Source organism: Leucoraja erinacea, chromosome 7, assembly GCF_028641065.1.
Source record: "Leucoraja erinacea ecotype New England chromosome 7, Leri_hhj_1, whole genome shotgun sequence".
Lineage (NCBI taxonomy): Eukaryota > Metazoa > Chordata > Chondrichthyes > Rajiformes > Rajidae > Leucoraja > Leucoraja erinaceus.
The window spans coordinates 4,499,977-4,788,334 of NC_073383.1; the positions used below are offsets into that span (position 1 = coordinate 4,499,977).

The 288,358-nt window shown below is 44.4% G+C and overlaps 1 protein-coding gene across 4 annotated transcripts; it reads left to right on the forward strand.

Annotated features, from left to right (window-relative positions):
• Nucleotides 1-61,050: 61,050 nt before the first annotated feature.
• LOC129698580 (collagen alpha-3(VI) chain-like) lies at nt 61,051-224,410 on the forward strand. Of its 4 annotated transcripts, XM_055637671.1 has the most exons (51): nt 61,052-61,277; nt 78,784-78,880; nt 80,974-81,582; nt 89,262-89,861; nt 93,441-94,049; nt 98,182-98,772; nt 101,818-102,384; nt 106,276-106,866; nt 112,334-112,924; nt 115,409-115,999; nt 118,090-118,680; nt 126,907-127,503; nt 136,316-136,924; nt 141,138-141,743; nt 143,153-143,755; nt 145,324-145,935; nt 149,512-149,846; nt 152,573-152,651; nt 153,385-153,533; nt 153,621-153,713; nt 157,258-157,311; nt 158,399-158,470; nt 158,583-158,609; nt 160,069-160,113; nt 160,226-160,279; nt 162,386-162,448; nt 163,044-163,109; nt 166,237-166,290; nt 167,029-167,064; nt 167,995-168,057; nt 168,166-168,228; nt 171,780-171,842; nt 171,943-172,005; nt 177,948-177,998; nt 181,943-181,978; nt 182,064-182,126; nt 185,650-185,712; nt 186,953-186,985; nt 187,072-187,108; nt 187,220-187,231; nt 187,325-187,815; nt 193,687-193,774; nt 194,967-195,656; nt 201,131-201,230; nt 201,321-201,358; nt 205,430-205,684; nt 206,461-206,535; nt 213,056-213,226; nt 213,367-213,414; nt 221,464-221,634; nt 223,414-224,410. In XM_055637671.1, exons 2-51 carry the CDS (start codon nt 78,811-78,813, stop codon nt 223,452-223,454), a joined length of 12,279 nt encoding a protein of 4,092 aa, XP_055493646.1. In that variant the 5' UTR covers nt 61,052-61,277; nt 78,784-78,810; the 3' UTR covers nt 223,455-224,410. The 4 variants fall into 4 exon arrangements, with proteins under 4 accessions (XP_055493647.1, XP_055493646.1, XP_055493648.1 ...); XM_055637672.1 differs by lacking the exon at nt 213,056-213,226 and having other exon boundaries at nt 61,051-61,277; XM_055637673.1 differs by lacking the exon at nt 80,974-81,582 and having other exon boundaries at nt 61,054-61,277.
• The last annotated feature ends 63,948 nt before the right edge of the window (nt 224,411-288,358 follow it).

Here is a 288,358-nt window from a genome sequence, read left to right on the forward strand (position 1 = left end):
TGGCCAAATAAACAGTTGTTCAAGTGAGGGGTGCGGGGGGGGGTGGAGTAGAGATTGGGGGGGGGGGGGGGGGGGGGGGGGGGGGGTGGGAAGGGGGGGGGGGGGTGGAAACAGAGTTCAATATTACGTCCAGTTCAGAGTTCATTCTGAGAAAGTAGGTTGCTTTGATTGTGTGAGAATGACTATGTTAGACTCTCACTTGGCCAAACAGAGGATGTACTTCCTGCGGCAGCTGAGGAAACACAACCTGCCACAGGCAACGATGGCCATCATAGAGTCTGTCCTCACCTCCTCCGTCATGATCTGGTTCAGCTCAGACACCAAACATGACATCCGGGGGCTGCAGCTGAGAAGGTTGTTGGCTGCAACCTTCCCCCCCCATTGACGGACTGCATGCTGCAAGGGCCATGAATCGAGCGGGTAAGACCATCTCTGACCCTCTCTCACCCTGCCAACAATTCCTCTGGGAGGCGACTCCGGACTATCAAAACCTCCACATCCAGAGACAAAAGCAGCTTCTTCTCATGAGCAGTAGCTCTACTTAACAGCCGCACTACACCACTACACTCCGGTTCATAAGCCAAAAACACTTATGAACTCTCGAAGTGTACTTTAGATATCTACATGTGCGATCTATAGCAAAGCTACCCCTTTTTATTCTTGCACTTTAGTTTTAGATTTTTTAATTATAATGTTTGGTTTAATTGTCTGCTGTCTAATGGGTTTTTACCATGTACGATCAACGCACCAAGTCAAATTCCTTGTGTGCATAGATACTTGGCCAGTAAACTGATTCTGATTCTGATCTGCGCGATTTGGAAAAACATAACAACGAAATGTGAATTTCCTGGAAAAAAAATAGAAAGGTTTAAGTTGTCAACATCGTTATATACTGTCAGTTTATAAGTAGATAAATTCCAGCACCCGTTTACCCTTCTGGGATCAAGGCATAACTCTCTCTGCCATATGTTTAGCTGAGATCCAGTGTTCTAACATTATATATATAAGCACCAACTTCATGGAAAATAATAATGTTGCCATTCCGATCCAATTTTCTTTTACAGAGTGTCTTCAGAATACAATGATCCTATGTGAATTTTATTGAAATTAAAAGCAAACTGGCAATTGTCATTTTCTAAACACTGTTGTTGAGTACAGCCAATGCATTCTATAAAAAGCGTAAATATCTTGCCATGGTTATTCAGTTTACATACCCTGAACTCAAAGAGAAATGCTTTCAAGCACTCATTTGTTAAGTTGGTAGATTTGAAACCAAAATCATCTGCATTCAACAGATTCAAGACAATCTTTCAAGCATGGGGACATGATTATTATCTAAATGGTGGTCGATTAGGAAAAGGGGAGATGCAACGAGACCTGGGTGTCATGGTGCACCAGTCCTTGAAAGTAGGTATGCAGGTGCAGCAGGCAGTGAAGAAAGCAAATGGCATGTTAGCATTCATCGCAAAAGGATTTGAGTATAGGAGCAGGGAGGTTCTACTGCAGTTTTACAGGGTCTTGGTGAGACCACACCTGGAGGATTGCGTTCAGTTTTGGTCTCCAAATCTGAGGAAAGACATTGTTGCCATAGAGGGAGTGCAGAGAAGGTTCACCAGACTGATTCCTGGGATGTCAGGACTTTCATATGAAGAAAGACTGGATAGACTTGGCTTCTACTCGCTTAAATTTAGAAGATTGAGGGAGGATCTTATAGAATTTACAAAATTCTTAAGAGGTTGGACAGGCTAGATGCAGGAAGATTGTTCCCGATGTTGGGGAAGTCCAGGACAAGGGGTCACATTTTAAGGATAAGGGGGAAATCCTTTAGGACCGAGATGAGAAAAACATTTTTCACACAGAGAGTGGTGGATCTCTGGAACTCTCTGCCACAGAAGGTAGTTGAGGCTAGCTCATTGGCTATATTTAAGAGGGAGTTAGATGTGGCCCTTGTGGCTGAAGGGATCAGGGGGTATGGAGAGAAGGCAGGTACAGGATACTGAGTTGGATGATCAGCCATGATCATATTGAATGGCGGTGCAGGCTCGAAGGGCCGAATGGCCTACTCTTGCACCTATTTTCTATGTTTCTATGAGACCGTACCTGATGTAATCTCAAGCAAAAAACTATCACTTCTGGCTTCCCATCGCATCCCTTCCCATTTCCTCCATATATTGCCTTTCTTCCCTCACCACCTTCAGTCCTCATGCACGGTTTTAACCTGAAATGTCAACCATTTCTTTCCCTCACAGATGTTGCTCAATCCATTGAGTTCCTCCAGCAGATTGGTTTTTGCTCCAGATTGCCACGTCTGCAGCATTGTGCTTCCATTTTGCTAGCTCACTGCAAAGTCTCTGCCTGTTTGGAATATGTTTTCCCCTTCTCTCCGATGGGAGTTCTGTGGGTCCCCATCTCACTACTCACTACCTATCAGGGGAGGAGCCATCTTGGAGGAATGGCTGCTAACCAGCATCCGTCCGTTAAACTCGCTTTTTTTAAAGTTTGTTTTTAGTTAGTCCTGTGTCGTCCGTTTGGAGAAATGGACTTTTTAATGAGGGGGGTAGAGGGCAATTTTATTTCTAGGTCCCTACCTGGTCAGTGAGGCAGCTTTTTCTCCGGGCTGCCCGTCGACCCGTCCTCGCGGCCTACCAGCGGGCTTGGAGCGCCGTTTCCTGGCGGGGACTGCCCAGCACCTGGGCTTCGTTGGCGGCACAGCGCTGTAGCGCTATCGTGGAGCGGAGCGAGCGATGCCTTGCCTGGGTCGCCGCGCTGGATCGACGCGCTGGAGCTCCGGTGAGCTGGACCGCCGAGAGCAACACCTCTGGGCTGCGGGTCTGCGGAGCGGTGCGGGCGGCGCCGATTTCAACATCGGGAGCCTGGGAGCTCCAAACCGGCGTGGCCTTGTCGGCTCCGGAAGCCGCGGTCTCCAGCTAGGAAGCGGCCGTTCCAGGTGGCCCAGCCACTGAGTGGACTCTCCCGACGCCGGGGCAACACCACCCGGTGAGAACGGCCTGAAACATCGGGCCTCCGTAGAGGCAATTGCGGTGGCCTCAATAGGCCTGACTTTGGGGTGAACTTGGGTTGGGGACTGGACATTGTGCATTCCCCCACAGTGGTATCCATTGTGGGGGGATGATTTTTAGTTTGTAAGGTAATCCTGTTAGTCTTTGTCCAAGATGGCTGTCGGAAGCGAGAGTGGACGCTGGCGCGCTTTAGCTGCCGCTGCTCTCTCTTCACATTGTGTTTTTGATTTTCTGTTTTTGGACTGAAATCTGTTTTTAGTTTGTGTCTCTGTGATGCCTTTATTATTTATTTTACTCTGATTATATGTTTATATTTCCTGTTAATCTATGTAAGGTGAACTTGAGATGTCTGAAAGGCGCCCAATAAATAAAATGTATTATTATTATTATTACTCACCCTCTGTGCTCTGTACTTCTATACTCTGTAGTCTACTGTTCTCCTAGAATCACATCAATGCCTCAGCACATCCTCTCATTTCTTTGGTACACAAAAATGCTGGAGTAACTCAGCGGGTGCAGCAGCATCTATGGAGGGAAGGAGATAAGCAACGTTTCGGGCCAAAAACCCTTCTTCAGATGTTGCCTATCTCCTTCGCTCCATAGATGCTGCTGCACCCGCTGAGTTTCTCCAGCATTTTTGTGTACCTTCGATTTTCCAGCATCTGCTGTTCTTTCTTAAACACTCTCATTTCTTTGCCCTGGCTAGCAGTCCTGGTGCATGGTCTTGACCCAAAAAAGTCAAAATTTCCTTTCCCCACACAGATGCTGATCAACCTCCCCGAGTTCCTCCCGCAATGTGTTTATTTGCAATCGTTCATGCATTTTTAATCCCTAATCACTGCAGGTTTGTAATTCATCTCACAAAATTTATATCCAAATTTGATGCACTATTGAGATCTGGTCTTCATTTATTTTCTGGGAATTCTGCCACCATTAATCCTACTTTACCACAATTTCCATATCATTTCAGCAGTCCAATAATAAATCATAAAAATCTGTTGAGATCCCAAACTACTGCTACTGATCCTCCTGTCTTCTGGATTTCCCCCAACTGATATTTAATGTATTTTTATCTTGTGCCCATCTGCTTTATTCCAAACTGCTTTCAAAATTAGGAATATATTGGTCACAAGATAGTCACAATTGAATCAATTGCAAAGTTGTTGTTATTTCCAAATATTAAGTAACATGATTCTTTTCATTGTAGGGTGCCTAGGAATATATTCAAAAATAATCCGAGAGAAACTACAAAAGATCTTCTCGTGAATGGCTTTCTCTACCAGGATTTTAATTCGAGTCATAGAGTGATACAGTGTGGAAACAGGCCCTTCGGCCCAACCTGCCCATACCGGCCAACATGTCCCAGCTATACTAGTCCCACCTGCCTGCGTTTGCTCTATAGCCTGCCAAACCATATACTTGTCTAACTGTTTTTTAAAGTTTTGGATAGTCCCAGCCTCAACTACCTCATCTGGCAGCTTGTTCCATACACCCACCATCCTTTGTGTGAAAAAGATACCCCTCAGATTCCTATTAAATCTTTTCCCCTTCACCTTAAACTTGTCCTCTGGTCCTCGATTCAACTACTCTGGGCAAGAGACTCTGTGCATCTACCCGATCTATTCCTCTATTCTTCTATTAAGGATTTGAATTTACACAGATGAAGACAGAACACTTTTCTTCATAATTGATAGTTGGAACTTAAGTCCTGACTCCAATTTGCTTTAAAGAATAGAATGGTTGACATCCTGAAATTTTGAAACTGGGTCTCCCCTTAAGATTTTAATTAGAAGAGAGAAAACTGTTTTGTACTCACAGTCATAAATGGCCAACACAACCCACAGACTAATCATTTTTGGCATTGACTCACCCTGAATGATTCAGAATATAACATATAATTTATGGTGTGCAGTTAATATGTTATATAATTACACATTTAATCATTGCAATATGGCTATGTCTCAGAGCTTTTACGACCACATTGCTAAATCCATCAAGTTATGGTATAGTTGTGATTAACAAGCCCATGTTTTAACGCTCTAGAATAGGTGCTAGTACCATTCAAAACCTCCATGAATCAAGTCTTTGAGGAAAGTAGGTGTCAAAACTGGAAGGACAAATATACATAAATACTCTTTTCCAGTGGATTTAGTACCTTTATATGATGTATTAAAACCTATTACTCATAATTCCCGGAGCCATGGTTTGTACCCGCATTTCTGTTTCCATAGCAATTTGTTGAAAACACTCATAATCCAGGAATTGATTAGGTTCAGAAACATGATCACAAACTCCACAAAAATGCACTAACGTTATAATTTTGTAATTTTCCAATAATTCGCACAACGCCCCACAAAGCAAATAATGAAAACTTGCAAAAATTCCCCCAAAACTTTCTTATTCAGTCCAAGAACATCGGTATGGTGACAGAAATTACCACAGAAAGCAGAAATCCAGACTACTGCTAAAGACAACTATGCATGTCCAACCAACCATTCATGTCAGAGCAAAGCAAAAAAAACTGTAACAATACTCAGGAGCAGCACAGCAATGTTAGGGGAAAGGAAACAGTTGATACAATAATCAGGACTTTCAATATAATACTAGCTTTCCAACAATTGTGAGCAGTACTCTGAAGCACTTTGACCGGACTCACAATATACGTTTATTTGTTGCTATCTCTATCCATCATTCCAGATTTGACAATAGACAATAGGTGCAGGAGTCGGCCATTCAAGCCAGCACCGCCATTCATTGTGATCATGGCTGATCATCCCCAATCAGTACCCCGTTCCTGCCTTCTCTCCATATCCCTTAATTCGCTCTCTTTAAGAGCTCTATCTAACTCTCTCTTGAAGCATCCAGAGAATTGGCCTCCACTGCCTTCTGAGGCAGAGAATCCCACAGATTCACAACTCTCTGGGTGAAAAAGTGTTTCCTCATCAACGTTCTAAATGGCCTAGCCCTTATTCTTAAACTGTGGCCCCTGGTTCTGGATTCCCCCAACATCGGGAACATGTTTCCTGCCTCTAGCGTGTCCAAACCCTTAATAATCTTATATGTTTCAATAAGATTCCCTCTCATCTTTCTATTCCTGAGTATACAACCGCTCTGTTCTATCAACATATGACAGTCCCTCCATCCCGGGAATTAACCTTGTGAACCTTGTGACACTCCCTCAATAGCAAGTATGTCCTTCCTCAAATTTGGAGACCAAAAATGCACATAATACTCCAAGTGTAGTCTCACTAGGGCCCTTTACAACTGCAGAAGGACCTCTTTGCTCCTATACTCAACTCCTCTTGTTATGAAGGCCAACATTCCATTAGCTTTCTTCACTGCCTTCTGTACCTGCATGCTTACTTTCAGTGACCGATGAACAAGGACCCCCAGATCCCGTTGTACTTCCCCTTTTCCCAACTTGACACCATTCAGATAATAATCTACCTTCCTGCTTATGCCACCAAAGTGGATAACCTCACATTTATCTACATTAAACTTCATCTGCCATGCATCTGCCCACTTACCAAACCTGTCCAAGTCACCCTGCATCTTCATAGCATCCTCCTCACAGTTCACACTACCACCCAGCTTTGTGTCATCTGCAAATTTGCTGATGTTACTTTGAATCCCTTCATCTAAATCATTGATGTATATTGTAAATAGCTGCGGTCCCAGCACCGAGTCTTGCGGTACCCCACTAGTCACTGCCTGCCATTCCGAAAGGGACCCGTTAATCCTGTTACACGGAAAATGAACTGTATCCAAATGAAACATTCCACACTGTATGATTGTTAGGTTAACTGCATGTCCCACTCATGCTCATCATTAAAGCCCCCATTCATTTAAAATAGCTCTTATTACCAATAATGATAACCATGATCTTGATCATGTATTATATCTGGAAAAGCAACAATTCCTAGTTTAGTGGAAAATCTTTGAAGAAAGTGATTTAGACACTTGAGGTAACATGTTTTCCCTTACCTCCTACGACGGAGGGCTGGCTGAGGGTCTATCAGACAATGTGACTTACACAATCAACATATTTCATTTATTGCCAGAAGGGCCTGTCCCACTTAAGCGACTTTTTCGATTACTGCTGGCGGCAGTCACAGTCGTAGCAGGTCGCCGAAAAACTGGCAACTGGACCCTGTCTACGACAATGTCCACGACAACCTACCACCTAATCAATGTCAAGGTATGTCAAGTTACGACAAACGGCAGCCTAGTCGTTGCGACTTAGGACGTCCACCCTACGACAACCCACGACGACACATACGACCACCTATGACCACACAGGCGACAACCCTCCGACAACCTGCGTCCACCCGCGACCAGCTACGACCCTGCCGGCGACAACTGAAGACAATTCAGTCGCCGGTACCTGTCGCCGGTTGACGTAGGTTGATGTAGGAAGTGGCCAATGGAATTCACCAAAGTCATCACCCGGTCGAGACCCTTCTTCAGACTGAGAGTCAGGGAAGGGGGAAACTGGAGATATGGATGTATAAGGTGTGAAAGCGACAGATCAAAGCAGAAAGGGAATGTAGAATGGTTCATTGTTGGCTGAGGGGAAGGTGACAACCAGGCATGGAAACAGTAAAATGAATCAGGAGGACAGTGAAATTAGTTGGAGAAGGTTTGTCCATGGTCTATGACTAGATTTGATGGAACATCTTGGTGAGCATGGACAGGTTGGGACGAGGGCTTGTTTCCATATTGTATGACTCTGTAGCTCCCACTTGCCAGATATCCCTTTATCTGCTGACACATCTTTCAATTAAACTTTACAAGTTCCAGGTTAATGCCATCAATAATGGCCTTGTCCCAGTTCAGGACATTAACTCCTGGATCAGTCCTATCTATTTCCATAACTGACTTAATACTAATATAGTATAATGTGGGCGGCACAGTGGTGCAGCAGTAGAGCTTCTGCCTTACAGCGCCAGAGACCTGGGTTCGATCCTGACGACGGGTGCTTGTCTGTATGGCGTTTGTATGTTCTCCCTGTGACCTGCATGCTTTCTAAGAGATCTTTGGTTTCCTCCCACACTCCAAAGACGTACAGGTTTGCAGGTTAATTTGCTTGGTATAATTGTAAATTGTCCCTGGTGTGTGTGTAGTGTAGTGTCAATGTGCAGGGATCGCTGGTCAGTGCGGACCCGGTGGGCCGAAGGGCCTGTTTCTGCACTGTATCTCTAAACTAAACTAGAATAGAATAGAATAGAATAGAATAGAATGTCTTTTATTGTCATTCAAACCGCTTGGTTTGAACGAAATTGCATTTCTACAGTCTTAACATTACAAAAAAACACCAAGACCCACACTTAACACAGTTTACACAAACATCCATCACAGTGAATCTCCAACACCTCCTCACTGTGATGGAAGGCAAAAGTCTTATCTCTTCCCTTTGTTCTTCTCCCGCGGTCCAGCAGTCCAACTGCAGCATCGAGCCGACTGGGGCTCCTGATGTTAAAGCCCCCGGCAGGCGATCATAAGTCTCGCAATGTTAGGCCCCGCTCCGAGTCCTTTAAACCCCGCAATTCCAGCGGGAGAAGTTGCTGTTGCGGGAGCTGCGAAAAGCGGTCTCCCACCAAGGACCTGCGAGCTCCCAATGTTCCTGTCCACAGGGCCTGCGGCCGGAGCCTCCAAAGCTCCTAAGTCGTCCAGCTCCGCGGTTAAACTAATAATAGTCACGGGTGCTGCCAAGTAATTGCTTGAGACAACTTTAGGTTCATTGTTACATGCACCGAGATGCCGAATATAGTTCTCAACATTGTCGTGCATCGGCTCCATGGACAAAGTTCAATGCCCGTGATGGAGGTGATATCAGACAGTATCTGAGGTTATAGAAGGACTGTTCACAAGCCTGATAAGAGAGGAGTTAGGTGTGCTGTCGTATCAATGTGGTTGGACCATGACAGAGCATTGTAACTTTAACTAAGCAGGGACGGGGTACTGATTTTAGATGATCAGCCATGATCATATTGAATGGCAGTGCTGGCTCGAAGGGCCGAATGGCCTATTCCTGCACCTATTTTCTATGTAACTAACCTGAGGCTTTCAACCATTTCCACTTCAGCAATATTGATTGGGGCATGCGTTCCCCCATGCTTCCCGAAGTCAATAACTAGTTCCTTCATCTTGCTGGCATTGAGGGAGAGGTTGCACACTTTCCTGCACTTAACATATTGTACCCAGCTAATGCCCATAGCAACCCTAGTCAATGTAAGGTAAAAGTCAGCTATTATTACAATCCTATTATTCTTACACATTTCTGTAATTTTCCTATTCTCTCTGCTGGCTATAGTCTTCATCTTTTCGTGTCCATCTTGTGACAAATATTGACCTCTCTGTCATCGTCCATCCTGAAAAGGACATAGAAACATAGAAACATAGAAAATAGGTGCAGGAGTAGGCCATTCGTCCATTCGAGCCTGCACCGCCATTCAATATGATCATGGCTGATCATCCAACTCAGTATCCCGTACCTGCCTTCTCTCCATACCCTCTGATCCCTCTAGCCACAAGGGCCACATCTAACTCCCTCTTAAATATAGCCAATGAACTGGCCTCAACTATCTTCTGTGGCAGAGAGTTCCAGATATTCACCACTCTCTGCGTGAAAAATGTTCGTCTCATCTCGGTTCTAAAGGGTTTCCCCCTTATCCTTAAGCTGTGACCCCTTGTCCTGGACATCCCCAACATTGGGAACAATCTTCCTGCACCTAGCCTGTCCAATCCCTTAATCAAGCTTTCGGCAAAAATCAGTGGGAGCCGGCACTTGTCGCAATAGATGATGGTTGAAGCAGAATTAGCTTGGGATACTTCCAGCTTCCAACCCTGTGACGTGGATGCCTCTGCTGGTTATAGAGTAATCCAATCAAAGTAACCAATCCTAGGGGATTGGATCAAACAGGATAGAAATGACAGTGACACAAGAGACTGCAGACGTTGGAATCTGAAGCAAATAAATTGCTGGAGAAACTCAACGGGTTCAGCGTGGATGGAGATAGATGGTGAATTTTTGGGATAAGATGTTCTTCCAGTTTGTGCTTGGTCTCATTGCAACAGTGGGGAAGACAGAGTGACCAGAGGGCCAAGATAGTCATTGCAGGTAGAATACAGATGATCTGCAAATCCATCGCCCTGTCCACGCTTGGCCTCTCCAACACAGACAAGGCCACATCACATGTCAGCATCTCATCCTTCTGGGAATAGGAATAGGAGTACTTTATTGTCACATGTGACAAGGCACAGTGAGATTATTTGATGGTATACCCAATGTACACAGATAGCAGCCACCAATGTCACTGACAAAGTTACAAAGCGTGCCAGCTTCCCCTTTTATTCTCCCATCACCTCCCTTGTCAGTCCCCCACGTTCTTCCCCTCACCCTCACGCGGTCATCCATGCTCTCATCGACCATCGACCGTGGGTCGACCTGCGGGGCTTCACCACCGCCGAAGCCTCACCGCTGTCAATGGCCCACTTCACGCCTCCGTCTGCGGCCCAGACTCGAGGCCCCGGCCGAGCCCCGACCTGGGCTTCAGCGCGGCGATCTGGGAGGCATCAAGATCATGGCGCCTCATTAAGGGCATCGGCCCGTGGCCCCAGTCCACAGCCGCGGCCCGTCTGGAAGTCTTCACTTCACTTTACAAAGAGAAGTGGATCTCACTGCAAATATCTCCAAGTGTTGGAGGATTGGACCGCTGGAGGCAATGCAGCAGCCAGGGAACGTGTGGATCAGGCAACGCTGGAGACACCACAGACGTTGGCTGAAGTATTCACCTATATCACATGATCTAACTGTTAATTTTCTAGATTGGTAGCATTTGCACAAATTCTTATATTGACTGCCACCTACAGAAATAACATTGGGATGAGTATACTTTTACTAGAAATGCATAAGAATCTGCGTGTAGTGTTGGAATTTATCTCTTTCATAAAATAAAGCAAAAGTAGAGGCTGGATAATTTTATAATATACTAGACCAAGTGGGACCGGTTGGGTCCCCTCTCCTCAACGCACGGTTGTGGGGGGTGGGGGGAGCGGCGGCCCGCGGCGTCACACACACACTAACCACCCCCTTGATATTATATTAATATTATTCATTCGCTCCTTTTACCTCATCCCCCACCATATCCACTCACGCATAGCCCCCAACTCGCAGGTGCTGGCAGAGAGAGAGAAAGAAGGACAGAGAGAGGGAGGGCAGAGAGAGGGGGGGCAGAAAGGGGGAGAGCAGTGGGAGAGAGGGCAGATAGAGAGATAGAGAGGGGGCAGAGAGAGAGAGGCCAGCGAAGTGAGAGAAAGAGAGAGAGGGGCAGAGAGAAATATAAAGAGCAGAGAGAGAGAGGGGACAGAGATAGAGAGAGAGAGAGAGAGAGAGAGAGCATCAAGCCCAGTGTCCAAGCAGGCAAGCCGGCAAGTGTGGAAATTAAATTTGCACATTTTGAATATTGTTTCCAAAGGAGAAAGCAAGTTCCAAGAGATAGGGCGATCAAGACCGAGAGAGAGAGAGAGAGAGAGAGAGAGAGAGAGAGGGAGAGAGAGAGAGAGAGAGAGAGAGAGAGAGAGAGAGAGAGAGAGAGAGAGAGAGAGAGAGGAGGGAGGGCATAGAGAGGGAGGGCATAGAGAAGGAGGGCAGAGAGAGGGAGGGGTACAATTATGTAAAAGAATATGTAAACATTTTATCATTAGCGCTTCGTTTTTTGAGAAGATGTGATTATACACAAACATACACACAAATAAATACACATCCAAGATCAGACTTTTAGGTTTATAGATGACCTAATGTGGATGTGATTCTAATCAACCATTGGATCTCCCTCATGGTCTTACCTTGGGTCTCCCTCATGGTCATGTGCAGTTTTGGTCTCCGAATATGAGCAAGGCCATTCTTCCTATTGAGGTGGTGCAGTGTAGGTTCACTAGGTTAATTCCCGGGATGACGGGACTGTCATATGCTGAGAGAATGGAGCGGCTGGGTTTGTATATTCTGGAATTTAGAAGGATGAGAGGGAATCTTATTGAAACACATAAGATTAATAAGGGTTTGGACACGCTAGAGGCAGGAAACATGTTCCAGATGTTGGGGGAGTCCAGAACCAGGGGCCACTGTTTAAGAATAAGAGGTAAGCCATTTAGAACACAGATGAGGAAACGCTTTTTCACACAGAGAGTGGTGAGTGTGGAATTCTCTGCCTCAGAGGGCGGTGGAGGCAGGTTCTCTGAATTCTTTCAAGTAAGAGCTAGATAGGGCTCTTAAAAATATTGTAGTCAGGGGATATGGGGAGAAGGCAGGAACGGGGTACTGATTGGGGATGATCAGCCATGATCGCATTGAATGGCGGTGCTGGCTTGAAGGGCCGAATGGCCTACTCCTGCACATATTGTCTATTGTCTATTGTCTATCGTCTATTGCACATACTTTTTTGTGATCCTAGGAGTTTCTTTTGACTTTGTCTCCCTTGGTCACTGCCAATGTTCCTCTTGGACATTTATTTCTACACCCTGCATTGCTTTCCCCTTCTGACTGTACTTTCCACCTTCCATTTTGATCTCCTTACTCACTTGATCTCTCTCCTCCCCTCCCTACATCCCGTCTCCCACTCAGTTTTTTGCTTCCACGCTGAGCAGTGTAAAAGGCTTCTTTGTCAGTCCGCATGAGGGTTTGGCATTGCACAGGAATGACGAAGGGAAGTATGTAAAGGAAAAAAAAAGGACCGAAAAGTTGGCTCTGCTGAAGAGCTTGGAGCTGATTATTCTTGGATGCAAGCATTGAAATGCCAGCCTGATCATTTGCAAATGCACGATCGCAAATGGATGTTTCAATTCAAGAATAACCACCAATACCCGGTCAATCTACATTCGTAGTGATAGCAAGGGGGTAACTGAGAAAACGGGTAAATGGTAAACAAGTTAGTTTTAAGTTGCTTGGGGTATTGAGGTGGAATGGATAGGACTAATGGGCCTGCCCCACCTAGGCGATGTTTCATGCGACTGCCAACAGTGGAACAGTAGAACTAGAACAGTGACTGTCAGAGTGGAACACACACACACACACACACAACACACACCACACACACACACACACACACACACACACACACACACACACACACACACACACACACACACACACACACACACACACACACACACACACACACACACACACACACACACACACACACACACACACACACACACACACACACACACACACACACACACACACACACACACACACACACACACACACACACACACACACACACACACACACAACACTTCTTTCACCAGCCCGTTATGCAGGCGGGGGACAAGGCAAGCATGGGGGAGCGCTGTCTGAGTGAAATTCACAGGGAGCAGAGCAAATGTGATACAGACACATACCGCGATGAAAAGGAAGGTTGGCGCTGTAATTATGACGTGAAAGAACTATGTACGGGAAGGGTCACGTAAGTCCTTTGAACGAGGTGGAGGGGGAGATGGAGTGGAGAGGGGAGAGCGGAGAAGGAGGGGGGAGAAGAAGTGGAGACAACTTTTAAGAAGCAAGAGATAGCTCTTGCTGTGAAGCTCGGTGGACATTTAACATTACCGGTCGGTTATCCTTGGTTCTGAAAACTACTGCTTACGTTTATTTTACGAATGAGCCAATGAAAATCACCGGTTAGCACCGGCCACCACCTACTAGAACCTACGACAACATTCAACCTCCTGGCAACCCATTAGGACCTCCTGGCAACCCACCTACGGTATGAGAATTCTCGCTACTCTCCGTGGTGGCTTCATTCTAATCGCCACTAATTTTTCACCATGTTGAAAAATTCGCGGTGACCATAACGAGGCCTAGACTGCGGGAACTCTTCGCGATCATGAAGGCGACTCCCCGGCAACCACCCGCGAACATGTGGCGAACATGTGGCGACCACAGAGTCTCCTGCAGTCGCCTAAAAAGTCGCCTAAGTGGGACAGGCCCATTAGGGAGAATCTTGAAGTGAGAAGACAGGGTTGGCAAAGTCTTTTGGTTACATATGAAATGATTTGGTGGGTGAACAAAGTGAACATGGTTTGTTGGGGGGAATAAAATGAAGGGGCATGGAAGAATGTGACATATAGGTCAGAGTTGGTACTGGGACCCAAAAGAGGAAATGCTCACCTGAACAGGCAGTGTTTAAAGAAAGAAAACAAATGGAGTTAATGTTACGGTTGAATAATTCCACAGTAGAACTGGCCAGCATACCCAGGTTGAAGGTGAGGTGAAGAGAGACACAAAAAGCTGCTAGTGTGTGGACTGGCATTTAGGAAAGCAGAAAAGTGCTTAATAATGAGGAAATTTGGATAGGATTATTTTTGGTGGTTGACTTGGATTACTCGTGCCTGTGGCCCACGTCGCCCATTGCTTCTCTCCATAGACCCGCTGAGTTTCTCCAGCATTTTTTGTCTACCTTCGAGTTTTCCAGCATCTGCAGTTCATTCTCAAACAGAAGGTGAGGTGGTCTTTTCCAAACATTTTTTGAGCCTCTTTGGAACAGTGTGGGAGACGAAAGAGAGAGATCAGTGTAGATTGGGATGGTGAATTAAAATGAAAGTCGGAAAGTCGGAATTATTCCTGCAGATTCAGTCTGAAGAAGGGTCTCGACCGTAAAGGTCACCTATTCATTTTCACCGAGATGCTGCCTGATCCGCTGAGTTACTACAACTTTTTGTGTCCACCTTCTCAATAAAGAACAGATGAATTTGTATTCATGTCGCATCTTGCGTGCATTTATCAACTTTACTTTTGAAGTGCAGTCACTATAAGTGCAGTAAGAAGCAATAGCTGCTTTATCCAGCATTCTGTGTCACAGAGATGCTGCCTGTCCCGCTGAGTTACTCCAGCATTTTCTGTCTATCTGCACTATGGTCTTAGATATACCAATGATTGGGCAATTAGTTACTGCTGTTGCTTGTAGGATAAATATTAGCCATGTAATTTTTCGTCATCTTTTTTAAAATGCCAAGGGCGGCCGCGGTGGTGCAGCGGTAGAGCTGCTGCCTTACAGCGCTCGCAGCGCCGGAGATCCAGGTTTGACCCTGACTACAGGTGCTGTCTGTATGGAGTTTGTACGTTTTCCCCGTGACCTCCATGGGTTTTCTCTCAGGTCTTCAGTTTCCTCCCTCATTCCAAAGACGTAGAGGTCGGTAGGTTAATTGGCTGGGTGTATGTGTAAAAATTATCCCTAGTGTGTGTAGGATAGTTTTAAAATGCAGGGATCGCTGGTCGGCGCGGACTCAATGGGCCGAAGGATCTGTTTCCACGCTGCATCTGTTAACTAAACAAAACTAAACTAAACTGGATCAGGTGAACATTCGTTTAATATCTCCTGTAAAGGATCACACTCTCTACAGCCCTAAACGATCAGGTTGGATTCATGTCCACACCCCTGAAATGGGTCTAGAAGCAGCAACTTTCTCCCACAGATGAAGTTTGAGTCAAGTCTGACACTAATGTGAAACATAAATATGTTCTGGCAGAGAGCGAAGGGAATTTGGTCTGCGTCCAATGGCCCTTACTGGTCTCTATACTTGTACCGCAGAAACCGTGCCAATTAAGGGACAGAAGTTTAGGGGTGACATGAGGGGGAACTTCTTTACTCAGAGAGTGGTAGCGGTGTGGAATGAGCTTCCAGTGGAAGTGGTGGCGGCAGGTTCGTTGGTATCATTTAAAAATAAATTGGATAGGCATATGGATGAGAAGAGAATGGAGGGTTATGGTATGAGTGCAGGCAAGGGGGACTAAGGGAAAAAAGTTGTTCGGCACGGACTTGTAGGGCCGAGATGGCCTGTTTCCGTGCTGTAATTGTTATATGGTTATATGGTTATATCCGGATGCATCGCCACTTAGCGTGGCAACTGCTCTGCCCAAGACAGTACGAAATGACACATCACTGTGAACACCGCCCAGTACATCAAGCAAAGCAGCACCCTTCCCATTGACTCCATCTATAGTATACCTCGCACTACCTCAGCAAAGCAGTCACCATAATTGTTCACGAACCTCAGTCATTTTCCCTGCTCCTCCTCCCATCAAGCAGAAGACACTAAAACGTGAAGGCATGTATCGCCAGATTCAAATTCAGCTTCCTCACTGTTCCTCACTGTTAAAATATTCTTGGGCAGACCTCTCTTGTATTAAGGATAAATTTCTCATCTTTCAATCTGCCTTGTTGCAAACTTTGCATTTTTTTTTAAATTACATTTTTTCCATAGCTCATAGAGCCATAAAGCATGGAAACAGGCCCTTCGGCCCAACATTCCTACACCGGATAACATGCCCCATCCACACTAGTCCCACCTGCATGCGTTTGGTCAATATCCCTCTAAACCTGCCCTATCCATGTACCTGTCGAATTGTTTCTTAAACGTTGTGATAGTCTTCGTCTTCTTCTTCAACTTGCCTAAAGTTGTAGGGCAACTTGTTCTATTTGATCTTATTTGACTGTTCACGCCGGGTTGATTGCATTAATCAAAACAGGGCGGACCACGTGAAGGTTGCAATCTTCCACCCCATTGTGATAGTCCTTGCCTGAAATACCTCCTCTGGCAGCTCATTCCATACACCCACCACCTTTTGTGTGAAAAGGTTACCCCTCAAATTCCTATTAAATCTTTCCCACTTCACCTCTGGTTCTTGATTTGCTTACTCTGTGTGTCTACTTGATGTATTCCTCTCATGATTTTATACACCTCCATTAGGTCAGCCCTGGAGCATCTTGGACAATACAGCTCACTCCATCCTTGACACACTGGTCAATATGAGGAGTACCTTCAGCAACAGACTGGGTGCACCAAGATGCAGCACAGAACGCCACAGGGGATCCTTTTTCCCTGTGGCTATCAAACCGTACAACTACTCCCCCTTCTGTCGTGGAGTAGACTGACTCCACTTCCCCCCCCCCACCCTCAACCACTGCCACCCTCCTCATCCCCCACCCTCTCCCCTCCCCTCCCCTCCCCCCCCCCCCCCCCCCCCTCTCCTCCCCTCCCTTGGCAGACCAATTAATAGTTCCATAACATCGTATCGCATCGTAACTCATCCGTCCAATTCTTGTGCTCAGATCCAGTACGATTATGGAAAATGCTCTCTCCTGTGTTATACCATCCTTGAACAGTTTCAAGTTTAGCTTTAAGGGCCTGTGCCACTGTACGAGGTAATTCAAGAGTTCTACCGAGTTTCCCCTGATTCAAACTCGGAGAATTACGTTAATTGCCGTTCGTAGGTACTCGGGGCTCTCGTGGACATTTTTCACACTGTTGAAAAAACTTCACGAACTTACTGCGTTTCCCGAGTACCTGCTGTCAGCGTTACAAGCAGCTAAGAGATGTCCCGAGCTCCGACGTACCCGCTACGTACATTCTACATACTTACCATGAGTTTGATTTTTTTTTTAACTCAGGAGAGCTCTTGGGTAAACTTGTATAGTGGGACAGGCCCTTAAAGCTGCAGAAATTCCTGCTACAACTTTAAGAGGTGCAAGCTGGCTTTAAGCTCCATTAACTAGTGACAGCCTCTCTCATAATTCAACCCACAGTTGTTGAAGTGATAGGCTGGTGAACGATTGAATGAGTGGCAGAGCAATTCAAGCAGACTTTGGTTTATCAAAATGTCTGTGCTTGGCTTTTGAAGGTTCCTCCCCTAGAAACATAATACATGTTCATGTTTCACCAGGGTACACATTGTCGATTGAAAGTTTAAAAAAATAACTTGGGACTGCCTATTCTCTTGAAAGTTCTTGTTTCACCTCGAGAATGTTTAAAAAGGGATTCAGAACCTCTGTTTTTAATAAACATCGCTGCCTCTATTTCTGCAGCTGTGACATTGAACTAGCCAGGGGCATAGCAAAAAATAGCTTCATAAACAAAGCAATCTATGAGCAAGTCCATATGGAAAATCTCTTATTGCAGTTCACTGAAGAATGTGGAGAGGAACTGCACCATTTTCTTCCTGCATGTAAAATATGATTTCTTCTTTGCAGGCTGTCCCCAGTAACTGATTCTATTTTTAGAGATGTCTTGCAGTGAATTTTGCCCTTAAGATGCAAAATGCACAAAAAGCATTTGATCATGGTATCTATTACCTCCACGGTGTTATGGCATCAAAAGCATTAAAACTGAGAAGAAAGAGCAATTACTAAAAGTAGAGAGAATGAGGAAACTAATTCTGCTGTTCGTAGGAACAAACATCTCCATGTATGTGGGAGTATTTTTAATTTAATTTAGAGATACAGCATGGAAATGGGCCCTTCAGCCCGCTGAGTCCATGCAGACCATTGATCCCCTGTTCACACTAATTCCTCAACAATGTCAACCTGCTTTCTCATCCACTCCCTACACCCCAGGGGCAATTTTCCTACAAACCTGCATGTTTTTGGGATTTGAGAGGAAACCAGAGTACCAAGAGAAAACCCACGTGGTCACAAGGAGAATGTGCAAACTCCACGCAGGTAGCACCCGAGGTCAGGATTGAACTCCTGATATGTGTGGAGCAAATGATGGAAGTTGTTATTAGGGATAATGCAAATAGTCTTGGTCTTCTTCGATAGGATTTTGAGGTGGGGAGACATTCAGGCTTCTGTTCAATTGTGTATAAGTGGCTAGACCAGTTGAAGAAAGAAATACTCCCATTTATAAGGCCTTCTATCACAATTAGCTTTTCATTCTCCAGCTTTGGCAGTGTTAAGGGTCAGAATAGCACAGAACTCCATTTGATATCAAATCTTACTCCTTTGCAGCTGTGGTTAGATGTTAAGTACTTATTTATAGAGCCATAGAGTCATAGAGTGATACAGTGAGGAAACAGACCCTTGGCCCAACTTGCCTCCACCGGCCAACATGTACTAGCTACACCAGTCCCACGTGCCCACGTAGGGTCCATATCCTGCCAAACCTGTCCTATCCATGTACCTGATTAACTGTTTCATAAATGTTGGGATAATCCCTGACTCAATTACCTCCTCTGGCAGCTGGTTCCATACACCCACCGCCCTTTGTGTCAAAAAGATACCCCTCAGATTCCTTTTCCCCTTCACCTTGAACCTGTGTCCTCTGGTCCTTCGATTCACCTACTGGGCACGAGACTCAGTGCATCTACCCGATCTATTCCTCTCATGATTTTATGCTTCTGTGATGAATGTACTACACTAGTGATGACATCTTCATTTACTAATGAAGCTCTAGTCTAGTAATATCCAGCAGGTATCCGGTAGGCGGCGCGACTCTTGTCAGCAGCGGCCTCTGCAGCCCGTCTGCGTTTTTATTATTTTTTGTCTATGTTTCTATGTAGTTTTTGTTATTTTTTGTTGGGGTATGTGTGTGGGGGGGGGGGGGTGGGGTGGGAGGGAGGGAGGGGGTAACTTTTTGAATCTCTCCCTGCACGGGAGACCCAACCTTTTCTGTCGGGTCTCCGTTGTCGTTGGGGCTGCAACGAGGAGCGGCCTCCAACAGGAGAAGACTGGGCACTCTGGTGCCGACGACTCACCTCACCGTCGCGGAGCTGTCCGAGTCCGGAGCGGGTGGAGCGGTGGTGGAGCGGTGGTGGAGCGCTGCTGCTGCTGCGGCCCGACCTCCGGAGATTCGGAGGCTGCAACTGCGGGTCTGGCAGACAGCGGCACCGGGAGCCCACGGGTTCCTGGAGGGAGACCGCTTTTCAGGGCTCCTGCAACGGCGACTTCTCCCGCCTGAGTTGCGGGGTTTAAGAGCTCCTGGAGCGGGGCCTGACATCACTGCCCCGCGCGGCTTGGAATGGCCGCGGGACTCTGCGAGCGCCCGCCGGGTGCTCCAACATTAAGAACCCGGTGTGCGACCTCGCACCACCCAGCGTGGCTTTAATGGCCGCGGGACAATCGCCATCGCCAGCCGGGGGCTTTGACTTTGACTCTGACATCGGGGGGGGGGGGGGGGGGGTGCAGTGGAGAGATAAGTTTATTTGGCCTTCCATCACAGCAATGTGATGGATGTTTATGTAAATTATGTTGTGTCTTGGGTCTATTTGTTTGTAATGTATGGCTGCAGAAACGTCATTTCGTTTGGACCTCAAGGGGTCCAAATGACAAATAAATTGAATCTTGAATCTTGTATGTTGCAACTCAATAACAAGTTTAGAGTTGATCAACATGTGCTCATATCTATATTCAATCAGCACGAAAATGGCAGATATCTCTTTTTGTATTGTGACTGAAATCTGTGTTGGTTTCTTTCAAAACAATACACAGCAGGTGGGAGATGAAGTGATGTCCATTCCTTGTGAATGTTGGGCAAACATGCAGGAGCGGGTTGGACTTTCTGTCCTTCATTTTTGTCCATTAGTGTAATTACATGGCCAATAGCTCTGCTATTCTATAATAGATGCCTCTTAATAATTTCTGAAGACTGGAGTTTCTTGTTCCTTACAATGGTACACTATTCAGCACTGCCTCTTGAGTCATTTGTTCTGTTTAATGTTATTCTTAGTCATTGAGGATTAGGCATTTGATTATTGTATAGAACCCCAAAAAAACATCTGTGTTACATTAAACTGTCCAGCCTATTTTAAAATCCTCAGTGTTCTTTCACACCATTGCATGTTAACTGAAATCTACATTGACAGAGAAATCAAAGTTTTTTTTTCTAAAAAATTATCAGTACATAGAATTGTATACAGTGCATTGCTTGAAAATTCTCCTTAGTCAAGTCTATGGGAAAGGACAAACAATTTTGCCTGCTATCTTTGCTTTAACAACCAATAAAGAGAATGGTGAGTGGAATAAAACGTGCCTTTAACAAAGGATAAATATAACTTACAATTGGAGACCAAAGCTGAATCAGACATGATATAATAATAAACTGCTCAAATTTGCAGACGAAGAAATTAAAAATGTCATGATCTCACCTGTGTCCATTTTCTTGGGAATAAAATTCAAACTGTAATTGATTGTGAAAAAATACGTTTGAGGTTATCATTGAAAATTAGTCCTTGACTGCTTCTTAAAACTGTTGCACATAATAATCATGCACAAGGAACTGCAGATGCTGGTTTAAAAAAACGACACACAAAATTGTGGAGCAACTCAGCAGGTCAGGCAACATCTCTGGGGAACATGGGTAGGTGACATTTCAGGCTGGGTCTGAGGATAGGTCTCAACCCAAAACCTCAAGAGATGGTGCCTGACCCACTGAGTTGCTCCAGGACATTGTGTGTTTTCTTGCACGTAATAATTGTTTTGTTTACATACTCAAATACTTGAAGTAATGTTGGAAAAGACCAATGCTCTGCAAAACCAAACCTGCCCACCTTTGTGGTAGATCCTAACTATTGCAAACATTCTCATTTGTTTTTTCCTAACAATTTGCTTGTGTATTCTCCTAAATAACCAACAGAATCAAAGCAAAAGCATCTTGGGTAGTGAATCTGTGGAATTCATTGCCACAGATAGTTGTGGAGGCCAAGTCAATGATGAAGGGTATCAAACCTTCATAACAAGAGGAGATGAGTATGGGAGCAAAGAGGTTCTTCTACAGTTGTACAGAGTCTTAGTGAGACAGCACCTGGAATATTGTGTGCAGTTTTGGTCCCCTAATTTGAGGAAGGACATTATAGCTATTGAGGGAGTGCAGCGTAGGTTTACAAGGTTAATTCCCGGAATGGCAAGACTGTCATATGCTGAGAGAATAGAAAATTAGAAAATAGGTGCAGGCGTAGGCCATTTGGCCCTTCGAGCCTGCACCGCCATTCGATATGATCATGGCTGATCATCCAACTCAGTATCCCATTCCTGCCTTCTCTCCATACCCCCTGATCCCTTTAGCCACAAGGGCCACATCTAACTCCCTCTTAAATATAGCCAATGAACTGGCCTCAATTACCTTCTGTGGCAGAGAATTCCACAGATTCACCACTCTCTGTGTAAAAAATGATTTTCTCATCTCGGTCCTAAAAGACTTCCCTCTTATCCTTAACCTGTGACACCTAGTTCTGGACTTCCCCAACTTCGGGAATATTCTTCCTGCATCTAGCCTGTCCAAACCCTTAAGAATTTTGTAAATTCTATAAGATCTCCCCTCAATCTTCTAAATTCTAGCGTGTACAATCCGAGTCTATCCAGTCTTTCTTCATATGAAAGTCCTGCCATCCCAGGAATCAGTCTGGTGAACCTTCTCTGTACTCCCTCAATGGCAAGAATGTCTTTCCTCAGATTAGGAGACCAAAACTGTATGCAATACTCTAGGTGTGGTCTCACCAAGACCCTGTACAACTGCAGTAGAACCTCCCTGCTCTTATACTCAAATCCTTTTGCTATGAATGCTAACATATCATTCGCTTTCTTCACTGCCTGCTGCACTTGTATTCCTACGTTCAATGACTGGTGTACCATGACACCCAGGTCTCGTTGCATCTCCCCTTTTCCTAATTGGCCACCATTCAGATAATAGTCTACTTTCCTGTTTTTGCCACCAAAGTGGATAACCTCACATTTATCCACATTAAACTGCATCTGCCATGTATTTCCCAACTCACCCAACCTATCCAAGTCACCTTGCAGCCTCCTAGCATCCTCCTCACAGCTAACACTACCCCCCAGCTTAGTGTCATCCGCAAACTTGGAGATGTTGCATTCAATTCCCTCATGCAGATCATTACAAATAGCTGGGGTCCCAGCACTGAGCCTTGCGGTACCCCACTAGTCACTGCCTTCCATTCTGAAAAGGACCCGTTTACTCCTACTCTTTACTTCCTGTCTGCCAGCCAGTTCTCTATCCACATCAATACTAAACCCCCAATACTGTGTGCTTTAAGTTTGTATACTAATCTCTTATGTGGGACCTTGTCGAAAGCCTTCAGAAAGTCCAGATATAACACATCCACTGGTTCTCCCTGATCCACTCTACTAGTTACATCCTCTAAAAATTCTATAAGATTCGTCAGACATGATTTACCTTTCATAAATCCATGCTGACTTTGTCCAATGAAATCACCACTTTCCAAATGTGCTGCTATCCCATCTTTAATAACTGACTCCAGAATTTTCCCCACCACCGATGTTAGACTAATGGTCTGTAATACCCCATTTTCTCTCTCACTGCCTTTATAAAAAGTGGGGTTACATTAGCTACCCTCCAGTCCTCAGGAACTACTCCAGAATCTAAAGAGTTTTGAAAAATTATCACTAATGCATCCACTCTTTCTGCGGCTATTTCTTTAAGTACTCTGGGATGCAACTTATCTGGCCCTGGGGATTTATCGGCCTTTAATCCATTCAATTTACCTAACACCACTTCCCGGCTAACCTGGATTTTACTCAGTTCCTCCATCTCATTTGACCCCCGGTCCCCTGCTATTTCCGGCAGATTATTTATGTCTTCCTTAGTGAAGACAGAACCAAAGTAGTTATTCAATTGGTCTGCCATGCCTTTGCTCCCCATGATCAATTCGCCTGTTTTTGACAGAAAGGGACCTACATTTGTTTTAATTAATATTTTCCTCTTCACATATCTATAAAAACTTTTGCAGTCAGTTTTTATGTTCACTGCCAGTTTTCTTTCATAATCTATTTTCCCTTTCCTAATTAAGCCCTTTGTCCTCCTCTGCTGGACTCTGAATTTCTCCCAGTCCTGTGGTAGGCTGCATTTTCTGGTTAATTTGTGCGCTTCATCTTTTGTTTTGATACAATCCCTGATTTCCCTTGTTATCCATGGATGCACTACCTTCCCTGATTTATTCTTTTGCCAAACTGGGATGAACAATTGTTGTAATTCATCCATGCAGTTTTTAAATGCCTTCCATTACATATCCACCGTCAACCCTTTAAGAATCATTTGCCAGTCTATCTTGGCCAATTCACGTCTCATACCCTCAAAGTCACCTTTCTTTAAGTTCAGGACCCTTGTTTCTGAATTAACAATATCACTCTCCATCCTAATGAAGAACTCAACCATATTATGGACACTCTTGCCCAAGGTGCCACGCACAACAAGACTGCTAACTAACCCTTCCTCATTACTCAATACCCAGTCTTGAATAGCCTGGTCTCTGGTTGGTTCCTCTACATGTTGGTTTAGAAAACTATCCCGCATACATTCCAAGAAATCCTCTTCCTCAGCACCCCTGCCAATTTGAATCACCCAATCTATATGTAGATTGAAGTCACCCATTATAATTGTTTTACCTTTGTTGCACGCATTTCTAATTTCCTGTTTGATGCCATCTCCCACTGCTACTGTTAGGTGGCCTGTACACAACTCCCACTAGCGTTTTCTGCCCCTTAGTGTTTCGCAGCTCTACCCATATCAATTCCACATCCTCCAAGCTAATGTCCTTCCTTTCTATTGCGTTAATCTCCTCTCTAACCAGCAACGCTACCCCGCTACCTTTTCCTTTCTGTCGATCCCCCCTGAATATTGAATATCCCTGGATGTTCAGCTCCCAGCCTTGGTCACCCTGGAGCCATGTCTCCGTGATCCCAACTATATCATATTCATTAATAACTATCTGCACATTCAACTCATCCACCTTATTACGAATGCTCCTTGCATTAAGATACAAAGCCTTCAGGCTTGTTTTTACAACACTCTTACCTCTTATACAATATACAGGGGGGAGGAGCCATCTTGGGGAACGGCTGCTAACCAGCAGCCGTCTGTTTAATTCGCTTTTTTTAAAGGTTTTTAGTAAGTCGTATGTTTCGTCCGTTGGAGAAGATGGACTTTTTAATGTGGGGGGTAGGGGGCAATTTTACTTCTAGGTCCCTACCTGGTCGGTGAGGCAGCTTTTTCTCCGGGCTGCCCCGTCGACCCGTCCTCGTGGCCTACCAGCGGGCTTGGAGCGCCGTTTCCTGGCGGGGACCGCCCAGCATCTCGGCCTTGGTGGCGGCACAGCGCTGGAGCGCTATCGTGCAGCGGAGCGGGCGATGCCTTGCCTGGGTCGCCGCGCTGGAGCTCCGGTGAGCTGTGACCGCCGAGTTCAACACCTCCGGGCTGCGGGTCTGCGGAACGGAGTGGGCGGCGCCGACTTCAACATCAGGAGCCTGGGAGCTCCAAACCGGCGCGGCCTTGTCGCCTTCGGAAGCCGCGGTCTCCAGCTACAAAAGCAGCCATTCCAGGTGGCCCAGCCGCTGAGAGGACTCTACCGACGCCGGGGCAAGACCACCCGGTGAGAACGGCCAGGAACATCGGGCCTCCGTAGAGGCAATTGCGGTGGCCTCAATAAACCTGACTTTGGGTGAACTTGGGGTTGGGGACTGGACATTGTGCCTTCCCCCACAGTGGTATCCATGGTATCCATTGTCTGTACGTAATCCTGTTAGTCTTTGTCCAAGATGGCTGCCGTGAAGGGAGAGTGGACGCTGGCGCGCTTTAGCTGCCGCTGCTCTCTCTTCACACTGTGTTTTTGATTTTTTGTTTTTGAACTGAATTCTGTTTTTAATTTGTGTTTCTGTGATGTCTTTTTTATTTATTTCATTCTGATTATATGTGTTTTATTCCTGTTAATCTCTGTAAGGAGTCCTTGAGATGTCTGAAAGGCGCTCACAAATAAAATTTGTTATTATTATTATTATGTTGAAAAGTGTCCGTTTTTGATTTTTGCTCTGGATTTGTCTGCCTGCCACTTTTACTTTTCACCTTGCTACCTATTGCTTCTACCTTCATTTTACACCCCTCTGCCTCTCTGCTCTTGCACCCATCCCCCTGCCACATTAGTTTAAATCCTTCCCGACAGCACTAGTAAACACTCCCCCAAGGACATTGGTTCCATTCCGGCCCAGGTGCAGACCATCCTGTTTGTACTGGTCCCACCTCCCCCAGAACTGGTTCCAATGCCCTAGAAATTTGAATCCCTCCCCCTTGCACCATTTTTCAAGCCACGTATTCATCTGCAATATCCTCCTATTTCTACTCTCACTGGCCCGTGGAACTGGTAGTAATCCAGAGATTATTACCTTTGAGGTCCTACTTTTAAGTTTATCTCCTAGCTCCCTAAATTCACCTTGTAGGACCTCATCCCTTTTTTTACCTATATCGTTGGTGCCAATATGCACCATGACAACTGACTGTTCACCCTCGTCCTCCAGAATGTTCTGAAGCCATTCAGTGACATCCTGACCCTTGCGCCAGGGAGGCAACATACCATCCTGGAGTCTCGTTTGCGGCCGCAGAAACGCCTATCTATTCCCCTGACAATTGAGTCCCCTATTACTATTGCCCTTCAACTCTTTTCCCCGCTCTCATGTGCTGCAGAGCCACCCATGGTGCCATGAACTTGGCTGCTGCTGCATTCCCCTGATGAGCCATCTCCCTCAACAGTAACCAAAATGGTGTACCTGTTTAGGAGGGAGATGACCGCAGGGGACTCCTGCACTACCTGCCGACTGCTACGCTGGCTATTGGCCAGCCGTTCCCTTTCTGTCCTCTTACCTTTTACCTGCGGTGTGACCAACTCACTGTACATGCTGTTCACGACTTTCTCAGTATCGTGGATGCTCCAGTATGAATCCAGCCGCAGTTCCAATCGTTCAATGCGGTCTGCCAGGAGCTGCAGCTGGACACACTTCCTGCAAACATAGTCACCAGGGACACCAACCATATCCCTGATCTCCTACATGTTGCAGGCTGAGCAAACCACGGGGCCAATCTCCACTGACATAGCTTACTCCCAAATTAAATCAACTCCCTCACACTATAAAAATCTTCATCCTTTAAACTGTACCTTTACTAATAAATACTGTACCCTTAACTTACAGAACCCTCAACTCACTGAATGGAGTGGCTGGGCTTGAATCCCCTAGAGTTTAGAAGGATGAGAGGGCATCTTATTGAAACATATAAGATTATTAAGGGTTTGGACACACTAGAGGCAGGAAACATGTTCCCGATGTTGGGGGCGTCCAGAACCAGGGGTCACAGTTTAAGAATAAGGAGTAAGCCATTTAGAACGGAGATGAGGAAACACTTTTTCTCACAGAGGGTTGCGAGTCTGTGGAATTCTCTGCCTCAGAGGGCGGTGGAGGCCGGTTCTCTGGATGCTTTCCTGCCTTCTCCCCATATCCCCTGACTCCGCTATCTTTTTTTTTTTTTTTTTAATATTTTATTTTATTAGAAGTACAGTCATATGGCACCAAAGTGCCTAATATATATTTTCATAATACATTTTATGTACAATTTCTTTTTTTTTTGTTACATTGAAAAAAGATGAGAATAAGAAAAAGAAGTTAGATAGTAAAGGATAGAAAGATGTGAAATATATAGTGTGTGAAGAAAGAAAACGAGTAAATGAAGAAAGTTGAGAGAGAAAATAGAGAAAAGAAAATAAAATAAAAAAGAAAAGGAGATCATTATTTATAATCTTGACCAACCCTCGTCCAGTCCTGAAACAGTTATTTTTTACAATTGTGTTGCACCATATGATTCCAAAAAAACGACGAATGGAGACCAACTCGTTATGAATTGGTCTGATTTATCCATTAGGAGGAATCGCATTTCCTCAAGATGAGCGGTGTCCAACATACTTGCAATCCACATTTTAAGCGTTGGTATTGATGTACCCTTCCAAAATTTAAGTATTAATTTTTTTGCTATTATTAAACCATAGTTAAGGAATAGATTTTGAGATGTGTTCAATTTATTCCCATCTTCCATTACACCAAATATAATCATTTCAGTATTAGGTTCCATTCTTGTCTTGAATAATTTTGTAAATATTTCAAAAATATCATTCCAAAATCTATAAAGTTTTATGCAGGAAACTAAGGAGTGTGTTATAGTTGCCTTTTGGGCTAGACATTTATCACAAGTGGCGGATATATTTGGATAAAATTTGTTCAATCTTGTTTTTGAATAATATAATCTATGTACAATTTTAAATTGAATTAGATTATGTCTTACATTAATTGAACATTTGTGAATATATATCAGGTATTTTTCCCATTTAACCTTCGTAATTTTTATCATTAATTCCCGTTCCCACTCTTCTCTAAGTACCTCTGTCAATGGTAGGTCTATATTTAGAATACTATTATATAAACATGATATTAATTTTTGTGAGTCAGATTCAATATTCATTGCTTCTTCCAATGTCAGGAGTTACTTTTTGATATCCTTGTATATATTTTTTCACGAAGTCGCAAATCTGAAGATATTTAAAATATTGGTTGTTTTTCAATTTAAATTGTAACTGTAGTTGTTGGAATGATAGTAGGTTTCCCATTTTGTACATATCCCCGATCCTTCTAATTCCGAGACTTTCCCATAGGGCTCTTAAAGATAGCGGAGTCAGGGGATATGGGGAGAAGGCAGGAACGGGGTACTGATTGGGGATGATCAACCATAATCATTGAATTGCGGTGCTGGCTCAAAGGGCTGAATGCCCTATTCCTGCACCTATTGTCTATTGTCTATTATCTATTGACCTGAAATTTCACCTATTCATTTTCTCCAGAGATGCTGTCTGACCCTCTGAGTTACTGCAGCTTTTTGTGTCTATCTTCGGATTAAATCAGCATCTGCAGTTCTATCCTACATGATATGTTTAAGGTGGGAATTGGCAGATTCTTGATTAGTAAGAGTATCACGGGTTATGGGACGAAGGCAGGAGATTGGAATTGAGAGAGGAAGGTAGATATAAGAAGGTTGAGTATACAGGGTCTTGGTGAGACCACACCTGGAGTATTGCGTACAGTTTTGGTTTCCTATTCTGAGGAAAGACATTCTTGTCATAGAGGGAGTACAGAGAAGGTTCACCAGACTGATTCCTGGGATGTCAGGACTTTCATATGAAGAAAGATTGGATGGACTCGGCTTGTACTCGCTAGAATTTAGAAGATTGAGGGTGGATCTTATAGAAACTTACACAATTCTTAAGGGGTTGGACAGGCTAGATGCAGGAAGATTGTTCCCGATGTTAGGGAAGTCCAGAACAAGGGGTCACAGTTTAAGGATAAGGGGGAAGTCTTTTCGGACCGAGATGAGAAAAACATTTTTCACACAGAGAGTGGTGAATCTGTGGAATTCTCTGCCAAGAAGGTAGTTGAGGCCAGTTCATTGGCTATATTTAAGAGGAAGTTAGATGTGGCCCTTGTGGCTAAAGAGATCAGGGGGTATGGAGAGAAGTCAGGTACAGGATACTGAGTTGGATGATCAGCCATGATCATATTGAATGGCGGTGCAGGCTCGAAGGGCCGAATGGCCTACTCCTGCACCTATTTTCCATGTTTCTATGTTTTCTAGATGAGCCATGATTGATGATGAACCTATGAACTTGGGTAGTGTACGAAATGCCAACCAATTTACTGTTTGCCAACTTAGTGCAACAACCCTTGATTCAGACTAAAAGAGACTGAAGAAGGGTCTCAAGCCAAAACATCACCCATTCCTTCTTTCCAGAGATGCTGCCTGTCCCACTGAATTATTAGACACTTTATGTCTAGCCCTTGATTCAGTTTGGTTTCACTAATTGTTTCGCCAAGTGCTGATGACCTTCTTGCTAGTGACCCACACACAGTCACTGAATAACTTTGAACGCAGCGATCCTAACAGCGACCCCATCATATCTTTTTCCTAGCCTGGCCGTCATGGATGAGTTCCAGACGACTGATTATGTTTATAATTGAGCAAATCTGTCAGGAGTTTGCAACAGAACAAAATGGAGTAATTTAACTTCTTGAACTTTCCAGACAACCTCTTTGTTGCATTTACCATAACAAGCATCTGACTATGCAGAACAAACCTGGAACATGAAGGGATTGCCAATCAATGCTACTTTGATGTGCCTTTCAGAAAGACTTGAGAATTCCCAAACGCTTCCTTTATTTGTAGTTCTATGACAGAAAGATTAAATGCATAAATTGCTGGGGATGATCACAGCAGGTCAGATAACATCTGTGGGAGGGAGACAAGGGTTTATGTCTCAAATCCTTGGAACATCATCAAAAATGAAACAGAGAAAGCAGAGTTCTAAAATGCAGAGTCTGTGGAAAAGGAAAAGACTGTGAAAGGGTGTAAGGTGGGAATTATCAAATGACAAGAACAGCTCCGAAGAAGAGTCTTGACTTGAAACGTCGCCTATTCCTCCTTTATTCACCCGCTGAGTTTCTCCAGCATTTTTATCTACCTTCGATTTTTCCAGCATCTGCGGTTCTTTCTTAAACAGACTTATTAAATGATAAGACCAGACGATAGAAGCTGGGAATAGGGAACAAAAGCTAGTCAGTAAATACAAACTACTTATATCAAATTGCTATTGCAATGCGGTGTGATACCGAAGTGTCGTGCTGCATTTAGCGAGGAACAGGAATAAAACTGCCTGTTACAATTAGTAACAACTCACAGAGACAGAGGAATCTATGAATCTGTGCATTTTAACTCCCCCTCCCATTCCCACACTGTCCTTTCTGTCCTGGGCCTCCTCTATTGTCAGAGTGAGGCCCAAAGCAATTTGAGGAATATTTCACTTGGGCCGCTTACACCCCAGCGGGTATGAATATTGACTGCTCGAGCTTCAGGTTAAGGGGCTGTCCCACTTGGGCGACCTAATTGGCGAGTTTAGAAGAATTTAGGAGAGTTTGAAAAAATGACATGTAGAACCTCCTTCGACTATGTTGAAGACCAGCTACGACTACCCACAACTAGCTACGACTAACTTCGGGAAAATTGGACACCGAATAGTGGAGAGTGAGGACGACCTCCTTCGATCTTCTTCAACCTCCCTTCGACAATGATGAAGACTATCTACGACTACGTTCAACTACCTTCGACTACCCTCGATTACCTACGACTAACATGCCGACCTACTACGACTAAACCTACGAGTAAAAAAGTATTGATTTTTTCCTTGGCGAGCTTTTTTTATTTGTGGGCATTTTTTTAACATATTGAGAAATACGGCGCCTTGAGTACACGGGGACAACTCTCAAGCATGAAGGAGAGTTACAAAGATTTCCTACGACCTCGTGTCAACCATGTTGCGAGTATGAGTCGAGGGCAAACTAGTCAGAACTCGAGGATTAGGTCGCCCAAGTGGGACAGGCCCTTAACCCTTGTTTTCCCACTCTCTCCATCCCTCCCCCATCCTAGTTCTCTGACCAGTCTGATGGACCCTTGATCAGATTTGTTTCTTTGTATGCTTCATTGACTCCCTCCCCTGGCTTACAATAATCTATTCTACATTTTCCTTGAACTTCGTCCCCTTTGATGTCTCATTTTCACACCCTACATTCTTTATCTCTGTGTTTCCCGCTCCCCTGAGGATCTTACATGGACAACACACACTGCCACACTGGTGAGTAAAGCAAGGTAGCTGAGGAGATTCAGAGTCTCTCTGAGGATCCTTCAGTTCTTCTTCTCTGGGGCTGTAGAAAGCATCTTGTCCGGCAACATCTCTATCTGGTTTGGGAACAGCTCTGCCCAGGACAGGAAGGCTCTGCAGAGAGTAGTGCATTTGGCCGAACGCACTATGGGAACTACACTCACGCCCCTGCAGGACCTATACACCAGGAGGTGCAGATCCAGAGCCAGCAGGATTATGGGGGACCCCTACCACCCCAGCAATGGACTGTTCCAGCTGCTACGGTCAGGCAAATGCCTCCACTGTCACTCTGAAAACAGAGACGATGAGATGGAGTTTCTTCGCACAAGCCATCAGAACTGTAAACTCTTACCTCACCAGGGGCTAATTTACTGTTGTGTTGTGTCTTCTTTTTCTAAAATGTAAATACTGATTCTGTTCTATTCTGTTCTGCTCTTTTGCACAATCCTGCAGGCATTGCCACTTTCATTTCACTGCACATCTTGTATGTATATGTGACAAATAAAGTTGACTTGATTCTCAGTCTGAAGTCTATCTTCAATGTAAACCAGCACCTGCAGTTCCTTTCTGCAAATTTATGTACACGTATATTTTATGTTGGCAGATTATATTGGTCAAATTTTTTTACAAAGTGAGAGTTTTGCTTTATTTGGAGAGGTAAAGAGTACAACCGGAAGCAAGGTACACCAAATCTTTATAAAAAAATACCAGGAAATTTGGGGCACAATTATTGGAAGGACTCTTATTTATTGGATGTCAACATTGTCGGAAAGGTAGTAAGATAGGAGTTCATGGCTCATTTTTAACAGCCTAGAGAAGGTGGTAGTGAGCGTGTTGAACCGTGTGTGGACGTGGAAGCCGAAGCAAAGAAGTGGAAGCCAAATAACCAAATGGAAGCGAAGCCGAAACGTCAAATAACCAAAAGCGTACGAAGCCGAAACGCCAACTATCTATTTATTTATTTATTTATTTATTTCGAACAGAATAAAAGAATAAAAAGCAAGTGTGAAACAGCATACAAAAAACAAAACAAAAATATTTATAAAGTGTCATAATCAATATCTATAAATAAATGAAATCGTATGTGTCCGAAAAGAAGCAGGAAGAAGCCAAAGCTTATTAATTCCCATCCCTTATTCAACTGCTTGTAATTATCTTATACAAATTTAGTAGCTATATGTTGACCATATGTACACGCCACTGTATGTACAACAAATTATTTACATTTGAAAACTAATCAAATATTTACAAAGCCATACAAAAAAGAAAAAAAGAAAAAGAAAAGAAAAAACCCTCATATACTGTATCTTAGTCATATATACAACACATCACTCTATAATCATCCTTCCCAATACAATCAGTATAACAAATATCCCACTGACAATCACTCATCCCAATATCCTTTTAAACAAGTGTTTTTGTACAACTTTTTAAACTGAATTATGCTTGTGCTAAGTTTAACTAACCAAAAGTGTGGGAAAATGACTCCCACCCTTCCGTCTCCACCGGCCAGTAATGTGATGGACACTAGGGTCTGGAGCACTGCCGACATGTCCCGCCCCCCAGCGACGCCATATCCGTTATTTGACTTTTCTGGTGAGCGGCCATTCGGTTAGTTGGCTTGTAGGCATCTAACCTTTCGGGTAGATGGCGTTTCGGCAGAACAGCCATTTGGGGGTTTGCGTTTAGGTGACGCAGCCTTTCGGTTAGTTGGCTTTTAGGCATCCCACCCTTTCAGTTATTTGGCATTTTCAGTTATTTGGCATTTCGGCTTCGCTTCCATTCGGTTATTTGGCTTCCGCCTCTTTGCTTCGGCTTCAAGTCCTTCGACGCCACGTCCAGGTACCGTGTTGAACTGTTACAGGTGTTGTGGTGGAGAATACAGAGTCAAGAGAGTCAATTTAATTGTCATTTGGACCCCTGGAGATCCAAACGAAATGCCGTTTCTGCAGCCATACATTACACACAAATAGTCCTCAGGCACAACATAATTACATTTAACATAAACATCCATCACATAGCTGTGATGGAAGGCCCAATAAACTTCTCTCTCCACTGCACTCTCCCCCCCCCCCCCCCCCCCCCGTGTCAGAGTCAAAGTCATAGCCCCCGGCTGGCGATGGCGATTGTCCCGCGGCCATTAAAGCCACGCCGGGTGGTGCGAGGTCGCACACCGGGTCTTGGTGTTGGAGCCCCCGGTGTGCGCTCGCAGAGTCCGCGGCCATTCCAGCCGCGCGGGGCAGTTGTGTCAGGCCCCGCTCCAGGAGCTCTTCAACCCCGCAACTCGGGCGGGAGAAGTCGCCGCTGCAGAAGCCCCGAAAAGCGGTCTCCCCCCAGGGAGCCGTGGGCTCCCGGCGCCGTCGTCCACAGACCTGTAGAGAGCCTCCGACTCTCCGGCAGCAGCAGCAGCAGCAGCAGCAGCAGCAGCAGCAGCAGCAGCAACAGCAGCATCAGCAGCAGCAGCGCTCCTCCACCGCTCCGGACCTGGCCAGCTCCGCGACGGCGACGGTGAGTCGACACCCGAGTCCCCGGTCTCTTCCTGTTGGAGGCCGCTCTTCGTTGCGGCCTCAACGACGACTGAGACCCGACGAGAAAAGGTCGGGTCTCCAGTGCAGGGAGAGATTCAAAAAGTTTCCCCCCCCCTCCCACCCCACCCCCACCCCCCCCCCCCCCACACACACACCCCAACATAAAATAACAAAACACTACATAAAAACACAGACAAAAATAATAAAAACGCGGACAGGCTGCAGAGGCCGCTGCTGGCCAGAGCCGCGCCGCCTACCGGAGAGGCAGAATACACAGAATACACCTACAAAGAAATGTACGTACCCTGCGTTATACATTTCATTTCTACCCCCAACTGATACCGTTTCTTCTTTACCAAATCCACCTACTGCCTTGCTCTGCTGCCTCTGACATCTCCTTTACGGCCTAACACAAACTCTGCCTGTGAATTCCGAGCTCTTCAAATAGCGAGGTGGTCGATCTCGCTATGAAACCTCTACAACCCACCTCTACTAGACGTACTCTTGCTCTCCATCCTCGCTGCTCAACGTCTGCTGCCAACTCTACACATCTCAGCCTTTTCCTTTCATCAGCCTCATCCACTATGTTCTCCCAAGGCACCGTCAGTTCTATAAAATACCTTATCCGCTGACTAACTGACCATAACGCTATATCAGGCCTCAAACTATAACCATATAACCATATATAACCATATAACAATTACAGCACGGAAACAGGCCATCTCGGCCCTACAAGTCCGTGCCGAACAACTTTTTTTCCCCTTAGTCCCACCTGCCTGCACTCATACCATAACCCTCCATTCCCTTCTCATCCATATGCCTATCCAATTTATTTTTAAATGATACCAATGAACCTGCCTCCACCACTTCCACTGAAAGCTCATTCCACACTGCTACCACTCTCTGAGTAAAGAAGTTCCCCCTCATATTACCCCTAAACTTCTGTCCCTTAATTCATGTCCTCTTGTTTGAATCTTCCCTATTCTAAAAGGGAAAAGCTTGTCCACATCAACTCTGTCTATCCCTCTCATCATTTTAAAGACCTCTATCAAGTCCCCCCTTAACCTTCTGCGCTCCAGAGAATAAAGACCTAACTTATTCAACCTATCTCTGTAACTTAGTTGTTGAACCCAGGCAACATTCTAGTAAATCTCCTCTGTACTCTCTCTATTTTGTTGACATCCTTCCTATAATTGGGCGACCAAAATTGTACACCATACTCCAGATTTGGTCTCACCAATGCCTTGTACAATTTTAACATTACATCGCAGCTTCTATACTCAGAAACTAGTACTAATTATTTCCTGTGGAACAACAAGCTTTCCTCCCAAATCCAAATCATTGGCTCCCCGTAACTGGCCTGACTCATACCTGTCTGAAAACTTCCCTCCTCCACTTTTCTCTCCCTCATGGACAAAATGAATCGCTACACTCCCAGCCCTGATGCCTGCTGAATTCACCTGTGCTGTCCTCTTCTCAATTGCTGCAGCCAAGCACTTCAAGACCTGGCTATGCCGCCAAGTATACTGACCCTGAGAAGGGCTAGTCCTACATCCTGACAAAACATGCTTCAACATTGCTACGTCTGAACACAAGGGACATGCTGGATCGTCACCTACCCATTGTTTGTGGTTCCGTGGTGATGGCAGCACATCATAGATTGCCCTGATAAGGAATCATATGCCCCTGTCCCACTTAGGAAACCTGAACGGAAACCTCTGGAGACTTTGCGCCCCACCCAAGCTGGTTGCGATGCTAGTTGTAGGTGGTTGCCGGAGGTTGCAAGTAGTGGAAGGTAAGACCCGCAAGTCCGGCAACCACCTTCAACTAGCATCGCAACCAGCTTCGACTAAAAAATTACCGATTTTTAAAACAGCAACCTATTTTTACTTGCAGCCGGTTTTTAATTTTTTGAAATAATCGCCGGAACATAGAAGAAGTGGAAACCACTTTTGACCATTAGGGAGACTGACAAAAACCTCTGGGAACCGCACGGAAAACTTGGGTGGGGCGCAAAGTCTCCAGAGGTTTCCGTTCAGTTTTCCTAAGTGGGACAGGGGCATTACATGACCCACCTCCATGCACCACAGGCCCTTCCAGCTAAACCTTCTCTTTTCTACACTTTCCCAGTTCATCCACTGTCCCTGCTTAGCCTGAGCCACTGCCCTTAAACATCTCACTGTTTCCTTCTGACAACATACTTGCTCTACAATCACTTTCCTCCTCTCTGTTGGACCTGCCTTACTCCACACTGGTTTCCCTGTGCTCAGCTACATCACCCATCCATGTTCTACAGAGATGCTGCCTGACCTGACAAGTAACTGCAATACTTTCACTTACAGTTATGTTGTGCTGGGACTACAGAACACCATGAGGACTTGTGATCCACTGATTGCCTCAGGCTTGACCTTCCATTGTGCAGTTCCCTACAGAAACCACTAGGTTTTATGGAATGTAATTCGGCACAACTCACCATGCCAAACACCTTTCAGTGAAATTCATGCACCATTGGAGAAAGTCTTGGTGCCCACCCGCAGAATGTGGTGGAATTATTTATATATGTTGTATCAGAGAACAACTTGCCATGGTATCTGCGTTCTTCAGTCTGAAGAAGGGTCTCGACCAGGAACGTCACCTATTCCTTTTTCTCCAGAGATGCTGCCTGTCCCGCTGAGTTACTCCAGCTTTTTCTGTCAATCTTCAGTTTAAACCAACATCTGCAGTTCCTTCATACACACTTATGTTTAGCGATACTTGTACTGAACTTTATACAAAAATGAATTTCACTGTACCTCGGCACATGTGACAAATAAAGTGTCATGACCAAGAGAGAATTCTGGGCTAAACTGGAACCTCGAGGCAATGACGCATATGCCCATAGATTGTGACAAGGCTTGCATACAATAACGGGCTACAAAGTGATGGTGTTTAGTGCTAACAATGGATCCTGCCCCAGTCAACTCAATGCATTCTACGCCCACTTTGACCAGAAGGTCAGTGGTGGAATACCATTACCTGCCACTCTCAGGTACTGCCACACTAATAGAAAGATTAAACGAGAACTTACCATTTGAAGTTTGATCTTTATTTCATGAGAAGTTGGAGTGAGAGACTATGTGAAGAACCCGCCAGCCCGCATGCGCGCCAATCTTCAAAGCAACTGTATGAAACCACAGACCATTTGCACCAAATTAAACTATAGAAAGATTAATAATGCTTGATTTACCGAATGATCTTTATGATATTTAGAATTGGGAGTGGAAGGGAAGTAGTCTCTCACTCCAACCTCTCATAAAATAAAGATCAAACTTCAAACGGTGAGTTCTCGTTTAATCTCTCTATTTTATATCAAAATCTCATGACTACGAGACTACGTGAAGCCTTTGAAGCCCTGTGGTTTCATGCAGTAAACTAATCCGTATGTGAAAACACTAAGCAGATAAACCATAAATGGTAGAAGGGACATGGACCATTAACAACATGATGCTAACTTTATATACATGTACATTGCCCTTAATTGGACCACAGTCCCAATTGCCTTTGGGTTAGACAATAGCTCATGCAAAACTTTTCAGAATTCTATCTGCAATCGTCCAGACATGTTCAACGAAATTTTATAACTTCTGAAAGTGCACTTATCTGAGCCTCCTGCTGTTGCAAGAAAGTGATCAAAGGGGAATATCCATTCTATTGGCTGCTGATGATCCAGCCACCCTGGTAGAGTGTGATTTGAAACAATTTGTATTCACTCCTGCTTTCAGCTGCTTACACTCTATCCACCTTGAAATAGTCTGCACCAACAATCTCTTGTGAAACTACTATATAACTATGAAGACACTTATCCTTCATCTCATAGGTTCTTAGTAACCTCAATGTACCTTTGTACATAATAAACACCCCCAATCTCTGATCTGGTGGGTATGCTGTCAACTCCAACTTGTACCCAACTGTGCCTGTTTTGCTTTATGAGTTAATTCACATAAAATGCTCCCCTCTTGTCAGATATGACCGAGAAATTCAGACGAAGATTGTGTAAAGACTGTGCTCTTCATGCTGAAATCAGTGTCATAAGCATGACTAACTTGAGTAACTGCTCCAATGTTAGGGATACAGCTGATGATAATCTGCATAAAAATGTATACTGATTACACATTCCACGCTAATTGTATCTAGGCTTTAGAGTGTTCATATAAAAGACAGCTTCCATAACCTTAGTCAACATTGGTGAATAACAAATCATTTATTGTCCCACTTATAGTACTAGATACAACGACAAATCCGTACTAGCAGTGTTAATTGCGCTATAACATAGTCGCTTCTTAAACACAAACTGAAAGAAAACCACAAACCTCTGCTACTTCTGTTTAAAAGTAGCTCACATGTGTCTCTTCACAAAACTTTCCATACAACCATGCAGTGATAGATGCACGAGAAATAGGTAGAACTAGCCACAGCTCGTGTCTTCGAGCAAATATAGGAGCTTCTTTCTGCGGACTTATTTACAATGGAAGACATGGGTGAGTAGGCACTATTTGGCACCATTATAATTCATGTTGCCTCATCTTGAATTATCTTAGGAGGCATCTACTGATTAATACCCTGAATCCTCTCTGTGGGTAGGGTCCGAGACATATCTGCAGAGTTTATGACAAAACCTAAATATGTAATAGATAATGCCAGCTCCAGTATGGACTTTCCTGGATGAATAACAAACCCTAGATATTCTAGGAGTGCCTTGGTGACACATGATCTCTTCCCTACATGATCTCTTCCCTACAATAAGAATGTCCTCTATAAAATCTAAAGGTATTAGACAACCTATTCTGCCAGTGTTTCTGAGCCCGGGTCGCCAGGCTGCTCAATTTCGGAACATTCACGGAGGTTAGTAATCAGACCTTACCTGCCAGAGTCTCCGAGCCCAGGTCGACCTCCTTATCAGAGCTTCAGCGTAGATCCTTTTGCAGGCCGTGCCTGTCCACAACTTCGGCCCCACGCTTGCCAAACTGCTCCCTTTCGGAGCTTTAAATGGACATTGCTGGGCTGGTCGCACCTGCCAGCATCTCTGAGCCCGGTGAGAAAGGCTGCTCCTTCAGAACCTTCCGCTCCTTCAGAGCCTTGGTGGAGCTTACTGTGCAGGTCGCGCCTGCCAGTTACTCCGAGCCTGTTGCTACAGGCTGCTCTGGCGCTTACTGTGCAGGTCGTGCCTGCCAGTTTACGCTGAGGCCGGCCGCCTGCTCCCTTCCAGAGCCTCAATGGCGGTAGCTGTACAAGTCGCGCCTGTCAGCCTCTCTGAGCCCGCTGCATCTATTTTCGGAGCAGAAAACCAGCTTACCTGCCGGAGCATTTTCGAATGCCTCCGAATCCGTATTGCCTCCGACGACGTATTGTCAGGCATGCGGGCTGGCGGGTTCTTCACATAGTCTCATCACGAGACTTCGATATAAAACCTAAATTGGCATCTAGATTGGCGCAGATGAGGTGAGCCACGAAGCTTTCCCAGGGCTGCAATCCTTTATTTTAATCAATCAAGAAAACAATAGTTTAGTTTAGTTTAGTTTAGAGATGCAGCGTGGAAACAGGCCCTTTGAAAGACCGGGTCCGCGCCGACCAGCGATCCCTGCACATTAATACTATCCTACAACCACTAGGGACAATTTTTACATTTACCAAGCCAATTAACCTACAAACCTGTACGTCTTTGGAGTGTGGTAGGAAACCAAAGATCTCGGAGAAAACCCACACAAGACACGGGGAGAACGGACAAACTCCGTAAAGACAGCACCCGTAGTCGGGATTGAACCCGGGTCTCTGACGCTGCATGCGCTGTAAGGTAGCAACTCTACCGCTGCACCACTGTGACATGTTCTAATATACAAGAGCAAGAATTTTGAGTGGAAGCCATTATACTCAATGTACCGCGGTTTGATATAATAGTAACCCCAACTGTGATTCTGGGCTACATTAAGTTGATAGATTTACTAAATGCCACTGCCTTCCACTCTCGGCTGTGCCCATACTAATGACATCAGGTTTAGCAATGTTACAAAATTTTGAGATTAAAAAAATCAAGTCTGCAATTTATCCCATCAGCTAAAGCATAACAATAGGTTTAATTTGACACCTAATTCACTTTCATATCTCAAGTAATAAAAAAGTTGTGGCCATTTTCATACTCGGAAATTAGCATCTTGTTCCCTATTGATTTTCTATGGACATAACAAAAAAGCTGTGATCATGGACAGTCAAAAGCCCATAACCTTCTTAAAAATTAAGAGAACTGAATGAAATTTTCAGTTATCATAGATTGAAGCATTCTGAAACAAATATAAAATAATCTTACTTGGATGACCTGAAATTAAAGCATATAATTAGTTAGTTACCCAATTGTAGCTAATTTCAAACTTCAATTACTAGATCTAAACATCTATCCATTTCTTAATAAATGATTAACATTTTAAATAGCCTAAATGTCCAAATAATATTCACAAATAATTCACAATAAAACATGATTTTTAAATCTCATTTACATTAATTTATAGGCCAAATGGAAGGAATTTAGTGTTCAATTGCTGTAAATTAAAGTCAATTTAAATCAGCTTTCTAGTGGGTTCCTGTGAACGCGCTGGTTTAGAACGTTCACATTGCAGTGGATTTGTGCCCTCAAATGCCCAGAAAAATACTGCGGGATGTAAAGAGCCCAAAATGAGCTACTCGCTATAGAAAACTTTATATACAGGGTTCTTAAGAAGCCCCTTTTAATGTAAAAATAAGGTACATACCTTTAATTGTTTGCTTTATAAAACCCTGGGGCTGCGAGAGGTTGCGGGTTGAGAGAGTGATTTTTAAACTACTATAACTATTATACAAGGCCATAAAAACTAATAATACCTTTTGCGACGGGGTCTTTCAGCGATTTTCCGTTAATGATTTACTAGGGTGAACATTTTCGATTGCAACAGCCTAGTAAAAATCGCGTTTTAAACCAGCCCCCTCAAAAAAGCGCCAAAATCTCAGCCACGATTCAGGTAGGTTTTGTAACATACCTATAAGGTTGGCTAGTCTGAGAGTGGATCCATGAAGAGCAACTGGTCCAGGTGGAGTCCCTGGCCACATCCTTGTAACCTCTCGCTACTCCATTCTGAGGTCTCCATCTGCTTCAAGAAGACCACTATCATCCCAATGCAAAATAAAAGTAAGGTAATGGTTTAATGACTACTGTCCAGGTAGCCAGCATCATCTCATTTGAGTACATGTGAGTATATGTATATATACACACACTGAACTTTTTTTACTTGTTTATTATATTGTTTACAGTATACAATGTTCACACTTCTCCATGGATTGTCACCTTGTCGTGGTGGAGAAGCTTGTGTGGACCTGAGATCCAGAGAGCGATGCCATCTGGAGCTATGCTCCTGGTAGGGCCACCCATGGTGGTAAGGTCAAGGGGAAGGTTCCTGATGGAGACCAATCCAACCAAGACCTCATCGGTAGAACAGGCGGAGGATGATGGCTGACCTAGTCACAACGGCTGGGAAGACGGATGAAGGCTGCAGCAGAAAAGGGTCCCGGGTCATCATGGACTCCATGCCACTGGAACCCGACCAGATCTGTCAAGAACCGTGCAGTGGCCGTCTGTGCACCAGTCTCCCCACGTTAAACAAAGTCACACACAGGCGTCTCCAACCCTGGAGACACCCATGGTCAACCATGACCGAGGGGGGCCTAAGAACGATGTTTACATATTCTGTTGTGCTGCTGTAAATAAGAATTTAATTGTTCTCTCTGGGACACATGACAATAAAACACTCTAGACTATTGACTCTAGACTATTGACTCTTTTCCAGTGACTCTGATATCCACCATCATGAAGTTCTTTGAGAGGCTGGTGTTGGTGCACATTAACTCCAGCCTTCCAGCCAGTTTTGATCCACTGTGGTTAGTTTACTGTAACAACAGGTCCACTTCACGTTTTTCTACTCTCTACCATCTATTTTTCTACTTTTTCCTCTTTCTATTGTTTTCTTTTTCTTGTCTTGCTTACTTCCTTCTCATAACATAAAACTAGAGGTTGTACATAGAATGGATTACGGTATTACATAGTTGGCACCTAAAATTAGGTTCCACTGTACTGTTTTTGTACTGTATTAACTTCTAATAAAATATAAATAAATAAATAAATAAATAGATAAATAGATAAATAGATAAATAAATAAATAAAATAGCATCGTTCCTATAGCAAAGTGATCAAAACCAAGCAATACTTCAAGTACAGCTTCGTCAACATTATCATAGTGAAGTAGCATACACGGCAATAGAGAAATAATCAAGAAAGAATTCATATTCCAGTCTGAGATATAAATTTCAGTTTAAAAATCCTGGAGATGAAAAGAAAATTGCATAATCAACTCTAAAGCTGCGGTATTGTCATAAGACATTCATTGGTTATTAATAAGCTTCAGAAAAACCAGGACGTTTTTTTGTCGCTGATAAAAATATAGAGTGCAGATTTTCTTTTTAAGCCTTAGGGCCAATCCAATTTAAATCTACGTCATATCAAACAATTACCTGTCCACCACTTCATTCAGGATTAGGTTTGCCAGCTTGCTGTCAACATTACGAAAAATGTTCATGTCTTTCTTCTTCTGAGGAGTTCCAACAGGGGTGGTGGGTTTGTTTGGTCTGTTGTGCCTTGAACTTGTGGCCTGTTAAAAAATAAAAAATAATCCTTCATAATGAAATATTATTTAAAAAAAAGTTGGAAGAGGCAAAAACTATAACAACAAATCCCTCCACCACCCCACTGATTCTTCTGCCTGTAATCTCTTCTAGCACAACAAGCCTTGCCGTCTCCCACGTCCTTAAATTCAAGGCCACTGTGGATCCTCGATTTCCTTCTCTCTACCATTGCAACTCTCACCATTTAAGCCCTAAATTTAAATGTCATTCCTAAACCTCATTTATGCTTCCTCCTTGATTTACGCGCCTTGAATGTCAGATGTTCTTATAACATTCCTGTCACTTGCTCTGGAAGATTAAGGGTGCATTATGAATGGAAAAAGCTAAAGAAAAACAGGCAGGCTGATCCAGGTATTAGGATAAATTCTAGCAGAGCATTGAGTAAGTCTATACTAGTATGGCCGATGTTTTGGTTTCCAGGGGCTGATCGTAAATAACTTTCCTACTGTGGCGGCACCTGGTGGTGAGCCACACGCAGTGCGAACCTTCGGCTGTGGAGGGAGGAATAAAGTGTCTCGGCGACTGAAGGTGCAGGTCACAGGGCTCCCCTAGGAGTATATAAGGTCGGACAACGCCCATGCCCATTGAAGGAGTAGGGAGCTGTATCAAGAGAAGTATTAAAGAGAAATTGGCTACAAAAAAAAACAAAAAAAAATAAAAATAAAATAAAATAAGTAAATAAATAAATAAATAAAAACAAAAAACAACAGGTCCACAACAGACGTCGTGTCCCTGACAGACATAAAAAGCTGGAGTAACTCAGTGGGACAGGCAGCATCACTGGAGAGAAGGAATGGGTGACGTTTTGGTTGAGGCCCTTCTTCAGACTCATGTCCTCGGCCCAATACTCATCTCTGGAACACCTAGACAACAAGGATTCCTATGTTAGACTCCTATTAATTGGCTGCAACTCTGCCTTCAACACCGTAATCCCATCCATACTCATCTCCAACCTGCGGTACCTAGGAATCTGCCACCCTCCCCCTGCCCCTCTCCCACTGGATCTTTTACTTTCTAAAACACACACACACCTCAGTCAGTGAGGATCGGTGACAACACTTCCTCCACAATCACTCTCAACATGGATTCCCAGCAAGGAAGCATTCTCCGTCTTACTATTGACCATCCCATTGACTCCATTTATACCTCACGCTGCCTCGGCAAGGACGAGTCGCACCCTGGCAACTCCCTCTTCTGCCCTCTCCCACCAGGCAAAGGTATAGAAGTGTGAAACCACCGGATTTCAGGGACAGTTTCCTCCCAGCTGTTATCAGGCAACTGAATCATCCTACCACAACCAGAGAGCAGTGCTGAACTACTATCTATCTCATTGGTGACCCTCGGACTATCCTTCATCGGACTTTGCTGGCTTTACCTTGCACTAAATGATATTCCCTTATTTTGTTTAGTTTAGTTTGTAAGCTGTAAACTGTCCAAGAAAAATATGAGATGCTGTTCTTCCAGTCCGCCTAGACCTACGTGATATCCCGGGTGCTAAACACTTTAATTCTCCTTCCCATTCCCACACTGACCTTTCTGTCCTAGTTCTCCTCCATTGTCAGAGTGATGTGAAACGCAAATTGAAGGAACAGCACCTGATATTCCGCTTGGGTAGTTTACACCCCAACAGAATGAACATTCAATTCTCCAAATTTATGTAACTACCAACCTCCCCCCTCCATTCTTCCTCACTACTCCCTTCCCTGTAGCCCACCTGGAATTGCACACATTACTTTGCACTTCTTCAATCCTGTTGTCTCCCATCGCCAGACGTTTACTCCCTGGCATTTGTCCAATAATCTGCTTATCAAAACCCCCCTCACCATATTATCTAAATGGTGGCCGATTGGGAAAGGGGGAGATGCAGCGAGACCTGGGTGTCATGGTACACCAGTCATTGAAAGTAGGCATGCAGATGCAGCAGGCAGTAAAGAAAGCGAATGGTATGTTAGCTTTCATTGCAAAAGGATTTGAGTATAGGAGCAGGGAGGTTCTACTGCAGTTGTACAGGGTCTTGGTGAGACCACACCTGTAGTATTGCGTACAGTTTTGGTCTCCAAATCTGAGGAAGGACATTATTGCCATAGAGGGAGTGCAGAGAAGGTTCACCAGACTGATTCCTGGGATGTCAGGACTGTCTTATGAAGAAAGACTGGATAGACTTGGTTTATACTCTCTAGAATTTAGGAGATTGAGAGGGGATCTTATAGAAACTTACAAAATTCTTAAGGGGTTGGACAGGCTAGATGCAGGAAGGTTGTTCCCGATGTTAGGGAAGTCCAGGACAAGCGGTCACAGCTTAAGGATAAGGGGGAAATCCTTTAAAAACCGAGATGAGAAGAACTTTTTTCACACAGAGAGTGGTGAATCTCTGGAACTCTCTGCCACAGAGGGTAGTTGAGGCCAGTTCATTGGCTATATTTAAGAGGGAGTTAGATGTGGCCCTTGTGGCTAAGGGGATCAGGGGGTATGGAGAGAAGGCAGGTACGGGATACTGAGTTGGATGATCAGCCATGATCATATTGAATGGCGGTGCAGGCTCGAAGGGCCGAATGGCCTACTCCTGCACCTAATTTCTATGTTTCTATTACTTGCCAGACTTTGTCTCTGCCTTTCCCCTCATCCAGTTCCCCTTACCTGATCATAACCACTGAACCATCTCTGGAGAACATGGAGTGCTGACATTTCCTCTGGACCTTCCTGGACCTTTCTTCAGACCTGACCCGAAACATCACCTATCTGTGTTCTCCAGAGATGTTGCCCGACCCGTTGGGTTACTCCAGCATGTTGTGCCTTTTTATTCGTAAATCAGCATCTGCAGTTCCTTGTTTCTACTTTTTGCATAAAAATATACCGTTTAAATTATCTGCCCTCATTCATGTAGGACCTCCAGATAAATGAAACTTCGGAGATAGGGCAGAAATAGTTGCTCTCTCGACCGTCTCTTACAATTATAAATTCAGCACATTTATCCATTAGAGGGTTAATTTAGTTTAGTTTAGTTTAGCGATACAGTGCGGAAACAAGCCCTTCGGCCCAACGAGTCCGTGCCGACCAGCGATGCATGCGCATTAACATTATCCTACACACACTAGGGACAATTTTACATTTGATACCAAGCCAATTAAACTACAATCCTGTACGCCTTTGAAGTGTGGGAGGAAACCAAAGATCTCGGAGAAAACCCACACAGATCACGGGGAGAAAGTACGCACTCTGTACAGACAGCACCCAGAGTCGGGATTGAACCCGGGTCTCTGGTGCTGTAGGGGCTGTAATCCAACAACTCTACCGCTGCTCCACCGTGCCGCCCACAATTATGACCTGCCCAGTTCATGCTTTTCCATTAACCTGGTTCAGGATCCACAACCTAATTGACAACAACCAAAGCCTATTGTCAGCAGATGTAACTGTTCAAATACAGATTCAGATTCAGATTCAATTTTAATTGTCATTGTCAGTGTACAGTACAGAGACAACGAAATGCATTAACAAATATTTAACAAGGCCACTCAGATTGTGAGCGGTAGCTGTTTAAATTCAGGATCTCTTTATTAAATTCGTAATTCGAAACCATCAAAGAGTTTTAATGTATCCTATGGGCAAAATTACTCATTTTTTTGCATTGCCTTGCTCATAACGGAGTTTGTCACAGTGGATGACAAATTTCTATAAGAGAAGTGATTATGATCACTTTAATATAAAGATTACAAAGCTAAACACATTCTTTTCTTTTTTGGTTGAGTTTAGAAGATCTCGGAGAATACCCACGCAGGTCACAGGGAAAACGTGCAAACTCTGTACAGACAGCACATGTAGTCGGGATCGAACCTGTGTCTCTGGCACTGAAAGGCTCTAGTTAGCTTTCATTGCAAAAGGATTTAAGTATAGGAGCAGGGAGGTTCTACTGCAGTTGTACAGGGTCTTGGTGAGACCACACCTGGAGTATTGCGTACAGTTTTGGTCTCCAAATCTGAGGAAGGACATTATTGCCATAGAGGGAATGCAGAGACGGTTCACCAGACTGATTCCTGGGATGTCAGGACTGTCTTATGAAGAAAGACTGGATAAACTTGGTTTATACTCTCTAGAATTTAGGAGATTGAGAGGGGATCTTATAGAAACTTACAAATTCTTAAGGGGTTGGACAGGCTAGATGCAGGAAGATTGTTCCCGATGTTAGGGAAGTCCAGGACAAGGGGTCACAGCTTAAGGATAAGGGGGAAATCCTTTAAAACCGAGATGAGAAGAACTTTTTTCACACAGAGAGTGATGAATCTCTGGAACTCTCTGCCACAGAGGGTAGTTGAGGCCAGTTCATTGGCTATATTTAAGAGGGAGTTAGATGTGGTCCTTGTGGTTAAGGGGATCAGGGGGTATGGAGAGAAGGCAGGTACGGGATACTGAGTTGGATGATCAGCCATGATCATATTGAATGGCGGTGCAGGCTCGAAGTGCCGAATGGCCTACTCCTGCACTTAATTTCTATGTTTCTATGTTTACAGAGAGTAGTGCGTTCGGCCGAATGCACTACGGGAACTACACTCACCCCTCTGCAGGAACTATACATCAGCAGGTGCAGATCCAGAGGCAGCAACATTATGGGGGACCTCTACCACCCCAGCAACAGACTGTTCCAGCTGCTACGGTCAGGCAAACGCCTCCACTGTCATGCTGTGAAAACAGAGAGGATGAGACGGAGTTTCTTCCCAGAGGCCATTAGGACTGTAAACTCTTATCTCACCAGGGACTAACTTACTGTATCAATTTACTGTTGTGTTGTGTCTTTTTAAAATTGCTGTTTTTTTCTCTCACAAATATGTAATTAATGATTGTTCTATCCTGTTTTGTAATTTTTTTTCAAAATCTGCAAGCATTGCCACTTTTCATTTCACTGCACATCTCGTATGTGTATGTGACAAATAAACTTGACTTGACTTGAAAGTGCGATAAGGCAGCAACTCCGCAGCTGCGCCACCGTGCCTATTTAAGAGACAAGCAATTTGAAGAAATTCCAGTGTGGTTTGTATAAGAATACCTTTAAAGTATAGGACACGAGATAATAGGTATCCCTTCGAAGAGATTCACCTGGATGCTGACTTTCTTGGGGACTATTGTATTATTTTATGTTAAATTATATTAAATATGTTTCATGTATCTTGTTGTGTTTTATGACTGTTGGCTGACCAATTTCCCTCCTGGGATCATTAAAGTTCTATTGTATTGTATCGTATTGTATTAGTTATGGGGGTTTGCACAAACTTGGATAGTTTTCCCTGGCGCGTTGGAGGGTAAAGGGCTTGTCCCACTTTCACAACTCAATTCTTTCATCCCAACCATTTTTTTACTTGTGGACATTTTTTATCAGGCTGGAAAAAACGTCCCAACTTAACTGAAGCCACGGGTACCTAAGACAGGCATAACGAGCCGCTACGATATATCTACGAACTCCTACAACCTCCTACGGACTTGTTACGAACATTCTGCGAGTTTGAATCAGGGGAAAATTCGGGAGAATTCGTGAATTTCATCGTGAAAGTGGGACAGGCCCTTTAGGGGCAACCTGATAGAAGTATATAAAATCATGAGCGGCATAGATAGATGAGTTAATCAGTCTTTTTCTTCTGAAGAAGGGTTTCGGGCCGAAACGTTGCCAATTTCCTTCGCTCCATAGATGCTGCTGCCCCCGCTGAGTTTCTCCAGCATTTTTGTCTACCTTCTTTTTCCCAGGGTGGAAATGTCCAATACCAGAGGACATAGCTTTAAGATGAGGGGAGAATGTTTAAACAAGATCAGTGAGGTAAATGTTTTACTGAGAGTGGGAGGTGCATGGAATGCCTTGGCAGGGGAGAAAGCAGATTGTAATTTTTCATTCACACAGACACATGAACAGGCAGAGAATGGAAGGATAGAAACCATATGTAGGCAGATGGGATTTGTTAGATTGGCATCTAGATTGGCACAGATGTGGTGAGCTGCAAAGCTTTCCCAGGCCTATTTTTATCAACAAAGAAAATATAATAAAAAAGAGACAAATACCAAAGCAAGAACTTCTAGTGGAAGCCAATATACTTAACTTAAGTGGTTTAATATAATAATAACCCCAACTGCAGTTCTGAGCTACATTGAGTTCATAAATGTACTAACATACACAGCGGTGCAGCGGTAGAGTTGCTGCCTGACAGCACTTACAGCGCCAGAGACCCGGGGTTTGATCCTAGCCACGAGTGCTGTCTGTACGGAGTTTGTATGTTCTCCCACGTGACCTGCGTGGGTTTTCTCCGTGTACTTCGGTTTCCCCCCACACTCCAAAGACGTACATGTTTAGGTTATGTGGCTTGGCATCAATGTAGAAATTGGCGGACTTGTTGCGCCTTAGGGCTTATTTCCACGCTGTATCTCTAAACTAAACCAAACTTTGCACTCCATTACAGAGCCATATAAGGAAATTATGTATTCACAGCTCGTGATTTGCCATCTGTTTTGGGGGGCGATTGAAAATTATACCCAATATGATTCTGAATTTATGCTGTCAGAGAAAAATATCCCAAATAGCTAAAGGCTTGATCTTAGATATTTGTAATGATTGTACATTTTATCACTGTGGTTTTTGGTGTACTGTATACATGTTTATTACCTGCAAGCAGGTTCAGATACTCAGTACAAAAGAAACAATTCACTGCAAGAAAATGACATGCATTTATTCTGCCAGAGCCTTAAAATATGACAGGACTTTTCATAAATTATATATATGTTCAAAAGGAGGGAAGCTGTAATCTGGGAGGCACTTGGAAGCTTCAGTCCTTACATGGAGATATTGGTCTGGTTTGAGTTGATCTCCGAGAGTGCTCATATCATGTAGCACATGGCTTTGCTACAGTAAACTAGGATAAATTGTTTCCATTGTTGGACATTACTGGTTGGAGCCACAGAGTTAAGATAATTGATGAAACAACCAAAGACTGGGGGTGAGGAGAAATACAATAAAGGCAGTGTTATGTGATTTGAAACATGGTTCCTTACTGGGTGGTAAAATCATATTCAATAGTTTAGTTTAGTTTATAGATACAGCGTGGAAACAGGCCCTTCAGCCCACGGAGTCCGCACCGATCAGCGATCCCCACACATTACCACTACCCTGCCCACACTAGGGACAATTTACATTTATACACCAAGCCAATTAATCTACAAACCTGTACGTCTTTGGAGTGTGGGAGGAGACCGGAGATCTGGGGGAAAACACACGTGGGGTCACGGGGAGAAGGTAAAAACTCCGTAGAGGCAGCACCCGTAGTCGGGATCGAACCCAGGGTCTCCGGCGCTGCAAGCGCTGCAAGGCAGCAACTCTACCGCTGTGCCACCGTGCCGCCCACACAACTCATTGATCAAGTATCCTGAGAAGAAAAAAATGCAACGGAACAGGTTAAAAATGCTGGAGTAACTCAGCGGGACCGGCCGTATCTCTGGATAGAAGGAATGGGTGATGTTTCAGGTCGCCCACTTCCCATGGAAGATAGAGGGCAGTGATGGGAAGGTGATATTCTGTGGTGATGGGGGTCTGTGAGCAGTGGAGTTCCACGGGGATCTGTATTAGGAACGAGGAACTCTATCGTTTGTGGTATATGTAAATGCCTTGGCTGTAAATGTAGATGCATTTAATTGATAAGGTTGCAGCGACACCAAAATCGGTGGAGACCTGGACAAAGAGGAAGGTTGTCAAAGTACAGAGAGGGAAGTGGATCACGAACTGAAATGGGCGGAGAAATGGCCGACAGAGTTTAATCCAAGCAAGTGTGAGGTGTTGCACTTTGGAGGGCCGAATGTAAATGGAAAGCCTACAGTTAATCACAAGACCCTTAACAGCATTGAGATACAGAGCGATCTTGAGATCCAAGTCCATACCTTCCAGAAAGTGGCAAGAAGTGGCAAAGAATGCATATGGTTTGCCTATCTTGATCGGTTGAGATATTGAGCATCAGGAAATCATATTGCGGCTGTATAAAACTTTGTTTAGGCCGCATTTGGAGTATTATGTGCAGTTCTGGTTTCCCCAATACAGAAAAGGTGTGGAGGCTTCGGAAAGGGTTGAGAAGTTTACCAGAATCCTACTGGGTTAGAGGGTATTAGCTATAAAGAGGGATTAGACAAACTTGGATTGTTCCTCTGGCGTATTGGAGGCTAAGAGGAGACTTGATATGTATATAAAATGAGGAGAGCCATATATAGAGTAGATAATCAGAACCATTATCCCAGGGTGGAAATGTTTCCCATGGCTGGTGGACAGAGCTTTAAGGTAAAAGAGACAAATATTAAAGTCCACTACTTTTCACGCTGTATATTCATGGTCTGGATGAGGGAATTGATGGCTTTGTGGCCAAGTTGGTGTATGATGCAAAGCAAGGTGGAGGGGCAGGTTTGCTTGAGGTGGGAGGGCATCGGCAGAAGGACTTGAACAGGTTGTGAGAGTGGGCAAAGAAATGGCAAATACAATGCAGCCTATGTCCGGTCATGCACTTTGGTGGAAGGAATAAAAGGGTGGGCTATTTTTTAAATGGGGGGTGGATTCAAATATCAGAGTTGCAAACGGACTAGGGAGTGCCGGTGCAGGATTCCTAAAAGGTTGAGTCGGGCGTAGGAAAGGGAAATGCAATGTTAACATTCCTTTTGAGAGGATTAGAATATATAAGCAAGGATATAATGCTGAGGCTTTCTCGGGCATTAGTTAGACCACATTTGGAATATCGTGAGCAGTTTTGGGCCCCATATTTGAGGAAGGATGTGCTGGCATTGGAGAGGGTCCAGAGGAGATTTATGAGAATGATCCGGGATCATTAGGTTAAAGTATGATGAGCGTTTTATAGCTGTGGGCTGTACTGGCTGCTGTTTAGAAGGATGAGGGGGTATATCATTGAAATCTACCGAATAGTGAAAGGCCAGGTAAAATGTGCAGGAAGGAACAGCAGATGCTGGTTTAAACTGAAGATAGACACAAAAATCTGGAGTAACTCTGCTTTCAGGAGAAAAGGAATAGAAGGGTCTTGACCCGAAAAGTCACCTATTCCTTTTCTCCAGAGATGCTGCCGGACCCGCTGAGTTACTCCAGCTTTTTGTGTCTATCTGCAGAGAGGACACGTAATCTGCAATGACTCATCTAATAGACAGTGTGTGAATGTATGGTCATTATCTTTACTCTAGTCAGTGAGACCTCAAATGCTATAAAATGCAGCAGTCAGCAAATATTTGTGTGTTGTGTGGTTGATCCATATTTGTGGATTGGAGAATAGATGTCACGGTGACGTTTTAACAGTGGGGTTTCATAATCAGCTGTGAAATGATGCATGGGGTTTTTTTTTAATGTATGAAAAGCAGAACTGTCCTGGTAATGAAAGTGGTACAAAATATGCAGTGAATTATATTTGATCGATTTGTTTGTGCACATCGGGTTGATTGCATTAGTCGAAACAGGGTGGACCACGTGAAGGTTGCAATCTCCCACCCTAGTGAGCTATCTATACTATGTGATGTTCCTGCATTTGAAATCCCAGCAGTGGATCAGTTTGCATGGTGTGAAAAATCGAATCACCATTTAAAAATCCAATCTCCAAGCTTGGCAAATACAACAAACAATTGAGAGGAAGACATTCAGTTACTTCACCCTCTCTTTAAACCTTGAATGCAGTTACACTAATCACAGTGAAGGACTATTTTCAGTAGACTCAAAATGTTGGAGTAACTCAGCGGAGCAGGCCGCATCTCTGGATGGAAGGAATGGGTGACAATTTGGGTCGAGACCCTTCTGCAGACTATTATCAGAGTCATACATTGAATCAGCACAGTAGGGGGTTACATGCTTGTGCAGGCATTTTGGCAATGCAAAGCAATTGTCCAACATTCTTGGTTGTTCAATGATTCAACAATACTTTATTGTTACATGTACCTAGGTAGTTGGGGGAGTCCAGAACCAGGGGTCACTATTTAAGAATAAGGGGTAGGTCATCTAAGACTGAGATGAGGAAAAACATTTTCACCCAGAGAGTTGTGAATCTGTGGAATTTTCTGCCACAGAAGGCAGTGGAGGCCAATTCACTGGATGTTTTCAAGAGAGAGTTAGATATATCTCTCAGGGCTAATGGAATCAAGGGATATGGGGAAAAAGTAGGAACGGGGTACTGATTTTGGATGATCATATTGAATGGCGGTGCTGGCTTGAAGGGCCGAATGGCCTACTCCTGCACCTACTTTCTAGGTTTCTATGTTTCTATGAACATTATTGGTTGTTCAATTATATATTATTGTTGCATGCACCTTGGTACAGTAAAATGCTTTGCATACATCCCGGTAAAAGCGTACAGCCCCCGTTCCACTTAGGCGATTTTTTTGGCAACTACAGGTGACTAGGCTGCCACCACATGGTCGCGGGGCGACGCCTGCATGGTCATGAGTCGTCTCCTCAAGTTGCCTAAAGAGTCGTAACGTTTTTCTTGTCGCTGCTGGATTTTGAAATGTTCAAAACTTTTTTGCCGACTGTGGGCTTGACGTAGCTTGTTTTCTCCTGTGGTAGGTGCTGTTGTAGGATGTCACCAGGATGATGCAGGTTGTCACCAGGTGACGTTGGTTGTCACCGGGTGCTGACTTTGGTGAATTCCATCGGCGACTACCTACGTCAACCTACGTCAACCAGCGACAGGTACAGGTGACTGAATTGCCTTCAATTGTCGCCGACAGGGTGGTTGCTTGGCGTAGCTTGTCATGGGTGGACGTAGGTTGACTTCGGTTGTCGTAGGTTGTCACCTGTGTGATCGTAGGTTGTCGTGGGGGTCGTCGTAGGTTGTCGTAGGTGTGGTTGTAGGTGGACGTCCTAATGGGTCGCCGGTTGTCGGTAGCTTGCCGTGGCTTGACGCCGACTAGGTGGTAAGTTGTCGTAGCTTGTCATAGACATTGGCGTAGGGGCAGTCCAGTTGCCAGTTTATCGGGACAGTGGGACAGGCCCTTACAGCAGACACCTCACCTTGGCAGTTCACAAGTGTCGCCACGTTTTTTTCGATGGCAGAGTTACAAACATTCATTGGACATTCCTATCTACCGCCTGTCATCACACATGGCACCCCCCCCCCCCCCCCCCCCCCCCCCCCCCCCCCCCCACTCCCCTGAGATCCCGTTCACCCACGATGCCCCCACCCCCACTACTAGAAACATAGAAACATAGAAATTAGGTGCAGGAGTAGGCCATTCGGCCCTTCGAGCCTGCACCGCCATTCAATATGATCATGGCTGATCATCCAACTCAGTATCCCGTACCTGCCTTCTCTCCATACTCTCTGATCCCCTTAGCCACAAGGGCCACATCTAACTCCCTCGTAAATATAGCCAATGAACTGTCCTCAACTACCCTCTGTGGCAGAGAGTTCCAGAGATTCACCACTCTCTGTGTGAAAAAAGTTCTTCTCATCTCGGTTTTAAAGGATTTCCCCCTTATCCTTAAGCTGTGACCCCTTGTCCTGGACTTCCCCAATATCGGGAACAATCTTCCTGCATCTAGCCTGTCCAACCCATTAAGAATTTTGTACGTTTCTGTAAGATCCCCTCTCAATCTCCTAAATTCTAGAGAGTATAAACCAAGTCTATCCAGTCTTTCTTCATAAGACAGTCCTGACATCCCAGGAATCAGTCTGGTGAACCTTCTCTGTACTCCCTCTATGGCAATAATATCCTTCCTCAGATTTGGAGACCAAAACTGTATGCAATACTCCAGGTGTGGTCTCACCAAGACCCTGTACAACTGCAGTAGAACCTCCCTGCTCCTATACTCAAATCCTTTTGCTATGAAAGCCAACATACCATTCGCTTTCTTCTGGGTCCCCCCCATCATTCTTGCCACCTCCCCTGCCCCCCCGCTGCCGGGTAACCCCACAGTTCACGACGGCCCTCCGTTGGGTCCCCCCTTGCTCTCGGCGCTCCATCTCGTTCTTGGGTCCCTCCTCACTCTCGGCAGCGCAGGTCCTGTCGACGGAAATGGCTCACAGCGGGTCCTCCGTCAACGGTCAGCAATACACAGTCATCTATTAGGCTTCTCATCAAGTGGGTATCTAATTTCCTTTAGCTCGGCGTTGGATTTATTTCTGCTGCCAATGAACAAATCAGTTGCCCAGAGCTAAAAAACAAACTGCTGAAGGAACTCACTGGGCCAGATAGCATGTACGGAGGGAATGGAAGGAAGAGGATTTGGGTCAGGCACCTACTTCAGACTGTCAAGGGAACAAACGAGAATAGCGCCAGGAATGTAAGTGTCCTGACTTGAAATGTTGTCTAACCATTTCTCTCTATAGATGCTGCCTGACCTGTTGAGTTCCTTCGGCAGTTTTATTTTTGCTCAGGATTCCATCATCTGCAGTGTCTTGTCTACAGATGTGGATGATCAGCCATGATCACATTAAATAGCGATGCTGGCTCGAAGGGCCGCATGGCCTACTCCTGCACCTATTGTCCATGTACATATGTACATATGTATCTATGTATCTACTTGAGCCCTGACCTATGAAAGCAAGCATACCATATGCCTTATTTGCTATTCTATCGACTTGTGGTACCACTGTGGCATAGTGGCACAGCAGTAGTCATAGTCATAGCATGGAAACATGCCCTTCAGCCCCATAGCGACCAACATGTCCCATCTACACTATACCCATCTGCTTGTGTTTGATCCATATCCCTCTAAACCTGTCCTATCCATGTCTCTGTCTAAATGTTCCTTAAATGTTGTGATAGTACCTACCTCAACTACCTGCTCTGGTAACTCGTTCCATAAATAATTACATCAACAAATTTGCTCATTTTACTTTTAATTCCTTCATCTAAATCATGAATATATATTGTAAACAGCTGCAGTCCCAGCACCGAGCCTTGCGGTACCCCACTAGTCACTGCCTGCCATTCTGAAAGGGACCCATTTATCCTTACTCTTTGTTTCCTGTCTGCCAAGCAATTTTCTATCCATGTCAATACCCCACCCACAATACCATGTGCTCTAATATTGCCCACTAATCTCCTGGGTGGGTCACAATCAAACGTGTTCTTAAAGTCCAGGTACATTACATCCACTGGCTCTCCCTTGTCCATTTTACTTGTTACATCCTCAAAAAATTCCAGAAGATTTGTCAAGCATGATTTCCCCTTTGTAAATCCATGCTGACTTGGACCGATCCTGTTACTGCTATCCAAATGGGCCGCTATTTCACCTTTTATAATTGACTCCAGCATCTTCCCCACCACCGAAGTCAGGCTAACTGGTCTATAATTCCCTGCTTTCTTCTCCCTCCTTTCTAAAAAAGTGGGATAACATTAGCTACCCTCCAATCCACAGGAACTGATTTTGAATCTACAGAACATTGGAAAATGATCACCAATGCATCCACGATTCTCGAGCCACCTCCTTAAGTACCCTGGGATGCAGACCATCAGGTCCTGGGGATTTATCAGCCTTTTGTCCCATCAGTCTACCCAACACCATTTCCTGACTAATGTGAATTTCGTTCAGTTCCTCCATCACCCTAGGTCCTCTGACCCTAGTACATCTGGCAGATTGTTTGTGTCTTCCTTAGTGAAGACAGAATCAAGGTACCTGTTCAACTCATCTACCATTTCCTTGTTCCCCATAATAAATTCACCTGTTTTTGTCTTCAAGGGACCTACATTTTTCCTAACTAATTTTTTCCTCTTCACATACCTAAGGCAGCTTTTACTATCCTCCTTTATATTCTTGGCTACCTTCGAACCTCATCTTTTCTCCCCTTATTGCCTTTTTAGTTACCTTCTGTTGGTGTTTCAATGTTTCCCAAATCTCTGGCTTCCCGCTCATCTTTGCTTTGTTATACTTCTTCTCTTTTATTTCTTGACCTCCCTTGTCTGCCACAGTTTCCAATTACTCCCCTTAGAATCTTTCTTCCTCGTTGGAATGAAATGATCCTGCATCCTCTGGATTATTCCCAGAAATACCTGCCATTGCTGTTCCACCGAGTATAAGAGTCAGGAAGTCATGTATAATACTTTGGTTGGCCCATTGCGTGCCGTTCCAGTCATCCTATTACAGGAAGGATGTGGCGTCTTTGGCAAGGGCGCAGAAGCTGATTAGAGTGCATTGGCTACAAACAGTGGTTGGCGATATTGATTGTTTTTTCTGTAGTATTCAAGGCTGAATGAGACTTGATAGAAGTGTATAAAATTATGAGGGTAGACAGTCAGACCTTTTACAGGATGGAAGTATCAAAGTCTAGAAGGCATTGTTTTAAGGTGAGAGAAAGTTTAAAGGAAATGTTTGCAGCAAAGTTAATTAACGAAGACAGTGATGGGTGCCTGGAATGTGCTGTCAAGTAAGGGGGTAGAAAACTATATGATAGAGGTATTTAAAAGACTTTTAGGTGGGCACATATACAGATAATGGAGGGATATGGGTCACACACAAGCAGAGAATATTTTATTAAGATAGACACAAAAAGCCGGAGTAATTCAACGGGACAGGCAGTATCTCTGGAGAGAAGGAATGAGTGATGTTTCGGGTGACTTGGCTTTATGTTTGGTATAGACATTATGGGACGAAGGTTCTGTTCCTATGCTGTGCCATTCTATTATCCATGTTCTATGCGTCATAGATGAAGTCTTGCACCAATTCACTTTTTTTTTTAAGTTAATTGCAAAGATCATTGCAGTGACTGCTAGTGGATGGGCACCAATGAAAGTAACTTCCAAATTTGCTCCTGTGAACCTTCATTAGTGGATGGCAGAATTTCCCATCAGATTCAGATAGTAATAACATAAACCGATTTAAAACTGCTTCCCATTCCCACAGTGACCTTTCTGTATTTAATTCCCATTCCCATTCCCACACTGACCTTTCTGTCCTGGGCCTCCTCCACTGTCAGAGTTAGGCCCAAGGCAAATTGGAGGAACAGCTTCTCATATTTCACTTGGGCAGCTTACACCCTAGTGGTATGAACATTGATTTCTCTAACTTCAAGTAACTCTTGCATCCCTCTCTTATCATCCCTCCCCCACCCTAGTGCTACCAGCTACAGTCGTCTTGTTGAGTCTCATTGTCTGTAACTCGTTTTCACCTATCCCACAGCTAACAATGGCCTGTTTCCTTTATCATCGTTACTTTTTAACATATCTTCCATTCATGTGTTCTGTATCTCTCTAACATCACCGTCTGTATCTCTCGTTGCCTTCTCCCCTGACTCCCAGTCTGAAAAAGGGTCTCGACCCGAAACATCACCCATTCCTTCTCTCCCGAGATGCTGCCTGTCCCGTTGAGTTATTCCAGATTTTTGTGTCCTTCTTTCCCTCCATGCCATTCTGGGATTTCAGATTAGTGCACATCTTCTTCCCCCTTTTCAATTTGTCTCTGCGTATTCTTCAGATGAGTTGAATCAAACACCACTCAGCCGAAACGTCACCTATTGCTTCTCTCCACAGATGCTGCCTGTCCCGCCGAGTTACCCCAGCATTGTGTGTCTATCTTCTATGTAAACCGGCATCTGCGGTTCCTTCCTACCACGTTGCCCTTTGCTTTGCACACACTGTGTTCTCTACAGAGGACACTGCTTAAATCAAATTAAACTATAGGGTGATTTCACCAAAGGTCAAATGAGCGTAGATCCCCCCTCACGTGACCGAAAATTTTAACTGGAGGACATATGTCAGTTCGGTACATGTTAGTGAATGGGGAAACACGCACTTTCCCACCCGTTAAAAACATGGAAAACGGCCGATTTTTGAGCTGAAATTTTCTGTGCTAGTCGGGGTGACCGTGAAGCACAGCGACCTAAATTTTCAGGCAAAAAAAAAGATAGAAAGTAAGGTAATTACAAGAGGGAACTGAAGGTAGAAAGCAGCAGAAGTGAACAGCCAACATTTGCCATGGAGATTTTAAGGTCCAAAATATCGGGAATTATCGTGTTTGCTCGCTGAATTTCATCAAAAGTAAGGCATTATTAACTTACTTTTGATGAAATTCAGCGAGCAAACGCGATAATTCCCGATATTTTGGACCTTAAAATCTCCACGGCAAATGTCGGCCGTTCACTTCCACTGCTTTCTACCTTCAGTTCCCTCTTGTAATTACCTTACTTTCTATCTTTTTTTTTGCCTGAAAATTTAGGTCGCTGTGCTTCACGGTCACCCCGACTAGCACAGAAAATTTCAGCTCAAAATTCGGCCGTTTTCCATGTTTTTAACGGGTGGGAAAGTGTGTGTTTCCCCATTCACTAACATGTACCGGACTGACATATGTCCTCCAGTTAAAATTTTCGGTCACGTGAGGGGGGATCTACGCTCATTTGACCTTTGGTGAAATCACCCTATAGATCGAAATGCTGCAAACTCGGCTGGCTTAAACTAGAATAGTAGGTTGGCCACGTTGTTCCATGAGCAGCCAGACCCAACATGTGGACGGCGGTAGGCGGCGCGACTCTCGTCAGCAGCGGCCTCTGCAGCCCGTTCGCGTTTTCATTATTTTTTGTCTATGTTTCTATGTAGTTTTTGTTATTTTATGTTGGGTGTGTGTGTGGGGGGGGGGGGGGGGGGGGGGGGGGGGGGGGGGGAGGGGGGGGGGGGGGGGGGGGTTGGGAGGGGAGGGGGGCAACTTTTAAAATCTCTCTCCCTGCACGGGAGACCCGACCTTTTCTTGTCGGGTCTCCGTTGTCGTTGGGGCTGCAATGAGGAGCGGCCTCCAACAGAAGAAGACCGGGGACTCTGGTGCCAACGACTCACCGTCACCGTCGGGAGCTGGCCGAGTCCGGAGCGGGTGAAGCAGTGGTGGAGCGCTGCTGCTGCTGCGGCCCGACCCCGGAGGGTGCGGGTCTGCGGACGGCGGCACCGGGAGCCCGCGGGTCCCTGGAGGGAGACCGCTTTTCAGGGCTCCTGCAACGGCGACTTCTCCCGCCCGAGTTGCGGGGTCGAAGAGCTCCTGGAGCGGGGCCTAACATCACTGCTCCGCGCGGCTTGGAATGGCCGCGGGACTCTGCGAGCGCACGCCGGGGGCTCTAACACCAAGACCCGGTGTGCGACCTTGCACCACCCGGCGTGGCTTTAATGGCCGCGGGACAATCGCCATCGCCAGCCGGGGGCTTTGACTTTGATTCTGACATGGGGGGGGGAGAGTGCAGTGGAGAGATAAGTTTTTTTTTTGGCCTTCCATCACAGCAATGTGATGGATGTTTATGTAAAATGTAAATTATGTTGTGTCTGGGGTCTATTTGTTTGTAATGTATGGCTGCAGAAACGGCATTTCGTTTGGACCTCAAGGGGTCCAAATGACAATTAAATTGACTCTTGACTCTTGACTTTTGGACTGACTGCCATCACACTCTGCCTTAAGTCTCATTGACCCTGTGTTTCACCATTTTTGAGGTCCATCTTCTTGCTTTTGACGTCCACTCCAACTTTCCCCCGTTGTTTCTGGCATTTTCTTGTTTTGTTCCTCCTGCAAATTACAGCCATAAATATACCCATGTCCAAACCGTTAATGTGTCTCAAAAATAGTGACAATCCCGGTACAGACCACCGGGAGCAACGGACCATTAAACAAATATCCTCGTCATACTTGACTTTACTGAGGAAGGGTCTCGACACGAAACGTCGCCCATTCCTTCCCTGCAGAGATGCTGCCTCTCCCGCTGAGTTACTCCAGCATTTTGTGTCCACCTTCCAATCTACCAGCATCTGCATTTCTTTCTTGCACATCCTTTACTTTCTGTTGTGTAAACAATTACTGACACTACCCTTCAACTCTCGCTCTTCAGTTTTCCCAAGCTTTGTTCTTTGCGGAATTCCTTCTTTCCTTCTATCCTCTCATCCGACAACTTAAAATCATTTAAAAACATAACCAGTCGATCAAATTGAATTTCAGCGGGCCAAGTTCCCTTCATGTGGAGGAAGGAGTGGCATGTTGGGTGGACTTTACAATAAGGGAAGACACAAGGCGCAATATTTTGAGCTGCTACCTCACAGCGCCAGACACCCGGATTTGATCCTGGTCTTGGGTGCTGTCTTTGTGGAGTTTGCACATTCCCCCCTGTGACCGTGCGGTTTCCTCCGGGTGCTCCGGTTTCCTCCCACATACTAAAGAGGCGCGGGTTTGTAGGTTAATTGGCCCTCTGTCGATGTGATCTTTGTGGGCAGATGTGCGAGTTTTCGTGCTTTACCTTTTTAATCAATTATTGAAATATTATCAATTATTATATTACAATATTGTTATTTTAAGAAATGCGGTGAAGAGATTTCATGTTACGGACTAGCAACAGCTATTGATAAGCGAAGGGGGTCGGCGCTGTCGAGGATTTTCGGGTTTGGAGGGGCGTACCATGAGCTCAGTGCGTTGACATTCAGACTCTTCTTGGGTCTGCTTTCAATTTACCAATTTGGTCGAGTTGCGGGCGTGTCGTTCGAACTTGGAGATCGCCCAGCCCTGAGCCGATCCCTTTCTTCCCCGAGTCAGCTCATCGTCAGGGCGCTCCTGAGCGGGTAGTCCAGTCACAGGTTTCACGTCTCCGTTTCACCAACTCACGGACGGACTCCACACAAGGACATCTTCGGGCGACAACTGACTTCATTCTGAAATGTTCAGCAAGTGAAAAGTGAAGAACTCATTCACTCTCCCGCCTGGAGCTGAGGGTAGGAGTCGGTTCAACAGACTTGTAAACTGCTTGGGCTCCGTATTATACTGCTTCTTGTTCTGCTATCCTTGCTTCGTGTACCGCTTGTCAATTTGCAATATAATATCAATTTAGTACTATGCGAAATCCTAATAGTTGATGTTTTATGTCAATGCAAATGTAATTGTTCAGGAACTGCTTAAATTTCCAATTGGAATTTCCATTTGTTGAAGCGTTCGTGAATTGAGCTTATTTTAAATTAATTCACGGTTTACCTATGTGTGATCATTGCTGTACTAGTGTTGCTTTCGTACATAGTTAATCACGAATAGAACTTGCAATATAGAGACATGCATATATATATGTGTGTGTGTGTTTTGTTTAACCATCTGAGACAGCGTTACTTAAACCTTCACCTGGTTTTGAATTAAGCTGCTTTCAGATCGATGTTTGAATGGTTTAAGAATATCTAGCGTTGCGCGAACACTGGGAAATAGCAGCGCCGGTGTTAAAGAAAATGAGCCAAGGAACTGTGCAAAGGACTATTGGGGGAGAGATCGGAAACACAAGAGGGAGGAGGAGGGAGGGGAGGGACGGGGGGTCCTAGGCGGGGAGGGGGGGTCGTAGGCGGGGAGGGGGGGGGGGGGGGGGGGTGGGGGTGGGGGGGGGGGGTGTGAGGCGCGGGGCGGGGAGGCAAATGGGTCTGTGGGAGGGGAGGGGTCTGGTGCCGGGGAGGGGAGGGGGCGATTGGGGCGGAGGATGCGAATGGCTGAAGGGTGGCGGGCTGTGAGAGCGAAGGGGAATCAACAGCCTGCGTCAATACCGGCGAAGATGGGACGGGGGCGAGTGTTACTGAATGAGCTTGGACTTTGAACGGGTCTGGACTTGAAACTGGCGCATTCCTGAGAGACCCCTTAAACTGCCTTTGTGTACAGTTACAGATGCTCCCGGCTAATGCAGCCCGGGTTTGTACTTAAATTAGACTTCCACCAGTCTTTGCTAATGCATTCACTCAGTTTTATTTCCTTCTGAGCTCGATACATTCCAGTCACATCATTTTTTGCAATTCAATTATTTTCTTGCCACGAGTTCATTGTGTGAGCGAGCGAAGACCGGCATTTTCACTCTAGTTTTCTCACCGCATTAAAAAAAACAATCGATTTTTCTATAGCACTTTCTGTCTGAAAGCTCGCATTCGGTATACTCCTTACGTACAATGTTGCATTTTCGAGATTGATACCAGATTTCAGATTTAGTGCAAAGAAGATTCAAGAAGATCATGACTTTAATGTCTGAGCTCTAGGGAGAAGTTGGGTAGGCAATGATTTTATTCGTGGGAGCGCGGGGTAGGGGAGGGGAAGGGGGGGGGGGGGGGGGGGGGGGGGGGGGGGGGGATGAGGAGTGATGTTATAGAGGGTGTATAAGATAATGAGACAAATAGATGGGATGGATGAACAGAGTCTTTTACCCAGAGCTGAGGAATCAAGATCCGGTGGGCATAGGTTTAAGGTGAGAGAGGAAAATGTAATATGGACTCGAGGGGTAACTTTTTCACATAATATGTTGGGTGTATGGAACGAACTGCCAGAGGAGGTACTTGAGGCAGGTACTATACCAACATGTAAAATACAAGCACATGGATAGGAAAGGTTTAGACAATAGACAATAGGTGCAGGAGTAGGCCATTTGGTCCTTCAAGCCAGCATCGCCATTCAATGTGATCATGGCTGATCATCCCCAACCAGTACCCAGTTCCTGCCTTCTCCCCATATCCCCTGACTCCGCTATTTTTAAGAGCCCTATCCAGCTCTCTCTTGAAAGTATCCGGAAAACCGGCCTCCTCCGCCCTATGAGGCAGAGAATTCCACAGACTCACCACTCCCTGTGAGAAAAAGTGTTTCCTCGTCTCCGTTCAAAATGGCTTACTCCTTATTCTCAAACTGTGGCCCCTGGTTCATTGGGAACATGTTTCCTGCCTCTAGCGTGTCCAAGCCTTTAACAATCTTATATGTTTCAATGAGATGACCTCTCATCCTTCTAAACTCCAGAGTGTACAAGCCCAGCTGCTCCATTCTCTCAGAGGGAGATGGGCCAAACGCGACAAGGTGGAACTAGTGTAGGTGGGCATCTTATGAGAATTGGACCGAAGGGCTGTTTCAATGTTGTACTACTGTATAATGGCAGCTCCGAATGAAGTAACCCAGTTCTCGGTGTGTTATGTCCAAAATGAAAAAGGATTCTGTCAAACCAAATCGTGAGTGCAGCGTCGCCGCCTGCAGAGCGGATGGTGGTGATGATATGGCCGTGTTAGGTTTCTAGAGGCAACGATTACTCTACGCTGGTAATATTCCGCAAGCCACCTCACACTCTCCACCATTGGAAGCCGTGGGCAGCGCCACTGTGAGCGACCCATCAATTGGAGATCCATTGGGTGGGGTGGGGTGGAGAGAGGGGTGGGGTGTGATCGGCTTGGGAGAAAGGAACCGCGGGTTAAATAATAAAAGCCTTCTTAACAGAACGGGCGGGACACGGACCATGCACAATGAAGACGTGTTTGACCAGGGTTCACTAAACCGGCATCTGGCCTCGCACCTTTTTCAAAAGCCCAATGTTGAGCCTTGAACCTGAGAGTAGTTGGCGTGTCCAGGCTTTAGCTCTGGCTTTTATTACTGGGAAGCCAGAGCGAAGAGATTGAGCGTGCAGAGCATAGAGGTGGCACGGCGGTAGAGTACAGCAAAATGCAGCGCCAGAGACCCGGGTTCGATCCCGACTACGGGTGCTGTCTGTACGGAGTTTGTAAATTCTTCCCGTGATCTGCGTGGGTATTCTCCGAGATCTTCGGTTTCCTCCCACACTCCAAAGACGTACAGGCTTGTAGGTTAATTGGCTTGATTAATTGGCTTGATAAACATGTAAAATTGCCCCAGAGTACTGCCCTGCCGACTACAAAATTCAGAAGGTTCAGAAGGACACAGTGATACAGCGTGGAAGCAAGCCCTTCGGCCCAACTTGCCCACACCAGCTAACATGTCCCAGTTACTCTAGTCCCATCTGCCTGCATTTGGCCCATATCACTCCAAACCTGTCCTGTCTAGGTAACTGTCTTAACAGTTTCTTAAACATTGGGATAGTCCCTGCCTCAACTAGTCCAGCTTGTTCCATACACCTACCACCCTTTGTGTGAAAAAGCTACCCCTCAGATTTCTATTATATCTTTTCCCCTTCACCTTGAACCGCTGACCCGCCATTCAAGCAATCCTGGTTAATGATCTTCAGATTGTGGGAGTTGACACTAATGATGAAGTGGTGTGGGTGAAGGAGTTCTGGAAGACTAAGCGGGAACCTTTATAGTGAAACAAGTGGGCGACTGAGAATTCTCTTTGAAATCCGGTATACATTGAGGACGTGACTCTTGGCTAAGTCACGGATACCGATGTCCCGCTTTTTTGATGCAATGACTTAAATTGATGGAGTTTACACGGCGGGGATTAAATGGCTAGTGGATGAGAGCGTTGTGGGAGAAAGACCAACAATGTTAACTCGTCATCCCCGTGAAGTAGGGAAACAGATCTGGGCTGAAAGTTGGTGCCGGATGGGTGGTATTGAATGAGAAGGTTCGTAAATTCTAGGAGCATAATTCTACTCCGCCATTCAACCATGGCTGATCTACCTTCCCCTCTCAACCCAAATCTCCTGCCTTCTCCCCGTATCCCCTGACGCTTTACAAATCAAGAAACGGTATTGTTATCATATACCTGAGTGCCTGCTAAACGGGAAGAGCCGGGATCGGGTAAAAGCCAAGATCATAAAATAATTACAGATCTTCTTCAGGAGGGGACACTGAAGAGAAAGCACTGTTACCACCCGGGTTGGCCGTACATTGATGTTGGAGCCTCAATTGTTCCTTGTTCTGGCAGTAGTTATCTCTCTTCTCCTCCTCCACCACTTCTAACTCCACCCACAAGTTGGGATAGAAGTGACCTGAACTATTCCCATTCTGAACGGGAGCGCCCAGAGAGTGGAGATCTCCGCTCTAAGATCTTTGGGAGCGCCTGTGGGAGGCGGAAGAGGGACCACTTACAAAATCAATATCAGAAAACGCTGGGTGGGGGGGGGGGGGGGGGGGGGGGGTTAGGACCGGAAGCACCTGTGAAAACAGAAATACATTACCTTGCCACAAACATCACCTGACTGTGGCATTTCCGACATTTATTTCCATAAATTTGCAGACTTCTGCGTTATTTCGCTTTTGGGGAATGCAAGAAAAGGACATTAATTTATGCAAAGCATGTGCCCTTTTAATAGGTAATGCTAGTTTACCGATTGTCCTAGTGTCCCTTCAAATATCAAATACCAGGTCCTTTCAGGGTTACCGACGCCCGCCTCTGGACGTATCAATGTGCTCCCGTAAATATTATTGATTTTTTAAACGAGAATCAATCTTGTGGGGAAAAAAAAACGATTAACACGTGTCCTTCGCATAGTAATATAACTCCACGGTCTCTTAAGAGCAGAGGCTGCCACTTCCATCACGTGAAACCACCGAAGAGAATTGCTTTGGAAATTGACAAGTAATCATTTCTATTTTACCTGGGGAATATTACATCCAATGATACTTTTACCACATGGGACACCCCGATTCTGTACCGTTATAACTAGGCAGGAGAAATCATTAAATCAATGTTAGACACAAAATGCTGGAGTAACTCAGCGGGACAACCCGAAACGTCACCCATTCCTTCTCTTCAGGCATTTTGTGTCTATCTTCGGAGTAAACCGGCATCTGCAGTTCCTTCCTACATATTAAACATATACATATTAAAGCAATGTCCATGTTAATTGACCCTCATCAACACTATTGACTAGTTTACCGTTGAGATATGGTTATTGCATTGAGTAATTGTGTATTTGCCAATTTAATGACTAATAACTTGTGAATGGCTGTAAAATAGAGAACTCATTTGTAACCTAAGGATGGCGTGTCGTATTCTGATCTGAGGGTGGCCCGTTAAATTGTCTGCAGGATGTAAGCCACCTGACTTAGTTCTCTCTGAGATCAGCTCTATTTAAAAATGTTGGTGGAACGTATCTATCCAAAAGCCTCTTCAATGCCTCCACCACCACCCCTGGCAGTGCATTCCAGGCACCCACCACCCTATATTAAAAAAAAACTTGCCACACACATCTCCTTTAAACTTTGCCTCTCTCATCATCAAATTATGCCCTTTAGTTTACTGTATGATAGGTGTACCAACATTGGTTTGCAGACAGGAAACAAAGGGTAGGAATTAATGGGTTCCTTTTGGAATGGCAGGCAGTGACTAGTGGGGTACCGCAAGGCTTGGGGCTGGGACCGCAGCTATTTATAATATATATTAATGATTTGGATGAAGGGGTTAAAAGTAAAATTAGCAAATTTGCAGATGACACAAAGCTGGGTGGCAGTGTGAACTGTGAGGTAGATGCTATGATGCAGGGTGACTTGGACAGGGGTGAGTGGGCAGATGCATGGCAGATGCAGTTTAATGTGGATAAATGTGAGGTTATCCACTTTGGTGGCAAAAACAAGAAGGCAGATTATTATCTAAATGGTGTCATGTTGGGAAAAGGGGAAGTACAACAGGATCTGGGGTTCTTGTTCATCAGTCACTGAAAGTAAGCTTTCAGGTACAGCAGGCAGTGAAGAAAGTTAATGGCATGTTGGGCTTCATAACAAGAGGAATTGAGTATTGGAGCAAAGAGGTCCTTTTGCAGTTGTACAGAGCTTTATTGAGACCACACCTGAAGTATGCAGTTTTGGTCTATAAACTTGAGGAAGGACATTCTTGCTATTAAGGGAGTACAGCGTAGGTTCACAAGGTTAATTCCCAGGATGGTGGGACTGTTATATGTTGATGGAGCGGCTGGGCTTGTATACTCTGGAATTTAGAAGGATGAGAGGTGATCTTATTGAAACATATAAGATTATTAAAGGTTTAGACACGCTAGAGCCAGGAAACATGTTCCCGATGTTGAGGGAGTCCAGAACCAGGGACCATAGTTTAAGAATAAGGGGTAAGTCAGGAGATGAAGAAAAACTTTTTCACACAGAAAGTTGTGAGTGTGGGGAATTCTCTGCATCAGAGGGCAGTGGAGGCCGGTTTTCTGGATACTTTCAAGAGAGTTAGATAGAGCTCTTAGTGATAGCGGATTTAATGGATGTGGAGAGAAGGCAGGAACAGGGTACTGATTTGGGGATGATCAGCCATGGTGCTGGCTCGAAGGGCCTAATGGTCTACTCCTGCACCTATTGTCTACTGTGTATTGTCCATTGTGTAGGAAGGAATGGCAGATGCTGGTTTAAATTGAAGTTAGGCACAAAAAGCTGGAGTAAGGAATGGGTGACGTTTCGGGTCGAGATACTTCTTCAGACTGGTTAGGGATAAGGGAAACGAGAGATATAGACAATGATGTGGAGAGATAAAGAACAATGCATAAAGATTTGCATTGGCCTGTTTCCTTTATCATCATTACTTACATTGTAACCAGTCTGAAGAAGGGTCTCGACCTGAAACATCACCCATTCCTTCTCTCCAGAGATGCTGCCTGTTCCGCTGAGTTACTGCAGCATTTTTGTGTCTACTGTACAATATTCCTAGTTGTAAATCACTGGTGTAAATGTTATGTCTCTCCTGTGTTAGTTACAGGCATTGAGGAGTAGATAGAGTGGAACCTGTTGCCGGAGTTGGGGAGAGAGTTTGTTATGCCACAGATAAACTGCCTGGAAAAAAAGTTCCAGATAATGCCATCAGGGTGAAATATCTGGCAAATATGAATTAAACATTTTGAGATATCATAAATTAATGATAGTCAGTGGCATCTGTGTCAATATGTTGGAATTTGCTGTTGTCCTGAATATTAACCCTAAGCAAGGCCAACCATTAGTTCCATATTTGTCCTTCAGTGCTCATGTGTGATATAGACGTACCATGTTTGGTGGAGAAGAAATACTGCCCATTGTGGGCAGAAAGGAAATGTATAACATGCGGTATGTGGTTTTTTTGTAAGTATATTCTGTGTAAGTGCATCCCAGTTTTATGCAAGGTTGATATTTGTGGTGATACGAGTTTAACGATGGGTTAAGATAAGTGGAAGACAGGATGTGAGTGTTTAACATTTGTTAGGGTGAATTAATCATCTGTAGTTTTCTTAATTTAGATACTGGCAGCATAGGTGGTGAGAACAGGTATTGAGGGGGGCTGTTCTTGGAAGCCAGAACTAACTGTTGAGCCTTTGCGAGAGGCCAAACCCCCCTTTCCCACTTAGGAAACCTGAACAGAAACCTCTGGAGACTTTGCGCCCCACCTAAGGTTTCCGTGTGGTTCCCGGAGGTTGCAGGTGGTTGCCGGAGGTTGCAGGTAGTGGAAGCAGGTAGGGAGACTGACAAAAAACCTCCGGGAACCGCACAGAAACCTTGGGTGGGGCACAAAGTCTCCAGAGGTTTCCGTTCAGGTTTCCAAAGTGGGACAGGGGCATTAACTCAATGAAACACCAGTGAAAGGTGGTGCCCACTTGATTAACCGAATGATTTACTTGCATCTACATGATCAGTTTTTTCAATGTGCTTGTTAACATGTAGGTAACAGTTTTGTTGCATATGGAGTTAATTATTGTCCTTAGCACAAGTTGGTAGAATTAGTTTATATAGTACTTTGGCTATAGGCTTGGTATTCTCGATTGAGCACTTATCCTGGTGACATAGCAGAAGTACTTTGAGTATTAATTGTAATTTAAAGAGTCTGAATGAAGCTCAGTAACTAATTCTATGCCTAGGCCCTTGCTTCTGTCACAGTTGAATGTTATGATGTGTTGATAAAGGGCTTTAGGGACACAAGCTCTGGAATGTTGTAATTCCTCTCCAGTCTTCCACCATTTCCTTTATGCCTACCCGACACTTATTTATTTCATTGATAGATACAAAGGAAAGTTAAAGTCTGCCGAATATTATTTCGTTACTGCAGCAGGTTGAGAACTTTTGTCTTGATTTTCTGTTGATATGTTTCAATGTTTTTTTGTACAAAAAAATCATATTTTCGATTATCAAAGATAATCGGGTGATTATTTGGTTTGGATTATTGAGGGGGGGGGGGGGGGGGGGGGGGGGGGGGGGGGGGGGGGGGGGGGGGGGGGGGGGGGGGGGGGGGTTCAAGCTGCATTTCACTCTCCAAGAGGAAGAAACTGTAAAAAACAAAGATATATCATAGCAATGCTACTGAGACAACTCAGCAAATTTCGTAAAAGGTTAAAGGTATCGTGTGGATAAATGTGAGGTTATCCATTTTGGTGGCAAAAACTGGAAAGCAGGCTATTATCTACATGGTGGCCGACTAGGAAAAGGGGAGATGCAACGAGACCTGGGTGTCATGGTACACCAGTCATTGAAAGTAGGCATGCAGGTGCAACAGGCAGTGAAGAAAGCGAATGGTATGTTAGCTTTCATAGCAAAAGGATTTGAGTATAGGAGCAGGGAGGTTCTACTGCAGTTGTACAGGGTCTTGGTGAGACCACACCTGGAGTATTGCATACAGTTTTGGTCTCCAAATCTGAGGAAGGACATTATTGCCATAGAGGGAGTGCAGAGAAGGTTCACCAGACTGATTCCTGGGATGTCAGGACTGTCTTATGAAGAAAGACCGGATAGACTCGGTTTATACTCTCTAGAATTTAGGAGATTGAGAGGGGATCTTATAGAAACTTACAAAATTCTTAAGGGGTTGGACAGGCTACATGCAGGAAGATTGCTCCCGATGTTGGGGAAGTCCAGGACAAGGGGTCACAGCTTAAGGATAAGGGAGAAATCCTTTAAAACCGAGATGAGAAGAACTTTTTTCACACAGAGAGTGGTGGAACTCTCTGCCACAGAGGGTAGTCGAGGCCAGTTCATTGGCTATATTTAAGAGGGAGTTAGATGTGGCCCTTGTGACTAAGGGTAATTGGCTATATTTAAGAGGGAGTTAGATGTGGCCCTTGTGACTAAGGGTAATGACAGAGGGTATGGCGAGAAGGCAGGTACGGGAAACTGAGTTGGATGATCAGCCATGATCATATTGAATGGCGGTGCAGGCTCGAAGGGCCGAATGGCCTACTCCTGCACCTAATTTCTATGTTTCTATGTAAATTGAATCACAGAAGTTAATGTTTCTGGTTTAGTGCAGTGGAATTCTATTCTCAGCCATATCAAGATTGGCTTCACATTCACAATTAGCAGGATGTAATTGTTTCTGAAGTTGTTGGCGGCGTAGCCTGTAGTTAATTGCTCTGAGTTTAAGCACATGCCCTTTGGACCGTTGAGGGTCATTTCCTGCAACTTCTTTGAAGTCTGCCATTAAAAGGGACGCCACAGCTGGAGAATACTGCCAGAATTCCAGTTCATAATTGACAAAAGGTGGGAATCTTGGTTGGGATTATAACAAATAATCTAAATTTAACTGCGATATCCCGCTCACCCCCTCCACGACACACTGGTCAACTTGAGGAGCACCTTCAGCAACAGACTGGTCCCACCAAGATGCAGTACAGTGCCCGGGTGGGATTAGAAAGGGAATACGCCCTGTCTGTGGGCACCCTGAGGGAGTTCAGGGACCGCTGGGCTCCGCAGGGTGTTGAATGTATCCTCAATAAGGATTGTATCATAATTGTATAATAGTTTAGTATGGATATATGTTTGTATTGTATTTATGGTGGTGGGTTCTGGCTTGTTTTATTGTAGTGTAAATATTATTTTTTAATAATTGAATAAATTTTTTGAAAAAAAAAAAAAAAAAAAAGATGCAGTACAGAACGCCACAGGAGATCCTTCTTCCCTATGGCTATCAAACTGTACAACTCCTCCCCCTTCTGTCGTGGGGCAGATTGACCCCCCTCCCCCAACCCCACCCCCACCCCCCATCCCCAAATCCTTGCACAACCCCAATCCTTTTTACTCCTCACTCTAATGTCATGTTTCACGTATCTTGTGTTCTATGATGAAGATAGACACAAAATGCTGGAGTAACTCAGCGGGGGCAGGTAGCACCTCTGGAGAGATGGAATGGGTGACGTTTCGGGTCGAGACCCTTCTTCAGACCTGAGACTTCAGTCTTAACCCGAAACGTCACCCATTCCTTCTCTCCAGAGATGCTGCCTGTCCCGCTGAGTTACTCCAGCATTTTGTGTCTACCTTCGATTTCAACCAGCATCTGCAGTTCCTTCCGACGCATAGTGTTTTATGAATGTTGGCAGATCAATTTCCCTCCTGGGATGGATAAAGTTCTATCGTATCGTATTGTATTGACAGGGAGGAAGCGAGCAAGGGCATGGCCCCTTTCACTTGAACTCCCCCTGAAATTAGCTAAAAGATATATAGAATGTGGCTATTGAATCCTGTGCTCCATCCAGCCCAGATAAGATAGGCATGGGGTGTTCTTGCAAAGCCACCAATTATAAAATTCTTTACATCTCCCTGAACAGTAGCCATTGCCAGTGGACTATATATTTTTCATTTGCATACAGTGACTTGTTAAAGTCATAATCATAGTCGTACAGCACCGAAACAGGCCCTTCAGCCCAGCTTGCCCATGCCAACCAAGGTGCCCCATCTACACGTCGCATCTGCCTGCGTTTCCCCTTATCCCTCTAAACCTTACCCGTCCAAATGACTTTTAAATGTTGTTATAGCTTCTGCTTCAACTACCTCCTCTGGCAAATCATTCCATATACTCATCACCCTGTGTGTGACAATGTTGCCCCTGAGAATCCATATTCAATATTTCCCCTCTATAAGAACATCTGTCATGTCCCTTAGCTCCAAGGAATAGAGTCCCAGCCTGCCTAACCTCTCCCTATCGCTCCGGCCCTCAAGTCCTTTCAAGAGAGAGTTATGGGGCTGTCCCACTGTAAGAGCTAATTCAAGAGTTCTCCCGAGTTTCCCCTGATTCGAATTCGGAGAATTACGGTAATGGCCGCTCGTCGGTACTCGGGGCTCTCATGGAAATTTTTCAACATGTTGAAAATTCTTCCCGAGACTTCAAGAGCTTACCGTGTTACCCGAGTACCTGCCATTAGTGTTACGAGCCACTAAGAGACGTCCCGAGCTCCGACGTGCCCGCAACGTACATTCTACGGGCTTAGCACGAGTTTAATTTGTTTTTAAACTTGGGAGCGTTCTTGAATTAGCTCGTACAGTGGAACAGGCACATCAGATAGGGCTCTTAAAGATAGCGGAGACCAGGGATATGGTGATAAGGCAGGAACTGGATACTGAATGTGGATGATCAGCCATGATCACAGTGAATGGCGGTGCTGGCTTGAAGGGTCGAATGTCCTACTCCTGCACCTATTGTCTATTGTGTAATGTCTATAACATCCTTGTAAATCTTCTCAGCACTCATTGCAGCTTAACAACATCTTCACTATAGCAGGGTGACCAAAACTGAACACAATACCGTGACTGTGACCTCACCAGGTCCTTGTATAGCTGTAACATACCGTCCCAACTTTTATATGTAAGAAGGAACTGCAGATGCTGGTTTAAACCAAAGATAGACACAAAAAGCTGGGGTAACTCAGCGGGACAGGCAGCATCTCTGGAGAGAAGGAATGAGTTGCTCCGCCTCCGTGATTATCTCTTGTTTCCCTTTTCCCTAACCAGTCTGAAGAAGGGCCTCGACCCGGAAACGTCACCCATTCCTTCTCTCCAGAGATGCTGCCTATCCCGCTGAGTTACTCCAGCTTTTTGTGTCTATCACCACTTTCATGTTGTTCTTGCGTCTTGTTTTTTGAAACCAAACACAAGAGTAGGAGGCATGATTAAGTGAGAAGTCAAAGACTGCATGATTATCATCCAAAGAACAAAATTACACTGATTATGAGAAGGTTGCAGATAGTAATTATATTTATTTCACAAAACAGAATATTACACTATTTTGGTGCTTTGAGCACAATCTAATGATTATTCTGATTGGATCATAGTAATGAATTAATCATCCATGTTAATCTTAGGGACAGGGTCTACCAGCAATTGGAGGGGCATGGACTGATTAGGGATAGTCAGCAGGCTTTGCGCATGGGAAATTATGTCCCACGAGTAGAGTTTTGTGAAGAGGTCAACAAAAGGATTGATGAGGGCAGGACAGGGATGTGTCTATATAGGCCCTTTGGCCCACCGAGTCCACAGCGACCAGCGATCCCCGCACACTAACACTATCCAACACGGACTGGGGACAGTTTATACTTATACCAAGCCAATGGAAGGCACGGTGGCGCTGCGCTAGAGTTGCTGCCTTACAGTGCATGCAGCGCCAGAAACCCGGGTTCGATGGGTGCTGTCTGTACGGAGTTTGTACGTTCTCCCCCCACTTCCGCAGAGACTCCCTGGTTCACTCATCCCTTCCCACCCAAACCACCCCCTTTCCCAGGTACCTTCCCCTGCAACCGCAGGAGATGCAACACCTGTCCCAATACCTCCTCCCTTGACTTCATCCAGGGACCCCTACATTTATTTCAGGTAATTGAGGCAGTGCAGTGTTGGTTCACAAGATTGATCCATGGGATGGCGAGGCTGTTATCTGAGGAAAGATTGAAAAGACTAGGCTTGTATTCACTGGAGCTTTTGATGGGTGAGAGAAACATATAAAATTATAAAACGACTGGACAAGCTAGATGCAGGAAAAATGTTCGCAATGTTGGGCGAGTCCAGAACCAGGGGCCACAGTCTTAGAATAAAGGGGAGGCCATTTAAGACTGAGGTGAGAAAAAACCTTTTCAACACGAGAGTTGTGAATTTGTGGAACTCCCTGCCACAGAGGGCAGTAGAGGCCAAATCACTGGATGGATTTAAGAGAGAGTTAGATAGAGCTCTAGGGGGCTAGTGGGATCAAGGGATATGGGGAGAAGGCAGGCACGGGTTATTGATTGAGGACGATCACCACAATGAATGGCGGTGCTGGCTTGAAGGGCCAAATGGCCTCCTCCTGCACCTATTATCTATGTTTCTATGTTTCTATGTAAGGCAGAGGTTCATGTGCACCTCCTCCATCCACATCTATTATATTGGATGCCCCCACTGTGGACACCTATATATCAGCGAGACCAAGTGCAGACTTGCCAATCATTTTGCTGAACACTTACAATCAGTCTGCCTTGGTCTACAAGATCTCCTGTTTGCCAAACATTTTAACTCCCCTTCCCATTCCTACACTGACTTTTCTGTCCTGGGCCTCATCCATTGGAGGAACAGCACGTCATATTTCGCATGGGCAGCTTACACCCCAGTGGTATGAACATTGATTTCACTAATTTCAAGTACTGAATTCCTCTCCCCTCTCTCCCCCTCCCCATCCCAGCCGTCCCACCAATTTCACCATTCGCATCCGTATATTTCTCTCGTTAGCATATTTTCCCCATCCAACAATGGGCTATCATGAACTCCACCCTTCCTGAGATCATCTGTTGCAGGCCCTGTTTTTGTTCTAGCCCTTTCTCACTCCCCCCATCCCATCCCTCCACCCCCACCTTTATCTTTCAGTCTGAGGAAGGGTTCCGACCCGAAATGTCACCTATTCCTTCTCTCCAGAGATGCTGTCTGACCCGCTGAGTTACTCCACTATTTTGTGTCAATCTTAGGTATAAACCGGCATCTGCACTTCTTTCTTACACGCTAGTTATCTGTGACATCCATCAATTATGATTTGCGTTTATATAATCAACATCCTATCTCAATCATTTAGTTGCTCTGCTCAGAAACTTCCTCTTCTGCCAACATGTCCATGCCGACCAAGATGTCCTGCCAGTCCCGTTTGCACGCATTTGGCCCACATTCCTCCCGACCTTCCCTATCCATGTACCTGTCCAAATGTCTAATAAACATTGTATTTGTACCATTTCCACTGGCAGCTTGCTTCATATACCCACAACTCTGTGAGTCTCCTCCGCCCCTTTCAATCCTATCCCTTCGCACCTTAAACCTATGACCGCTGAATCTAGAACCCCCCTCCATTCTCTACCCCACCCTGTGTCCCTCCACCTTATCTATACCCCTCATCATTCTACTTTGCCTCCTTCGTTCCAGGGTAAACAGCCCCAGTTCTCCAGTTTCTTCTCATCGCTCAAGCCCTCCAGCCCCCGTAACATCCCTGCAAATATTCTCTGTGGCTCTCTCTAGCTTAACCACACACAGAATATCCTATTGGAAACGTTCTTCCTTGCCCATTGCCTGACCCATGTGAAAGTCCATTGGAATTAAAACCATGTTCTCTAAAAGGTGTGCTATCTTGCCCACCAGATTACTGACCAGAAATTGAAGAGGAAATCTACTCTGTGTTCAAGAAGGAACTGCAGATGCTGGAAAATCGAAGGCACACAAAATTGCTGGAGAAACTCAGCGGGTGCAGCAGCATCTATGGAGCGAAGGAAATAGGCAACGTTTCGGCCCGAAACGTTGCCTATTTCCTTCGCTCCATAGATGCTGCTGCACCCGCTGAGTTTCTCCAGCAATTTTGTGTACCTAGGAAATCTACTCTCTTGTTTTCTGTGGCCAATTTCCTATTCATGCTATTGCATTTCCTTAAATAATTGACCATACGTTTATCAATAAACCACCCACGCTTCCTGCTAATGATAAAAACATCCTTTGTTTTGGCATGCTATTTCCTCAGACCTTTTAATGAATTTTTCAGACACAACATGCCTTTTGCAATTTTGTACTGGGATTCTTGTCAGTTATTTTGTCATCCGTTCTTTATGAACCTAAGGTTCTTACAGATAGAAAAGATAATATGATTTGACCACATCCTACCACAGCCAGAGAGCAGTCCTGAACTACTACCTACCTCATTGGTGACCCTCAGACTATTCTTGATCAGACTTTGCTGGCTTTACCTTGCACTAAACATTATTCCCTTATCATGTATCTATACACTGTAAATGGCTCGATTGTAATCGTGTATTGTCTTTCTGCAGACTGGTTAGCACGCAACAAAAGCTTTTCACTGTATCTCGGTAGCCGTGACAATAAACTAAACCACTACTATGAAGCTGAAGATATTATAAATTAATGAGAAAGGGTAAAGGGTGTAGCATTTGCTATTTGTTTATTATTTTCACTATATTGTGTACCAAGATACAGTGAAAGACTGCGTTGTGTGCTCTCTGAGCAGATCATACCATACAAGGGTGCAATCAAACCGTGCGTGACTACAACAGGTAATGCAAAAGAGTAAAGAAACAGAGTGATGAAAACAGTGTTACTGCAACAGAGAAAATGCAATCAAAAAAATGTGCAAAAGCCACATCGAGGTAGGTTGGAGGATCAGGAACACATCTTCAGCAAATGAGAGCTCTGTTGAAAAATGTGATATCAGCTTGGAGGAAGCTGTTTTTTAAATCATGACTGAATCTATATGTTTCATTTTGCATATAAATTTTATGAAACATACTTCATACAATATGTGCTTTGTTTCTATATGCTTAACCGCACTTAGTCCAAACAATGCCTCAGAGATTTGTATTCTATTAGAGTCATAGATTCAAAGTGATACAGCGTGGAAGCAGGCCCTTCGGCCCAACTTTGCTCACATATCCCTCCAAACCTGTCCTACACAATAAACCTGTATAACTATTGTTTAAACATTGTGATTGGCCTTACCTCAACTACCTTTGTGTGAAAGGGTGCGACTCAGATTCCTATGAAATCTTTTCCTCTTCATCTTAAACCTATATCCTATGGTCCCCGATTCCCCTACTCTGGGCAAGAGACTGTGCATCTACCCGATCTATTCCTCTCATGATTTTATCCATCTCTATAAGATCTCATCCTCCAGCGCTCCAAGGAATAGAGTCCCAGCCTACTCAACTATAGCTCAGACCCTCTAGTCCTGGCAACATCCTCGTGAATCTTCTCTGAACCCTTTCCAGCTTGACAACATCTTTCCTATAACATGGTGCCCAGAACTGAACACAATACTCTAAATGCAGTCTCACCAACGTCTTATACACCTGCCACATGACCTCCCAGTTTCTATACTCAATACTCTGACTGATGAAGGCCAATGTGTCAGAAGCCTTTTTGACCACCCTATCTACCTGCGACTCCACCTTCAAGGAACTATGTACCTACGCGCCTAGATCCCTCTACTCTATAACACTCCCCAGAACTCTACCATTCATTGTGCAGGTCCTGCCCTTGTTAGACTTCCCAAAATGTAAACGTTACATTTCTCTGCAATATAAAAGCTATTCAGAGATTTTATTTTCTTCAGTCTGCAACCTGCCTGATTTTGGATGATCAGCCATGACCGTGCTGGCTGGAAGGGCCGAATGGCCTACTCCCAAACATATTTTCTATAGTTTCTATCTGTGTCTTGAAGATGTAGTCATAGCAGGATGGGTTAGCAACCTTCATATTAATTGGGCTTGCCAACCTTGGTTATGGAACTGCATGGACGATTTAATACAACAACTTCCAGCATCTAATACCCCAGGCTCTATGAAACAACTAGATTAATTCCTGCTGACTATGATTTAATCTTAATTCTAAGACCAACAGGTCCATTCTTCTGATTTATCATCCTCCCGCCCAACGGCAAATCAGACTCTCCAGGGCACCAGGGCACCACCTTGCCTGAGGTCATTTGATCCTAGTCTTTGACTTCGTCCAAAGTTTCACTCCTTCCCCCCCACCCCCACACTGATTTTCAGCCTGAAGAAGGTCCCGACTGAAACGTCACCTATCCTTTTTCGCCAGAGATGCTGCCTGACCCGTTGAGTTACTCCAGCAATCTGTGAAACGTCACCTATCCATGTTCTCCAGAGATGCTGCCTGACCCGCTGAGTTACTCCAGCACTCTGTGTCTCCATCAACCAGTTGGACAGTTCTATAACTAGAATTCAATGAAAAGAAACTGCATAATTTTATTTCTTTTCCTGGGTTTTGCACGATAATGCCCTGGATATTGATCTTTAGTCCTATAAGATCACAGGCAATCCTGGTTGGGAAGTTTAAACCATGGGCACTTAACCAGGCTGGAGAGGCACAACACAGATTACTGCTTGACTACCCAGCAAAACTAAATGGTGGATACAAAATGCTGGAGTAACTCAGCATTTCGAGACAGGCAGGATCCATGGAGAGAAGGAATGGGGGACGTTTCGGGTCAATAGACAATAGTCACAATAGACAATAGGTGCAGGAGTAGACCATTCGGCCCATCGAGCCAGCACCGCCACTCAATGTGATCATGGCTGATCATCCACAATCAGTACTCCGTTCCTGCCCTCTCCCCATAGCGATTGACTCCGCTATGTTTAAGACCCTTCCCTGTTCCATATTGTTTGATTTCTCCATAATGTTGTGCATTTTGTCCACTGAGACTCATAACAGTTCTTGGATCGCATGATTGTACTTTTGTTTCTTAATAGAATTGTCCCTTTGTGCATTCATAGATCTGGTATATTTATCTGGTTTGAATGAATTTTTAATTTTGGCTGACTTGCGTTCATTTCCATTTCAGGTCACAAGCCCAGCATTTGTTACCAAAATGACCAAACTGCGTGCCGTGCCATTACTGGCACTCTTCAGCCTAATTTGTTTCATAAGAGCGCAACAGGGTAAGAATTAAAAAGATCCTGCAGGGTCTTTTGAGACTGGTTCACTCTCTTAACATTGATGTGTGTTGACTTGAAACAAAATATTCAGCCAAAATATAACTAATATTTTATTTACAGAGACTTTGAGGTAAGTGTTACTTTTGAAAACTATCAGTGATAGGCACCATTACTGCAAGCAAACAGCATAATTATATTGAAGTGCAAACTAAGGTTATGCTTTACTGATATTTGATGACAATGCTTTTATCTTCAATATTGATATGATTTAATGTGATAAGTTGGTGGTTCAGGAATTGAATACAATTGAAGGATGCCTTTGGATAAATGGTTCTCCTCTCCCTTACTGATTAAAGTCTCATCACTCCAGGGTAGAATCAAGCAGATGACTTTTACCATTCCTATTGGGATGAGCGGTCAGAAGAGTCAATGCTGGATCAGACTCCAGGCGGACATTGCAAAATGACTGCTCAGTGTGGATCAGGCAGCAGAGTTCCCATCTCCACTATCAGCATGTCTTGTTACCGATCACGCCTGGCACTGGAGAATATGGGGTTTGAGCTGGTTAGCTAAATGAGCTCAATATTCATCCCCATTGATAGCGCTGAACACCATGTAGTCATATCAGCACTTTGTGCACCCCTTGCAAAATTCATTCAATTGAAGTCGACGAACTGCACTTTAGATGCAGAACACAAAATTCTGATCCTAGTGTGTGACATCTTTAGTGCTAAAGATAAAGGCTGACATTTTAGACAGGCATTTCCAAAAGGCCTTATTTTTAAACAATAAAGTTGTATTTATGTCATCTGTCGTTGCATCTCAAGGATTTGAAGGCATGAGATGTTAAAGTTTTAAAAGGTTACGCAACCTTTACAGGCGACTGCTGTCAACCGTGATAGGTCGCCGAAATTTTCAACATGTTGAAAATTCAGCTGCGACCAGAAAGACGCTACGACCCTTTCGAGACCTCTCACGAACGTACAACATGGTAAATGGTAGGGAATTGAAGAATGCAGGTGAACAGAGGGATCTGGGAATAACTGTGCACAGTTCCCTGAAAGTGGAATCTCATGTAGATAGGGTGGTAAAGAAAACTTTTGGTGTGCTGGCCTTTATAAATCAGAGCATTGAGTATAGAAGTTGGGATGTAATGTTAAAATTGTACAAGGCATTGATGAGGCCAATTTTGGAGTATGGTGTACAATTTTGGTCGCCTAATTATAGGAAGGATGTCAACAAAATACAGAGAGTACAGAGGAGATTTACTAGAATGTTGCCTGGGTTTCAGCAACTAAGTTACAGAGAAAGGTTGAACAAGTTAGGGCTTTATTCTTTGGAGCGCAGAAGGTTAAGGGGGGACTTGATAGAGGTCTTTAAAATGATGAGAGGGATAGACAGAGTTGACGTGGATAAGCTTTTCCCACTGAGAGTAGGGAAGGTTCAAACAAGACATGACTTGAGAATTAAGGGACAGATGTTTAGGGGTAACATGAGGGGGAACTTCTTTACTCAGAGAGTGGTGGCTGTGTGGAATGAGCTTCCAGTGAAGGTGGTGGAGGCAGGTTCGTTTTTATTATTTAAAAATAAATTGGATAGTTATATGGACGGGAAAGGTATGGAGGGTTATGGTCTGAACGCAGGTGTATGGGACTAGGGGAGAATACGTGTTCGGCACGGACTAGAAGGGCCGAGATGGCCTGTTTCCGTGCTGTAATTGTTACATGGTTATATGGTCATGATGAGAGGTCTCCTATGGTCGTGAGAGGTCTCCAAAGGTCGCCTGTAAAGGTCGCGTAAGTGGGACAGGCCCTTAAAGGAATCTTCCACACAAGCTTAATCCATGCAATGATCTAAACCCTCCTCCCCTGCCTCCTCCCTTAATTGGGAGGTGTGGAAGGGAAGGAGGATGAGGGATCAAGGACCTAGGAACTAGAAACGAGGACAAACAAAGAGGGCAGTTCACCCTCACAAAAGAAATTACCTAACGTACAAATAGTAATATAACTCTGTAATAGTGCAGAAAATCATTTTCACTGTTTGGAAAAGAAAATGCCAAAAACGTTTTAGTGCTAAACAGCTTTTCTTTCTTAAAGATGACAGGACAATTGCTGCTGACATAGTCTTTCTAGTGGATGTCTCTTGGAGCATTGGCCAGGAAAATTTCCAATATGTACGGGAGTTTCTGTTCAGGGTTATAAAGGCTTTTGCTATTGGAGAAAACAGATTTCGTTTTGGCCTGGTGCAGTACACGGAAACGCCCCGATCAGAGTTCCATTTAAACACATATTTTGCGAAACAGGACATCCTATTTCACATATGGAACATGTCTTATAAGGGGGGTGGCACAAAAACTGGACTAGCTCTAGATTATCTGATCAAGGAGCAGCTCACTAAAGCCAACGGGAGTAGAGCTGAACAAGGAGTGCCACAGATAATAATAGTCTTAACAGACGGACAGTCTCAGGATGACGTGATCCCCGCGTCTGCGTCCCTTAAGTCAGCCAATGTCATAATGTTTGCTATTGGAGTTCAGCGAGCTGTTGAATGGGAACTAATGGAGATTGCGAGTGCACCTTATGAGAGGTCTGTTTACCGCCTCCATGACTTTGCCGCACTCGAGGGCATTGTAAACGACTTAGTGACGAGTGTGCACATGGCAGCAGCGCAACTATTATCTGATGGGATAATAAAAGATACCACAGGTAAAGAGCTAGCTGGAAACACTGCTCCTTTGCTTACTCTGCTCAAGTTAATGTGTTTTAAAATGGGGAGGTGGGGAAAAACACACGTCCACCCTCCCTGATGGCTCAGTTGTTAAGGACAAGATTCGTTAAGAAGCTGAGCCATACAGACCAGGATGGTCCTAGATTCGACCCGCAGGTCTGTGCTGAGTTAGCTGATCTCGGCCAGGGAGGCATTAAGGGTGCAGCAATTGGCCTCAGCACCCTAGGCAAGGGAGGGCTGGTAAAATCAGCGAAGGGATCCCGCTCCTGATTGCTAACTCCTGACTCCTGGCGGAAATTGCCCAAGAGCGTGTGGATGGCGAGTCCTTACTTGAATCGGTGGCCTGCCAACATCTGATGCCTGGACCTGGGCACGAAGACTACTACTTGGGCATGGCACTGGAGAATGACCGTCACTCTCGGAGGAGTCAACGCCTTCAGGAAGGGATGGGAGAGTGATTGGAGGGGGACAAAAATATTCTCATTTCTATCGTGAGGTGAATTTGGCTCTCAAATTACTAAGCAAAGAGCAGGCGTACTCTAGAATTAATGTTCTACTAACATCACTGGCCCTCGTCACTGTATGTGGTTTGAATTAAACACCCATTATGCATTTCTAGCCGAGGCATGCCACAATTTAATAACCTATCACAACTAAAATTCACTGCCAATGTCAGAAATATATTTTTGAGAAATATATTTGGATTCTCATCTAGAGTCTTAGTGAAGGTTTCTGGCAGAAGTTATATAGAATGGATTAGTAGAGTTTTGGCTGTGAGATTTGCAACAAAAGTGGACTTAAAATTAAGCTTGTGCAATGGCTTCGAGCCACTTAAATCTCAGCTAACGATTTCAAACTTTATATTGGAAGGAGCTTGAATGTGACAAATGTTTGAAATAATCTCCCAGATATGATTTGAAAGATTTTGTTTTGAAAATAGCATTGCTTTAAGTAAAGACAGACACAAAAGACTTGAGTAAGTTCATGTTCATAAGTGATAGGAGCAGAATTAGGCCATTTGGCCTATCAAGTTGGCTGCCATTCAATCATGGCTGATCTATCTCTCCCCCTCAACTACATTCTCCTGCTTTCTCCCATAACCCCTGACACCCATACTGATCAAGAATCTATCCATCTCTGCCTTAAAAATATCTATTGACCTGGCCTCCACAGCTTTCTGTAGCAGTGAATTCCACAGATTCATCTGACTGCAAAAAAATTCCTCCTCATCTCTTTCCATAAGGAACATCCTTTAATCCTGAGGCTATGACCTCTGGTCCCAGACTCTCCCACTAGTGGAAGCATCCTCTCCACATCCACTCTATCCAAGCCTTTCACTATTCGCTAAGTTTCAATGAGGTCCCTCCCAACATTCTTCTAAACTACAGCGAGTACAGGCCCAGTGCCATCAAACGCTCATCATATGTTAGTTAACCCACTCATTCATGATATCATTGTCATAACTCAGCGGGTCAGGCAGCATCTCTGGAGCAAAAGAATAGGTGACATTTCAGGTCGAGACCCTTCTTTAGACACAAAACATCATCTATTCCTTCTCTCCAGAGATGCTGCCTGACCCGCTGAGTTCCTCCAGCCTTTTGTGTCTGTCTTTGGTTTAAATCAGCAGCTGCAATTTCTCCTACACATTACTTTAAGTAAAATTGGATTGCATAAAGGTAAATTTAAGGAACAAGAGCAATGAGGTTCAATGAATTGGGTTCTAAATTCCTCCATTTTGTTGTATTTTTAATTTTGTGATTTGATTTGCCAATAATGAAGAGTTTTATCTTTAGATATCAAGTAAGTGGGAAACCTAAATTGAGACCAGATAGGGATAGGGACAGTGGTACAACAGATATAACCCACACCTCACTGCGCCAGAGACTTGGGGTTCATTCCTGACATTGGATGTTGTCTGTGTGAAGTTTGCATGTTGTCCACATGACCGCGTGGGTTTTCTCCAGGTGCTCCAGTTTCCTCCCAAATTGATATCTGGGCTTCCTTCCATTTTTTGGTCCTGCCTTAAATATATTCATGTTTTTTAACCAAATAAAATAGGTTTTATTTCAGGCAGGCCATAGGCAGTGGCTAGAGACATCATATGTTCTAACTGCAACAGAAGTGCACATGTTTATTCTTATGTGTGTGCTCATGCTTATTAAAAGCTCCATTTGGTGACACACATTCTTAAGGTGTCAGAATAAACCTATTGGCCAAATTGGTGATGCTATGATTTTGGGATGCACATTTAATGTTGCTTTTGAAATGGCTTCGGGGACTTAGATCCTGCTGTCACATAGACAGCACCAATTGCTTCCTTCATTCTCTGACAAATGAAGGAAGTGATAGCAAGGCACTCTTCCAGTCTCGTTGATGAAGGGTTGATGGAATGTTATCTCCTGGGATATGGTGAGAAGCTGGGGTTGAGAGCATGCAGGGGAACCTAAATGATCACAATTAATTTAACAGGGATTTATTGAAAACACACAACAGAGGGCGAGGAATGAAATTTAGTCCTTAAATAATAACAGCAATAACATAATTTCAGAAACCGTGTTATGAAAAATATGGTAAAATACAAAGAAGTTTGGAGCTAGTTTGATAATCAATAAATCTTTTTGTCTTCTCAGTGCTTGTCCTATCTGTTCATTTGTGTTGCTATTAACATCCAAGAGCTTTGCTTCCACCACCATTAAGCTGTGCACACTATGTACTTTTACACGACTGCTTGTGTAGTAAGAAAGGCTGTGTCACCATGCACATTGTAATCACAAATAAACGGTTTTAGCTTATTCTGCATTCTTTGACTTAAGACAAAATTGAAAATATGGTGATGTGAAATAGACCAGAGTGTTGGCACGCTTATGTTCAGTGAAAGAAGATGGGTGTTGGACCAAGACCTGGGTGGGGTTTTATTGTGTTTTGGATCACAGCCCTGTTCAAGCAGAGGTGTCATGTCATTTCTCAGTGGCATAGAGAGGGAAAATTTAGGGAAAAGATCAAGCTTCATTCAACCATGGCAGCATAGAGTCACAGAGTGATACAGCATGGAAACAGGCCCTTCTGCCCAACTTGCCCACACCAGCCAACATGTCCCAGCCACACAAGTCCCATCTGCCCGCTTTTGGTCCATATCTCTCCAAACCAGTCCTACCTGTCTAACTGTTCCTTAAATGTTGGGATAGTCGGTAACAATTCATTGCAGCTGTAATTTAAAACAAAGTAAATTAAATGTGTATTGTAAGAGCCATCACTTTGAATTTTCAAAGTCAGAGATTAGATTCCCAATGAACGGTAATCTTTTGCTTCCATGTGAAATATCTATTGCAGGCAGGCCATCCAGTTCAATAGATAGTTTTCACTGCTGTTGTTTAATAATCAGGCATGAATTTCTGATTTATATATCAGTTCAACCCCTGACTAGTTTAAATATTAAATATTTTAAATAATTGTACCTGCTGCCTCAGACACTGGATGGCACAGTAGGTTTTCATTGCATCTTTCACCTTGCAATCTGCTTTTAGCCCAGGGATTTATGGTGAATTGAATGTTGATTGCTGCATTCTGATGAAGAGTCTTCGACCTGAAACATTCATTGTTTCACTCTCCACAGATATTGCCTGACCTGAGTTTTTCCAGCATTTTGAGTTTCCGGGCCAATTACTGCCCCTAGTGGTGGACCAAAATCTCCAGTGCCACAACTGTTAACATTCACACTGCCTTAGTAAGGGCTGCCCGAATGACATCATCGTGGATAGTGTTAGTGTGTACACAGCACGGTGGCGCAGCGGTAGAGTTGCTGCCTCACAGCGCATTCAGCGCCAGAAACCCAGGTTCGATCCCGACTGCGGGTACATCTGTATGGAGTTTGTACGTTCTCCCCGTGACCTGCGTGGGTTTTCTCCGAGAACTTTGGTTTCCTCCCACACTCCAAAGACGTACAAGTTTGTATGTTATTTGGCTTTCTATAGATGTAAAAATTGTCCCAAGTGCAGGATAGTGTTGATGTGCGGGGATTGCTGGTCGGTGCGGACTCGATGGGCTGAAGGGCCAGTTTCCACAAAAAACTAAACTAAACTAAATTGCCCTAGATCTATTCTATCCTGTCACTGAACCAAGTTAAGGTTGAACAAGTTAGGGCTTTATTCTTTGGAGCGCAGAAGGTTAAGGGGGGACTTGATAGAGGTTTTTAAAATGATGAGAGGGATAGACAGAGTTGATGTGGAAAAGCTTTTCCCACTGAGAGTAGGGAAGATTCAAACAAGGGGACATGACTTGAGAATTAAGGGACTGAAGTTTAGGGGTAAAATGAGGGGGAACTTCTTTACTCAGAGAGTGGTGGCTGTGTGGAAAGAGCTTCCAGTGAAGGTGGTGGAGGCAGGTTCATTTTTATCATTTAAAAATAAATTGGATAGTTATATGGACGGGAAAGGAATGGAAGGTTATGGTCTGAGCGCAGATATATGGGACTAGGGGAGAATATGTGTTTGGCACGGACTAGAAGGGTCGAGATGGCCTGTTTCCGTGCTGTAATTGTTATATGGTTATTATTATATAAGTCCAGGAGAGAGCCAACAGCTAGTGGAGGAGAAATGCTACCCATTCCTCTACAAATATTATACTTCAAATGGACAAGCTAGAACAAATTTAGCATTAACATTTTTCAACCAATTAATTGGACAAAAGATATTGGCGGAATTGTGAAGAGGATAGTTACTATAAATACGGGGAATTCAATTGTGTTTTCACATTTCATGATTAAAGTAGCGCACAATCTTGTTACCATTAATTAAGAAACCCCAGGCAAATTTTCTGATACCATTAAAATGTATTAGTACCCTCTGTTTTGCTACTAATTTTCTGGATTAGAAGCAGAGGTGCTGCCTTAAGGGGCTGTCCCACTTGGATGACCTAATCCACAAGTTTAGAAGACCCTAGACGAGTTGAAAAAAAATGTCACGGTCGTGTTGACTCGCCGAAAATAAAAGATCTCCTACGACCTCCTACGACGATGTCCACGACCTCCTACGACTATGTCCATGACCTCCTCCGACCCCCCCTCGACCTCAGTCTTCCACACCTAAGACCAACTACGACTAGCTACGAGTGGAAATGATCACATGATAAAATGATGTCATGTATGCATTTTCTTTGCTCGGGCCCATAACCGACCTTCGACTATCTACGACTACCATCACGACCTACTACGACCTACCAACCAGTAAAAAGTATCAATTTTTCCCGTGCCGACATTGTTTTAACTCGTGGACATTTGGTATCCGGCTCGGAAAAATGCCGCGACCTACTTGAGGCCACAAGTACGCGGAGACCACTCACGAGCATGAGAGTGAGTGACCTACGACCTCGTGGCGACCATGCTGTGAGTATGAGTCAAGGGCAAACTCGGCAGTGGTCGCCAATTAGGCCGTGAAAGTGGGACGGGGGCTTTACAGCGCTAGAGACCACAATTTACTCTTTCCTCTCCCAGCCGGTGTCCATTGTTGGTAGTGGTGTTAGCAGCAAGTTCAGCCCAAACCCAGTGTGGCATTTGGTCATAGAACAGTATGACCCACACAACGTCCCTTTGTGGAGGTACTTGAGCTGCTTTTCTGGAAAGTAAAGGGAAATGCAGAATGAACATAGTAATTTGGGGCTTTTGGTTTCACACAAACGTAATGGGTTCACAAACTAGAAGAGGTGGCATTTTTACACCGCCCATTAAATTGGCAGGGTCAAATTCAGATTTAAACAGATGACTGATCCGAGTGCGAGATTTCCCTGCCAATTATTCCAAGGTGTCAACATGCCAACAGAACTTCATTCAGAAAAGCAAGAGACTTAATACACCTGAGATATACTTCCATGCTTCTTAAACATTGCGATAGTACCTGCCTCAACTACCTCCTCTGGCAGCTTATTCCATACCCATGCTGTTTTATGCAAAAACGTTTCCGCACAGGTTCCTATTAAATCTTCCTCCCTCACCTTAAAGCTATATCCTCTGGTCCTCGATTCCCCTACTCTGGGAAAGAGCCTCTGTGGGTCTACCCAATCTATTCCTTTCATGATTTTGTGCACCTCTATAAGATCACCCCTCATTCTCCTGTGCTCCAAGGAATAGAGTTTTAGTCTGCTCAACCTCTCCCTGTAGCGCAGACCCTCAAATCCTGGCAACATCCTCGTAAATCTTCTCTGCACCCTTTCGAGCTTGACAAAATAACTTCCAACAACATGGTGCCCAAAACTCAACACAATAGTCGAAATGTGGCCTCACCAACGCCTTAGATAACTGCAACATGACCTCCAAGTTCCCAAATTCTATACTCAATACCCCAAGTGATGAAGGCCAATATGCCTGAAGAAAGAGGACCTGGAGTGGAAGGTTTCATCTTAAGAACGGACGCAACAGAGGCAGGGAAACCAGGAAAGAAGAGTGAATCTTACAAGAGACAAGATAGGAGGAAGTGTAGTCTCGGTGGATGAGAGCGCCAGTGTGTGGTGGTAAAAATGTCTTTGGACAGTTTCCTGAGATGGAGACTGAGAGAGGTGTGAGGGGTGAGTTGGTCCAAGTGAATTTGAGGGGAGGATGGAAGTTAGTGCTGGAAGTTGATGAAATTGACGAGTTTTACCCAGGTACAGGAAGCAGAATTGGAGAGTGGTGCCAGAGCAGTTCAGGAACAAAAAAGCTCCACAGAGCCAACAGAAGATGGCGCAGCTGGTACCCAAACAAGTCACAATTTTCATTCGTAGAGAGTGCCATGAGATGAAAGAAAGGTTGTTAAAACACAAGCAGAAGTTTCAACAGATGGAGGAAAGTGTTAGTAGAGGGGAACTGGTTGGATCAATGATCTAGGAAGAACTGACGACCCCTTCAGCCTTCCTGCTGATGAATGGATGTAGAACACGACAACATGGACATATTTCACTTGGGCAGCTTACAACCCAGTAGAATGAATATTGAAGGTAGACAAAAATGCTGGAGAAACTCAGCGGGTGAGGTAGCATCTATGGAGCGAAGGAAATAAGCAACGTATCGGGTCGAAACCCTTCTTATTGATTTATCTAACTTCGTACCCTTTGCTTTCCCTCTCTCTCCATCCCTCTGTTCCTTTAGGAAGGAGATGAGAAGGAATTTCTTTAGTCAGAGGGTAGTGCATCTGTGGAATCTGTGGAGGCCAAGTGAATGGATATTTTTTGAAGCAGAGATTGTAAGATTCTTGATTAGTGCGGGAGTTGGGGGTTATGGGAAGAAGGCAGGAGAATGGGGGAGAATGGGGTTAGGAGGGAGAGATAGATCAGCCATGATTGAGTGGCGGAGCAGACTTGATGGACCGAATGGCCTAACTTTGCTCCTATCATTTATGACATCACCATTAAAAAACAAAATAGCCGTTGTTACCTGCAAAGCCAATGGCGAAAATGTACAAATGAATAGAGGTCTGGTCCAAGACTTGTATTGCAAGTAAAAATGGTCAAAAAATGCAGAATGAAACGTAATCCTTGCAGACTGACAATCACAACGCTTTATTTGAATGTTCTGTTCACTGAGATGAATTTTGATGCTGAGTTTTGCATAGAGTGCTCAGCTGTTAATCCTTGCATGGAGGACACCTGTTTTTAACATGTTCACCTTTTGCATTTGTCTTTCTCTTTAAAGCGCAAGAATCGGCTGACCTAATTTTCTTAATTGACGGATCTGCCAGCGTTGGAAGTGTCAATTTCCAATACATTCGCGATTTTATCGTAAATTTCATCGACAGTCTCGAGATCGGCCCTGACAGAATCCAAATCGGTGTGGTGCAGTACAGCGACGAGCCCAGCACCGAGTTCTATTTAAACACATACTCCACGAAAATAGAGGTTCTGGATGCTGTGAAACGACTTCAAGCCAAAGGCGGAGATGACATTAATACTGGCGAGGCTGTGCAATATATAGTCGACAATCATTTAATTGAGTCAGCCGGAAGCAGGGCAACAGAAGGGGTTCCGCAGGCAGTAGTCATTATCACTTCTAGTGAGTCGAGTGATGACATAAATCAGGCAGAACTATTACTAAAGCAAGGTAGTATATACACATTTTATATTGGAGGTAGAGATGCCGACCAAAATGAACTTGCACAGCTCTCAACCGATGCATCCTTTACGGCCTTGATCTCCGAATTCCGTGATATTGGTCAGTTGCAACAGCAATTTTTACCATTGGTCTCAGCAATGGCCCGAAGGGAAATAATTCTTGAACCTCTGGTCTTGTCTGAAGGTACGTATGATCCAAATTTAGTCCCCACTCTTTGCATCCTAACAGGCATGCAGGAGCCTTTGTGGTCAACTTGGAAAATTGTTGATGATGAATGATTAACACAAATGACCAAACAAAATTGTTACCAGCTTGGAACAGCAGATTTAATGGATGGTCATCTGGTTAAAATATAAGTCTTGGTTTAAACGCTACTGGAGTTTCAGCAGGTGGGTAAATGATGAGTGAGGGGTGGAGGTAGGTAAATAAATATTTATTTTCACAGTTAATCTGTCGCAATAGAATGTCTAAATCAGGCTGGACCAAAGAGATGGAATAAGATGGTCGTTGGCACTGGAGTGGCTCATGTGCATCAGAAATACTGGCATAATCCCATTGAGCTGAATGGTCTTTTTCTCCCCCCACCAGATGCATTACAATTGTGGAATATTAGAATCCTTAGTTAATGGTAAAATATGAGATGAGAAATATACCAAGGATCATGATTAATGTACTTTTCCACCCAATTGTTTCAAATTTGTTTTCCAAACGTTTTCCAAAGTGGTAGATTCACTGAATATTACAAGTTCATTTACACATTCTCTTAAACTCAAACCGATCAGTGGCATGGTGATTTTATTCATCGTTATAAATCTCCAGTGCTCAATGCTTGGGTATCCCGAAATTCAAAGAGAGTAAAGCCCCTGTTCCACTTAGGAGACCTAAACAGCAACCTCTGGTGACCTTGCCCGCCCCCCAAAAAAAATCAAGCTCGAGGTGACCTGCAACCTCCTACCACCTCCCATGCATATGTTGAAAACCTTCCTTGACTATGAAGAAAACTGGCTTCGACTAGACCTGCGACTAAAAAATTATCGATTTTAAAAACGACAACCTATTTTAGCCGAGGCCGGTTTTAATCATGATGGAAAAATAACAGCAACCTAGATGAAGCCTCGACCACGTGGAAACCACTTTCGACCATTAGGGAGAGTGACCCAAACCTCCTGTGACCTCATGGAAACCTTGGGTGGCGGGCAAGGTCACCAGAGGTTGCTGTTTCGGCTCCTAAGTGGGACAGGGGCTTAAAGAGAGAGTGATCTGCCTCCAGAGATGATAGTACTTTGTTCCACTCACTACCACTTTATAGTTTCACGATTTTAAAGGGCTAGGTTTAGCCTCTTTGGATAATCCTATATAAAGTAAAGTAGGATAATTGTGAGGGAAACACTATCTTTCAGATCCCCCTCCCTAGTTGGTGGATGAAGAACGCATTTGGTCATACCAGGTAAATGTGGTCCACGCTTTAAGGGTGGCGGTACGGTGGCGCAGCGGTAGAGTGGCTGCCCTAGACCGCCAGAGAACCGGGTTCAATCCTGACCACGGGTGCTGCCTGCACGGACTTTGTACGTTAACCATATAACCATATAACAATTACAGCACGGAAACAGGCCATCTCGACCCTTCTAGTCCGTGCCGAACACATATTCTCCCCTAGTCCCATATACCTGCGCTCAGACCATAACCTTCCATTCCCTTCCCGTCCATATAACTATCCAATTTATTTTTAAATGATAAAAACGAACCTGCCTCCACCACCTTCACTGGAAGCTCATTCCACACAGCCACCACTCTCTGAGTAAAGAAGTTCCCCCTCATGTTACCCCTAAACTTCAGTCCCTTAATTCTCAAGTCGTTCTCCCAGTGACAGCGTTGGTTTTCTCCGAGATCTTTGATTTCCTCCGACACTCCATAGACGTACAGGTTTGTAGGTTAATTGACTTGGTACAAAAGTAAATTGTCACTAGTGTGTTAATGTGTGGGGATCGTTGGTCGGCACAGACTCGGTGGGCCGAAGGGCCTGTTTCCACGCTGTATCTCTAAAACTAAAACATTTCCAATGGGGCATCATGCAATGCTACTCTAGACCTTTATATCCCCTGGGGGCTTCCTCATAAAACATTGAATTAGTTCTTGCTACTCATTGTAGCACAGAAATCGAGCTCTGCTCTATTGAACAGCCATCTTATTTATGGCTGGAATACCCATGGGTCTCAAAACCCAGCATGAAACTATACAAAATATAAGTCCAGATTTAAAATCAAAAACACTTGGTATATTCCTCATAATGGTGGTGAAGATCCTGAAGAAAGCTTGAGAGCGAAGAGTAATGCTTAGATAATGGATACTTGTTTCCACTTTTATAGCTCGATTTACCAAAAAATGTCAGTTGAATCCAATGTAATGTTAGAGCACTTCTTCCCATTCTGCACAGGGTCCTTGAGGATCAATGTCATAAATGTCAACTCCTCCCATGCCTTCATTAGACCATTGCCATGTACAATTGCAAGGGCAGAGTTGGATTATGCCAGGAATCTGTTGCATCTGAACAGGTGTTTGATCTGTGTGCAGGCCATGCTTAGTTGCTCCTCGTGTAATCAGGGCATAGCTAGTTTACTGAAGTCACCTGTCTACTGCAAGGGACTCAATGCAGGTCTTCAAGTAGGGATAATGGCACTAGACTTGTGGACTGATGGGTTGGGAGAACCAGATGAATGAGATAACAGCAGCCAGCTACTCACAGTTGGGGGGGGGGGGTGCAGCACAGTAGCGCAGCGGTAGAGTTGCTGCCTTACAGTGCCAGAGACCCGGGTTCGATCCTGACTCCGGGTGCTTGTCTGCACGGAGTTTGTACTTTCTCCCCGTGACCCGCGCGGGTTTTCTCCTGGTTTCCACCCACACTCCAAATCCATGCAGGTTTGTAGATTAATTGGCTTCTGTAAATTGTGTATGATAGGGCTAGTGTAAAGGTGATCGCTGGCCGGCACTGACCCGGTGGGACGAAGGGCCTGTTTCCACGAAGGGCTGTATCTCTAAACTAAACTAAACTAAACTAAACTAGACTAGATAGGCACGGAATGCTGGAGTAACTCAGTGGGTTAGGCAGCATCTCTGGAATAAGTGACGTTTCAGACTGAGAGTCAGGGAAACTAGAGGTATGAAAAGGTACAGAAAGCTCTTATTACTGATCTATTCCAGTTTGCTCAAAGGACAATTAAGGTTTTTGAAAGAATGACTCAAAGTTGGGGTGAACTGATGATACACCAGAATGTTTAACAACCTTTCAGTACTTGGTTTTTCTTGTTCATGTCTATCATATGTTAAGTGGTCACTCCGAAACTGATCTATGAAGATATCGTGAAGGTGTTATGACGTGTTGAGAGTCTTTTGCCCTGTCAATCTGGGTTTGAATACAAGACCCAAGGCTGCAAGGACTCCATATGACAGTGATTAATCTCCAAGGAAGTCCTCGTGGGAATTGCAAAATGACACTGATGCTGTCGCTAACTCTCTGTCACCATGAACTCAATCTTGGCAACAATGTGTGGATTCCAAATTGATCTGTTTACAATGTAATTTGGCCTGATGAAGTTATTCAAGGGAAAATAATATTTTTTTGAATGTAATAATTAAATATTCTGGGAAATCTCAAAGCTGTATATTCCGGGCCATGAAAAAGTTAAAGTGTGATTGCTTATTCTTGCCTATTTGTAAAATCGGGAATGTTTTTATTAATCAAACTATTTTCAACCTGTTTTGCAGTTCCAGATAGGAGGCGAGACATTGTATTCCTGATGGATAGCAGTCGAACAGTGAAACCTGGGAGCTTTTTGAAAATGCGAGAATTCATCTTAAAAGTGATTAACAAATTTCCAATTGGACCCAACGCGGTGCAAGTTGCTGTCGTGCAGTATAGTGACACTCAAACCACTGAGTTTTCCTTAAACACTCACACGACCAAAGGTAAACTCGCCGCCGCTGTGAAGGCGCTGCGTTCGCGAGGTGGGAACGCACGTAATACTGGGGCCGCACTGGAGTACGTCCACAGAGAACACTTCATCGCATCCAGTGGCAGTCGAAAGGAGCAAAACGTCCCCCAGTTTCTGGTGCTCATCACCAGCGGAAGGTCCGCCGATGCCTATCGCATCCCAGCACTTGAATTGAAGATTTCTGGCATCATGACATTCACTGTTAGTGTTAACCATCCTGATCCGGTTGAGCTGCAGGAGATTGCATTCGCTCCATATTTGGTCTTTCTGACACCAACTTTTCAGAGTCTGGTCCAGATACCCAAAGAAATCATCACAAAGTTGTCCACGTTGGGCCCTCCAGTAGTGATTACGGAAGAGCCGACTATTACCATCACAACAGGTAGCTCAATCCTAACGCATCGTTCATGTTCCACTCCCACTATGTTTAAAGTCCTGTCGATATTGACGTGAAGTACTTCAACTCATCTGCCCATTGGTAAAACCAAACTAGCAAATTAACTTTGTTTGAATGCTGGGGTGGGATGCAGGCCTTGCATTAAGGAAGGTAAGATAGATTGCTAGCAGGGTGTTCAATCCATTACCATCGAAGCCTTCTGACTTTGAACAGTAGAATACCAATTTGTGGCAGGGAAACTGTTAGAAACATAAACACTAGGTGCAGGAGTTGGCCATTTGGCCCTTCGAGCCAGGCTGATTATCCAGAATCAGTACCCCATTCCTGCTTACTCCCCATATTCCTTGATTCCGTTAGCCCTCTGAGCTTTATCCCACTATCTTGAATACATCCATTGAATTGGCCTCTACTGCCTTCTGTAGCAGTGAATAGTAAGATTAAACGAGCTTACTGTTTGAAGCTTGATCTTTATTTTATGAGAAGTTGAAGTGAGGGAATACGTGAAGAGCCCACCAGCCCGCATGCGTGCCAATCTTCAGAGCAGCTGTATGAAACCACAGACTAGTTGCTGAACTTAAGCTATAGAAAGATTAACGATCTTAGAACTACCGAATAATCTTTATGAGAAGTAGGGTTGGGAGTGGAGGGCATGTATTCCCTCACTTCAACTTCTCTTAAAATAAAGATCAAACTTCAAATGTTAAGTTCTCGTTTAATCTTTCTATTTTATATCGAAGTGACGTGAGTGACTACGTGAAGCCTTCAAAGCTCAGTGGTTTCATGCAGTAACCTAATCTGTGTGTGAAACACTTAAACAGATAAACCATTAATGATAGAAAACATGGGTTATTAATACCATGATGCTAACTTGCATACATGGTCATTGCTCTTAACCGGACCATAGTCCCAATTGACTTTGAGTTAGACAATAACTCATGCAACACTGTTCAGAATTCTCTCTGCAAATACCCAGACATATTCAACCAAATTCTGTAAGTTCTTAACATGCACTATGTAAGCCTCGTGCTGTATGATGTAAGGGAAATATCTATTCTATTGGCTGCTAATGAACCATCAGCAATCTCTTGAGAGACTATTGAGGTACTAGCAAGCTCAGTGTACTTGTATACCTAATAACACCCCCAATCTCTGCTCTGGTGGGTATGCTGTCAATTCCAAATGTACGCAATCATGCCCATTTTGCTTATGAGATAATTCCCATAACAAGCTACCCTAATGCCAGTTATGACCCAGAGACCGAGCCAGAGATTTTGTAAAGACTGTGTTCTTTGTGCTGAAATCAGTTGCTAAAAGCATAATCAACTTAAAGATACTGCTCCCAGTAGGAATACAGTAGATGAATATCTGCATAATAATTTACTGATATACATTGCACACTACGATGAGTGTAGGCTTTTAGAGCAGTCATCTCAAAGACACCTTGCATAATGTTAGTGAACAGTGGGTGAATAACCCATCATTTATTATCCCATTTATGGGACTATAGAGAATGACAAAGCAGTACAAGCAGTGTCAATTGTGCTATCACATAATCACTTCTCTAAGCCCAAGCTGAAAGCAACACAAACATGTAACTCACATACTTTGTTTAACTCACAAACTTCCCATACAATCGCTGGAGTTTAAAAGAATGAGGGGGGACCTCATTGAAATGTACAGAATAGTGTAGGCCTGGATAGAGTGGACGTGGAGAGGATGTCTCCACTAGTGGGAGAGTATAGGAGAGATCACAGCCTCAGAATTAAAGTACATTCTTTTTTGGAAGGAGCTGAGGAGGAATTTCTTTAGTCAGAGGGTGGTGAACCTGTGGAATCCTTTGCCACAGACGGCTGTGGAGGCCAAGTCAATGGATATTTTTAAGATGATGATAGATAGATTCTAGCTAAATAGATAATACAGGCGTCAGGGATTATGGGGAAAAGGCAGGAGAATGGGATTAGGAGTGAGAGATACATCACCCACAATTGAATGACGGTGGACTTGATGGGACGAATGGCCTAATTATTCTCCTATCACTTATAAGACATTTTCAACCATTTATAAAGATTCAGAATACGGTATCAAAAATGATAATGGAATTATATTCCATGGAAACTACCAAGAGACAGCTGGGCATGTAGCTGAAGATGATTAATGTTTAAGGTTGTGCTATAGTGGGACTGAGTTGGTCTTTTATTCCAAAGAGTGGTATTGGTACAGATAATCACTTTGTCTTTGCTGCGCTGCCAGTTTTTGAACACCTTTATTAATCATCCACCAGAAAAGTGTGTGCCTCCATCTTTCTTTGTGTCCTTGCCATTTAAACTTTAAAATTGTAATGTTCATTTTACATTGCAATTCCTCTTTCTTCATTTTAAAAGTCTCTTTCACCAGATCATAAGAAATCTGCCAATTGTTTTACTTTTCAATGATAGCTCTAACTTCATTTTATCTGCAAACATCTGTCCTGTGAACTGAAGTCCAATCATTAAATATCCCAACACTGACTGGACTTTATGCTGCAATTTTCATCAAGTACCTTCCAAAAACCAATTAGGTTACATATTTCTAATTAGCCTCCTTATTGAAGACAATTAATATGACCAAACATGACCCAGCTATATTTCTAACAGTCAATTCTTTTTTCTGAATCAAGTACCCAAGGATCTCCTGAATGAGGATGTTTGTTTGTTTGAAAGATACAATAATTCCCTTAGATTAATTTAATTCCTTATATTAATATTGAAATTTGCCATATAACCTTGGTGAAGCCATATGTGGAGTATGTCTTCAGTCTAGGTCACCATTTTATTGGAAAGATGTTGTTAAGCTGGAAAGGGTGCAGAAAAGTTTTACGAGGATGTTGCCAGGACTCAAGTAGCGTCAAAGCTATAGGGAGAGGTTGAGTAGGCTGGTACTCTATTCGTTGGAGTGCAGGAGGATAATGGGTGATCTTATAAATGTGCAAAGGATCATGAGAGGAATAGTGTAGATGCACAGAGTCTTTTATCTAGAGTAAGGGAATCAAGAACTAGAGGCCACTGGTTTAAGGTGAGGTAGAAAATGGGAATGTTGCAGTAACTGTTTTACACAAAGGGTGGTGGGTACATGAATGAGCTGCCTGAGGAAGTAGTTGAGGCAGGTATTATCATGATGTTTAAAAAACAATTGGACATGTACATGGAGAGGATAGATTTAGAAGGATAAGGGCCAAATATAATACAATGCAATAATACTTTATTAACCTAGTATGTTTTGCAACATATGAGGAATTTCATTTGCAATACAGTCATACAAATAAAAAGCAACAGAACACACAAATTATATTTTTACATAAACATCCACCACAGTGACTCCTCCACATTCCTCACTGTGAAGATCAATCTCTTCCCTCCTTTGTTCTCCCGCGGTCGGGGGCCTTGAGCCATCCGTTGACGGGGTGATGTTGGCTTCTGTAGCCGGCGGTCGAGCCCTCCTCATCGGGGCAATCAAGTTCCTGCATTGGGGGGGGGGAATCTCAACTTCCGCGCGCTGGGTGATCTAACCCCGGGTCGGGGCTGGTCGAAACCTTCTGCGTCGTTGGAGCTCCCCGACATATACGGCCTCTACCCAAGACTGCGAGCTCCATGATGTTGAAATAGGCAGGCCGCGGTTGGAGCGTCGATCCCAGGTAAGGGATCGGCTTTGATGGTAAGTCCAAACTCCCGTGGTGGGGCTCAAAGTCAGTCCCGAGCGAGGCCGCCAGCTCCATGATGTTAGGCTGCAGAGCGACCGGAGATACGACCCGGAAAACAATTGCATCTCCGGCAAGGTAAGAGATTGAAAAAAGTTTCCCGAGACCTCCTCCCCCTCCCCCTCCCCCCACATAAAACAAACCAGAAAACATTTACACAAATTTTAAAAACACATAAAAAGACAAAATAAAACGTCAGACTGTTGGCGAGGCTGCCATCATCAGTGCCTGTATTGTATTGTATTGTATTGTATTGTATTAAAGGGTGGACGGTCAATATATCTATTAATGCCATGTTACTTTCTATGAGAATCTCCAGGTATGAGGTAATTTTAAATAGTCTTGTATGATCCGTAATCTATCTCATGGTATCTTATTTTCCAGTTACAACAACAGTGTTGTTCAAGAGAGATATTGCATTCCTTATCGATGATTCAACTAATGTTGGGCAGGCATATTTCCCTCTTGTCCGTGACTTCATCATTAAGATAATTCAATCGCTCAGCATTGGAAGAGATGGCGTGCAAGTAGCTGTGGTTATGTACAGCAATGATGCAAGAACTGTGTTCTACCTGAACACTTACACCACCCTGTCTGAAATTGTCGCCCACTTGAATGGGCTCAGGGTGAAAGGCGGAAGAACCCTTAACACTGGCGCAGCATTGGACTATGTTCATAAAAACATCTTTATCAAAGCCACAGGAAGTAGGATCGAGGAGGGTGTTCCCCAAATGGTTTTCATCATTACAGCGGGAAGGTCAGCCGATGATGTTGGACCACCTGCAGAAGCCCTGGCACAGGAAGGCATTGTTACTATCGCCATTGGAGTGGGTAATGCAGATGAGGAGGAGGTGAAGCGTATTGCGTACCACCGACACAGGGCTTTCCGAGTGGTTAACTTTCAATCCTTGGATACCATCTGGAATACAGTGATCTCATCACTGATTTACGGAGGAGTCACGGAAATACCTTCAGGTAGATTATTTCTCAAAAATGCTTTCACATCTTATAGACAATAGACTATAGCTGCAGGAGTAGGCCTTTCGGCCCTTCGAGCCAGCACCGCCATTCAATGTGATCGTGGCTGATCATCCACAATCAGTACTTCATTTCTGCCTTCTCTCCATATCCCTTGACTCTGCTATCTTTAACACCTCTATCTAACTCTCTCTTGCAAGCATCCAGAGAACCAGCCTCCACCGTCCTCTGAGACAGAGAATTGCACAGACTCATAACACTCTCGGTGTGAAAAAGTATGTACTCGTCTCCGTTCTAAATGGCTTACCACTTATTCTTAAACATGCCCCCTGGTTCTGGACTCCCGCAACATTGGGAACATGTTTTCTGCCTCTAGCATATCAAAACCCTTAATAATCTTATATGTTTCAATAAGATAACCTCTCATCCTTCTAAAATCCAGTGTATACCATGCCATGTCTTGCCATGTCATTCAGGATTCCAGTTATATACGTTGACATTGCTCATTGATACTAATGTTTAACTGTGAACTTGTCAGTTTTAGACCATTTTCAAACGAGTAACTGCAAGTAGACTCATGTTATTGTGCACACGTATTTTGTTTGGGGATTTTCAATTTGGTCTTTTTTAAGACTGTATGTGCATCTGCATCAATGCAAAATATAGTATCAATGCTAATTCATGGTAACTAAGAAGGTGCTTTATAAGGTCATAGAGTCATAGAGTGGTACAGTGTGGAAACAGACTCTTAGGCCCAACTTGCCCACAATGACCACATTGTCCCAGCTACATTAGTCCTACCTGCCCGCATTTGGCCTATATCCCTCCAAACCAGTCCTTTCAATGTACCTGTTTAATTGCTTCTTAAACATTGGGATAGTCCCCGCCTCAACTACCTCCTCTGGCAGCTTGTTCCATACACCCACCACCCTTTGTGTGAAAAAGTTACCCCTCAGATTCCTATTCAATCTTTTCCCCTCGACCTTAAACCTCTGTCCTCTGGTCCTCGATTCACCTACTCTGGGCAAGAGACTCTGTGTGTCTACCCGATCTATTTCTCTCATGATTTTATCCTCCTGTCTGCCAAGGAATGGAGTCCAGGCCTACTCAACCTCTCCATATAGCTCACACCCTCTTGTCCTGGCAACATCCTCATAAATCTTCTCTGTACCCTTTCCAGCTAGATGAAGTTACATTAATTGAAAGCAGGTATATATCCTTTTAAGGTTAGAAAGTTTAAATGTTGAGTTTGAGCAGACATCCTTTCATTAAACAGCAGCTACTCTGAAATCTCTTTGTCATGTCATTGAAGCCATTGCAGGTACTGGCTGTGGCACTTCGACATGGGGAATTCACAATAAATGTGCTTATTGAAATACACAAGGAGGTGCCTCATAAGGACATCAGATCATAAGTGAGAGTAGAATTAGGCCTTTCGTCCCAACAAATCTACGCCGCCATTCAATTATGGCTTATCTATCTCTCGCTCCTAACCCCATTCTCCTGCCTTCTCCCCATAACCTCTGACACCCGTACACCCTCAGTCCATCATTTACGCATGCTCCCAGGAGAGCAATCCTAACACTGTGGCAGCACCTGATAGCAACCTGATAGGTCACGACAAACCATCGACTCCAGAGAGCCGTGTCTTGGTGGGGGAGGCGCGAGTCACGGGGATGTTATCTGAGTTGTTATTTAATGCCGAGCAGCGCCCGTGTCAGGTGAAGAATAGGGAGCTGTATTACAGAAGATTAAACACGTCTAGTGCACACAACTTGTGTCCGACTAGTTTTTGGCTGGACTCCTGCCAACACCCCATTTTTCCCTCTTATACACCTACAACATTGCAACATCTTCATTCTCACTTGCCACATCCACTCCCTTTTCATTATTTGGCTGGTTGCATACACTAAAGGCCATTTCAACCACGGATGAGGCAGCAGCACTAACTGCTGCACTATTGTCTCATCCCCCTTCCTTAATATCTCAACTTTATTTTGGAGCCTTAGATTAAAAATAAAGATTGAACACAAAGCTGTAAAAACGGTAGCAGTCAAAGCTGAAGGTCCAAAATTGATCAACAGCTTTATGATGTCCTGGGTATTCTTTTAAGTTTCCAGCGGCTGCTCATTGTTATGCTTAGGAAATTAATTTGCAGTATAGAGCTGATTCAGTGGTTAAATATACATCTCCAATATTTCCCATAAATGTAATATGTTGAACCCATACTTTTGTAAACTGTATAAAAATTAAAAATTACTGGATGGATATTTTTAAAATAATCTCTGTAGTCATCAATATCCAAATGGATCCCGACCCTAAATTAATAATATTGGGCATATCAGAACAATACCTAAAACTCACAATAAGCCAAATAAATTTCCTTGATTACAGTATAATAATTGGGAAAAATTTGATATTAAAAGTTTGGAAAAACCCAACAACCTCCACAATCAAGATGTGGATTGTGGAGATGTCGGAGACCTTACATTTGGAAAAAATTAGATATGTCTTAATTGACAAACCAGAATTATTCATTAGAATATGGTCTCCATTTATTGATTACTTGAAGGGGTAGATCCGACCAGCACGGAGGCTTGCTTTCCTTCCTTCCTTCCTTCCTTCCTTCCTCCCTTCCTCCCTTCCTCTCTTCCTCCCTTCCTCCCTTCCTCCCTTCCTCCCTTCCTCCCTTCCCTCCCTTCCTTCCTTCCTTCCTTCCTTCCTTCCTTCCTTCCTTCCTTCCTTCCTTCCTTCCTATAAATAATTAGAGGCAATGTTAATATGTAACGGATAAAGGTGGATCCCAGCTACTTTGGTAACTGGGTCCCTGGAAACCTGGATATTTAATATGTAACCATTAAACAAAGTCTGTACTGGATTGAATTATGAAATGCAGATGCCTCTAAGAAAAATGTATTTAAAACAAAAAATAAAGATGTAATATGTTAAAATTATTATGGCATGATTCAGTGGGTATCGGTTGTTTGTAGGCTTCACTTGTGGATTTTCATAACATTGGTGCCATTTTAAATATCATTCTAGCCTTGAAGAAAGACATTGTCTTCCTAATTGATGGTTCAGTTTCAATGGGGCAATCATTTCTTGAAGTCCGTGAGTTTCTAGTGCAAGTGGCCCAGCAGCTTGATATTGGACCAGACAGAGATCAAATGGCCGTGGTTCGGTACAGTGGTGTCCCAAGCGTCGAATTTGGCCTTGATACTTACTTAACGAAAGACGAGGTTTTGGAGGGAATCAGAAGACTTGTGCCAAAAACAGGAAGAATCCTCAACACAGGTGCAGCGCTAGACTTCATCGCCAAGGATGTCTTCAGCCCATCCGCAGGCAGCAGAAGAGATATCGGAGCTTCACAGATCCTGGTGCTCATCGTTGCTGGGAAATCCAGGGATGATGTTGGGCCGGCAGCAAGCAGGGTGAAACAAGCTGGTATTATGCCCATTGCTATCGGAGCCAAGAATGCAGACACAGCAGAGCTTCAAAAAATCGTACATGATTCAACATTTGTTTTAACAATGAGGAACTTCCAAGGTTTATCAGCCATGCAACGAGACCTATTAGATAAAATGGCCACAAAGATTATTATTGACCAAGGTAAGAATCTTTGATACATTTTCTCCTATTCCATTAAATTGCTTAAGCAGTTGCACAAAGTGTTACGTTGAGGTCCTCTATTATAGGACATTAGTGTTTTTTAAGTTAAATTTGGCGGGTTAGACCATTGCAGAATAGTAGTATACTATTAGTGCTGGGAATGTCAAAAATGATTATTTAATATATTGCAGCTTGCAGGGAGAAAAACAATTTTTTGAGAAAACGTTACTTTTTTTCATGGAACAATAAAAAAAAAATGTTTTCACCAACCAATAAATTAAAAAATATAGAATTTACAAATATATATTCATGAGGCCATATGGTCATAAGGAATGGGGGCAGAACTCGGCCATTTGGCCCATCAAGTCTACTCCGCTATTCAATCATGGCTGATCTATCTCTCCCCCCAACCCCATTCTCCTGCCTTCCCCTCATAACCTCTGACACCTGTAGCAATTAGTTTAGGGGTCACAGTATGAAGCAATATCTCTTTATGGGAAGAATTAGGAAGGCAGTTGTAGGGTGGTTGAGAATACCATTTTGGATAATGCTGACATAGAAATAGCAAGGAAGTTACAGTCTGATGTCATGCAGGGAAGCAGGATAAGAACTGAATTTCCTTTTGGCCCCACTCTTTCTGATCAAAATACAACCCGACATATAGAAACAAAGAACTATAGATGCTGGTTTATACCAAATATAGACGCTGCACATCTCGTATGTGTATGTGACAAATAAACTTGACTTGACTTGACTTGACTTGAGTAATTCAATGGGTCAGGCAGCGTCTCTGGTGGAAAAAGATGGGTGACATTTGGGTTGGAGCCTTCGTCAGACTGAAAGTACGGGGTGGGTGGGGTGAGGGGGTTGTGAAGAGCTGGAGGCGAGAAAAGATGAGGACCATTCAAGGCTGGCCACAAATGACCTCAGGCAGGGCGTTGCCTAGCAGCTAGCAGGTCCATTGTTGGTTATGGAAGGTCTGATGTGAGGAGAAGCAATGGGGAGAATTCTGACCTGCCCCGGCAGACCCATTGTTTATGGTTGCTCCTGCCCCACTGAGTTCATCTTCACATACTGTAATGAACTACAAGCAGGTGTAACAACTGTCCTTATACTTCCTCCCTCGACTTCATCCCAGGGCCTTTCAGGTTGGACAGAGGTTCACATGTACCTACTCTAACCTCATCTCCTGCATCCGACGTTCCCGATGTGGGGTCCTGTACAAATGTAGGATCTGCGACTGTTTATCTGAACACCTAGACTCAACCTGCTCTGGACTTTGGGATTTCACAGTTTCAAGAAGGGTCGCGACTGGAAACGTCACCCATTCCTTCTCTCCAGACATGCTGCCTGTCCCGCTGAGTTACTCCAGCTTTTTGTGTCTATCTTCGGCTTAAACCAGCAACTGCAGTTCCTTCCTACGCAATTAACTATACTGATACAGGCTCTGTTGCATGCTTTTAGCTAACATGCCTGTCCAGCTATCTCATGGCAGAACCTGAAAGAATGGAGATCAGTACTAACTCATTTTTCGCCAGCCTCATTAATCAACGTGCTGAAGCTGTGCTTATTCAGTCTCACCCATTTTGACAATTTGTGAAGGAAAGTGATAGGGCATGAGAACAAAAGAAACAGCTGCTGACAAAAGCCTCCTACCCCAATCAAATATGTTCGCTTATACAATAAGGGTGTGGTAGGAGGGAATTTTGTGCTATTTTGTACTCTATTTTCTCAGATTGGCACAGACACAAAGTAAAAGAGCCCATAGATCCTTGGTGCGCTTATTGAACAAGTCGGTTTATTAAAGGCCTTATCGATGCACATCGAAAACCGTCTGTGCAATCCCAAACTGTTTCAACAATACATAGAGCATTTTTACATCCTCATGACACAATGGTTACTGAGGTGTTGAAATAAATTATGAATCAATGCCTCTGTAACCTCCCATCTTCGTGGTTTGGAAAATACTCTCACATATATCTAACAAATAGATAGCACAAACGTTAATGGGAGACTTAAGGGTCAGTCCCACGAGCATGCGACTCCATGCCGCAAGCGTGACCTAACGTGGTTGCTTGAGCCGTACGGCCTCGCGGGGCCGGTCCCACTTCGATCGCCGTAGCTGTATGGAGTTGTGCGGAGCTGGTCCCGACATCGCGCGGGGCTCCGAAAAACTGACCGTGTTCAAAAATTCCGCGTGGCAACGGCATGCCAGCCCGCAGGCGCCGTACGTCATGCGCGAACTTCCCGCGGTCTTCGCTTGAACTTCACGTCACTCACTCGACCTCTGCGCGGCCACCACTTCCGGTTTGGTCGTGCTCACCGCATGCAGGCGCATGTTGGTGGGACTGGCCCTGTATGGGAATCACTCGACCTCTGCACGGCCCCGGCTTCCGGTTTGGTTGCGCTTGCCGCATGCAGGTCGCATGCTCGTGGGACAGGCCCTTTACCTGATAAACGCAGTGACATAGAGCAGCTGTAATCTCAAGATTGCAACAGATAAGAACATAGACTGAACTGCGAGGGACTACCCCCCTCAATAGATAAGGAAGCCTGCTTTCCAGCAGAATTATTTAATTTTAGATATTTTAACGGTATTCTTTGTTGGCCATTTAGAACCAAATAACCTACTTATCTTCATTATAATTCTCAACATTCTCGACAACACGTCTGACTGATCCGATTAACTCCATTTTCTTATTTGATCCTCATAGTTGAAGCACGGACTATCCCAACATTTAAGAAACAGTGGGACAGGTACATGGATAGGACAGGTTTCGAAGGATATGGACCAAATGCGGGAAGGTGGGACTAGTGTAACTGGGACACATTGGCTGGTGTGTGCAAGTTGCCGAAGGGCCTGTTTCCACGCTGTATGAGAAAACCAGTCTAAAACTCAAAGTGGACATTCTTAAAGCATCTGATAGAAATAATGAGGGGTATATATTGATAGATCCACTCTGATTAACTGATGTGAGAAATTAAGTTAATTTGGCAGAGGTGGAAGGTAATATTGGATGCAGAGAGTAGACAAAAAATGCTGGAGAAACTCAGCGGGTGAGGCAGCATCTATTGATGCTCTCTCCATCGATGCTGCCTCACCCGCTGAGTTTCTCTGGCATTTTTTGTCTACTTTCGATTTTTCCAGCATCTGCAGTTCCTTCTTAAACATAGGATGAAGAGAGATAGTTTTCACTTTCACTTGAAAAAGCTCTACTTAATTGAATTGATAGCTAAATGTCATCTATATGTTCCCTACATTAGGCTTGGAATTAACATTGAGAGCATTGAGGTCAAATTGATAATTGCATTGGCACATAGATGGAATTGAAAGGACAGCTACCTATGCATTTTCATCTGAAACTGATGTGAGAAATTGATTAATAAAGGTTGATTGATTGAAACGTCACCTATTCCGTTTTCTCTTGAGACGCTGCCTAACCTGTGGAGTTACTCCAGTATTATGTGCCTACATTTAACATTTTCAAATGTTTATCTACTATTTATACTGATGTAAAATATTCAAGCAGGAACACACCAAGCGATTTGGATACATTGGATATTTACATTTTAATCAACCCTTCTTGAGGAAAGTTATTGAAACAAGAATGCATGATTTACAGGAAAAAATAATCTTTAATAGTCTCATGAGTTATGCCAGCATTATTTTCATTTGCTGTCCTTATTCTCAGGTGTATGTTTTGTAAAAATGTGCATGTTATTATTCAGTGGAAATAAGAGAGAAACTACCTTAAGTTGTGAAATATTGAACAACACTTATTCAACAATTACAGTCACCAACCAACTCCAGATGTGAAAAATTGTACAATAGTTATAAGACTTTTACAGTCAACATCTAACTATCCGAAATCTTTTATTCCATTTCAATAGATGATGTTAAGAGGGATATTGTGTTCGTCATCGATGGATCTGACAATGTTAGACCAGTCTTTGCCGCCATTCAAAAATTCATCTTGAGAATGGTCAACAGCCTTGACATTGGAGGTGACAAAGTCAGAGTAGGGTTGGTTCAGTACAGCGAAGATCCCAGAGCCCAATTCTACCTCAACAGCTACACGACAAAAAGAGATCTGGTGGATGTGGTAAATAACCTCAGGCAAGCAGGAGGGCAAATTGCCAACACTGGGAAAGCACTGGAGTACGCCACACAGAACCTCTTCACTAAATCTGCTGGGAGCAGATTGGAGGAAGGAGTGCCCCAGTTCCTGATCCTCCTCACTGTCAGCAGGTCGGCCGATGATGTTGGTCAGGCAGCTCTGGCACTGAAAGAGGCCGGGATAGCACCCTTCAGCATTGGCTCAGGAGACGCAGATGAAAGTGAACTGCTGCAGATTTCACTCTCCCCGAGATATAGCTTCAGGGTGGATGACCTGCAGAACATAGAATTGCAGCAGCTGGAGGAGTCATTGAAACAGATGAAGATAAATGAGATCAAGAATATCTACACAACTGAGAAAAGGGGTGAGTGTGCCATTTCCAGTTTAAAGGAAAAATATCTGTGCGGCAAAGTGGTGTAGCTGGTATAGTGGCTGCCTCCATGTCAGATACCTCGGATGTTGTCAGTGTGGAGTCTGTAATTGTCTGCTTGTTTAACCACTAGCGTCTCCAAGCATTTCAATAGTGATAAAGAGCCTGTCCCACCAGCATGTGATTGCATGCGTCTAGCGCGACCAAACGTGGTGGCTTGAGGCGTACGACCTCGTGGAGCTGGTCCCACTTTGAACCGCGGAGGAAAATGGAGTTGTGCGGGGCTGTCCCCGACATCATACTCACCAATCAGCTGGGCAGGAGGCGGGTCGACTGAATTCGGACATCGCACGGCGTGGGGCGATGACGTCATCACGCAATGGCACGCCGGGCGGTGACGTCATCGCGCAACACCACGCACTGGGCGTACGCTGTCAAGACGCTGCGTACAACGTCAAGACGCTGCATACGCCCATCGAGACGCAGCGTCTGCCCTCAATGCGTCTGCGGGCCGACAGACCGTTGACGCGCAGGATTTTCGGACAGTGCAAGATTTTCAGAGCCCCGCGCGATGTCGGGACCAGCCCCGCACAACTCCATACGCCTCCGCCGATCGAAGTGGGATTGGCCCCGCGAGGACGTACGCCTCAAGCGATCAAACGTTTGGTCGCGCTGGACGCATGCTATCGCATGCTGGTGGGACAGGCCCTTGAGGTTCTAATATTGCCACAGCTGTGCACTGTACAACTCTATAACACAATGTCCATGAAATGGCTTCCAATGAACCTTTCAAAAGCCATTGGTGTCTGAATACCTGGTAGGCAAGTGTCAACCTTGTTCTGTGATCTTTCCACTCATCCTCAACCCACATCCCCCGTTTGTACACACTTCACCATGGAGAACCAGACTCCTGTTATCTAACATAACCATGCCTTTCCTAATTTTTGCGACTATCATATCACCTCCTAGTTCCTGGGAAAGTAGTCCTAGCCTGCCCCATCTTTGTCTGCTACTCAATAATCCTGTTGACAAAATGGGCAGGAAGGAAAAGGCAGATGCTGGTTTAAACTGAAGAAAGACACAAAAAGCTGGAGTAACCCAGCTGGTCAGACAGCATCTCTGGAGAAAAGGAATAGGTGATGTTTCATGTTGGGACACTTCTTCAGACTGAGGGAGGGTCTCGAACCGAAACGTCACCTAATCCTTTTCTCCAGAGATGCGGTCTGACCGCTTGAGTTATTCCAGATTTTTGTGTCTGTCCTCAATATCTTGTTGACATTTTTCTCCAATCGCTCATGCTTAATTATGTTAAACACATTATCAAATTAGGCTCTGGTGGCTTCCATGATATTTATTTGTCTTTCCAGGCAGTTGTTGAAACAGTAACTAAAGCAAGGAAATGGGTAGAAATATGACATTACAAAGGGAGAATGAGGGCCAGGGCAGTTTACTGTTCTGGATGTCAGATGTGGGAGGTCATGGAGTCTGAGTGCCCTCCAGACGTCCACATCTGCGCCAGGTGCGTTGAGATGGGGCTCCTAAGGGACCGTGTCAGGAACCTGGAGCAAGAGCTCGATGACCTCTATCTGGTCAGGGAGAGCGAGAAGGTCATAGAGAGGAGTTACAGGGAGGTGGTCACTCCAAGACCACGGGAGGCAGACAACTGGGTCACAGTTAGGAAGGGCAATGGGCAGAGGCAGGGACTGGTGAGAACCCCGGTGGTTGTACATCTTGAAAATAAGTACTCATGTTTGAGTACGATTGGGGGAAGACAGCCTACCTGGGGGCAGTGACAGCGGCCAGGCCTCCGGCACAAAGACCAGTCCTGTTGCTCAGAAGGGTAAGGAAAAGAAGAGGAGGACAATAGTAATAGGGGACTCTATAGTCAGGGGGTCGGATAGGCGATTCTGTGGACACAGTCGGGAGACCCGGATGGTAGTTTGCCTCCCTGGTGCCAGGGTCAGGGATGTGTCTGAATGTGTCCAAGATATCCTGAAATGGGAGGGAGAGGAGCCTGAGGTTGTGGTACATATAGGTACCAACGACATAGGTAGAAAAAGAGAAGAGGTCCTGAAAGGAGAATTTAGGGAGTTAGGAAGAGAGTTAAGGAGAAGGACCGCAAAGGTAACAATCTCAGGATTACTGCCTGTGCCACGCGACAGTGAGAGTAGGAATGGAGCGAGGTGGAGGATAAATGAGTGGATGAGGGACTGGTGCAGTGGGTATGGATTCAAGTTTCTGGATCATTGGGACCTCTTTTGGGGAAGGTGCGAACTGTACAGAAAGGACGGGTTGCACTTGAACTCGAGGGGGACCAATATCCTGGCGGGGAGATTTGCAAAGGCTACTTTAAACTAGAACGTTTGGGGGGAGGGACTCAAATAGGGAAAGCTAGCAGTCAGTGTGTGAGGCAGGAGGCAGAGAAGGGTAGCACTCTGACCCAAAATGTAGGGGAGAAAGAAGAAAAAGGCAATAAACAGATAATAAGAGGGGGCGGGATTCTTAAATGTGTATATTTTAATGCTAGGAGCATTGTAAGAAAGGTGGATGAACTTAGAGCCTGGATTGACACCTGGAAGTATGATGTTGTGGCGATCAGTGAAACATGGTTGCAGGAGGGCTGTGATTGGAAACTAAATATTCCAGGATTTTGTTGCTTCAGGTGTGATGGAATTGGAGGGGCAAGAGGTGGAGGTGTCGCATTGCTTGTCAGGGAAGATATTACAGCAGTGCTTTGGCTGGATAGATTAGAGGGCTCGTCTAGGGAGGCTATTTGGGTGGAACTGAGAAATGGGAAAGGGGTAGCAACACTTATAGGGGTGTATTATAGACCGCCAAATGGGGAGCGAGAATTGGAAGAGCAGATATGTAAGGAGATCGCAGATATTAGTAGTAAGCACAAGGTAGTGATTGTGGGAGATATCAATTTTCCACACATAGACTGGGAAACACATTCTGTAAATGGGCTGGATGGTTTGGAGTTTGTAAAATGTGTGCAGGATAGTTTTTTGCAGCAAGACATAGAGGTACCTACTAGTGAAGGGGCAGTGCTGGACCTCCTGTTAGGAAATGAGACGGGTCAGGTGGCAGAGGTATGCGTTGGGGAACAGTTCGGGTCCAGTGATCACAATACCATTAGTTTCAATATAATTATGCAGAGGGTCAGAACTGGACCTAGAGTTGAGATTTTTGATTGGAGAAAGGCTAACTTTGAGGAGATGCGAAAGCATTTAAAAGGAGTGAATTGGGACATTTTGTTTTATGGGAAAGATGTGGAAGAGAAATGGACATTTAAAGGTGAAATGTTAAGAGTACAGAATCTTTATGTCCCTGTTCGATTGAAAGGAAATAGTAAAAATTGGAAGGGCCATGGTTTTCAAGGGAAATTGGACACTTGGTTCGGAAAAAGAGAGAGATCTACAATAATTATAGGCAACATGGAATAAATGAGGTGCTTGAGGAGTATCAAGAATGTAAAAATAATCTTAAGAAACAAATTAGAAAAGCTAAAAGAAAATATGAGGTTGCTTTGGCAAGTAAGGTGAAAGTAAATCCAAAGGGTTTCTACAGCTATATTAATAGCAAAAGGATAACTAGGGATAAAATTGGTCCATTAGAGAGTCAGCGTGGACAGCTATCTGCAGAGCCAAAAGAGATGGGGGAGATGTTGAACAATTTATTTTCTTCGGTATTCACCAAGTAGAAGGATATTGAATTATGTGAGGTAAAGGAAACAAGTAGAGTAGCTATGGAAACTATGAGATTCAAAGAAGAGGAATTACTGACACTTTTGAAAAATATAAAAGTATATAAGTCTCCAGGACCGGACAAGATATTCCCTAGGACATTGAGGGAAGTTAGTGTAGAAATAGCAGGGGCTATGACAGAAATATTTCAAATGTCATTTGAAACGGGAATAGTGCCGGAGGATTGGCGTACTGCGCATGTTGTTCCATTGTTTAAAAAGTGTTCTAAGAGTAAACCTAGCAATTATAGACCTGTTAGTTTGACGTCAGTGGTGGGCAAATTAATGGAAAGGATACTTAGAGATAATATATATAAGCATCTGGATAAACAGGGTCTGATTAGGAACAATCAACATGGATTTGTGCCTGGAAGGTCATGTTTGACTAATCTTCTTGAATTTTATGAAGAGGTTACTCGGGAAATTGATGAGGGTAAAGCAGTGGATGTTGCATATATGAACTTCAGTAAGGCCTTTGACAAGGTTTCTCATGGAAGGTTGGTTAAGATGGTTCAATTGTTGGGTATTAATGGTGGAGTAGCAAGATGGATTCAACAGTGGCTGAATGGGAGATGCCAGAGAGTAATGGTGGATGGCTGTTTGTCAGGTTGGAGGCCAGTGACTAGTGGGGTGCCACAGGGATCTGTGTTGGGTCCACTGTTGTTTGTCATGTACATCAATGATCTGGATGATGGTGTGGTAAATTGGATTAGTAAGTATGCAGATGATACGAAGATAGGTGGTGTTGTGGGTAATGAAGTAGATTTTCAAAGTCTACAGAGAGATCTATGCCAGTTGGAAGAGTGGGCAGAAAGATGGCAGATGGAATTTAATGCTGATAAGTTTGAGGTGCTACATCTTGGCAGAACAAATCAAAATAGGACGTACATGGTAAATGGTAGTGAATTGAGGAATGCAGTTGAACAGAGGGATCTAGGAATAACTGTGCACAGTTTCCTGAAGGTGGAATCTCATGTAGATAGGGTGGTAAAGAAAGCTTTTGGTGTGCTGGCCTTTATAAATCAGAGCATTGAGTATAGAAGTTGGGATGTCATTGTACAAGGCATTGGTGAGGCCAATTCTGGAGTATGGTGTACAATTCTGGTCGCCTAATTATAGGAAGGATGTCAACAAAATAGAGAGAGTACAGAGGAGATTTACTAGAATGTTTCCTGGGTTTCAGCAACTAAGTTACAGAGAAAGGTTGAACAAGTTAGGTCTTTATTCTTTGGAGGGCAGAAGGTTAAGGGGGGACTTGATAGAGGTCTTTAAAATGATGAGAGGGATAGACAGAGTTGACGTGGATAAGCTTTTCCCACTGAGAGTAGGGAAGATTTTAACAAGAGGACATGACTTGAGAATTAAGGGATAGAAGTTTAGGGGTAACATGAGGGGGAACTTCTTTACTCAGAGAGTGGTGGCGGTGTGGAATGAGCTTCCAGTGAAGGTGATGGAGGCAGGTTCGATTTTATCGTTTAAAAATAAATTGGATAATTATATGGACGGGAAAAGAATGGAGGGTTATGGTCTGAGTGCAGGTAGATGGGACTAGGGGATAATACGTGTTCGGCACGGACCAGAAGGGCCGAGATGGCCTGTTTCCGTGCCGTAATTGTTATATGGTTATATGGTTATATAGTACAAATGTGATGGGCAAATTGCCTTGCTATTGATAATTTAATTTTTTTATTAATTTCCATTATCTGTTTCCTGCAGGTGCTGTTCAGAGGGATATTGTGTTCCTCATCGATGGATCTGAAAATGTCCGACCAGTATTTCCCGCAATTCAAAGATTCATCTCGAATGTGGTCAACAGCCTTGACATTGGAAGTGACAAAGTCAGAGTAGGGTTGGTTCAGTACAGCGAAGATCCCAGAGCCCAATTCTACCTCAACAGCTACACGACACAAAGAGATCTGTTGGATGCAGTAAATAACCTCAGGCAAGCTGGAGGGCAAATTGCCAACACTGGGAAAGCACTGGAGTATGTCACGCAGAACATCTTCACTAAATCTGCTGGGAGCAGATTGGAGGAAGGAGTGCCCCAGTTCCTGATCCTCCTCACTGCCAGCAGGTCGGCCGATGATGTTGGTCAGGCAGCTCTGGCACTGAAAGAGGCCGGGGTAGCACCCTTCAGCATTGGCTCAGGAGACGCAGATGAAAGTGAACTGCTGCAGATTTCACTCTCCCCGAGATATACCTTCAGGGTGGATGACCTGCAGAACGTGGATTTGCAGCAGCTGCAGAGGCCCTTGAAACACATGAGGATACCCGAGATCAAGAATATCTACACAACTGAGAAAAGAGGTGAGTGTGCCATTTCCAGTTTAAAGGAAAAATATCAGAGCAGCAAGGTAGTGTAGCTGGTAGAGAGGCTGCGTCTGTGTCAGATACTTTCGATGCTGTCGGTGTGGAGTTTGCATGTTCTCCCTGCGACCACGTGGGTTTCTCTGAGTGCTCCAATTTGCTCCCGCTTCCTAATCACACATGTAGGTGAATTGGCCTCTGTAACTTTTGCCTTTGGTATGAGCGTTGTGGTTTGGGTCGGCTGTAGGGTAGGTTTCCCTGCTGTATCTTTCAAACAATCAATCTATATTTACACTGCAACATTTAAAGATGCTGGAAACTATCAGCACGTCAGGTAAAATTTGCCTTGAAGGAGCAAAGATTGATGGATCTGGAATGGAATCCTACAACAGACGTCTTCCCTGTAACAACCAAAGATTATAGAGCAGAGCAAGATGCGCCACTCTGCGAAAAAAGCGTAGTATGACATGGGAATGACATGACGCCATTTTATTGAGCTGCAATTTACAATATTAATAACATTTACAATAATATTAACTAAATATGTGAAGTGATGGATGCTATATAAAACACTGTTCCCTTCAACACTGATTACAATGCACGGTCCCCTCTGAGCGGAAGCTCAGAGGGGACCGTGCCTTTGCTGTGTCGGCTCCGAGATTGTGGAATGAATTGCCTCTGCACGTTAAACAGGCCCCTTCTCTCGCTGTTTTTAAGTCGCTCCTGAAGACATATCAATTCTCCGTGCCCTTTGTAGACCAGTGAGGTGTTGAATTGTTTATTAACTTTATTTGCTTGGTTTTGCTGCGTGGTTCGTACTCGTGTTTTATGTATTTTAATTTATTTTTTGGATTTTCGTATGTAATTTATGCGCCTCGTGTTAGTTGTATGTTCTGTTGTTCTGCCTGTTTTATGATGTCTTGCTTGTTTTCTTTTTTCTGTACAGCACTTTGGTCAGCTTTGGTTGTTTTTTAAGGTGCTTAACAAATAAAGTTATTATTATTATTATTATTACACCAAAGATGATTGAGCGGATCAATCTTTGGAACGTGTTACACCAAAGATACTAGAGGAGCGTTGCCCGCTGCCTCGGGAGCGCCGACCGCGGGCAGACGCTTGAGGCTCTCCCGCCGGCCGCCTTCATCTGGTATCGGGGGGACCGGGAATCAGTCCTGGATCAACTCAGGATTGGAGGAAACGTCCTCTTCCCCCAAAGATACCAGAGGAGCCTCTAGTATCTTTGCTCTTCCCTGCGACTTGGTGTAAGAGCAGATTGTATAACTGTGGAGTCCGTCCCCGCTACCAAAGATGTTGCATTTGGCATAAACAAATGGCGGCCGTGACGTTCCATTACGTACTACACACGTCAGTCCATTGGATTTTGGAGGAGTGGTCTATCTTGCTCCTCTAGGATCTTTGGTAACATCTGATGTCTGACATCTATCATAGAAGCTACATTTCAAGTCTGTCGTTCATATTGAATTGAATAGAATTGAATTGAATTGCATACTTTATTGAAACATATGACAAGTCACAGTGAAATTCTGTGCTTATGTACCCAAGGTATGCAAATAGTCGCCACATGAAGGGCACTTACAGTTACAAAGTGTCCCATGCCAGGTCTACCCTTTTCTCCCCCCCACCATCGGAACACAGAACATGCCACATAATAAGGTTAACCTTTGGACACCAGGTATCCAGACCCTCTAACGGCTCTTGAAATGCTCATTAGAGACATTTCCACTGTTATAGGATCATTGATTTTTATACAGCAATGCGGAAACACTGGAGTCAACAATAACTTGCCTCAATAAAGATCAGATAATATGAGAGTGCCATTCCCAGTTTAAAGTGTGTATGCATCGCAAAGCAAAATTCACTGAAATAAAATAAAAATCTGTTGGAAACTTTGAGCAGGTCACATCTGAAATTGTCTGCTTGTTGACAATTTCTAGTCTCTAGAGTCTCCAAACATTTGAATAGTGATAAGGCTCTGATATTGCCACAGCTGTGCACTGTCCAACTCTATGGCACAATGTCCATGAGATGGCTTCCAATGAACCTTTCAAAACCCATTGGAGAGTCTGAATACCTGGTAGGCAAGGGTCAGCTTTGTTCTGTGGCTTGCTGCATAAACATCCACCCTCTCATCCTCAACCCACACCCTCTGTGTTTACACACTTCAACCTGGAGAACCAGACTTTTGCTATCTAACAACCATGCCTTTCCTAATCTTGCTGACTCTGCAATGTCAACTCCTAGTCTCTTCAGTTCCATTGAACAAAGTCCAAGCTTGCCCCATCTTTGTCTACTGCTCAAGCCCACAAAGTCAGACAATATCCTGTTGAAAGTTCTCCAATGTTGGAAAAACAACTAAAGCAAGGAAGTAGGAAATTTCAAAGCGATAACATAGATGTGATCAGCAAATTGACTTGTGTAAGCGATTTAATTTTTAAATTAATTTCTATTATCTGTTTCCTGCAGGTGCTGTTCAGAGGGATATTGTGTTCCTCATCGATGGATCTGAAAATGTCCGACCAGTCTTTCCCGCAATTCAAAGATTCATCTCGAGTGTGGTCAACAGCCTTGACATTGGAAGTGACAAAGTCAGAGTAGGGTTGGTTCAGTACAGCGAAGATCCCAGAGCCCAATTCTACCTCAACAGCTACACAACACAAAGAGATCTGTTGGATGCAGTAAATAACCTCAGGCAAGCAGGAGGGCAAATTGCCAACACTGGGAAAGCACTGGAGTACGTCACGCAGAACATCTTCACTAAATCTGCTGGGAGCAGATTAGAGGAAGGAGTGCCCCAGTTCCTGATCCTCCTCACTGCCAGCAGGTCGGCCGATGATGTTGGTCAGGCAGCCCTGGCACTGAAAGAGGCCGGGGTAGCACCCTTCAGCATTGGTTCAGGAGACGCAGATGAAAGCGAACTGCTGCAGATTTCACTCTCCCCGAGATATACCTTCAGGGTGGATGACCTGCAGAACGTGGATTTGCAGCAGCTGCAGAGGCCCTTGAAACACATGAGGATACACGAGATCAAGAATATCTACACAACTGAGAAAAGAGGTGAGTGTGCCATTTCCAGTTTAAAGGAAAAATATCAGAGCAGCAAGGTAGTGTAGCTGGTAGAGAGGCTGCGTCTGTGTCAGATACTTTGGATGCTGTCGGTGTGGAGTTTGCATGTTCTCCCTGCGACCACGTGGGGTTCTCCGAGTGCTCCAATTTGCTCCCGCATCCTAATCACACATGTAGGTGAATTGGCCTCTGTAAATTTTGCCTTTGGTATGAGCGTTGTGGTTTGGGTCGGCTGTAGGGTAGGTTTCCCTGGTGTATCTTTCAAACAATCGATCTATATTTACACTGCAACATTTAAAGATGCTGGAAACTATCAGCACGTCAGGTAAAATTTGCCTGAAGGAGCAAAGATTGATGGATCTGGAATGGAATCCTACAACAGACGTCTTCCCTGTAACAACCAAAGATTAGAGAGCAGAGCAAGATGCGCCACTCTGCGAAAAAAGCGTAGTATGACATGGGAATGACATGACGCCATTTTATTGAGCTGCAATTTACAATAATATTAATAACATTTACAATAATATTAACTAAATATGTGAAGTGATGGATGCTGTATAAAACACTGTTCCCTTCAACACTGATTACTGAGCGGATCAATCTTTGGAACGTATTACACCGTAGATACTAGAGGAGCGCTGCCCGCTGCCTCGGGAGCGCCGACCGCGGGCAGACGCTTGAGGCTCTCCCGCCGGCCGCCTTCATCTGGTATCGGGGGGGACCGGGAATCAGTCCTGGATCAACTCAGGATTGGAGGAAACGTCCTCTTCCCCCAAAGATACCAGAGGAGCCTCTAGTATCTTTGCTCTTCCCTGCGACCTGGTGTAAGAGCAGATAGTATAACCGTGGAGTCCGTCACCGCTACCAAAGATGTTGCATTTGGCATAAACAAATGGCGGCCGTGACGTTCCGTTACATACTACACACGTCAGTCCATTGGATTTTGGAGGAGTGGTCTATCTTGCTCCTCTAGGATCTGTGGTAACATCTGATGTCCAACATCTATCATAGAAGCTACATTTCAAGTCTGTCGTTCATATTGAATTGAATAAAATTGAATTGAATTGCATACTTTATTGAAACATGTGACAAGTCACAGTGAAATTCTTTGCTTGTATACCCAAGGTATGCAAATAGTCACCACTTGAAGGGCACTTACAGTTACAAAGTGTCCCATGCCAGGTCTACCCTTTTCTCCCCCCCACCATCCGAACGCAGAACATGCCACATAATAAGGTTAACCTTTGGACACCAGGTATCCAGACCCTCTAACGGCTCTTGAAATGCTCATTAGAGACATTTCCACTGTTATAGGATCATTGATTTTTATACAGCAATGCGGAAACACTGGAGTCAACAATAACATGCCTCAATAAAGATCAGATAATATGAGAGTGCCATTCCCAGTTAAAGTATGTATGCATTGCAAAGCAAAATTCACTGAAATAAAATAAAAATCTGTTGGAAACTTTGAGCAGGTCACATAATATTTGCAGAAGGAGAAATAGTTACTTTCTCAGGTCTAAAATGGTCTGGTTGTTGACAATTTCTAGTCTCTAGAGTCTCCAAACATTTGAATAGTGATAAGGCTCTGATATTGCCACAGCTGTGCACTGTCCAACTCTATGGCACGATGTCCATGAGATGGTTCCAATGAACCTTTCAAAACCCATTGGAGAGTCTGAATACCTGGTAGGCAAGGGTCAGCTTTGTTCTGTGGCTTGCTGCATAAACATCCACCCTCTCATCCTCAACCCACACCCTCTGTGTTTACACACTTCAACCTGGAGAACCAGACTTTTGCTATCTAACAACCATGCCTTTCCTAATCTTGCTGACTCTGCAATGTCAACTCCTAGTCTCTTCAGTTCCATTGAACAAAGTCCAAGCTTGCCCCATCTTTGTCTACTGCTCAAGCCCACCAAGTCAGACAATATCCTGTTGAAAGTTCTCCAATGTTGGAAAAACAACTAAAGCAAGGAAGTATGAAATTCCAAAGCGATAACATAGATGTGATCAGCAAATTGACTTGTGTAAGGGATTTAATTTTTAAATTAATTTCTATTATCTGTTTCCTGCAGGTGCTGTTCAGAGGGATATTGTGTTCCTCATCGATGGATCTGAAAATGTCCGACCAGTCTTTCCCGCAATTCAAAGATTCATCTCGAGTGTGGTCAACAGCCTTGACATTGGAAGTGACAAAGTCAGAGTAGGGTTGGTTCAGTACAGCGAAGATCCCAGAGCCCAATTCTACCTCAACAGCTACACGACAAAAAGAGATCTGTTGGATGGAGTAAATAACCTCAGGCAAGTAGGAGGGCAAATTGCCAACACTGGGAAAGCACTGGAGTATGTCACGCAGAACATCTTCACTAAATCTGCTGGGAGCAGATTGGAGGAAGGAGTGCCCCAGTTCCTGATCCTCCTCACTGCCAGCAGGTCGGCCGATGATGTTGGTCAGGCAGCCCTGGCACTGAAAGAGGCCGGGGTAGCACCCTTCAGCATTGGCTCAGGAGACGCAGATGAAAGTGAACTGCTGCAGATTTCACTGTCCCCGAGATTTAACTTCAAGGTGGATGACCTGCAAGAATTGGATTTGCAGCAGCTGGAAAGGTCATTGAAACACATGAGGATAAGTGAGATCACGAATATCTACACAACTGGGAAAAGAGGTGAGAGTGCCAGTTCCAGTTTAAAGGAAAAATATTCGTGCGGTAAAGTGGTGTAGCTGGTAGAGTGGATGCCTCCATGTCAGATACCTCGGATGTTGTCGGTGTGGAGTTTGCACGTTCTCCCTGTGACCACCATGTCAATGGTTATGAGGAGAATAATAATAATAATAATAATAATTTTATTTATAGAGCACTTTAAAAACAAACATAGTTGCAACAAAGTGCTGTACATCACTAATCATTGACAAAAAAGTTAATACACACCAAAAATAACAATCAAGAAATAGTAGGAAAAGACATGTAAAATAAAGAAACATCAAAAACACCAAGCAAACAAACAGAAGCAAAGCTTTAGGCATGGTCAAAAGCCAGGGAGTACAAATGTGTCTTAACACTGGATTTGAAGATGGACAGTGAGGGGGCCTGTCTGATGTGCAACGGCAGGGTGTTCCAGAGTGCCGGAGCAGCAACAGAGAAGGCTCTATCCCCTCTGAGCCTTCGACTAGACCTCGGTACCTCCAGGAGCAGCTGACCAGCTGACCTGAGGGACCGGGCAGGAGTGTATGGGTGGAGCAGCTCAGAGAGGTAAGGCGGGGCGAGCCCATTCAGAGATTTAAAAACAAATAACAGCATCTTAAAATGAACTCGAAAGTGCACCGGGAGCCAGTGGAGGGAGGCCAGAATTGGTGATATGTGCTCCCTCTTTCGAGTCCCTGTTAAAAGGCGAGCAGCAGCATTCTGAACCAACTGGAGACGAGCCAGTGAAGAACGAGCAACACCAAAATAGAGCGCGTTACAGTAATCCAGCCTAGATGTAATAAAGGCATGGATTACTGTCTCAAAATGCTGCCGCTCGAGAATGGGCTTCACCTTCGCCAGCTTCCTTAGGTGAAAGAAGCTGGACTTAACCACCGCGCATATTTGGCGATCTAATTTAAAGTCACTGTCCATCCTAAAACCCAGGTTCAGAACTGTTGGCTTCACGTACCTTGACAATGGACCTAAATCAACAAATGGAGGTTCACGGCAGCCATTGGGATCAAATAAAATCACCTCTGAGAAGGCGGGAGAATGTGGGATTAGGAAGGTGAGATAGATCAGCCATGATTGAATGGCGGAGTAGACCTGATGGGCCGGATGGCCTAATTCTGCTCGTATCACTTATGATCCTATGATCTTATGACCACGTGGTTTTCTCTGTGTGCTCCCATTTCCTCCCACATGCAGGTTTACAGGTTAATTATCCTCAGCAAATTACCATTTAGTCTGATCAGTGTGCACTAGGTGGGCTGAAGGGCAGGCTTCCCTGCTGTATCTTTCAATCAATCTACATTGCACTCCAAAATTGAAAGACATTAAAACAGTCTGAACATGGGTTTTGACACAAAACGTCACCTATTCCTTTCCTCCAGAGATGCTGTCTGACCCGACGATTTACTCCAGCTTGTTGTGTCCATCTTCGGTTTAAACCAGCAAGCACCTGCAGTTCCTTTCTCATTGCTGAGGGCATTGAATGTAAGAGTCAGGGAGTCATGTTGCAGCTTTATAGGACTGGATAGGCTGCATTTGGAGTATTGCGTGCAGTTCTGGGCACCCCATTACAGTAAAGATGTAGAGGTTTTGGGGAAAGTGAATAGGAGGCTTACCAGAATGCTGCCTGGTTGAGAGAGTGTTAGCTTCAATTATTATTATTATTATTATTATTATTATTATTATTATTATTATTATTATTATTATTATTATTATTAAATTGTTATTAAATTGTTGAATATATTAGCGATGCAGTGGTGCTGGTTTCCGACGGGCACGATGATGGGCGCGCCACACATCTCTGTCCTCCATGCAGCTCCTCTTTTGTCTTTACACGTGCGTCTTCCATCAACGTCTTCAGCATCGTCTTGATCGGCCGTCCCGGGTCACGTCTTCCAAGAATGGGTTCCCACAGCACAACCCTGTTTGCTGCCATTTCTGGGTGGCAGTGGCAGTGACCAGTGAGCCTCATCCATCTCCACCTGATCTTCTCGGTCAGAGGTGGAACCTCCCCGTAGAGCTGGGCGTTGGTGCTGTGGTCCCTCCAACTGATATTTTGAACTGACCTTTCACACACTCTACGGCTGTGAGGCATAGACTCTCACTCGAGCACTGTCCAAGTCTCTCGATGTGCACTTACACCCGAATGCTCAGAAAAGTTCAAAATGTTAGCTACAAACTTGGATTATTTTCGCTGGAATGTCAGAAGTTGAGCAGGGACTTGATAGAACTATATGAAATTATGATGGTGGAGGCAGTTATGATGGTGGCAAGTGGGAAGCTTTAAGATAAATCAGGGGTTCCTAACTTTTTTCATCCCGTTTACCCCTGGCAACTTTAATAGGACATAACAATGTTATTTCACTTATATATGAACAACTAATGACAACTAATACCAGAACCAAACACAGTCAGTCAATGAGAAAATTTATGTACAAATCCAGAATCAATAAATTTCCCCCCTGGGGAATAAATAAATTTACCCCAGGTTGGGAACCCTTGAGTTCCTTAGACAAACTTCTTCACTCTCCAACAAACCACCGGTTTTGGTGTCATCTGGAAACTTACTAAGCGCACCACTTAAAGTCTCATTCATTTCATTAATATACAGAGCAAACAAAAACAGACATAACACTGATCTCAGGGCCACTCCACTTATCACTGACCTGCAATCTGAGAATCAAATCCCCTCCACCATCCTCTCCTTCAACCACCAAGCTGATTGTATAGGAAGGAACTTCAGTTGCTGGTTTACACTGAATATAGACACAAAATGCCAGAATAGCTCAGCAGGTCAGGCAGCATCTCTGGATAGGAGGAATGAGCGATGTTTTCAGTCGAGACCCTTCTTTAGACTGATTGTGTATTCAGTTTGCTGAATCCTACTGGATACCATGTGTTGCATCCTTCCATACCATCTGACCACAGAAACACTCCATACTAGCCCACCATGTTGGATTTTGCCAAAAGATTTTCTAGGGCAATGTCTTCCGCCCTGCCCTTAACAATGCTCTTCATCACCTTTTCAAAACAACTCAATCAAATTCATGAGCTATGATTTCCCATGCACAAAGCCATGCTGACAAAGCTTAAGGTGCCCGTGCTTTTCCAAATGTACATGAATCCCGTCCTTCAGAATCTTTCTAATGCTTTCCACCACTAATGTAGGTGGTATCGTAGACATGATCATGGACAGATGGTTTTCAAACCTTACAGCAGGAACTTGATCCGTTGGGCAAGTGGGCTGAAGAGTGGTTAAAGCATTTTAATGCAGATAAGTGCAAGGAGTTTCATTTTTGGAAGTCAAACCAGACAGGATCTTCACAGTGAATGGTAGAGCCCTGTGGTGTGACGTGGAATAGTAGGATCCAGGACTACAGGTACATGGTTCTCTGAATATGGCGTCATGGGTAGATAGGTTGGTAAAGAATGCGTTTGGTATTTTATTGAGTATAAAGGTCGGGCTGTTGTGCTGCTGTTGCACAGGATGCTGGTGAGGCCACATTGGGAATATTACTAATATTAATAGGTCTGAAGAAGGGTTTCGGCCCGAAACGTTGCCTATTTCCTTCGCTCCATAGATGCTGCTGCACCCGCTGAGTTTCTCCAGCTTTTTTGTGCAACCTTGGGAATATTACGTTCAGTTTTGACCACCATTTATAGAAGGGAGACCAATAAGCTGGAAGGAGTGCAGAGAAGATTTACGAGGATGTTGGCAGAGCTCGAGGGCCTGATCTATAGGGGAGGTTGGGTATGCTCGAACATTATTTCTTGGAGCGCAGGAGACTAAGGAATCCGTCGGGAATTCTGGTGACTGCGCAGGACTGGCAGCTTTCGGTAGACTTGGTGAAGCAGCTGAAGTTCCCACAGCACATTGCCACGACCACCCTGAGGCCAGACATCCTCCTGGTCTCAGAGGCGACCAAAAACATCGTCTTGTTGGAACTGACAGTGCCGTGGGAGGACCGTCTGGAGGAGGCCCACAAGAGGAAGAAGAACAAAAAACTGGTCATAGACTGCCGAAGGACTGGAAGCCAAGGTGTATGCCCATCGAGCTTGGCTGCAAAGGTTTTGCAGGGCAATCACTCGACAAAGCCTTGAGCACACTGGGCATCAACGGAGTGGCGAGGAGAAAGGCCATCAGGAACACCACGTAGGCAGCGGAGAAGGCCTTGAGATGGCTCTGGATCAGGAGAGGAGGTCCATGGGGAGGAGCGAATGCCACCTGAACACAGGTCGTGGTCTGATCAACCACGGCTGGGTCGCCTGGGTGAGGGTGTCTGATGTTGAAAGACCTGAAACACCCAATGACCCCAGGTTACATCACTGATGATGTGTTCAGGAGCATCTATCGATGTATTGTTATCAAGGAGTAATCATACAGATACCTATCAAATCATGAACCGAATAGATAGGGTGAAAGCACAGACTCTTTTACCACGGGTATGGGGAATCGGGAATGAGAGGGCATAGGTTTTAGGTGACGATTTAGAAAACGATTTAATAATAACCTGATAGGCAACTTTTTCACTCGAAGTGGAGGACATATGGAATGACCTGCCGGAGGAGGATGTTGAGACGTACTATAATGGAATTTAAAGGTGACTTGTACAGGTGCATGGATAGGAAAGGTTCAGGGGGACCAGTTTAGATAGGGCATCTTGGTCGGTATGGACAAGTTGGGCTGAATGTCCTGTTTTTGTTCTGTATAACTCTATGACATTATTGTGTTAGTCTCACTATCAGCCAGTGGTTTCTTGATTAGCTCATCTGCTCTTCTTAAATGAAGGCACAGCATTAAGGGGCTGTCCCACTGCGGCGCCCTAATCCGCGAGTTAAGAAGAGTGTCTTCGACCTCTAAGCTCGAGAGCACTCGCCTGGAAAACCTCGAGCTGGATCGACCGACAGCAATGAAACACACACACACACCACACACACACACACACACACACACACACACACACACACACACACACACACACACACACACACACACACACACACACACACACACACACACACACACACACACACACACACACACACACACACACATCGCAAAGGCGGGGGCCAGGGAAAGCGGGGGAGCGCTGTCTGAAATTCACACCTGCGATGAAGAGGAAGGTAAAAGACAGCTGGACAGTAATGGTAAATCCTTTAGAGAGAAGGGGAGAGACGGGGAGAAAAGGGGAGAGATGGGGAAAGAAGGGGAGAGAAGGGAGGGAGAAGGGGAGAGAAGGAGTGGAGACACTTTTAAGAAGTATAATAAAGTTTAGCGGGCATTATCCTACTGGTCGGTTTTCCTTGGTCCGGAAAACTCCAATGAGCCAATCAAAATGTCCAGTCAGCAAAGGAGATTGCCTATGGCTGCCCTCGACTGCCTGTAAGTAAATAGCGACCCCACAGAGTTCCCTCTCACTGCACTACGAGTTCAAAAGAACCATGACGACCAATATTTACTTGCGGAAAATTTTCAACTTGCTGAAAGTTTTTTGGCGGCCTAGCTGAGGCCAAGAGTATTCGGGAACTTCCCTCGAGCATGAAGGAGAGTTCCCGTGATCTCATAGGGCCTCCTAGGACCATGTGTCGACCATGCTGCGAGTTTGAGTCGAGGGCAAACTTCGCAGATTACGTTGCCGCAGTGGGACAACCCCTTTAGCTAACTTTCCAGTCTTCAGGTGCCTCACCAAAAACTTCAGATACAAAAGTCTCTATCACTTCCCTTGCTTCCTATAACTTCATGGGATATACCTGGTTAGATACCAGGGATTTATCGGCCTTTATATGTCAAGACTCCACCACCACAACCACCTCTTTGTAATGCCAATGTGTGCCAGGATACCATTGTTCCCTCTCCTGAACTTATTTTTCTTCCAAGTTAAACACTGAGAACATGAGAAGATAGGAATTGGAAACTTGCTCATTTTATAAGGCTCCATACATACATACATAGATGACCATGTAGCTCCCAAGCAGTACACGAGGCCCGAGGTCGTGGTTAAAGACAGGGTTTATTTTCGGCTCCAACTAACCCGTGAGAACTGAGCCAAAAACAAGGCAACAAAAAACAAAAACAAACAAAATAAAAATGCAGTTTACAAAATACATGCATGTACGTCCATACAGCAACACAACACCACACTAACCAAGCAAATAAACAACATACCTCGTCCACTGCTTACTACTTAAGAGATTTCTTAGTCATGGCTTCTGTGTGCGCCAACAACCGTGCCCCCGGAAACTAAGTCGGCAATTAGTTCCCCCCTTAGTAACGCTACTATTTCAGGTAGGAACCAAAAACCGTGAGGTTCAGAATTTAACTAACTGCCGATGTGGGGCAGTTACAGACCATATTCATCCTTAAAGGGACTGACTGTCTCCCTAGTTACCTTTTAACTCTATACGTAATAGGACTTTTTAGAATCCTCATTTATTAATCGGCCAGACATCTCACGGCATGTTTATGCTCAATATAATAATGCAACAAGTCCTGAGAAGTTGTGGGCTGCATTGATCTGTGTTGGTGGTGGGAGGGAATTGCAGAAATGCTGCAGTGCTGCACAGAGCAGAAATGGCAGTAATTGAGGAACAATTAAGGAGGGGACAAATGATTACAATGAGCAACCTGATGGGTTAAATTATTTTTGATGTGGTTTGAAATGTTCTTCAAAACCCCATAAAAGTTGCTTTGAAAAGCTTCCATTTCCATTTTTGGCACACTCACAGAGGACCTCCAGTTAAATGGTCCGTCCCACTTTGCCGACCTAATTCACAACCTTTTTTACCTTCTTTACCTTACCTGCCACTACCTGCAACCTCCGGCAACCACCTGCAACCTCCGGCAACCACCTTCAACCAGCACTTTCAACCGGCTTTGACTAAACAATTACCGATTTTTAAAACGGCAACCTATTTTTAGTCGTGGCCGGTTTTGAATGTTTTGAAATAATCGCCGGAAGATAGAAGAAGCGGAAATCACTTTCAACCATTAGGGAGACTGAAAAAACTTCCGAGAACCTCCGGGAACCGCACAGAAACCTTGGGTGGGGCGCAAAGTCTCCAGAGGTTTCTGTTCAGGTTTCCTACGTGAGACAGAGGCATTATCCGTCACTGGATTCACAAAGTCTAGCAGGAAAGAACGACAGCGTTGGGATTCCTTATCCTGTCTCTCCAGTTGCAATCCACCTTTCGATTTATTCGAGGTCCCCAACCTGGAGATTAGGAGGAAAGTTTTAAGTACATTCATGTTCTTTGTTTGAGTGGGCTAGATCATACTAGTGGAGAGCCAATAGGTCCATTGGACTGGATCATACTGAGTTAAGGGCTGGATGTTGCTCTCTGACAGCCATGGCTTGCATACCTTGCCTGACCTCATTCACTTGGATGGGCTCAATGGTAAGTGAAACCAAATGGGTTTTTTTCACTGACATCATAACAAATATTTGTATGTTTGATTAATTTAAACATTAATTTTAAACATGTTATTTTTGTATGTTATTTTTAGCCTGGTGTTTGTGATGGATTGGCCGGCATCTACTCTTGAGACGATTGTGTGCATTCTTGGCATTTTGAAATGGTGGTGAATCTGTGCAAATTCATTGCCATAGAAGGCTGTGGAGGCCAAGTCAATGGATATTTTTTTAAGGCAGAGACAGATAGATTCTTGATTAGCATGAGTGTCGGGGGTTATGGGGAGAAGGCAGGAGAATGGGGTTAGGAGGGAGAGATAGATCAGCCATGATTGAATGGTAGAGTAGACTTGATGGGCCGAATGGCCTCCTTCTGCTCCTATAGGTTTCCTTATGAACTTATGAAACACCGTGGTTACATCTGTCAGTACAAAGGGCCAATAAGAAAATGTTTATTGTGTTCATGAAGAATGAAGAATGCATGCCATCTCAGCTTTGAGAACAAAGAATATCTTTCCTGCATGTGGTGAGGAGGCAATAAAATATTTACTTCATTCAACTCATTTATTACTTACAGTGTTTTTTCTTGTCTTGTGTCCAACCAGTGGCAACTGACTTACCTATAGCTCCCTTCTTCCGTTCTGATGGATGAATAGCATTGATGTTTCAGGTCCCTCCACTAATCTGAAGTATTTACGGGATCCCATCTCAACGACAAAGGTCCCTCTCAAAAATGTTATTTCAAGGCTCACATTTTTGTACTCAGTCTATTTTTCTCTTCTCCTAGATTCTGCAAGGAGAGATGTGGTATTCCTTGTTGATGGGTCAGAGAATATGAGAAACACCTTCCCTCTAATTAAAAACTTCATCAAGACATGTGTCAACAATCTTGATGTTGAAAGTGACAAAGTCCGAGTCGGTGTCATCCAGTTCAGCGAGGATCCCAAAGCCAACTTCTTTTTGAACAGCTTCACAACAAAGGAGGGTGTGAGGGATGCCATTGATCAGCTCAGCCTCAAACGAGGAAGCAAAACCAACATTGGCAAAGCCCTGGAATATGTTACGAAAAATGTCTTCACGAAATCTGCTGGAGGCAGAGAGGAGGAAGGTGTCCCCCAGTTCTTGATCCTGTTCACTGCCAGCAGGTCGGCCGACGATGTCAGTCAGGCAGTCCTGGCAATGAAGCAGGCTGGCATCGGGCCATATAGCATCGGTTTTGCAGATGCGGAGGACAATGAGCTCCAACAGATTTCAATGGGCCCCAAGTACACCTTCAAGTTAGATGATCCACGGGAAGTGGACACTCTCCAGCAAGAGCTTCAGTCATCATTGACAGTACTGGACAAAAACCAGATCAGGAAAATCATACAGGATGCTCCTGAAGGTGAGCGAAGGGATTTTCAGATATCTTCACGTTTGAATTTATAATGTATAATATTATTTTATCTTGCCTTCAGTCAATCCAAATGTTGCATGCCTGACCCTTGTCTTCTTTGACCATTATCTGAGGCCTGTGAGTATCTGCTCACCATCATCCTCCCATAAGTAGACAAAAAAACTGGAGAAACTCTGCGGGTGAGGCAGCATCTATGATTCAGATTCCAGGGACAGTTTCTTCCCGATTGTTATCAGGCAACTAAACCATCCATTTTGAACTGAATGATCATCCTCTCTATGTTAGCTAATTAAATTAGTGCAAGCATCTATATAACAGGAGCTGTTGATGTGCTCAGACCTTAATACCAACCAGATTTGGTATTTGGATTTCATTGTTCAAGTGAAGGCAATGTAAGTAATATAAACATAGAAACATAGAAACATAGAAATTAGGTGCAGGAGTAGGCCATTCGGCCCTTCGAGCCTGCACCGCCATTCAATATGATCATGGCTGATCATCCAACTCAGTATCCCGTACCTGCCTTCTCTCCATACCCCCTGATCCCCTTAGCCACAAGGGCCACATCTAACTCCCTCTTAAATATAGCCAATGAACTGGCCTCAACTACCCTCTGTGGCAGAGAGTTCCAGAGATTCACCACTCTCTGTGTGAAAAAAGTTCTTCTCATCTCGGTTTTAAAGGATTTCCCCCTTATCCTTAAGCTGTGACCCCTTGTCCTGGACTTCCCTAACATCGGGAACAATCTTCCTGCATCTAGCCTGTCCAACCCCTTAAGAATTTTGTAAGTTTCTATAAGATCCCCTCTCAATCTTCTAAATTCTAGAGAGTATAAACCAAGTCTATCCAGTCTTTCTTCATAAGACAGTCCTGACATCCCAGGAATCAGTCTGGTGAACCGTCTCTGCACTCCCTCTATGGCAATAATGTCCTTCCTCAGATTTGGAGACCAAAACTGTACGCAATACTCCAGGTGTGGTCTCACCAAGACCCTGTACAACTGCAGTAGAACCTCCCTGCTCCTATACTCAAATCCTTTTGCAATGAAAGCTAACATACCATTCGCTTTCTTTACTGCCTGCTGCACCTGCATGCCTACCTTCAATGACTGGTGTACCATGACACCCAGGTCTCGCTGCATCTCCCCCTTTCCCAATCGGCCACCATTTAGATAATAGTCTGCTTTCCCGTTTTTGCCACCAAAATGGATAACCTCACATTTATCCACATTATACTGCATCTGCCAAACATTTGCCCATTCACCCAGCCTATCCAAGTCACCTTGCAGTCTCCGAGTATCCTCCTCACAGCTAACACTGCCCCCCAGCTTAGTGTCATCTGCAAACTTGGAGATATTGCCTTCAATTCCCTCATCCAGATCATTAATATATATTGAACATAGCTGGGGTCCCAGCAGTGAGCCTTGCGGTACCCCACTAGTCACTGCCTGCCATTGTGAAAAGGACCCGTTTACTCCTGCTTTTTGCTTCCTTTTTGCCAGCCAGTTCTCTATCCACATCAATACTGAACCCCCAATGCCTTGTGCTTTAAGTTTGTATACTAGTCTCTTATGTGGGACCTTGTCGAAAGCCTTCTGGAAGTCCAGATACACCACATCCGCTGGTTCTCCCCTATCCACGATACTAGTTACATCCTCGAAAAATTCTATAAGATTCGTCAGACATGATTTACCTTTCGTAAATCCATGCTGACTTTGTCCAATGGTTTCACCACTTTCCAAATGTGCTGCTATCCCATCTTTAATAACTGACTCTAGCAGTTTTCCCACTACCGATGTTAGACTAACTGGTCTGTAATTCCCCATTTTCTCTCTCCCTCCCTTCTTAAAAAGTGGGGTTACGTTTGCTACCCGCCAATCTTCAGGAACTACTCCAGAATCTAAAGAGTTTTGAAAGATTATTACTAATGCATCCACTATTTCTGGAGCTACTTCCTTAAGTACTCTGGGATGCAGCCTATGTGGCCCTGGGGATTTATCGGCCTTTAATCCATTCAATTTACCCAACACCACTTCCCGGCTAACCTGGATTTCACTCAATTCCTCCAACTCCTTTGACCCGCGGTCCCCTGCTATTTCCGGCAAATTATTTATGTCTTCCTTAGTGAAGACGGAACCAAAGTAGATATTCAACTGTTCCGCCATATCCTTGTTCCCCATGATCAACTCACCTGTTTCTGACTGCAAGGGACCTACATTTGTTTTAACTAATCTCTTTCTTTTCACATATCTATAAAAACTTTTGCAGTCAGTTTTTATGTTCCCTGCCAGTTTTCTTTCATAATCTATTTTTCCTTTCCTAATTAAGCCCTTTGCCCTCCTCTGCTGGTCTTTGAATTTCTCCCAGTCCTCCGGTATGCTGCTTTTTCTGGCTAATTTGTAAACATTATAAAAATGTCAACAGGGGTAGTGCGTTTGATTTCTTAAGCCAGCTCCATCTGAAGAAGGGTCTCGACCCGAAACGTCACCCATTCCTCTCTCCAGAGATGCCGCCTGTCCCGCTGAGTTACTCCAGCATTTTGTCTCTCTCCACTAATCAACAATATCTTCACCTCAGCATTTCCTGTGCCATCTAATCACTAATTTAAAATTAAGACATCTATTGATCTCTGCTTTGAGTCAATACAAGGATTGAGCCTCCACAGATGATGGAGATAGAGAGGCAGTACCTTCTGCATGAAGAAATCTCTCTTCATTTAATTTCTAATTGCATCATCCTTTAGTCCTGGGGTCGGCAACCTATGGCCCCCGGGCCGAATGTGGCCCTTAACCTCAAATCATCCGGCCCGCAGGCGGATTTATTTTCCCGTAATCATCCGGCCTGCCGAGCAGCAGCCGGGCGCCCCGAGCTCCCAGAGCAGCGGCCTAACACTGGCTGTAACACACGGCCGCGCACCTTCTGTGAACAAGTTTAATAAAGAACTGCAGATGCTGGAAAAATCGAAGGTAGACAAAAATTGCTGGAGAAACTCAATGGGTGTGACATGCAAGGATTGCATGAGGCTGCCTCACCCGCTGAGTTTCTCCAGCATTTTTGAATGAATGAATGCATGAATGAATGAATGAATGAATGAATGCATGAATGAATGATTGGATGAATGAATGATTGAATGATTGAATGAATGAATGAATGATTGATTGAGTGAATGAATGAATGAATGAATGAATGAATGAATGAATGAATGAATGAATGAATGATTGAATGATTGATTGAATGAATGAATGAATGAATTAATGTATAAAAACATTATTGTCATTCAGATATACACCTAGACAGAGTGCACCTTGAACGAATTTTGCTAACCTTCTGTGAGCACGTGATTTGATGCCTGCCATCCGGGGTGGGATCCATGTGTACACTTGATAGATGTGGCCCGCCATCCGCTTACAGACATGCGTCCCGGCCCCTATGCAGAACAAGGTTGCGACACCTGCTTTAGTCTGAAACTGTGACACCAGTTAATCAACTAAACTCTGGCGTGTACAGGCCAAACTTACTTTATTTCACAACATTTGACAGACACGCCATCTCAGGAATCAGGCTGGTTAATCTTCACTGCACACCCTCTATAGCAAATACATCCCTCTCATTGCAAATGGGTGTATTATTATACGCAGCACCCCAGGTATGGTCTCACCAAACCCTTATACGATTGCAGTAAGACCTCCTTACTAAAATACAAATCAAATTGAGGGGTGTGGGAAGGGGGACTGAGGGGTGGAGTGAGGGGAAGGCAGACTGGTTGATGGAATGAGGAGAGGTATAAATGCATGATTTGGATGAAAATGGTACTTTGTTTATTTGATTAGATTTGTTTGTTTGGTTATTTTATTACTGAAACATTTTCTTTGGTTGTGTGTTGCCCAGTCAGTGAAAGAACTACCTGAGATTACAATCCAAGCCGTCCACAGTGTTCAGACACAGGATAAAGGGAATGATGTTCAGTGCAAGAGAAAGCCAGTAAGGTCCGATTAAAGATAGTCCGAGGATTTCCAATATGGTAGATGACAGGTCAGGACCGCTCTCTAGTTGGTGATTCGGCTGTTCAGTTGCCTGATAAGAGCCGGGAAGATAGAGTCCATAAATCTGGAAATGTGCTTTTTCACACTTCTGTAACCTGCACCTGATGGGAGACGGGAAAAAGAGGGAGCGACCGGCTGGAGATGGGTCCTTGATTATGTTGGTGACCCTTCTGACACAGCGTGAAGTGTAGATCAAATCAATGGAAGGGAGGTTGGTTTGTGTGATGGTCTGAGGTACATCCACAACTAGCTGCAGTTTCTTGCGGTCTTGAATGGAGCTGTTCCCAAAGCAAGCTGTGACCCGTCCTGATAAAATGTTTTCTATGGCACATCTGTAGAAGTCGGTGAGAGTTGTAGGGAACATGCCGTACTTCCTAAAGGGCCTGTCCCACTTGGCCGTTAATTGCGCGTCATTTATGCGACATCGCTGCGTGGCGCCCCGGGATTTTTGGGATTCTCAAAATTCTCACGCGCCACCTGCGTGATGCGCAAATGACGCCCAAGTCGGACAGACCCTTAAGCCTTCTAACGAGGTAGAGGGGTTGCTGTGCTTCCTTGGCCATTGCTTTGATGTGGCTAGTCCATGACAAGTTGCTGGTGATATTTACTCCTAAGAACTTGAAGCGATCACCAGTAAGTTTGCAGACAACACAGTCATTGGTGGAGTTGTGGGAAAATGTTTGATGAGAGACGGCAGATTGAGTTTAACCTAGACAAGTGGAAAATTTCGTTGTCTCTGTACTGTACACTGACAATGACAATAAATTGAATCATTTCATTTCATTTCATTTCATTTCATTTCATTTCATGTTGAACTTTGGGAGGTCAAATAGAATCATAGTCATACACCTTGAAAACAGGCTCTTCAGCCCAACCTGCCACCACCGACCAATGTGCCTCACCTACACTCCTCCCACCAGCCTGCATTTGCTCCATATCCCTCTAAACCTAACCGATCCATGTACCTGTCTAACTGTTTTTTACATTGTGATAGTACCTGCCTAATCCTTCTCTAAAATCTTGCTCCTTGCACCCAACCCCCTATGTGGGTAATAGATAATTCTTATCATTTCCCATTAAAGTGAACTCCGTATTCAGCTGAAGTCCTCTAAAACGCCATTCCTGACTTTGGGCAACAAGACTTCAAAAGATCTATTCCTCTCATGATGTAATACTACACGATAAGATGGCCCCTCATCCTTGCATTCCAAGGATCAGAGACCCAAAAATTCAATTCCATAGCTTGTCCTGGCAAATCATCGTAAATCTTCTCTGTACCCTTTCTAGCTTGACATCATCTTTACTATAACACGGTGCCAAAAATTGAAAATGCAAAACTTTAAACCCGGCCTCCTCAATGTCATATACAACGCACACAACCCCCAACTTAAAAACTCAAATTGACTTCTTTTGGGGGATACGAATGCTGGGTGCCAAAAGCTCTTTTGACCAACCTATCTATCTGCGAACTGTGCCCTTATACTTGTGAGATCACTCTGCTCTCCAACTCCCCAGAATTCTAGCATTCACCAGTTTTGACACCCAATTAGAAAGCCTTAGCTGTCAAAGACAAGTTGGCCCTCATGTTCCCATTATTTTGGTCTCCAAATCTGAGGAAGGACTATATTGCCATAGAGGGAGATGCACTGAGACGGTTCACCAGACTGATTCCACCCGATGTCAGGACTGTCTTATTTTTTATACACCTGGATAAGACTTGGTTTCATACTCTCTGAATTCCAGGAGATTGAGAGGGGATCTATTCAAACTTACAAAGCTCTTAAGGGGTTGGACAGGCTAAATCTGCAGGAAGATTTTCCCGATGTTAGGGAAGTCCAGGACAAGGGGTCACAGCTTAAGGATAATGGGGAAATCCTTTAAAACCGAGATGAGAAGAACTTTTTTCACACACAGAGTGGTTAATCTCTGGAACTACTCCACAGAGGGTAGTTGAGGCCAGTTCTTCTGGCTATATGAAAGGCTGAGTGATGTGGCCCTTTTTGGCTAAGGGGATCATCTGCGATGGAGAGAAGGCAGGTACGGGATACAGTCTGATCAGCCAACACTCCCCATATTCTACCATGGCGGTGCAGGCTCGAACCCGAATTAGAAAGCCTATTAGCTGCACAAGACACATATGGACTAACTTTTCTATGATTTCTCTGGAGTTCAGCGGCTGAGGAGACGTGAAATATTCAATTAGGGAAGGCAAAGATGGGAAGACAGTCAGAGTCTATTTTGCTAGATGGAAATGTCCAGTACTAGAGGACAGAGCTTTAAGATGAGTAGAGAATGTTCACAAGAGATTTATGAGGCAAGTTTCTTACACAGAGAGTGGTCTGCGCCTGGAGGACATTGCCATGGGTGGTGGTGGATATGGATGCCACAGCAATATGTAAAAGCCATTGAGACAGACACATGAACAGACAGGGAATGCAGGAATACAGATCATGTACAGACAGTTGTGAACTAGAAATTGATATGGGTCGGCACGGATGGCACGATGGCGCAGCGGCAGAGTTGCTGCCTTACAGCACTTGCAGCGTCGGAGACCCGGAATTTGTACGTTCTCCCCGTGACATGTGTGGGTTTTTTCCGAGATCTTCAGTCTCCTCCCACACTCCGAAGACATACAGGTTTGTAGGTTAATTGGCTTGGTATAAATATAAATTGTCCCTGGTGTGTGTAGGGTAGTGTTAATATGCGGGGATCGCTGGTTGGTGCGGAATCGGTGGGCCAAAGGGCCTGTTTCCGTGCTGTATCTCTGAACTAAAACTAAACAGACACCATGGACCTCTCCCAAGCTACAACTAGTTCCTGCGCTGTACAGTATTGGGTTTTTATATTGAGTCATCTTTTCATACCCAGTTGAGCCCTGTTCTATATAGTCCTCAGCAACCTGCCTCTGATTCTCCCCCATCATAATGAGCTTTAGAAAATCTGTACACTCAATACTCTGTTGTTGGCCCACTAACAGTGGTGCCATCCATGCTCACATGAACCCTCCCCCATATTATTCAGGTTATCTCACTCCAGGAACGAAGGAACAGATCTCAGAAATAAAATCTATCTCCTTTGCATCGACTCCTCAGCCAGAAATCTACCTCCACGTTACACTGGGAACAAATCAAAAATTAAAGATTTTTGAAATCTTGCTTCTTCCAATCTTCAATAAGTTATAACATGTTTTGTGCAAGTCCACTGGTATGTTATCAAGTCAAGTCAAGTCAAGTCAAGTTTATCTGTCACATACACATACGAGATGTGCAGTGAAATGAAATTGGCAATGCTCGCGGACTTTTGTGCAAAAGACAAACAACAAAACAACCAAACAAATTATAAACACAATCATAACACACATATTCTTTTACATAATAAATAATGGAAGGAAAAACGTTCAGTAGAGTTAGTCCCTGGTAAGATAGGCGTTTACAGTCCGAATTGCCTCTGGGAAGAAACTCCTTCTCAACCTCTCCGTTTTCACCGCATGGCAACGGAGGCGTTTGCCTGACCGTAGAAGCAGCTGGAACAGTCCGTTGCAGGGGTGGAAGGGGTCTCCCATGATTTTATTTGCTCTGGAGTTGCACCTCCTGTTGTATAGTTCCTGCAGGAGGGCGAGTGAAGTTCCCATAGTGCGTTCGGCCGAACGCACTACTCTCTGCAGAGCCTTCTTGTCCTTGGCAGAGCAATTCCCAAACCAGATGGTAATGTTCCCGGACAAGATGCTTTCCACCGTCTAGGTTAATAATATGATGAATGTTGTCCAGCAGATACCCTCAAGATGCCTGTGGTTTCTTTGGTCTTCTTTCCGTCTTTACTTTCTCCTCAGTATTGTTTATATGTGTGGTTGCATCCTGCCAGAATGTATCTCTGTAGAGCCTTGCCACGCCTTTTACATGATCAATGTCCACACAATTGCTCCTGCACCTCAGAAACGTGATATTGAACACAACCAGATGGGCTTTCATCCATCAGGTGCAGAGCTATCCTGACACATATTCAATACTTATTTATCACATGTGACGTGTATAGGGCCACATATAGGGCCTCAAAGTTACAACGTGTTCAATGTTGTCCCAATGGTCCCTCTTCATTCTCAGTGTCTCCTCTCCATTCCGGGTCCCTGATTGTTCTCTCGGCAGCCCATCCCAGCCCGACCTCTGGTACCCACCACTGGCCCCTTGATCTCCAGCACCCACCACTGGCACCTCTGACCTCGAGCACCCACCACTGGCCTCTCTGACCTCAAGCAACCACCGTGGGCCCCTCGACCTCTGGCACCCACTGCTGGCCCCCTTTGACCTCTGGCACCCACTGTCCTCGACCGACCGCCATCGCTCACACTCACCGATGCTTGGCTGTAGGGTCCGTCCCTGTCCTCGTTCTCCGCGGCCACTTTGGGCAACGGGCTCGTCCTTTGTGGCGCTGGCTGCCAGCCGGGTCTGGTCTTGATCGGCTCTGTGCCGACACTCTGGGCTATATGACCTTCGCTGGGAGCTTCCCTCCTGCCAGAAGCCCCCACACAAACAAAACAAGCAAGCCATTGGCTTCAAAATATTCTCTCACACTACAGGCCTCTAATGCTGAATAAAATCAATCCAACCTCACATTGGCATCCATCCATGAACGATGCGCAAGAAATCCAGTGAGCCTGCGCGGACTGTCCTAATCATATATATATTTTTAATTTTAACTTTTACTTTGACATGCTACACCCTTATTTCCATGAATTTTGCTGAACTAACATTTCTGTTGTAGTTACACAACCCACTCCGCAGATGCCCAGGAGAGATATTGTATTCCTTGTCGACGGATCAGATCGGGCCCAGGCATCATTTCCTCTGCTCAAAACGTTCATGACCAACGTGGCAACAAACCTCGACATCGGGAGGGATAGGATCCGACTGGCTGTTGTGCAGTACGGTGACAATCCCGCACCTGAGTTCTTACTAAATACATACACTCGGAAATCTGATGTGGTGCAAGCGATCAGAGCCTTGAAGCCCAAAGGTGGCAGAGAAAGCAATACTGGCAGAGCCTTGGAGTATGTCAGAAGAAATGTGTTCACAAGGGCAGGCGGAAGTCGGAAGGATGAATACGTGCCTCAGTTCCTGATTCTTCTCACCGCCGGCGCATCGTCCGATGATGTCAGGCAGGCAGCACAGGCACTAAAAGTGGATGGCGTAGCTCCCTTCACTATCGGAACCAGGAATGCCGATACAACTGAACTGCAGCAGATCTCTTTGTCTCCTGATTACGTCTTCAAATTTATCGATTTGCAAAACATCGAAAGTATCAGGCAATACTTTATCGATCCCTTGGCCGATCTAGAAACCGATCGTATCATTGAAATCAGGGACTCCCAAGGTAAGAGAATGCAAAATTCCTCATGAGAAACTGCGGATGCTGGAAACACAAATTGGTGGATGAGGGAATGGATAGGCGACGTTTCAGGTCAGGATGTCTTCAGACTGACTGACTGCAGGTGGGGGGGGGGGGGGGGGGGGGGGGGAAAGTAAGAAAAGAGAGGTGGGTGGGGGGCAAAGAGATACAATTGAGGGGGAAGGGTGATCGATTGGCTGATGGCTGGAGTGACTGACAAAGACTGGATCTGAAAAGGAGAGCAGAGTGAAATGTAAAGCTGGAGAAAGGGATTGCGTGGAAGGGGATGGAGGAAAGAGAAAGAGGGAGGGCAGAAGAGAAATGACGGATTTGGGGATAGGAGATGAGTGTAAGAAGGAGGGGGGTGGAGCAGTGTTACTGGGGGGGATGGGGATGGAGTGGGAAAACTGGAATGCAGGGGGTTGCACAGGAAAGAGGGAGGGGGTAGGGCATATTACTGGAAATGGATAAAGCAGTGTTCATAGACGCCATTCCTCCAGTTTGTGTGAGTCCTAACTCCAGCAATTCCTCCAGCACCATTTGCTAACCATTTTAGCGCGCCTTGCCATTCTGGACCAACCTTCCTGTCTTTGGCGGTAAAGGGCCTGTCCCACTTGGGCGTCATTTGCACGTCACGCAGATGGCGCACGAAGATTTTGTACATCACAAAATCCTGGGGTGCCGCGGGCGACCACGTGTTGCTGCCTACGTCACCACGCATCATGCGCACGTTGTGCGTTGTGACGTGTAAATGATGTTGTGTAAATTATGCGCAAATGACGCCCAAGTGGGACAGGCCCTTTACCCCTAAAGAGAGGAAGGTTGGTCCGGAATGGCAAGGCACGCTAAACCATAAAACAACCATATAACAATTACAGCACGGAAACAGGCCATCTCGGCCCTACAAGTCTGTGCCGAAACAAAATTTTTTCCCCTTAGTCCCACCTGCCTGCACTCGTACCATAACCCTCCATTCCCTTCTCATCCATATGCCTATCCAATTTATTTTTAAATGATACCAATGAACCTGCCTCCACCACTTCCACTGGGAGCTCATTCCACACCGCCACCACTCTCTGCGTAAAGAAGTTCCCCCTCATATTACCCCTAAACTTCTGTCCCTTAATTCTGAAGTCATGTCCTCTTGTTTGAATCTTCCCTATTCTCAAAGGGAAAAGCTTGTCCACATCAACTCTGTCTATCCCTCTCATCATTTTAAAGACCTCTATCAGGTCCCCCCTTAACCTTCTGCGCTCCAAAGAATAAAGCCCTAACTTGTTCAACCTTTCTCTGTAACTTAGTTAACCAAACTAAAATGGTTAGCAAATGGTGGATGCAACAGACCTTGGCAGACAGAGCACGGGCACAGTGAAATGATTGCCGAGTCTGTTGCTAATGCAAAGGAAGTGTCATTGAGAGCACTGAATTAGTAGATGAGGTTTGAAGAGGTGCACGTGAGGCTCTGTCCCAGCTGGAAGAGCTGCTGCAATCCCTGGATGAAGAGGGGCGGAGGATGTATTGGGACAGCTGTTACTTCTATTGCAGTTGTGGGGGGGAGATTCTGAGGAGGGGGCGGGTTAGGTTGGAAGGAATGAGTGATCCAGTGAGCTGTGGAGGGTCTGGTCTCTGCAGACAGTGGAAAGGGAAGGGGATGAGAAGTTGTCAGTGACAATAGACAATAGACAATAGGTGCAGGAGTAGACCATTTGGCCCTTCGAGCCAGCATCGCCATTCATTGTGATCATGGCTGATCATCCACAATCAGTACCCCGTTCCTGCCTTCTCCCCATATCCCCTGCATCCACTATCCTTAAGAGCCCTATCAAGCTCTCTCTTGAAAGCATCCAGAGAACCAGCCTTCACATCCCTCTGAGACAGAGAATTCCACAGACTCACCACTCTCTGTGAGAAAAAGTGTTTACTCATCTCCGCTCTAAATGCCTTACCCCTTATTCTTAAACTGTGGCCCCTGGTTCTGGACTCCCCCAACATCAGGAACATGTTTCCTGCCTCTAGCGTGTCCAAACCCTTAATAATTTTAGATGTTTCAATAATATATCATCTTATCCTTCTAAATTCCAGAGTATACAAGCCCAGGTGATCCATTATTTCAACATGGCGGTGGATTCACTTTGAAGGTGGCAAGAAATGTTGGAACCAGCTGGATCTCATGATTGTTAACTCCCCTTCCCATTCTCATACTGTTGTTTCCATCCTGAATTCCATTGCAAACTGGATGTCTAACTGGAGGAATAACGCCTCATATTCCACTTGGGTAGATTATAGGGAGAAGGCAGGCATGGGTTATTGATTGTGGATGATCCGCCATGATCACAATGAATGGCGATGCTAGCTAGAAGGGCAAAATGGCCTCCTCCTGCACTTATTTTCTATGTTTCTGTTTATGTCTATTACAATCTATCCCCTTCCACCATATCCCTTTCTCCAGCTTTACATTTGATTCCTCTACGATTTTGAAACCCTTTTTTCTCCTTTCCAGTTCTAGACTTTGTCATCAACTCCACCATGTGCCATTCACCCACCCATCCCTTGCCTGTATCCACCTATCACTTGCCCATGTGATTTGTCTCATGCCCATCTCTCTCTTCCAGCTTTATCCCGCCTTCCACAATCAGTGTGAGGAAGGGTCCCGACCGAACCACCTCGACCTACCTGATCTCCTGGTTGCCAAACACCTTAACTCCCCCTCCCATTCCCATGCTAGCCTTTCTGGCCTCTGTCTCCTCTGGTGAGTCCCAGTGCAAATTGGGGGAACGGCACCTCATATTTCGCTTGGGCAGCTTGCACCCCAGTGGTATGAATAATGACTTGTCTAACTTCAAGTAACCTTTGCTTTCCCTCTCCCTCCACTCCCCTCCCTTCCCAGTTCTCCCACCTGTCTAACTGACCCTCTGATTACATTTTATCCCCGTTTGTTTTGTTCTCACCTTCTCTGAGCTAACAATAGTCGATTCTACATTTCCCTTGAACTTCATCTCTTTTGATCTCTTTACACTTCCTTATCTCTGTAACTCCCTCTCCCCTGATACTCAGTCTGAAGAAGAGTCTCGATCCGCTACGTCACCCATTCCTTCTATCCAGCGATGCTGCCTGTCCCGCTGAGTTACTCCAGCATGTTGTGTTTATCTGCGAAATGTTGTCTATCTGCTCCCTTCACAGATGCTGCTGAGTTCCTTCAGCACTCTGTGTTTTGCTCTATTTCACTAAGTACTGTGTAAAAAGCCTCATTGTTGGTTAGCGTTGACCTAATCAATATTCATATCTCTGGGAAGGATAAAATCTAAAACAGCAAAACACTTTGCTTCTGTGAGTGGTATCGATTTATTGTGCCACAGTGTGCTGTCCTAGATGCATTATTCTACAGAATTGAGACTAATAGCCCTGTCCCACGGTGCAAGTTCATTCCAAGAGCTCTCCCGAGTTTAAAAAAAAATCAAACTCGTGGTAAGCATGGAGAATGAACGTAGAGGGTACGTCGGAGCTTGGGGACGTCTCTTAGCGGCTCGTAACGCTAACGGTAAGTATTCGGGAAGACTCTATAATGGCAGGTATGCATGGGAAGACTCATGAAGATTTTTCAACATGTTGAAAAATGTCCACGAGAGCCCCGAGTACTGACAAGCGGCCATTACCGTAAATCTCCGCGTTCGAATCAGGGCAAACTCGGGTGTACTCTTTGAATGAACTCGCACAGTGGGACAGGGGTTTAAAGCATCGCAATGAAACAGAATTAAAGTTGTTCCAGGACAAAGTGAATCAAAAATGCTGCTTTACGTTGTAGGCACAAAATGCTGGATTAACTCAGCGGGACAGGCAGCATCTCTGGATGGAAGGAATGGGTGACATTTTAGGGCCGAGCGTCTGAAGAAGGGCCTCAACCCGAAACGCCACCCATTCCTTCTCTCCAGAGATGCTGCCTGTCCTGCTGAGTTACTCCAGCGTTTGTGTCTAGGCAAGTTGCGGCCTATCTGTGAGCGTCTGCACTGCTGGAGTGGGCTCCTTAAGATGATGAGTTAATGTTCCATACCCATAATTGAACAAAAGGATTATTTCAAACATTGAATTATATAATTTGCACATAAGTGTACCCAGAGGTTTGTATAGGTTTCTAGTGATTGAATAAAATACTAACGTCTCTTCTGCAATGATAGAAAAAGTAATCGTGCTTATTTTCTAGGTGCCAATATCGACAAGAGAGATATTGTCTTCGCATTCGATGGGTCGGTCAATGCGAGATCAGCATTTCCTGCGTTGCGTTCCTTCATTTCTGCAACGGTGGATAAAATGGATGTCGGGATTGATGCAGTCCGTGTTGCCGTGGTACAGTATAGCGATGATGCCAGAGCAGAATTCCTCTTAAATACGCACTCCACGAAGCGTGAAGTTGTAAATGCAATCAACAACCTGCAACATAAAGGCGGGCAGGAGGTTAGAATTGGCGAGGTGTTAAACTATGTCAAAAGCAACGTTTTCACCAGGGCTGGTGGGAGCAGAATCGACGAGGGCGTGCCTCAGTTCCTGGTGCTACTCACAGCTGGTAAATCAGCTGATCCAGTTGCCCGGCCATCACTGGCACTGAAGGAAGCTGGTGTGGCAACTATTGGCATTGGATCCAGAGACGCAGATGACGAAGATCTCCGACATATTTCGCTATCTCCCAAGTACACGCACAAGATCCCGGACCTGCGGAGAGTGATCAGCTTACAACAGCAAATATTTGAACCGTTGACTGAACTGGATACGGTGACGATACGTCAGGTCTACCAGCAGCATCCAGTGGAAAGTAAGGAAGACAGAGGTTTTTTCAAACCGTTGAATATAAGTATTGGGATGTCACGGTGTTGTTATACGAAAGATTGGGCAGGTGGCACTTGGAATATTGGGATCAGCTCCGATTGCCACAAGCATCTTGGAGGAAGGATGTAGCAGGGTACATGTATCAGCATAGAAACAGAAACATAGAAAATAGGAGCAGGAGTAGGCCATTCGGCCCTTTGAGCCTGCACCGCCATTCAATATGATCATGGCTGATCATCCAACTCAGTATCCCGTACCTGCCTTCTCTCCATACCCCCTGATCCCTTTAGCCACAAGGGCCACATCTAACTCCCTCTTAAATATAGCCAATGAACTGGCCTCAACTACCTTTTGTGGCAGAGAGTTCCAGAGATTCACCACTCACTGTATAAAAAATGTTTTTCTCATCTCGGTCCTAAAGGATTTCCCCTTTATCCTTAAACTGTGACCCCTTGTCCTGGACTTCCCAACATTGGGAACAATCTTCCTGCATCTAGCCTGTCCAACCCCTTAAGAATTTAATACGTTTCTATAAGATCCCCCCTCAATCTCCTGAATTCTAGCGAGTACAAGCCGAGCCTATCCAGTCTTTCTTCATATGAAAGTCCTGACATCCCAGGAATCAGTCTGGTGAATCTTCTCTGTACTCCCTCTTTGGCCAGAATGTCTTTCCTCAGATTTGGAGACCAAAACTGTACGCAATACTCCAGGTGTGGTCTCACCAAGACCATGTACAACTGCAATAGAACCTCCCTGCTCCTATACTCAAATCCTTTTGCATGTGGCTTAAGGAACTACTGTGGGGGAGGGACGGAGAAAGAGGGAAAGCAAGGGTTACTTGAAGCTGGAGAAATCAATATTCTTACCCCTGGTTGACACAAAATGCTGGAGTAAGTCAGCGGGATAGGGCAGCATCTCTGGAGAGAAGGAATGGGTGACGTTTCGGTTCAAGACCCTTCTTCAAACCAATGTCAGGGTAGAGGGAGGAATGTAGATAAGGTAGTGTAACTCAAATCCTTTTGCTGTGAATGCTAACATACCATTTGCTTTCTTCACTGCCTGCTGCACCTGAGAGGTGCCCTGAGAGCTCGTGTGATTTCCAAGATTTGTCCCTGGATATTGTGGATCTCCTGAAAATGTTGATACAACTTCATGAAACCTTGAAAACGTTGATAACACACAAAAAACCTTGCAAATTTCACAAAAATGCCAATTACCGATTGAGAAACGGTCTTGAGAATATACCTTTTGCTCTATGCAATTGTTTGACATTCCTGGAAAATAAAATAAAAAATATATGTGATTATAAGTGTAGTATGCGTTGAGAGTAAAACTATGCTCAATATTCTGGTGTTGCCCATTGCCAGCCAATTAATTGGTATTGTTGTTTTGCAGCTTCTAGTCGTGACAAGAAAGACATTGTGTTTTTAATCGATGGGTCTAACAATGTTGGGGTTCAAGATTTTGCCCACATTCGTGATTTTATCCAGAACATAATTAATAATCTTGATATTGGAACCAACGCAGTTCGTGTTGGTCTGGCACAATATAGCAACAATGGGAAAACTGAGTTCCTCTTGAAACACCACACAAAGAAAGAAACCCTTCAAAATGCCATACGGCGAATTAGACCAAAAGGAGGTGCACTTATGAACATGGGGATAGGTTTGGACTTTGTCATGAAAAATCATTTCACCAGACAGGCTGGAGGTCGAAAGGACGAAGGAGTTCCCCAGTATCTGATCATCATCAACGGAGGAAAATCCAGAGACAATATTCAACGTTACTTAGGGCCATTAAAAAATTCAGGAATTCATGTTTTTGGCATAGGCGCAAAGAACGCGGATCAAAATGAACTCCAACGAATTGCAACAGTTAAATATGGTACCTACGTAGTCGATACCTTTCAGGAACTTAAACGTGTACAAGAGACTGTGAAGGAACGCTTGCAATTGGAAGATCCCAATATATATGATACGCCAGAACCACCCACTGAAAGTGAGTACCTCAGGCTAGGAGTGAATGTTGTTAGTAGCGGTGGGCTTCATTTCTTTGCTTTTTCAACAAAAGCATTAATAAGGTACAACATGTTGTATTAGCAAGATCTGACGGTGATGTGCTATTTACATGCTTGTACGATAAAATGTGAATTCCAGACTACAGTACATATAATCACCCCACATTATTAAAAAGGGAACGTTTTCCATTTGGATAACATTGAGTAATTTGGTTTGAGGGCTATGGTATTTTAATAATTTTGTGCCTACTCTTTCAAAACTATTCGTGACATTTGAGTTAAAATGTTAAAAGCTAAATTTAATTTGCTTCCAACAAAACATAACTGACCACACATTTCATTAAAGATTTTTATTTTTGAGAAAATGTTGTTAATTTGTATCATCTAGGGAAATCAATTTCAAATAATCTGCAAAGATTAGCAGACGTCACTGTTTTGTTTCTTGGGGTATTTTCACTCCTCTGATGTTTATGATTAACCTTGATTTAGTTGCAGCCAACATATTATTTCTTGTATTTCTGCTGTCTTCCATCCGATACTTACATTCATTGCTATTCAAAGCTCTCTGAGGCCTTTAAAATAGCCTATGCACTTAACTTGAGAGAATTGAAAGGTAGGAACATTTTAAAAGAAATGTTGAACTGTGGTAAATAGTGGGCAAAACTATTTCCAGGAAAATGGGCAGATTGGAAGATCGATGTTCTTTGTTTTTATATATCATTCATGGTGAGATGACTGTCTGTCAGCCAAGAGCCACAGCAGTTGGTGTTTGAAGTCTAAACTTGGGAAGGGAGAGATGGCCCATCATGGTTTTACTCATTGTCCAATAACTCCAGAAGGGGCAGCACCAGCAACAGAACTATTGAGGGTGGATTATACTTTGCAGTGGTACTTCATGAAGTGGCTGCCTCACGGCAGCGTAAGGTGATAAGGAATAGGAGTAGAACTAGGCGATTTGGCCCATCTACTCCGCCATTCAATCATGGCTAATCTATCTCTCCCTCCAAACCCCATTCTTCTGCCTTCTCCCCACAACCCCCGATACCCGTACTAATCAAGAATCTATCTATCTCTGCCTTAAAAATATCCACTGACTTGGCCTTCACAGCCTTCCGTGGCAAAGAATTCCACAGATTCACCACTCTCTGACTAAAGAAGTTTCTCCTCATCTCCTTGCTAAAAGAACGTCCTTTAATTCTGAAGCTATGACCTCCAGTGCTAGACTCTCCCACCAGTGGAAACATCCTCTCCACATCCACTCTATCAAAGCCTTTTACTGTTATGTATGTTTCAATGAGATCTCCACTCATTCACACAATCCGGGCTCCTACGTGAATGAAAAGATGTGCATTTATGCGTGATAGTAAAGAGAACCTCGTGCATCAGATACCCACATCCCCGGCATCATAACACAACATCCACAGATAATAGGTGATACCGTATAGGAAGGGAAGGTGGTAAAATAGCAAATATGGTTTGAAATTCTATTTTGAATATTGATAAAGATGATGTTTTTTCTAATTTCATTCTCTTTCATTTGCTTTTCAAGATTTCAATCAGAATAAAGCTGACATTGTATTCATTCTGGATGGCTCCATTAACATTGGAAGGCAAAACTTCCCCCGCCTCACGGAGTTTGTTTCCAACATAGTTGACGCTATCTTTCTTGATGACGGTTCTCTCCAGGTGGGAGTAGTCCAATATAATTCTGATGCCAACAACGAATTCTACCTCAATTCTTACCAGACAAGGGACAATGTTCTCAAGGCTATTGAGGATATAGTGTACAAGGGAGGCACAACCTTGAACACAGGGGCAGCCTTGCGCTTTGTTAAGAACAATCAATTCATCAAGTCGGCGGGGAGCAGGATTGAAGAAGGAGTTCCGCAAATCGCTTTCCTATTAATTGGCGGCAAGTCCAGCGACGATGCCGTGGCAGCGGCAACAGAGCTGAAGAATGCGGGGTTCAAGATTATCTCCATTGGCGTGCAGGACGCGAACGTACCTGAAATTACCCAAATCGCAAGTGAACCAGCCGTGGTCTTCAGAGTGGCAGATATGAACACGCTCTCTGAACTGACCGAGCAAGTTTTATTAGCCACGACCGATATGATTGCTGGCGAAGGTCAACTCTGCCCACCATTAAATGAAGTTGTAAGAAGTAAGAACAAATTAATCACTTTCCCACAACATATAAACTCATCGCATGCTCCAAGCATGAGTTATTAAGTGCTTTATTTTAGTTCTCCGAGTCAAGTATTGTCACCAACTGGGAGAAGGGGTACAATTAAAAGGCAGTCTCCAATTGGCATTCCATGCAAGCAGAGTTGCTGCTTTACAGCACTGGAGACCCAGGTTCGATCCCGACTACGGGTGCTGTCTGTACGGAGTTTGTACAGTAGGTTTTCCCTGTGACCCATGTGGGTTTTCTCCGAGATCTTCAATTTCCCCCCACACTCCAAAGACGTACAGGTTTGTAGGTTAATTGGCTTGGTATAAGTGTAAATTGTCCCTCTTGTGGTAGTGTAGGAGAGTGTTAGTGTGCGGGGATCGCTGGTTGGTGCGGACTAGGCGGGCCAAAGGACATGTTTCCGTGCTGTATCTCTAAACTAAACTAAACTAAACTAATGCAGATGTTGGATTCTCATTTTGATCATTGCCTTTGGTGCAATTCCCAAGCTATCAACTATGCAAAAAAAAACTATTCTCGGTTCAAGTTCCCCATGTGGAGCTGGCTGAGTTCACACGCAAGCTGGGAAGGGTACAAAGAAGATTTACCTGGATGTTGCCAGGACTCATTAGACAATAGACAATAGGTGCAGGAGTAGGCCATTCGTCCCTTCGAGCCAGCACCGCAATTCAATGTGATAATGGCTGATCATCTCCAATTAGCACCCCGTTCCTGCCTTCTCCCCATATCCCCTGACTCCGCTATCTTTAAGAGCCATATCCAGCTCTCTCTTGAAAGAATCCAGCGAACCGGCCTCCACCACCCTCTGAGGCAGAGAATTCCACAGACTCACAACTCTCTGTGAGTAAAAGTGTTTCCTAATGGCTTACCCCTTATTCTTAAACTGTGACTTCCGGTTCTGGACTCTCCCAACATCAGGAACATGTTTCCTGCCTCTAGCGTGTCCAATCCCTTAATAATCTTATATGTTTCAATAAGACACACCCAGCCGCTCCATTCTCTCAGCATATGACAGTTCCGCCATCCCGGAAATTAACCTTGTAAACCTACGCTGCACTCCCTCAATAACAAGAATGCCTTTCCTCAAGTTAGGGGTCCAAAACTGCACACAATACTCCAGGTGTGGTTTCACTAGGGCCCTGCACAACTGCAGAAGGACCTCTTTGCTCCTATATTCATCTCCTCTTGTTATAAAGGCCAACATGCCATTCAGTTTCTTCACTAACTGCTGTACCTGAATGCTTGATGGCCTGAGCTATAGGGAGAGGTTAAGTAGGCTGAGACTCTATTCTTTGGAGCATTGGAGGATGTGGGGTGATCTTATTGAGGTGTATAAAATCATTAGAGGAATAGATAGGGTAAGGCTGGTGAGTGTATGGAACAAGCTGCCAGACAATGTAGTTGAGGCAGGGACTATCCCAATGTTTAAGAAACAGTTGGACAGGTACATGGATAGGACAGGTTTGGAAGGATATAGGGCAAATGCAGGCAAGTGGAACTAATCTAGCTGGGACATATTGGCCAGTGTGGGCAAGTTGGGCTGAAGGGCATGTTTCCACACTGTATCACTCTATGATTCTATGACTCTAATCATAGAATCATAGAGATAAGGCTCTGTCTCCGCAAAGGAAAGAGAATTGGGAGAACTCATACAGACTCATGAGAGTCTTCTTTGCACCAATAAAAACTCAGCTTTGCCAGTCTAAGCAATCTGACCTAATTCTTCTACGAACACAGTGCTGGGACCCTGTGTGGTTGTTAGCGGACTATAGACATGCTAATGGATGTGCTAAGGCCATGGGAGATGGCATATATAGTGTGATCAAATACTCATCCACCTTGTGTAATGTTGAAAAGAGTAAAAGTTGCTGATGTTCAAAGTAAACTGGACATCCTTAGACATGAATCTGTAATGTTGGAGTTTGATAGAGTATATAAAATGATGACAGGCAAAGATAGAGTGGACAGTCACAACCCTTGTTCCAGGGTGGAAAATATCAATAGCTCGGGGACATAGTTTTAAAGTGAGAGAGGCAAAATGGAAAGTAGATATGCAGGGCCAGATTTTTTGCACAGAGGATGGCGGGTGCCTGGAATGTGCAGCCATGTGTATTGCAAATGCAGACACAATATGGATGTTTTAAAATGCTTTTTGATCGGCACGTGGGTAAGCAGGGAATGGAATGATATACAGATGATCACGTGCAGGGTGCAGAGATTAATTTCATTTGGCATCAGACTGTGGGCCGAGGAGGCTGTTTCCATAATGTATTTTACTATGAATCTCTGAATGCTAACACAGGAACAGCAAACATTAAAGAAGCCAACTGCATTGCACCTTGGATACTATGGTCAGCTCTGGTCTCCCAATGCTTGCAGTGGAGGGACTAGCAAATTTCACCAGTCTGCATCTTAGACTGGCAGACTGGGCAGTGTTCTTCGGAGTTCAATAAAATACAAAGCAACCTCCTTGGAAAATATAAAATGGTATTGAGCTGCTCCATGATTATAAACTGGAATAACATATCCCTTGCTTATGGCTTTTTGTATATTTATTATGGTATAAAACGATACTGAAATATATGTTAGGATCGGCCAGATTTGGTATTTTACGAAATGGCGCTGAGATGAATTTGCTGGAAATGGAAATTATTTTACCTTTTTTTCTGCAGTGATGCTCATTGTAAAATAACAGATCTTTAGTTTAAATAAATATATTTAGCAACTTCTCATTAGAGAGGGGATTTCAAGCCATTTCGCTGCAAAAGAAATTCTCCATGTGTAAAACTGTAACTATAGAACAAATTTGACATCTGATGTAGCATGCAAGAATAAGCTTTTCTCTGTACCTCGGATACACATGACGATAAACTAAACTAAACTAAACTAAACTGAGCTAAACTAAATTAAGCTAAAGTATCTGATCTGATGTAACATGCAAGACAAAGCCTTTCACTGTACCTCGATACACGTGGCAACGGTAATGCCCCTGTCCCACTTAGTTAAACCTGAACGGAAACCTCAGGAGACTTTGCGCCCCACCCAAGGTTTCCGTGCGGTTTCCGGAGGTTGCAAGTGGTTGCCGGAGGTTGCAGGTAGTGGAAGCAGGTAGGGAGACTGACAAAAACCTCCGGGAACCTCCGGGAACCGCACAGAAACCTTGGGAGGGGCGCAAAGTCTCCAGAGGTTTCCGTTCAGGTTTCCTAAGTGGGACAGGGGCATAATGAGCCTAGACTCACAACCAGCCCTCACCCCCAGCCCCAGTGTGAGGCAGCGAGGAGGGGGTTTTGTGACGTCACGTTGGTGGTGGGGGGGGGGAATTCCTATGGTGACTGGTTCCTATCTCCTTCAGAACTTCCACACAACTGAGGGATGCATGTGAATGAACAGCTTACTTGTCCAGTTATTGTGGTGGGCAGATGAGGTGATGTGATGCATTCGGTGGCACGGAGTGCAGCCACAATTTTAATGTGCTACCCCTCCTATTTAGGCACTGTTAACTCAATATAAAATATTATCTCCCCACCCCCTCCCCTCCTCCCACAGGTTGCGACATTGATGTTGTATTTGGCTTTGACATCAACACACGCGATGCGTTCGGATTGGAGCCAGGATTCAGGACCAAAGTGAAGGATACACTGTTTAGGATTTCACAGATGCGTCCCATAAGCTGCACCGGCAGTCAGTCCCCCACTCTCAGAATCGGATTCTCAGCTTTCAGGGAAGATGGGCAAATTCGTAGCATGAACTTGGTGGAGTATCAATCCGAAATTATGACTGAATTCGACAAATTAGCAGCTACTGGTCCTTATATCTTTGGATCAAGCGCCTTAAATGCATACAAGAAAACTTTCCAGTCTGCCAGATCTGGTGCAGTAAAGGTAAGGCCTTTTGATTTTAGGTTTTCCTTTTGAGCTTTCACTTGAAAGTAACTATAGAGAGCATAACTTTCACCACGTGGGTATGTACGTAGCTACAGTAAATGGTGACACGGTCAAAGAATTATTACTCACAATGCTGTCTATTGGAGATAGATGGAAAATGCTGGAGTAACCCAATGGGACAGGCATCTTCTCTCTGCACAGAGAGAATTGTTGTAGTTTCAGGTCGACACCCTTCTTCATGCTGCCTGGCTCGCTGAGTAACACCAGCATTTTGTGTCTATCTTCGGTGTAAAGCAGCATCTGCAGTTCCTTCCTTTAGGAGCGGATTGTGTGGCCTCGTGAATTTTATTGATTTTACCTATGATGCCCTCTTGCAAAATCATGACATAGATTTCAAACCAATCATGGCTTCTCATGTAGAAAAGAACAATTTGCAATAAAGCATGGATCTATATCCGTGCAAATATCAAGACCTTAAAGAAGCAATTTTGTTTTTCTCTAAAATTATCACCAGATGATGTTTAAACTCTTCACACCTAAACCCAGTCAGCCATTGACTGTAGAGCATTTTGGGGACTCAGAACCAACATTCAGACAACTTTGACTGTTTTCTTCTCCCAGCCCCCTATCTCTGAGAACAGATACCATTCAATTTCCTGGCAATAAGCATTTATATGGAGCTGCAATGAATACAAAGATTAACTGCTCTCAACACAAAGTTGCTGAAATTAGTTCTGCCTAAGTTAGGCGGTTGCCCATTATTTAATTCATATTTAATTCAGTTTTATCTCTTGGGAAGGCAACATTCATTTCTGTTTGTGGGACAAAATTAACTTGCATTTATAGAGTCAAGGAGTCACACAGCACATGAACAGGCCCTTTCCTCAACTCTTATATACCAACCAAGGTTCCTTCCTGATCTAGTCGCATTTGTCCATGTTTGGCTATATTTCTCTAAACCTGTCCTATCCACGAATTGTCCAAATATTTTCTAAACATTGTCGGGCAGCTCGTTCCATATATCCACTACCATCATTGTGAAAACTCACCCTTCTTACTTTGAACCAAAGATCATAGAGCAAGATGGTTCACTCCATGAAATAGCCGTAGTAGGTGATGGGTAATCTTCAGCGCCATTTCCGTAATCGGCTTCTGTCATGGCGTCCTCATCTACGCGCGGGCATATGGACAAAAGCAATGATCACAGGGAAAGAGGAACAAGAGATATAGACAGTACTAAGGACAAATGAATGGTAGGTATGCCTATATCTCCCTTTTCCCTTTCACTTGACTGCCAGTCTGAAGAAGACCAGTCAACCCAAAATATCACATATTCCTTTTATCCAGAGATGCTGCCTGATCCGCTGATTTACTCTGTCTTCGGTTTAAACCAAAGATCATAGACCGCTCTATGACCTTTGGTTGAAACCAGCATCTGCAGTCCTCCCTCTCCATGGTATGTGCCGTTTTTGTGTGTGTTAGCGTGTGTCCAGTCAGATTAACAATCACGCAAGTTTCCACACACACACACTTACTTCAGCAAATAGCGACCAAGGCACTACTGACAGTGATGCGGAAATGGATGAGGGCATTTTAAAAGAACATTTAAAACAACATTTAAAACATTAAAAAACACACAAACTGTTCCCCCGCAATGCTGATTACACTGCGGGAGGCATAACTGAAGTCGGGTCGGGTTTACTGAAATGGCGGAAGCTACGCTCCGTTGCATACTACACGTCAGTATATTGGATTTTGCAGATGTGGCCCATCTAGTATTTCTGTTTTAAACCTATTCCCACTAGTGTTAGACTCGCCTAGCCTTGGAAAATAGACAGTGATTATACACCTTATCTATCATATTCATAATACCTCAGCTTCCTTTACTCTGGTGAAAACACCTCAGTTATGAAGCCTTTCCTTAAAACTCACCCCTCCAGTCCCCAGAAACAAACTTATGAATCTTTCCTGCATCCTCTCTGGCTTAATCACATCCTTATTATAGGAAGGTTCCCAGAGCTGCACACAATAATCCAGATGCAGCCTCACCAATATCTTGTGCAGCTGTGGCTTTGCGATGCCTGGACCCAGGCTTTCCATCCATCTTGTTTGCCACCTTCTCTAATTTGAAAACTATCTATTTTTAACTGAGAGCTTCCCTCTGATTTGTGTGATCAAGGGCTTATCAATCACATCCTTATTATAGGAAGTTTTGTTCCCAGAGCTGCACACAATAATCCAGATGCAGCCTCACCAATATCTTGTGCAGCTGTGGCTTTGCGATGCCTGGACCCAGGCTTTCCATCCATCTTGTTTGCCACCTTCTCTAATTTGAAAACTATCTATTTTTAACTGAGAGTGTCCTCGGATTTGTGTGATCAAGGACACTATCACCTAATATATTGATTTATAGTTTTTGGAAATACAAATGAAATCACATTTAACAAGCATAAAACCAATTAGACACAGGATGGTTCAATAACATGTAAGTTTTGTTTTAGCATTGTAGAGCTATTGAGCTGTAGACCCCTTGGAAACAGGCGCTTTGAACCACCTTAATGTGGTGACTAAGTTGACACAATGGGCTGGTCCAATTTGCCTGCATTTGGTCCATATCCCTCGAGACCATGTATGCCCTCAAATTTTAGAATCCTCTACCCTGGGGGAAAGACTGAGCATTCATGTTATCCATGTCCCTCATATTATTTTCTTCCCTTTTCAAGATTATTATCCATTTCACTGACGGCATTGATGAAGACTTTGCTTCATTAAAAAGACAGGCTGAGACGTTACGACGAGAAGGTATAGTACTTTCTTTCTTATTCAAAAATGTATTTTTCAAAGGAGGGGGGAGGGGCACAAATAAAACAAAAACATTGGCTCTTTTCTGCTTCAGAAGAAACATAACCTCAATTTTGTCTGCAGAGTTTGAATGCTAACAGTACAGTAAGTGGTTTCATCTACATATGTAGATATGTAATCTACATACTAATTATAATTTAGATTAGTACCAATCGAACCACAGAATTGGTTAAGGGCTGGGACAATTGCTACCATCACCTAAATTAAACGCATGGAAATGTATTTCTCCATAGCTTGCCATGAAAACCTCTAGCTTAACAGTTTGGTTATTTGACTACATATGAGAGCAAATCTGAAATAAATGATTTCTCCCTTTAAAACAGTAATATCAGTCACCCAACTTAACGGCGGATCGCAGAACCATGAGAACTTCAACCTTAGTCAGTTTTAGGTTATCTCAATAGACAATAGGCAGGAGTGTGCAGGAGTAGGCCATTCAGCCCTTCGAGCCAGCACCACCATTCATGTGATCATGGCTGATCGTCCCCAATCAGTACCCCGTTCCTGCCTTCACCCCATATCCCCTGACTCCGCTATTTTTAAGAGCCCTATCCAGCTCTCTCTTGATAGTATCCGGAGACTGTCAACGGCTTGAAAATATGAAAACGATTGTGTTTGGCTTGACCTCAAACCCAAATGAACTTTTACTCTTGTTATCCCTTGTGTCTAACAGATAGCGCGCATGCACTGATACTGGTGTCTTTGGAAAAAGTGACTGGGTCTGCCGACGTTTCATTGTTGGAGTTTGGACGTGGATTTCGATACAGGAGACCGCTTTCTATCACCCATCATGATTTAGAATATGAACTGGGAGAAGAGATTGTAAGATCAACTTCTTGTTGCAAATATTACGCAAGGTGTTTTTGTACTTCCAAAGTTTTACGGACCAATTATGTGATGTTTTAACAGGACAACATTGCAGAGAGAGTGTGCTGTCACATCCAATGTAAGTGTGCTGGCCGAGCAGGCGACAAGGGTCCTCAAGGTCCACGTGGGCAGAAGGTAAGTTTAAATGATCTCACATATCTCAACATTTACTTTAGTTTAGAGATAGAGCATGGAAACAGGTCCTTCGGCCCACCGAGTCCGCGCCACCCAGCAATCCCCCCGCACACTAACACTAGCCTACACACAGTAGGGCCAATTTACATTTATACCAATCCAATTAACCTAAAAAAAGCTGTGAGTCTTTAGAGTGTGGGAGGAAACAGAAGATCTTGGAGAAAACCCACGCGGTCAAGGGGAGAATGTATATACAGCACCCGTAGTCGGGATGGAACCCGGGTCTCTACCGCTGCGCCACTGTGCCACCCTAACAATCTTCAATAGTCTCTGTGTACATCAATGCTGTTGACAGTTCTGCCATGACCTGTACACTTTTCACTTGCATTTTACAATTTGCAGTGCTATAACTCACACTTGCCTGGATTAAGGCCATTTGCTATTGCTGAGCCCATATTTGTAACCATTCCACATCCAGCTGTATGTAATTCTAATATACAAGGGAAGTTTGAGGTTAATATGCAGGAGGTGTCAGGGCTCTTGAAGAGCATTAAAGTAGATAAATCCCCAAAATGTGATGGAATCTATCCCAAGTTATTGAGAGAGGAGATTGAGGAAGCCTTGAAAAAGATCTTTGCCTCTTCTCTAGCTACAGGCAAAGTACCGGAGGACTGGGGAGTAGCTAAGGTTGTTCCTTTATTTAGGAAGTGAAGTAGAGAGAATCCACTGAATTTTAGGCTGGTGAGCCTCACGTCAATGGCACGGAAACGGTCGGAGAGGATTTTTTTGTGAAGGATTTACTCCCATTTAGAGGAGAATGAGTTATTTAGTGACAGTCAGCATGGCAGGATGTGCTTTAGTAACTTGACTAAGTGTTTTGTGAAGGGTAGGGCAATGGATGTTGTCTACCCATAAGGCATTCGATAACGTCTCCCATGGTAGGCTGATCAAGAAGATTAAGATGTACAGGATTAACAGTGACTGGGTCATAGGATTCAGAACTGGCTGACTGATAGTAGACAGAAGTTTGTGGTGGAAGGACAATATTCAGGATGGAGGTCGATGACCAGTGGAGTTCTGCAGGGATCTGTGCTGGGACTGCTGCTGTTTGTGATCTTTGATAAATGCCCGAAACATAAAAGTGGATGGGTTGGTGAATTTGCAGATAGCTCCAAGATTGGAATTTGCAGATAGCACCAAACACCGGGGTTAAAGGACTGCCTAAGCTATGAGGGTAGATAAATGGCCCAGGGCCTGATCAGATATATATCTGAGGACACTGTAGAAAGCTAGAGAATAAATTACAGCGCCCTGGCTGGGATACATAGACGCGGATTATTAGACACGGGTGAGGTGCCCGAAGATAAGAGGGTGGCAAAGGTTGCGCCTCTATTTAAGAAGGGATGCAAAGAAAATCCTGGGAACTATAGACCAGTGAGCCCTAACATCTGTGATAGGCAGGTTATTGGAGTGGATGTTGAGGGATAAGATATATTTAAGAAAGAACTGCAGATGCTGGAAAAATCAAAGTTAGACAAAAATAATGGAGAAACAGAGGGTGAGGCAGTTTCTATGGAGAGAAGGAATAGGCAACGTTTCGGGTCGAGACCCTTCTTCAGACTGATGTCGGGGGATGGGAAAAATAAATGAAGAGGTGGAGACAGTAGGCTTGTGGGAGAGCTGGCAAGGGGAGGGGAAGGAGGGAGAAAGCAAGGACTACCTGAAATTGGAGAAGTCAATGTTCATACTACTGGGGTGGAAACTACCCAAGCAACATATGAGGTGCTGCTCCTCCAATTTGCGCTGGGCTTCACTTTGGCCATGGAAGAGGCCCAGGACAGAAACTGAGCGGAGGTGTTGGGCGAAGCGATCGCCAAGCCTGCGCTTGGTCTCACCGATGTAGAGAAGTTGACACCTAGAAAATTGGATGCAATAGATGAGGTTGGAGGCGGTGCAGGTGAACCTCTGCCTTGCCTGGAACGACTGCTTGGGTCCTTGGATAGAGTCGAGGGGGGAGGTAAAGCGACAAGTGTAGCATTTCCTGCGGTTGCAAGGGAAAGTACCAGCGGACGGGGTGGTTTGGGTGGGAAGGGACGAATTGATAAGATATGAATGCTTTTGGATAGACGGGCTGAATAAGGATACTCAGGATAGTTTTATACGTGGGAGTGTGTCTTATGTAAGAATTGAATTGTTCCGTTTAAGGACATGTGAGAATAAAAGTGTAAGAAGGAACTGCAGATGTTAGCTTACATGGAAGATAGACAAAATATGGTGGATTAACTCACTGGTTCAGGCAGCATCTCTGCAGACTCTTGACTCGTGTCTTGGTTTTTGAGTTTTTTGAAGCTGTAACCAAAAATGTTGGTGAGGGCAAAGCTGTCGACGTTGTCTATATGAACCTTAGCAAAGATAAAGTTCCACACGATAGGCTGCTCTGGAAGGGCTTCAGGCAGAGCTGGCCGATTGGATAGAGAATTAGCTTCATGGATGAAAGCAGAGGGGAATAGTGGAGACTTGTCGGACTGGTGGTGTGCCTCAGGAATCGGCGGTGGGCCCATTGCTGTTTGTGGTTTATATCTACGATTTGGATGAGAATGTACAAGGCATGATTAGTACGGTGACACTCAAGTGGGTGGTATCAGAGATAGTGAAGATGGTTATCAAAAATTATAGCTGGGCAGGTGGACTGAGAAATGGCTAATGAAGTTTAATGCATATAAGTGAGAGGTGTTGCATTTTGGAATGTCTAACAAGGGTAGGACCTTCACAGTGAATGGCAGTGTCCTGGGGGTTGTTGTAGTGCAGATGGATCTAGGAGTGCAGGTACATTGTTTCTTGGAAGTGGCAGGAGGTAGATAGGGTGGTCAAGAAAGCTTTTGGCACATTGGCCTTCATTAGCCTGGGTACTGAGCGTAGAAGTTGGAATGTTATGTTGCAGTCGTGCAAGACTTTGGTGAGGCTGCATTTAGAGTATTGTGTTCCTTTTTTGTCACCTTGCTTTAGTAAGGTTGTTGTTGAGCCGGAAAAGGTGCAGGGAAGATTTATGAGGATGTCGCCAGGTCTTGAGGGCCTGAACTATAGAGAGAGGCTGGGCAGGCTCGGACTTCGTTCCATGGAGTGCATGAGGTAGAAGGGTGATCTTGTAGAGATATACAAGATCTTGAGGGGAATAGATAGGGTGAATCTAAATTGGCGTTTACCCAGGGTCGGAGAATGAAGAACCACTTAGGTTTAAGGTGAAAAGGGAAAAGATTTAACATGAACCTGACGAGAAGCCTTTCACACAGAGGGTGGTGGATATGTGGAACAAGCTAATTGAGGCAGTATAATGAGAGAAAATCGTACATGATTGAAAGTTAGCATCAGTAAACAAATAACGATTCTGTTCAGACAAGCATTAAGTTCTCTTTCCACAGATGCTGCCTGACCTGCTGTGTGCTTCCATTGCTTTCTGTTTTTATTTTGTATTTACAACTCCTGTGGTTTTGGTTTTCAATCAAGAATTAGTCTTTCACATGAATTTTCTCTCTCTCTTCCCCAGGGTTCACCAGGACCCAAAGGTATCATCGGTCATCCAGGCTATGAAGGTGGAGCTGTAAGTAAAATGTGTCATCTGTACATCTTCAATATTAAAAGTGCTTTTGATTTCTTTTTTTTTAAATTAGTCTGACATCAAGCTATGCAAACCTGTATCTGTTCAGTTTTGTTTAGAAAGCACTGATCTCATTTTTGATAACCACATCCCCACCCCTACCCACCCATCAACTTTACTTGTCCTCCCTGCTCAAATATTGCCTTTGCATGAGCATTGATGCAATGATACATAGACTATCTAGGACCATCACCAGTTTTTAATTCATGCACCTTGCCATAGAAACATAGTAAATAGGTGCAGGAGTAGTCATTTGGCCCTTTGAGCCAGCACTGCCATTTAATATGATCATGGCTGCATCTAGAATCAGTAGCCTGTTCCTGCTTTCTCTCCATAACACTAAGAGCTATATCTAACTCTTGAATGCATCATGAAGATTGGTGAATTGTTTGAGGCAAAAGCTGTGTAAGATAGAGTGGAGAACATTGCTGATTGGGAGCCGAGGGGGGATACCATGAGTACCATGAGATCACGTTGGCATGCAAAATAAATAAATTGGCCCGAAAATGCAGGAAATCTGTGGACGAGGATAAGTTCTAATGGTGAGAGACATGGGTCAAAGCTTAACAATATGTGATAGGCCATCTAAGACTGAAATAAAGGGAAATGTCTTTACCTAAAGAGGAGGGAGCTTGTGATTCCTTATTGATCCACAAAGCTCCCATTTGGTACGTTAATGAGAACACCTCCTGGAAGGTTTAGCAATTTTTCATACCATCCAGTCTTTAACTGTGCTTCTGCAGATCTGCGAAACATGGAAGCTGAAGGCTGCAGGGACAGGCGGATGCCAGTCAAGTGTGTCAGGAGGGAGAACGTTCTTCCCACTGGCCCTTCATGCTGATATAACACAACTAACCTCCTTCTGATCTCGAGTGTTCCCTTCTCCAAGTTAGGAAAGGCCTCTGCATTAGTTCCATTTCTATGTTTCCAGGCCACTACAATGCTGCTCCACCCCCTCCTTGCTGTAAGTGCTGAAACAGAAAGCTGAACGGTTTGAATTACTGCATCTTCGTTTTTCTGTATCTCACAGGGTGAAAGAGGTCCTCCTGGTATAAACGGAACTCAAGGATTCCAAGGATGCCAGGGACTAAGTGGATTTAAGGTAACATATCAGAAACTTTGAACGAGATGAAATTGAATTAATTTCTTTAAAAAACTGTAATAGTAAATACATCTAAACATATATTTATTTTGTTTCTTTTTACAAATAATAGGGTACTTTTGGATACCCAGGAGAAAAGGTATGTATTGATTGGATCCACAATTATTTATTTATTAGTAAATGACAATTCAGTCAAATCAACTTTATTTGTCACATACACATACAAGATGTACAGGAAATGAAAGTGGCAATACTTGTGGGATTGTGCATCAGCAGAACAGAACAGAGGCAGTATTTACATTAAAAAAAAAGAAGACACAACAATATTTAGTCCCTGGTGAGATCAGAGTTTACAGCCCTGATGGCCTGTGGGAAGAAACTCCGTCTCAACCTCTCTGTTTTCGCAGCGTGACAGCAGAGGCGCTTGCCTGACCGCAGCAGCTGGAAAAGTCCATTGCTGGGGTGGTAGGGGACCTTCATGATCTTGCTGGCTCTGGATCTACACCTCCTGGTGTATAGGTCCTGCCGGTGGGTGAGTGTAGTTCCCGTGATGTGTTCATCCAAACGCACTATTCTCTGCAGACCCTTCCTGTCCTGGGCAGAGCTGTTGCCAAACCAGATAGAGATGTTTCAGGTCAGGATGCGATCTACAGCACCTGAGTTGCTAGAGTTGAGAGTTAAGACTTGCTATTATCTTGGGTGCTTAGATAATGCTTAGATAATGCCCAGGAATACAGACTACTGGCTGAACTCAATGTCTGCTTCCCAATTGAGGAATAGGATCCCATTACTATTTAGAAATGCAATTACCACATTACAAGTCTCTTTACACCATCAAATTAATTAACCTTCATTTATATAGTTCAGTTTAGTTTATTCTCACATGTGCTGAGGTGCAGGGAAAAGCTTTTGTCCAGGAAGGAACTGCAGATGCTGGTTTACACCAAAGATAGACACAAAATGCTGGAGTTACTCAGCGGGACAGGCAGCATCGTCTGCTTGGATCTCTCGCTTTTGTCGAGTCTCTCTCCTTGCCGGTGCACTGGAGCCCACATCAGACACGCTAGATGTAGTTGATGGGGTTCGAGGAGGTGTATGTCTATCTATGAAATAGACAAGTCTGTCAGGCGGATAGTTCTGTTGGTTTAAAAGGCAATTGTGCTTCTTGAAACACAAGGAATTTAAAGATGTAGTGAAAGAACAGCAATAGATATCCGTTTATTATAAAGTTTCGTTTAATTTAGAGATACAACGCAGACACAGGCCCTTTGGCTCACTGTGTCCGCCCCGACCAGCGATCGTCGTACACTAACACTATCCGACACACACACAATTTACATTTATACATTTACACCAAGCTAATGAATCAAGAAACTTGTATGTCTTTGGAGTGTGGGAGGAAACCGAAGATTTCAGAGAAAACCCAAGCAGGCCATGGGGAGAACGTACAAACTCCATAGGATGGAACCCGGGTCTCTGGCGCTGTAAGGCAGTAGGTCTACCACTACATCACCATGCCGCTCACATAGGGATTGACCTATTGAACAGTGTAGCTATTTCCTGCTCTAACTTGTTTATTGTCTTTCTACCTTCCATAGGGTCAAATGGGAGAACTGGGCCTGGATGGAATAGATGGGGAGCAGGTATGCGTTTGGCTGTGATCCATTTATCATGATTAAATTGTCACTACGTTTGACTTCTTTACAACCTGTCTCTTCAATCAAAGTGATGGTCACCTTTTCATGTGTTATCCAGGGGGCATACGGAACTGTTGGAAAATCAGGAGAAATCGGCAATCCAGGAACACTGGTAAGTTAGCTGACTTCTGTGAACCAATTACGCCAGACCTATAGAGCAGGGTAGTCCTTCTGCACAAAGCATTACTGAAACTTTTAATTTTATGATTCATTAGTTTTAGTTTGGATGTAACTTAACAAATCAACATTTCATTTAAAAGAATGAAGCATACAATTATGAAACATACAAGGTTTTTAAGCTTATACAATATCTGTCCATAATATCTCGAAAGACATCCTTCTGTGCCAGATTGCGAGCTGCCAATGGAAATACAGATACTATTCATTTTTAAAGTTTTTAAAGTTTATATAACGTCTGTCTAGAATATCCATATTATATATAATATATTATCTGTCTATAATATAGACTTGGATATAGTGGATGTTGGAAGAATGTTTCCATTAGTGGGAGAGTCTAGAGCTAGAGGTCATAGCCTCAGAATTAAAGGACGTTATTTTAAGAAGGAGATGCGGAGACATTTCTTTAGTCAGAGGGTGGTGAATCTGTGGAATTTTTTGCCGCAGAAGGATGTGGAGGGCAAGTCGGGAAATATTTTTTTGGGCAGAGATAGATAGATTCTTGATTAGTGTCGGGGGTTATGGGGAGAAGGTAGGAGAATGGGGTTAGGAGGGAGAGATAGATCAGCCATGATTGAATTCTACGCCTATTCCTTATGACATGAATACCTAGAATACCAGTCTATTAATCTTTAATATTAGTGGTCTATGTCACAGCACTTGCCATTGTTTCCTCTGCAGTGTGTTTGTCATTCATGGGGATGGAGATGTAGTTTGTTGGTGTTCTCTGGATCATTTGGGAGATAAGAGGGACAGGTTGCATCAGAACTGGATGGGAAGGCTTGCTAGTGCTGCTGGGGTGGGTTCAAACTAGAGAAGCAGAAGGGTGGGAACCAGAAGAATAGACCAGGAATTGGAAAGAGTGCTGGGAAGGTAGAGGTTAGATCCATGTAGTCTCACAGGGAGGACAGACAGGGTGGGGTGAAGGAATACGGTGAAGCTGATGAGCTGAACTGTGTCTATTTCGACGCAGGGAGCATTGTGGGGTCAGCAGATGAACTCGGAATGGGGATCGGTGATTTATTGCCAATTACAGAAAAGAGGTTGTGAGAGGGACATGTCTGACCACTTAGTGTTCCGGGGTTTCCATGTTTCAAATGTAATGGAGAGGGAGAAGAGGTGGAGAAGTTAAGGTGAAGAAGGACATTCTTGCCATAGAGGGAGTGCAGAGAAGGTTCACCAGACTGATTCCTGGGATGTCAGGACTGTCTTATGAAGGAAGACTGGATAGACTTGGTTTATACTCTCTAGAATTTAGGAGATTGAGGGGGGATCTTATAGAAACTTACAAAATTCTTAAGGGGTTGGACAGGCTAGATGCAGGAAGATTGCTCCCGATGTTGGGGAAGCCTAGGACAGGGGGTCACAGCTTAAGGATAAGGGGGAAATCCTTTAAAACCGAGATGAGAAGAAGTTTTTTCACACAGAGAGTGGTGAATCTCTGGAACTCTCTGCCACAGAGGGTAGTCGAGGCCAGTTCATTGGCTATATTTAAGAGGGAGTTAGATGTGGCCCTTGTGGCTAAGGGGATCAGAGGGTATGGAGAGAAGGCAGGTACGGGATACTGAGTTGGATGATCAGCCATGATAATATTGAATGGCGGTGTAGGCTCGAAAGGCCGAATGGCCTACTCCTGCACCTAATTTCTATGTTTCTATGTAATCAGGAAGACCTACATGGTGGCAGTCAGAGAGGACATACCGCAGGGTTCATCCACTGCGGCTTGAACCTTTTTTAAAAGCTTAAAAAGTAAAGGTCCGAAGGTCATAAGTGATAGGAGCAGAATTAGGCCATTCAGCCCATCAAGTCTACTCCGCCATTCAATCATGGCTGATCTATCTCTCTCTATTAACCCCATTCTTCTGCCTTCTCCCCACAACCCCTGACACCCGTAATAATCAAGAATCTATCCCTGCTTTAATATAAATGGTGTTAGAATATGAATGGTGTTAACTAAATTGAGCATAGGTAGATGTTGGTAGAGATTGATGAAAGATATCAATGACACTTAATTAAACTGGATGATCCATTTTCTCTCCAGGGTTCAAAAGGTGCCAGAGGTTTAAAGGGAGAGAGAGGTGACCTTGGTTATCGTGGTGATCCGGTAAGTTATGCATAATTTTCTAAAGTCTTTCTCTATCTGCTGTATGTTCATTTACATTCATCAGCGTGGACTTCCAGTGGGAAAGCAATTCAAAGTGATACCCACTCATTTGATTCAAATTGGCCTAATTTATCCCAACATTTTAGTAAAAGATTTGAATAAAATAGATCACCGAAAATGATCGACAAATGATTTGTTGAACTGAATCTATCTTTAAGATAATGAAGTCAAAGTCTGTGTTCGAAGAGTGTGCATGGGTAACATGACTGACAGCGTTAAAAGTACCAGCATTACAATTCATTTCCGTCAGTAAATTCTAGCTTCCCAAGTGATGCAGTATTTCCTGCAGTCACGACATATGTGGTGTTAACGTGGGTGTAAACACACGATACAAGAAATTAGCAAAGTAACAAACTTTTACTCCATATATGAGGAATTTATCTGCTTGTTTAAATGGAGAAGTTGAATTATTTTCAGCAAGAGAACATGTTTTGTTGCTGTTTGTTATGAGGCAGATAGGTTCTATGATGTAGTTGCGAGCCTTAAAACGATGATGTCGGCAACGGTTCCATTTTGTGAAACTGTAATCCTACAGGGTGAACCTGGAATTACCAATAACCAGAAAGGAACCAAAGGACAAATGGGTGACACGGGCTTGGTGGTAATGTATACTTTATTGAATTCATATATTTTTCTTAAATGGTTCCTATATGTAATTGTGTTGGATATTATATTAGTTAACAGTAGTTTACCCTCTCTAGTAGGAACCTCTGCATGTGTAGAATAAGGAAACCTTATCCTGCTGGTCTATAAGCTGCCCAAGCGGAATATGAGTTGCTGTTCCTCCTGTTTGAGTCTGGCAACACTCTGGCAATGGAGGAGGCCCAAGAGAGAAAAGTCAATATGTGAATAGCTAAGGGGAGTTAAAATAGTAAGATTAAACGAGAACTTACCAGTTTGAAGTTTGATCTGTATTTTATGAGGAGTTACGATGAGGGATTACGTGAAGAACCCGTTCAGCACGCATGCGCGGCATACTTCAAAACAGCGGTGTGGAATCACAGATAGACACAGTTATTGAAGTAAGCATAGTAAAGATAAGGAGACATCAGTTTATGAATTTGACCCATATTATTGAGGGTGGGAGCGGAGGGCACGTAAGTTGTTGAGCGCATGGACGAGTACCGCCAGGGGGAGGGAAATTGTTTGTGGTCTCTGTTTGAGGAAGAACCAGAGGCCTTGAGACCATCCTGGAGTTGTAAATAGAACAAATGGCCATGGTAAAGATGAGGCAATGTGGCCTAGAAATTGAAAGATATTGAAGAGTTGAAGGGCTTGTGAAGTGTCTCGGATGTAGGCAGGAAACATGTTCCCAATGTTGGGGGAGTCCAGAACCAGGGGCCACAGTTTAAGAATAAGGGGTAAGCCATTTAGAACGGTGATGAGGAAACACTTTTTCACACAGAGAGTTGTGAGTCTGTTGAATTCTCTGCCTCAGAGGGCGTTGGAGGCAGGTTCTCTGGAAGCTTTCAAGAGAGAGCTTGATAGGGCTCTTGAAGATTGTAAAGTCAGGGGATATGTGGAGAAGGCAGGAACAGCGTACTGATTGTGGATGATCAGCCATGATCACATTGTATGGTGGTGCTGGCTTGAAGGGCCATATGGCCTACTCCTGCACCTATTGTCTATTGTGTATAGGCGGAAATGTGTGGACTTTTGCCTGCTTTTTCGCAAGACAAGGCATGGTAGCCTAGTCTGGAAGGTTAGATGTACAACAGTGACAATTGGTACAGGCACACTTGAGACTAGCGGGGTAGTTAGCAATCCTTCTGTTCAAAGAGGACAGAGAATGTATTGTGTTCATTGTAAAGTGATCCACAGTTGTCTGCCTGTGCTTTGTACAAGCATGTACAGCGTGCAAGACTTGCCACAATCTACAGATATCCATGTAATGGCCTTCAGTCCCCAGCTTAGGCCGGAATTCCTTTCAAGCATCCTTAATGTCTCTTTGAAGGTTGCAGATAGATATCTTGTACCACTCAAGGTCATGTGACTTGAATATTGCAGAATTGGACCTTACCTGGGAGAGGGCTTCATAGGTCCTTCTTAATGAATTGTACAAAATCATGAGGGGCATGGATAAAATGAACCCACACTTTTTCCTTGGGCAGAGGATTCTAAAACTAGTGGGCACAGGCTTAATGTCAGTGGGGAATGATTTAAGAAAGATGTTAGGACAATGTTTCCACTCAGAGGGCCGGCTGTATCTGGAATGATCTGACGAAGGAAGCAATAGATGCGGATACAATTACAACTTTTAAATGAGATTTGTACAGATGTATGCATAAGAAGAGTTTAGTAATATTCGGGCCATATGTGACCAAATAGGACTAGCCCAGAAAGCTAACTTGGTTGACATGTACAAGGAGATTGCAGGGCCTTTTTCCCATGCTGTATCGCTCCATGTCTCTATGAACCTTTACATGATCTATGGAGGAGGAAGTCAAAGGGGTCATGTGGTTTAGATACGATCCCATTTCATCCCTATTGCAGGCATTGAAATTCCTGGCCAGTGAAATTCCACGTATGTTGCAAAACATACTTGGCGAATAAAATCTGATTCTGACTCTGATTCTGATTAAAGCAGTAATGCCATATAAACTTTAAGACAAGTTTAAGATGGTGAGTTTAGAAGGGTGAGGGGGGACCTCATTGAAACTTACAGAATAATGAAAGGCATAGATAGAGTGGATGGGGAAAGGATGTTTCCACTGGTGGGAGAGTCTGCGACCAGAGGTCATAGCCTCAGAATTAAAGGTCGCTCTTTTAGAAAGGAGGTGAGGTGGAACTTCTTTAGTCAGAGGGCGGTTAATCTGTGGAACTCACTGCAACAGAGGGCTGTGGAGGCTGTTAGTGAATATTTTTAAGGCAGAGATAGACAAATTCTTGATTAGAACGGGTGTGAAGGGTTATGGGGAAATGTCGAGAAAATGGGATTAGGAGGCAACAGATCAGCCATGATTGAATGGTAGAGTAGATTCGATGGCCAAATGGCATAATTCTACTCCTATAACTTGTGAACTTCAAGAGTCAAGAGTCAAAAGTCATGTCAAGTCAAGTCAAGTCAAGTCAAGTTTATTTGTCACATACACATACGAGATGTGCAGTGAAATGAAAGTGGCAATGCTCGCGGAACAACAAAACAACCAAACAAATTATAAACACAATCATAACACACATATTATTTTACAAAATAAATAATAGAAGGAAAAACGTTCTGTACAGTTAGTCCCTGGTGAGAAAGGCATTTACAGTCCGAATTGCCTCTGGGAAGAAACTCCTTCTCAACCTCTCCGTTCTCACTGCATGGCAACGGAGGTGTTTGCCTGACCGTAGCGGCTGGAACAGTCCGTTGCAGGGGTGGAAGAGGTCTCTCATGATTTTGTTTGCTCTGGAGTTGCACCTCCTGTTGTATAGTTCCTGCAGGGGGGTGAGTGAAGTTCCCATAGTGCGTTCGGCCGAACGCACTACTCTCTGCAGAGCCTTCTTGTCCTTGGCAGAGCAATTCCCGAACCAGATGGTAAAGAGTGTTTTATTGTCATATGTTCCGGACGGGACAATGAAATTCTTACTTGCTGCAGCGGCACAGAAAAAGTGAATATGTAAACGTTGTATATAACGGGGAAGAAAAAAGAAAAAGTTCAATAAATAATAGTGCAAATAACAAATAAAACTTGTTGTGAACAAAAGTGTATTCACTGACATTTTTCAATCCAATTCTAATTTAGGGAGATTCAGGTGGAGATGGACGTCCAGGGTCACGAGGCCCACCTGGAATTAGAGTAAGTAAGCCAGTTCACACTGCAGGCCCTAGCATACTGAAACAGACCCCTCTTATAAAAATAAATATTTGATTCAGTGTATTATGGTCGAGGAGATGCTGAAGGTCCTAATGCGTATGAAGGTAGACAAATATTATATCCGAGGACACTGTGGAAAGCTAGAGAGGAAATTGCAGGAGTCCTGACCAAGATGTGTCATTCATCATTAAATATGGAAGAGGTGCCGGAAGACTGGAGGGTAGCAAAAGTTGTGCCTCAGTTTAAGAGGGGCTGTAGAGGTAAGCCTGGGCAAAGAACTAAACTACAGGCCAGGGAGTCTAACATCTGTGGTCAGAAATTTACTGGTGGGTATTCTGAGGGATAAGACATACATGCATTTAGAAAGACAAGGGCTGATTCGGGATAGTCGGCATGGTATTGTACTTGGAAGATCCTGTCTCATTAAATACTTTCTCATCCTAAATTGATAATGACTAGTTGTAAAAAAAAAAAGGGGGAATTTTCAACTTTGCTCTTTGGGCTTTTTTTCCCTTTCCAGTCATATTACCAATCATTTTACTTATATTCTTGGGAAAATATTTGAAAACTTAATTATTGACATTGATACGTGAATAAATGAACTCCATATCGCTGTGCCCAACATGCACAAATTATACCGGCTTGACTGCTCAGGGTGCAGGGTGGTTTGGTCATTGAAATATTGCTTCAGTAATACAGCCTTGCCTTCTCTCGTTACAGGGATCGCAGGGTCGCCGAGGAGCACCAGGAACAAGAGTACAGTTTGCATTTTGTTATTCTTTCCATATTTGTTTTTTTATTGGAGTTTTCCTATGACTGAAGAAGGATCTCGACCCGAAACGTTTCCTTTTCCTTCGCTGCATAGATGCTGCCTCACCCGCTGAGTTTCTTCAGCATTTTTGTCTACCTGCAATTTTTCCAGCATCTGCAGTTCCTTCTTAAACCGTGACTATGACTAAACAGCTTCTATTGTAGCCAGAGGAAATGCCTAAAGTATCCAAAACCAAGAGACACAACAATCAGGAGTAACTCAGCAGGACAGGCAGCATCTCTGGAGATGAGCGGATGATGTTTTGGGTCGAGAGAGGGAGTCTAGGGATATGGAAGGATAATGGGCCTGTCCCACGGCGATTTTTTGGGCAACTGCCGGCAACTGTCATAGTCGTGGTAGGTTGCCGAAAAACCAGCGACAACCTACGTCATCCTGGCGACAACCCACGACAGCACCTAAGTCAGGAGAAGTCAAGCTACGCTCATTGGCATCAAACCCACTGTTGCCGAAATTTTTTTAACAGGTCAAAAATTTAGCGCCGACCAGAAAGACGCTACGACTTTTTGCGCGACTGAGGCGACCACCGACGAACATGTGGCGACAAACTAGTCGCCTGTAGTTGCCTAAAAAATCACCTAAGTGGGACAGGCCCATTAGATATGAAAATGACACAGATCAAATCAGACAATGATAAGGAAATATAGAATTATTAGCTCAGGGGAAGGTGACAACGAGGCATACAAACAGTAATATTTAATCGGGAGGACAGTAGATCTAGTCGAAGACCTAGGATGGGGGAGGGACGGAGAGCGAGGGAAAGCAAGCGTTACTTGAAGTTAGAGACTTGACAACTTAATTGTTTTGACAGACGTCAAACAAGTTTAATTTATCTTTATTGTATCTGGTACATTTAGGGTGGATCAGGAAACCCCGGGACCGCAGGGCCTCCAGGATTGTCAGGGTTTAGAGGCCCACAAGTAAGTGACGTACTTAATAAACTCTAATTCTCATTGCCAAGTTCTCAGGAGCTTACTAATATGACCAACGTGGACCTATTGTGACAACAACTCTGTTTGTGCCTATAGGGTGAACCTGGGTCAAATGGAGCTCCAGGACGGGAAGGTGTACCTGGTATCCGAGGTTCAAGGGTAAATTATTTATTTTTGTCTGTTTGCCAAGCATTTATCATGACTTAAAGAGAAAGGAGGGAAGGCTGCAGCCCTAAATTCTCCAACAACGTCCTCCAAGTGCCCCCAGTCCTCTCACATGTGTGGCACATGCATCAGACACGTTGACAAAGAATGTGGAATTCTTTGCCACAGAAAGCCGTGGTTGACCAAGTCAATGGATATTTCTAAAGCAGGGATAGGTAGATTCTTGATTAGTACAGGTGTCAGGGGTTACGGGATGGAGAATGGGATTAGGAGGGAGACATAGATCAGCCATGGACTCTCCCAAACCGGCTCCCGATGTTGGGTGAGTCCAGAACCAGGGGCCACAGTTTAAGAATAAGGGATAGGCCATTTAGAATGGAGATGAGGAAACACTTTTTCACACAGAGAGTTTGGAATCTGTGGAATTCTCTGCCTCAGAAGGCAACGGAGACCAATTCTCTGGAGGCGTTCAAGAGAAAGTTAGATAGATCCTTTAAAAATAGAGGAGTGAAGGGATATGGGAGGAAGGCAGGAACGGGGTACTGATTGTAGATGATCAGCCATGCTCACACTGAATGATGGTGCTGGCTCGAAGCACCACATGGCCTCCATCGCCTATTGTCTATTGAGTGGCGGAGTGGACTTGATGGGCCGAATGGCCTCATTCTGCTCCTATCACTTATGACCTCATGACCGGTGAGCCACACTTCATCCCACAAGCCATGAGACTACACAACCATGATATCGTCATCTCCGATGGGCCACCGCCAGTATCATGAGATCTATAAAGAACAGGAAATATTTCAAACACGCAGCTGATCTGGCAGCATCTGTGATGAGCAGTAAAGGTAATGATGCAGGCAATGATGACCTTCCACATCATTAAGTGTTATCGACTGAAATATTACCTTTAGTTCACTCTCCAGGGATCATCTGACTTGCTAAGAATTTTGAAAATGTTCTGGCTTATTTCAGCTTTCCCCTGAGAATATTCCTTGAAAGACTTCCTTCCTCCTTATTTTATTAATTAAAACCATGGGGTCTTCAACTCCATTCAGATTGAAATGTTCAAACAGGCAAGATTATGGTATGTACATAACAAATACAAGGATCAGAATTAAAACAAAATTGTGAGGATCTGAGGCTCATTTAAAAAAATGAGCTATTAAACATATTTCCCATTTCAATATCATGTTCTAAGTGGGATGTTTTATTTTTTTCTCATATTAAACCATTTTATTGGTGATGACAAAGTGATCCATCGCTGTTATTTAACAGCCGAGGCCAATATTAGACTCAGAATGGACAAGGCCATTGCTGAGAAAGAAATAACAGAATTTGTCAAGTTTTATTGTTACTCATTACCATGGAGCAACAAGAACACAATGTCACCGGTCAGTTGGGCTAGCAATCAAAGCCGATCTCCTTCTTCGCCACCCCTCTCCCATCTGAGGAAACGTGAAGAGACATCCCAAACCGCTGTGCTACCGTGCCCTTCACCTGTTTGGTATCTTTCCCTCACATGCAGGGCTCAGGGATGAGGAAGTGGATACATCAGGGAAAAGGATGGAATTTGTAGATTGGGGTGCATGAGAGAAAGGTGGTGTGCAAGGAGTTCGGGTGGAATGGGGGAGTTAATAGGTTAAAGTGTGGTGACAGTGGGGGTGGGGTAAAGGCTGAGGGATTACTTTAAGCAGCTGGCCATGGCTACAGCAGCACAGAAACATAGAAACCACAGAAAATAGGTGCGGGAGTAGGTCATTTGGCTCTTCGAGCTAACATCGCTATTCAATATGATCATGGGTGATCATCCAGAATCAGTACCCCGTTCCTGCTTCCTCCCCATATCCCTTGATTCCGTTAGCCCCAAGAGCCATATCTAACTCTCTTGAAAACATCCAGTGAATTGGCCTCCACTGTCTCTTGTGGCAGAGAATTCCACAGATTCACTGGGGTGAAAAAGTGTTTCCTAACCTCAGTCCTAAATGACCTACCCATTATTCTTAAACTATCTGTGACCCCTGGTTCTGGACATCCCCCAACATCGGGAACATGTTTCCTGCATCTGGCCTGTCCAATCCCTTAATAATTTTAGATGTTTCTGTAAGATAACGTCTCATCCTAAATTCCAGTGAATATAAGCCCAGTTGACCCATTCTTTTATGTCAGAGTAGATGCGGATTCCTGGCGCCATTCCCCAAGCCGCACGTTCACATGTCCGTTAACTGGAGAGGGTGTGGTGCAGCAGGAAGTCCACCGTGACTGCCAACCAAATAAGATTGTATCATAACCTTATTGACCATAAATAAAAAACGACAACATTTGTTTCTTTCACATTCTGTGCTTATTTATCTTTTTCCCATGTGGATTCCATAAGAGTGAGTTTTATTCAAATTCCGTTAGGGCAAATTTCCACAGGCCAACAATTGTAATTTGGGGGTGACCTGTAATGGCAACAATCTCTGCAGTGATTGCTAGCTCTTGGACCTGTTAATATGGAGACATTTTGTAGGGCTGGGGAGAACTGCCAAGAATGAGAACAGGGGACAGAAATTGCCATTTGATATCACCAGAGTTTATGGGACAAATCATAGGATCAGACTACACATGGACCAAGACTCCAGCAATGGTCCCTCTCTCACTGTACTGGGCAGGGTGCAGTACTGAGCTACACAGCATGCAATTCAGCAGCTGCAACACTTGTCACATCCTGCACAGCACCAGTTCTCATAGACTACCGTTCCACAGTGGCCCTGTGGCATTCAACTTTCCAACATCCATGCTCCCTCCACAACAGCAGAGAAAATAGCGGCTTAAGTGGGCGGCACGGTGGCACAGCGGTAGCGTCGCTGCCTCACAATGCCAGGGACCCGGGTTCGATCCCGACTACGGGTGCTTTCTGTACAGAGTTTGTACGTTCTCCCCGTGAGGGCGGTGGAGGCTGGCTCTCTGGATACTTTCAAGAGAGAGCTAGATAGGGCTCTTAAAGATAGCGGAGTCAGGGGATATGGGGAGAAGGCAGGAACGGGGTACTGATCAGTCATGATCCCATTGAATGGCGGTGCTGGCTTGAAGGGCCGAATGGCCTACTCCTGCACCTATTGTCTATTGTCTGTTGTCTATTGTGACCTGCATGGGTTTTCTCCGGGTGCTCCGGTTCCCTCCCACATTCCAAAGTCGTACAGGTTTGTAGGTTAATTGGCTTCAGTAAAATTATAATTTGCCCCCAGTGTGAGTAGGATAGTGTTAGCGTAAGGGGTGATCACGCTGTATCTCAAAACTAGACTACAGTGGGATTCCAGGCCGTGTCCGTAACGCATCTGTATAAAACCTGTATTTATGACCCAGCTTGCTTCCATTACTCTGATTCTTTCTAGAAATGCAACCTGGGTTCTAAGAAAGTTATCAAAATAAACATTCTGATTTTCAACCAGCATCTGCAGTTCCTTCCAACACATCGGAATCAACATGTTCTTCTATTGATGTTGAGAATGGTTTTCTTATTTCAGTGTGCTGGTTTAAAGATGTATTTTGTTCTGTTCCAGGGACCGGCTGGTGCTGTAGCACCAAATGGTGCAAGAGGGAAAATTGGATTGAACGGAAGAAAGGTACGTCACGCATTTAAAACCTTTTGATGGTGGGAAGGTGAGAAATGATGAAGAATAGTCGGGGCTGACCATTTATCTTTGTTCACCCATTTTCGTGCAGGGTGAGCCTGGGGACCCTGGAAAGAAGGGACGAGTTGGCCCCACAGGTCCACGTGGAGAAATGGTAAGTGATCAGTGAATAATAATAATAATACATTTTATTTGTGGGTGCCTTTCAAAAGTCTCAAGGACACCTTACAGAATTTAACCATATAACAATTACAGCACGGAAACAGGCCATCTCGGCCCTACAAGTCCGTGCCGAACAATAGTAAGATTAAACGAGAACTTACCAGTTTGAAGTTTGATCTTTATTTTATGAGGAGTAACGTTGAGGGAATACGTGAAGAACCCCGCTAGGACGCATGCGTGTCATTTTTCAAAGCAGCGGTGTGAAATCACAGATAACTATAATGACTAAACATAGTAAGATTAGAGAAGAAACACCAGTTCAGACTATGATCACGGGTGGGAGCGGAGGGCACGTATTCCTTCAACGTTCCTCCTCATAAAATAAAGATCAAACCTCAAACTGGTAAGTTCTCGTTTAATCTTACTATTTTACTTCGGAGTCACGTGAGTGACTACGTGAAGATTTTAAAGCTCTGTGATTTTATGCCATGGAACGAGTCCATGCTTCACTTCTGCCTTGATTGTGGGGAGAATAGTGTTAACAGTATTAAGTATCAATAAATTTTTTATTAAATCCTAATTTGTGGGTAAATCATAGTACAGAACTTAAAAGTGTTTCTGCAAACGTTCCAGGTTCTATGACCGGTTTATGATAAAAACGTTGGAACGTTCGTTCCGTTGACCATCCTGCAGTCTTGAGGATTTGGTCCATTGGAACATCCAGTTGTTTTGCTGCTGATATAGCTGCAGCCCTGGTGGAGTGAGATTTAAAAATGTTAGTGTCTACTCCTGCCTTCATTAAGACCCGTTTTAGCCATCGCGAGATGGTCTGGGCTGTTACTTTTTTATGTGGCTGTTTGTGGCTAATTAACAGCGCCATTTCTTTCCCTCAGATGATTCTAGTATGTTCAATGTATAGCAGTAAATGAGTTACTACACAGAGGCGTAGTAACATTTAGGCAGTTGCGTTGTACAAATGTCAATATTTCTCTCACATTTTGTGTTATTTTTGATTCTTCGAACCCCCAGTGTGATGCACAGACTTGCTCAGAAACTGAAAACCAGAACTAAAGCTAGCCTCATTAGGGTGGCGCAGCAGTAGAGTTGGTGCCATACAGCGCTTACAGCACCGGAGACCCGGGTTCGATCCCGACTACGGGTGCTGTCTGTACAGAGTTTGTCCGTTCTCCCCGTGACCTGAATGGGTTTTGTCCGAGAACTTTGGTTTCCTTCCACACTCCAAAGACGTACAGGCTTGTAGGTTAATCAGCTTGGTATAGATGTAAATTGTCCCTAGTGTAGGATAGTGTTGATGTGCGGGAATCGCTGGTCGGTGCAGGCTCGGTGGGCCGAAGGGCCTTCTTCCGCACTGTATCTCTAAATTAATCTAATCTAAACTAAACCTGTGATCATGAAACCAGCGCTTTGTCAAACTCACCCAACAATTTTGTGAGTTTCCATCAGGAAATAACATCTGCCTTGTTAAATTGGTCTGAATTATATGCGACTCCGGGTCAAACATAATAATTGACCCTCAAATGCCTTAATTGATTTTGGCAGCTGCATCTCCTTCTCATGAATGAATAAATTAAAAAAAAATCTTTCATAGCTAAATGGGATTTTGAGTCTAAGTGGGATGTTTTGACTTCATCAGCTATCCGGCAGGACTTTTTTTAATCCCTTCAAGCCTGCTCTGCCATTTAGTCTAACTGAAATATACTCCTCTGCTGCCATTCCATTAACATTTATACTTTTCCCTTTTGCATAATATTAAACTGTTTCTCCCGAGTCAGTGATGCACTATTGAAAGCCATTTGTTGGGGAGAATGTTTCAAATTCCCAGCAGATTTTCCCTGAAGGAACACTCACTCTTTAGTTTAGCTTGCAGATGCAACATGGAAACAGGCCCTTTGGCCCACAGAGTCCACACCAACCAGCAATCACCCATACACTCGTTCTCACCGACACACCTGGTACGATTAGCCAACAAACCTGCATGTTTTTGGAATGTGGTTAAAAACCGGAATCGCGGTAGAAATTCCATACAGACAGTACCCATAGTCAGGATCGAACCCGTGTTTCTGGCACTCTACCGCTGCACCATCATGCCTCCCATGCTGAAATGATTCTGTTTTAGGCGTGGGACCTCTGGACTGACTACCCCACCAGAAGAAATAGATTGTCTTTATCTGCCTAATGTAAACCCTTTTTAAGTATCTAAATAGATTACTTCTCAGTCATAAATTCTGGGAATACCAGCCTTATCCCTTCAGCTCTGAACCGAAGACAATATAATATTTATTGTCATATGAGCCTCAGTGAGGCTCAAACGAAATTCCGTTTCCACAGCCATACAAACAAAGACAATTTTCTACAGACATACACACAATTTAATTCATACAAACATCCATCACAGTGAACCCACTGTGATGGAAAGCAAAGTCTTTTCTCTCCCCTGTTCTCCATTTCTCTCCCGATGTCCAAGCCCCAGGGCGATGATAAGTCCCACGGCCATTTTAGGCCGTGACGGGTGATTTACGACCCTACTCCCGGTCTAAAAGTCACAATGTTGGAGCCCCCGTCGGGCGCTGTAATGTCCCAGGGCCATGAAGCCGCACCGGGCGATGTACGGCCCCGCTCCGGGTCGTTCCAACCCCGCGACACGGGCTGGAGAAGCCGCGTTGCGGGAGCTCCGGGAAGCGTCTCTCCACCCGGACCCGCGAGCTCCCGATGTCCCAGTCCACTGGACCTGCGGCTGCGTTGCTGGAGCCTCCGAGTCCCAGGAGTCGAGTCGCAGCAGCGAGTCACCACCGCTCCCCACGCTCCGAGGCCGGCCAGCCCCACGATCGTGAGTAGTCCGCAGGCTCCGCAGTCTCCCGAGCCCCCGGGTCGTTCAGGTTGGAGGCCGCTCCACGGTGCTAGGCCCCAACGACAACGGAGACCCGACAGGGAAAAGGTCGGGTCTCCCGGACAGGGAAAAGATTTTAAACAGTTTCCCCCGCTCCCCCACATATACACATTTAAAACCAGTATTAAAAAACACCAACACTACATTTAACTAGACAAAAAATAAAAAAAGACAGACAGGCTGTAGGGGCCGCTGCAACGGGTGAGCCGTGCCACCGCCTATGTCTTTATTCTGTATGCTATCGAGATGATTTTCCATGTTCTGCCAACTTACCAGTTAACAAATAATTTTACCCTGCACAGTAGACATCCCGTTGTTTTATATGTGACAGATATAACCTACTCACTTGCAGTAGAGTTTGTAAAACAGCAGAAAGCTATCACAGCATGGAAAGTCCAGTCGATTTCCTGTCATTAAATAGGCCAACATTCCTATTCACTTCCTCACTATATTTCTCAGTGTTTTCCTTCTTCAAAAATCATTCTTGAACCCGGTACAATCCCCAACGGGAGAACACCAAGAGAAGGAAAATCAAAGCAAGCAAGCAAGTTTATTTATAAAGCACGTTTCAACAACAAGGCAATTCAAAGTGCTTTGCCCAAAGCATTAAAGAGCAATCAAAAGCAATTAAAAACAGTCATTAAAAAGATTAGGAAATCTATTAACAAGCTAAAATAGAATGAGACAAGTATAAAATACAAGAATAAAAGTTACAGTACTGTGTAAGAAATGAATAATTATTTAATTTAATTAAAGTTAGCGTCAAACAGAAAAGTCTTCAGCCCGATTTAAAAGAGTTGGAGCGGACCTGCATTTTTCTGGAAGTCTGTTCCATATGTGGTGTATATAAACTAAATGCTGCTTCTCCATGTTTAGTTCTGACTCTGGGGACAGAAAACAGACGTGTTCCAGACGTCCTCAGAGATCTGGATGGTGCATAATGTCACAGTTATAGACGTTGCCTATTTCCTTCGCTCCATAGATGCTGCCTCACCCGCTGAGTTTCTTCAGCATTTTTGTCTACCTTCGATTTTCCAGCATCTGCAGTTCCTTCTTAAACCCAATGTTCTTCAGGATACAGAACTCCGTGAAACCATTTTTTTTAGGCTCCAGTAACCTATTCAGTAAGAAATGCATAATATTCCATATTCGGTGTCAGTTCTCTCGACGTAGGGGAACCTGCCGCAGAGTATACAAGCCCAGTCGCTCCATTCTCTTAACATGTGACAGTCATGTGACAGGGAGTACGTGCAAATTCATGTGAGGGCTCTCAAGATCAGGATCAAACATGGTTCAGAGGCACTGCAACGCAGCAGCTCCACCTGCTGCACCATTAGGCCAACTTTTCTCACAATGTGGCCCTGATATGAGCACTTCTTTCACCACCTAATCTATACCAGCAGCTAATGGAGAATCTTGACGTAAGCCAATAGAAATATAAAAGCTATTCCAAGGAATAACTTGCTGATTAGGTTTCAGCAAGAGTATTCTGGGCCTTGCACTTTTTTAAAAGTAGTGTAAATCTTCAAAAAGTCAGAGAAAGTTTACTGGGTGTTACCAAGGATGGCCAGTGAGGTTAGCTCGGTTAGAACTGAGCTCCTTGGAAAAGAAGTGGCCAAACAGAGGTTCACAAGACAGTAAAAGACTTGGGCGTCATTTGCGCGTCATTTACGTGACATCATTTAGGCGTCACGATGCACGACGCACGCGTTGTGACGTGCGCGTGATGCGCGCATGGTGCGTGGTGACCCAGGATTTTGGGATGCACAAGCCCTTTATAGAAAAAAGATGTTTCCTCAGGCAAGCACAGCAACAACCAGAGACTGTGAGCTAACAATCCATCGCAAAACCTTCTGAAGAGAATATGAGTACTAATTCTGTTATGTAACCCAGAATTTTCAAAATGCTTCATCTAAATAAGCTCCAACCGTCGCGGCCTTGTCGGCTTCGGAAGCCGAGGTCTCTGGTAAGGAAGCGGCCGTCCCAGGTGTCCCAAGCCGCTGAGAGGATTCTCCCGACGCCGGAGCACCATCTCCCGGCGAGAACGGCCTGAAACATCGGGCCTCCGTAGAGGCAACTGTGGAGGCCTCAATTGGCCCGACTATGGGTGAACTGGGGATGGGGACTGGACATTGTACCTTCCCCCATAATGGTAACCATTGTGGGGGGATGTTTCTATGTTAAATATCCTTATTGTTCCGTTTCCAAGATGGCTGCCGTAAGGGAGAGTGAACGCTGGCGTGATTAGCTGCCGCTGCTCTCGCTTTGAATTGTGTCTTTGAATTGTGTATTGTTGATGTCTTTACTATTTTTTTTTTTTTTGTCGTTTTTTTTTTTTGTTTTGTTTCATTCCGCTTACATGTTTTGTATTCTGTTTACTAAATTTTGTAAGGTGTCCTTGAGAGTCTTGAAAGGCGCCCATAAATAACATTTATTATTATTATTATTATTATTATTAATTATTATTATTATTATTTATAAAGACACTAATTTTAAAAAGGAATCGGACGCTTACTTGACAATAAGGAGCTTCCAGAATTGAAGACTAAAGGGCCTGTCCCACTTATGCGATTTTTTTCGGCGACTTGCCGGCACCCGTCATAGTTGCAGCAGGTTGCCGAAAATGTTCAACATGTTCAAAATCCAGCAGCGGCCAGAAAAAGGTATAATTCTTTGAGCGACTACTCACCAACAAACAGGTGTCATGTACCTTTTTCTCGTCGACGTTGGATTTTCAACATGTTGAAAATTTTCGGCAACCTGCTGCGATTATGATGGGTGCCAGCAAGTCACCGAAAAAAGTCCCGTAAGTGGGACAGACCCATAAAGGAGAGAGGAGGGACTAGGCAGGATATAACTACCAAAGGGCCAGCACAGAAATGGCAGGTCTAATGTGTGGATGTCTATGATTCCTTGTTCGGAGTTATGGTTGTGCATACATGCCAATGTTAAAATGTGTACAAAGCGATAACATTTGTTTGTTTTTATGGGTTCCACTGTTTTTAATACTTAACTTTCTGTCCCAGGGTGAAGATGGAGTAAACGGAATTGGCAAACATGGGATCAAAGGCAGACAGGTCAGTTGTTTTCAATGAGTTAAGGGCATTAACTCACGCAACCGCAACAACCCAGGACATTATGGAACGGAGACACCTTGTGTAGTACAGAATAAACAGGCGACAGGGAAACAGAATGGAACGTTCACATTGGTTAGGGATGATATGGTTATCAAGGTCCTGTCTATTGTTACAAAATTTGCACCACACCGCTAAATAGGAAAGGAAGAGTTTAAACCCAGACAGAAATAACTAACTTATGTGCAACAATAATTAGATGACGAGTGATCTCATCTACTTTCCAGCCACTACTCAGTGATGAGCAAGATTGATAGAAGCTGGAAACCAGTTGACTTCAGTTGGCTCATAGAAAAAGAGTTCAGGTGATGAGCCTTTGTCAGCACTGAACCTGTACTCGCTGGAATTTAGAGGGATGAGGGGGTACCTCGTTGAAACTTACCTAATAGTGAAGGGGTTGGATAGCATGGATGTGGCGAGAATGTTTCCACTAGTGGGAGAGTCTATGACTAGAGGTCATAGCCTCAGAATTAAAGGACTTACCTTTAGGAAGGAGATGAGGAGGAATTCCTTTAGTCAGAGGGAGGTGAATCTATGGAATTCTTTGCCATGGTAGGCTGTGGAAGCCAAGTCAGTGGATACTTTTAAGGCAGAGATAGATAGATTCTTGATTATTGCGGGTGCACGGGGTGATGGGGAGAAGGCAGGAGAATGGGGTTAGGAGGAAGAGATAGACCAGCCATGATTGAATGGCAGAGTAGACTTGATGGGCCAAATGGCCTAATTCTGTTTATGACCTTATGAGATGAGATTCTGAATAATAAACTAACAAGTTCTACGACAGTACCAATGAGAGAGAAGTTGCATGGTCAATTGAGCTACCTGCACAAACACAATGTGCAAATGCCACATTCTGTAACGTTTCTTCCACCATTCTAGTTGCTGTTTTTAATTAAGCTTCCCAACTACAACTGTAGGATTAAAATCTATACGTGGTTACTAACTAATTTGAATGAGCATGATGAGAAGAGAACTAAGGCTTGGTGCACGCAGTGTGACGGACTTTGTTTATGTGGATATTTCATCTGACAAGGTCCTGCTTGATGGGCTGGTGCAGAAACGTAAAGCATAAGGTGCGGAAGGTGAACTGGAGGCAGAAGGCAGTGGTGGAGGGATCCTTCTCTGGTTAAATGTTTGTGACCAGTGCTAGAATCATAGATTTATACCACGTGGAAACGGGCCTTTTGACCCACACCGGCCAACATGTCCCAGCTACATGTCCCTGCCTGCGTTTGGTCCATATCCCTCCAAACCTGTCCTATCCGTGTATCTGTCTAACTGTTTCTTAAACATTGGGATAGTCCCAGCCTCAACTACCTCCTCTGACAGCTTGATCCATACACCCATCACCCTTTGTGTGAAAAAGTTACCCCTCAGATTCCCATTAAATCTTTTCCTCTTCACCTTAAACCTATATCCTCTGGTCCTTGATTCACCTGCTCTGGCAAGAGCATCTACCCAATATATTCCTCTCATGATTTTATACACCTCTATAAGATCACCCCTCATCCTCTTGTGCTCCAAGGAATAGAGTCCCAGCCTACTCAACCACTCCCTATAGCTCCAACCCTCTAGTTCTGGCAATATCCTGGTACATTTTCTCTATACAGTTGCCTCTTGACAACATATTTCCTTTACTATGGTGCCCAGAACACAATACTCTAAATGTGGTCTCACCACCATCTCATACAACTGCAACATGATCTCCCAACTTCTATACTCATACACTGACGTAGGTCTTGCTGCATGTGTTATATTATTCATCACTTGGATGTGAATATAGACAATTCCTTGGCAAGTCTTTAGATGACTTAAAAGTAGGTGGTGTAGTGGATAGCAAGGACAGGTTGTCAAAGACTACAGTAGGATATAAGTCCGGTGGAAAGTTAAGCAGACCATTGATAAATGGAATTTAATCCCAATAAGTGCTGAGTGATGCATCTTTGGAAGTCAAATGGGTGTAGTAGACATGTACAGTAAAAAATGGAACAGGAAGGAATGTTGATGTTCAAGTCCATCGTTCCCTGAAATTGGTGACACAGTTCCACAGGATGGTGAAGAAGGAATATGACATCTGTAGGATGGAACTGCAGATACTGGTTTACACCAAAGATACACACCAAATGCTGGAGTAACTCAGCGGGTCAGGCAGCATCTCTGGAGTGAAGGAATGGGTAATGTTTCAGGTCGAGACCCTTCTTCATACCCCTGAAGAAGTCTGAAGAAGTCTCAGTCTGAAGAAGGGTTTCGACCCGAACCGTTACCCATTCCTTCTCTCCAGAGATGCTGCCTGTCCCGCTGAGTTACTCCAGCATTTTGTGTCCCATCAAGGCATATGGCTTGCTTGGCTTCATAGGTTGTAGCGTAAAATATAAAAGTTGGGAAGTAATGTTGTCATTTTACAAAACATCTCGTTAGGCAGGAGTTGGAGTCTTGTGTGCCGTTCCTGTTGTGATAGCACATGAAGGAAATGATTGTACTGTGTGTGGTAGAGAAGATTAACTAGGATATAGCCTGGTTTGGAGGACTTTGGGTATGAGAAAGATTGGATAAGATGGACCTGCTTTCCAGGTATATAGGAGGCTGAGAGATGATCTGAGAAGTTCATAAAATTACATGGCTTAATTGGGGTAGATCATCAGAATAGTTTTGCCTCTGTAGGGGGTTACACAAACAAGTGAGCATGGACTTAAGGCGGAAATAATTAATTTTAAAGGGGTTCTGAGGGGAACGTTTCTTTACACAGAGAATGCTTGGTAACTGGAACACACATTTTGAAGGCACTTCAATGGACAAAGCACAGAAGGATGTGGATTTAATGTGAGCAAATGAGATTGATGAGACAAGATGATGGGGATAGAAATGCCCGTTTCTCAGCTATGACTCTAAATATAAAAATTCAGTACAATAATCAATTGGGCAAGTAATTATATAAAGTGGTCTACTGACTAGTTCAGTCGTGTGTGTAGACCAGGGACATAACATGTTTAGGATAAACCCATGCTGAGTTAGTTCATCTCAACCTCATAGTGTTGCCTCTTGGGCAAGTGGGAAAAATGATCTCTTCATCATCAGCCTCCACCATCACTCCCTGTTTCACTTCAAGAAGGTAGGCGAGCGATGAGTGGTGAAGTTAAATTGGCGTAGAATATGAGCAGAATTATCTCTTTGGGTAGGAATGGAAGGATAGTTGGACAAATTGGATTGTATCGCAGCTGGAGTTAGATATAGTTCTCAGGCGTAACAGAATCAAGGGAATTGGGGAGAAAGCTGGAACGGGGTACTGATTTTGGTTCAAGATTCAAGATTCAAGAGAGTTTATTGTCATGTGTCCCTGATGCCGCCAATTCTTTTTAATTCTTTTAAATTACTTATTTATTATTTTACTAATAAGTGTACATATGTGTCAATGGTTGTCGTGTTTGTATTTTTTAACCGGAGGAGATGCAATGGAATTTTGTTGCACAGTATTGTGCAATTACAATAAACGTATTAATTAATTCATTTATTTATTCACACATTCATTCATTCAATCATACATTCAATCATGCATTCATTCATTCAATCATTCAATCAATCATTCATTCATTCATTCATTCATTCATATTCATTCATTCATTCATTCATACATTAGGACAATGAAATTCTTGCTTTGCTTCAGCACAACAGAACATAGTAGGCATGACTAGTTGGTTAAGTGACAAGTACATGGTTGATCAGCCATGACCATATTGAATGGCAGTGCTGGCTCGAAGGGCTGAATGTCCAACTCCTGCACCTATTTTCTATGTTTCTCAGCTCAAACTTGCACCTTCATCAGAAATAAGGGTTGCAGGGACATGAAATGTGGATCTACTGACACGTCGATTATGTTCTTTGCCTTATAGGGTGAACGAGGTCCTGTGGGACCCCTGGGAGAAAAGGTAACGTGAATTATTAACATTTTTTAATTAAAGATTCACCTGCCATGTTTGAAGTCCTTTAACCCATATTACCTTCCTGAAACAGGGTGATCTTGGAGTCAGTGGGGTTCCTGGAAAAGTTGGCATGAAAGGAAACAGAGGTCGCAGGGTAAGTGCTAGAGGTTCAGAAAATATTGCTGTTCCTTATTTTGATTTATTTTAAGCTGCTGAGATAGAACCATTTATCTTGTGCTTAAAAATGTGCCAAGATTTTTTTTTACATCACTGACACTCAATTATGTTAAAATATTATTGTTGAGTTTGTCGGCGTGGCAGAGTGCATAGGTGATAGATTTATCGCCTTGTGTTTTTGATGATGACAGTCCAAGCCTGATCTCTGGTGCTGTTTGAATGGAGTTTGTACATTCTCTGTGCTGCATGGATTGCCATCTGATGCATTGGTTTCCACACACATCCCAATTATCTATGTGATGCTAGTTAATTAGTCAGAGCCAGTGAATGGACGAATGGTAGAATTTGAGGAGGGGTGAGAATAAAGTGGTTTAAGCACCCTTGCTGGACAGAAGAGCTTATTTACAGGCTGTATCTTTCTGTGATTTAGTTTAGTTCAGTGATACAGCACGGAAACAGATCCTTCGGCCCACCGAGTCCACACCGACCAGCGATCTCCACACATTAACACTATCCTACCCACACTAGGGACAATATACATTTATACCAAGCCAATTAGCCTACGTACTTGTTTGTCTTTGGAGTGTGGGAGGAAACCAAAGATCTCGGAGAAAACCAATGTGGTAACGGCGAGAACGTCCAAACTCCATACAGACAGCACCCGTGGTCAGGATCGAACCTGGGTCTCTGGCACTGTAATTGCTGTAAGGCTGCAACTCTACCACTGTGCCACCTTGCCAGCCCTGTGAACGTTGCTTTACAAAAGTAGCCTTGAACACAGAGACTGTCAATGCTGGAATAGTGAACAATAAGTCCACTGCTGCAGGATAAAAATGAAGGGGCAGGCATTTTCTGTGCGGGTAAATGGATTGAAGATATTTTAGCTCAGTGTCAATCTGAAATGTTGTCCTGGACCAAAATGTCCTTGATTAATTACTGTCCACACATGCTGTCAGGCCTGCTGATTTCCTCCAGCAGTTTGTTTTTTGCAATGCATGTAGACAGGATGTAAACGGCATTTCGTTTGGACCTCCAGGGGTCCAAATGACAATTAAATTGACTCTTGACAGAAATCATCGTTCATGAGATGCCTAAGTTACTCTTCCCTGGTAATTAAGCCAAAATTGTGTCCAACCTAAATATTGGCCTGAACTGGGCTGCTATTCTGTTTTGATTTATCAGTCTAGGAAAGTTTCTTGCCTTTCCTATATTTGGTGAAGTCCCTGTTTAAAGTTGTTTCACATTTCTGACAGCAATCAACAAGAAAAGCCCTTTGTCAGAATTGAATAGTTGCAAAATAAACGTTGAAACATCAGCAAATTATCACAGTAACATACCTTGGGGGTAACTTCACTCTTGCAAGACTAGATTTGCACATTTTTTTTTTTTCCATTGTTGCCTTAATAAATTATAACTCCAACAAATAGCCATGAATAGTCATGCAACTATGAGCATGATACAATGGGATAGTCACAAAATGCATAACTCAGAGGGACAACAGCAGACCCTTCTTCGGAGTCTTCAGAATCTGCAGAAGGGTCTCGACCTGAAACGTCACCCATTCCTACTCTTCAGAGATGCTGCCTGTCCCGTTGAGTTAAGGGCCTGTCCCACGGGCGTCGTTTGCGCGTCACGCAGATAGCGCGCAAATATTTTGTAGATACAAAAATCCTGGGGTGCTAGGCGCGACCATGCGTCACTGCCTACACTGGCTTGTTTCCGTGCCGTGTAACACAATGGTAACATTTTGTATTTTACTTGGTTTCCCATAGAGGAAATCTCTGTCTATCAATACAATACGGTTTTATTCGTCACATTGCACATAAGTGCAAGTGAAATGAATTTGCCCGCAGCAGTACAATGATAAAGAACACACAAAAGCACACAATAAAATTTAACACAAATTTAGCACAATCATCTTTGAGGCAGGGAAAACCCACAAAGGCTCACAAGGGCTGAAGAAGGGTCTTGCCCCGAAACGTCGCCCATTCCTTCTCTCCAGAGATGCTGTCTCACCCACTGAGTTACTGCAGCATTTATGTCTACCTTCGATTGAAACCAGTATCTGCAGTTCTTTCTCACACATTTGCTCCACAAGGGCTCCATGTTTACTTGGAGCAAGTGCACATTTTCATTCACTAGATCTTGCTGGGAGGAAAATGCATTTCTTAGGATGGAACTTACAGGAACTTACAAGAACTTACAAGAACTTACAAGAACTGGGCCAGTCAGGGCAGCAAGGTGGAGCAGCAGTAGAATTGCTGCCTTATAGTGCCAGAGACCCAGGTTCGATCCTGACTACAGATGCTGTCTGAACGGAGTTTGCACGTTCTCCCCATGACTGCCTGAGTTTTCTCCGAGATCTTTGGGTTCCTCCCACACTTCAAAGACGTACAGATTTGCAGATTAATTTGCTTGGTAAATTATCCCTCGTGTGTAGGCTAGTGTAAGTGTGCAGGGATCACTGGTCGGTGCAGACTCGATGGGCTGAAGGGCCTGTTTCTATGCTGTATCTCTAAAACAAAAGCTTAAGCTAAACTGTGAAGTTTGTCTGGCTGATTCTGCCAGAATCTGTAATATAGGTGCACCTGCTAAATCTAGGCATTGGAAAGTAGAAGGATCAATAGTTGAAATGTTAACCACTATCAAAATATCTCAGTCTTCATTGTCCATGCATATGTCAAGAAAAAATGGCCAAGTTATAGAAACATAGAAATTAGGTGCAGGAGTAGGCCATTCGGCCCTTCGAGCCTGCACCGCCATTCAATATGATCATGGCTGATCATCCAACTCAGTATCCCGTACCTGCCTTCTCTCCATACCCCCTGATCCCCTTAGCCACAAGGGCCACATCTAACTCCCTCTTAAATATAGCCAATGAAATGGCCTCAACTACCCTCTGTGGCAGAGAGTTCCAGAGATTCACCACTCTCTGTGTTGAAAAAGTTCTTCTCATCTCGGTTTTAAAGGATTTCCCCCTTATCCTTAAGCTGTGACCCCTTGTCCTGGACTTCCCTAACATCGGGAGCAATCTTCCTGCATCTAGCCTGTCCAAGCCCTTAAGAATTTTGTAAGTTTCTATAAGATCCCCTCTCAATCTCCTAAATTCTAGAGAGTATAAACCAAGTCTATCCAGTCTTTCTTCATAAGACAGTCCTGACATCCCAGGAATCAGTCTGGTGAACCTTCTCTGTACTCCCTCTATGGCAATAATGTCCTTCCTCAGATTTGGAGACCAAAACTGTACGCAATACTCCAGGTGTGGTCTCACCAAGACCCTGTACAACTTATCAATGTGGATTCAGTATCAAAGTATCATTCTGCACACTCAATTTCAGAGAGGCACAGTAATATGTGGAAAGTATATTTGTGATTAGTCCTGAAGGTAATTCCATCGGATATTTTCAGATAAAGATTAAACATTGCATTTCTCATGCATTTGGTGGTGACAGTATTTATTCTTTCATTGTTTTAAAGTGAATGATCCTTTCCTTCCGCAGGGCATTTCTGGAAATCCTGGAGATCTTGGAGAAAATGGAGATCCAGGTTATACTGGCCCACAGGTAAATTCATTGTACCCGATTCTTCAATGCATTCATTCATCCACAAGGGATTTTTTACACAGCGCTTCGCATGTCTGCCTCCAGACCATGCATCTCTTTCACTTGTTTTGAGCAGCAGAATTCCTGACCTATCTATGTGGTGGAGCAGAAGGGTCACCCATTCCTTCTCTCCAGAGGTGTTGCCTGTCCCGCTGAGTTACTACCGCTTTTTGTGTCCATCTTCTTGACTGCTGATTATATCCATCTTTGTTCCATAAGTTGTAGCTCTGAAGGTGCAGACTTACTTACTTAAGGTCCTGTCTCACTTGGGCATTATTTGCGCATCAGGCAGATGGCGCGCAAAGATTTTGTACATCCCAAAATCCTGGGATGCCGCGCGCAACCGCGCGTCATTGCCTACGTACCCACGCACCATATGTGCGTAATGCCCACCGTTCGTGCGTAATGCGCACCATGCGCGTGTAATGCGCACGTCGCCCGTCGTGACACGTAAATGATGTCGCGTAAATTACGCGCAAATGACGCCCAAGTGGGACAGGCCCTTTAGACTTAGTTTCTCCCACACTGTTGAGCGCATTGGGCAGCAAGCTTTCGCCATTCTGTTTGGTCATGTGTGACGTCTTCCACCCTCGATAGGCTTGCGTCCCGGGCTTCCAAATCCTTCTGGAATGTTCGCCTCCATGTGAGTTTTGGTCGGCCTCTTTTCCTTCTTCCGCCTGGTTGCCATGTCATTACTATGTTAGGTTTACGTTCTGGTGACATTCTGGGTACATGTCCTGCAGATTTCATCCTGCGTACCTCTGTGTCCTGGCTGAGAGGTTTTGTTGCAGTTTCCGCATCGATCTCCTCGTTTGTGATGTGGTCTCTGTAGCTATCCTTCAGGATCCTCCTCAAACAGCATTGTTGGAATGCATCCAATTTCTTTTTTCATCTTCACATTGATTTTCCATGTCGGGTGCAGGCATGAGTACAAATATAGGCACCACACACAGGGGTGGGAGTTAGTGATCGAAGATGAATTTCTTCCCCATGATGTTCCACCTCGCATTTCCTTGAAGTTCATTACTATTTCCCTCGAAAACTCCTCAATCAAGAATCAACCTTTGATTTATATTTAATATACGACAACTTTGTGAAATGCACTGATGAATATGATGTACCTTCCCACAAATATTTCTGGATGAAATTATAGTCATATATTTGTAGTAATACATTTATTAATATGTCTGTTTCTCTATAGGGTGCAAAAGGACCAAAAGGAAGATCTATTGAGGTAAATAAAATGTTGTTGCTAATAACATGTCGTTTGAATTTTGTTATATTATAGCTAACACCTTTTTAACTTTTTCAATGTACTAGACATGTGGGATTATTCGTCAAATCAAAGACACATGCCGTAAGTATATTCAACAACGAATATTAACTTGAAGGATATAGATTTGTGGCAAAAATGTGTAATTCAAGATAAAACTCATATTCTTTCCTTTTCTGTTGTCCCCCCCTGCAGCTTGCTGTTATGGTAAGTTCCTCACTTTGGAATCTAATTATTATATTTCAGATCATTGACTCAAAATCTGGAAATGAAGTCCATTATTTTCATTGTTTACTTCAGGTACAGGTGGGTGCCCTGTCTATCCGACTGAGCTGGCCTTTGTGGTCGACACATCCAGGTCCAAAACTGCTAATCAGCTGATGAACATCAAGAATGCTATTCTCAACATAGTTCAGCAGCTGAACATAGTAGAGGGCAACTGTCCAAAGGGAGCCCGTGTTGCCATCCTGACGTATAACAGTGAGATCGTCACGGAGATCCGATTCAGCGGCGCCCGCAATAAGCGAAGCCTCCTCGAACAGATTAAAAACCTGCAGTTCGTCCCGTCGAGGAAAGTCTCAAGTATTGCCAACGCCATGCTCTTTGTGGCGAGGAACACATTCAAGAGGGTACGGAGCGGGATTTTGATGAGAAAAGTGGCAGTGTTCTTCAGTGATGGACAAACCAAGCCCAAAGACCTGAATGATGCCATCACAAAACTAGCCAGTGAGGATATCATCTCCGTCTACCTCTCACCTCGAGAAGACGACAATCTCAACAGAGCACTGCAGGTCAGATTCCATTTGCCTTTTGCCCGTTGATAAATTATATTCTCTATTCAAGTGTAACAAATCAGAGACCTCAAGCTGGAGATCACTGCCTCATGCCACTGGGCAAAAGATCATAAGTGATGGGAGCAGAATTAGGCCATTCGGCCCATCAAGTCTAGTACACTGAGGATGGACATAAAAAGCTTGAGTAACTCAGTGGGACAGGCAGCATTTCTGGACAGAGGAATTGGGTGACGTTTTGGATCGAGACCCTTCTTCGGACTGGTTAGGGATACGGGAAACGAGAGATATAGTCGCTGATGTGGAGAGATAGAGAACAATGAATGGAAGATATGCCAAAAAGTAACGGTGATAAAGGAAACAGGCTGTTTGTTGGGTGAAAATGAGAAGCTGGTGCAACTTGGGTGGGGAGGGATGAAGAAAGAGGGAATGCCGGGGCTACCTGAAGTGAGGGAAATCAATATTCATACCAAGTCAAGTCAAGTCAAGTTTATTTGTCACATACACATACGAGGTGTGCAGTGAAATGAAAGTGGCAATGCTCGCGGACTTTTGTGCAAAAGACAAACAACAAAACAACCAAACAATTTATAAACACAATCATAACACACATATTCTTTTACATAATAAATTATGGAAGGAAAAATAATGGAAGGAAAAACGTTCTGTAGAGTTAGTCCCTGGTGAGATAGGCGTTTACAGTCCGAATTGCCTCTGGGAAGAATACCACTGGGCTGTAAGCTGCCCTAGAGGAATATGAGATGCTGTTCCTCCAATTTGTGTTTAGCCTCACACTGACAATGGAGGAGACAGAGGACGGAAAGGTCTGTGTAGGAATGGGAAGGAGAATTAAAGTGTTCAGCAACCGGGAGATCAGGTTGGTCCACGTGGACTGAGCGAAGGTGTTCCGTGAAACGATCGCCCAGTCTGCGTTTGGTCTCGCTGATGTATAAGAGTCCACATCTTGAACAACAGATACAGTAGATGAGGTTGGAGGAGGTGCAAGCGAACTTTTGTCTAACCGGAAAGGACTGTCGAGAGAGAGTCGAGGGAGGAGGTATAGCAACAGGTGTTGCATCTTCTGCGGTTGCAGGGGAATGTACCTGGGGAGGGGGTGGTTTGATTGGGAAGGTATGAGTTAACCAGGGAGTTGTCCAGAGTCCTTTCTGTCCTCAGTCTCCTCAATTGTCAGAGTGAGGCTAAACCCTACAAACTGTTTACAACGGCCTGTTTCCTTTATCATCGTTACTTTTTTGCATATCTTCCATTCATTGTTCTTTATCTCTTCACATCATCATCTATATCTCTCATTTCCCTTATCCCTAACCATTCTGAAGAAGGGTCTTGACCCGAAACGTCACCCATTCCTTCTCTCCAGAGATGCTGCCTGTCCCGCTGAGTTGCTCCAGCTGTTTGTGTCTATCTTTGGTTTCGACCAACATCTGCAGTTTCTTCTAACACAAGTCTACTCTGCCATTTATTCATGGCTGATCTATCTCTTCCTCCTAACCCCATTCACCTACCTTCTCTCCATAACCCCTGACACCCGTATTAATCGAGAATCTATCTATCCCTGCCTTAAAAAATATCCATTGACTTGGCCTCCACAGCATTCTGTGGCAAAGAATTCCACAGATTCACCACCCTCTGACTGAAGAAATTCCTCCTCATCTCCTTGCGAAAGGAATATCCTTTAATTCTGAGGCTATGATCTCCAGTCCAACAATCTCAAAGGTGCTTTCTGCTTTTTTACATAGTTTGTCCCAATCATTTTCCAGGACCCATTCAAATACTTTCCATTTTGAAACATCTACCTTTAACGCTGTGGAATGCCAGAAGTCTTTTCTCATGTTAATTATTAATGATGTAGAGTTGGATAGGCCTTTACATATAGAGTCCCAAGCCTTAAAAAAAATCTTCACGAGTCTTCCCGAGCTTACCGCATTTCCCGAGTACCTGCCGTTAGCGTTACGAGCCGCTAAGAGACGTCCCCGAGCTCCGACGTACCCGCTACGTACATTCTACGTGCTTACCACGAGTTTGATTTTTTTTTTTACTCGGGAGAGATATTGAATGAACTCGTACAGTGGGACAGGGCTTTAATGAACCATCTAGCTCTGTTCAGGAAGATCAAAACACAATATATCTACATTCTGCAAAATAACTCTATAAACTGGATAGAGATTTTCCATTTTATTTCATGTAGCTATTTCTAGCTAAATATTTTTATTATTATTATCTAATGCACATTTATTGTCATTGTAAATACATACAGCTAAATTTGTATATTATTCCACTTCTTTTTCTTTCACTTTCCTCCACTTTCACTAATTGACATATTTCTTCCACTTCCGACAATTGATATAATAATAATAATAATTATAATAATAATAATAGTAATAATAATAGTAATAATAATAGTAATAATAATAGTAGTACTAATAATAGTAATACTAATAATAGTAATAATAATAATAATAATAATGCATTTTATTTATGGGTGCCTTTCAGGACTCTGAAGGACACATAGAAACATTGAAACATACAAATTAGGTGCAGGAGTCGGAGCCTGCACTGCCAGTCAATATGATCATGGCTGATCATCCAACTCAGTATCCCGTACCTGCCTTCTCTCCATACCCTCTGATCCCCTTAGCCACAAGGGCCACATCTAACTCCCTCTTGAATATAGCCAATGAACTGGCCTCAACTACTCTCTGCGGCAGAGAGTTCCAGAGATTCACCACTCTCTGTGTGAAAAAAGTTCTTCTCATCTCGGTTTTAAAGGATTCCCCCCTTATCCTTAAGCTGTGACCCCTTGTCCTGGACTTCCCTAACATCGGGAACAATCTTCCTGCATCTAGCCTGTCCAACCTCTTAAGAATTTTGTAAGTTTCTATAAGATCCCCTGGTGTGGTCTCACCAAGACCCTGTACAACTGCAGTAGAACCTCCCTGCTCCTATACTCAAATCCTTTTGCTATGAAAGCTAACATACCATTCGCATTCTTCACTGCCTGCTGCACCTGCATGCCTACTTTCAATGACTGGTGTACCATGACACCCAGGTCTCGCTGCATCTCCCCTTTTCCTAGTCGGCCACCATTTAGATAATAGTCTGCTTTCCTGTTTTTGCCACCAAAATGCATAACCTCACACTTATCCACATTATACTGCATCTGCCAAACATTTGCCCACTCACCCAGCCTATCCAACTCACCTTGCAGTCTCCTTGCATCCTCCTCACAGCTAACACTGCCCCCCCCCTTCGTGTCATCCGCAAACTTGGAGATATTGCCTTCAATTCCCTCATCCAGATCATTAATATATATTGTAAATAGCTGGGGTCCCAGCACTGAGCCTTGCGGTACCCCACTAGTCACTGCCTGCCATTGTGAAAAGGACCAGTTTACTCCCTCTCCTTTCTTCCTGTTTGCCAGCCAGTTCTCTATCCACATCAATACTGAACCCCCAATGCCGTGTGCTTTAAGTTTGCATACTAATCTCTTATGCGGGACCTTGTCGAAAGCCTTCTGGAAGTCCAGATACACCACATCCACTGGTTCTCCCCTATCCACACTACTAGTTACATCCTCGAAAAATTCTATAAGATTCGTCAGACATGATTTACCTTTCATAAATCCATGCTGACTTTGTCCAATGATTTCACCACTTTCCAAATGTGCTGCTATCCCATCTTTAATAACTGACTCTAGCAGTTTCCCCACTACCGATGTTAGACTAACTGGCCTGTAATCCCCGTTTTCTCTCTCCCTCCCTTCTTAAAAAGTGGGGTTACGTTTGCTACCCGCCAATCCTCAGGAACTACTCCAGAATCTAAAGAGTTTTGAAAGATTATTACTAATGCATCCACTATTTCTGGAGCTACTTCCTTAAGTACTCTGGGATGCAGCCTGTCTGGCCCTGGGGATTTATCGGCCTTTAATCCATTCAATTTACCCAACACCACTTCCCGGATAACCTGGATTTCACTCAATTCCTCCAACTCCTTTGACCCTCAATCCCCTGCTATTTCCGGCAGATTATTTATGTCTTCCTTAGTGAAGACGGAACCAAAGTAGTTATTCAATTTGTCCGCCATATCCTTGTTCCCCATGATCAACTCACCCGTTTCTGACTGCAAGGGACCTACATTTGTTTTAACTAATCACTTTCTTTTCACATATCTATAAAACCTTTTGCAGTCAGTTTTTATGTTCCCTGCCAGTTTTCTTTCATAATCTATTTTTCCTTTCCTAATTAAGCCCTTTGTCCTCCTCTGCTGGTCTCTGAATTTCTCCCAGTCCTCCGGTATGCTGCTTTTTCTGGCTAATTTGTACGCATCATCCTTCGCTTTGATACTATGCCTGATTTCCCTTGTTATCCACGGATGTACTACCTTCCCTGATTTATTATTTTGCCAAACTGGGATGAACAATTTTTGTAGTTCATCCATGCAGTCTTTAAATGTCTTCCATTGCATATCCACCGTCAACCCTTTTAGAATTAATTGCCAGTCAATCTTGGCCAATACACGTCTCATACCCTCAAAGTTACCTTTCTTTAAGTTCAGAACCATTGTTTCTGAATTAACAATGTCACTCTCCATCCTAATGAAGAACTCAACCATATTATGGTCACTCTTGCCCAAAGGGGCACATACAACAAGACTGCTAACTAACCCTTCCTCATTACTCAATACCCAGTCTAAAATAGCCTGCTCTCTCGTTGGTTCCACTACCTCTACATTTACACCTTACATTTAAAACAAGTTTACAGACAAATGACCAGTTTACAACAAATTACAGAATTCGGGGAGAGAGCAGAGAGATACCACTCTTAATGATTAATTTTCTTTATTCCCCACATCATATTCTACATCAATATTCTTACCACTTGAGATTCTTCTTCTCAGATCACGACAGGTCACTTTTTTCTATTGCACTGATTGTTCAGTATCATCTCTGTTAGATTTTCTTTTAAATTGAATGTAACTTAGGTGAAGGCTTCCCTTTGTGCCATTTTTCAGATTTAAGAATTTAAAACTAAAACCGCTGATAATCTGATCGGGTCCCTATTTGCCTTCAATGTTAGAACGTTAGTTTGGCAGGCTACCAAGACTCACACATTACAGGATCACGTGTTTGTTAACATCTGTTAGATGTTCGGACTATTAAGTTAGTCTTAACAATAAACTTCATTAGTCAGGGTGGGTATGGTGGAGCATACATGTCCTGACCACGATCCTGGCGATGGATGCTGTGTGTACGGAGTTTATATGTTCTCCCAGTGACCTGTGTGGGTTTTCTCTGGGTATTCCGGTTTCCTCCCACATTCCAAATAGTACAGGTTTGTAGGTTGATTGGCTTTGGTAAACAATTGTCCCTTGTGTGTGTGGGATAGTGTTGGTGTGCAGGGATCGCTGGTCAGCGTGGCCTCAGTGGGCCGAATGTCATGTTTCCGTGCAATATCTCTAAACTAAACTAATTTCACGGCTTTGAGCATTTTCACTCTTCATCAGCAGAAGAAGATTCATAGCTTCAAGTCCACGCACCAGACATCCAGAGATTAACTTTCCGTAACCACTTTGCAATAACCTCAGTTACTTTTCATCCACATCCTCCAAAATGCATATATATTTGGAAGCAGAAATTAAATGATCTGACTGAGTTAATGAGATACTTTTTGGCTCATAGTGTTAAAGGATGATGTCTGTTAGGAGAGTGTTTAGACACACTGGTAATGAGATGAGGCTGTTTGAATTGATAGTATCTGGTGATCAGGATTTGTTTTGCTTCATGAATGTTCATGTTGTGAGAAGAGGGGTGATCTTGTCAGTTGACTGTTCTTTCTCATTTCTATCTTTTGCCAGAAAAACGATGCCGGGATTTCACAAGCCTTTGTTTTCCGTAATGACAACGATACACTCAGCAAGGTGATGGCATGCCACATATGTTTAGGTATGTACTCATTCTTACTATCCTTTCTGATTCTTGTTTGAAATGTTTGGTGTTTCACTGCAATTTCATCAGATCGTGGTGAAATATACCACCCAGATATTTTTCCATTTCAATGGTTCCCCCATTCCTGATGAAATGTTTGGCTCGTGTAGAGGGAATTCCAGGGCTACTGAAGAAATGCTCATTTGTTAAGGGTGACGATCTTGGGAGAATGCATCACTCGGCACCGAGGTCAAGGCTGGAAATCATAACACATAGTTGAACAGGCAGCATCTCTGGAGAGAAGGAATGGGTGACTTTTCAGGTCAAGACCTTTCTTCAGACTGGGGGTGAAGGGAAAGGGAAACTAGAGATATAAATGTAGATGTAGAGATATTATAGAACATATGACCTTTCATTTGTTTGTTCTGTACCTCTCTATATCTCTATCTATATTTCCTGTTCCCCTCACTCCCGACTCTCAGTCTGAAGAAGAGTCTCGACCCAAAACGTCATCCATTGCTTCTCTCCAATACTGTTGCCTGTCCCGCTGAGTTCCTCCAGCATTTTGTGTCTATCTTCGGTTTAAACCAACATCTGCACTTCCTTCCGACTCATAGTCGAATGGTACATTATGTGTGAAATATATTATGGGGATGCATAGTATTTCATATTCACCAATATAACAATCATCATACCCTGCCTCCATGATCACTATTGTGTTTGTTAATTTAAAATCTATTGCGCAAACTAATATTTGGAATTCACATTCAATCTTCATAGGTGATAAATAATTAAAATGTGGGAGTTTAATGCATTATAATATATAATATAATAATAATATAAAATATTATAATATAATATAGCCAGAGGACATAGGTTCCAGATGAAGGGGAAAATATTTAATAGGAATCTGCGGAGTAACGTTTTCACATAAAGGGTGGTGGGTGTATGGAACAATCTGCCAGAGGAGGTAGTTGAGGCAGGGACTATCCCAACGTTTAAGAAACAGTTAGACAGGTACATGGATAAGACAGGTTTTGAGGGATATGGACCAAGCGCAGGCAGGTGGGACTAGTGTAGCTGGGACATTGTTCGCCAGTGTGGGCAAGTTGTGCTAGAGGGCCTGTTTCCACATTGTATCTAATTGTTTATTGTATAAAATATACTACATAATAAATGTAACAATAATTATATTTTTCTTTCTGTATAGATTTTTGTGAAGTCAACACAGCTTGTGACAGTAAACTCTTCCGAAATAAGAGGTCAGTGGCACCCACTGATATCGACTTGGATATTGCATTCATCTTAGACAGCTCAGCAACTATCAATCCAACCCAGTTTGTGGAGATCAAGAGATACATTACTTATGTGGCAGACCAGTTGGTGATCAGCAAAGACCCTGCAACCTCCAACCATCAGGCTAGGGTAGCCGTGGTCCAGCAAGCATTGTATGATTCTCAAACGAATGATAGCCTCAATCGAGTGAAAACTGAGTTCTCTCTCACTGACCACCGTTCCAGCCAAGATATTGGAGAGTACATCCAGAACAAGATGACACAGCTGGAAGGGACAAGAGCAACAGCTCATGCTGTTGAATGGACCGTCAAAAATATTTTTGAGAAGGCACCCCAGCCAAGGCAATTCAAACTTATTGCTCTCATGACCACGGGAGATCTTTCAGAGGCTGAGAAGGAGCAACTGGAGACGGTCGTAGTGGACGCCAAATGCAAAGGCTTCTTCGTTGTTATAGTCAAGATGTTTAAGAAGCTGAATGGGCAGGATCTCATGAACCTGGCAAGTGAGCCTCAAGATGTGTACTTCAAGTCAATTAACGAGATCTCAGAACTCCACAGCGAAGATTTGTTGAGGTTTGCACGCCAGCTCCCGAAGTACATCAGAGGTAAGTTGCAGTCACTCCCTCACGTTCACTGCTTGTTTAGTTTAGTTTAGAGATACAGCGCGGAAACAGGCCCTTCGGCCCACCGAGTCCTCACCGACCAGCGATCCCCGCACATTAACACCATCCGACACACACTAGGGACATTTAAGCTTTTACCAAGCCAATTAGCCTACAAATCTGTACGTCTTTCGAATGCGAGAGAATATAGAAAATCTCTGAGAAAACCCATGTAGTCACGGAGAGAATGTACAAACTCCATACAGACAGCACCCGTAGTCAGGATTGAACCCGGGTCTACTGCCGCTGTAAGGCAGCAACTCTACCAATGTGCCACTTGTCCGGTGGAACACAAAGTTCCCTGAAAATTCCTCACAACAATTTATTCACAACTCCCTATCATCCATCTTGGAATAAACTTCACTCAATAATATTCACCACAGTACAGGTGAATGAAAAATAAGACCCAGGTTCAGTTCTAATGTTGTGTGCTGTCAATGTGGACTTGCACATTATCTTGTGGGTTCCCTTCAGCTCCTCTGATTTCCTCCCATATCTCAAAAATGTGTGTGTTGTTAAGTTAATTGGCGACTGTAAATTGCTCAATAGTTTGTTGACGAATGATAGAATCTGCGGAAAATTAATTTGATGATTGGGAACGGGTCATTTTGACTGCCTGTAGGCCTCGGGGTCAAAGGATCAATTTCCATGCAGTCTGGCTCTCAATATCGTTTGCCACCCTACACTACAATTCAGATGAAGAGCAGATGGTGCTTTCATTGTGCAAAGTGCAAATGCATGGTCAAATTATTTTCTTTCAAACAGTTAGGTAGAGCATTGCCATACCTAAGCACATCCCCGATAAGCAAATTGTACAGAATGTCTACTAACCCCGCATGCAAGAGGCGCCAATTTCAAAATCCACTCCACACCTTAGTTTGCACAAGCGGTGCCTGATCCAGGCAAGCCTCCAGCCATCATCACCTTTCTTGGATGTTCGGGGCAACCTGCAAACCAACATCCCTCCCCTCGCCCGACTGCCACTTGTTCCCGGGGGGTGCCTCTGCAGCCTTGTAGGTCAGACCCCCGGTACCCTCTCCTCCTGCCCGCCTCACTCCTCGCTGGTCACATCTGTCATCGCCGACTCCATCCTCCTGGCCTCTGGTCTTCGGGGAACGAGCAGGAACCGACTCAGCGGGTCTCACCCCTCCAGGTCCACTGCCCGTTCTTATTCTTGATTTTGCAATCAAATATTTCAATTATGAAATGGAGACAATAATATATTTCGCCTTGGGTCTTTGTGAGTTTAGAATTAACTACCAGTTTGGTATCACATTGCCATCGTCTAAGATTCCCAGATCACCAGTTCAACTCCAGCTCCAATGAGCCACTCTTATTATTGTACAAAGGACCTGTTCCTGTGCTGAGCCATGTTGGGTGAGCCAACAAAGTATTGTATCAGTGCAGTTTAGGTTAGTTTAGAGATACAGCACGGAAACAGGCCCTTTGGCCCACCGAGTCCGCTCCGCCCAGCGATCCCCGCACATTAACACAGACACCTACACACATTAGGGACAATTTACCAATTGTCTACCAGTCAACCTACAGGCCTGTACGTCTTTTGAGTGTGTGAGGAAACCGAAGATCTTAGAGAAAACCCACGGGGAGAACGTACAAACTCCGTACAGACAAACACCCGTAGTCAGGATTGAACCCGGGTCTCGGGCGCTGTGAGGCAGCAACTTTCCTGCTGCCGCCCAGTTATCCAGTTGATAACATTCGAGGGAACCTTTTGAACTAATTCCAGTACATTTAGGATGTATTGTTAACACGCAATATCATGCCCGAATTGAGAAAGTAAATAATCCTCTGCTGCCTTTGGATGGCAACGTGGCTAAGTTATCTTAGAGCCCAACACTAGTTATCTCAGCAGGAAACTGTGGTGACAGATAGAATGAATGATGTACCTGGATTACTGTTATCTAGTTTCATCAGTGGTGTCCATTAAATCATCCCACTTTTCACACTAACTGCAGCCTGGGTAATTTATCAAGAATTATTTTTATTTCTGATTCTCTACTCTGTCAAAATGTTCTTCATGACTATTTCCTGTCGTCAACATTTTGCTGCATATAATCCTGAAAAAAAAACACATGTTTAAATATTTCATGTTAACCCTTGCTGTGTGGTGCCAGTGCTTGAAAATAAGCAATATCAATCTTCACTATTTAGTGCAGTGGTTCCCAACGTGGGGCGATTTGATTTTTAAGGGGGGCAATTGAGGTCTGGGTCCAAATTTTCGATTTTTATTTTCTAGGATTTTCCATCAGGTAAACATATGTAGTTTATGTTTCAGATGTTATTTTGAGTAAATAATTTTTTGGGGGTAAAAAAGGTCTTTATTGTGTAGTTATTACAACCAAGGTATTGACGTTTTAAGCTTCTTCAGCTGAAACGGAGTTCACTTTTTAAATGATAAGAATTATATATCACCACATGGGGGGGGGGGGGGGCATCAGGATTTTAGAGGTGATTAGGTGGGGCATGGCAGGTTGGGAACCACTGATTTAGTGGCTTGAGTTACTCTTTTGCAAGTGATCTGCAACTAGACTAATTGCAATCCCCCATCTCCAAACTGGTAGGCATATCTCATGTTAGACTGCAATAATATTAAGCAATTTGAGCTTTTCTCAGAATAAACATAGGGTACATCAGATTGTGGCGCGGCGATACGCCCGAAATGAAGGTTTCGATAGTGGAATGGCCCGACCCTTGGGGGTCAGCGAAGGCACAGGTGGAGGGACAGGTGGAGGGAGCCGTGAAGGAGGGCAACCTCACGGCCGAGGCTGGGAACAACACCTATTAAAAGTCCTCCCGAAATACCTGGCTCCCCGCCTTCATTTCGGGCTTATCACGTCGGGGTCACCAATGTGGCGCGGCGACAAGCCCGAAATGAAGGCGAGGAGCCAGGTACTTCGGGAGGACTTTTATTAGGTGTTGTTCTCTTGTCCGGCCTGGTCTGCAAGAGAAAAATTGCACCTAAACCCCTGCCCTTTATCCCTGTAGCTAAGGGCTGCCCCCAGACTAGTCCATTCACATGCCGAGGGGTTCGATAGTGGAATGACCCGACCCTTGGGAGCCACCATGGGGTATTGAATACAATGATAAAACATAAATGTAATTAGAATGACAATGCCTTTGCTGAAATTATAAACTCATTGCTCTTTTAACAGAACAGCCTATGATAATTGAATTATTGTACAAGAGCTCATTTCACTATAACGTTGACTGTGAGAGCGTTTTGTAAAGGAATAGAACACAAACACAAACATTGTTGTAGCTGTTTGCACAGTTAATGGGTGTAGTTCCATTTCAAACCAAAAGCTTTGTGTTATTTTGCATACTTGTTTATTTTCTCCATAGAGAGATAGTCATACGCTGCCCGTGTTTGGCACATATCCCTCCAATTTCCCACAGGTCCATTTCCATCCCACCACTCTTGCGCTTTTCCTATTACTCTCAGGGATGCTGCAATGTGTTGAAGTGTGGTTCTCTTTGGGAGATTGATATTCTCTATTCATACCGTGCCCAAACAGTTAAGGGCCTGTCCCACTTAGGCGATATTTTTCGGCGACTGCTGGCGACTGCTCAACCCTAAAATCGGTAGGCGGCGCGGCTCAAAAGCAGCGGCCTGGCAGCCTGTCCGCGTTTTACGGCAATTTTTGTCTGTGTTTTTATGTACCACCTTTGTTATTTTATGTTGGGGTGTGTGTGGGGGGGGCGTGGTGGGGTCGTCGGGACTTAGGGGGATCAACTTTTGAAACTCTCCGTGCACTGGTGACCCGACCTACAACAAGTCGGGTCCCAGTCGGCGACAAGGCCGCAATGAGGAGCGGCCTCCAACAGGAAGAAGCATGGGACTCAGGTGTCGACTCACCGTGCCGTCGCGGAGCTGGCCGAAGTGCGGAGCGGGTGGAGCGGTGGTCACCGCTGCTGCTGCTGCTACGACTGCTGCTGCCATAGCTGCAATGCTTACAAAGATCGGAGGCTCCAACGACGGGTTTGTGGAAGTCTGCAATTTATCCCCGCGGCTAAAGGAGGGAGAATAATTTTAATTTGCTCACCAACGGCGACTTCTCCCGCTCAAGTTGCGGGGTTGAAAAGCTCCTGGAGCGGGGCATTTTCATGCCCGGCGCGGCTGGAATGGCCCCTATTGATTTGCGAGCGCACACCGGGGGCTCCAACATCAAGACCCGGTGTGGACCTCGCACCACCCGGCGTGGCTTTAATGGCCGCGGGACAATCGCCATCGCCAGCCGGGGGCTTTGACTTTGACTCTGACATCGGGGGGGGGAGGGTGCAGTGGAGAGATAAGTTTTTTTTTGGCCTTCCATCTCAGCTATGTGATTGATTTTTTTGTAAAATTTAATTAAGTTGTGTGTGGGTCTATTTGTGTGTAATGTATGGCTGCAGAAAAACGGCATTTCGTTTAGTGCCCTCCAGGGGTCCAAATGACAATTAAATTGACTCTTGACTCTTGACTCTTGACTGTACACAGTCGTAGATAGGTCGCCCAAAAAATGGCGACTGGAGCCCCCTCCCTTACGGCAATGACAATAACAACCTACCACCTAGTCGACGGCAAGCTGCCGCCAACCAGTGACCCAATCGTCGGGTCTTAGAACGATCACACCTACGACAACCAACGGCCACACAGGCGACAACCTACGGCAACCTACATCCACCCGCGACAAGCTACAACAAGCAACCCCCCTGTCGGCGACAACTGAAGACAATTCAGTCGCCGGCACCTGTCGCCGGTTGACGTTTGTGTAGTCGCCAATGGAATTCACCGAGGTCAGCACCCGGCGACAACCAACGTCACCGGGTGACAATCTACGACAGCGGCTACCATAGGAGAAGACAAGCTACGTCACGCTGTGTCAAGCCCACAGTCACCGAAAGGTTTTGAACATTTCAAAATCCAGCAGCGACCAAAAAAACATCACGTTTCTTTAGACGGCTTGAGGAGACGACTCACGACTCATGACCATACAGGCGTCACCCCGCGACCATGTGGCAACAGCCTAGTCGCCTGTAGTCGCCGATAAAATTGCCTAAGTGGGACAGGCCTTTAGACCATGTTTCAACCTAGGCTTTGTGCTAGTTGACCGTGACAAGCTCCACACAATGCTTCCAGCTTTGTTTTTGAGCAATGTTTGAAGTTTTCTGGAAGGATCCCTCTGTGCTTGTTAAGTTTGGAAAATATCTTTGAGTACTAACGCCCACTGCAGTGGGCTCCAACCCATCTGTTTGAGATTAGATAATGTAGCAGAGGTCAGAAATGGAACCATTAGATTATTGTTGTCACTTTGGTTCCATGCATGTTTCGATACAAATTCAGTGGAAGAATTGGTAAGGTTGATGTCCTATTACCAATACTTAAGCACCTGAAAATAGATGATCTTTCCTTCCAGCTGAGGATGCATTCCACTTGTCCCAGGAGCTGCAGAAGCGATGTGGGTCGCTCCAAAGTGACCAGCCAAGTGAGATGTTTGGGAATGCTGACCAACAGGTGTAAGTAGACACAATCGAAGAACTCTTTACAACCTGCATTTAAAACCATTTCAGCAAGATTCATGCTTTTCCCTTCTTTTATGTGTCTAGCACGGCGGACGTTTCGATGGCTGCAGAGAAACTTATGGGTAAGTTATTGCCGCTGTTATTTGAGACTGAAGAAGGGTCTTGACCTGAAAAGTCATAGAAACATAGAAATATAAATAATAGGTGCAGGAGTAGGCCATTCGGCCCTTCGAGCAAGCACCGCCATTCAATGTGATCATGGCTTATCATTCACAATCAGTACCCAGTTCCTGCCTTTTCCCCATATTCCTTCATTCTTCTAGCCTGAAGAGTTCTTTCTAACTCTCTCCTGAAAGCATCCAGTGAATCGACCTCCACTGCCTTCTGAGGCAGAAAATTGCACAAACTCACAACTCTCTGGGTGAAAAAGTTTTTCCTCATCTCAGTTCTAAATGGCCTACCCCTTATTCTTACACTGTGACCCCTGGTTCCGGACTTCCCCAACATGGGGAACATGTTTCCTGCATCTAGCTTGTCCAATCGCTTAATAATTGTGTATGTCACCCAGTCCTTCTCTCCAGAGATACTGCCTGAGTTACTACAGTTTTTGTTGTGTCTATCTTTGGTTTAAACCAGCATCTGCAGTTCCTTCCTACACATTTGAGACTCTTTGGTCCATTAACGAAAACGACAAGCTACCTGCATGTTTCCTACATGGTCACGTTACAGGATTTCAAAAGTACACAGGAGGCAGAAGACAGGCGAGTCTACAGGTCCCATTGAGCCTCTTTCACTTCTCAATAAGATCAGATCTCCTGATCACCTGTGGACAGCCCAGCTTCTTCTATCAACATTTAAAAAATAAACCTTAGCAACTCTCTCAGTTGTTCTGGCTGAATTTAATTCCCTCAGTGTGCAGGAAGGAACTGCAGATGCTGGTTTAAACCGAAGATAGACACAAAAAGCTGGAGTAACTCAGCGGGACAGACAGCATCCCTGGAGAGAAGGAATGGGGTTTCAACCCGAAACATCACATATTACTTTTCTCCAGAGATGCTGCCTGACCTCTGAGTTACTTCACCAATATAGGTTTTAAGTCCCACAGTGTTCCCTTTAGCCTTCACTGCAACCTTTGATCCATCATTCAAGTCACAAATAACTAAGAAACCTGATTTTATATATTTCTCTAAATTTAGTTAATATCTGTATCAATACATATGTAGCTCGGAATGGAAGGCAATAGACAATAGACAATCTAGCTCTCTCTTGAAAGCATCCAGAGAACCTGCCTCCACCACCCTCTGAGGCAGAGAATTCCACAGACTCACCGCTCTGTGAGAAAAAGTGTTTCCTCTTCTCCGTTCTAAATGGCTGAATCCTAAAAGTCCTGTCACACTGTACGAGTTCATTCCAAGAGCTCTCCCGAGTTTAAAAAAAAAAAAACTCGTGGAAGCACGTAGAATGTACGTAGCGGGTACGTCGGAGCTCGGGGACGTCTTTTAGCGGCTCGTAACGCTAACGGCAGGTACTCGGGAAACGCGGTAAGCTCGGGAAGACTCGGTAAGATTTTTCAACATGTTGAAAAATGTCCATGAGAGCCCCGAGTACCTACGAGCGGCCATTACCGTAAATCTCCGAGTTCAAATCAGGGCAAACTCGGGAGAATTCTTGAATGGCCTCGTGCAGTGGGACAGGGCTATTATTCTTAAACTGTGGCCCCTGGTTCTGGACTTCCCCAACATCGGGAACATGTTTCCTGCCTCTAAAATGTCCAAACCCTTAACAATCTTATATGTTTCAATGAGATCCCATCCTTCTCATCCAGTCCTTTTTGCATTTACTTTATAAACACAATAATTTGAACTATTTTAAACATGAACTGCATGTTTTTATTTCTCCCTTCCTGAATATATTGGCACACTGAGCTTGGTCCAGATGTACTGGGCACCCTTGTTGGACAGAGATCATTGTGAGGTTCTGCAATACCAAAGTAAGCCACCCCAGATCCAAATTGTCCATCTGAGAAAGTCAAGATCTGACCTTCCATCAGATATGTTTTGCTTCTCAATGACTATTGACAATTATCATTATCCAGGAATGCCCACCAAGAAGTGAAAATATGCCTACTTGCTTCCTTGGATGAAAGGCCGCCAACTTGAAAGGCTCTTGACCCGAAACGTCGCCTATTTCCGTCACTCCATAGATGCTGCCTCACCCGCTGAGTTTCTCCAGCATTTTTGTCTACCTTTGAATTATAACTCTGTTTCTTTCTCCAACCTGTCTACTGGATTCTGGCATTTTCTGTTTTATTAATTGCATTTTTTCTTGACTGCTCTAAATACAAGAATTCAATAGTGATCATAGAATATTGATCAGGTTTGCTAAAAAGCGTCAACTTGCATGGTCATCCAGAACCTTTTGCATCCACCTACCAACCCCCCTTTTGAATCCCTCCACCTACCAACTCCCCTCCTCCCCCCACCCCCCAATGTCTTTCAAGAGAGAGCTAGATAGACCTCTTAAAGATAGTGGAGTCAGGAGATATGGGGAGAAGACGGGAACGGGGTAATAATTGGGGATGATCAGCCATGATCACATTGAATGGCGGTGCTGGCACAAAGGGCCGAATGGCCCACTCCTGCCCCTATTATCTATTGTCTATATCCCTCCTCCCACAAGTTTCATAGTTAATAATATCTAGACTACTGGTCCAACATTCCAACTCAAAGACCAGAGGACGAAATCTGGATGCTTATCTCTCCACGTTTAGCGGCTTGCCTTTATTTGTGCAACTGTAGATTAATTGAGCACTAAAAGCTGTTCCTAAACTCTTAAAACCTCAAGCAAACCACCTTCCTTGAACCAAAGAGAATTGCTTATTTATAGGGAGGTGAGAGGATAGATATGCACAACATTCAGCAGAATTACCCATGCATTTAGCAGTAAAATAAAAACTCCAGTACTAATTGTGGAACTGTTATTGACAAAAAATGTGGCAACCCTGGTTTGTGTCTATTTCATACTAGTGGACATAGGAAAATGGCCCAAAGATTTCAAATGTACAGAGTCTGCAGAATCTTAAACATGTCTTTTCTTACCATTATTGTTTGAATCAAAATGATATGTTCTCACAGTCAATGTCATCAACCACTTCTCTCACCAAGGGTATTTCAACACATGTCCCATACCATTCCAATCCATCTCTCTGTTGTAAGCAGAAGACAGATTGGATGGAAGTGAGGGTGAATGAGTCAAAGAGGTATGCCAATATGAAATGAGCAAAATATGAAATGAGCATGGAAACCTTGTACCAAGAGGTTGGAGCTCACACCTAAAGCTTGAATTGGTTGAAGGAATTCCAAATGCAAGTGAATGTTCAATAGCCTACATGGTTTATTGTTGGTGCAAACATTTTCCAAATAATAATTTCCTCAGTTGCAGTCTATATTTGGAAAAGCAAAGCCTATGGCAAGGTCTATGGTACGACAACAGTTGGGGTCTTAGTTGAAGGAGGTCGAAGGAGGTATTCGGCTATGTTGAAGACTAGCTTCGATTAGCTATGACTAACTTTGGGAAAACTAAACACCAAATAGTGGAGCGTGAAGACGACCTCCTTTGATCTCCTTCAACCTCCCTTCGACCTCCCTTCGACTAAGATGAAGATATCTTCGGCTACCTTTGACTACCCTCGATTACCTATGACTAACATGCTGACCTATTACGACCTACTACGACTAAACCTACGAGTAAAAAAAGTATTGATTTTTTCCATGGCAACCTATTTTTACTCGCGGGCATTTTTTAACATATTGACAAGACCGAGCTGAGGTCTCGAGTTTGTGGAGACCACTCTCGAGCATGATATGAGGGTTACGAAGACCTCATGGCGACCATGCTGCGAGTATGAGCCGAGGGCACACTCGCCAGAACTCGCGGATTAGGTCACCCAAGTGGGACAGTCCCTTTAGGTGACTTGTTCGCCATGGATGAGTTGGGCCAAAAGGCCGGTTTCTACGCTGTATACCACAGTGGCTCTCTGAGTGGGATCCAAGTTGTTCAGCAAATGGTCTGAAGAGGCCAAGTCTCTTTTTTTGCACAATGCCTTTGTATTGTTGGTATCAGCGGGGTCATGTTCCCCACAAGAGATTGGCTTCCGAATTGTAATTTCTGTCTCTCTATTTTTGTTGCAACAGGAATGGAATTATTTGCCTCCAGTGTTACAGAAGACAGTATTGTCCTACGTTTTTCTCAGGCTGAAGCTCAACACAGAGATAGTTATGAAGTTACTGTGGTCGAAGTGAGCCAGAGCCTCCTGGTTGCAAAACTGAACGTCAGTGATCCTGAAATTGTTATCAAGGATTTGGAAACCGGAGAGCAATACAGGATTACTGTGATAGGATTCTCCGAGTCCAGAGCAAAGTCTATTTACAGTGGATTATTTACAACAAGTAAGTTCCACTTATTTACAACAAGTAAGCTTGACCTGCAATGGGAGGGGGATATTTCACAGCCATTACAGGCTATGCGCAGAATTGGATAAGATGCAGTGAAATTTTTCCTTTAAACCATCTCTTTGAGGAATAGCAAATCATTCATATGACAATACTGTAAGCCCATCCTGGTTACTTCGAGGCTTAATCAACATTATTCTCTCAGCCCCAACTATTCCTCCTTCCAGTCCCCCGCCCTATTTGCTTTTCAAAATGGCTTTTGAATTTACTGCTGACACCACCCCCCCCCCCCCCCCTCCCCCTCCCCCCCCCCCAAACATTGCACCACAGGGCCTCATAAATGCTGTGGTTGTGCTACTTCTGACAAACACCTCAAAACTCTGTGTAACTGGAAATAGGTGCATACCAAATCCCCCACAATGCTGGTCCTGCGGAAAAAAATCTGGGACTTTTCCAAAATTTGAACAGTTGACCGTGTTCTGATATTCACCGTGGATTAGATTTGGACAAAACCTTTGATCTGGCACAAAAAAGAGCAATTTCCCTCCAACCAATACTCCGAACGGCAAGAATATGCATGCTGCAATGCCAGGTATATTGAGCTCAGCAAAGGTTAGCACCACATTGCCGTCAATGTAGAATAATTAATATATATCAGGAGAAAGGAACTGATGGATTTAAGATTATATTCCCCTAATAAATGCAGAACTTACTTTTGATACGAGATATTGTTTTTGGTGCAAAACCTGTATGTTTTGTTCTTCTAACTTTAGAAAAATCATCGGAAGCCATTACCGGAGGCGTAACAACACAAGTCATTATGGAGCCAATTGAGAATCCCGAAACAGGTAACTATTCATGAATGATGAACGGAGCTCCATTCTAAATGGGGAGAGAATCCAGAAATCACAGGTGCAAAGTTACTTGGGAGTGTTGGTGCAGGATTCCCAAAAAGTTAATCTACAAGTCGAATCGGTAGTGAAGAAAGCAAACTCAATGCTAGCATTTATTTCAAGAGGGCTTGTATACAAAAACAGGGTTGTAATTTTGAGACTCGATAATGCGCTGGTAAGGTCGCATTTGAAATAATGTAGCAATTTTGGGCACCATATCTGAGGAAGGACGTGCTGGCACTGGAGAGGGTCCAGAGTAGGTTTACAAGAATGTTCCCAGAAATGAGTAGGTTAATCGATGATGAGTGTTTGTCGATACCGGGCCTGTACTCGCTGGAGTTTAGAAGAATGAGGGGGGACCTCATTGAAACATACATAATAGTGAAAGGCTTGGATAGAGTGGATGTGGAGAGGATGTTTCCACTAATGGGAGAGTCTAGGACCAGAGGTCATAGCCTCAGAATTAAAGGATTTTCTATTAGGAAGGAGATTCAAATAAATTTCCTTCAGTCAGAGGGTGGTGAGTCTGTGGAACTATTTACCACAGAAGGCTGGGAGGCCAAGTCAGTGGATATTTTTAAGGCAAAGATAGATAGATTTTTGATTAGTACAGGTGTCAGCGGTTATGGGGACAAGGCAGGAGAATGGGGTTAGGAGGGAGAGATAAAACAGCCATTATTGAATGGCGGAGTAAACTTGATGGGTCGAATGGCCTAATTCTGCTCCTATTCCTTATGACCTTATGACAAAGAGTGTCATATAAGTTCAGTGTAATTTAGGTGAGAGATATAGTGAGAGTCCTCTATCACAGGCTATATGTATTAATGGCATATCATTCATTATTGGATAAGAGTGGGGCTGGGTTGAAAATTCGAATAATTGTGAATGATGTGCAAGGCTGTTTATTTTAATTGTGATAAATTTGTGCAAGGCCTTGGAAATTGATATTTAAGAGAGAATGCATAAAGGACACCTCTAGAAGGAAGAGAACTGCATTTGGCACATTGATGGCTAACCATGATTGACGGAGGATTTAGCTGCACAATTTTCCAGCATCATTTTCCAGCAGTCCACTTGCTTACTCTTTATATCTCTGAACAAACTTTTGCTATCCTCTTTCATATTATTAGCTAGCTTACTTTCATGTTGCATCTTTTCACCCTGTAATGCATTTTTTGTTATGTTCTGTTGTGTTTTTTTAAGAGCTTCCGAATCCTCCAGCTCCCCCCAATGTTATATGCCTTCTCTTTTAGTTTCATGCTATCTTTGATTTTCCTTGTCAGCCACAGTCACCTTCTTTTTCCATGAGAATATTTTGGAATGAATAAAACCTGCGTCTTCCGAATTGTTCCCACAAATTCCTGGCATGGCTGTTCCACCATGATTTTGCTTGGGTCCCTTTCCAATCAGCTTTAGCCAGCTCCTTCCTCATGTCTCTCCAGCCACCTTTGCTCAATAGTAATACCGACACATCCGATTTCATATTCTCCCTCACAAGTTACAGGTTGAACTTTAACATATTACAGCCACCACCTCTTTATGAGTCCTGTACCTTAAGTCTCTAATCAAATCCGGTTCATTGCACAATAGCAAATGCCAAAGTTGTGAAGAACACAAGAATGGCAAAGACCAGTCTTGTAGAGTCTAGTGGAGTCAAGTGGGCTTGAGACTTGGATTTTGGGAAATAAAATGGAAAACAAAGTTGCACGCAATATTGAGAAATGATGTTCCATGGAAACTAAGAAAAATTACAACGGAGACGAGGAAACACTTTTTCTCACAAACACTTGTGCGTCTGTGGAATTCTCTGCCTCAGAGGGCAGTGGAGGCCGGTTCTTTGTCTACTTTCAAGAGAGAGCTAGATAGGGCACTTAAAGATAGCGGAGTCAGAGGATATGGGGAGAAGGCAGGAACGGTGTACTGATTGTGGATGATCAGCCATGATCACATTGAATGGCGGTGCTGGCTCGAAGGGCCGAATGGCCTACTCCTGCACCTATCATCTGTTGTCTATGTAAGATACTAAATTGGAGTAAGGCCGATGACAACGTTATTAGGCAGGAGCTAAGGAGAGCAGATTGGGATCCTTTGCTATTGGTAGTCTGTATGTGACATATGGGATAATTTAAAAGCTAGCTGTTCAGGGATCAAGGCCACTGTGTTCCAGTACGATGGAGAGATTAGATGGCAAAGCAAGGAAACCTTGTCTGATGAAAGAGGTGCTGCCGGTCTCGCTGACTTACTCCAGCATATCCTGCCTATCTTCAGTTCAAACCAGCATCTGCAGTTCATTCCTACAAAGAGGTTGCATGTTTAGTCAAAAAGAAAAAAAAGGACGTGTATATAAGGTTTAGGAAGTTGAAAAGCAATCAGGGCCTTTGAAGAACATAAAGCAAGTAGCAAAGTATTCAATTAAACATTTCTAATTTATTTCGAAAAGTTCCTTATTTTTGTAAGGAAAATACTCCTTTGAAAGGAGTGTTCCTTCTAATCATACTCCCTGTGGTTAGAAGGGACAAAAAAAATGCCACAATGTTTTTTGGTGAATCAGATTTTTTTTAATTCCAAGGCTTTTCATACATAAATTAAAAATAAGAGGCCATGTGATAGCAGAATTAGGCCATTTGGCCCATCAAGTCTACTACAACATTCAATCATGGCTGATCTATCTCTCCCTCCTAACCCCATTCTCCTGCCTTCTCCCCATAACCCCTGGCACCTGTACTAATGAAGAATCTATCTATCTTTGCCTTAAAAATAACCATTGACTTGGCCTCCACGGCCTTCTGTGCCAAGGTGTTCCACAGATTCACCACCCTCTGACTAAAGAAATTCCTCCTCATCTCCTTCCTAAAGGAACGTATCCTTTAATCCTGAGGCTATGACCGCTGCTCCTAGATTCCCCCACTAATGGAAACATCCTCTCCACATCCACTCTATCCAAGCCTTTCACTATTTGTGAAATAAAGGGGATGATTTGTACTTGTTAGGCGAGATGCAAAACAAATACTTTGCATCTGTGTTGAACATGGAGAAGGAAATGGAGAAGGTCAGTGAGATAAGTGTTGTGAATATTTATATGCAAGGACAGTCTGTGATCAAAGTGGAGGTAGAGTTGGGATTCTGGAAGATCATGAAGAATGATAAATCCTAAGGTGTTGATGGGATCTAACCAGGTTATTAAGAGAGGCAAGAGAGGAGATTGCATGGGCCATGACGGGATCTTTACATCTTCTCGAGCCATTGGCGATGTCCCAAAGATCTGGAGGGTAGACAATATGATTACTATGTTTAAGAATGGAGGTAGAGATGGTCCAAGAAAGTATAGGCCAGTAAGCCTCACGGAGGGAAGGTATTGGAGAGGATTCTTCGGGATAGGAGTAACTTCCTTTTGGAAGGGAATGGGCTAATTATGGATAGTCATCATGGTTTTATACATGGTTATCATGTCCGACTAATTTGATCAAGTTTTTGAGGATATGATGAAGGTGATTAAATGTGGTGGATGTGTCAACATGGATTGTAGTAAGGCATTTGATAAAGTCCCCCATAGTGGGCTGATGCAGAAGATTAAGGTAGACACAAAATGCTGGAGTAACTCTCAGGGCCAGGCAGCATCTCCGGATAGAAGGAATGGGTGACAATTCGGGTTGAGACCCTTCTTCAGAATCGACCCAAAAGGCCACTAGTTCCTTCTATGCAGAGATGCTCCCTGGCCCGCTGAGCTACTCCAGCATTTTGTGTCCATCTTCGGTTCAAATCAGCATCTGCAGTTCCATCCTACACAGAAGACTTAGGTGCACAGGATTTTCAGTGACTTATTCATTTGGGTTCAGAAGTGGCTGGCTCATAGAAGACTGAGGGTTGTGGTGAAAGGTGGTCATACTGGCTACAGGGAATACTAACCAGAGGAATTCTGCAGGGATCTGCGGTGAGACTTTTGTAGTTTGTGATGTATATAATTGGCTTGGATGTCAATGTAGATGGGTTGGTTGGTAGGAGCTCTGAAGTTGCCAACTGTGATGAAGGCTGCCAAATTATACATGGAGATATAGTTCAACGAATTAAATGGGCAGATGGAGTTTATACCAGGCAAGTGTGGGGTGTTGCTCTTTGGAAGGGGAGAGTATGCAGTTGATGGCAAGACTCTTAACAGCATTGATGTGCAGAGGGATCTTGGGCTCCAGGTCATAGCTCTCTGAAAGTGGCAACACAAGTAGATAGGGGAATAAAGAAGGCGATTGATATGTTTGCCTGAATCGGTTGGCATTGGCTTTCTAAGAGTCAGAAAGCTATGATGCAGCTCTATAAAGCAGTAAGGCCACATTGGGAGTATTGTGTGCTGTACTGATCACCCATTACAGGAATAATATGTAGGTTTTGGAAAGGTTGCAGCTTTACTGGAATTGTCATGGATTGGAGGCATTAGCTATAGAGGTTGGTCAAACTTAGATTGCTTTCTTTGGAAAGCTGGAGATTGAACAGTCATAGATCATGGAACCATGCCCTTTGGCCAAAAACTTGAATATATAAAATGCCTTTCAAATATTGTTATAGTTTCTGCCTCAACTACCTCCTCTGGCAGCTCATTCCATATACCCACCACCCTCCGTGTGAAAAAGTTGCCCCTCAGATTCCAATTAAATCTTTCCCCCCTCAACTAAACATATGACCTCTAGTTCTTGATTCGCCTACTCTGGGTAAAAGATTCTGTTCATCTACCCTAGCCATTCCCCTCGTGATCTTATGCACTTCTATAAGGTTACCTCTCATCCTTCTACGCTCCAAGGCATAGAGTCCTAGCCTGGCAACTCACGTCCTGGCAACATCCTCATCAATCTACTCTGCACTCTTTCCATCTTAATGATATCTTTCCAAGAGCAGGGTGACAAAACACTCCAACTATGACCTTACAAGTGCCTTATACAGACCAGATGGGAGTAAATACAATGATGAGAGGCATAGATAGGGTAGACAGTCTGATCTTATTTTTTTCCCAAGGTAGAAGTGTCAAAGGTTAGAGGGCATACGTTTAAGATGAGAGGGGCAACGTTTATAGGAGACTAGACCAAGTGGGACCTGTTGGGTCCCTGTTATACGGGAAGCCTGGTCCCTCAACGCAATATTCCACCACTCACCCATAGCCCCCACGGGAGGCCTGGTCCTCCAATGCAACCCATTCCCCAATGCAGTGCATGGCATGTTTTTTATACAGAGGGAGGTGGGTGCCTGGAATGTACGACTAGCAGTGGTGGTAGCGGCAGACATGAAAGTGGCATTAAGAGCCTTTTAGATGAGCACTCTGCAAGATATGCAGCATGTTCCCGATGTTGGGGGAGTCCAGAACCAGGGGTCACAGTTTAAGAATAAGGGGTAATCCATTTACAACGGAGACGAGGAAATACCTTTTCTCACAGAGTTGTGAGTCTGAGGAATTCTCTGTCTCAGAAGGCGGTGAGGGCCGGTTCTCTGGATAATTTCAAGAGAGAACTAGATAGCTAGATCTTAAAGATAGCGGAGTCAGGGGATATGGAGAGAGGGCAGGAATGGGGTACTGATTGGGGCTGATCAGCCATGATCACATTGAATGGCGGTGCTGGATTGAAGGGCCGAATGGCCTACTACTGCACCTATTGTCTATTGTCTATTGGAGAGATATGGATCATGAGAAGGCAGAAGAGATTAGTTCATCTTGAAATCATATTCAGCACATTGTGGACCAAAGGGCCTGATCTAGTGCTGTACCGTTCTATGTCCTATATTCTATTTAGCATTCCCGTGACAACATTTTATGACCTGTGTATACAAAATTTCCATTTGAATCGGTTTTGTATTCTGCCATAACATCCAACATATGTCAAGGCCAACTTGGAAGCTGCTTGCACAAGAAATATAATGTGTGCAAATTTATTCCATCTTTCATTTCCTGTTTTTTAACAGATCTCCCTATGTTGGCAATGATATCCACACTGGTCCACACTGCCACGAATTGCTGCTTTGGATCTTTGATTATGCTAGCCAGGAGATGAGGCCTTTTCGGGTCACAGAGTCATACAGCATGGAAACTGGTCCATCGGCCCAATTTGCCCACAATGGCCAACATGTCCCACCTGCCTGCATTTGGTCCAAATCCATCTAAAACTCTCCTATCCATGTACCTGTCTAAACGTTTCTTAAACTTCGCCTATATTACCTCCCTCAACTACAGTACTTTCTCCTGTAGCCCGTTCCTTGCACAATCCACCCTTTGTGTAAAAACAGTTACCCCTCAGGTTCCTATTAAAACTTTTTTCCCCCCTCATCTTAAACCTACTGTATGTCCTATGTTTCTCCATTGCCCTAGAGACTCTACCCGATCTTTTCCTCTCATGATTTTGTATATCTCTACAAGATCACCCCTCATGCTCCTGTGCTCCAAGGAATAGAGTCCAAGGAATCGTTTGTTAACGACTCACTTGTTTTGTATATTTAACAGATCGGTGCATGCTGGATTTTGATGCTGGATCACAGTGTTCAGATTATAGTGCAAAGTGGTTCTTTGACAGCAAAAACAACATCTGCACTCAATTTTGGTATGGCGGCTGTGATGGTAATGGTAATAGGTTTCACACAGAAGCTGAGTGCAATGCAGAATGCATGAAATCATGTAAGTAATAGAGCCAAGGAGAGATAATCTTGCTCTGACTGCTGTTTTAAAAAAAAATATCCTTGCAGTTATTAGAGTATAAAAATTAACTGGAGTTAAAACGTTAAAAACAAAAGCCCCTCTGTCATTTCTGCCCACAGTGCCAGAAGCAAGCATATCAGTGCCTGAACCTGAAGGACTTTTGTCAGGTAAATATGCATAAATCTTAAGTCGAATTCATAGCTATCCGAAGGAATGTAAACGGAACTATCTTTTCAGTGCACAGCTGTCCTCAAGATGCAATGGAAAAGGTGGCGATTGTGGGGTGAGGTTTTATTTGAAGGGGTGGGCATGAGGAGTAATCAAGGAGGAACGCCTACCTGGAGAAAGGACCTCAAGTCAAGAGAGTTCATTGTCATGTGTCCCAGATAGGACAATGAAATCGATTCAGTCTGCCAGGGAGATGAAGCTAGAAGCTAGAAGCTGGGTCAGAAAGATAATGGAACATAGAGTCAGAGTGATATGGTGTGGAAACAGGCCCTGCGACCCAACTTGCCCACACTGGCCAACATGTCCCAGCTACACTGGTCTCACCTGCCAGCATTTGGTCCATATCCCTCCAAACCTGTCCTATCCATGTACCTGCCTAACTGCTTCATAAATGTTGGGATAGTCCCAGCCTCAACTACCTCCTCTGGCAGCTTGTTCCATACACCCACTTTACGTGAAAACGGTACCCCTCGGATTCAAATTAAATCATTCTCCCTTCACCTTAAACCTATATCCTCTGGTCCTCGTTTCACCTACTCTGGGCAAGAGACTCTGTGCATCTACCTGATCTATTCCTCTCATGACCTTATACACCACTATATGCTCAACCCTCATCCTCCTGCGCTCCAAGGAATAGAGACCCAACCTACTCAACCTCTGCCTATAGCTCAGACCCTCCAGTCCTGGCAACATCCTCGTAAATCTTCTTCGTACCCATTCCAGCTTGACAACATCTTTCCTATAACACGGTGCCCAGAACTGAACACAGTACCCTCAATGCAGCCTCACCAGCGTTTTACACAACTGCAACATGACCTCCCAACTTCTATACTCCATTTGGTAAAAGAGAAAACTATTAGTTGACAAACTCAACGCTGCCCTTTGTGGTCAGATGGGGGATCATTCTTAAGTTACCGTGATGCATATTTTAAAATATTTTAACTGGCCTAGAACAGTTTACAATAAGTGCCTAGGGGATTATTTAATGGAAATTAATGATAAGACTGCAAATTTTCTGTCAGATAGAATGTAGGGCAAAGTTTACCACATGAAGTAAACTATGAAATGCTCAAATTTACTGCGTTGATAGATTTTTTTATCTGGAATTGCTATGAAGGCATAGCAATTTTTTAATGTCATTTAATCGCATAGTTCCTCCTCTCTTCATGCAATGGATTGCAGGATTGTGTTATGACAAATATGCAGGTTGATTTTACAGATGGTGGAAGTGAACGTTTCAAGATAAACATTGGCTTCAAACTCTGAGGCTAAGTGAGAGGGGAGAACAGAATGTTTCGTCTTTGTTTAGGGATACAGTGCGGGAACGGCCCCGTCAGCCCGCCAGCGATCCCCGCACACTAACACTATCCTACGCGCACTAGGGACAATTTACAATTATACCAAGCCAATTAACCTACAAAACTCCAAGTCTTTGGAGTGTGGGAGGAAACCGGAGAACCCAGAGAAAACCCATGCAGGTCACGGGGAAAACGTCCAAACTCTGTGCAGACAGCACCCGTAGTCAGAATCATAGTTGGGCAAGTAGTTTGTGAATGTAATTGGCATCATGAATCGTAGTTTTCACTGTCCTGTGATCTTACCTACTACATACTAAAAGCAAAGCTGAGACCAAACCCATTCAGTCTATCGTAATATATTATTGTACTATCTAACCAATTGGTAAAGCAAGCCTAGGAATGCTGTCGTTAAGGGGCTGTCCCACTGCGGCGACCCAATCGGCGGGTTTAGAAAGTGTTCCATCGACTCATACACGCAGCATGGTCGACACGAGGTCCTAGGAGGTCTCTGTAACTCTCCTTCATGCTCGAGAGTAGTCCCCGCGTACTCGAGGCCTCAGCTAGGCTGAAAAATGCCCGCGAGTAAAAAAAGGTTGCCATGGAAAAAATCGATACTTTTTTTACTCGCAGATTTAGTCGAAGTAAGTCGTGGTAGGTCGGCATGTTAGTCGTAGGTAATCGAGGGTAGTCGAAGGTAGTCGTAGATAGTCTTCAACATAGTCGAAGGAGATCAAAGGAAGTCGTTTACATCGTCGAAGGAGGTCTTTAACATTACATTTTTTCAAACTGTTCTAAACTCACCAATTATGTTGCCGCAGTGGGACAGCCCCTTTAGTGTCTTCTCGTTATTTTGGTTTTGTCCTCCAAGATGTCATACCATCTCCTGCCTCTAATCTGCACTAAACATCATTCACTTATCATATATCTATATGCTGTAAATAGATGGATTGTAATCATGTATTGTCTTTTTGCTGACTGGATAGCGTGCAACAAAGGCTTTTCACTGTACCTAGCAATAAACTACACTGAACTAAACTAACTAAAGTGAGACAGTGTGTGATGGTGCAAGGGTCCCTGTCCATGGACACCAGTATAATGGATGCACTAGCAGTCTGTCCTCATGAATGACAGACAAATATTGTTTCATTTCCAGAAGGTGTTCTTGGTTTTATTTTATAATTAATTATGAAAGCAAATCGTGAGCAGAGTCTTTGGTTATCAAGGAACAAATTGCATAAAAGATGGACACAAATGCTGGAGTAACTCAGTGGGTCAGGCAGCCTCTCTGGAGTGAAGGAAGAGGTGACGTTTCGGGTCGAGACCCTTCATATTACACATAAACAAATTGCATAGACTGGGAGCAAAAGGGTACAATGACATTCTTCTAATGAACTAATTTGAATTTCACTGTACCTTAATTGGTACTTGACAATAAACTGACCTTGAAACCTTGAAGAAGGATTTTGATCCAAAACATCACCCGTTCCTTCTATGCAGAGATGCTGCCTGTCCCGCTGAGTTAAGTCCCTGTCCCACTTAGGACACCTGAACGGAAACCTCTGGAGACTTTGCGTCCAACCCAAGGTTTCCGTGCGGTTCCCGGAGGTTTTTGTCAGTCTCCCTACCTGCTTCCACTACCTGCAACCTCCGGCAACCACCTGCAACCTCCGGGAACCGCACGGAAACCTTGGGTGGGGCGCAAAGTCTCCAAAGATTTCCGTTCAGGTTTCCTAAGTGGGACAGGGGCATTACTCCAGCATTTTGTGCCTATCTTCTGCTAATGAAGATGGATTAATAATCAATTGTGTTTCTGGGACAACATTTAATGGATCCCATTGGAAACTATAACATTTAAATTTAATTTATTGTATTATAAAATCTGCAGAGGAAAGGTTGCCATCAATAGCACAAACTATGAGATTCTTAGATTATTATTATTTAAAAATAAATGTTTACTTCACTGAAGACCCTTAGAGAAGGAAATATGCGATGTTTACAAAATCTGGCCTTTACATACTCAAGATCCAGCTGATGGTTGGTCCGAACTGCCTTGCAAAGTGATTTAGAAAGAGACTTAGTTGTACAAAAAAGCAGTAACTAGCCAAACTCAAAACCTAACAACATTACATCTGGAAGGTAGACAAAAGTGCTGGAGAAACTCAGCGGGTGCAGCAGTATCTATGGAGTGAAGGAAATAGGCAACGTTTCGGCCCGAAACCCTTCTTCAGACTGATGAGCATTGTGTGCAGTTTTGGTCTCCTAATTTGAGGAAGGACATCCTTGCTATTGAGGCAGTGCAGCGTAGGTTCACGAGGTTATTCCCCGGGATGGCTGGACTGGTTGGAAAGCCTGGGCTTGTACTCACTGGAATTTAGAAGGATGAGGAGGAAGCTCTTATAGAAATGTATACAATTATAATAAGACTGGACAAGTTAGATGCAGGAAAAATGTTCCCAATGATGGGGGAGTCCAGAACCAGGGGCCACAGGCTTAGAATAAAGGGGAGACCATTTAAAACTGATGAGAAAAAATGGTTTCACCCAGAGAGTTGTGAATTTGTGGAATTCTCTGCAATAGAAGGCTGTAGAGGCCAAGTCACTGGATGAATTTAAAAGTTAGACAGAGCTCTAGGGGCTAGTGGAATCAAGGGATATGGGGAGAAGGCAGGCACGGGTTACTGATTGTGGATGATCAGCCATGATCACAATAAATGGCGGTGCTGGTTCGTAGGGCCAAATGGCCTCCTCCTGCAACTATTTTCTATCTTTCTATAATGAGAGGGTACCTTGACTTCAAAAACTATATTGGTTCAAAGCACCCATCCCCTTCAAGTGCAACAAGGAATGGGTTATAAATGCCTCCTTTGTGAGCAACGGACACATCCACAAAACAGCTTTAAATATTTATTACCTGCAAAAGTGTACCTCTCCTACCTTTATCGTAGAGGCAGCAACAGGTCAAGGGGGTATCTTAGCCATGGAACCCATAATAAACCCATTATAAACCCATTATAAAACTTATATAACATTAAAAGTTCAATAGGGTAACAAATTATAATTAATACAGTGAAATGTTCACATAACTTGAGTGACTGATATGTTGCTGGAACATTTTTGTAGCAACTTTAAGGGCCTGTCCCACTTGGGCGATCTAATGCATGAGTTCTGGCGAGTTTTCCCTCCACTCATGCTCACAGCATGGTTGACATGAGGTCATAAGAGGTCTTCGTAACACACCTTCATGCTCGAGAGTGGTCTCCGCGTACTCGATACTTCGGCTAGGTCGCAGCGTTTTGTTTCAATATGTTAAAAAAATGCCCGCGAGTAAAATAAGGTCGCCATGGAAAAAATCGATACTTTTTTACTCGTAGGTTTAGTCGTAGTAGGTCGGCATGTTCGTCGCAGGTAATCGAGGGTAGTCGAAGGTAGTCGTAGATAGTCTTCATCATCGTCGAAGGGAGGTCGAAGGAGGTCGTCTACACTCTCCACTATTCAGTGTCCAATTTTCCCAAAGTTAGTCGTAGCTAGTCGTAGCTGGTCTTCAACATTATCGAAGGAGGTCTTCAACATGACGTTTTTTCAAACTCTTCTAAACTCGCCAATTAGGTCGCCCAAGTGGGACAGCCCCTTTAGTGTAGCCAACCCAAAATATAATTTTGCCTATCATCAGAAACAATGGGGCGGGAGGTGATTAGTGCTCAGAGAATGTTGAGCTAAAGATAGACACAAAAGGCTGGTGTAACTCGGCGGGTGAGGCAGCAAGTCTAGAGAGAAGGAATGGGTGACATTTCTGGTCGAGACCCTTCTTCAGACTGGTTTGGGATAAGGCTGTTGAATTAATCTGTTTGGTGGCCAATTGACCATGGTTAGATATTCCTTCCAGTTTTATTTTTTATACTCATCAACGCAAACCAAAATCAGGTAGCAGCAATTTAAATAATAATAATAATAATAATAATAATAATAATAATAACTTTATTTGTTAAGAACCTTAAAAACAACCAAAGCTGACCAAAGTGCTGTACAGAAAAAAGAAAACAAGCAAGACATCATAAAACAGGCAGAACAACAGAACATACAACTAACACGAGGCACATAAATTACATACAAAAAATCCAAACAATAAATTAAAAAACATAAAACACGAGTACGAAATAGGAATACGAATACTTTATTGTCTCTTTAGACGAGGCACGGTGAGATTCTTTGCTTGCATACCCAATGTATACAGATAGCAGCCACCTACGGCACTGACAAGTTACAAAGGTGGCTGGCTCCCCCCCCATGGGTCCCCCTTGTTATTGCCCCCCCCCCCCCCCAGTTCCTCCATTGTTCTCCGCCAACCTTTGTTCTTCCCCTCCCCCTCACGGCGATCCTCCACGCCCTCATCGACCGTCAACCACGGGTCGACTCACGAGGCATCGCCGCTGCCGCGAGGCTTCACCACCGCCGAGTCCCTATCGGCGTGGGGCTTCACCACCACCGGGGCCTCAGCGCTACGAGGCCCCACTTCACGCCACCGTGGTGCCGAACCGGGCCCCAGATGCGGGCTTGGTCAGCCGTCTCGCCCGACCTGGACACCAGCCCTCGAGGCCCCGACCCGGGCTTCTAAGCGGCCATCCGGGAAGTTTCAAGACCGCGGCGCTTCGATAAAGGCCTCCTGCCACATTCCCAGTCCACAGCCACGGCCCGTCGGGAATCCTTATTACACCACTTGCCCCGGTGGAGTTAAGTTCAATTCTATAAAAGAAGCTAATGGACAAATTAAAAAAAAACTACCTTGACTGACCCACATTTAAACAATTGCGTGGTGCAAATGGCCCTCCAAAAATGCATCAGATCTTTGTTGGAGCTGGCTTGCTTTGGCTCAATAAAATCATGGAAATACATCAGGGAAAGCTTTCTGCTTCCCATCTCACTTGTTGCTATGGGGATGACTATTTGAAAAAGAAAACAGGGTTTGACAGAGGTGTTCCAGGAGCACCAGCCAGCTATCCTTTCCAGTTAGAAAAGAACAGGAAATCAGTTGCCGCAGTTAGAGACATATACAAATATATAGCGTGGAAACAGGTCCTATAGCCAACCAAATCCACGCCAGCCATCAATCACCCAGACACCAATTCTATGTTATCCCATTCTTGCATCCTACACATGAACGTCAACTAATCTACACGCCTACATGTCTTTGGAATGAGGGAGGAAATTGGAAAACCCAGAAAAAACCCACAAGGTCACAGGAAGAATGTACAACCGCTGAGATACTCCAGCATTTTCTATCTACCTCGGATTTAAACCAGCACAAAGAATGTGCAAACTCCGCACAAGAGTACCCATAGTCCGGATTGAACCTGGGCTTCTGTAGCTGTGAGGCAGCAGCTCTTCAACTGTGCCATCCTGTTTCCAATTGCTGGTGTGATTAGGATTTTTTTTTTCTTGTGCATTTTTTATTCCAAAAAAATGTTGTATCTTGCTGACCATCAGCAACTCACAAAAAATAATTGCATTTCCGTGTTAGATCATTCCGTTTGTTTAACTTAGTTTGGAGAAAGTCAAGATAAGTAATATTCTAGTTTGTCAACATTGGAGCAGTAAACTCAAATCTAAATAATTTGGGGATGTTATTCTTCTGGAAACATTTCAAGGCCATCTCCGTACATCGCCTCAGTGAACTAGGTCATTGAGCAGTTTGTCATTAAGCAGATGACTATGCGCAAGAGAGCTGCTTTAAATGTGCCATGCAATATGTAAACGTTTGGAAAGTTCTGTGGAATTCTGTGGAATCAAGATTTTATATAAAATCGCATAATAATTATGCTAACTTGCAATAACCTAGTTTAGACTTCCACTATCCAGCCAGAGTCAAACAGCATGGAAACTGACCTTTCATCCTATTATCAACAACCACCCATTTCAGAATCAGAATCAGAATCACATTTTATTCGCCAAGTAGGTTTTGCAACATACGAGGAATTTCATTGGCCTGGTCAGTCAAACAATTAAAAGCAACAAATGACTCAAAAAACACATTTCAACATGAACATCCACCACAGTGACTGCTACAAATTCCTCACTGCGATGGAAGGTGAAATAAAGTTCAAGCCCTTCCTTTTGTTCTTCCTCGGTTGGGGGCCTCGAGCCCTCCATTGACGGGACGGTCTTGACTCTCGTAGCCGGCGGTGTTTGGTCCCTCCGCATTGAGGCGTTCAGCTCCCGCATCGGGGGAATGTCAGTGGAAGGGAGGTTGGATTGTGTGATGGTTTGGGCTGCGTCCACAATTCGCTGCCATTTCTTGCGGTCTTGGATGGAGCTGTTCCCAAACCAAGCTGTGATGCATCCCAATAAAATGCTTTCTGTGGTGCATCTGTAGAAGTTGGTGAGAGTTGTAGGGGATTCATTGTAGAATGTTGTAGGGGTATAATTTATCATGCAGACTGTGGATCTGCAGTATGCGTTGGTTCATTTGCTGCCGTATTTACACTTCAGAGCAGATTTTAAAACAGTACAAAATGATGAGGTAGATGTTGTGTGTTGGGATCACGTATTACTTGGTATTCCCACTGTTTGGCCCTGAACTCCAGTACTCTGTATCCTATTGTGTATTCTCCGGCAATTTTCCTATATCCAAATAAAATTAATATGTTACTGTACTATGTTACTATAATTGTTTCACATTTGACAACATATTTTACAGCTAAGGACAAATGCCAGTTACCACGGAATGAAGGAACTTGTCGGAACTTTTCCCTCAAATGGTACTATGATGTAAAGACTGAAACATGCTCTCGGTTCTGGTATGGTGGATGCAATGGGAATGAAAACCGATTCAATACACAGGATGAATGCTCCAAGACTTGTTTCCAAGGTAAATAACCTGCAAATAACTCAGGAGCAGTTTGGGGTTGTTTGGCAAGAGACATCTGCAAATAGCCTTTTCCACAGCGGCTCAGCCCTTGGACCAGATAACCTCAGTAATTCTACCCAGAGAGTCTTTTATTGTTTCAATTCCAGCCACGTCTGTGAGAAAGAATTGTGACAGTTGGTCCCAAGAACCACAAAAGAGTCCTGTGTTGGTGAGATTGAGGTCATTGTTAAAAAAATGCAGGAGTGAGTTTGCCTTAAGGCCCTGTCCCACTTTCCCGAGTTACTCACGAACTATCCCGAGTTTTCTCCTTGAGTCGAACTCGGGGAATGTCGGGCAATGCCGGTAGCGAGTCCGTAGATGGAGTCCGTAGATGTTTCATAGTGGCTCGTAATGACAGCCGTAGGAACTGGGGGCATCAGGTTTTTTCAACATGTTAAAAAATGTCCACGAGTTTAAAAAAATAACCCCGAGTACCTACGAACGACTTACCGTAATTCTCCGAGTTCGAATCAAGGGGAAAACTCGGGAGAGTTCGTTAGTAACTCGGGAAAGCGGGACAGGGGCTTTAGTGTGTTCTTCTGTAAAGACGTGATGTTTGCTGTTTCCTTTGGTAAAGGGGAGGAAGCCACTAGTTTCTGGTCAATGGGTCACCTCACTTTGGAAAAGCTTTTCACCGACAATTCTTCTCCAATATGTAATTAGGTTTGCTGTTGTCATGTTGAAAAGTACATTATCGCCAAAACCAAGCTTTTCATTTTTTTTCTCAAGCTGCTAAAATCAGCAGGGGTTAATTTGGGTTAAATGTTCATCCATTTGGCCACACAATGTAGACTTTCCATTGCCTCCAAAACCTTTCTCAATGACAGCTGTAGGGTTCAATCACCAGCCAATTTCCGGGTTATTGAATTGAATTGAAGTGCATTTGAACATAGCACAGCACAAGAACAAGCCCTTTGGCCCACAATGTCTGTGCCGAACATGATGCCAAGACCATCATTTATCTACCAGCATGCCGTCCTGCATATCCATATCCTTATCTAAATATATTTTAAATGCCACTAACATAAGTACTTCAACCACAGCCCCCGACAGCATGTTCCAGGCACTCACCAGCCTCCATGTAAAATAAACGTGTCAAAGAGGACAAAGCCTCAAAGCATGTCAATGCAAGAAGCTAAATAACAGTTAATCCAGTAACTACATCAGAAGGGTTTCGGCCCGAAACGTTGCCTATTTCCTTCGCTCCATAGATGCTGCTGCACCCGCTGAGTTTCTCCAGCTTTTTTGTGTACCTTCGATTCTCCAGCATCTGCAGTTCCTTCTTAAACTACATCAGCTTGATTGAAGGGCATGTCCTGAGGAAGACTTCAGTACTTATTGAAGATAAACACAAACATCTGGAGTAAGTCAGCAGGACAGGCAGCATCTCCGGAGAGAAGGAATGGGTGACATCTCGGGTCGAGACCCTACTTCAGACATCTTCGTCAAAAAATGAGCCTGAAGAAGGGTCTTGACCCGAAACACCACCCATTCCTTCCCCCAGTGAAGCTGCCTGCCCTGCTGAGTTACTCCAGCTTTTTGTGTCTATCTTCGGTTTAAACTAGCATCTGCAGTTCCTTCCTGCACATCAGTCCTTATTGTCTCCTCAGCTTCCAAGTTACTGGCCCATCTTATCCCCATTTCATCGTTGTTGTTGTTGCATATCTCAATTTTCTTGATTCTCGATTTATGCGTTGCTTGCTGGAACAGTATCATAACTCCCAATGTGTTTCTTTGAAGGACGGGTTCAAACCGAAATGATCACCACAATGGGGACGTAAATGAAGTGGCGGCTCCGCTGTACATATACCTCTGATCGGAGCAAAACCTGCAGCCTGCCATCAACCCCAATATGCTAAAGGTCCACAGATATCTTGCACTGTACTTGTAATAGCTTTCAATAATCGAATGTCCAGTTTGGTTTTTAAAACCTGCGTGGTACAATGGTGCTAATGTCGTGGTTGCGTGTTAAACTACGTGTGGAAGTAATCTGTGTGCTATTTCATACATGGACATTTATTCACCTTATTCCTCTTGTCTGCCGTTTTAATTTTTTCACACTCCACATGAACTTTTCTAACATTGACTCCACACATTTTTGTAAACAAAATTGTTGGTGATTAACACTACGATAATTTAAAAAGATACACAGAACAAAATCTTATACAATCTTATACAAATCACTTTTGAGAAAACACATTTCAAACTGCTTCCATTGTATGTATATGCTTTGATCATTTTTTTTTGAATGAAGTGGATTTATTTCATCTTTGACCTGTTTGCAAAATTGACACATTCCTGCAAGATCTGTGCAGATTCCACCTATGGCCACACAATTGCAAAAATGATCTTTAGTATTTTCTACAAAAAGGAATCTTTTCGTCAAAGATTTTCAAAGAGTCACTATTTTCTTAAAGGTTTCTCTCTTTGTCGCTTTCATTGAGGGAATTATATATATTTTTGGAAAATTCTTGAATAATTTGGAAATGTTTTAAATTATGCACATATGTGCACCTTAATGGTCATTTGGGCTATTTGAAACCACATAAAGACAGCTTTAGAATTTTTTTTTTTTGAAATTCAACGAGGATTACACTTCAAGGCAAACAAGTTTCAATTCCAGGCTTTAATGTATGGATCATTTTTAATGTTTTATTTCGATGACAGTTATATTGTATGACTTTTATGAAGAAATGTATGAGAGACTTTCTAATAAAATTGGTCTGAAATTTGAAAAGATTGCATCAAAATGTTTTTCAATTCTTTTCGACATAAACTCTTTAAACTCTTAATTGGTGACAGTGACATGAAACAGGCTAGGTGTCCACACTGTAAATCATTGTTTAAATCACATCCAGGCTAGTTAAAGCAGAAAAAGAGCTTCCTTACATTTTTGTCTTAAACAGAAATCTCATATGAGCTACAATACTAAATAACACTGCTCCCACTGATCACTGCCTACACTGATCTATTATCTGGCCCGCTGAGTTACACCAGCTTTTCGTATAAAGCATGTTTCTATATTAAATCTTTAAGACTGGTAATGTATGGGTGATATTCAGGTATAGGCTAGATTTTGAGACCAAGACCAGACTGATTCCTGGGATGTCAGGACTGTCTTATGAAGAAAGACTGGATAGACTTGGTTTATACTCTCTAGAATTTAGGAGATTGAGGGGGGATCTTAGAAAACTTACAAAATTGTTAAGGGGTTGGAGAGAATTGCAAAAGATACTTTCGGATTTGGGGAAGTCCAGGACAGGGGCACAGCTTAAGGATAAGGGGGAAATCCTTTAAAACCGAGATGAGGAGAAACTTTTTTCACACAGAGAGTGGTGAATCTCTGGAACTCTCTGCCACAGAGGGTATTGAGGCCAGTTTTGGTATATTTAAGAGGGAGTTCCCTTGTGGCCACAGACATACGGGATACAGTATGATCACCATGATCATACGGTGCAGGCTAAGGTAACAGCTGCCCTATCATGTGTTTTTGAGAGAATTTCAAAACAGATACTTTCTTAAACTGGGGCAGTGACAGGAAAGGATGACATACCATTAAGCATTCATGAGGCAATTTTTGTCATATTCCCTTCCCACAGACATATACAGTAAACCCTACCTATAACAGGCCATCATGTGGCGAGATGGTGTCCACTGTTGTCTGCTATATCTCAATAAGAGTGTAAATATGTACATAACTAATGGAAAAAAATGAATCCCTTTAATTTAAGTCAGCGATCCTACCAAGTAACCAAACCTCACTTAATACCATAGCCTTTAGTTTAGTTTAGTTTAGTTTAGAGATACAGCGTGGAAACATGCCCCTCAGCCCACCTGGTCTGCGTCGATCCTCACATATTAACACTATCCTACACAGAATAGGGAAATTTACATTTACACCAAGACAATTAACCTACAAACCTGTACGTCTTTGGAGTGTGGGAGGAAACCGAAAATCTCGAAGAAAACCCATGCAGATCACATGGAGAACGTACAAACTCCGTACAGACAGCACTCGTATTCAGGGTCGAACCCTGGTCTCTGGCGCTGCAAGCACTGTTATGCCCCTGTCCCAGAGAGAACGGAAACCTCTGGAGACTTTGCGTCCCACCCAAGGTTTCCGTGCGCTTCCCGGAGGTTGCAGGTGGTTGCCGGAGGTTGCAGGTATTGGAAGCAGGGAAGGAGACTGACAAAAACCCCCGGGAACCGCACGGAAACCTTAGGTGGGGACGCAAAGTCTCCAGAGGTTTACGTTCAGGTTTCCTAAGTGGGACAGGGGTATAAGGCAGCAACTCTACCGCTGCACCACCATGCCGCCACTTGGTACACAACTAAACAACCCATGTAGATGAGCTATAATATCGAGTCGTCTGAAAATAGAGAGCCTTGTGAAGGTTTGGGGCTGGAGCACAAGAGGTTTCATCTAGCAGAAAAAAACATATCATTGAACAAACACAATAACATCAGAATACTCCCAATTGTTCCGTATTATGTCCCAATTTCAGAAAGTTTAATTGAATGGTTTTGCAATGGGAGTTAAAAACATCCAGGTACATAAATGATGAGATACATATGTGCCTCGCCTGCCGTCCTCTACTGCATTCAGTGCTCCGAATGTGGCCTTCTCAACATCAGCTAGATCAAGTGCAGTCTATGTGACTGGTTTGCAGACCGCATGTGCTGTGCAAAGGTCATCCCAAGCTCTGGTCATCCATATGTCTTTGGCCTACACTGCCTGGGGGAGGCCCAATGCCAACTAGAAGAAAAGCATGTCATATTGCACCTGGGTAGTCTACAACACAATAGTATGAATATTGAATTTTACAATTTCAAGTAACCCTTGCATCCTGAGTTTCCCCTCCAATCCATCTCCTGGTCCTCGCATTTTTGTTTCCCATCATCCATTTACAACCCCCTTTTCCTCCTGCTTGCTAATCACACACTTCATTGGGCTTCAACCTGGTTGCAGAAGGCCAATGGCCAGTCAGACAGTGTAGGAAGGAACTGCAGATGCTGCAAATTGACACAAAAAATGCAGGAGTAACTCAGTGGGTCAGAAAACATCTCTGGAGAAAAGGAATAGGTGACGTTTCGAGTCGAGACCCTTCTTCAGACTGAAAGTCAGGGAAAAGGGAAACGAGAAATATAGATGGAGATGTAGAGATATAGAACAAATGAATGAAAGATATGCAAAAAAGTTATGATGACAAAAGGAAATAGGCCAATGTTAGCTGCGGCCTAGGTGAGATCGTGTACTGACAATGAGACTCAACAAGACGACTTTGAAGCTGGTTTGACTTGGGTGGGGGAGGGCTGGAGAGAGAGGAAATGCACGGGTTAAAAAAATCAATGGGTTGTAAGCTGCCCAAGCAAAATATGAGATGCTGTTCCTCCAATTTATATTTGGCCTCAACTGGCAATGGAGGAGACAATAGACAATAGACAATAGGTGCAGGAATAGGGCATTTGGCCCTTCGAGCCAGCACCACCATTCAATATGATCATGGCTGATCATCCCCAATCAGTACCCCGTTCCTGCCTTCTCCCCATACACCCTGACTCCGCTATGTTTAAGAGCCATATCTAGCTCTCTCTTAAAAGCATCCAGAGAACCTGCCTCCACCGCTGTTTGAGGCAGAAAGAATTCCATAGACTCATCACTCTCTGTGAGAAAAAGTGTTTCCTCGTCTGAGTTCTAAATGGCTTACTCCTTATTCTTAAACTGTGACCCCTGGTTCTGGACATGTTTCCTGCCTCTAGTGTGTCCAACCCCTTAACAGTCTTATATGTTTCAATGAGATACCCTCTCATCCTTCTAAACTCCAGAGTGTACAAACCCAGCTGCTCCATTCTCTCAATATATGACAGTTCTGCCATCCCGGGAATTAACTTTGTAAACCTACGCTGCACTCCCTCAATAGCAAGAAAGTCCTTCCTCAAATTAGGGGACCAAAACTGCACACAATACTCCAGGTGTGGTCTCACTAGGGCTCTGTACAACTGCAGAAGGACCTCGGCAAATTTGCTAATGTCACTTTGAATCCCTTCATCCAAATCATTGGTGTATATTGGACCTCATTCTCTACCAAGGACATACAGTTCAGTGTGGGAATGGGAAGGGTAATCAGACGAGGAACAATAAGCAACCGGGGGATCAGGTAGGTCCAGGCAGATTGTGCGGAAGGTGTTCAGCAAAATGATCTAGATCTGGATCTAGATCTGGATCTAGATGTACTACGCTGAAAAGATCTAGGTAGAGCAACACTCAGCACTGGACAATTTTTTTGCATTTTTACAAGCCAATTAACCAAGCCAATTAACCTACAAACCTGTACGTCTTTGGAGTGTGGGAGGAAACTGAAGATCTTGGAGAAAACCCACGCAGATCACGGGGAGAACTTACAAACTCCATACAGACTGCACCCATAGTCGGGATCGAACCCGGGTCTCTGGCGCTGATTTCGCTGTAAGGCGGCAACTCTACCGCTGCGCCACCGTGACCGCCCAGTCTACGTTTGGTCTCACCGATGTAAAAGAGTCCACACCTTCAACAATGGATACAGTAGATGAGGAGGTGCAAGTGAACCTCCGCCTAACCAGAAAGGACTGTCGGGGTCCCTGGTCAGAGTCGAGGGAGGAGGCGCAGGGTGTGTGTGTGTGTGCAGATGCTGGTTTAAACCGAAGATAGACACAAAAAGCTGGAGTAACAATGACTCAGACAGCATCTCTGGTGAAAAGGAATAGGTGACGTTTCGGGCTGAGAGAATGGTCTAGACTCAAAACAGCACCTATTCCTTTTCTCCAGAGATGCTCTCTGACCCGCTGAGTTACTCCAGCTTGTTGTGCCAATGACAGGCAGATTGTTGTTGAAATGAGGAACTGAAATGACATATCCCCTTCCCTATCTGGTTACATCGATCCTTACTTTCTCTCTTAATGGTTGCTTGCTGATCAGATTCCAGCATTGGTAGTCTTTCCGCCCCCACATATCACCTTGCAGCCTCTGTCTGCTTATCAACTCTCCCCTCCTCCCACCTGGCTCCATCTGATGCTATTGTTCCTCGTCTGATTCCACCCAACACCCAACTGGAGTGAAGGATGATCCCAGCAGGGTGTAGAGAATCCTGGATAACAAGGGATGTTCAAGCTCTGGTCAAAAGGCATGGGTCAGGTACAAATAGCTGGGGTCAAGTGAATAGTTACAGTAATGTATATAGGGGAATAAAGTATAGGGGGTATAAGTATATCTTAAAGAACAGGGGATGCAGCAATATACTTGAAAAAGGAGATTTATCAAGCACGTGAGACAGCATTGGCAGAGTAGATTAAGAAGAATCCAAAGTCATAAATGTATTGATGTAACTCAGGTAAGAATAGGGCCAAAGTGGCCATCTATGTTTGAAGCTTCAGCAGATGAGTGAGATCCTCAATGAATTTCAATGATTCTCCTGTGATTTTACCATGAAGAAAGGAAGGAAGACTATGGAACTTGGGGAAAGGCACTCTGCGTTACAGTCGGGGAGGGACTGGATATCTTAAAATGTTCAGAGGTGGATAAATATCGCGGCCCTGATAAGGTTTATCCAAGAAACACCGCAGGAAGCTAGAGAGGAAATTGCAGGCGAAGATACACACATCATCATTCTCCATGGGTGAGATGCCGGAAGGTTGGAGAGTGCAAATGTCTTGCCTTTATTTAAGCAGGGCTGCAATGCAAGACCTGGAAACTATAGACGGGCAAGCCGAACACCTCGGGGATGATAACCCTGTTGATATAGGCCAGTTCGATCCGCACTAGCTTAAATAAGATTATGCAACAAATGCAACAGGAAGCAGTGACATGTTATATACTCATCTGAGAAGCAGGATTTTTGAAAACACACCCATGATATCAATAGTATTAGGGCCATGGAGTGATACAACGTGACCCTTCGTCACAACTTTCCCACACTAGTCAACATGTCCTAGCTACACTTGTCTCACCTGCCCGCGTTTGGTCCATATCCCTCCAACCCTGTCATATCCATGTACATGTCGAACTGTTCTCTTATACGTTGGGATAGTCCCTGGCTCAACTATCTCCTCTGGCAGCTTGTTCCATACACCCACCACCACTTGTGTGAACTCTATTCCCATCTTATTGTAATGCCTGGTAGCCCTGATTTACACTGATCAGAACAAAATGGGCAAACATATGATTACAATGGTAATTAATGTACAACACTATATCTGGGGAAAAAATCCCCAATGTGCCAAAGTAGGTCCAGCAGAGTAGACACAAAAATGACTCGGGTGTAGGATGGCAGAGAGTGAGTCTTCCAAAATGTTATCAATCAACCCTCCTCTTCAGACAGTATTGTTGGAAACTTCCCGTGGTCATTGTACGTCTGGCTCTCATCTACAGCCGAAATTAAGTGAGATGAGCATTGAGGTGGGTTGAAGGTACAAGGTGTGGAACAATAGACAGTGGACAATAGGTGCAGGAGTAGGCCATTTCACCCTTCGAGCCAGCACCGCCATTCAGAGATCATGGCTGATCATCCCCAATCAGTACCCCGTTCCTGCCTTCTCCCCATATATCCTGACTCTGCTATTTTAAAGAGCCCTATCTTGCTCTCTCTTGAAAGCATCCAGAGAACCTGCCTCCACCGCTCTCACCGCACACAGACTCACCTCTCTGTGAGAAAAAGTGTTTCCTCATCTCCGTTCTAAGTGGCTTATTCCTTATTCTTAAACTGTGGCCTTTGGTTCTGGACTCCCCCAACTTCGGGAACATGTTTCCTGACTCTAGCGTGTCCAAGCCCTTAACAATCTTGTATGTTACAATGAGATACCCTCTCATTCTTCTGAACTCCAGAGTGTACAAGCCCAGCTGCTCCATTCTCTCAGCATATGACAGTCCCGCCATCCCGGGAATTAACCTTGTAAACCTACGCTGCACTCCCTCAATAGAAATAATGTCCTTCCTCAAATTAGGGGACCTAAACTGCACACAATACTCCAGGTGTGATCTCACTAGGGCTCTGTACAACTGCAGAAGGCTGCAATTCATTTCAGCTGAATCAGTTTCTGTCACCCGATACCCACAACAACAAAAGAAAACAAGATACTGGTGTTTTTTGGTCTTTATAGTTTAGTGGCTACTTTTCCAAGAATCGCCATGGGAGAGAATGGGTTGACATATGATGAGCATTTGACGGCACTGGGCCTGTACTCGCTAGAGTTTAGAAGGATGAGGGGGATCTCATTGAAACTTATCGAATAGTGAAAGGCCTGAATAGGTTGGATGTGGAGAGGATGTTTCCACTAGTGGGAGAGTCTCGGACCAGAGGTCATAGCCTCAGAATAAAGGGACATTCCTTTAGGAAGGAGCTGAGGAGGAATTTTGTTAGTCAGGGGGTGGTGAATCTGTAGAATTCATTGCCACAGAAAGCTGTGGAGGCCGTCATTGGATATTTTGTAAGACAGAGATGGATAAATTCTTGATTAGTACGGCTGTCAGGGTTGTGGGGAGAAGGCAGGAGAATGGGGTTAGAAGGGAGAGATAGATCAGCCATGATTGAATGGCAGAGTAGACTTGATGGACCAAATGGTCTAATTCTGTTCCAATCACTTAAGACCTTATGTTCAGTTTTGTTTATTGTCACGTGTACCGAGGCACAGTGAAAAACTTTTGTTGCGTGATATCCAGTCAGCAGAAAGACAATACATGATCACAATCGATCCACTTTACAATGTATAAATACATGATAAGGGAATAACGTTTAGTGCAAGGTAAAGCCAGCAAAATCCGATCAAGGATAGTCTGCGGGGTTCCAATGAGGTAGATAGTAGTTCAGCACTGCTCTGTAGTTGTGGTTGGATGATTCAGTTGTTTGATAACAGCTGGGAAGAAACTGTCCCTGAATCTGGTAGACAAAAATGCTGGAGAAACTCAGTGTGTGAGGCAGCATCTATGGAGAGAAGGAATAGGTGACGTTTCAGGTCGAGACGTCACCTGGTGAGTTTCTCCAGCATTTGTGTCTACCTTCGATTTTTCCAGCATCTGCAGGTCTTCCTTAAACACTGAATCTGGCGATGTGCATTTTCACACTTCTATACCTTTTGCCTGATGGGAGAGGGGAGAAGAGGGAGTGGCCAGGTTGCGACTCTTCCTGGATTGTGCTGCCGGGCTTGCCGAGGCAGCGTGAGGTAATAATGGAGTCAACGGAAGGGAGTTCAGTTTGCGTGACAATCTGGAGCATAATTGTAAAAGTGAAGCCCTCGTAATCCCTCATTAATACAGATTGTGGCGATAAACATAGACCAGCACAGTCCCAAGCCAATTACCAGAAGGAATATTGCTGTCTTATCTTTGTTTGAGAATTTCTTCCCCAACCCTTATTGGGAAATAATGTTAGTGCTGAAGATTTCAGGAAGCACATTCCAGATGTACACATGGAACTACTTAACCGCCCTTTGCCATGAGGAGCAGCCAGCACAGCTCTGTCTTGCCAGCTGGATCCTAGTGTTCCTTCTTCCAGTACAGTTATTATTATACAATTGCTCTACTTCTGTCTCATGCAACGAGACAGCTGGCAATGGCCAGCAATGCAAATTTTGCTTTGCTTGCAGCTAATAATCCGAAGAAAAACTCAAATTTGTGCAATTTATACTGGATTTGATTCACATCAGCACAGATTCACAGTAGCAATTGCTACCTACAAATTGTAACGCTCATTTCACACAAGATGTGGTGGCGCAGCGGTAGAGCTACTGCTTTACAGCCCCAGAGACCCGGGTTCGATCCTGACTATGGGTACTGTCTGTATGGAGTTTGTACGTTCTTCCCGTGATTTCTCGGAGATCTTTGGTTTCCTCCCATATTCCAAAGACGTCCAGGTTTATAGGTTAATTGAAGGTACATAAAATTGCTGCAGAAACTCAGCGGGTGCAGCAGCATCTATGGAGCGAAGAAAATAGGCGACGTTTCTAGCCAAAACTCTTCTTCAGACTGATCTATATGTTTAACTATAGGTTAATTGGCTTGGTTATAAATGTAAAATTGTCCCTCATGTGTGTAGGGTGGTGTTAATGTGCGGTGATCGCTGGTCGTTGTGGACTGGGTGGGCTGAAGTGCCTGTTTCTGCACAAAATCTCTAAACTAAACGAAACGAAATATGGCCTCTGTGGCCATTTCCTTGCAAAATAGACCCTTTTGGCAATGATTGGTGAGGGGATAGCAGCAGCAGCCAGGTCTGTTGGGCTTGAATATTGTGTTCAGAATATTGTGTTCAGTTCTGGGCACTATGTTATAGGAAAGATATTGTCAAGCTTGAAAGGGTTCAGAAAAGATTTACAAGGATGTTGCCAGGACTAAAGGGCGTGAGTCTTAGGGAGCGGTTGAGTAGGTTAGGTTTCTATTCCATGGAACGCAGGAGGATGAAGGGTGATCTTATATACAAAATCATGAGAGGAATAAATCGGGTAGATGGACGGAGTCTCTTGCCCAGAGTAGGGGAATCGAGGATCAGAGGACATAGGTTCAAGGTGAAGGGGAAAAGATTTAATAGGAATCTGAGAGGTTCCTTTTTCACACAGAGGGTGGTAGGTGTATGGAACAAGTTGAGGCTGGGACTATCCCATCATTTAAGAAACAGTTGGACAGGTACATGGATAGGACAGTTTTGGAGGGTTATGGACCAAGCGCAGGCAAGTGGGACAAGGGTAGCTGGGACACTGTTGGCCGGCGTGGGTGAGTTAGGCAGAAGGGCCTGTTTCCACACTGTATCATTCCTTTGACTCTATGACCAGGCATGACTTTGACACACAGCAAGTTAGGGTGAAGTCAGGCACAGCGAAAGTGATAGGAGACTCGATAGTTAGGGGGGCAGACAGGAGACTGTGCGGCAGCAAACAGGACCACCGAATGGTCTATTGCCTCCACGGCGCTGGGGTTACGGAGGTCTCTAAACAACTGCAGAACATTCACAATGAAGAAGGTGAACAGCTCGAGGTTTTAGCACATGTCGGCACAAATTATATACGTAGGGAAAGGGATGAGGATCTGCGGAGTAAATAAATCGTGGGGGGAACATGTGGACAACACGGTCACTAAAGCCAACCGGACACTAGGATCCCTTAGACAAAATGTCTGGTTCTGCCCAAAGGAAGTGACGACCACAGCATATACATCATTGGTTAGACCCTTACTGGAATACGCTTCATGCGCCTGGGACCCATACAAAACTGGTCATATCAACAAACTAGAAGGGGTACAGAGGAGAGCAGCATTCAAAAGGGAATTGTGGGCATAACTGCAGATAGATACATAACATACTCAACAGAAAGGAGAACAAGAAAGAGAACTTACATGCAAATAGAAACCCCATTCACCAGGGCAGATATTTATAAGAACCCATTCTTTGTAAGAACCTTAAGGGGATGGAATAAACTAAACAACATTATAGTCAAATCACCTTCACTGGGCAGTTTTAAGGGGACACTAACAGCACATTAGTATGCACAACACATCCAAGTTGGCGATATGCAGAGTACTGCCCTAGCCAACTACAAATTCAGAAGGTTCAGAAGGGTAGGGAGTTAGGCAAAAGGATAAATTGCAGGACATCGAGGATAGTAATCTCCGGATTACTAACGGTGGCACATGCTAGTGAGTGTAGCAATAGGAGGATAGGACTGAGGAATGTGTGCCTGAGGAGTTGGTGCAGGGGACAGGGAGTTTGATTTTGATTTTGATTTCTGGGGCAGAGGTGACCTGAACAGGATGCACCGCCTGAACTGGAGGCGCACCGACATCCTTGCAGGGAGGTTAGCTGGTGTTACTCGGTGGGGGGGGGTTTCGAGTGACCGCCGATGATGATGAGATAGGTGCATTCAAGAAGGGTTCCTTAAACAGTCTGGTAGTCTGTCTTGAAGAGGGACCACACTGGACCTTGTATTGGGTAACAAGCCTGGCCAGGTGACTGGTGTGGTGGAAGACGAATTTGGAGATAGTGATCACAACTCTATACATTTTAAGATTTTAAGATTAAGAAGCATGGCACAGTGGCGTAGCGGTAGAGCTACTGCCTTACAGCACCAGAGTCCCAGGTTCGATCCCGAATACGGGTGTTTGTCTGTATGGAGTTTGTACGTTCTGTCCATATTCTGCGTGGGTTTTCTCTGAGATATTCAGTTTCCTCTCACACTCCAAAGATGAGCAGGTTTGTAGGTTAATTGGCTTGTTATGAATGTAAATTGTTCTAAGTGTGTGTGTAAAAGTGTTAATGTGCGGACCCGGAGCGCCGAAGGGTCTGTTTCCGCGCTGTATCTCTAGACTAATGAACTAAACTAAATTGTTTTGAATAGGGACAGGTCTGGATGTTAGGGGAAGTACTTAGGTCAGCAAACATGAACAGACCACAGATCTGGTCAGGATCCGTCAGACTTCTTTGGTCTAAAGAAGGATCCAGACCTGAAAAGTCACTTGTTGCCTGACTATTCCTTGCCCAAGATGCTGCCTGAGTTTAGAAGAATGAGTGGGGACCTCATTAAGACATGCAGAATAATAAAAGGCTTGGATAGAGTGGCCGTGGAGAGGATGTTCCTACTGGTGGGAGAGTCCAGGACTAGAGGTCATAGTGTTAGAATTAAAGGACATTCTTTTAGGAAGGAGATGAGGAGAAATGTATTTAGTCAGAGGGTGGCAAATCTGAGGAATTCTCTGCCACAGAAGGAGAGGGGAGGGAGAGAGGCCAAGTCAGTGGATATTTTTAAGGCAGAGATAGATAGATTCTTGATTAGTACAAGTGTTAGAGATTATGGGGAGAAGGCAGGACATTGTAGGTATGTTGCAGTGCGCGATTTTGGCGCCGTTTAGAGGGGGATGGGTTTAAAACGCGATTTTCTCTAGGCTGTTCAAATCGAAGATGTTCAGCCTAGTTAATTATTAACGAAAAATCGCTGGAAGACCCCGTCGCAAAAGCTATTATTAGTTTTAAAGGCCTCGTATAATAGTTATAGTAGTTTAAAAATCAATCTCTAAACCCGCGACCACCGGCAGCTGTCAGGGTCGCCTAGAGCAAATAACAGAAGGTAGGCTGCTTATTTTTACATTAAAAAGGGCTTCTTAAGATCCCTTTATACAAAGTTTAATATTGCGAGTAGCTCATTTTGGGCCCATTATATCCCGCAGTATTTTTCTGGGCATTTGGGGCCACAAATCTTCTAAACCAGCGCGTTCACAGGAACCCACTAGAAAGCCGATTTAAAATGGACTTTAATTTACAGCAATTGAACACTAAATTCCTTCCATTTGGCCTATAAATTAATGTAAATGAGATTTAAAAATCATGTTTTATTGTGAATTATTTATGAATATTATTTGGACACTTAGGCTATTTAAAAATGTTAATCATTTATTAAGAAATGGATAGATGTTTAGATCTAGTAATTGAAGTTTGAAATTAGCTACACTTGGGTAACTAACTAATTATATGCTTTAATTTCAGGTCATCCAAGTAAGATTATTTTATATTTGTTTCAGAATGGTTCAATCTACGATAACTGAAATTTTCATTCAGTTCTCTTAATTTTTAAGAAGGTTATGGGCTTTTGACTGTCCATTATCACAGCTTTTTTGTTATGTCCATAGAAAATCAATAGGGAACAAGATGCTTATTTCCTAGTATGAAAATGGCCATTACTTTTTAAATACTTGAGATATGAAAGTGAATTAGGTGTCAAATTAAACTTCATTTTATGCTTTATCTGATGGGATAAATTCCAGACTTGATTTTTTAAATCTTAAAATTTTGTAACATTGCTAGACATTGGGGTTAGGAAGGAGAGATACATCAACCAACATTGAATGGCGTAGGCTTGATGAGCCGAATGGCTTATGGCTTAATTCTACTATGACTTATGACCTTATGACCTGAACAAAGGCATAAAAAAGGCCAAAGTCATCCGCAGGCAAAGGGTGGAAGACCACTTCAATACCGCGGACACCAGAAGTATGTGGCCAGCCTACCCCCACGGTGATATCACACTGGCCAACGAGCTAAACACCTTCTTTGCCCGCTTCGAAACTGGCAACACCACCAGGAGTGGAATAACCCCGGCCATGGCGGAGGGACAGGCCTTATCACTGAGCACTCAGGAGGTACAGTGCGCTCTGCGTAGGATCAATCCACACAAGGCTGCAGGCCCGGATGGAGTCCAGGGAAGGGTACTAAAGGACTGTGCTGTACAGCTGGCGGAGATATTCACAAGAATCTTTAATCTGTCTCTATCTCTGGCAATGGTCCCCAAGTGCCTGAAAACAGCCACCATAGTGCCGGTGCCGAAAAAGTCTAAAGTCACCAACCTGAATGACTACCGCCCGGTTGCCCTAACTCTAATACCAATGAAGTGGTTTGAAAGTCTGGTCCTCTCCCACATCAAATCCAGCAGCCCTGCCTCACTGGACTCTCATCAATTTGCATACAGGGGAAATAGATCAACAGAGGATGCCATATCTCTGGCCCTTCACACTGTCCTGACTCACCTGGACCCACAGGGCACATACGTGAGGATGCTCTTCATTGACTATAGCTCTGCCTTTAATACGGACATCCCCACCAAGCTCACCACCAAACTCCACCAGCTAGGCCTCAGCTCGCCGATATGCGATTGGATCCTGAACTTTCTGACGGAGCGACCGCAGGCAGTGAGACTGGGCCTGCACCTGTCCTCCACTATCACCCTGAGCACCGGCACACCACAGGCTGTGTACTAAGCCCCATGCTCTACTCCCTCTTCACTCACGACTGTGTCCCTGCATTCGACACCAACACCATTGTGAAGTTTGCAGACGACACAACAGTGATTGGGCTGATCACCAACAGTGATAAAACAAAATACAGAGCGGAGGTGCAGAACCTGGCGGACTGGTGCACACGTGACAACTTGTCGCTAAACACCTCCAAGACCAAGGAGCTGATTATTGACTTCAGGAGGTCCCATAATGGAGAATACGCCCCAATCTCCATTTACGGGGAAAGTGTGGAGAGAGTGTCCAGCTTTAAGTTTCTGAGCACTCACATTTCACAGGACCTCACATGGTCCACCAACACCGCTGCGCTGGTCAAGAAGGCACAGCAATGACTGTTCTTCCTGAGGACATTAAAAAATACTGGTCTGCCCCAACTGCTGCTGACAACGTTCTACCGCTGCACCACAGAGAGCATATTAATGTATGGCATCTCTGTGTGGTATCTCAGCTGCACAGAGGTGGAGAGGAGAGCTCTTCAGCGCGTCGTCCACAGAGCGCAGAGGATCATTGGGCCACAGCTACCAGCCTTGGAGGGCGTCTACCACACACGGTGCCTCAGGAAGGCCGTCAGCATCCATAAAGACTCCTCACACCCTTGTAACGGACTGTTCGAACTACTTCCCTCTGGCAGACGTTACAAGGCCTTCTACGCCCGAACCCCCAGACTCAGTAACAGATTCATTCCCAGAGCTATAGCGGCTCTGAACCAGCCCTGCTGAGTGCCCCCCATCCCCCCTGGACTGTCTCCCTCGGATGGTCACGTCACACAGCTTATTTATTTATTTTACTTTTCTTTTACATCGGTTGGAAGCTGCATACTAAATCTCGTTGCACTGACGTGCAATGACAATACAAGATATTATCATTATTATATTATTATGACCTCATGACCCACTGAGTTCCTCCAGCACTTTGTGTTTTTCTCAAGATTTCGGCACAAGCATGTCCTGTTTTTGCGCTGTAGTGTTCTTTGTTCTATATAATAAGATTCAAGATTCAAGAAATTTATTGCCATGTCAACAAGTTGATAGGGATGTGTCTATGTTCGCTCTCAGACAGATACAATACAGTGCAATACAACCACCACAGACACCACAATAAATAATTCAATGCAAAAGAAAGAGCAAAGTGATTAGCGCAAATTCAAATATCTGATGGCTTGGAGGTAGGTGCTGTCTCTGAAGCGAGATGTTTTACTTTTACTTCCTGATGGGAGGAGATGAAAGAGGTAATGTGCCGGGTGAAAGTGATCTGCTATGATTTTTTTGGCCTTCCTGGTGAGTCTTGTTGAGTAAAGTGATGTCACTGAGGGACGTCTGCTGCAACCGATGATCTTAGAAGCTCGGCGCACTATTCTCTCCAGCCGAGTCTTATCCTGCGAGGTTGTGTGACCATACCAGACAAGCATAGAGAATGTGAGTATGCTTTCTATGGTAGACCTATAGAAGTGGGTCATGGCTGGTCGACCCACCCTGAATATTTTAAGCTGCCGCAGGAAGTAGAGTCGCTGGTGACACTTACTGATTATGAGACTAATAAAAGGAAAAAATTGGTATAAGCTGTAAATATAAAATCAGAAAAATAGAGTTAATCGTGCCTTGGCCTATCACCATCTGAGAGAAGAGATAGATGAGTGTTTGAATGAAGACAGGTTGTGGCCTCAACATAGACCAACATAGCACAGGAACAGGCTCTTCGACCCACGTCCTCTGTGCCGAACTTGATGACAAGTATCTCCTTTGCCTGCATGATTGGTTTAGTTTAGAGATACAGCATGGAAACAGGCCCTTCGGCCCACTGAGTCTGTGCCATCCAGCAATCCCCATACATTGAATTGAATTCCTTTATTGTCATTCAGACCTTTCAGTCTGAACAAAATTTCGTGCCTGCAGTCATACATATAATAATAAATAACAAGAACACACAATAAACACAAATTAACATCCACCACAGTGAGTTCACCATTAGTATTATCCTACACATTAGGGACAATTTACAATCAAAGGCAATTAACCAACAAGCCTGCACATCTTTAGTGTGTGGGAGGAAATCGGAGCAAACCCGCATGGTCACATGGAGAACTTACAAACTTCATACAGACAGCACCCGTAGCTAGGATCGAACTTGGGCCTCTGGCATTGCAAGACAGCAACTGTGCCACTGGGCCACCATGCTGCCCCCTAATGTGATCTATAGCTCTATATTCCCTGCATATCCATGTGCCTATCTGAATATCACCATCATATCTGCTTCCGCCGCCATCCCTGGAAACACATTCCAGGCACCTGCCTCCATATAAATTAACTCATCACATTCCTTTAAAATTTGCCCTTCTTATCTTAAAGATATGCTCTCTAGGTCTGAAGATGGGTCTCGACCTGTTGCCTATTCCTTCTCTCCATACGTTGCCTATTCCTTCTCTCCATAGATGCTGCCTTATCCGCTGTGTTTCTCCAGCATTTTTTGTCTACCTTCAATTTTTCCAGCATCTGCAGTTCTTTCTTAAAGATATGCTCTCTAGGTTTGATCTAGTTTAATCCAGGGAAAAAGATCTGACTGTCTATCCTGTTTGTGCCTCTCATAATTTTATATACTTCTTTCAGTTTCCCACAAACTTTGGTGCTCCAGAAAAAAAACAATCCAAGTCTGTTCAATTTGGTCTCATAGCTATTTCTCTTTAATCCAGGCAGCATTCTGGTAAACTTCTCTGTGCCTTTTCCAAAGCCTCCACATCTTTCCGGCAATGGGGCTACCAAAATGCCACACAAACGTGGCCTAAACATTGCTCTAACAATGACTCTTATACTCGTCCATGGCTTAATTAGAGTCATAAGGCACATGAGAAGTTGTCCATATCGGCCAAGATGTCCCATCTAAGCTAATCCCACCTGCCTGCACTCGGCCCATATTTATCTAAACCATTCCATAGAAATATAGAAAATGGGTGCAGGAGGAGGCCATTCGGCCCTTCGAGCCAGCACCGCCATTCATTGCAATCATGGCTGATCGTCCCCAATCAATAAACCCGTGCCTGCCTTCTCCCCATATCCCTTGATTCCACTAGCCCCTAGAGCTCTATCTAACTCCAATCCATGTATCTGTCTGACTGTCTTTTAACTGTTGTCATAGTCCTTACCTCAACTCCCTCTTCTGGCAGCTTGTTCCATTTGTCCAACACCCTGTGTATGGAAATATTGCCCCTCAGATTCCGACTAAATCGGTCCCCTCTCACTGTAAACCTACGCCCTCTAGTTCTTAATTCCCTGCTCTGGGTAAAAGACTTGCTGCATTCACTTTATCTATTCTCCTCGTGATTCTATGTAATTTTAAATGATCACCCCTTGTCCTCCTGCTCTCCAAGAGATAAAACCCTAGACTGTCCAACCTCTCCCTACTGTTCAAGGCCTCAAGTCCTGGCAACACCTTTGTAAATTTTCTTTACACTATTTCCGGCTTAATGGCATATTTTCAATAGCAGGGTGACCATGAATTAACACAATACTGTACTACAAGGGAAGTCTCACCATCGTCTTGTACAATTGTAACATAAGGTCCCAACTTCTGTATGCTGTTCCTGGATTGATAAAGGCCAGGGTGCCAGAAGCCTTCTTCATCTGCCTATCTACATCAGAAGCCACTTTCAGGCTTAGTTTAGTTTAGTGATACAGAGTGGACTTCGGCTCACCGAGTCTGCGCCAACCAGTGATCCCCACGCAATAACACTACCCTACAATCACACTAGGGACAAATTACATTTATACCAAGCCAATTAACCTACAAACCTCTACGTCTTTGGACTGCGGAAGGAAACTGACGATCCCGGAGAAAACTCACGCGCTCACAGGGAGAACGTACAAACTCCATACAGACAGCACCCGTAGTCAGGATCGAACCCGGGTCTCTGGCGCTGCAATGAAGAAACTCTACCGCTATACCACCATATACTCTGATGCAGAAGCATAATTGGTAAATTTACAATTCTGGGAAATCAGATAAGTGTAATAAAAATGGAACGTTTCAGAAGACGAGACTTTATTTGGTCACCAGATATAATTGTCACCAATGATCTGTATATCCCATAAAACTCTTTGGAATTTTACTTTAGAACCTTCCAATTACATAAAGACCCTCTATCCTGTCATCTGGCATTAAAGTTCTGCTGGGCTAGTATCCAGAAGTATAGATTATTTATTAAGAAACACAAAAGTTAAAATTAGTTGTAAATGATCCAGCACTGTAACAACTTATACAATTTATTGTAAATCTACCTGATACACTAATATAATTCAGAAAATGATTTGTTTTGGAACATATATTTTATGCATTAGGGCAAAACATGATAAAAGCTATTTCTTCAGTTTGAGAATCAGTATTCTTCCCCTTGGGAAACAGATATCATTGGCAACTTACCAACTTGGCATTCAAAATCTTTCCTAAATTTATCTTCAGAGATTGGCAGCAAGCTAGCTTCTTACTCATCTGCATTTCATGAGAATCTCTTTCCACACAGTTGTTAACTAATAAGTTCCACTTTAAGAATTTCATCACAAAATGTCTTTTCGTAGCTTCTATCAGAACTGAACGAGGAGGAGGACACAAATGCAGGCTCAGACACAAGGCAGATCAGTCTTCAGAGTTTAATCGGTCCAAGTCGGTACACAGGTAAGCAAAACAGAGGCAGCAGTACTTGTATTCTTGTATTCTTGTATTCTTGTATTCAAATTTTATTGTCGTTGCCTCACTTTGAGACAACGAAATGAATTTCCCGTACAGCAGTATCGTTAAAAAAAAATCACAAGAAAAATAATAAAAATAAATAATAAATAAATAATAAAACATATTAAAAAAATAAAATTGAAATTGAATTAAAAATTTAACAAAAGCACAAACACAAAAAGTCCACAACACAACATAACATAAATGGCACCCAGGTGAGGACGGCACCATAGTCCAGCCAGCCTCCCCTCCGTGTCCATCCGTAGTCGGGGCCTTCCGAGCACCTGCAGTCGCCGCCCTGGGTGGCCCGATGTTCAGGCCCTCACGCCGGGCTGGTGGAACGCTGACGCCGAGCCCCGACGGTGAGCATCCTCCTCCTCAGCAGCCCGGACCTTCTGATCAGCCGCCTCCCGCTGCCGGAGTCTGCAGCTCCTGAGTCCACAGGTCGAGCTGGGCAGAGTCACAGGACCCCGCGCTGTCCATCAGCGCCGCCCGCGTTGGGAGCTCTGCAAACCGCAGCTCCTTGATGTCGGTGCAGCAGGTCCAGCACTCCGGGCTCCAGACGGCGACCCCCAGTAAGGCATCGCCAGCCCCGCGATGTTTCAGCGCTGCCCCGCCGCTGCTGGAGCCCCGGTCGATCCCGGCAGGAAAGGCCGCGCCAATCCAGGTAGGTAGGCCGCTGTGGGGGGGGGGGGGAGGACGCGACTCGAATAATAGTCGCGTCCTCACCAGGAAGCGGCTGAAGGACGGTATCCCCCGCACCGTGCCCTCTTCCCCCACATAAAAACACAAAAAAACACAAAAAAATACACTTTTAACATAACAAAATAAACAAAAAAACAAAAAGATACCGGGCTGTAGGTGGAGGCTGCTGGCACCAGCGCCACCGGAAGTACAAGTACAATCTAGGAGCAGGCAAAAAACAGTGGTCGAAAAACAGGCAATGGTCAACGTCACAAGATTTCTAGAGCTGGAACGAGGTGATACCAAGTAGCATACACAACGAACTGGCAATGAGAACTAAAACACAATGTGCTAAAATACAGACTAGCAGGGGATAACGAGACACAGGTAAAACACATCAGGGCGGGGCCAACAATCACATGAGGGTAAACGACCTGACAGGAAATGGGACCTGAAACAAGAGGAGATGTGACACACCAAAATAAAACAAGAATGCACACTCTAATACTAAAAACCAAAAAGAAACAGAAACTAGATCAAACGCGAGACCTGACAGCTTCGATATTTCCTGAGAATTTGCAGACAATTTAACTTTGCCCAGAAGGAACAAAGGAGGAGCCAGCGTGGGAAGGGCTATCGAGAGGGAGGGGGGTGAGAACAAAGGGGGACCTAGCGCGCGGGTATTTTGTAACTTTTTCAGCGCCCTTTATGTGGTGACTATTTGCATACCTTGGGTATGCAAGCAAAGAATTTCACTGTAACATGTCACATTGACAATAAAGTGTTCATTCATTCATTCATTGAAGTTAAATGGAAAACCTTAAATTTATATAGCATCTTCCACTTACCTTTCAGCATGCTCTAAGCTAGTGCAGATTTCCACCAACCAAAGTGCTCTGCATCTAACCGTTCTGTCATTTTATTGCCCTCTCTCCTGCCTTAATTTGTCATGGAGTCACGGAGTAACTTCCGCTATTAAAGACTTAGACAGGGCAGAGTTTGTGAGGAGTATCCAGAAGAGCTTCCTGAATCTGAATGTGTAGGAAGGATCTGCAGATGCTGATTTAAACCGAAGATGGAATAGATAGAATAGAAGATGGAATGAAGAAGATAGGAACTGATGCACATAGTCTCTTGTCCAGAGTAGGGGAATCAAGAACCAGAGGACATAGGTTAGAAACATAGAAACATAGAAATTAGGTGCAGGACTAGGCCATTCGGCCCTTCGAGCCTGCACCGCCATTCAATATGATCATGGTTGATCATCCAACTCAGTATCCCGTACCTGCCTTCTCTCCATACCCCCTGATCCCCTTAGCCACAAGGGCCACATCTAACTCCCTCTTAAATATAGCCAATGAACTGGCCTCAACTACCCTCTGTGGCAGAGAGTTCCAGGGATTCACCACTCTCTGTGTGAAAAAAGTTCTTCTCATCTCGGTTTTAAAGCATTTCCCCCTTATCCTTAAGCTGTGACCCCTTGTCCTGGATTTAGGTTTTAGGTGAGGGAGGTTTTAGGTGAGGGAGGTTTTAGGTGAGGGAGGAAAGATTTCTTAGGAACTTTTTTTACACAAAGGGTGGTGGGTGTATGGAATGAGCTGCCAGAGGAGGTAGTTGAGGCAGGGACTAAACTTTAACATTTAAGATACAATTAGACAGGTACATGGATAGAACAGGTTTAGAGGGATACGGGCCAAATGCAGGCAGATGGGACTAGTGTAGATGGGACATGTTGGTCGGCTTGGGCAAGTTGGGCCGAAGGGCCTGTTTCTACGTTGTATGATTCTGTAACTCTCTGTGAATCAGTAGACACAAAAAGCTGGAATAACTCAGCAGATTAGGCAGCATCTCTGGAGAAAAGGAATAGGTGATGTTTCAGGTCGACACGCTGAGTTATTCCAGCTTTTTTGTGTCTATCTTCCTGAATCTGAATGTGGATAGACCAACTCAAGGAGGGACCAAACTGGTTTTTGTACTGAGAAACAAGGTTGACTCAGAAGAAAAGGACGTTCTTTTAGGAAGGAGATGAGGAGACATTTATTTAGTCAAAGGGTGGTGAATCTGTGGAATTCTTTGCCACAGAAGGCTATGGAGGCTGTCAAGATATTTATAAGGCAGAGATAGATAGATTCTGGATTAGTACGGGTGTCAGAGGTTATGGTGAGAAGGCAGGAGAAGGGGGTTAGGAGGGAGAGATAGATCAGCCATGATTGAATGGTGAAGTAGACTTGATGGGCCGAATGGCCTAATTGCTTATGACCTTATTGCTGGTGTTTTCAGTGGAAGACCATTATGGGACCAGTGATCACAACTCTATAAGTCTTAAGATAGTTAAGATGAATAAAGATAAATCTGGACTTTGTCTGGAAAATACTTAACTGGGAAAGGGCAGAATACAGCATCATTAGGCATGGGCACGGGACAGTAAATTATAAATAGTTGTTATTGGATAAATCCACATTTGACATATGGGAGTCATTTAAAATCCAGCAGAACAAATTTCAGGGTCGGCATGTTCCACTAAGGAGGAAGCACAAGGGAACCTTGGATGAGCAAAGAGGCTGTAAAATTTAGTCAAAAAGATAAAAATAAGTGGATATAAAGTCTTCTTATCAAGTCCACACACAAGATTAGAAGTTGTTCAGCCAGAATATACTTCTTGGCATCTGCATACAATGGTGTCTGCCTTGTCGCTTCTTACGCTTCTTGTGCGTAGTGGTGGAAATATTGGTGGAAACAGGGCCGCGATCGACGTGAACGCTCTATCCTTGACCCCGGATATGAGGTTTAGAAAGATGAAATCAGATGGGACCATATAACCATATAACCATATAACCATATAACCATATAACAATTACAGCACGGAAACAGGCCATCTCGACCCTTCTAGTCCGTGTCAAACACATATTCTCCCCTAGTCCCATATACCTGCGCTCAGACCATAACCTTCCATTCCCTTCCCGTCCATATAACTATCCAATTTATTTTTAAATGATAAAAACGAACCTGCCTCCACCACCTTCACTGGAAGCTCATTCCACACAGCTACCACTCTCTGAGTAAAGAAGTTCCCCCTCATGTTACCCCTTAAACGTCAGTCCCTTAATTCTCAAGTCATGTCCCCTTGTTTGAATCCTCCCTACTCTCAGTGGGAAAAGCTTTTCCATGTCAACTCTGTCTATCCCTCTCATCATTTTAAAAACCTCTATCAAGTCCCCCCTTAACCTTCTGCGCTCCAAAGAATAAAGCCCTAACTTGTTCAACCTTTCTCTGTGACTTAGTTGCTGAAACCCAGGCAACATTCTAATAAATCTCCTCTGTACTCTCTCTATTTTGTTGACATCCTTCCTATAATTAGGCGACTAAAATTGTACAATTTTAACATTACATCCCAACTTCTATACTCAATGCTCTGATTTATAAAGGCCAGCACACCAAAAGCTTTCTTTACCATCCTATCTACATGAGATTCCACTTTCAGGGAACTGTGCACAGTTATTCCCAGATCCCTCTGTTCACCTACATTCTTCAATTCCCTACCATTTACCATGTACGTCCTATACGTAAATTTACCATGTATGTCCTATTTTGATTTGTCCTGCCAAGATGTAGCACCTTTGAGGACCTTTGAGGAATATAAAGCGATCAAGGAAAAAAATCAAGTGGGCACTGAGAAGAGCCAACAGGGGCCACGAAATGTCATTGGCGAGTCAGATGCAAGGAAATCCAGATGCTTTGTACAAGTAATTAAGAACATGAGAATAACCGAGGAAAAGGTAGGAGCGTTGAAGGATAAAGGAGGGAATTTATGCTTGGAGTCAGAATCAGTACTTTGCCTTTGTATTCACCAAGGAGAAGAACATTGATTAACGTAGGTAGACACAAAATGGTGGAGTAACTCAGCGGAACAGGCAGCAGCATCTCTGGAGAGAAGCAATTGATCAAAACCAGCATCTGCACTTCTTTCCTACACATGCCTGACAGTGTGTGGAATACTAATGGGCTAGGGTAGTTTGGGATCAAGAAGGAAGTGATGCTGGGGCTCTTAAAGATCATTGAGGTGGATAAATCCCCAAGGCCTGATGGAATCTGTCCCTGGTTATTGAAGGAGGCAAGAGAGATGATTACAGGGATTCCTGAGGACTGGAGAATTGTAGGCCGGTGACCCTCACTTGAGTGGTTGGGAGGCTATTGGAGAAGTTATTTGAAGATAGGATTTTAGTTTAGAGATACAGCACGGAAACAGGCCCTTCGGCCCACCAAGTCTGCACCGACCAGCGATACCCGCACATTAACACTACCCTACACACACTAGGGTCAATTTTTGCATTTACACCAAGCCCAATTAAAGGGCCTGTCCCACTTTCCCGAGTTATTCACAAATTTTCCTGAGTTGTTCACAAATTCTCCCGAGTTTTCAAACTCGCTGAATGTTCAAAACGAGTCCGTAGGAGTCAGTGGATATATTGTTGCGGCTCGTTATCCCAGCCGTAGGTACTCGGGGCTATTTTTTTACTCGTGGACATTTTTCATCAGGCTGGAAAAAAGGTCCAGACTTACCTGATGCCCGAGTACCTACAGCTGGCGTAACGAGCCGCTACGATACATCCACGGACTCCTACGACGTCCCACGGACTCGTTACAAACATTCTGCGAGTTTGAAAACTCGGGAGAATTTGTGAATAACTCGGGAGATTTCGTGAATATCTCTGGAAAGTGGGACAGGGCCTTTAACTACAATCCTGTATGTCTTTGGAGTGTGGGAGGAAACCAAAGACCTTTCAGGAGCTATGTACCTGCACTCCAAGATCCCTGTGCTCAACAGCACTGCCCAGATCCCTACCACTCACTGTGTAGGTCCGGCCCATGTTAGCCTTTCCAAAATGCAAGGACTCATAGTTGTCTGCATTAAATCATTCCTCAGCCCACCTGCCCAACCGATCCAGATCCTGCTGCAACCTTTGACAACCATCTTCACTATCAGTAATACTACCCACTTTTATATGATACTAGACCAAGTGCAGACCCGTTGGGTCTGCTCCCCCAATGGTGTGATCCCCCAACCCAATATTCCACCATGCACCCGTCTCCTCCATTGGAACTGAGCCCATTCCCAAATGTAAGATTGCAGCCCTCCCCTGCCTGCTGCAGCAGTGAAAAGTTCAGTGTTCCTCTCTTGCAACTTTGTTTCGAAGTGTGTTGGAAGCTGACATGTAAATGGAGAAGCCTGTTTATTTTTGAAATACTTGGGGGTGGGTGGGGGGGGGGGGGAGAAGGATTTGATTAAAAACATGTACTTCAACACGACGAAATGAAATGAGGAGCGGATACTTAGAAAGAAAAGCGAAATCTCTACCGAAATGGAAAAAATCTCGGAGATTGAGCGTCCGGTTTCGGAGTTGCGGAGCGTCAAAGGAAGAAACGCTGCGGACGCCGTACGGCGGCAGGCGGACTGATTTGAGTTTTATATATATATAGATAGATAGATAGATGCAAATTTGCTAATCTTGCCATGTAGATGACAAACATTAACGGGCCCAGCACCGAACCCTGAGGCACACTACTAGTCATAGGCATCCAGTCCAAGCAGCACCCTTCCATCACCCTCTGCTTCCTTCTATGAAGCCAACATTTTCTATCCATTCAGCTATCTCTACTTGGATTCCATGTAATCTAGCCATCCAGAGCAGCCTACCATGTGGAACCTTGTCAAATGCTTTGCTGTAGTCCCTATATCCAACTCTGCTTTCATCAACCGTTACGTCATGGCTTCAAAATGTGAGATTTGTGAGACACGACCTCCCATGTACAAATCAGCCCTTGTCCATTTAAATAGATGTATATCCTATCCCTCAGACTCTCCAGTAACTTTCTAGCTACAGAGATATTTTTTTTTGCCTTCCATCACAGCGCTGTGATGGATGTTTGTGTAAATTGTGTTGTGCCTCGGGTCTTTTTCGTTTTGTCATGTATGGCTGCAGGAACGACATTTCGTTTGGACCTCAACGGGGTCCAAATGACAAATAAATTGTATTGGGTATTGTGTATGTTAGGCTCACTGGCCTCACAGTTGCCAGCCTTTTTCCTGCAGCACATCTTGAATAGAGGCACAACATTTACCACCCTCCAGTCTTCCGGCACCTCACATATTTAATTATGATTCATAAATCTTAGCCAGGGCTCCTGTAATTTCCTCTCTAGTTTGGCATTGTGTCCTCTGATATATTTGATCTTGCCTGGGAGATTTGTCTACCTTGTGACGAGGCAGGACTTTCAGCACTTTTAGTTTAGAGAAACAGCGCAGAAACAAGCGTTTTGGCCCACCGAGTCCGCGCCGACCAGCGATCCCCGCACACATTAACACTATCCTACGCACACTAGGGACAATTTTGCACACACGCCAAGCCAATTAACCACAATACCTGCATGTCTTTGGAATGTGGGAGGAAACAGAAGATTGCAGAGAAAACCCACATGGTCACGGGGAGAACGTACAAAATCTGTAAAAACAGCACCCATGGTCGGGACCGAACCCAGGTCTTTGGCGCTGCAAGCACTGTAAGGCAACAACTCTACTGCTGTGCCACCATGCCGCCCGGGCAGGTGAACGTAATACTGACCATAATATGGCCGTAATGCCCTCTTTGAGGGACTGTCATATGCTGAGAGAATGGAGCAGCTGGGCTTGTACACCCTGGAATTTAGAAAGATGAGAGGACATCTTATTGAAACAAATGCGATTGTTAAGGGTTTGGACTCGCTAGAGGCAATAAACGTGTTCCCGATGTTGGGGGAGTCCAGAACCAGGCGCCACAGTTTAAGAATAAGGGGTAAGCCATTTAGAACGGAGATGAGGAAACACTTTTTCACACAGAGAGTTGTGAGTCTGTGGAATTCTCTGCCTCAGAGGGCGGTGGAGGCAGGTTCTCTGGATTCTTTCAAGAGAGAGCTAGATAGGGCTCTTAAAGATAGTGGAGTCGGGGGATATGGGGAGAAGGCAGGAACGGGGTACTGATTGTGAATGGTCAGCCATGATCACATTGAATGATGGTGCTGGCTCGGAGGGCCGAATGGCCTACTCCTGCACCTATTGTCTATTGTTTATTGACCGTAATACAGATCATGTCCCTTCTTCCAATATTTTACTTCGGAGTCACGTGAGTGACTACGTGAAGAACCCTGCCAGGACACATGCGTGTCATATCGCTACACGCATTGCAACGAGTCACAGCAGGGGGAACGACGTTCCCTTAGCGGCAAAATTTGAAAGCTGGGAACAGCAGGTAAGGAGATGCTGCGTTCCTTCCATTTACCTTTTAGGTGGAGACATGGACCGGATCCACGAAGGCTGCGGGAAAGCTGGCGGGGGAGAACCGCGGAGTTGCGGGCAGCCGGCAGCAGCAGCCAAAGGCACGCTAATCTCCCGCAATGGGATCAGCTGTACCCGACTTCGCTCCCGACTTCGCTCCCACGCCGGCCCCGGTCGGTCGGGAGAGGTAAGCAACTAACAGAGTCGTTGACTCCGAGGAGTCCAAATCTGAATAGCCGCGAGCAGCCAGTGCCCGTGCGCATGGGGGTCGGTTTGAGCGGCTGGGAGCGGGGAACGAAGCAGCCGCGAGCGACCAGTGCCCGTGTGCATGGGAGCCGCCGGTTGGAGCGGCTGCAGGATGGATCAACAGCAGCCGGGAGTGGCATATGCCCGAGAGCATAAGAGCCAGTTGGAGCAGCTGCTGGAGGAAATACCCCAAAATGTGGCAGGCTCCGGGAGATGGAGGCTAGCCACAGTGGGCAGTTAGTAAGCCCCACAGCACTACCTCTTGTAGGGCTGCACAGTGTTCTCCCTCATTATAGGGGAACACGGAGGGTCAATCCTGGGCTGACTGCAGGGGCTGGAGCAGGAGAGGCTTTAGGAGCAGCCGTGACGGCCAGTGCCCGTGAGCATTGGAGCTGGTTGGAGTGGCTGCAGGAACTGGAGCAGGAGCGGCCTCAGGAGTAGTGGCTTCAGGAACAGCCGCGATGGCCAGTGACCATGTGCATTGGAGCCGGTTGGGTGCCCGAGAGCATCGGAGCCAGCTGGAGCGGCTGTTGGAGCAGGTAAGTGGCAGGCTCCGGGAGATGGAGACTAGTCACAGGGGGGGCAGCTAGTAAGTCCTACAGCAGTACCTCTTGTAGGGCTGCACAGTGTTCTCCCTCATCAGAGGGGAGTATAGGGGGTCAATTCTGGGCTGAACCTGAAGAGGGGTGCAGAACCTACCCCTAGTGCACATGGGGTGCAAGAAAACCTATTGGAAGACACTTACCATCAGGGAACTGCAAAACACTGAATGTTCCCAGCATCAACCAGTGTATTTGAAAACATGGCAGGGCAGGGACTTGAAACGAAAGAAAGTTCCAAAAGTCCTAACAGCGGGTATTACGGGTTTCGCCCGCACAATAAACAAAAAAGACATGACACTAGATCACCAGGATGCACTGGCCTTATTTTGCTAACTACCAATACGAGTAAACAGCATTTCGAAGAAGTACCATCCAACCGGCTTTAGACCCTAATTTGCAGGCCTATGCAAACCTGGAACCTCCATACCACCAATATTAAAATTTGGAGGCAACTTATCTAAACAGGTAAAGACCTTGACATAGAGCGAAACCCTGGGGCTCATTAAAGCAACGTCTAAAAACTACTTCCTGGGGAATGCGCTAACCCTCAACACAGACCCAACTACAGATCCAGACACCGGCACCTCAACGTCCACGGAGGGTGCCGAAAAAGTAACAAATCTACCAATAGTAACCATGGAGGAAGAAGTATAGGGTTATACCATAGAATTATTCAAAACGTAATCCCCCAGTTCAGCATGTACCGAACTGAATGTTCATGTTTACAGGCAAAGAAATAATCAAAAGCGCATACTGAACTACAGTGGCCAAATAAAAAAGGACTAATGGAGGACATCCAACACGAATCACAGGAATTTGTGTCCAAAAATCTTTATCATAAAATAGATGGTGGTTGCCACGTCATCATAGATTTGACTAATTTGAATACTTTCGTACTTTATATTCATTACTAGATGGGAACCGTTGTTACTGCAAAGGTATTGATCCTGGGTTACTACATGGCAAGCATCGTATTAAAAAATGCTTACTATACAGTACCCATTAGAGGTGACCACAGATGTATTTAACACAATGGATCATCTGCGGTTTCACTCTTAACTTAGCTCACATGTCAGTGACGTTGCCGTAAGAAAAGGTTACAGCCTTAATGGAGGCTTGCAGTAAACTTGGTAGTAGAATAATTGTCATTATAGTGGCTGTGTTCCAGCCACATAAATCGGACCTTTACATTATCAAATTACTGAGCGCAAACATGCATGTACTCAAAAATTATGAGGGTCATTCTGACAGACCGAAGAAGCTACCAACAGAGGCCACAATGGTACTAACTATGGTAGAAACATAACATTAGGCATTGTTCCTATCCTAACATTAACAGTTACCCATCTATGGAACTACATACTGATGTGCACTTGGATAGGATGCTACCAATTCCATCTCCAGCTGTGGGGGAGATGGAATGCACAGGAGGCATCATTACATACGCTGGGCATAAATACCTGGGAAAGTTGAGTGCATTCCATGGCTTTAAGTCATATTGTTCTGGGTTATATCACCAGTATGTTAGACTACAAATTGTGTACACCACCGTGGTAGCATATGTCAACCATATGGGTGGAAACATATCGACATCATGTGACTATCTGGCCAACACAATTTGGCAATAGTGTATCCAGAAAGATATTAGGATATCAGCTACCAACTTACTAGGTAAACTGAATTTAGTGGCAGACAAACAGGTCACGCTAAGTCTATGAAAACAATGTATGGATGTTGGATAAAAAATGTATTGCTGGAATTGCAGCACGGTATGCAGCACCAGATACCGACCTATTCCCATCCATGCTTTCAACAGTTATCGAATTAGGTTCTTGGGAACCAGAACCCGGGCAGTGGCTACAGATACATTTTCGCTGCATTTGGGGGGTAATTTATTTATGCATTCCCACCTTCTGCCTCATCAGTCGGGTATTTAGGAATAAACAGTAGACTCCGCGTCTGGTATTTTGATAGTACCCGATTGGCCTACTCAAACATCAACATGGTTTTAGAACCATGCATCACCATCCATCATAGACCTAATTTACTGGTTCTCCCTGCAACAAGAGGAGTTACCCATGTCATAATTATATAAACCTATTAATTTATAGAGTTGAAAGCACCTCTACTACACCTGGGACTGACGGACCGAACAGTGGAATTATTTCAGCGGGCCACAGACAGTCCACCAAAAATCAGTACTTGGTGTCATCAAGAAATGGGAAGTACTGTCACAACAATAAACATCACCCACAGATCTATGAACATCCCGTCTGTTCTGGAATTCCATTACGATGAGAGGCTCGGTCATAGTGCCATCAACTGCGCCAGAAGTGCTCTGTCAACATACCTGTGGCAAGGAACAGAGCGGCATTCTGTTGGGACACACCCTGGTAACCAAACTCATGAGGGGCATTTTAATGTTAATCCCCCAAGAACCAGGTACTCCCAAATATGGGATGTGAGCATTGTACTGACCATGTTAAGAAACTGGTCTCCAGCTTCAGCTCTGTCCCTACAGAAACTGACTATGAAAACAGTCATGCTGATGGCCTTGGTCATGGCACAAAGGGTCCAGTCACTACAGAAACAAAGGTTGGACAACATGACTATTTCATCTGGAAATTTAACTTTTCACATCAATGAAATAGTCAAACAGAACAGACAGGGGTCAGCAGGCCTAAAAACAGAATTCAGGGCCTACCCGACAGATGGTCGTCTCTGTATTGTAACACACTTACTATTATATATGGAGTATACTAAGATCATCAGAGGGAAAGAAATGTCACTTTAATCAGCTACAAACAGCCACTCAAAACAGTGACAGTCCAGACCATCTCTAGATGGCTAAAACAGGTCCTAATAAAGGCTGGAGTAGACACTAGCATTTTTAAATCTCACTCCACCAGGGCTGCAGCTACATCGGCAGCTATGAAGTTGGACGTTCCTATGGACCAAATCCTCAAGACAGCAGGATGGTCAACGGAGGAAACTTTCCAACGACTTTATAACAATCCAGTCATTGAACCTGGAACATTTGCAGAAACAAATTTAAGTTCTGTAATATAATTTACCCCATAAATAGGGGCAATAATTGGTGTTAATATTTTTACCGTTGGGTTTCAATATCGTATTGATGTCTAATGATGTTAACTCTATTCTCCCCAAAATCAAGGCAGATGTGATGCATGGACTCATTCCACGGCATGAAATCACAGAGCTTTAAAATCTTCACGTAGTCACTCATGTGACTCCGAAGTAAAATAGTAAGATTAAACGAGAACTTACCAGTTTGAAGTTTGATCTTTAATTTATGAGGAGTAACGTTGAGTGAATACGTGCCCTCCACTCCCACCCTTGGCCATATCCTGAACTGGTATCTCTTCTCTAATCTTACTATGTTTAGTCATTACAGTTATCTGTGATTTCACACTGCTGCTTTGAAGAATGACACGCATGCATCCTGGCGGGGTTCTTCACGTATTCCCTCAACGTTACTCCTCATAAAATAAAGATCAAACTTCAATCTGGTAAGTTCTTGTTTAATCTTACTATTTACCTTGCAAAATCTCTTTTCTGTAACTGCTGGCTGAGTTTTATGATCTGTTCTTGAGTTATGGGAAGCAGATTTATCAAGATGGCAGAGGTCATCTCTGCACACCATCTATTGTCCCATGTAAAGCTCCGAGTATCCAAATGTAGAAACAGGAAGAGAACATGTACACAGATCTGTGCACGCAATCATCTTTGATCAATGTGGCTGGCACAAACACATAACAGCATCTGCTTTTGTATAGAGTTGGAAAAAATGAGAGAAGACATGACAGAGACATTCACAAATATAAATACAACTTAGCAACCACGCAAACATTGAATCAGATCTGACCTCTGCAGTTCACCTATAGACATGAATGGGTGTGGACGACTGAACAAATATTTGGCGCAGCGGTAGAGTAGCTACACTACAGCGCTCGCAGCGCCAGAGACCCGGGTGCGAACCTGATTACGGGTGCTCTCTGTATGGAGTTTGTACGTTCTCACCGTGACCGTGTGGGATTTCTCCAAGATCTTCGGTTCCCTCCCATACGCCAAAAGTATGTACTGTCGGTATATTGGCTTGGTGTAAGTGTAAATTATCTCTAGTGTGTGTAGGATAGTGTTAATATGCATGGATCGCTGGTCAGTGGGTCAAAGAGCCTGTTTCCATGCTGTATCTCGAAACTAAACTAAACCAAACTAAAGATGGGGCACCTTAAAAGACATCCGCACCTTCAATGACAAGGAGGTGCGTCGGTACTCGTGACAGGCCTGAAGCAGTCACCGCCATTTTCATTCACAAGAGCTGAAGCCATCAAGGGCAGCTGTGGCAATTAAAATGGATTATAAATAAAATCCCAACGAATGGAAATATTCTCACCAGCACCAATGTCAATTCCAGGTCACCCTGTGACAGGAAGGATGGGGAGGCTTTGAGAGGTTGCAATAGTGAATTACCAGAAAGCTGCCTGGATTAGAGGGTGTAGGAAAGAACTGCAGATGCTGGTTTAAATTGAAGGTAGACACAATATGCTGGAGTAACTCGACGGGACAGGCAGCATCTCTGGAGAGAGAATTCCTTCTCTCCAGTTCTGCTGCCTGGGTATTAGCTACAGAGCCATACAGCACAGAAAAAGGCTACTCACTGAAACTTGTCCATAATTGAATTGAATTGAATTGAATTGAATTGAATTGAATTGAATTCCTTTATTGTCATTCAGACCTTACGGTCTGAACGAAATTTCGTGCCAGCAGTCATACACACAATCATACAATAATAAACAACACTAAACACAAATTAACATCCACCACAGTGTATCCTCCAAGCACCTCCTCACTGTGGTGGAGGCAAAAATCTTAGGGCTGCAGTCTCTTCCCTCCTCTTCTCCCTCTGCGCTGAGGCGATTCCCCACCGGGCGATGGCACAAACAGTCCCGCGGTGTTTGTGCAACACAAATAATCCAGAGCTCCATGTAAACTACTCCCATTTGCCCAAGTTTGGTTTGTATGTCACACTTGCCACGCATCCAGACACTTGAGACTCTTTCGACACTCCTCCCCTGAGCTATTTGGAGTTACACCTGCATTTAATCTGCTACCTGAATCTATCACCTGATATAAATACCTGAGATCAACACCAATTGGATGCCTGGGAGAGATCTGAGTTCTGAGTCTTTATCTTTCGGTTCCATCCACGTTTGTATTTTGTGTTTTCTACAGTGCTTCTCGGTGAGCCTGCATTCCAGTCCTTTCTATTTCTGAGCCTCCTGACAGATTAGTCGGCCTGTATGGACTCAGCAGGCAGCTCAGCCAGTTTGGATGCCGCCCCCCCCCGTTCCAGGATTGAGGGGATATTGGCTCATATCTACAAGGCTGTTCACACCAAGGCTCCACTCTCGGCACCCATGAGGTTCGAATGGACCAAATTACTGGTCGAATAGACTGACTTGTATACACCATTGAGCAGTTGGCAACCAGTGTCAACGGGCTCCTGTCACACCTTGCACCACCGCCAATTCCTCCCGTCTCCCGTCCGCTCCGAGACCGGAGCGGTTGGAGCGGTGGAGGAACGCTGCTGCTGCTGCTGCTGCTGCTGCCGATGCCGCTGCTGAGTCGGGGGCTGCTGCTGCGGGTCTGCGGACAGCGGCGCCAGGAGCCCGCGGATCCCTGGAGAGAGACCGCTTTTCGGGGCTCCTGCAACGGCGAATTCTCCCGCCCGTGTTGCGGGGTTGGGGAGCTACTGGAGCGGGGCCTCACTACACCGCCCCGCGCGGCTGGAATGGCCGCGGGTACTTGCGAGCGCACACCGGGGGCTCCAACACCAAGACCCGGTGTGCGACCTCGCACCACCCGGCGTGGCTTCAATGGCCGCGGGACAATCGCCATCGCCAGCCGGAGGCTTTGACTTTGACTCTGACATCGGGGGGGGGAGAGTGCAGTGGAGAGATAAGTTTTTTTAGGCCTTCCATCACAGCTATGTGATGGATGTTTATGTAAAATTGTAATTATGTTGTGTCTGGGTCTATTTGTGTGTAATGTATGGCTGCAGAAACGGCATTTCGTTTGGACCTCTAGGGGTCCAAATGACAATTAAATTGACTCTTGACTTGACTCTTGACTCTGCTGATGCCTCTCCACCTCCGTCAACTTCCAGCCATATCCAGCCCATTCTGGAACCAGTTCTTCCCACCCCGGAGAGGTACCATGGCAATCCTTCCACCAGCTGGTCATTCCTATCCCAGTGCTCCTTGGTTTTCAAGCTACAAATGTCCCGCTTCAGCGCTGAACGCTCCAAAGTAACCCGTGCCATCTCACTGCTGTCAGGACGTGCTTCAGCCTGGGGTACAGATGCCTGCGAGAGACAGATAGACATCTGCCAGGACTTTACCTGTTTTTTGGCAGAGCTGAGAAAGATTTTTGACCACCCTTTGGTCGGAAGAGAGTCAGCCCAGAGGATGCTCTCAAACCTCTAAGACAACTGTCAGCAGCTCTCAAACAGAGTCCTTACCCATCACATCGCTCTCATCATCGTGAGCAGATTGCCTCACTTCCCTCGGGAAGAAGAAGCCCCTCACATCCCGGTCCTGATCCAGTGTAGGGGGAGACTATGCAGCTTGGCCGCACTGGGCTGAGCAAGGCCGAGCGGCAGAGACGCATACGGGAGAGGTGTTGTCTCTACTGTGGATGTCCCGGACACTTTATCGCTGCTTGCCCGGTAAAAGCCAACGCTCGCCAGCAAGAGAGGGATTATGGGTGAGCAAGGTTTATTTCCCTCGGTACCCGGATGTGGCACTGACGAACGAGAAGCCGAAGCAAAGAAGTGGAAGCGAAATAACTGAATGGAAACAAAACCGAAACGCCAACTAACCGAAAGGGCGGGATGCCTAAGAACTCACTGAATGGGCGCTCTGCCGAAATGCCACCTACCTGAAAGGCGGCGTCGCCTACAAGCCAACTAACCGAATGCCGCTCAACAGAAAAGTCAGATAACGGTCATGACGTTGCCGGGGGGCGGGACCTGTCAGTGATTAGTCCAGACCCCCACGTCCATCACATCACTGTGGATGGATGAACATTGTCCCAAACCTCCGGTTCACCCGACCCACAGCCCACGGAGGGTGGCCGTGGGAGAGTGGGGGCTGTCCCGAGGGATGCGCACCTTCGGCCGCTTACAACCTAGTGTTTGGGTTCAGATTGCCCAGTCACCTACGACTTGTGTGTGAAAATCAACCCCAACTTCCCGCCGGTGGAGACGGGAATGTGGGGGTCATTCCGGTTAGTTGGCTTTTAGGCGTCCCGCCCTTTTGGTTAGTTTACATTTACGCGTCCCACCCTTTTGGTTAGTTGGCGTTTCAGCTTTGTTTCCATTCCGTTATTTGGCGTTTGGCGTTTCGGCTTTGTTTCAATTCTACTTTCTTTGCTTTGGCTTCTCGTCTGTCGAAGCCACGTCCGCACATGAATTCCCTCCTATTTCCACTAGACTCACTCCGATTACGGTACGCTTTGGAGACACGCTATTGAAACTTAATGCTCTGATTGACTCGGGGGCAGATGATAGCTTCATAGATACTACTGTTGCTTGGAGATTTCTGATTCCCACCGTTAAAGTTAAAGAGCCCCGCCAAGCCAGTGCACATGATGGAAGAATAATTGGGTCGGCTTCACTCTCTACTCTCCCTCTAGAACTTTGTTTTAATGGAAACCACCGGGAGATAATTCAGTTGCTTCTGCTAAATTCACCCCCTGGCTCCGTCATTCTAGGTCAGCCTTGGCTGACTACTCACAACCCCACAGTAGACTGGTCCATTGGCAAGATCTCCACTTGGGGGGGAGGATTGTCACGTTAATTGTCTTCGCTCCACTTGTCTTCCCCTCACCTCTGTGTCTGTTGCCCCTAGTGACAATCCTGACCTGCCCAAAGTACCATCCGAGCATCATGACCTGAAAGAGGTCTTCTGCAAGTTCCGAGCCACCTCTTTACCTCCTCACCGCCCATATGATTGTGCCATTGATTTATTATCTGGTACTTCTCACTTGCCTGTGGACCTGTATAAATTCCTGAGATCATCACCAATTGGATGCCGACTAATCAGGTCGGATCGATGGCAGTTCTGAGTTTTGTCGGTTCCAGGCCTATCTTTCGGTTCCAACTGCGTTTGGATTTTGGGTTTTCTTCAGTAGTTCTTGGTGAACCTGCATTCGAGTCCTTTGCCTTTCTGAGCCTTCTGACACCATGTCGCTCTACACTTTTCGTATCCATGTACCTGTCCAAGCATCTTTGAAGTGCTGCTGTGGGAACTATCTGAATTACTTCCTCTGGTACCTCGTGCCATATGCCCACAACCTTGTGAATGCAAAAGTAGCCATTCAGGTTCCTATTAACTCTTTTCCCTCTAATCTTAAACCTTGGTCTTCTGGTTCTTGATTCTCCTGTCCTGGGTAAAAGATTCTGTGCATTCATCCTATCAATTGGCCTCATTATTGTATACCCCCCTATAAGATCACCACTTAGCCTCCTTTGCTCAAACAGGCACAATGGCTTAATGGTAGAGTTGCTGCCTTACAATGCCAGTGACCTGGGTTCGATCCTGACATTGGGTCCTATCTGAATGGAGTTTGTACGTTCTCCCTGCATGGGTTTTCTCCGGGTGTTCCGGTTTCCACCCCCACTCCAAAGATGTACACGTTTGTAGGTTAATTGGCCTTGGTAAAATTGTAAAATTGTTTCAAGGTTATAAGACCGTGTTAGTGTACGGTGTGATTGCTGGTCGGCATGGACTCAGTGGGCCTGTTTCCGTGTTGTATCTCTGAAGTAAAGTTAAAAATTGAAGTCCTTGTTTTTGCAAGTTCTCCCGCGAGCATGCAATGCAAGCAAATGCAAACATAGGTGCAGGAGGAGGCCATTCGGCCCCTTCGAGCCAACACCAACATTCATTGTGATCATGGGTGATCATCCACAATCAGTAACCCGTGCCTGCCTTCCCATACCCCCTGATTCCGCAACCCCAGGATCTTTCTCTAACTCAGATTAAGAGCTCAGGACCTCGACCCCTTGGCAACATTCTCCTAAATCTTCTCTGTACTATTCCCAGCTTCAGCACATCTTTCCTTTAGCAGGGTCATCAAAACTGAACACGATACTCCAACAATGGCCCAACCAATGTCTTGTGCAACTGTAAAATGACATGACAATTTCTATACTCAATACCCTGACTGAGGGCCAGTGAACCAAAATACTTCTTCACCACCCTCTCTACTTGTGATGCCACTGCCAGAGAACTATGTACCTGTACTGCTCAATCCCTTTGCTCTACATTGAGTATAGAAGCTGGGATGTAATGTTAAAATTGTACAAGGCATTGGTGAGACCAAATCTGGAGTATGGTGTACAATTTTGGTCGCCAAATTATAGGAAGGATGTCAACAAAATAGAGAGAGTATAGAGGAGATTTACTAGAATGTTGCCTGGGTTTCAACAACTAAGTTACAGAGATAGGTTGAATAAGTTAGGTCTTTATTCTCTGGAGCGCAGAAGGTTAAGGGGGACCTGATAGAGGTCTTTAAAATGATGAGAGGGATAGACAGAGTTGATGTGGACAAGCTTTTCCCTTTGAGAATAGGGAAGATTCAAACAAGAGGACATGACTTCAGAATTAAGGGATAGAAGTTTAGGGGTAATATGAGGGGGAACTTCTTTACGCAGAGAGTGGTGGCGGTGTGGAATGAGCTCCCAGTGGAAGTGGTGGAGGCAGGTTCATTGGTATCATTTAAAAATAAATTGGATAGGCATATGGATGAGAAGGGAATGGAGGGTTATGGTACGAGTGCAGGCAGGTGGGACTAAGGGGAAAAAAAATTTGTTCGGCACGGACTTGTAGGGCCGAGATGGCCTGTTTCCGTGCTGTAATTGTTATATGGTTATATGGTTATACATCATACCCTTGGGTCCCACCATTCACTGTGAAGGCCCTTTCCTTGTTTGACTTCCCAAACTGCTATACATCCCAATAATCTGCATTAAACTGCATTAGCCAATACTCAGTTCTTTTACCCAGCTGATCAAGATCCATTCTCATCCAAATTATTGATATAGACCACAAACAGCAATGGGCCCAGCACTAATCCCTGAGGCACACCACGAGGCCAAGGACATAGACATTATCACAGGCCTCCAGTTTAAAACAAAAACCTACCAGCGTGCGTGGGTAGTTTACACCCCAGCGGTATGAACATTGACTTCTTTAACTTCAGATAGCTCTTGCTTTCTCACTCCATCCCCTTCCCCTTCCCAGTTCTCCCACATCTTACTGTCTCTGCCTACATTCTATCCTTGACCCACACCCTCCCATGACATCAGTCTGAAGAAGGGTCTCGACCCGAAATGTCGCCCATTCCTTCTCTCCAGAGTTGCTGCCTCACCCGCTGAGTTACTCCACCATTTTGTGTCTACCTACCACCATCATTCCCTGCTTCCTTCCATGGATCCAATTCTGTATGTCAACTAGCTTTCACTGGATCCAATGCAATCATGCCTTCCAAAGCAGTCTACCATGTGGAACCTGATCAAAGGCCGGCTGAAGTTCATATAGACAATGTCCATGTCCTTGCACTGGTCCCGTTTGGTTATTTCTTCCAAAAATTCAATCACATTCATGACACACAATCTCACATCTAAAGCACCAGGTTATCTGCCCCTAAATAAACCTGCCTATCCAAATGTATCTATAACTTATCCTTCAGAATCTGCATGAGTAACTTACATACCACAGATGTTAGGTTCGCTGGTCTATAGTTTCCTGGATTTTCCTTACAGCCCTTCCTAAATAGAAACACATCTTTAGCCAACGTCCAGTCAACCAGCTATTCAACCACATCTAACGATGATTTAAATATCTCAGCTTGGGCTCCTGCAATTTCTTCTCTTGCTTCCCACAGTATCCTTGGTATATCTGATCAGGTCTAGGAGACTTATCCAGCTTCATAGGACTTAGGATGTCCAGCACCTCGTTTCCATTAATATGGACTGTTATCAAAACATCTCCATTATCTGTCCCATGTTTCCTAGTCTTCAGATAGACACAAAATGCTGGAGTAACTAGGCAGGACAGGCAGCTTCTCTGGAGGGAAGGAATGGGTGACGTTTCAGGTCGAGACCCTTCTTCAGACTTCATGTCCTGGTCTTCATATCTTGGCCCACAGTAAAAACTATGGACAAATACCTGTTGAGGGCTTTGCTCATCTCCTGCAGCTCCACGATGAATGACCACTTTGGTTTCTGAAAGGCCCTATTCTCTCTTTAGTTATTCGCTTTCCCTTAATGGACATAAAATATCTTTAGATGAGTCATAGAGAGATATAGCATAGACACAGGCCCCTCGGTGCAACTTGCCCACACCGGCCAACATGTCCCAGCTACACTAGCCCCACCTGCCTGTGTTTGGCCCTTCAGTCTGAAGAAGGGTCCCTCCAAACCTGTCCTATCCATCTACCTCCTATCCATGTACCTGTCTTACTGTGTCTTAAACATTGGGATAGTCCCTGCCTCAACTACCTCATCTGGCAGCTTGTTCTATACACCTACCACCTTTTGAGTGAATCCTCCTGCACTACAAAAAGTCCCATCTACTTTTCCCTTAATTCTCCCTTAATCCTCCTTAATCTTTCACGCCAGATAGATCGGAACGTGTAGGAAAGAACTGCAGATACTGGTCTTACTTCCTTTTACTTCCTGACAAGAGCCTCGATGCCTTGTGTCATCCAGGCTTTCTTACTCCCACCTGCCTTGCCCTTCACTCTAACAGGAACATGCATGCCTTAAACTCTCATACTTTAAATGTATCCCACAAACAATGTACTCCAATCAACGTTAGCAAGTTTCTGTCTAACCCATTAAAATTGGCTTTGCCCAATTCATAACTTTAACCTGTGGGTCCAACCTGTCCATAGACACACCTATTTTAAAGCTAATTGAAATGTGGTCACTGGTCCCAAAAACCTCACTTCACTCACTCTGCATTTTCAATTTTCTAGCATCGTTCAAGCCTTACCCTCTTTCTTGTCTGAGCCAATAATCTATTGTCCAGAGGTCCACTGGACAGGAGCTTCGATGCTTTTTTTTTTAAATGTTATGTGTCTTCTATCGCAGTGGGGAACGTGAGGTCGCAAAAAAACAAGATGGACGTGCTGCCTGCGCTGGTGAAAACTCTGAGAGAGTGCCGTGATTGCAGTGATCATAAGCGGGGACATCTCTCCACGTGGACATCCCAAAGTCTGGTGCGAGTGTGGACGGCTTTCTGACAGGGACTGCAGAGAGAGTGACAGCGGTCTGTACAAATCTGGTCACCTCACGGTGAAGGAGCGTGCGTGTGGCCCAGACATTGAACCAATGGCTATGGGTCTCCGCTTATGCTGTGTGCCCTGGGGATTCTCCCACGCTGCTGTGGTGGCTGTTTAAGTCTATGTTTAATCTTTATGTAGTTATGTATCTTGTTGCTTTTTTTTTTGTATGACTGTATGGTAAATTTTACTTCGGAGTCACGTGAGTGATTCCGTGAAGAACCCAGCAGGTACTGCGCATGCGGCATTACGCAGCTGTGCAGAACGCGGCCAGCGGGAGTCGGGCTAGCTCCCGCATCCAAGGACGAGAGGTAAGTACTTACCTTAATCGGGCCTTGTGGTTTTTGCTCCAGGGGGAGCAAAGTAGAGAGGCATGGTGAGCGGCCCCGTTTCGACTCCAGCGTGGAGCCGACAGTGGACGGGGGAAAAAGCGCTACCCGGACCGCAAACGCTGCGGACCGCTGCAGGGTGCTGCGCTATACCGGTCCGCTGAACAGCTGTTTGGTAAACAGCAGCGGACCAGCGCGAAGTTTTAAACACCCGACCGGCAGCCCTGCAGACTCCTGACTAGGAGAATCGCCGCCCGGGAACCGCCACAATGCCGCCTGGAATACGGCAGGCAGCCTCTACATGCAGGTAAGGGGAAAATCTTACCAATTTACAGGTCTACAGGAGCCAACTTCCTCCAAAACTGGCACAGGTTGAAGACAGCAAGAATAAGAGTATCTGTCTCCCCAAGCCAGAGGAGGTCATGGAATTTACCTCCAGGAGAAAAGGGGCACTGGCTGAATGCCAAGGGAGCTGACTCCTACCCCAGTGCTATTGCACTAGCCATCTCCCTTGTCGAGGGATTGATGCAACAGCGGAGTTTGAGCTATGCCTCCTCCAATTTAGCGCACCCCTTTTGCTCCCTTTTTAGAGGCTAGCTAAGGAGGCCAGGGCTGGGCTGGCTTAAGCGCTGGGCAGGCGGACGAGAACAGCAGTATGCCAGGGGAGCAGGATCAGGAAGAGCTACTGGGTGTCGTGGGCCACTACATGGCTCCTCCACGCAACCATCTTCCCAACAAAAGCCCTGCAGGAGCAGGCCTTTCCAGAGGCAAATCCGCAGGCAGCTGGGTCTAGTAGACTCGCAGACAAGCAGCGAATTCTACAGAAGGTCAAGATGTTACCACAATGCCGCCTTTTCCACGGATTATATTCTCCCAGGATAAGGACTATCCCTTTGCACTACCAGGGTGCTGACGCCTAAGATGTTCCCATATTTGGGATACTCGACTGAACAATGGTGCATATAGACCTGCCCGCAACCCCGAATATATGGGGCTATGCAAACCACTGCTGCGGGAAGAGAGGCAGCTAAACCTGTGCGCCTCATGAGGGCAGGCCATGGAACGAGCAGGACATCGCATCCAACACCCAGCTGGCAGCACCCCTCGGCATCCACCAGCGATATCAAACAAGGACTGGTGAAAGCCTGGTGACCGCTTCACATCCCCCATAGTTCTTTTTAGACGGGGCCCAGAGCGGAGCCGTGGGAAGATGCGCCGCCCCACCGACAGCACCAGCATACCAGCAAACTACGCCTTCATGAAAAACAACAAGCATGGAGGTAGGTAGTCTGGTTCCTCCCAGTTTACACTAAAACAAGGGTGTTCTACTAACTGCATGGGGGGGGGGGGGGGGGCATTTACACTTGTGGATAAAGCATGGGATGCTGTCACAAATAACTAAAATATACTCAACAGCATTAGAGGATAAAAACGAATTCAAATTGGGCATATTACCGCCAGTTCAGCAATGCGCCCAAAGGGCATTTTCTCCCTCTAAGAAAAGAGAAGTGAGAAGGCAAGCTGAACTAAAAAGGCTCATTACTAAACGGATCATGGAGTAAACATGAACCATTGGAATTTGTATAGAATATATTCACCAAAACTATAAAAGATGGTGAATGTAGCATCATCATTGATCTAATATCACTAAATAAATCTGTTGAGTATATCCACTTTAAGATGGAGACGGGGTTTTGTCACTGCCAGACATCTGATCTCCCAAGGATACCTATGGGGAGCATTGATATGGAAGATGCTAACTATCTTATACCCATACACTAGGATCATTATAGATACCTAAATATATTTACCTGGATAATGGATATCCCGGTTAGGGCAACCATGGGAGCATATAGCATTTCATATGGTCTAAACCTCAGCCCTAAACTATTATAAATGGCCATGAAAATATTAAGAAAACAAGCATAATCATGGCACATATTGGATGATATCCTCATATTAGGGGAAACAAAGGAATTAGCTGTGGAGCAGTTCTAGCTACGAAACAGCTCCCTAAAGCTGAGGTTCATCCCACGCCCAGATAAACCAGAATTGAAGCGTTACTACCAAGGATTATCTGGGCTTCAATAATAATTCCGTCCATATGACTGTTACTTTGCCAAGATACTTGGGTCACTATAATCAAATCATAAATGTACCCACTGAAGCTATATCACAATTAAGGTGGTGGGCAGACATATATTTGGCATAGTTTTCAGCCCTATTATCATCACCAATCCCAACTTGGTTATTTTAAAAACCAATGCCAGTACTTTAGGCTGGGGAGCAACTAAACTCCATATCCAGCACAGGTAACAGATGGACCAATTCACAAACATCGTTACTACACACACCGGGCATCAACTACTTGGGATTGGTGATCGCCTATTGGGCTAAAAAGCATATGCATTTCAAATGCAGCACGTACATATGTGGTTACGGATTGATAATACTATGGTGGTGGCTTATATCAACCATATGGGGAGCATAATAATCATTATTGTGCAACAAATTGGTCAAACAAATCTGGCAATGGTGTGTCAAAAGACATTTTAACTATCAGCTGCCTATGTCCTAGGAAGCTAGAACACAGTGGGAGACACCATGTCATGGGGTAAAATTTATGATTACATTGAATAGATGTCATAACCCAAAATATCTGCTAAATTTATTAAGCAGTTTGAAAGCCAGATATCAATTTGGTTGCACAAGACGGAATCACCAGTAACCCATGTATGTGACTTAGGAACCAGATTAGAGGCAGCAGCAATAGATGCCTATACGCTGGAAGGGGGAATTTCTGCTTTGCCTTCCTCCCTTCTGCCTCATCAGTCGGGCACTTCGCAATACAGATGGGATCTGTCCCCGAGATATTGAACGTGCCCGACCGGCCTACACTGCCATGGTTCCCAGTTCATCACGACACGGTGGGCGAGTCACCTATGGATTTCCCTAGTGGACCATGGTTGCTGACTCAACCCAGTATCAGGCATAAGCCACCCATGCCAGGGAAACATCAAACTCCTGGGTGCAGGTTTTGAATAGACCTTACCAGGGACTGGGATTATCCAAAGGAACCATTACCACCATGTCGGCATCCCTGCGAACAGTCACTAAAAGCTAACATGGGTAAAATACTGCCACGACGCAGGGACAACGAACTATTCAACCACTGACGTACACGCTCTCGTACACGCTCAAAGAGTCCGGTCACTCCATAAACTAGACTGGATACATGGTGATTACCCCAGACGCATCAAGTTCATATTTAGGTCTGGTAACATCTAACTCGCAGGTATATGGATTCGGCACGAACTAGCAGGGTCGAGATCGCCTGTGTTTTCCGTGCTGTAGTCGTTATATGGCTATATGGACCAGGAACGCCCGATTCACTGGTGGGATTCCGGGCCTACCCACCAGAGTCCAGGTTGAGTGTGGTGACCCATCTACTACTATATATAGACACAACCCACTATCTCAGAGGGAGAGGAAAGCCTATGGGTCAACCACAGTAACCCAAGACGGGGTACGAGCCAAACCACTCCAAGGTGGCTCAAACAGGTACCGAAAGCTGCCGGAATAGATATAATACATTTAATCCCATTCCACTAGGGCAGCATTGGTATCAGCGGCTGAACGAATGGACATCCCGGTTGACCACATTTTCAATACAGCAGAATGGTCAAGGGAACCGCGTTCAGAACATTTTTTATTATAAACCGTTGATAAACCTGATTTAATTGCAGGAGAATATTACAAACTGCAATATTAATTTAAGCTCAGAGGAGCTCTTTTATGTTGTTATTGTTAACAAATACCTTTCTGTTTCTTTTGAAAGCAGATCCACTGGTTGATTACGATAACACTTCCTCCCTCATAAACTTCGGCAGTGAGTGAAATAAAAACTGTTACACGGTTTGAAATCACAGACCTTTGAAGTCTTCACGGAATCACTCACGTGACTCCGAAGTAAAATAGTAAGATTAAACGAGTACTTACCAGTACGAAGTTTGATCTGTATTTTATGAGGAGTTACGGTGAGGGATTAAGTGCCCGCCGCTCCCACCCTCATTATACAGATCGAACTAGTAAACTGATGTCTCGTGATCTTTACTATCTTACTTCAAATATTGTGTCTATTCTGTGATTTCACACCGCTGCTTCGAAGTATGCCGCATGCGCAGTACCTGCTGGGTTCTTCACTTAATCCCTCACCGTAACTCCTCATAAAATACAGATCAAACTTGGTACTGGTAAGTACTCGTTTAATCTTACTATTAAATTTCACTGTACATCAGTACACGAGACAACAAAAGGACTATTAACTCTAAACTTCATCGCAGCCTTGTGACAAATGTGGACCAAAGAGTGGAATTACAGAGCAACACCCTTTGAAACATTTCCGAAGCAGCATTTGTATGTTGCTAAACATTTCAGCACCCCTTCCCATGCCACCGTAGTATTGATAATCACCATGCCCCATTAAAGTTTAGATTGAAAGGCTGGTATAAGGAGTCAGTTGACTGAAGTTGAAGACCAACCATGATCTATTGATCAGCAGACCCAGGTCATAGAGTCATAGAGCAATACAGTGTGGAAACAGGCCCTTTGGCCCAACTTGCCCATACCAGCCAACATGTCCCAGCTATACTAGTCCCACCTGCTTGCATTTGCTCCATATCCCTCCAACCTTGTCCGATCCATGTACATCTAACTATTTCATAAGTATTGGGATAGTCCCACCATCAACCAACTTTTCTGACAGCTCGTTCCATGCACCCACCACCCTTTATGTGGAAAAAGTTACCCCTCAGATTCCTATTAAATCTTTTCCCCTTCACCTTAAACCTATGTCCTCTGGTCCTCGATTCCCCTTATCTGGGCCATGGTGTACTCTGTTTCTTTGTTCTCACTTGCCTGTCTTTGGTCATGCTCATTGCAACCACAATTAAGCCTTTATGGGCCTGTTCCACTTAGGGGATTTTTTTTTGGTGACTAGGCTGCCGCCACATGGTCGCAGGGTGACGCCTGTATGGTCGTGAGTAGTCTCCTCAAGTTGCCCACATTTTGAAATGTTCAAAACTTTTTGGTGACAGTTGGCTTGACGCCAATGACCAAGGCTTGACTTCTCCTGACGTAGGTGCGGTCGCAAGTTGTCGCCGGTGCTGACTCCGGTGAATTCCATTGGCGACTACCTATGTCAACCTCGTCAACCGGCGACAGGTACCGGCGACTGAATTGTCTTCAGTTGTTGCCGACAGGGTCATAGCTTGTCATAGCTTGTCGCGGGTGGACATATGTTATCGTAAGTGTGATCGTAGGTCGGCGTCCTAATGGGTCACCGGTTGTCGGTAGCTTGACGTCGACTAGGTGGTAGGTTGTTGTAGACATTGTCGAAGACATTGTCGTGGGGGGGGGGGGGGGGGGGGGGGGGTGTCCTGTCTCCGGTTTTTTCGGCGACCTGCTACAACTATGACAGTCGCCGGCAGTCGCCGAAAAAAATCACCTAAGTGGGACGGGCATAACTCTCTCATTCACACACCACGTAATGTAGAGTAGAACCAATTGAATGTTCACAGACTGTCACAATTAAGTAAGCAACTGCCGAATTTGATCCTGCGCATTCCCAGCTAACACATACAAATTTCCACCACAAATACCAGATAGCAGCCAGGGTTATATTTCACTGCATAGTGTTGGAGCGAGACAGCCTGGAAACAGGCCCTCCAGCCCTACTTGCTCACACCGGCCAACATGTCTCAGCTCACTAGTCCCACCTAACTACGCCTGGCCTATATCCCTCCAAACCTGTCCTATCCATGTTCCTGTCTAACTGTTTCTTAGGCCCAGCCCCAACTACCTCCTCCAGCAGCTGGTTCCGTTCACCCACCACCCTTTGTGTTAAAACGTTACCCCTCGGGTTCCTATTAAATCTTTTCCCCTTCACCTTAAACCTGAAACCTTGAGTGTAGAGTGTGAAACAAAATGAGCCTCCAGAAGCCAGGTCCCCGGCTGTTTTACTGCTGTACCGCTAAAAGGACTGCAACTAATGGTTCTGTTTTTCTTGTTAGCTTCTACTTTTTCAGTCAAGGCCAGTTTATTTTTGTCTCCCTGTGCTTCAGCTCAGTAGTTAAGCAATGAGTGCACTCGGCAAACAGTCGCGAGTCTTGCACAGATGTAAAAACGTTGGATTGTTTTTTTTTAGAAGCAGAGTAGTAGTTAATGGAAAATGAAATAAAATAACTGGCCTGCTCGTTAACAAAACTTGGCTCCAGCTGCACACCATAAATCTGCTTTCCTTGTGTATTAGAAACCAAGAAGAAAGAATCTCTGATCAGTTTAGTTCTGCTTGAGAAAGCAAATTTGTTTCTCCCAAAATGTGTTTGTGGACAAACATCCTCAAGGGCCTGTCCCACTTGGCCGTCATTTGCGCGCCATTTATGCGAGCGTGTGGGTAGCGCGTCAACCACTCCCTATAGCTCAGACTCTCTGGTCCGGGCAACATCCTTGTAAATCTTCTCTGTACCCTCCAACTTGGCAACATGTTTCCTCTAACATGGTGCCCAGAACTGAACACAATACTCTAAATGCTGCTTTACCAATGTCTTATACACCTACAACATGACCTCCCAACTTCTATACTGACTGATGAAGGCCAATGTGCCGAAAGCCTTTATGACTCTCTGTCCTGGGTCTCCCCCATGGCCAGAGCGAGCAATACCGGAAATTGGAGGAACAGCTCCTCCTTGGGGGAGTCTGCATCCTGCGGGCATGAACATTGAATTCTCCAAATTTTGTTAGTCCTTGCTGTCTCCTCCCCTTCCTCAGCCCTCTTCCTGTCTCCACCCATCCACCAGCCTTCGGGCTCCTCCTCCTCCTTTTTTCTTTCTTCTCCCTGCCCCCCCCTACCCCCCATCAGTCTGAAGAAGCCTTTCAGCCCGAAACGTTGCCTATTTCCTTCGCTCCATAGATGCTGCTGCACCCGCTGATTTTCTCCAGCTTTTTTGTGTACCTTCGATTTTACAGCATCTGCAGTTCCTTCTTAAACAAAAACCTTTATGACCTCCCTATCTACATGTGATGTCATTTTAAAGGAACTGTGCACCTGTACTCCTAGATCCCTCTGCTCTACAACATCCCCCAGAGACCTACCATTCACTGTGAGTCCTGCCCACGTTAGTCTTCCCAAATTGCAACACCTCACATTTCTCTATATTAAATTTAATCAACCATTCTTCCTCCCACCTGCCCAACCAAAGAGGGGGTGACGGTTGTGCGGGAAATGGACAAGGCCATAGCAGTAGGTGAGAGGTGAGTGGGCCCCACTTTCTCCAAATCAAAGGCGTAGCCATCTGCAATAGCATGGGCCCTAGCTATGCCTGCCTTGTTGTTGGGTGCATCGTGCAATCCCTGTTCCTGGCCCTATCCCCGCAACATTGATGGCTGTATTGGTGCTACCTCCTCCACCCATGCAGAACACATGGACATCATCGACTTCACCGCCAATTTCCATCCTGCACTCAAATACACATGGTCCATCTCTGACACCTCCCTCCCCTTTTTGATCTCACCATCTCTATCACAGGAGATTGACAATCGACTGACGTCTATTATAAACCTACTGACTCCCACTACTATCGAGGCTACACTTCTTCCCACCCTGCTTCCTGTAATATGTCTTTATTCTTTGGAGCGCAGAAGGTTAATGCAGGTAGATGGGACTAGGTGAGAGTAAGTGTTTGGCACGGACTAGAAGGGCCGAGATGGCCTGTTTCCGTGCTGTAATTGTTAGATGGTTATATGGTTATATGGTAAAGACTATCCCCTACTCCCAATTTCTCCATCAACGCCATATCTGCGCACAAGCTGAGGTGTTCCATACTAGAACATATGAGAGGTCCTCATTCTTTAAGGAACGAGGCTTCCCCTCTTCCATCATAGATGAGGTCCTCACTCAAGTCTCCTCGGTATCCCGCAGCTCCACCTTGCTCACCCTCCCCCCAGTCGTCACAGGGTCAGAGTCCCCCTAGTCCTTACCTCCCACCCTGTCAGCCGTCACATACAACACATCATACTCTTATATTTTCAACAGAATCCCACCACTATACCCATCTCCACCCCTTTCTGCTTTCTGCAGAGACCGTTCCCGCCTCAACTCCCTAGTTAACTCATCCCTTCCCATCCAAACCACCCCCTCCCCAGGTATATTTCCCTGCAACTACAGGAGATGCAACACCTACCCCTACACCTCCTCCTTCAACTCTGACCAGGATCCTGACAGTCCTTTCAGGTGAAGCAGAGGTTCACTTGCACCTCCTCCTACCTCATCTACCATATCCGCTGTTCCAGGTGTGGACTCCTATCTATCGGCGAGACCAAGTGCAGGCTCAGCAATCGTTTCACTGAACATGTCCACTCGTTTGGATGAAAACCTACCTGATCTCCCCCTTCCCATTCCAATACTGCACTGAATTGCTGCACCCGCTGAGTTTCTCCAGTATTTTTGTGTACCTTCAATTTTCCAGCATCTGCAGTTCCTTCTTAAACACTGCACTGAACTTTCTGTCCTGGGCCTCCCCCATTGTCAGAGTGATGGCAAACACAAATTGGAGGAACAGCTCTTCATATTTTGCTTGTGCAGCTTACACCCCAGCTGTCTGAATATTGATTTATTAAATATTCAGTTAACTCTTGCACCCCCTCTCTCTCCGGCCCACCTCCAATCTCGTTCTCCAACTAGTTTCACTGCCATCCTGCATAGTTTCATTGCTTGTATTATTTGTTATCACCTTCTCCACAGCCAGCAACAGACCATTGTTGTCTCGACTTCTTGATCTTCGTTGCTGGCTTTGATCTATTTTTGCCTATATCTTGCATCAATTTGTTCTATGTATCTTTTCATATCTCACGGTTCCCTCTCCCCTGACTCTAAGTTTGAAGAAGAGTCTCGACCAGAAATGTCACATATTCCTTTTCTCCAGAGATGCTGCCTGACCCGTTGAGTTACTCCAGCTTTTTGTGTCTATCTTTGGAGAAGGATGTTGTTCCTTTGACTCAGGAATTAAGTATTTTATTGCACAAACTGGAAAGGAGTCATTGCTTGAGCAGTAGTCATCTTAAAGATACCCAAGAGGAACAGGAGGAAACGTAGGAGTGATATGGGGGTGTGGGAGATGGAAATTATGCCCCTGCATTAACACAGATTTGGCAACTCGCAGATTTACACAAAAAAATTATGTGCATGGAATATAGATTCCATATTGACGTCAGAATTCAACAAATTGAATTACTATTTAATAAACAAATAGAGGACAAGTTCTTGAAATGTCCAGAAGGACAGGACTTTTACATTGCTAATTTACTAAGGAGAAATTTTGCATAGCCTGATGAAGTTCTTTCAAACATAAGTATTCCTCTCGAGACTTAAAATATATTGTACTTAAAGCCAGGTAGCTCCTGTCTAGATGGGGAATGACTTATTCTGTATGCGAATATACCAAAGAAGCTCTTCCCAGAAAATAACAGTAAGATTAAACGAGAACTTACCAGTTTGAAGTTTGATCGTTATTTTATGAGGAGTAACATTGAGGGATTACGTGAAGAACCCCGCCAGGACGCATGCGTGTCATTCTTCAAACCAGCGGTGTGAAATCACAGATAACTGTAATGACTAAACATAGTAAGATTAGAGAAGAGATACCAGTTGAGTATATGATCAACGGTGGGAGCGGAGGGCACGCAATCCCTCAATGTTACTCCTCATAAAATAACGATCAAACTTCAAACTGGTAATTTCTCGTTTAATCTTACTATTTTACTTCGGAGTCACGTCAGTGACTACGTGAAGATTTTAAAGCTCTGTGATTTCATGCCGTGGAAACGAGTCCATGCACCACATCTGCCTTGATTATGGGGAGAATAGTGTTAACATCATTAGACATCAATGCGATATTGAAAACCCAATGATAAATATATTAACACCAAATTATAGCCCCTATTTATGGGGTAATAATTATATTAGAGAACTTAAATTTGTTTCTGCAAATGTTCCAGGTTCAATGACTGGTTTGTTATAAAATCATTGGAAAGTTTTCTCCGTTGACCATCCTGCTGTCTTGAGGATTTGGTCCATAGGAACATCCAACTTCATAGCTTCCGATGTAGCGGCAGCCCTGGTGGAGTGAGATTTAAAATGCTAGTGTCTACTCCAGACTTATTAGGACCTGTTTTAGCCATCTAGAGATGGTCTGGACTGTTACTGTTTTGAGTGGCTGTTTGTAGCTGATTAAAAGTGACATTTCTTTCCCTCTGATGATCTTAGTATACTCCATATATAATAGTAAGTGTGTGACAATACAGAGACGACCATCTGTCCGGTAGACCCTGAATTCTGTTTTTAGGCCTGCTGACCCCTGTCAGTTCTGTTTGACTAATTCATTGATGTGAAAAGTTAAATTTCCAGATTAAATAGTCATGTTGTCCAGCCTTAGGTTCTGTAGTGACTGGACCCTTTGTACCGTGACCAAGGCCATCAGCATGATTGTTTTCATAGTCAGTTTCTATAGGGACAGAGCTGTAGCTGGAGACCAGTTTCTTAATATGGTCAGTACAATGCTCACATCCCATATTTGGGAGTACCTGGTTCTTGGGGGATTAACATTAAAATGCCCCTCATGAGTTTGGTTACCAGGGTGTGTCCCAACAGAATGCCGCTCTGTTCCTTGCCACAGGTATGTTGACAGAGCACTTCTGGCGCAGTTGATGGCACTATAACTGAGCCTCTCATCATAATGGAATTCCAGAACAGACGGGATGTTCATAGATCTGTGGGTGATCTTTCCTTAGTTACCGGATGGACCAGTAAATTAGGTCTATGATGGATGGTGATGCATGGTTCGAATACCATGACTAGTGTCACCGGGAGTAGGCCAATCAGGTACTATCAAATTACCAGACGCAGAGTCTTGCTGTATTTTCTTTAATACCCGACTGATGAGGCAGAAAGGAGGGAATGCATAAATAAACAATTTCCCCCAATGCAGCGAAAATGCATCTGTTGTCGCTGCCCCCAGGTCTGGTTCCCATGAAACATAATTTGATAACTGGTGATTGAGCCTGGATGCGAAAAGATCGATATCTGGTGTTCCATACCATGCTGTAATTTCAGAAAATACATTTTTATCCAACATCCATTCAGTGTTTTCATTGAATTTACGTGACCTGGTGTCGGCCACTAAATTTAATTTGCCTGGTAAGTAGGTAGCTGATATCCAAATATCTCTCTGGATACACCATTGCCAAATTGTGTTGGCCAGATTGTCACATGATGTCGATTTGTTTCCACCCATATGGTTGATATATGCTACCACGGTGGTGTTGTCAATTTGTAGTCTAACATGCTGGTGATTTAACCCAGAACAATATGACTTAAGGCAATGGAATGCATTTAACATTTCCAGGTAGTTCATGCCTAGTGTTTATAATAATGATGCCTCCTGTGCATTCCATCTCCCTGCACAGCTGGAGATGGATTTGGTAGCACCCCAACTAAGTGCACTGGCATCAGTTTGTAGTACCATAGACGGGTTGCTGATAATTATTGGATTGGAACAATACCTGACGTTATGTTCCCACCATTTTAGTTCCATTGTGGCCTCTGTTGGTAGCTTCATTAGTCTGTCAAAATGGCCATCATTAAGTTAGAGTGCTCTTATTTTTGCTCTCTGTAAATTTCGATAGTGTAAAGGTCCGAATTGTGTGGCTCGAAATGCAGCCACTATCGTCCCAATTATTCTAGCAACCAGTCTAATGGATGGTTTGGTCAGAAGGTCAGATGATTTTTTTACCCCCACTGCTACACTAAATGTAGCCGCCAAGGAACGCAGGGGCGATCTAACTGTAAGGCTTGGGTGTAACATGCGTGCTTTTCTTTTTATTTAGGCAAAGTCGTTAGCTGACATGAGAATGCTGCAACTGAGTTGTAATGGTGAACCCCACATAATCCATTTTTGTTGAAGACGTTAATTTAGACTGAACTGGATGGATGATAAACCCCAGTTTTCCAAACAATTGTTTTGTGGCTGTTACCGCTTGTTTAGCCAATTCCAAAGTTTTGCCAACAATAAGTATGTCATCTAGATATGCCATTACCATGTGTTTTTGTTTCCGCAGTAACGCTAGGGCTGGTTTCAAATTTTTGTGAACAGCCTGGGGCTGATGTTAGAGCAATAGGTAGTGCCTTGTATTGCCAGGGCTGACCCATCCAGTTGAATTTTAAATAACATCTGTGGTCACCTCTTGTGGGTATTGTATAGTAAGCATCTTTTAAATCGATGCTTGCCATGTAGTAGCCTTCGGAAATCAATTGCTTAGCAGTAACAAAGGTTTCCATCTTGAAATGAATATATTATACAAAGGTATTCAAAGTAGTTAAATCGATGATGATGCGGCAACCACCATCTTTCTTGTTTTTTATAAAGATGTTGGACACGAATTCCTGTGATTCGTGTTGGGTTTTCTCAATTACTCCTTTTTTATAAAGCCGCTGTAATTCAGCATGTGCTTTAGATTTTTCTATGCCTGTGAGCACGAACATTCGGTTCGGTACATGCTGAACTGGAGGGTTATGTTTTTGTATAAATTCTATGGTATAACCCTGGATACTGCTTAGAATATAAGTGTCGGTAGTTAACTTATTCCATGCATCCAAATAATATCGTAATCTCCCACCAACTTCCATGCTCCCTTTAATTCTTAAGGAACCAGACCCACCTACCTCCATGGTTACCAGTGGTAGGTATGTTACTTCTTCGGCATCCTCCGTGGACGTTGAGGCGCCGTTGTCTGGGTCTGTAGTTGGGTTGGTGTTGAGGGCTTGCGCATTTTCCAGGAAGGTCGGTCTGGGCCATGGCCTAAAAAAGACCGATGTTGGGTGTTCCTGGTTTTTGCGCTTTCTCCAGTTTGTCTTGGCCGACTGGTGGGTGCGTAGGGGTGATGTTTTTGGCTGTAGTAGCTTTTGGATGCTGCTTTTATGAGCCCCAGGGTTTTCGCCTCTTCGTCAAGTTCTTTGACTTGTTTTGATAAATCCCCTCCAAATAGTAGTATTGATGGTTTGGAGGTTCCAGGTTTGCAGAGGCCTGCAAATTTGGGGTCTAAAGCCGGTTGGATAGCACTTTTCCTAATATTGTTTAACTCGTATTGTGAGTTGCAGAGTAAACCCAGTGCATCTTGGTGGTCTAGGGTCATGTTTTGCTCATTCAATATGCGGGCAAAAGGCGTAATTCCTGCTGTTAGGACTTTTAGGGCTTTCTGTATTTTTAAGTCTCTGGTTCTAATTGATGCCCCGACATGTTTCCAGATGCACTGGTTGACACTGGGAACACTTAGCGGCTACCAGTTCCCTGGGTAAGTGTCGTGCCGTGGTGTCCGATAATGCCTGTCCCTGTAGTTGGTTAAAAGACATGTAGTCAATGCTTACCGCTATTTTCGGCTCCAGGTTTAGGCCAGTTTGGTCGGGTTGGATAAACTGGGACACCATATCCAACATGTTTTCTTTCACCCCAGGCATACTAGGGGTATGTTGATCACTCGCCTCTTCAGGGTCAGCCCAGAATTGACCCTCCGTGCTCCCCTCTGATGAGGGAGAAACACTGTGCAGCCCCACAAGAGGTACTGCTGTGGGGCTTACTAACTGCCCACTGTGGCTAGCCTCCATCTCCCGGAGCCTGCCACTTTGGAGTATTTCCTCCAGCAGCCGCTCCAACCGGCTCCAATGCTCTCGGGCATAGGCCGCTCGCGGCTGCTGCTGATCCTGCAGCCGCTCCAACCGGCCCCAATGCTCACGGGCACTGGCCGCTCGCGGCTGCTCCTGATCCTGCAGCCGCTCCAACCGGCCCCAATGCTCACGGGCACTGGCCGCTCGCGGCTATTCAGAGTCGGACTCATCTGAGTCAACGACTCTGTTGGTTTTTTGCTTCGCTCTACCGCCCGGCCGTGGCCGGTGCGGGAGCGAAGTCGGGCACAGCTGTTCCCATTACGGGAGATTGGCGTGCTGTTGGCCACTGCTGACGGCTGCCCGCAACTCCGCGGTTCTCCCCCGCCAATTTTCTCGCGGCTTTCGTGGATCTGGTCCATGTCTCCACCTGTAAGGTAAGTGGAAGGAACGCAGAGTCTCCTTACCTGCTGTTCCCGGCTTTCAGATTTTGCCGCTAAGGGAACGTCATTCCCCCTGTTGTGACTCGTTGCAATGCGTGTAGTGATATGACACGCATGCATCCTGGCGGGGTTCTTCACGTAGTCACTCACGTGACTCCAAAGTAAAATCCTCTTAGGACATCACAGCAAGTCACTTGGGACCTAATTGGCTTACCAGATGTGATGCCAGAAATGTTTGAACTGGCACTAGAATTGCAACATAGTCAATGGAATTAGAAAAGTAAATGTGTCGGGAGGTTGCAGACAACTGCAGGTCATATAAGGTTGTAGAAGGGGATTTCAGCTTTCTCAATGTTGACTGGGAAAATCATAGTGTGAAGGGTTTAGATGGAGTGCAATTCTTCAAAAGTGTTCAGGAGAGTTTTCTTAAGCAGTATGTGGAGGCCCCCACACGTGAGAGGGCAACGCTGGATCTAGTATTGGGAAATAGGGAAGGGCAAGTTAATGACGTGTGTATGGAGGAGTCTTTTGGGACCAGTGACCACAGTCGATTAGGTTTAAGATAGTTATGGATCGGGACGGAGAAGGTCCACGTGTAAAAATGCTCCACTGGGGTAAGGCCAACTTTGAGGGTATGAGAGAAGGTCTCGCTCAAGTTGACTGGAGCAGGTTATTTGAGGGGAAAGGAACATCAGCCAAGTGGGATGTTTTGAAAAGTGTACTGAAGAAAGCTCAGGATGTCTATGTCCCCGTTAGAGTGAAGGGCAAAACAGGCAAACGTAAGGAAGCTTGGCTGACGAGGGAAATTGAGACGTTAGTCAAAAGCAAAAGGATGCATGGGACGGGTATAGACAGCTGCAATCAAGTGCATCCCTGGAGGAGTTTTGAGAACTAAGGAGCAAACTAAAAATGGAGATCAGAAAGGAAAAAAGGGGTCAGGGGATGGCTCTGGTGGGTAGCATAAATGACAATCCCAAAAGAATTTATAAATACTTAAGGGGAAAAAGGGTAACTAGAGAGAGAGTGGGACCTCTCAGGAATAAAAGTGGTCACTTCCGTGTAGAGCCACAGGAGATGGGCAAGGTGCTAAATGAGTATTTCTCCTCTATATTTACCGAGGAGAAAGACAGTAGGACGGAGGAACTTGGGGCAGTCGCTGGAAGTGTCATGAGAGCAGTCAGTGTTACAGTCGAAGAAGTACTGAAGGTGCTGTCGTGTTTGAAGGTAGACAAATCTCCAGGGACTGATCAGATATATCTGAGAACATTGCGGGAAACCAGAGAGGAAATTGCAGGACCCCTGGTTGAAATTTACGAGTCATCATTAAATACAGGAGAGGTGCCGGAAGACTACTCTCCAGTAACTTACCAACTACAGATGTACCTTGTCGAACGCAAATGTTGTGCCTCTTTTCAAGAAGGGCTGCAGGGAAAATGCTGGGAACTATAGGCCGGTGGGCTTAACATCTGTAGTTGGTAAGTTACAGGAGTGTATTCTGAGGGATATGATATACAGGCATTTGGATGGGCAAGGGCTGATTAGGGATAGTCAGCATGGTTTTGTACCTGAGTGGTCGTATCTCACAAATCTGATTGATTTTTTTGAAGATGAACAAAAAAGTTGATGAGGGCAGAACTGTAAATGGTGTATACATGGACTTCAGTAAGGCGTTTGACAAGCTGCCACATGGTAGGCTGCTCTGGAAGGTTAGATCGCATGGGATCCAAAGGGAGATCGCTGAATAGATCGCAAATTGGCTCCATGGAAGGAAGCAGAGGGTGATGGTGGAAGGTTGCTTCTCAAAATGGAGGCCTGTGACTAGTGGTGTGCCTCAGGGTTCGATGCCGGGCCCGTTACTGTTTTTCATCTACATCAATGATTTGGATGAGAACATGGAGCAAGATTAGCAAGTTTGCTGATGATGCAAAAGTTAGTGGTTTTTCAGATAGTGAAGATGGTTGTGAACGATTGCAGCAGGATCTGGATCAACTGGCCAGATGGGCAGAGGAATGGTTGAAAGTATTTAATGCAGAGAAATGTGAGGTGTTGCATTTTGGGATGTTGAAAAAGGGCAGAACCTACACAGTAAATGGTCGGCCTCTGGGTTGTGTTGTCGAACACAAGGGTTGTAGAAGTACAAGTGCATGGTTCCTTGAAGGTCGAGTCGCAGGCAGATAAGGTGGTCAAAAACGCTTTTAGCACTTTGGCCTTCATCAGTCAGAGTATTGAGATAGAAGTTGGGAGGTCATGTTGCAGTTGTATAAGATGTTGGTGAGACCGCATTTAGAATATTGTATTCATTTCTGGGCACCATGTTATAGGAAAGATATTGTCAAGCTTGAAAGAGTTCAGAAAAGATTTACGAGGATGTTGCCAGGACTAGAGGGTGTGAGCAATAGGGAGAGGTTGAGTAGGCTGGGTCTCTATTCCATGGAGCATAGGAGGGTGAGAGGAGATCTTATAGATATATACAAAATCATGAGATGAATAGATTGAGTAGATGCACGGTCTTTTACCCAGAGTAGGGGAATCGAGGACCAGAGGATATAGGTTCAAGGTGAAGGGAAAAGATTTAATAGGAATCCAAGGGGTAACTTTGTTCACACAGAGGATGATGGATGTATGAAACAAGCTACCAGAGGAGGTAGTTGAGGCTGGGGCTATCCCATCATTTAAGAAACAGTTGGACAGGTACATGGATAGGACAGGTTTGTAGGGACTTGGACCAAGCGCAGGCAAGTGGGACTAGTGTAGCTGGGACACTGTTGGCCAGTGTGGGTGAGTTGGGCTGAAGGGCCTGTTTCCACACTGTATCACTCTATGACTATGACTAGCTCCTCGGGTAGTAGACAGAATGTAAAAGACATCAAGGTCTGTGAAGTATGGTCCATGGTATTTAAGAACAGTAAAGACATAGAGCATTCAAAAGTCTAAGTGAACATGGAACACAGAACACTACTACTCAGAAAGAGGCCTTTCAGCACACAATATCTATCCTGAGCATGCATGACGTCAAGTTAAACCAATCTCCAATGGCTGCATATGATCCACATCCCTCCATTCCTTGCATATGCATGCGCCTATTTAAATGTCTCTAAAGGGCCTGTGCCAGTTGGCGATTTTTTTCGGCAACTGCCGGCGTCATTGACTGGGTCGCCGAAAGATTTTGATCATTTCAAAATCCAGCGGCGACAAAAAAAATGTTGCGACACTTGAGGAAACACCACTCATCAATGTCATCACGCCGTGTCACTCCGCATCACGCCGCGACTTTCTCAATGACCCGATACATCGGTCAATGACGCCGACAGTCGCCGATAAAATTGCCAAGTGGGACCGGCCTTTTACTTGCCACTGTTTGGTCTGCCTCTGTCACCATTGCCGGCAGAGCATTCCAAGATCCCACCACTCTCCACTGAAGGCAGGCATACCAGCTATGGACTTGGACCCCTAGAACCGTGAACATCCCCCAATGCAGCACAAGTAGGTAAAATGGGACGGAAGGCATATGATATGCTTGACCTCTTTGCCCGTAACGATTGAGTGGTGAGAGTGGTGGCTGTGTGGAATGAGGTTCCAGTGAAGGTGGTGGAGGCAGGTTCGTTTTTATCATTTAAAAAGAAATTGGATAGTTATATGGACGGGAAGGGAATGGAAGGTTATGGTCTGAGCGCAGGTATATGGGACTAGGGGAGAATACGTGTTCGGCACGGACTAGAAGGGTCAAGATGGCCTGTTTCCGTGCTGTAAATTGTTGTATGGTTGTTATATATGGTAAGTCATGCTGCAGATTCATGGGACTTTGGTTAGGCCGTGTTTGGAGTATTGTGTACAATTGTGATGTCCCATTACACAAAGGGCATGGAGGCTATGGAGAGGGAGCAGAAGAGGTTTACCAGAATGCTGCTTAAATGAGAAGGTATTAGGTATGAGGATAGTGCAGATGCTGGTTGAAACTGAAGATAGACACAAAAAGCTGGAGTAACTCAGCAGGACAGGCAGCATCTCTGGAGAGAAGGAATGGGTGACGTTTCTGGTCGAGACCCTTCTTCAGAGCACTGTATAAGGAGAAGTTGGACAAATTTGGTTGTTCTCTCTGTAATGTCGGAGGTTGAGGGGAAACCATACACCTCTGCACATCGATGGAGCTGATGTGGAAAGGGTCAGCAGCGTGAAGTTCCTAGGACTCCATCTGTCAGATGACCTGACGTCCACGACCAACACCACAGCACTGGTCAAGAGAGCCCAGCAGCGACTACACCCTCTCCGAAGACTACGTAAAGCAGGTCTCCCCACTACACACCTACAAACTTTTTATAGGGGGACAATCGAGAGCACATTAACCTACGGCATCACTTCCTGGTTCGGGAGCTGCAAGGCGTACGAATGGCACCAACTAGACAGGATTGTGAAGACCGCCAGCAGGATTATTGGTGCTCCTCTCCCTTTCCTGCTGGACATATACAGGAAGAGATGTATCAGCAGAGCCATCTCCATCATCAAAGACCCCTACCACCCATCGCATCACATATTCTCCATCCTGCCATCTGGGAAGAGGTACAGGAGCATTAGCTGCAAAACCAGCAGGATGCTCCTCAGCTTCTTCCCGCAGGCTATAAGACTGCTAAACGGACTTTGCCCCCTGCCAAAGTATCGCGCACCAACCACCAACCTGGACACACTGCAGCAGAGCCACTGTCGTGCCGCTGCCGATCGGAACGCCTGTTGATGTTTAGTAGAGAGTAGAGTGTTAATTTGTTCATGATATATGTATTTTTATTTCTATTTATTTTTTACTGCACACTGAATGGACACTGGTTGAGCAATGTTTTTTTGTTTCCTCTGGGTATGTGAATACTCAGGAAAATGACAACAAAGATATACAATACAATACAATACAATACAAAACCTGATGGACGTATATAAAATGATACGAGACATAGATAATCAACATCCTTTTCCAAGCATCAATGTGGAGAGCATAACTGTAAGGTGATTGGGGCAAAGTTTAAAGTTGTGCGGGAGAGGATTTGTACACACAAAATGTTTTGGGTGCTGAGAACACACTGCCAGGTGGAGGCAGATACAATAGTGCCCATTAAGTGCTAGGCTCATGGATATGCAGGGAATGGAAGGATATGGATCACGTTGAGACAGCGCAGATTAATTGAACATGGCTTCATGTTGTGGGTTGACATTGTGGGCTGAAGGGCCTGTTTCTCTATTGTGCTGTTCTATGTTCCCTGTGATGCTAGTAGTATCTTGCCATTAACTGGGTGCTTTCCCATTACATTCGATCTCCCAAAATACAACACCTCACACGTGCTCAGATTAAACTCCCCGTAACTGATATATATCTCGCTATATACTTTGACTGCCTTCCTCACTGTCTGCAACTGCGCAAAGGTTGGTGTTCTCTGCAATTTTACTTTTCCATGGATTGTCACCTTGTTGCGGTGGAGAAGCTTGTGTGGTCCTGAGATCCTGAGAGCGATGCCGTCTGGGGCTCCGCTCCTGGTAGGGCCACCTATGGCGGTAAGGTCGAGGGGAAGGACTCTGACAAAGAGCAATCCAACCGAGACCTCAATGGTGGAACAGGCGGAGGACGATGGCCGACCTTAGTGGAGCATCACAACGGCTGGGAAGGTGGATGAAGGCTGCAGCGGAAAAGGGTCTCCGGTCGTCTTGGACTCCATGCCACTGAATCCTGACCCAGATCTGTCAAGGACCATGTGGTGGCTGTCTGTGCACCAGTCTCCCGTACGGGAGACTGTCACGTACAGGTGACCTCCAACCCTGGAGACATCCATGGTCAGCCATGACCAAAAGGGGCCTACAAACTAAGTAACCCATTTAGACAATAGACAATAGACAATAGGTGCAGGAGTAGGTCATTTGGCCCTTCGAGCCAGCACCACCATTCAATGTGATCATGGCTGATCGTCCCCAATCAGTACCCCGTTCCTGCCTTCTCCCCATATCCCCTGACTCCGCTATTTTTAAGACCCCAACCTAGCTCTCTCTTGAAAGCATCCAGAGAACCTGCCTCCACCGCCCTCTGAGGCAGAGGATTCCGCAGACTCACAACTCTGTGAGAAAAAGTGTTTCCTCGTCTCCGTTCTAAATGGCTCATTCCTTATTCTTAACTCCTTTACATTGATATTCAATATATATTTATATATATATATATATCACAAACAATGAAGGTCCCAGCATAGATCCCTGCAGAACTACACTGGACACAGAACTGCAGCCACAATAACACCTTCCACCAGAACCTTCTGTCTTTAATGAGTAATCAACGCTGGGTCCAAACGTCCTAGTGCCATTGAAAAGTAATTTTGAATATGGAATAGCTCACCATGAGATTTCTCCAGTGAGCCAATTAGTTTAATGAAGTTTAAAATACATTCTGAAAATTGCACGTACAAATCACGTTTGATAATGTCTTATTCTTTCTGAAGACTTTTCGGAAGACTTTTGCCTTCCATCACAGTGAGGAGGTGTTGGAGATTCACTATGATGGATGTTTGTGTGAAAGTATGTTAATTGTTTTGCTGTTATGACTGCAGGGAATGAAATTTCGTTCAAACTTTTGTTTGTTTGAATGCTAATAAAAGGCATTCTTTCTCATGATTCATTTCCCGATTCTGACTGGTGATTCATTTTAAGACTACGTTCTCTCGTGTTTTCATTGCTCTTCCACGGTTGTACAGCTCTGTGCATGACGTTCAAAAAAGAGCAAGAATGTCCGTGGCCCATTGCCAGTGGTCAGCGGATAGCGTTTGAGATGCTGCACTTGGCTTCAGCATTCCTGAGCTTGGGAACAGATGAGCAAAATAAACAGGCTCAGCTTTCCTAGACGATTCGGACTCCAGCAAAGTACTTGGTGGTGGATGCTTGGGACGTGTCGGCAGAAGCAGATACAATAGCGATGTTTAAGAGATTTTCAGATAAGTAATACACAGTGGTACAGCGGTAGAGTTGCTGCCTTACAGCACCAGGGACCCGGGTTTGATCCTGACTATACATGTTGTCTGCGCAGAGTTTGTACCTTCTCCCAGTGACTAGCGTGGGTTTTCTCCTGGTGCTCCGGTTTCCGCCCACACTCCAAAGACGTGCAGGTTTGTAGGTTAACTGACTTCAGTAAAGATTGTAAATTGTCCCTAGTTTTAGGATGGTGCTATTGTACGGGATGATTGCTGGTCGGCAAAGAGTCGATGGGCCGAAAGGCCTGTTTCCGCACTGTATCTTTGCACTAAACTAAACTAAACTAAACTACAATAAATGGATATGCAGCAAATGGAGGGATATGGACCATGCACAGGCAGATGAGGTTAGTTTATCTTAGCATCATGTTCGGCATAGGCATTGTGGGTCAGAGGGTATGTTCCCGTGCTGTACTTTTCTATGTTCTATGCCTCAGAGGCATAGGTTTAAGCCAAGAGGAAATGGTTAACCAGAAGCCTGGGGGCAACTTTTTCACCCGGTTGGTAGCGAGCATATGGAACAATCTGCCAGAGGAAGTAGTTGAGATAGGTATAATTGCAATGTTAATTGCAAAAGTCGTTTAGTTTAGTTTAATTTAGAGATACAACGCCCACCGAGTCCGCGCCATCCAGTGATCCCCGCACACTAACACTATCCTACACAGACTAGAGACAATTTACATTCATTCCAAGCCAATTAACCCACAGACCTTTATGTCTTTGGAGTGCGGGAGGAAACCGAAGATCTCGGGGAAAACCCACACTGTCACATGGAGAACATACAAAACTCCATAAAGACAGCACCCGTAGTCAGGATTGAACCCGGGTCACTGGTGCTGTGAGGCAGCAACTCTACCACTGCTCTACCATGCTGCCCTGTACATGGATGGGAAAGAATTAGGGCAAATGGGGCTGGCCTGGATGGGGCATCTAGGTCTTCCATCCTTGCTGCGTGACTCCGATTTCATGCTCTAGAATCCAATATATACAGTCTCTTGTGTTTCAGCTCCTGCTCCTCATTAACAGTGGAATATGGAATGAGTTGCCAAGGGAAGTGGTTGAGGTGGGCACAATTATGACATTTAAAAGACATTTGGATAGGTTCATGGCAAGGAAAGGTTTAGCGTGAAATGGGCCAAATGGAGGCAATTAGAAGCACATGGGGCAAGTTCAGGGGCTAGCTGATCTTTGACAGTATGGACAAGATGGGCTGAAAGGCTTGTCACTATGGTTTGTGACTACCACTCTGACAGCATTGCAATATTGATCTCAAAGCAGATTTCCAAGTCTATCACACCTGGGGTTGTCCATGAAGATCTTAATATTCCTGGTCTTGGACTTCATTTTGCAAAATGAATGAAACAGTGTTTCTGTTGACGTTAAACACAGCTATTGCAAGGCCTGGACAATTCACGGCGTTGATCCAATGGCAAGATGGACCAAGATGACTGGAGGCCAGGGTGTGCAAATTAATTCTCAATTTAATTTGCATTTATGTGTAAGGGAGAAACTGCAGATGCTGGTTTAAAGATAGACACAAAAATCTGGAGTAACTCAGCGGGTCAGACAGAGAAAAGGAATAGGTGTCGTTTTGGGTCGAACCTGAAGAAGGGTATAGTGGTGCAGCGGTAGAGTTGCTGCCTTACAGTGCTTGCAGGGCCGGAGACCCGGGTTCAATCCAGACTACGGGCGCTGTCTGTACAGAGTTTGTACGTTCGCCCCGTGACTTGCGTGGGTTTTCTCCAAAATCTTCGGTTTCCTCCCAAACTCCAAAGACGCACAGGTTTGTAGGTCAATTGGCTTGATGTATGTGTAAATTGTCCCTACTGTGTGTAGGATAGTGTTAATATGCGGGGATCGCTGGTCGATGTGGACTCGGTGGGCCAAAGGGCCTGTTTCCGTGCTGTAATTCTGAACTAAAACTAAACCCGAAACGTCACCTATTCCTTTTCTACAGAGATGCTGCATGACCCGCTGATTTACTCCAGTTCTTTGTGTGTATCTTTAAATTACATTTACTCAGCCAAGAGTCCTGTGGAACCCGTGGATGACTTATTTGCAAGCCAAGATCCTAGAAGTGACATCAAGTGCCTCAGGAAGGGTCTCGACCTGAAACGTCACCCATTCCTTCTTTCCAGAGATGCTGCCTGTCCCGCTGAGTTACTCCAGCATTCTGTGTCTATCTTCAAGGAGTGTGATATTACTGGTAAATGCTGCAAGACATCTCTGCACATTGAACATCAGATGTATGGAGGACACAGGATCAAAAATTGCAGACTGAGCACAAGTGGCTGAGTCTGATGCCCATTTATCTTTCGTAGTGATCTAGAGTAAATACCATATAACCATATAACCATATTACAATTTACAGCGTGGAAACAGGCCATCTCGACCCTTCTAGTCCGTGCCGAACACATAATCTCCCCTAGTCCCATATACCTGCGCTCAGACCATAACCTTCCATTCCCTTCCCGTCCATATAACTATCCAATTTATTTTTAAACGATAAAAACGAACCTGCCTCCACCACCTTCACTGGAAACTCATTCCACACAGCCACCACTCTCTGAGTAAAGAAGTTCCCCCTCATGTTACCCCTAAACTTCAGTCCCTTAATTCTCAAGTCAAATACCGCCATGCATTTGTGCACACTTAAGGGGCTGTCCCACTTGGGCGACCTAATCCGTGAGTTCTGGCAAGTTTGCCCTCGACTCATACTCGCAGCATGGTCGACACGAGGTTGGAGGAGGTCTTCGTAACTCTCCTTCATGCTCGAGAGTGGTCTCCGCGTACTTGAGGCCTCAGTTAGGTCGCGGCATTTTTTTCAAAATGCCCGCGAGTAAAAAAAAGTCGCCTAGGAAAAAATCAATACTTTTTTTACTTGTAGGTTTAGTCGTAGTAGGTCACCATGCTAGTCGTAGGTAATCGAGGGCAGTCGAAGGTAGTCGTAGATAGTCTTCATCGTAGCCGAAGGGAAGTCGAAGGAGATCGAAGGAGGTCGTCTTCACTCTGCACTATTCAGTGTCCTAGTTTCCCAAAGTTAGTTGTAGCTAGTCATGGCTAGTCGTAGCTGGTCTTCAACATAGACGAACGAGGTTGAAGGAGGTCTCCTACACAGTCGAAGGAGGTCTTCAACACGTCATTTTTCCAAACTCTTCTAAATTCGCCAATTAGGTCGCCAAGTGGGACAGCCCCTTTACATTTGAGCTTAGCTTTTATTCTGTTTTAAAACATAAAAAATTGTAAATTGTGTTAAAAAGGAAACAAACTAACTGCAAATGAGACAACATACAGGAAACAAAGCACACTTAACTGCAAAAAGAATGACTGCTGGCAGATTTCTATCACAGAGAAAAAACAAGAGAACATGTGGATCGATCCATGAAACGAGGCAGCAGTCTGGAGATCTGCTTACTGCTGGTTTAACCAAAGCCTTGTTAGCAGTGACTGGAGAACTGCCTCACAATAGGGAGGCTGCAAATCTGAAT

What these genes read in the sequence shown, in the direction of transcription:
- LOC129698580 (XM_055637671.1), top strand. Translation starts at nt 78,811, where the DNA reads ATGACCAAACTGCGTGCCGTGCCATTACTGGCACTCTTCAGCCTAATT. An exon ending in AAAGATTATTATTGACCAAG is followed by an intron (nt 102,385 to 106,275) that starts GTAAGAATCTTT and finishes CCATTTCAATAG; the next exon opens with ATGATGTTAAGAGGGATATT. An exon ending in GCCAGAACCACCCACTGAAA is followed by an intron (nt 143,756 to 145,323) that starts GTGAGTACCTCA and finishes TTGCTTTTCAAG; the next exon opens with ATTTCAATCAGAATAAAGCT.